Genomic DNA, 201,876 nt, shown 5'->3' with positions numbered 1-201,876 from the left:
CTGGTGCTCAGGCTCCCTGTTGCTTGAGGGGCCAGGAACCACTTGTAATCCTAAGGAGGAAGACATATTTGGAGTATGGAGACAGGCTGGCAAGGTGGACTTTTATTGTTTTTTAATCCTCATCTGAGGATATGCTTTTTATTGATTTTAGAGGAAGAGAGAGAGGGGAACATCGATGTGTGAGAGAAACATCGATCAGCTGCCTCCCGCACACACCTCTATCAGGGATCAAACCCACAACCTGGGCATGTGCCCTGACTGGGAATCGAACCCACAGCCTTTTGGTGTATGGGATGTCACACCAACTACGCCACCCAGCCAGGACAGGGTGGACTCTTAAATGGCCATTTTACAAATAAACATTGAGGCTCAGGAATCAGAGTAATATGCCCCAAATCACAGCTGCAGGACTAAAATTTATACCCAGAGTGGGTTTCAAATCTTCAAATTGCAATTCCCAAAACAGTAACCGCAGGCAGACTGTTCCCAGCCTGGGATCAGGGCAGCGTCTCATATTCCACCTCCTTACAGCTTACAAAGCCTCCAGCTCAGCCTCCCTCTCATTCTCGCTCCCGAACCTTGAGCACCTATTACCTCCTTGTCTGAAGAACGGGACCCCAGCCTCCCAGGTGCTCGGCACGTGCAGCTGCCGTGTGGCAGCGATGTAGACGGTCCTGACCTACCTGGGGGTGAGCCCTGCAGACGGTGGGATGCCGCCAGGTTCCAACCAGATGTGTGGCTGGTTTTAGGCAAGTCCCTCCACCTCCCTGAGCTATTTATCTTTACAATGGGGATGTGCTGCTCAGATATGTGAGTATCCGACACAAGTCAGCTCTTCTTACCGCCCAGCTCCCTGGAGGACAGATTTTCCAAAGCTAAGCACAGGCCCCCGTCCCTGAGTTTCCCATCTACCAGAAGCCCTCGTACACCTCCCGATGCTGGGCAGCTCCTGACGTCAGCAGCTAGTCCGGGAAAGCTGCCAGCCAGAGAGAGGGGCGAGCAGCAACGGAAATGAGAAACAGGTTTCCGGGCGGGTGCCCCCAGCCAGCCCCTCCTGCACTCCCATCAGCTTCTCACTTCGGCGAATCCTCCCAACCTCGCGGGCTGACACCTGGACCCAGTGGAGCAGGAGCCTTTGATTGTGAGCAGTTACTCCGTCAGCAGGAGCTGGGGCTGCTCAGTGCGCCACGCTCAGCCCCCCAGCTCTGAGTCTGCCGGTGTCCCCGAGCTAGGGAGGGGCATCCACTTGGGCCTGGATTCCAGGCAGATTCCAATCTGGACTCCGAGGCAGAAGGGTGAGCGGGGCCTTGGTGCTGCTCCAGGCCCATGCTGGTCCCCTGTGGGCTGCAGGGAAAGCAGAGGGAGAAGGGGTCTCCGCTGGTCCTCAGAGCCTGAGCCGTTCCCCACTGCTCTTCTGTTCCAGCCCCTCAGCACCCGAGGGTGGGCATCTCCATTTTACCGAGGAAACGGAGGCTTCGTAAGGTCTTGGGTGACTTGCCCAAGATCTCACAGCTGCTAACGATCAGAGCTGAGATTCTAACGCAGGCCTGATGGCTCCTAAGCCCAAGCTCTTTCAGCCATCTCAGCGACCTCCTGACCAAGGTGCTGGTGCTGCCTGGACCTGTCCCCCACCCTCCACTTTCCTTTGGCCAGCAGAGGTCAGCCAACCAAAACAGATCAGTGCCGGTCTGACATCTTCCATGGGCTGCCCACGCCACCCTGGCCAGCAGCAGCAGGGCCCGGCCCCGCAGTGGGTGGTGGGCAGAAAAAGGCTGACATTTGTTCCACATGCTGGGCAGGACCTGCACGGTGACTGCGTTTGACAAATGTGGAAACAGGTTCAGAGGAGAAGTGTCTTCCCCAAGACCACACTGCCTCTCCACCCCGCCCTCCTTCCGACCTCCTCCTTGGTCCCCACACAGCCCTGGACCCGTCTCTCTTTTCCTCCCTCATGCCATTCCTCCTCTTGGGTGCCAGGGTCAGAGGCCGTGGACAACAAAGACCTTAGACGTTATCACATCCGGCCCTGGATGGTGTGGCTCAGTGGATAGAGTATCAGCCTGGGGACCAAAGGGTCTCGGGTTCAATTCGAGTCAAGGGCACGTACCATGGTTGCAAGCTCCTCCCAGGCTGATCGGGGCTGGTGCAAGAGGCAACCAACCGATGTGTTTCTCTCACATCGATGTTTCTCTCTGTCTTTCCCTCTCTCTTCTACTCTCCCTAAAAATGAATGGAAAAATATCCTCAGGTGAGGATTAACAAAACGAAAAAAAATAAATAAAAATAAAATAGAAAATTTAAAAAAGAAAAGAAGTTATCACATCCAGGTCCTCACCCGAGGTCACACAGCAAAGTAAGACGTGTGCTAAGGGAGCCTGCAGCCCCACACTTCCCGTCTCCCTGGAACCTCACTGATGCCAGGTGGCCCTTCCCTCAGGGAGGGCATCGGCTGCTCCTACTCCTACTGGACCATTAACTGTTGGCAGAAACTTCAGCTCACCTTTTGGAAGCAGAAATCAGCCTCATCCTAGGCCTCGTCTTCAACTTGCTGTGTGACTTTCTGCAAGCCACATCCCTCTCTGAGCCCCTTCTTCATCAGTGCCTTGGAGATGGGGTTCCCTCTCCTGCCTCTCCATCAGGGTTGCTATGCAGTGCACATGAGATGCTGAATAGACGCCCCTTATGAATTGCAAGGGAATGAGACAATGTCCCAGCCCAGCACATCTAGAACCCAAAATGTGATGAGAGATACCTTCCCCCACCCTTCCCCTGACGTCACACACACGTCAGACTTGCCAATGCCGGCAACCTTGCTATTAGGAAAGCGGGCTGGAAGGTGGAGAGTGAGGTCAGCAGACAGGATATGGGGCTGAGAACCAGCAGAGCCAGGCCCCTCGTGGCTGTTCCACTGGGTCTGAGTCCAGGGCTGCTTTGACCCCTGCGTGTGGCTGGGCCGGGCCATGCCCCCAACCCCAGGACTCCGTCTGAGAAACTGCTGGACTGAGCTCACATCTGACCCTAGAGCCTTGCCGAGCCCCTGGTGTGAGCCCCAGGGATGTGGCCAGAGCAAGCGGAGGTGCCCACAGCGGAGGGGTCCTGAGCCAGGAGCTTGTGCCCTGCCCACCAGTGACTCACTGTGCTGCTGCTGCTTTTTTTTAAATTTATTTCCGAGAGCGAGAGAGAGACAGACACATCAATGATGAGAGAGAACCTTTGATCGGCTGCCTCCCGCACGCCCCACACTGGGGATTGAGCCCGGCAGCCAGGCATGTGCCCTGACAGGGAATGGAACCGATACCTCCTGATTCACAGGTCGATGCTCAGCCACTGAGCCACGCCGGCCAGGCTTGCTGTGTTTCTCCTTGCTCTGGGCCTAGTTTCCCCATTGATCCTCCTCACAGCAGCCATTTAAAGTTTAAACCATCCCCCTGGCTGGTGTGGCTCAGTGGACAGAGTGTTGGCCTATGGACCGAAGGGTTCCAGGTTGCGGGCTTGATCCCCAGTAGAGGGCGTGCAGGAGGCAGCCGATCAATGATTCTCCCTCATCATTGATGTTTCTATCGCTCCCTCTCCCTTCCTCTCTGAAATCAATAAAAATATATTTAAAATAAAGTTTAAACCATCCATCATAGTCTGTGGCTCTCATCACACTCAGAAATAAACCCAAACTCCTCACTGCAGCCCAAAAAGCCCTGTGAGACCTGGACACCACCCTGGTCCACTTCCCCCTCCCTCTACACCCCAGCATCCAGGTCTAGTCACGTTGACCCCTCTGCTCCTCTTGGGTTACACCCAACTCCTCACCTCAGAGCCATCGTACGTGCTGTTCCGTCTGCCTAGAGTGATGTCCCCTGGATCTTCCCAGCCTAGCCCATCCTCAGTGCCTGGCTGCCCCGTGCTTGGCATGTAGTAGCTGCTCACTAAGTACCTGCTAAACTCACAGGGCTGGGTGTGACAGGAGTGCCATATCACCACCAGGTGGTGCTGTAGACACGTCCCTGGGCAGTGACCTCGGATCCAGCCTCCAGATTTGTCCTCTCAGCAAAGCCTACCAGGGCTGGGCCAGGCGTTGCTGTTGCTGTGGGGCACCAGCTGACTCACCGCCCCCCCCCCCCCACCCGCCTGTCCCCCAGTGGCTACTGGCAAACATGGGTCCGGGGATCCACAGAAGCCTGGGAGGAAGAGAGGGCTGGCTGCCTCCCACGGCCGGTACTTCTAGGCTCTTTCCGGGGAGGGAGTGGATGTGGAGGCTTGAGGAGGTGTGGTAGGGGGACTGGGAGGAGGGGCTCTGGGAAGGCCTTGGACTTGGAGTCTGTGCAGTGAGCCTGAGTTTGCACCCCTCCCCCTCCTCCAGTCGCCCTCCTGCCTTTGACAAGCCTGGTCCTGGCTCTGAGCCTCCGGTTTGTTTCCTCATCTGTCGACAGGGGACAAACATGTGAGCAAGAACTGAAACCCCGCGTGGCCGCTCTGTTAGAATGAGGCTGAGGAGCTTTTGGGGGGGTTCCCAGTGGTGGGTGGTGTGAGCAGGTGGGAAGTGTGTGGGTTGGGGGAAAAGACAAGTGGACAGGAAACCAGCAGCCCCCAGGGCCTCAGCCTTCTGCTCCATCAAACGGGCTTCCCCAGGCCTCCCCTGCCCCGAGGCCTGTGACCTGAAGTGAGCCTATGAGTGTCCCCTGGCGTACATGTGTCCCCTGGCGTACATGTGTCCCCTGGCGTACATGTGTCCCCTGGTGTACATGTGTCCCCTGGCGTACATGTGTCCCCTGGTGTACATGTGTCCCCTGGTGTACATGTGTCCCCTGGTATACATGTGTCCCCTGGCGTACATGTGTCCCCTGGTGTACATGTGTCCCCTGGCGTACATGTGTCCCCTGGCGTATATGTGTCCCCTGGTATACATGTGTCCCCTGGCGTACATGTGTCCCCTGGCATACATGTGTCCCCTGGCGTACATGTGTCCCCTGGTGTACATGTGTCCCCTGGCGTACATGTGTCCCCTGGCGTACATGTGTCCCCTGGTGTACATGTGTCCCCTGGCGTACATGTGTCCCCTGGTATACATGTGTCCCCTGGTGTACATGTGTCCCCTGGCGTACATGTGTCCCCTGGTATACATGTGTCCCCTGGCGTACATGTGTCCCCTGGTGTACATGTGTCCCCTGGCGTACATGTGTCCCCTGGTGTACATGTGTGTATGTCTGTGTTTGAATGACTGTGTGTGTGTGTCCACAGCTGGGAGTCCATGGGTGAGGACAGGCTGCCTGTCACCTTGGCAGAGGAGGGTGGGGGATTCCAGGGAAGAGGGGCCCTTAGGGCACCCCACTTCTGTTCCAGCCCCAGCACCTGGTAGCTGCATCTTCTCTCTCCATCATCCCCCAGAGCACCCTGTGCTTCCTGATGCCATTGATTTGCTCTCAGAGCCCAGGTCTCCCTCATTCTCACTCCTGGCCTGTGGACTTCCCGAGGGTCAGGGGTCAGGATTAAGCTGGAGGAGCCAGTCCCCAGCCTCCCACTTCCTCCCACAGAGAGTCAGTCTGGCTCTTTCCCTCCTCAAGAGATGTAATTATGAAGCACTTACTGTGTGCCAGACGCTGCAGACACCTGTTCATTATGTCGTCCTCACAGCAGCCCTTTAAAGGATCTTTACACTCTTTACAGGCGAGAAAACCGGTTCGGAGAGATGAAGTGACGTGTGAGACTGGAACCTGCTCTGGCGGACTTCCTGTTGACACAACTGGGATGTGGGAATGAGGGGTCCCCGGCTCCCTCTTTTCTGGTTCCTGACCTCCTGGTAACAAGCCATCTGTTCAGCCACCTGGCCTCCAGTGACCCCCGGAGGATGAGGGTGGCATTGGTGGTAGTGGCAGAAGACAGAGCGGCTGCTGGGGGTTAGGGTTCCTGAGCTGATGCGGCCTCTCCCCACACAGCCACCCCTGTCTAGCCAGGAGGGTTTCTCTTCAAGTCTTCCTCCCAGACCAGCTGAGCCAGCTATCTCCCAGCTCCTTGTAGGTACTCCCAGATACCACCTGAGGAGGCCATCCTTCCAGGCCCCGCTGCAAGGTCGCTTCTTCCTGGAGGCCCTCCCGGATGTCCCATCAGAAGTGGCCTCTCCGCAGCATTGCCCCTTGTCTCTCTGGACTTCGGAGTCATTGGGGGCAGAGGCCACGTCCTGATTCCCAGGACCTAGAGCAGAGCCGCCAGGGTAAAGATTCAGTGAGTGCTTGTTTGTGGATGATAATGATGTTAATAAGATCTACTACTGGTTAAATGTTCACTAAGTGTCCAGCCATTAAGTGCTTTTCGGCCAGTTTGTCAAGCAGTCTTTCCCACAACCCTCCATATGCTTCCTATTATCATCCTCATTTGACAGGTGAGGACACTGAGGCACAGAGAGGTGAAGTGACTCACCCAAGGTCACACAGCCAAGAAATGCCACAGGCAGGCTTCCAGCTGAGTCTCTCTGGGCCCAGAGTCTGTGTTGCACCGAAGTGAACGATCAGGACACGGAGATTCTAAGGGCTGGTCCTCCCTGGTGCTGTGGGCCGTGGGGGTGCTGAGACCACCAGCTCGAGGCTGGGCTGTGTGTTAGTGAGGTAGGTCACTCTCGGCTCTCACGGGGCTGGAGGCCAGAGCGCCCTGGATTCCAGCCACTACACAGTCACTCTTCCCCTCTGAGCTTTCATTTCCCCATTTGCCGAAAGAGGGTTCTGGCCCTGGCCCAGCCTCCCCGGGCCGTTGTGAGGACAGAGGATAGAGGCTGCCATTTCCAAATGGATTTTTCCAGGAGAACCCCATTTTCAGCCACAATCTTATCTAGAAGGCCAACATATGAAACTGATAAATCAGCATACATTTCTTTTTTTTAAAATCCTCACCCAAGGTTATTTTTTCCATTGATTTTTTTTTTAAGAGAGAGTGAAGAGAAGGGAAGAGGGGTGAGAAGAGAGAGAGAGAGAGAGAGAGAGAGAGAGAGAGAGAGAGAGAGAAACATCCATGTGAGACACACTGATTGGTTACTTCCTGAATGTGCCCCGACTAGGCCAGGGATTGAGCCTGTACGTGCCCTTGACAGGGAATGGAATCCATGACCCTTTGGTCTGTGGGCCGATGCTCTAACCACTGAGCAACCTGCTAGGGCAGCATACATTTCTAAGCTCAGGGTGCTGACAGGTCCTTAGCCTAAAGCAGTGGTCGGCAAACTCATTGGTCCACAGAGCCAAGTATCAACAGTACAACGATTGACATTTCTTTTGAGAGCCGAAAACCGACTTCTGCGCATGGGCCACGAAGTTTCAGTCGCACTGTACGTGCGCGCCCGCACGTGGTATTTTGTGGAAGAGCCACACTCAAGGGGCCAAAGAGCCGCAGGTGGCTCGCGAGCCGCAGTTTGCCGACCACTGGCCTAAAGTCACTTAAGAGGGCGGGTCACAAGTGTGACGGACACATGTCCCGCCCAGGGTGTGGGGGAGGGCTGTGTGCAGCTGGGAGCTACCCCAGCACCCCGTCTGCTTCTGAAGCTTCTCTGGGCTGCATGGCATCAGGAAACCAAGCTTTGGTGACAGCGCCAAGGCTCAGCCTGGGGTCCCAGGTGCCGACCGAGCCACCTGATGCCCCAGCCCTGGCTGGGGGACTTCCGGCAAGTCTCTTGCCCGCTTTGGGCTGCAGGAGGCACAGGAGGCTGGAGTTCACCTCCAGGAGCCCATCTGTTTACCTCGGCAGGTCTGGGTTTGGTGACGGAGATTTGGCTAATGCCCTGGCTCCTCACGGCCCCTCAGCAGCCTGGTCAGTGTGGGTCAGGCAACAGAGGATGTGTGGAGAGAACCTCCCAGAACTGCCCTGGGTGCTCAGCTGGGGTGTGGGAAACAGGGTAAACAGAATGAGGTGGGGTGTGAAGGGGAGGGGGCAGGGAGCTGACCAAGCCCCGAGAGTTTAAAAATAAATCCTGCCTGAGTGCTGTCAGCTACAGCCAGCCAGGGCTCCCGGGGCCTGGTGACATCACCAGGGCACAGGCTGTCCCTGGCAGGGGCTGGGGGTGGCAGAGGGGACATAGCAGGGGGGAGGCGGGAGGGGCCCTGATGTGCCTTCCTGCACCTGGGAGCTATCTGTGTTCGGGGAGAGCCAGCCTGAGTTGTCCTGGGCCAGAGGGGCTGCCAGGTCCCTCCTCCCCCAACACTCTCCATTCTGCCTCTGAGAACTCTGAGGGCCAGCGAGGTTATGGCTTGCCTAAGGCCTCTTTTTTAAAAAAATATATTGTATTGATTTTTTACAGAGAGGAAGGGAGAGGGAGAGAGTTAGAAACATCGATGAGAGAGAAACATCGATCAGCTGCCTCCTGCACACCCCCCACTGGGGATGTGCCCACAACCAAGGTACATGCCCTTGACCGGAATCGAACCTGGGACCCTTGAGTCCGCGGGCTGACGCTCTATCTATCCACTGAGCCAAACCGATTAGGGCTGTCTAAGGCCTCTTAGACACAAACTGTGGCAGCTGAAGAACTCAAAGCCAGAAGTTCTGGCTCTCAAGTCCTGGTTCTCGAAGCTTGGTGGCACGGGGTGGGGGGCCACTTGGGAGAAGGCTCACCTGCTGGAGGGCAGAGGGGAGGCATCCGATGAGCCATGGCTGGCACTGTGCTGGGCACTGGTCAGAACAAGCTCCTCCTGCCCGTCCGTTGCCTCCGCTCCTCACTCTGACCCCGAGGAAGGTCTGGCAGGGACTAATGCTGTCCCCATTTTATAGGTGAGGAAACCGAGACCCAGGGAGACAAAATCACCTACTCCAGGCCTCACAGCCAGCAGCACATCACGCCCAGCTGGGATGGGGTCCGGGCTCCCCCTGGCAGTCAGTCCCAGCTTGAGCTGCTGATAGGAAGAGACCTAAGGTGGAGCCAAGGGGATGCAGGGGGGTGGGGAAAGGGGGGCTGCCATGGGTTTACAGGGAAGGGGTAGGAAAGAGGCCCTGTTGCCTCTGCAGCTCGGTGCCCCTGTTCATTAGGCCGCCCTGCCATTCCTCCTCCTCCTCCCGGGGCTTGGTCATGCACTCAGGACAAAGCCCAGCCTCCTGGCCTGGCCCAGGCTCTCCCTGCACACGCGGCCTCTTCTCTCATCACATACGTGCCACACTCTAAGCCCCAGCCTCACCAGCTGCTCCCAGATCCCTCCCGCATCTGCTATTTCAGACCTCTGAGCTGCTGAACAAGCTGTTCCCGCTGCCTGGATGCCCCTCCTGCCTCTTGCTGGGGAACTCCTCTTCATCCTCCCAGGTCAGCTCGGAGCCCTCGTGCCTCCTCAGACCACGGCTATGCTTGTGAACAGGATGGCTGTCGGCTGCCCATCTCTCTTCCTGGACCCACAACTCTTCGGGGGGCAAAAACTATATTGTACTTCTCTCTCTGTGCCAGGGTCTAGCTGGTGGACGAAGGAATGAAAAGAAGGTTCTGATCCTGCTCCCGTCTCACCAGGGATTTTGTCCAAGTCACATCCCCTCTGGGAGCCTCGTGAAGTGGGGACAAGTCCCACTTTGCAGGGTTGCTGGCGAGTGGTGGGACCTACTGCATCGCTGAGTAGGCATTAAAGGGCTTTACCATGGCCCTGGCTGGCTTGGCTCAGTGGACAGGGGTCAGCCTGTGGACTGAAGGGTCCTGGGTTCCATTCCAGTCAAGGGCATATGCCCAAGTTGCGGGCTCGATCCCCAGTAGGGGGCGTGCAGGAGGCAACTGGTCAATGATTCTCATCATTGATGTTTCTCTCTCTCCCTCTCCCTTCCTCTCTGAAATCAATAAAAATATATATTTTTTAAAAAGGGCTTTACCATGGCAGTGTTGCTCCGAGGAGGCCACAATTCACACATTCACAATTCACACATTCTCTAGTCAACTCCCTCCTCTACCTTCCCCAGGCCCTCACTTGCTCTGTCCTAACCTCTTCCCTCTGCCCTGTCTTTCCATCCCACCCCATGGAATCAAAGCAGGGCGGTCCCAGCCTGCCTCCCTCCTGCCGCCTGTTAGCTCCCTCCCCCAAAGGCAGCCAAGGGCTCCCAACCCTCAGAAAGCCCAGGATTCGGGCCTAGGCAGCCTGTTCCGGGTGCAGAGTCCTGGCCTCATCCCCACGAGGCCCATTCAGAGGGGCCTGGTGTGGAACCCGGGAATCAGCACTGTTAAGCAGCCTCCCAGTCACCACAATCCTGCTTTAGGAACCTCCTGGGGTGAGGTGGGGTGGGGGGCAACGTAGTAGAAGCCCAAGATGATGCCCTGACCAGGGAGGGGGGGGGGCGAGCCAGTGCAGCCAGGGTGGGACTGGGGGCTGGGTTTGCCCTCAGCTGCCTGCATCCTCCTCCTTTCCCAAGACCAAGGTGAGCCAGGCCTGGGTGAGGGGCTGGGTCCACGGGCACAGGCGGGCCCCACCCTGGCATCCGCTACATCAGGTGTCCGTGCAGGCTCAGGGCAGTCTGCTGGGACAGGCGCGGATATAAATAACCGCGAGGCCAGGCGGATGGAAGCCAGGCGAGGGAGAGGCAGGGCCCGCCCCGGAGCGGGGCATCCAAGGCGCTCGGCGGCCAGCGGGGCCGCGGGCCCCGAGCTCCCGCGGGTCCCCAGTGACCTTCGGGGAGGAAGCGGGGACCCCAGGCCTCGAGGCCGGGCAGCAGGCTGAGCTGCTTCATCTGGGCCGCAAGCGGGAGGTGTGACGGCCGCTGGCGAGGAGGCTGCGGAGCGCCGTCCGGGAGCAGGAGCGGGGCTGGGAGCTGGCAGGTCCCCAGGCCGAGGCCGCGGCCCCGCCGCACGCCCCGCCCCTCCGCACGCCCCGCCCCGCCCCTCCGCGCCACGCCCCGCACGCCCCGCCCCTCCGCAGCGCCCGCTCCGACTCCGCCCACCGAGGAGCCCACCTCCACCTCGCGCTCCGGGCTCCGCGGGCGCGGCGGGGGCTGTTCTGAGTCCCGAGGACGGAACAGCCGGGCTTAGGCCTAGGGGCACCCCCATTGGTTCCCTCCCCTCCGTGGGCTGACGCCCCGCCCTCCGAGCCGCCCGTTACGTAATCCTGCCCCCCTCCTGCCTCCGCTGCAATGGGGGTGGATAAGGAAAGGAGAGGCTGGGCCCCTGGCATGGCGCAGCCTACCCTGGCCCAGCACCCCCACCTCTGCTTAGCGCCCAAGGGGAAACTGAGGCCGCTGTCCAACCAGGGGGTGGCCGCGGGGGTGGGGGGTACAGCCCTCGATCCGTTCCTAGGGTCTCCAGGGCAACCCAGCTCCACCTGGGGCGACGCTTCCTTTCCTGAACCAAGTTGCCCTCCCTGGCTCCGACTTGGGGGCGCTGGCGGTGCCTGCTGGGAAACCCTCCACAGCGGCTCCCCACCCCACGGTGCTGGGCCACTAGGTCTCTGGAATTCTAGAGTCAGGCATTGAAGCCCAGAGATGACAGTCCTCCACCTACCCTCTGGGTGACCTTGGGTAGACCTGGCCTCTCTGAGCCTGTGTCCCCGCCCATTACATGGGGCTGTGATGGGGCCTCTTTCTAGTGTTGTAGGAAAATCCAAGGCTGTCAGCACCTGCTGGGTACTTAGCAAGGAAGCCGAACTGTCCCAACCGTCCCCTCCTCCAACCAGGCCCTGGAACAGTGCCAGAGCTGGGCCTGGCTCTGGGCTGGTAGGTGGTGCCCCTCTGGACCAGTCAGCTCCCTGTGGGCCTTGGCCTTTGCCCAGCGAGCACGTGGTGCAGGCCTGCCCCGGGCCTGGCGGGGGCCAGCTGGTCCCATGGGGCTGTCCTGCAGGTCGGTGCAGCCAGGGGCCCTGCCTGAACCGAGAGAGAGATTGTGGAGGTGCCCACAGGGTGCCAGGTCCCCTGCCTCCCTCCCAGGCACGCTGGTCCCCTCCGCACACAGCGTCTGGGAGGCCCCCTGCAGGGCCCCCCACGGTCTCACTCCCTGAAGTAGCCCACCCAGCACCTGTGCTGAGCAGCTCCGAAGAGCAGATTTAGAATGAGGGAGCATGTGCCCAGCCTTTTCTGCTCTGCTGAGAAACAAGGGGGCCCGATCTCTGTGTCTGCCCATGGGGATACCCCGCCCTCTCCCGCCCCTGTGGCTCAGCCTCCTCCCTGCTCCCCCTGACCTCAGCCTGAACCGGGGGCCCTGCCGGCTCTGTGCTGATTCTACCTTCAAACAGCAGCCTGAGGTGGCCTGGTGGCCTTTTACAGGTGAGGGAACCAAGAGGCGGAGTAACGCCAACGGCTGGGTGACCGGCTGCCTCGGTTTGCCCAGGACTGAGGGGTGTCAGTGGGAAAACTGGGGGTCACCCTACCTTGAGGCCACACATCTTACAAGTGACAGTGTCTGAGCCCAAAGCCTGGCAGGCAGGCGCCAGAGGCCACGCTCAGCCACACCAAAGAGTATGGCCCTCAGTCAGTACCCCCCACCTGCCCTGGCCCTCGCGGGGCTCCTCAGCTCGTGCATCTGGAGCCAGTTGGGACCCCGCCAGGACTGTCCTGTGAGAAGCAAGGGAGGTCTCTGGGCTCGGCCCCTCCCTGGTTGCGGTCAGGCGGAGGGGACCCCCAGGGTCCACCCATCAGCCCCTTACCCTTCTGCCTGCAGGGGAGGCCGGGTTCCCACGGGGGAGCCACTCGCCCCTGCTCCCAGCTGTGTCACGCTGCTTCTTGCAGCTCAGTCTCCCTCACCTGCGCAGTGAGGCTGATGAAGCCTGCCTTCTGGGTGCTGGGAGGACTCAGGACCATGTAGGCAAAGCGGGCACACAGGCGCCCTGGATACAGAATCGTCATTGTTGCTTATTCATGTGCTCGTTACAGCAAGCGCCTCCATCGAAAGCTTCCTTGTGAGGGAACTGTACTAAAGGCTTCCCACACTCAGACCAGAGAAGCACATGCCGTGTGTGGTTTTTTTTCCAGGTAAAGCTCTGAGTTTCAGAGAGGCAGTGACCTGCCCAAGGTCACAGCAGTCAGGGTCAGGGCTCTGCCCTCTTGCAGAACGTACTTTACGAAGGACAGTTGGTGGCGGGCTGGGGAAACGAAGGCACGGGGTAGGGAGAGGTGGTGGAGGTGCCCACAGGGTGCCAGGTCCCCTGCCTCCCTCCCAGACAGCGGGTCCTCTCCTTGCCCAAGGTGGCAGGAGCCGGTACAGGAACAAGTCCTCTGCTTCGGCCAGCCTGCTCTCCCCCCGAGTTGGCCGGCTGCCCGGACCCGCTGCCAGCCACTGTTCCCTGTCAGCCAGCCAAGGCCTGGAGCCGGCCAGGACATTGTGTTCAGAAAGAGGGCCAAGCGGGCCCCCTCCTGACTGGTGGCCCCTGACCTCCCTCCCGTCCTGTCCCTCCGGGCCTCAGGCCAACCTGGCCTGGCCATGGCCCTGGCATGAAAAGGAGGCCACGGCTGCCCTCTCAGAGGCCAGGACAGTGCCCCCTGCTACGGCCCATGCCCTCTCCCCAGAAGACAAGGAAACCCTGGGAGACCGGCCCCTAGGGCGCCTCTCGGGAGAAGCCAGCGGGCTCCTGAGATGCCGGTTCTCCCGCCCTCGGTAGTTTTGCTCTGCCTGTCTCCAAATCCCGCTGAGCCAAGGTGAGAGGCCGCTTAGGCAGAGAACCAACTGTGTGCGCCCCGGTGAGCTGGGCACAGCCTATCTCCCCACTGAAGGACGTTGAGGCTGGAATTCGTGCAGAGCCACGCAGCCGAGCTGAGACCCCACGGAGTGCGAGCAGGACAGGGGCCGAGGGACAGTGGCCATGGGGAGGGGGCAGTTTCAGAGAGGCAGGGGGACAGGAGACCCTGCTGGTCTTAGTTTAACTGCCCAGACACACCTTCCTTCCCCCCCGGGAGAGGAGAGCCCCACTTGTGTTTTTCCCTGAGGACACTGCTCTGCGTGGCTTTTCTTGTTGGTCAGCTGGATCGTTCACCTTGTCCTCTAGAACATGAGCCGGGGCGGACAGGGCTTCGTCCCCCGCTGCTGCCCTCCCAGTGCCCTCTCGCACAGGGCGGGAGGTCCATGCCCACTTACCCAACGAACGGTTACAGTTTGGCTGCGCCTTTCAGTACTTTGGACATGTCTCGCTTCTTTCTTTTTGAAGTAGCGTTATTGAAGAATAATTGGCATACAATGAGCTGCACGTCCTTAAACATTATAATCTGATACGTTTTGACATATTATACACCCGTGACCGTCATCACCACAATCAAGATAATGAATATATCCATCACCCCCAAAGGTTTCCTTGTTCCCCTTTTTAATCCCTCCCTCCCATCCCTAGGCCCGTGGTTGGCAAACTGCGGCTCGAGAGCCACATGCGGCTCTTTGGCCCCTTGAGTGTGGCTCTTCCACAAAATACCACGGCCTGGGCGAGTCTATTTTGAAGAAGTGGCGTTAGAAGAAGTTAAAAAAATTTGGCTCTCCAAAGAAATTTCAATCGTTGTGCTGTTGATATTTGGCTCTGTGGACTGATGAGTTTGCCGACCACTGGCCTAGGCAATGCTGAACTGCTTTCTGTTGCTACATGACTCGCTTGCATTTTCTAGAATTTTGTGTAAATGGGTTCAAACAGTACCCATTGTTTGTTTGTTGGTTTCTGGGTCTGGCTTTCAGCATTATTCTGTTGAGAGTCCCCCATGTTGTTGCATGTGTCACTGGTTCATTTCCTTTCATGGCTGAGTAATATTCCATGGTGTGCCTGACTGCAGAGGAATTGCTTCAGCCATTCAGGCCTTGAAAGACACTTGGGCCGAAACCAGTTTGGCTCAGTGGATAGAGCATCGGCCTGCGGACTGAAGGGTCCCGGGTTCGATTCCGGTCAGGGGCATGTGCCTAGGTTGCGGGCACATCCCCAGTGGGGGGTGTGCGGGAGGCGGCTGGTCAATGTTTCTCTCTCATCGATGTTTCTAGCTCTCTATCCCTCTCTCTTCCTCACTGTAATAAATCAATAAAATATATTAAAAAAAAAAAAAAGAAAGACATTTGGCTTGTTTCCAGTTTGGGGCGAACCAATAAAGCTGCTGTGAACATTTGTGTACGAGGTTTTCTATGGACATATATTTGCTTTTCCTGTGGGTAAATACTTAGGAACTGTCTGAATTACATTGCAGGTGTATGTTTAACTTTTTTTTTTAATTAAAAATTTTGTGTAAAAATATATATTTTGATTGATTCTAGAGAGAGGAAGGGAGAGGGAGTGAAAGTGAAAAACATTGATTGGCTGCCTCCTGCATCCCTCTCCCCCGCTCCCGCCCCCCATTGAACCCCAAACCTGAGCATGTGCCCTGACCAGTAAGTGAACCCACAACCTTCTGGTGTACGGGATAACACTCCAACTAACTGAGCCACACCGGCCAGAGCATAGCTTTTAAAGAAGCTTCCAAATTATTTTCTAAAGTGGCTGGACCATTTATACTCCCACCAGAAGTGCATGAAAGTTACTCATTCCTCTATATCTTTAAAAAATATATATTTCTGTACCTTTTAAAATATATATGTATTTTTTATTGATTTCAGAGAGGAAGGGAGAGGGAGATAGAAACATCAGTGATGAGAGAGAATCGTTGCTTGGGCTGCCTCCTGCATGCCCCCTACTGGGGATGGAGCCCACAACCCAAGCATGTGCCCTGACCAGGAATTGAAGCCTGGCCTGTTTCACAGGTTGGCGCTCAACCACTGAACCACGTGGCCGGGCAATGTCTCTATATCTTCACTAGCACTCGGCGTGGTCCAGTCTTCTCCATGTTAGCTGTTTTACAGGTGTGGTTCCTTGTGACTTTAGTTTGCATTTTCCTAGTGACTAAAGATGTCCAGTATCTTTTCACGTGTTTATCTGCCATTAGTCTTCTTCTTTGTTAAGTGTCATTTCTGTATTGGGCTTATTTCTTATAATGGAGTTCTGGACGTTCTTTATGCATTCTGGATATAAGCCTTTTTATCAGGTATATAATTTGCAAGTATTTTTTCCCAGTCTGTGACTTGGTTTTCACCTCTTAACAGTGTCTAAGGGAGGTTTTTTTTTTTTTTCTTTTGATAAAGTCCCAATTTGCCAATTATTTTTCTTTTATGGATCATTCTTTTGGAGTCATAGCTAAGAAATCTTTGCCTCACGCGAGAACACACAGATCCCCTCTTTTAGAGGTTGTATACTTTCTTTTGACATCTCTGCCTTCTGGATAAATCTGTGGCTTCTTGAAGGGGTTATCCACACTTGCGATGCCCGTGGCTCCCCCACCTCACTTCTCTGAGTCTAGTTTCCCTGCCCACTCCCGGCTGACCCCCAGAACCCCGGAGTCCAGGTGTCATCTTGCTGCCCTGCCCGAAGGACTTGGCCTGTGTGCTGTGCCATCGCTCCTCACGCTCTAGCTCCCACCAGCCCTCTGAGGAGCATTCCTGGGCTGGGTCGGAGCCTCCTCCGGGCACATAGGGTCCCTTGGGCTTGCTTCTGACAGGGACCTGAGCATAAGGACCTGGGTTTGTCTTCTGCCACTAGAAACACCCCCACTCCTGAAGCAGGCTCATGCCCAGGGCCCAGCTCGGGGCCTGGCACAAGGAGGGGCCCCACGAAGGTCTGTTGATGGAAGGTTTGTTGAGTGAGAACACTCTCAGTCTCTCCGCCCCTAACCACAAGTGAGGCAACCCGGAAGCGAGAAACTTAACTTTCATGTTTACGATAAAATCCCAGCCCGGCCGGTGTGGCTGAGTGGTTGAGTGTCGACCTAGGAACCAAGAGGTCACAGTTTGATTCCCTGTCAGGGCACATGCCTGGGTTACAGGCTCAATCCCCAGTAGGGGGCATACAGAAGGCCGCTGATCAATGATTCTCATCATTGATGTTTCTATCCCTCTCTCCCTCTCCCTTCCTCTCTCTGAAATCAATAAAAACATATTTAAAAAAAGGAAAAGATTCCCTAACCGGTTTGGCTCAGTGGATAGAGCATTGGCCTGCGGACTCAAGGGTCCCAGGTTCAATTCTGGTCAAGGGCCTGTACCTTGGTTGCAGGCACATCCCCAGTGGGGAGTGTGCAGGAGGCAGCTGATCGATGTTTCTCTCTCATCGATGATTCTAACTCTCTCTCCCTTTCTCTCTGAAAAAAAAGTAATAAAATATATTTTTTTTTTAAAGAAAAAGATAAAATCCCAACTCGCCACCTGGGCTACGGGGCCCGTGGGGCGGCCCTGAGGACTTCACAACCTCATCTGTGCTCCTCGCCTCCTGCTTCTTTGCTAGCCTTTCACTCCCTGAGCGCCGTGCTGGCCTCGGCCTTGCCTGCCTATGGAAGCGGCTGACCCCTCCGCTGCTGTCTCTGATCATTCTCATGTAATTCAGAGCACGGGTTGAAAGCCCCCTCCTTGGGGCGGCCCCCCCCCCGCCCCCATCTGCCAGGGGACTGCCTGGCTCTAGCTGCCATCGCCAGTTGCCATGGTCTTAAGGGCACATCCTCACTGTCCAACACTTTCCCACTTGTTTGTGGTCAGCAGAGCATCATTTCCAGGGAGCAGGGATCTGGTCTGCTGTCTGCCCTTACTCTCCTCACGCCTGGCACAGTGTCTGGTGCTCACAGGGGCTCCATGCTGAGTGCTGAGTATAGTCAATCCGGGCAGAGCAGCTGAAGGCCTCAGAGGGCCCTGTGGCTGGGCCAGGCTCTCCTCCTGCCTGGACTCAGGCAGCCCAGTCCTGCCACAGCTCAGTGTTCTGCCCAGGCCCTTGTACCCGGGAGCTCTGTCAGTACCATGTGGTCCCGCCCATCACTCTCTTCTCCCCTCCCGGGGAAAGGGGCCACAGCTCAGGGTCCTCCAGGGTCCTCCCCAGGTCTTGGGAGCCAGTGGGGCAGGAAGAGGTGCTGGCCCAGGGACTAGCCCAATGGCCTAGCTAGATAGGGGCCGAGGCCTAGCCCCACTGTCCCTCTTACCAATGGGATGGATGTCAAGAGCGGGGAGAGGTGTTTGAACTTCTGCAGAAAGTCGACAGTGTGAGGACTGAGAGCACACTTCTCTGGCTGGCAGTGAAATTCCCTAAATTAAAAACCAGCAGATCAGCAGGTGCCTCTTGCCCAGGGACTTGGAGACTTCCTGGCTGGTCCCAGCCTGTCCTTAGCCCTGCCCTGGCAGGACTTGGCCAAACTAGCCAGGCCCAGGGAAGGGAGGAGGGAGGGTGAGAGTGCCCTCCACCCACTGAATCACTCAGGGGAGGGTGGCAGTGGTGGGGACCAGACAGTGGCATCCCTTGGCTTAGGGCGGGCGGGCGCTGAGGCAGGCAGACAGTGAGGAATGGAGCAGGGTTCTCCTGCCCCATGACTCACCCCCGCCCGCCCATCTGCCTCTCCAGGGAAAGACTCCCAGGAGGTTTCGGGACACACATGGAGGGCCCATCCCAGTCCAAGGCCGCCGGCTGGGCCCCTGGAGAGGAGGAGTGTGGAGCAGAGACCAGCATACTTTCCAGGGCGCTGTCTTGCAGGGAACAAGCGGCCTCCCAAGGCGGCAGAGCAGCGTGGGAGCCAGCCGGGGCGCTGCGGCTCGGAGAACGGCTTTCTCTGCCGCCCAGCCTGGTCTTGCTGCAGGCAGGGTTGGGTTTCGGCCTGTCTGCTGATGCGAGGACACATCCGGGACTGGGTTGGCCGTTGGCATTTGCAGATGGACAATGATGACCCTGATGATGGAAATGCTACTTGTTTACTCCGGGCCGGCCACTGTGCTCAGCATTTCCCACTTATTATTTCATTTAATTTCACAAGTAAATTAAATTATAGTTATTACCCCCATTGTAGAGGTGAAAGGAATGAGGTGACAGAGTAGGTGAAGTGGTTTGCTTGAGGTCACCCAGCTAGGGAGGGGTCAGGGTGGGACTCAAACCTGAGTCTTCTGAGAAAGCAGAGTTCACACGCTTCCCTGAAGGGCATCCTCCTGACAGGTTCCTTGCGGGGAGGGGCCTTGGCCTTGCTTTCTCCTTCCCGGCCAACTCCGACTCTTCCTTCGCCTCCTGATCCTAGACTCTCAGGCCCCCTGCGCACACCTGTCCTCTAACTGCTGTCCCACCTGTGCTTCCAGGGCAGATAAAGCACTTACGCTAGGTGCTTTATTTATATTAACACTAGAGGCCTGGTGCACAAATTTGTGCAAGGGTGGGGTCCAGCTGGCCCGCCCCGATGGGGGCCCATCAGGCCTGGCCGGTGCGGGGGAGGGGCTGCGGGTTGTTGGCCAGCTGTCCCCGCCCCCAATCGGGGTGTTGGGGGGTCCATCGGGGACCGGGCCGGCTGGTGGGGAGGGGCGCCAATCAGGGCCCAGATCAGGCTGGTTGGCTAGCGCAGTGCACATCATAGCCACCGGTTGTTCTGGTCATTCCGCTGTTCTGGTCGCTGGGCTTTTATATATATAGATAAACAGGAATGCGTGCAGGGGGTCCTGGGGCCCACAGGTGGGCCAGCAGCCTGGACACAGGGATATAGGGACAGGCTGGGCTTCTCCCTGGCAGGACAGAGGAAAGTGAGACCCCTGAGAGTGGCCTTAGGTCTGGCAGGCACCCTGGACCAGGGCCTCCCTCTGCTTGACACACTGTAGCAGGACTGGCCCATGGAGGGGCTGGACATCAAGGGGAAGGACCCTATGCAGAGGTTGCGTGTTTGGCCTGAGAGGTTCTAGGCCCAAGTCACGTGCTTGGGAGGGGAGGGACCAGTTTGGGCCTGTTTGGAGAGGGGAGGCTTGAGGAGACCCCCGTCTCACAGATGCCCAGTGCTGCTTGCTCATTGTCCAGCCTAGAGGCTGCCGTCAGCTCTTCCATGCCTGCCCCCAGCGGCACTGTTCCATAGCTGTTATGGTTTATACATGAAAACAGCCATACACAGGTCAGCTTCTCAGCTTCCCCACTTCCTAGCTGTGTGAATTCAGTGAGTAATCTAACTTGCAGCCGACTTCTCAATGGTATTGTGGAGATAGTGAGGGTGAGATGAGATGCAAGGAATACCTGGCTGCTCTCTTCAACCCAGGGGCCTTGAGGGGCTGGTGTGAATCCCTGCTGGGAAGGAGGTTGTCTGTACCCTCCCCAACCATGGGCAGCATCAATGGGGCCCTCATCTTTGCCCACTCCTAATGGTCTAGCGGTCTGGAGCTCGCAAATGCTAGAGCTAGAGCTGGCTTGATCCCTCCTTCAGCCTCCAAGGAAGAGGCTGTTCCTCAGAGCCACAAACAGGCACCATTCTGTTCTCAAGGCTCTGCTTCCAGGCCTGGCTCCACCATCTGAGAGAGGGAGCTGGGGTACTTCCTACCCTCCTGGAACCTGTCTCCCATGTGGGAAAGGACCCGTGGGCGTGGGCACTCTGTGGTGTCCTGTGCTGATGGGGCAGGTGGTAAAAAAGGAGCCTGTGACACTTATGCCCACCCAGGGATCAAGTGAGGACGAGCAATTGTTTCTCGAAACTAAAGGGGCTGGGTCACTCGTACTCTCTCCATCCCAAATCGGGGACCAGAAACAAAACAAGCCAGGAGCAAGCAGAAGACTATTATATATCATGCTTTTAATACAAACTTAAAAAAATCTGGAACAATATAAACTGTACAGGTTTGATCAATCTTTTTGTTTTGTTTTTAAACTAAATCTCTAAACACACCAATGTCCCATTCCAAAATATTGCACAACATTCTGAATACAAAACGCTGATTGTATTCCTCCTTCACTAAAGAAAACAAGTTCATTGCCCTGCTCCCCAAGCCCCTCTCCACATTGCCTCAATGCCCCCTTCCCATCCCTAAGGGTCAAACTAGAGAATCTAGAGCTCACTGCATTGAGAAAAATACATCATTCTGGACTAAAAGTTTACACTCTTTACAAGATGATCCACCTTCTGATTTGTTCCTGGAAAGAGGGGTAGATAGAGGATGGGGAAAGGGGAGAAAAAGGTTTTATTCTCCTCTTTTTTATTTTGAAGTTTGTTTTTCCTGAAAAAATATCTTTGTTTCTCTCCTCTTTTTAAGAAAAAATCTTGAAAAGAAAAAAATTACATTTTACGTTAGAAATATACATATATTATATATACCTCTTACATTTTACAAATGTAGCAAATTATTCAATACAAACGGACACCAAAAAATGTAAAAAATAAAAAAAAAGTTTTCCTACCAAACCAGGTAAATTAGTGCAGATTTCTGTTGGTTTTCTTAAAATAAAAAAAAATTTGAAGCAAAAATGCCTAGATTTGAGACAAGACAGACTGAACTGGGCCCGAGAGCCCAGCACTGGAGTCATGCTCCTGAACACACATTTTCCTTCGTATTTCAAGACACTAAGGGGTTGGTCTCGCTCTCTCCCTGTATGTGGCGAGGAAACAAGCTGACCAGGTGTGGTGGGTACCTGCGTGCGTGAGTTTGGGAGGAGGGTGCGGGGAGGGGGCATAAGGCAGCATCCAACCTTTCCCAGGGAGCAGCAACCTGCCTGGCCCTGTCACCTGTGTGGGAGCCACGGGCTAGGGGAGAGGGTGGCCCAGACTGGGCTGGCCCCTGAGAAGTCTAAGGGGACAGATGGTGCTGGGCTGAGGAGCCAGGGCCCTGCCCTGCTGAGGGAGGTAGAGCTGGTGCCCAGTGCGGGGAAGGCTGGCAGTGTCTGTCTGGGCTGGACCCACTACCAGAGCAGTTGCCCACTTGGGTCGCTGGGGAGGATGGGGTGGGGTGCCGAGGGCTTTGGAACTTTCTGGTGATGGGGGCCCTGATGCCATGTGCCCCACTTGCCAAAGCATCATGGCATGGAAGCTGGCCCACTATGGTTGGGTTGGAGAAACAACTTGTCTGGCAGAGGTGGGGAGCAAATGCTCTTCTATATCCAAACACCCCGGCTTCAGTGGCTAAGCCTGGCCTGCCCAGACCACTCCTCTGGCATCAAGCCCAGTGAGAAGGGATGGCAAGAGGCACCCAAATGTTCCCAAGCAGGCAGGGGCCGAAGTGCACCACATCTACAGCCAAAGGACCCCAAAGCCTCAATCCAAGGCTCAGCTCTGCCCACTACAGGCACTGACCCAGAACTCCCACCCTGGGCTAAGGTCACACGACAGGTGGGTCCAGGGGCTTCTCTTAGGCATCAGAGGCTGGGTGTTCCTTGCACAGCTACCCCCCCCCCCACCCTTTTTTGGTCAAAGACAACAGTGCAGATCCCTCTGCAGTCTGGGAACCAGTCCCTCCCGCAGTGCTTTCCCCGGGAGTGTCTCAGCTCAGCCAGTCTCACACCACCATGTGAGCCACCCACAAAAGGCTGACACCCGCCCGGCCCATTCCCCCACCTCAAACATAAGCAAGCATTTGCTACAACCCAGAATCACATGGTGGGGGGGGGGAGTTTCACATGGCTTGGAATTCTTTAAAGTAGGACAGCAGACCACCGCACACGCATGCACACACTCACCCCCACACTGGCCCCACCTCCCCCCTCACACCTCACAGGCCCAGGAAAGAAAAGGCTGCCTGAGAGACCACACATGCCAACAGCTGTGTCTCCAGGGCCACGGTGTAGTCTGGGACGCCAGGTGGGAATGGTGGTGTGGGGGCATAGGACAGAGATGAAAGGAATTCCAACAGAGGGCTAACCTCCCTGGAGTGAGACGTCAGCTCTGGGGGGAGGGTGTCAATCGGCCAGCCAGCAGCTCCCTGGGACCCATGCCTGAGGAGTGGGGGCTGGGGTCTGACCTATTCGGGTGGCAGGACACAAGGCCTGCTGAGGTCGGATGGCTTTGAGTGAGAGGATAGCTGGGTGGTGGGTACAGTGACAGGGGACAGCCTCTCCCTGTTCTGAGGGCCAGGCCCCAGCTGTGGCTCTTGTGAGCTTGAACACACCAATCCTAAACCAGGTGTGTGAAGGAGGGAGGGAGGGAGGAAGAAAGGGAGGGAGCAGCAATTCACATCAGGACCATTCTTAGCACAGGAAGCCACTAATTAAAGATGTTATATAGAAAACTACATGTAAGGAAAAAAAAAAACCACAGAAAAAACAAACCCCAAACCAACCAAATAAATCATAGGCAGGCAGGAAAACAGCAAGGAGGGTGAGTTAAACACGATTCAGGTGCCTCGGCTGCCTCTTTTCTCTAGAAGTGAGAGGGAGAAGACTGGGAATATTTTTGTATATTTTTCTTTTCCTCTTTTTTTGGCCTTTCCTTTCCGTTTTCTTTTCTGTGGTCTTGGGTGCTCCTGGCCCCGCAGGCAGGGGTGGTCAGTTGGCCAGCACGACGGGCTGGAAGGGCTGGCTGGGATACTGCATGGCGTTCAGGTTGTAGCTGAGGCCTTCCACGAAGGGCGTCTTCTCCAGGAAGAGGCTGTTGGCACCGCCTCCGAACACCTGGGTCATGTCGAAGCTGCTGCTGTTGCAGGTGCTGGCCCCACTGCCCTGGCCGTCGGCTCCGTCAAAGAAGAGGCTGGGCGAGCCACCGCCATTGTACACGAACTCCTTGGCATTGGGCGAGAGCTGGGACTGCGGGGCCGGGTTGGGGGCGATGAAGTTCAGTGAGTGCATAGACAGGGAGAGGCTCTTGTGCTTCAGCAGGTTGTTGGTGGGAGAGCGGGCCAGGCGAGGCTGCTGCGGTGGGGGCTGCTGGCCGCCTGCCCCACTGCTGGCCACACCCCCACCACTGGCTGCCCCTCCCCCCTTCTTCATCTTGGTGGAGCCAAACTTGGTGGCAGCGAAGGAGGCAGTAGTAAAAGTGATGGGCTGGGCGGAGCGTGGAATGAAGGTGGGGCTGGGAGACTGGCCGAAGGATGGCGATGGGGAGTTGGACAGGGAGCTGTCCTGGCTGCCGATGGGCACAAATACCTGGGCATCGGGGTTGAAGCTGCTCTTGATCTCTTTGTCCAGCTCTGGGGCCACGCAGCCCTCGCTGTCATCCAGGTACAGCACTTTCACTGCCCCCTTCTCACCGATCTGGTAGGACACCTCGAAAGGGTCGATCCAGACGCTCAGCTCCTCAGGCACGTTGGCCCGCACATCCTCCACCGCCAGGCCGCTCCGCTTGGCGGCCAGCTCCACCACAGGGTCCACTAGCTCCCCAATGTGGACGCAGCGAAAGCCAGAGCCCTTCAGTGGCTTGTCAGGGTACCAGTGGCCTTCATATTTCTTTTTTAAGAGCCGCTCTAGCTCCTCCCCAAACAGGTCTGCCCGGCGCCGGGGCAGCTTGTTGTACAAGTAGGAGATGATGAAGTTCAGGGCCACTTTGATCTCCAGCTGCATGGTGCCTTCCGAAGCAGACAATCAGTGCAGGGCACGTGCACCAGCCAAGGGCGGCGGCAGAGATGGCAGGTGGGCAGCCCTGGGCTCCAGAAGGCCCTGGGAAACAAGAGGGGGCATCGTGAGTAGATGTGCAGAGAGCCGGGGGAGGAACCGTGGCAAAGGACAGACAGAAAAACACCAACGTCAGGTCACGAACTTAAGGTCCCATTTTTGCCCCACCGGTGGCTAGTTTTATTTGTGTGACTGGGCAAGTCACTTTTTCTGAGCCTTACTTTCAGCAGCAACATGAGGTTATCATGAAGATTAGGTTAGTTCAAGGATGTAAACTGCCTCACACGGTACCTGGTTGTCAGTAGGTACTTGATAAAATTAGTTTATTCTTTTTTTTAAAAGTAATTCCAAAGAAAACAGGGTGCTGTGGTTTCCAGTATTTTGAGAATTCAGAGCACTGGATGACTGGCACCAAAAAAAAAATCGAGCCCTTAATTTAGCTGGAGAAGGGAAGGCTCCTGCTAAGGTGCTCTGCAGTATCTTGGTGAAACTGTGCTCCCAAGTTGTCACAGGCCAGGGTGTAAGTTCACAGTCTTTAGTTTTCCTCCTTCAGTGGAAAGGGATGCAGGTCACTGAACAAGAAATAGCGCTGCCAGCGTTTCACTGGGGGCTTGGACTCCAGTCACATCCCATTTGTCATCCTGTGCTCCCTGGGTATGTATGTGCTCCGGCTCACTCTGCGTCTGCAGAACTGATTTCAGAACTGCACCGTGTGACCAAGGCAAGCACTGCCACCCAGAGAGCCTCCAAGAACAGAGGTGAGAGCATGAGCCCCAGGAAAAAGTCAAGACCTGTCAAAACCAGAGCCTGGGCCAACGGCAGAACTGCGGACACTGATGCTGGCAGCTGCCCTGGGGCAGCGGAGGAAAGGAGAGGGAAGGAGGGTCCTGCTGGCCAACGAATCTTTACCAGCAGCACTAGCGGGGCCTGAGGGAATCTCTGTAGTTTCTGGCCAGAGCGAGCATGTCAAACTCAAGGCCGGCGGGCCGCATGTTTGACATGCTTGGGCTAGAGGGTAAGTGAGGGGGAGGGCAGAGAGAAGAATTTTTCCATCACCCTGCAGCTTCCAGCTGGGGATCCATCATCACTCAGTCTCCCAGGGACAGTGTGACCACCTGTCCTTGGCACGGGATCAGATTTATCAAGTGTTTGGAGATCCCTGGAGAGGAGGCAGCCCAAGATAAACACGCAGATTGTTATTTTGGGAGTCTCTCGTAGCCAGATTGCACAGAGGTCAAACAGGTTTATTCCCAAGTTTGGGGCCAGCCTCACGTCTCAGGAAGATGACCTGTGAGGTCCTAAGACCCAGTGAGCTTCATCTCCTCACTTTCTCCAAATCGACAGCGCCAGGCTCATGCTGTGGGTGAACTGAACTGAAAAGGCCACCCCCTTCCAGGGCCAACCAGGCCAGAGCATGTTCCCAGCCAGACCTCTGGGTGAGCCTGTGCTGCTGAGCTCAGCACAGAGACATGATCCGTGATCCGTCAAGGGCATCTTATGTCCTGTGACCAACGGGGAGCTGGAATTGGATAAAATCCCTTCTAGGTCCAGCACAGAGTATCCTGAGACTAATTCTAGGCTTGAGGATCTCGAGTTTTCTGAACATCTGCCTCAACTACATTCCTTGTAATTTTCAGCCATTTGCCTTAACTCACTCCCCTATAATTTTCAGACCTGGGCCATGGCTCCCAGGGGCACTTTTAGGATTGAATCCTCAAGCACAGCTCTCCGAGGCAAGTTTCAGAGAAGATGCACTGGCTCAATCTGGAGCATCATACACACTGGCCAGGTCTAGTCCGGCCCTCATTTCTGGTCTGAGGAGGCAGAGGGTCAGGTGGGGCGTCATTAGAGGTGCCATGAGCATGTCTCTCCCAAGCCCTCCACAGGGATGCTCAGGATTCAGGACACCCTTCCCTCTCTCAATCCCAGCCTCCAACAAAAACTTAATCTCCAAGTTGCTCCAAATGTTTATTCATGGTCACCACAGATCGACTCCAGGGTCCTTTAAGCTTTCAGGGAAGTAAGAAGAATGGTAGGAGATTAAGAGCCTTTCTGTTTGTGAGGACTGAGTTCATCACCAGATGCAAAGCTAGCCACCAGGAACTTGGGCCTCCACTCAAGAACAGCGGTATGTAAGAGCCACAGTGGTAGCCCACTAGAGGTGTCCAAACATGGAGGAGAATGAAAAATTGTGAAGAAAATTGGTCCTGGTTCCCAAGAACGAGCCTGAAGTTAAAGACAGTGTTTTCAGAAAAGTAAAACAGACCTGAATCCAGCATATGCCACTTCTCCAGGCACACACAGCCTCTTGGTACGCCCCCTACACCTTTCTAGCCCTCTCTTAACTTGGGAGCATATTTGCCTTTCAAGTTAACCTCCCCTAAACAGTTCAGCCTCAAAATAGGAGCATTTCAAATGCAGGCCGCAGTCATTGGGATATAAGCCTCCCACCTCAATACACAATAGAACCTCTGTCATCAGCCTTGCCCAGCTCACCAGTTTCTGCAGCATAAGCATCTGAAGCTCACACCAGTTTATACCTCAGTGATGCTGCCGCACAAATAAGGAAGTCTATATAATGCCACCTTTGCCTCTTTAATTGGAGAACAGGCCAAGCCAGATGGCTGTGGGGTGGAACCTTACAAAAATGCCAGACAACCAGAATGAGCTTTTCTGCTCTATCAGCTCAGGCTCTAATTTTGACTTCAAGAAGCTTATGGACACAGGATTAAAGCACTGGTGCTGTCTTGTCTTTAACTAAAGATAGAAATAACCACTCTGATGAGTTTGTCCATTTTTTTTTTAGGCAATGGACAAATCCTAGAGCTTGTATATAAAATATTCATAGAATGTGGTAAGATTAGAAAGCTTAGAAATAACTACCCTTCAATAAAAGGAACAAGTAGATTTGGGTTAAGCAGCAGGAAAGGACGCTAAGAACTTTTCCAACCTTGAGTCAGGGGCAAAAGGTCAGAAAGGTGGCAAATTGGGGGGGGGGGCGGGGGGGCTGTGTTTAACAATAGCAAATCTACACTTTGTCAATATACCAAAAAGTTGCAAATGTGAAAATAAATTCTGTCTTTATCTTATTTAGAATCTCATTGCCCTTCATTAATTTACTTTCAGCAACAAAGTTAATCCTGCGCTGACTTGTGTTTTAAAGAAAAGTGTGTAAAAGGACAAAATGGGGGGGGGGGGGGAAAGGATGGCTGCAGACAATGATATGGTGATTGAGATTCCAGAGAAAACGTCTAGCAAAAATACAAAGGAAGAATTTTAAAAAGATAAAGTTATGTTTTAAAGGAGAAAAGGAGAGATGATGGCAGGGGAACCCACCAGGCTCCCAAACCATGAGAACCGATGCAAATACTGAGGCACCTGAAGCTTTAACATCCAAATGGTCTTACAACCAAGCACAACTGGATTCAAGTGAGTGTGGACAGAGGAGTCAGGGGGAAGGTCCTCGATTTTGACAAGGCCAGTAGGTGTCGTAAACTGGGTGCCTGGGAGTCAGAGCTGAGCTCCAGGGGGACAGGGGGCACCCCCCCACCCTCCCACCCCGGTTGGGCGGGTGTGGTTGAAAGGTTCCAGGACTTGTGGTGGCCGCCCAGAGTCTCACACCATCTCCCCCAAACACAGGCTGGCACAGCCCAAGTCTGACCGCCAGGTTCCTTCCGCCTAGGAGGGCCTTTTCTAGGGCACTCCAGGTTCCTCCGAAGCCAGGAAGACTTGACTGAACCCCGATGCAAGTGGAGAGGCCGGCGGCAAAGTTGCGCTCTGCACTGTGGGAGTTGTAGTCCCCACAAACCTCACGCTCTGGTTTGAAGCAAGTGACCTACTTTCTCTGCGCACTACACCTCCCTGCGCACTTTGAGAAGGCTCGGCGGCGAACCACGCATGCCCAGTAAAGGGAGCTGGCCGACGGTCGGAGAGCCATGGAAAAGTTTCCGACGCACATGCGCCCTGTGGCGGAGGGCCCCATCCCCCGCCCACGGCCTAATACATTTTATATAAATTCTACTCATAAGGCCTCCTCGCCGTATTTTATCACCCTACCATACCCGTGCCTTGGTTTCTCGAGAGGCTGAACTTTTTCTCCCTTCCCCTCCACCACCTCCCGTGACTGCTGAGTTCAGGCTCTGCCTCCGATGAGTTTTTCGGGGCTGAGGGCGGTGGGCTGGAATAGATAAGGTCACGTTCCCACCCCGCTACCCCGGCGGCTTAATCTGTATTCCCGCGGCTCGGTGGTCTCCGTCTGGAGCTGCTGTAGGTACAGTGGGTGCAGAAAGAAAGGAGCCTTTTCATTCAACGCCCAGCGGGCTCGGCTCCAGCATCCCAACAGCCAAGAAAGTAAGGGCAGGAATTAAAAGCCAGCTCTCCGGTCCCAGGCCAAAGAAATTCCCAGATAAACTGCGGGGAGGCGCCAGGCCGGCAATCTGACAGCCGATGCCAGCAGGGCCCAACCCTCACGCCTCTTCTAACCCCAGTCCGAGTAACCAGACCCGGCGAGGCAAACGGGAAAAGGTTCCCGGGTAGGGAGGGAAAACTCTGCATCTGACACCTGAACATCACCTTCCAATACTTCACATCGTTTGCATCTCCGCCCACCGCCAGGCCTGCCCTTTGACCAGACTTACCAGATTCGCAGCGAAGCTCCCCCCCCCCCCCCCCGAGTGCTAACCCTCTCTAATCCTTCCTTCCCACAAGCCTGTTTCCCACTCTGCTGAAGGGGGGGGGGGGGGGGGGGGATGGGGACAGGTGCCCAAGAAAGCAACAGGGGTGTTTTCCTGCTGGAAAATCCAAGATGAGGGACCCACTCCTGGGGTAGGGTGGGGAGGGAGGAGAAAAAGGTGAGTATACTGGGCTGGCCCCCAAGTCGAAGCCTGCTGTATGGGGTTCTGGTTCTCTGGGGGGTGGGACAGGGCCTGCTCCCCCCTTCCCCTCCCTTTCTGGTCAAGGACACAGTCCATCCTCTGGACAGGGGGGAAGGAGCTGAGGAGCAGGCTCTTCCCCCCAGGCACCTCACCGGGATCAACCAGAATCCACACACTGCTATTGCTCTATGGGTACTTTTTTTTGGCCCAGTTTTCCCTAAAAACCCTAAAGAGGATAAAGAGCTTAAGCCCAAATGGTGAATTCTGGCTCCGCGGCCAGAGGACAGTCAGCAGTGACCGGTTCAAAGGGGGCTGTTCACTCTTCACCCCTCAGGCTTCCCCGGCCAGACACAAACCCTCTTAATGACTGCCCCCCCCCCCCCCCGCCCCGCCCCGCACACGGGAAAAGCAGAAAAACAAGGCCTGCGTCCCCGTCCTTCCTCTGATTTACTCAATGGTGATGAGAGTTGTGTGTTTGGGAGGAACAAGAAAAATCCAGCCAGTCTCTAGGATATTGAGAACTGAGGGAGGTGGACAGGGAGGAGTGCACCCCGCCCAGGAGGGAGCCACACTAGGAAGAGGGAGAGAAGGGGGCTCTGGGGTACCCCAGGATGAGAGCGAGCGTGAGGAGGGGAAACGGGGCGCCGGGGAAAGGGGGTTCCCGAGGGCAGGTGGAAGGGGAAAGGAAAAGGCTGCCCGGGCGTGGGGCGGGGGCGCGACAGCAACGTGGAGCGTCCAGCAAAGCGCGGAGCGGGAGTGGGTGGGAAGCCATCGGGCTGCTGGGTCCAGGGCCCCCCTCACTCACGGGTGTCCGCGGCGGCGGGGCGGGCTGCCGACCCGGCGGCTTCTCCCTCCAGAGCGGTCCTGGGCGCGGGACGGAGATCGCTCTCCCTCCGGTTCACGGGCGCCGCCGGGCCGGGCCGGTGTGTCCTTTGCTTCGCTGAGGCTGGGGGGCGAGCTGGAGGGGTTGCGGGCCGGGACTCTCAATAAGGATGCTTTCAGCTTTCTGGAGGTCGGGCTCAGCGGCGGGGGACGGAGGGCGGGAGGGCCGGCCGGCGGCGACGGCGCGGGGATGGCGGACCGGAGGGTGGCCTGCGTCGCGGGGTGGAGGACGGTCCGGCGGGCGGTCCTGCCCTTCTGGCGCCGCGTCTCCCCAGCCACTCCCTGCCCTCCGCCGACGACCCGCACCTTCCCGCGCCCCGGCCCGAAGTGAGCAAAGTCAATGAAAAGTTTCACCCTTAGCAACCCTGCGCACGGATCCGGCTTCCCCACCCCTGCGCGATGCGTCCCTCCGCCTGCGGGGGCGGGGCCGCCGGGCCGGGACTACTTCCGAGCGGCGGGCGGCTTAACCCCGGCGCTGCGGGCTCGGGGCGCACCGGGCACCTGGCGCCCCCACCTTCCGCTCGTGGCCGACCCCTGCCCGGCACCCGGATCCCCCTCAGACGTCAGCGAGGCCGCCCGCCCTGCCCATCGCGGCGCCGCCTCGTCGTCGTTCCCCTCAGGCCCCAAACCGTCAGATCGTCCTCGTGTGGGCTGTGTCCCCAGGTGGACAGCGAGTGCCTGGAGGGCAGGGTCCTGGGCCGGGACCGAACTGCCCACTTAGGGTGTTGGGAGGGACATTGCGGGGAACACGCTGTCTCCGGCCCTACACTTGCCCCCAGGCCACCTCGGCGAGTCCCTCCAGCTCTGGGCGACCGGCCGCCCGCTGCACTCGCCCCAGTTAGAGCGGCGGTGGTGATGGGAGAGGGGGGGGGGGGAGGGCGACCCGAGCTCCGGAAACGTTCCGACCTCGATCACCGGGTTAGCCCGACTCTCCGAGCGCCTCGTGCGTCCCCAGAGAACGCCCGTAACGTCCGCCGGAGGGCGAGGGGGACCGGGGCGGGCCGCGGAGCGGGGGAGGGGGAGGCGGGGGAGAAGCCGGACGGCCAGGACAAGGAACCGCCTCTGGCGCCCCGTTACCTCGCGGCGGGGCCCGGCCCCTCTGCGGACGCCCCCGCTCTCTCCCCGGCTGGGGACCCCCTTGCGGGCCACTGGAAAGCCCCATTTCTTCGGTGACAGCCCGCCGGCGGGGTCTGCGCCGGCCAGGGCCAGGGGCGCCGGGCTCGCCGATCCCGGATGCGGAGCGCCAGGCCGCGCGCTCCAGCCTCCAGCCGGGCCCGGCCACGCGGGCCCCGGTCACTTGGTGACTTCGTGGGACGCGGGGTGAGGGGCAGGGAGGCCTGTGCCTGTCAGCTGGCTCCCGGGAGCGTGCGCGTTGTCGTCTCCCCGTTCCTCCCTTGCATCGCCCATTCCCCAGTTCTCTCCCACCCCGACCTGGATTCTCATTACAGACAGTTCCAGCCCAGCGGCAGCCGCCAAACGCACGTGGGGTGGTGAGACCCAGAAATTTCCAGCTACGAACAGCTGGCATGTTTTTTCCTTGATCATCCTTTTTGGCAAGGGCAGAGAGCAACTAGCGTGTGGGTTTAAATGAGCTTTCCTGGACTGCAGCAGAGAAACCCGGACTGGAGGACGAGCTCCACGGCGGAGCAGGGGCGTGCGAGGGAGCGGGTGTGTTGGAAGGCAGCCCCCATCCCCCACACCGAGCGCTTCAGCTCTTGGGGCTCCTCCAGGGACTACTTGCCTCGTGCGTCAGCGAGGCTGAGCGTCACATACACGCCCCCTCCGCCAGCCCCCCCTCCCCTCCCTTTCCTTTCCCTCCCACTCCACCTCACTCCTTTCCCCTCCCTTCTTCACCCCGTTTCTCTCCTCCCTCCCCTCCCCTTTCCTCCCCCCGCAACCCGGTCCACTCCGGGAGGCCACGCCCACCCACGGGGTTCTAGGAGCCGAATAGCTAAAAATATAACTGGTGGGTTAGCAACAGCCTCCCCATTGGTCGGGTGAGGTAGAGGAGGCAGCTGATTGGACTTTCGAGCCAACCGCTGTCACGAAGGTTAGAGGCCAAGAGCCCAGAAACCCAGCCCTGGGGAGAGCGCCCCTTTGAGCAGTGGGGCATCGCGAGGCATGCTGGTATCTGTAGTAATTTATTAGAGGCAGCAATGGAAATGGCAGGGTTTGAATCCCAATTCTGCCACCAGCCATGGTATCTTGATTTAACGGCAACAAATTTCTTTACATCATCAAACCTGTTTTCTCATCCTTAAAATGGAGCTCGTACGCAAAGCCTGGCTCAGATAGTTGCTGTTCTTAAAGGTAACCGTTCTGGCCAAGTTACACTGTGCTCAGTTCAGTGCGCATTTCCCAGTGAGAAACCTTACAAGACAAAATGATGAGAAAGGTGAGGGTGAGCGGAAAGGAATTCTCCAAGGGTATCTCAGGAAGGGGGTGGGGGGCGTCCACACAAGCAGATAAAGGATGGAAGACTCTTCAGTGCAGGCTGAGCGAGGGCACGGATCTCTGGCAGGAAGGCTCTGAATTCTGTTCATGCTTTTATTCGACGCTCTCCTGCACTGCTGGGAACAGCAGCCCTGAGCAACATCACTGAAAACAAACTCAGAAACCCAGCCTCCTTCGAAAATGGAACCCTGGATAAAGGGTTGGCATGTAAATAGGAAAAGAAAACAGGGAAGAAAGGTAATCACTCTTCCTAACTGCTGCTGTTTCCCTTTATGATGGTGAGGAAGACGGTTTTTTTCTTCCCAGCACGATTTCATCTTGCCAGGGCTTGTGAGTTGAATCCCTAACTCAAGCATTCCAGTCCCTTCCCGTTTTGAATCGTTCCCTGAAAAGCACACAACCATGTTTTAAAACGGCGAGCTTCAGAAGCAAGCATGTGCAGAGGGGAGAGGCGGGGGCAACTCCCCTCTAAGAGGAAGCAAGTTATGCCAGTTTTGTTGCTGTGACAAGTCAGGCTGTCATTAGTGCCCATTAACTCTCAGGGGTGAGTCACTCTCAGATACACACGCCAGGGTGAGAAATTTTGCGGGTTTTTCTTCCAGTTATCCAAGAAAACAGTTCCTCAGCTTGATTTTTCAGATCCACTGCCCCCCAGGGCAGGAGCAAAGAAAGCCACAGCTGAAACTAGCTTTGGAGTGATTGGATGCAGGGCAAATGACTTGCTGTTCATTCATCACAACCAATGAGAGTGAATTCTGGTAAACAAGTCAATCCACCCCCCACCCCCCGTTTTTTTAAAATCCTCACCTGAGGATATTTTTCCATTGATTTTTGAGAGAGAGTGGAAGAGAGAGGGAAAGACAGAAATATCGATCTGAGAGAAACACATTGATTAGTTGCCTCCTGCACATGCCCCAACCAGGGCCCTGGCCAGGGAGGAGCCTGCAACCAAGGTATGTGCCCTTGACCTGAATCAAACCCGGGACCCCTTCAGTCCTCAGGCAGAGGCTCTATCCACTAAGCCAAACCACTAGGGCAACAACCCTACCTTTTGCTAAGACTGAAACTGCAGTATTTTTTTTATTTTTATTATTTTTAAATATATTTTATTGATTTTTTTTACAGAGAGGAAGGGAGAGGGATAGAGAGCTAGAAACATCGATGAGAGAGAAACATCGATCAGCTGCCTCCTGCACATGCCCCACTGGGGGTGTGCCCACAACCAAGGCACATGCCCTTGACCGGAATCGAACCCGGGACCCTTCAGTCCGCAGGCCGACGCTCTATCCACTGAGCCAAACCAGTTAGAGCAGTATTTTATTTTTAAAAATATATTATTATTGATTTCAGAGGAGAGTTAGAAACATCAATGATCAGAATCATTGATTGGCTGCCTCCTGCACGCCCCCTACTGGGAATTAACCCTACAACAGGGGCATGTGTCCTTGAACGGAATAGAACCCGGGATCCTTGAGTCCACAGGCGGATGCTCTATCCACTGAGCCAAACCTGCTAGGGCTAAAACTGCAGTATTTTAATAAAGTAACTGCATTTCAGTCTTGGTGGTGGCAAATGGGCATTTGGGATAGAGTTGATAAGGAACTGAAGAACTGGGGGAAAAGATGGGAATTGGAATCCTTTTTTTTTAGACAGGAAAATTCCAACCAAGGCAAAGAATCTTCCACCTTTACATTGTAGCTTCAAACTACTATGAAACAGCTGCAGGTCTGAACAGAGTGAGTCGCTCTGAAATGTAGTCAGTTATTTGATTCCCTGAGAAGTTAATCTTCTTAACTTAAAAGCTGCTAATTGGCAGGCCAAACGTCCACATCTGGTGCATGCATTGGCCTGGCACAGACTAACACATTCAAAAAATTGAAATGAATTGACATTTAAAAATTGGAAGACTGCACAAAGATTTTAATTAGCCACTTGTCCTTGATTCAAAAGATCTGGCAGCACTGGGCATTCAACCTGGCAATGGGAATTGAATGGCAGCCCTCTCTCTCTCCTTTACAACAGGGCCTGTGCTCTTGCTTCTCCCAAGGCCCCCGTCACTCCCTATTGTCTCCCAGACAGGGAGGCCAAAGGTCACATAACATTTATCATCATGTTTGGGTTATTTTTCTTACCCCCCCTTTCAATCAATTATATTACTCACCCGGACTCCAGAGTTTGTGAGCCCCTTTCCAGCTCAGTGTAATTGTCTGAGTGGCTGCCTGTTGTGTGCTCTGTAGTGGAGGGAGAGGCAAAAGGAGCTCAAGGGTCTATGATCTAATTCATTGTTTTTAAACTGGGTCATGACACATTATTGGGGTAATGAAATCACTTTGGTTTAATGGATTTCAGCCTGAATCTTTAGAAAAATGAAAATACTGGAGTGCAATACACACAGTAAATATTATTTCATTAAATTTTTGTTAAATGTATGTACTAGGCATGAAGAGTCCAAGTGAGATTGTTGTGGGGTATAGAGTGTCTGGAAGCATCCATGAAATGTTAAGAACTTAGAAGGAAGAGGTACCAGGTTGGCTGGCTGATGTGACGGTGGCTGGCTTAGGTCAAAGGAAAACAGCGTGCCAAGACAACAGGGAGTGTGCAAGCAACGTCCCTTCAGCTGCCTAATGAAGAGCACAGACAGAATTAGAGGAAAACCTAGGGGGCAGGGAAGAGAGGGAACCTTCAGTGCCAGGACTTAAATGTTTCTCTGTGGAGAAGCAGAGACCCACTATGAAAGAACCACCACTTACTAGTATGTAAAGCCTTCCCAGTAAAGGTCAGGCTCCTACAAGGTCGAATGTAATCCTATGAAAAATAAAGGTAGGCACTATTATCCTTAGTGGATAAGAAAAAAGCACAGAAAGACTAAATGACTCACTAAAGGTCAATAGCAGAGCAGAAACCAAGGCCTGATTATAAAGCCCACACACTTCTCACAATTTTTTTCTGGCGGGGGGACTAGATTCACTTTTTTTTGAGCAAGAACAATGTAATAAATGCAATGTTTATATATGTGTACTTTGTACTTGAGAAACTGGAAGCAAGACACCCATCCTTTCTAGAACCTAGAACTGAATATTTAATAAAACTGAAGACGATTCTGATTTTTGTGGCCATACACAGATCATTATTCTAATTCTCTTCACAGAACTGTATACTGTTAGAGGTTAAAATTCAGCTTGTAAGCCATGTTTCCCCACAGAGAATTTGGTACTATCATTATGCTAATTTTTACAATTAAAAAAAAAATTTCTAAAGTCCAAGGTAGACAAAAATTAATTAAAATCAAAGCACTGCCAGGTCGGTGTGGCTCAGTGGTTGAGCATCGAACCATGAACCAGGAGGTCAGGGCATATGCCTGGGTTTCGGGCTCAATCCTTAGTAGGGGCAGTGCATGAGGCAGCCAATCGATTCTCTCTCATCATTGATGTTTCTATCTTTCTCTTCCCCTTCCACTCTCTGAAATCAATAAAAACATTAAAAAAAAACACAAATCAAAACCATTTACTTTATCTCAGGTATTTTTAACTCATCCATTGTATTGTATTGTTCTCTTGGTATCCGAGAGAAACAAACAAGAATAGGATTATGAAATTAGGTGAAAGAGGAGTAGAGTTCAGAGGAATTCACTGGGCTAAGGTTGAACTTGCCCCATTGGAGATCAGTGTGGAGTGGGTATGCCCTCTGATATCCTACTGGGCATTACTCTTAAGTTTCCTTGCAAGACCTTTTACAGGCATTCACACAGAGACTGACAGAGCACTTAAGGTGGTGTTTTGTTAAAATTAAGGAGTAGCTTTGGAAATATTTGAAGATGCAAGATATTATGTAGACCAGGGTGGTTAATAAGCCAAACATTTTGACTCATATATTAAAACTAAAATTACTATAGAACCAATGACACATTATAATTATAACCTGAAAATTATCTGTTCTTTGCCACTTTACATACTATAACAACCCACACCTGATGTTTTAGAAGTGCTTAGAGAGCTCCCCAAACACATCATCCCAGATTGTCTTGCCCCACCCACAAAGGCCCTCATCTGCCCACCCCCCTTTCCCTTTAGGTTCCAACATGTTTCAAAGCTCAATTTACTATCTGGGTTCTTCAATTATTTATTCAATATGGAGCATCTGCTATCTGCTGCACAGACCAAGAGTTGGTTCCTGCCACCACAGAACACAGCCTAGTAGCAGTCAATAGTTACCAAATGCTATAAACAAAATGCGTATGGTGCTATGTAGAAGTACAAGGTGAACTGACTTAGATTGGGGGTCCAGAGAGGCATCTTTGAGGAAATATTTAGCTGAGGTCTGAAGGATGAGTAGGAGTGAGCACTGGAGAGGGATTAACAGCACTGAGGAGGGAAGGAGAGCAGCAGCTTCAGGAGCCGAAAGGAGCCCCGTGTCTGGAGTGCAGGGAACAGGTGGGGTGGCAAGGGACGAGATGGGAAGCCTTAGATGATCTTTAGCCCTGTGACCATGACCTTCCCCTAGCTTTCCTGAGGTGCCCCCAAGCCGTGCTAAGAACCCTTCCTTTGTGCATCCCGGGGGTTATACTGGAACTGTTTTTGGCGGCTCCTTTATTAAATTCTTGAAGGCAGAGATTATCTTAATTTTGGACACTCAATATATCACAAATAAAGAGTTTTTTGTTAATCCAAACCAAAGAAGTCAGAAGACTCATTTCTTTCCTTGACTTTGCCACCAAGTTGTAGCACAACCTTGGGCTAAGGCTCTGGATCCTCTGGACGTGCAACCTTTTCCAAACCGATGGTGTCCAAAGGCCTACTTGACCAGATGTTGCAAATTATGAGTGTGCCTCCTCAGGGTAACTTATCATCTCTAGTGGGGACAAAGTACAGACAGTTGAGTTAGGGTCAAGTATGTCGGAATTTGCCCTTAGTCTGTTATTATTTTTATATGTTTATTTTAAAAATCCTTAATGTGAGTGTATATGCACTTTATGAAACAAATCAACTAAGTTCAGTTCTCCTAACTCATCAAGTTGAACACATTTTGTCACATTCCCTTCCCCATCATTGGAAGCTATCTATTCAGTTCAAAATTAAAGTTGGACAGGAAGAAAAAATAGTTTCTAAAAATGACTGGTTCACCTATAATGAAAGGCATGAATAGTTCTGAATTTCTTCAAGTAGTAATAAGATCATGAGGTGCTCAATGAATCCCAATACTTCTATTCTGAATCACAAATTCCTGGGTGACTAAAATTCCTAGAGTTAAACTTAAATTGGATGGCGATCAACTACCAGAAAATAAACACCTATTTTATTAATACAACAGCAACAGAAAGGGTTTCCAATTTCTTAGAACATGAACCAGCACCACCTGGTTGGTGTTACAAGATTAAACGCCCAAATTTATTGTTCCGAGAGCTCCCTCCCACACTGCTGATGTTTCATCAAAGACAACTGCCGTCAGAGCTGCTCTAAGATCACGGGTAGTTTTATAGTCAAAAGATCACCGAAATGGTAATATTTCTGTTTTAGAAGCGCTTGGTGTAGAGAGACCTTGTCAATGTGGAAAAAGAGTCTTCTTCTTGAATTCAAGAAAAACCATGACCCAATCTATCATTTTTTCTCTGATTTAGTCTGCCAGAGCACCCTGTGAAGAATCCTTTTCCATTCCTACCACCTTATCTGGGTGAGAGGAGAGGGAAGGGTGGAGAGGTGCCAGTGTACTAACAGGCAATTCGGGCGATGTTCTGCACTCCGCTCCCTTTCTGTTGGCAGTAGTAGGCGTCTTTTCTGGCAGCTGCAGCAGCTTGATGAGGGGAGAAAGAGGTCACCCACCAATCACCTCTTCTTGAAGCCGTATTTTTTTCGTTCATAGAAGAGATCTGTCTTAGAGCTCCCCAAATTGACAATCTTTGGGCAACCATCTCTCTGGAAAACAGAAGAATAGAGAAGTAATTAAAAGTCCTTGAGCCTATATTGAGAGGTATTTAACATAAAAATAACTTTTGGATTAGTGGTTCAGCCATTCATTTTGCTATTTTAGTTATCCTATTCAATCAATTGTCAAGAACTTACTAAGCACTTAGAATGTGACAGGGCCTGTCTACCCTCAATCCAGTGACCTGCACTTACAATGTTGGGTTCTTAGCCCACTTCTGTTGCTAATACCTATGATATAGTTGAGGTAGAATCTAAAACTCTCAAAATGTCTAAAGGGTTTTCTTCTAGTGAAACGTAAGATAAGGAATAATCATCTACAGATCAAGCTCTCTTGTTCTCTTCCACTATCCCCCAAAAAGAGTGAATATGCCCTGCTGGTGTGGTTCAGTGATTGAGCATCAACCCATGAACCCAAGAGGTCACTGGTTTGATTCCCAGTCAGGGCACATGCCCAGGTTTCAGGCTTGGGCCCCCATAGGGGGTGTGCAGGAGGCAGCCGATTGATCAATGATTCTCTCTCATCATTGATGTTTCTATCTATCTACCCCTCTCCCTCTCTCTCTAAAAATCAATAAAAACATACTAAAAAAAAAAAAAAGGAGAAAATACCACCAAGGAAAAAAGTCTAGACTATTAGGAAATAATACCTTCATGTTAAACATCACAGAATGCTGGTGCTGACAGCCCCTACTCTGACTTGTAATGACATGCCCCCTGGCCACTCTGTGAGCCTGAGTGGTTTCAGTGAAGCCTGGAAGCTGTGCTCTGCAGTGATGACTCCATTAGTTGATCTGGAATGATGGGAGGAAAACTGGGGGAGTTGCTCCTGGAAAAAACCTTCACACATCTGATCATTTTATTTTATCCATGTCAAAGGTTGTTGCTTCCTGTGACACGGGGCTGCAGAATGAATCAATGAAGTCCTTAGACATCTCATTTCTAATCCAGCTGATTTCTTTTTCCAGGGACTAATATCAATACCACAAAAATATCTGAACCCTGACCGGTTTGGCTCAGTGGATAGAGCGTCGTCCTTTTTGTGAAGATAGGACTACATATTTTTTTAAAACATATTTTATTGATTTTTTTTTTTTTTACAGAGAGAGAGAGGGATAGAGAGTTAGAAGGAGGCAGCCGATCAGTGATTTTCTCTCATCATTGATGTTTCTCTCTCTCCCCAACTCCCTTCTTCTCTGAAATCAATAAAAAAATATTTTTAAAAATGTTTTTACTGATTTTAGAGAGAGAGGAAGGGAGAAGAAGCGAGACGCTGGGCTTCTGTAGCAATCACTAAGGAGAATTCAGTGTCTTTGGGTTTCTTTCCTGAGTAGGGCGGTGTGTCAAATCTATTTCTTTTTTTATATATATAAATTTTATTGATTTTTTTACAGAGAGGAAGGGAGAGGGATAGATAGTTAGAAACACCGATGAGGGAGAAACAACGATCAGTGGCCTCCTGCACACCTCCTGCTGAGAATGTGCCCCCAACCAAGGTACATGCCCTTGACCGGAATCGAACCTGGGACCCTTGAGTCCGCAGGCCGACGCTCTATCCACTGAGCCAAACCGGCCAGGGCTCAAATCTATTTCTACTGCAGGAAAGCAAGCTACAAAAATTACCCTGTACCAGTGATGAAAACCCAGCCAGGACTTTCAAGTAAAACTTTAAAACTAACACTAATCATGTACCAAAATATAACATACCAAAGGGAAATATGTACAGAACTGAAATGAAGGAAAAGGCAACTTTTAACTGCTCTGATGTTCACGGAAATGGGGAGAAGAAAATGATAGAAATAGCATGAGTGAGAGGCACATCCTTAACCACCCTAAGAACAATATAGTGAGATGGTAGAGTTAAGTGTTTTGAGTTAGACCATGCATCCTCAAAGGGGACAAAAACATCTTTGCCATTACAGTGGTTTATGACCTAAAGCTCCTCCTTATGCAACAAGAATCTTATTCCTTAATACTTAATTCCTCTTGTTAAGGGGAACATTTAATTTAAATTTTAACTTTTCTCCTGGGGGGGGGGGGGCAATAATGAAAAAAAAAATAGTTGAGAAATACTGAGTTAGACAGACCTTGAGCCAAGTTGCCTAACACTTCTAACCCTTAATTTCCTCATCTATATCACAGAATTTTTGGCGAGAAAATGTTCATTTTCAGCATAAAAAAAAAACCCAACAACAAAGGGGGCGTCTTTAATACTTTCAATAATAAAGATAAATTTTTAAAAGTGTTTCAAAAAAAATGTTATGCATGATACCTGGCACGTAGCAAGAACACCATAAATATTAGCTATTTGTTTTCTGGTTGGGACAGCTGAGGAAAATGGTAAGTAAAAGGAGTAAAGGAATCAAGGGTTACAGGGGAATCAAGATGATACTGCATTAGAAGAAACTACAAATTAGTCCTCTGGCAGCAATAGCCAGCAATAGCCACAGGTACTATCCCTGACTCCTGAGCATTCTTGAAGCTTTGAAAAATCTGATAGAACACCCAGCTTAGTTTACTGGTCTAATTCCCTTAAAAATGATGCAAGTTGCATAAAGAGAACTATAATGAGGATTAAATTTTAACTTTTCTCCTTGGGTTGTGGGAAAATTTTGGCATAGGAAAAAGTCTTGGGCACTTAATCTATATGGCGATCTGTAAGGCTGAGAGGCTGGATCATGTCACTCGACTGCTTTGGGCTCCTTGGAAACAATGTAAGCTGGGTGTCATCTCAAATATCCTCAGAACATTCCTGTATAATGTGAAGCAGGGAAGTGACGTCTAGAATAATGCTCAGGGACAGAAGGAGGCATGAGGACTCAAAGGTATCAGGTCACACACATGCAGATGAGTCAGAGCAATTTACATTTATTCAGCACTCTCTGGTTGCAAGTCTATGCCAGAGAACTGTAGCAACACCATGAAAAAGTTCAAGAAAATAATGGAATCTTCAACTAGTTTAAGATTATTTGTACTTTCCTCTTCACTGCTGTTGTCATAACATGGTTTCACTACTTGTAAACTATAATTACCCAACACCTACTATGTACCAATCTGTAGGGGGAACACCTATGGATGACTTATAGGGATAGCACCAAAAATGTGTCCCACCCTTACCTGTCAGGCACTGTACCAAGAAGTGGGGAAAATGAGATACAAATACACAAACCAAGGTCCTTTCTCTAAAGGAGTGGAACTTGGTGGTGGATCAGAGCAGCAGGATATGATGTGACAGCCAAAGGTACTTATGGAATTACTTTTGTCATCCTTTATAAATGACCCTTCTCATCTCCCTAAATAATAGAAGACTTAATTAAGTAATAAACAGTCTTATCGGGCCTGACAGGTCACACTTACTGGGGGTAGACAGGATCCACATACAAAGACTGCTGAGGTGGCAAGGTTGTTTCTCCTCAACACAGGCACATCCTACTAAAGACTTACAAAGGGACAACCTGGGGTAATGGGGACACCACAAAGTTTACTCAGATGGTTTGGGTTTGCCACTTAATAGTTGGTTGAGGGACTGTAAAGTGGGGATAATAATAATTCCTATTTAACAAAGTTATTGTGAATAATAAGGGAGAAAACATCTATAAACCACTCTTTGCTCATGGGAATATTAAGAATTATACATATTTTTTGCTTTATCCTAGATTAGGTAACCAGATACCTTCTATTAGCCTATTGAATCACACTTCCTTTTATTCTGTATTAGAAGAAAATAAGCAGATTCCTGGAATTTCCTTCCCAAGAAGTCTGCTAAATAAAATCAGTAAAACCCTGGCCAGGTGCTCAGTGGTTAGAGCATTGGGCCACACATGGGGGATGGTAGGAGGGGGGGTGTTTTGGGGTTCGATTTCCGCTCAAAGGCAAGTTATCTGGGTTGCAGGTTTGATCCCCAATGCCCAATGTGTCTCTCTCACATCAACATTTCTCTCTAGCTCTCCCTCTCCCTTCCACTCTAAAAATCAATGGAAAAAATGTCCTCAGGTGAGGATTAACAAAAAAAGAAAAACAGTAAAACTCACCCTTACTATAGATCTATAAGCCCTCTACCTTGCATTGGTCCAAGGAGTTGAACAGCTAGCCACTGCCACCACATAATGTCAAGGGCCAAAAATGTCAGGAGACAGAATCACAATCAACTCCACATTATCAAACCCAAGAAATTCTTTAGCCTCGGAAAGCTGAAATCAACTTGAATTGTCCCCAATTCAAATGTCACTACCTCCACCCAAGCAGTCCTTAATGACAGTAAAGAGAATTACTGAGTGGCTATTACACACCATGCACTCTGCTAGGACTTACAAAATGCAGGGTGTTGTTTCTGAATAAAAATAATCAGAGACATCAAAGGAATAGAGCAAGGGCTCTCCAAATTGCTGGTGTTGACAAAGATTTGCTTCTCTTGCATTTTTACCCTTGATGGAAAATAACTGCCTTTTATCGGACTACACCCAGTTTGGCTCACAGAATTTGAAGAAATTATAACCTAGGTGACTAACTGAACATAGTAATCTCTAAAGACTGTAAGAGTTTGCCACGGTTAGCAAAGTTTTTTTTTTTTTTTTTAATGTCTTTATTGATTTCAGGGAGAGGGAGAGAGAAAAATATCCAGTCTGCCTCCTGCACGCCCCCTACTGGGAACTGAGCAGTAACCTGGGCATGTGCCCTGACCAGAAATCAAACCAGAGACCTCCTGGTGCATGAGATGAAGATCAACCAACTGAGCCACACTGGCCAAGTGGCAAAGTGCTTTTAAATAAAAGATCAGATGCAAAGCTTAGAATACACTCACATCCTTCTCCTGGATGGTGCACTCCTTACAATAATAGGCATCAGAGACTCCGGGGCCTCCACAGATCACACAGCGCCCCTGATAGGAGCCGTAGTTACACTCATCACATATGCGCACCAGGGTGCAAGGACGCACATAGGAGTCACAGATCACACACTTGCCATCACCTGTGAGAAAAAGAGAACAAGAGTTATGTCCACTTGCAATTCCTTGCCCTCCTCCTGTTATGGGGAAAAACACTAGTCTCCTTAGACAGTGACTTTGGGGCCTTCTACTTTGGCATTACAAAACCTGGCTTACTTAGTGTTCATGTCAATCCCCACAACACAGAGAAAAAAGTTAATCAAGTAACAAGTAAAGAGCTGAGAACAGCATCTGGTGGATGGTAAGTCCAGATAAATTATTGGCAAAAACTGTGTGTTGGAGATGGGGGTCAAGCTACTTCCTATCCAAAGCTACAGATTTTCTCAAACCTAAACATAGTGTCTAAAATGTGGAAGTTGGAGTAGGGAGGTGGAGGAGGCCTTGGTTGCAGTCCGCCATTCAGTGTTCACATGCTTCCAGGCACATCTACCTAAAGCCCTCTTGCTGGCTCCACAGAAACTGAGTGTGCGGGGTGGGGTGTTTGGGAGGGCGTGCTCCACTTACATTTTTCACAGAGTCTTCCGATGGCTGCAAGATCAAAGACGGTAAAGAGTACAATTAGAATCAAGATTCTGACGAAGAGTAGAAAAACATCCTCGAGTTTGGGGTGGGAACAGAAGCAGGGACTGCAAAGAGCGATTTCATCCGCCTTAGCCTCACAAATTTTCCAAAGCCACACCTTCCTGAAGCCCCTCCCAGGTCCCGGACAAGGAGTTTCTCGGGACCCCACCCGGGGCCACCCGCCCCCGGCTCCCCGCACGCGATTTCCCGCCTTCTTTTCATTGGAGGCCGAAAACCTGCGCGCTCCTACGCTACCCGGCGAAGGCGGGAAACGTGGCGCCTCCGAGGCACGACCTTGGGAAGAGATGGAACCCTGACTCCCCAACTCCTAATCCCACCCCCACCCAGAGAGCCGCGGCCCTGGAAGCTGTCTCACCAACACCAGCCTGCTTGCGACAAAAAATCAAGTCCGGATGATGTTTAGCCATAGTTCACGCTCCAGCCGGCCACCGGAAACTCCGGGAACTTCCGCCCGACCTTTAACCTCCATTGTTCCAGCCTCCTGGTCGCCGTGATTGGTCCTCTAGGCTTAGGGCGGTGTTCGCAAGTTTGGCACCAAGCCCCGCTCATTCTCGCGCGATCTAATCCCTATGTTCCAAACACTCGTTTCCGTTGTAGCGGGGGAGCCAAGTCAAGTCCTGGCAGGCCTGTGAGTCATAAAAAAATGTCTTTGCCCGATTTGGATGGAAGAGACAACCTGAAGTACAAATAAGAAGTTTGCCCTTCGATAAGACATCTTTGTCGGGTATTCTACAAATGTAGTTATGCAGTTTTTCCCTCTTCCAGTTGGTTGCTAACCCGGGAGCACCGCCCACTGGGCTCGCGGGCTCTGCAGCCTCTGGAAGCCCCGCCTTCTCCGTGACGCCTCTGGCCTCAGGCCACGCCCCCTGTCCGAAGGCTTTAAATTCGTTGTGTGGCACGTCACTTTCACGCGACCTCATCTTTGTCAGTGTACAAAATGGCGCCTTACAGCCTCCTGGTGACCCGGCTGCAGGTGAGCGAGCTCGGGGCCCTCTGGGTTCACGGGGGCGGAGTGCCTTCCAGTCTGCCTGCGGCTGTGGGCGAGGCGATGCCAGGCAGGCCCGACTGGCGGTGACGTTTTGTTTACCTGTCACGGCCGTGGGCCCTGCGCCGCTGCCGGGTCCTCTAGTGCCTGAGGTCAGGGCGTCCCCGCTCTGTCAGCTCTCCCAGCCCTGCCCCCGCCCTGCGGGAAGTGTGGGTGAAAGACGTGGCGGCCGGGTGAAGAATGAAGGCACGTCTTTTTGAGGACGGTACTCTCTTTCCCCATAGGGTTTCTTTCTGTCCCTCAAGGTGAGGACAAGGTGACTGGGGGGTATGGGCGTTGTTGAGCCCGCTAGGCCCAGAGCTTTAAGGCCTCACTTCTCATCTCTCCGCAGCAGAGACTTGCTAGCTAGGTGCATTCATAGTTGCCAGGTCTGGAGACTGGAGAAGAAACTAGTGTCCTGTTCCATCTTCTGAGGATTCTGTGGAATACATGGCCAAGAATGAAAGGGGGGGGGGGTGTCTTCAGGCCCCAGATGTAGTAAATAGTAATAACAGTAGTCTCTCACGTTTGCACAACATTGCAAGATTGTTTTAATTGCTGATCATATTTTAAGTCATAAAATTATCTGGTGAAATGATTACTCTCATTTGATAAGGAATGAAATTGCTAGAAAGTAGGTGAAAGTTACTGCTGTCACCAAAGTGGCCTGAGCATCTTGTCCTATAGCCCCTCTGTCCTCCTTGTTCATGTCAGCCTGTCCTCACAGAACTTTCCGAGCCACAGAGCGATTTTTGAGCTAACATTTATATTTTTGAGAGTACCAGAATGGAGTGTTTTGAGCTCATAATTAGTTGCTTTTCAGCTACTAGATGAAAGGGTAAAGAGACTCAACAGTTTGACCTTGACTCTCCTGTTATGAACCATCTAGAAAACCTACTGTAACTGCCAGATGGGCTTTTCACTTCTAACATGACAGCCCTAGGAAGGTGTATACGCAGTGGTTCAATGTCTAGCATATATTTTGTTAATAAAAATAAAGCAGTTATTTGTAAACATTCTCAGAAAATCTTTTAACTCTGTGAATCTACTTTGAATCAAGTAGCACAACTCTGATTTTAAAAAGAAATTGTTACATGCTGTCCTCAGCAAGCATTATGTTACTAGAAGTTATTTTTTTTTAATCATTTTGCTTAAATTTAAACCATATGTTTAAATCATTCATCTTAAAAATACTCTGATCTCTCAATTCTGGGCAAAGACAAGGGATTTTCCCTAATTACCACTTCAGATCTTTTGATACTCCAGGTTAACACTGTGGAAATACTGTAGTTGTTTCTTCCTGATCCTGCTGTCCCAAGATGTAGTGAAGTCAGGAAAGATTATTTAAGAAAAATGATTACAGACTTATGGAGCTTGGAAGAAAGGACTAACGTCACAGTATTTTTTAACTGAAAAGGGATTTGGAAAGCATGAGTGTTAGATCAATGTAGAAAGAGATCTGGGCTATAGTTTATATTCTACCCTGACCCTGTGACCTTGAACAAGTTACTTCTGTATCCTGGTTTCTTCATCTGTCATTTGGCTTCCATTCAGATTGTTATGATGATTGTTATAAAGTCATGAGACAGTTTATGATCATCATGTAGTGCAACTTCCTCTTTTACAGATAGACAAAATCCAAGACCTTGAGAGCCTGGGTGACTTCCAGGGACAGAGTCAGGATTAAAATTCAGGTCTGTTCATTAAGATGAATGAACGACATTATGCCACATTACCTCCTAATAGCCAGGCTGTGTTAAGTAATGGCCAAATGGCCAGCTAACACTGTCCTCTGATACCTTGTAAATTTACCTCTTTTGTGTTTAGCTCCATTGGAGATGTGATGGAACTACCTTGGTTGTCATGTCTGCAGAACTCTGTCTATGCATTAAATATTGTCCTGCCTCATTCACCACATATGGCATTATATGAGCACCCATGGCTTGCTTCAGATACAATGATAAGCAAAGCAGACAATTCCTGTCCTCATGCAGTTTCCACTATATTATAATGTATTCCACTTCAGAGAACCTTGGAGGTCTTTCTCAGCCAAAATATTTTTCTTCTGCCCTTGACTGGACCGAAGGTGAAGGTAGATAATAGAATGATGGCAATTATAGTACCACTAGCTAACATTTACCTTACTGTGTACCAGTAATCTCACATGACCCTTGAGATAAGGCAAACCTATTAGCCCTGTCTTATAGATGAAGAAACAGGATTAGAGCAGAAGCATAATGTAATGGTTAAGAGCATGGATTCTTGCATCACACTACCTTATTTGAATGCTGGCTCTAATACTCACTAGCTGTAACTTTGGGCACGTTACTGCACTCTCTATGCCTGTTTCTTCACCTGTAAGATACAGATAATAATAGTACTTCAGACTGATCTAGTAATCATATAGTTGCAAAGTATTTAGAACCCTGCCTGCATGTAGTAAGTGTTATTAAGTAAAATAAAATAAACTTGTCTAGGGCCTTATCACTAGCAGATGTCATTTGAATTAGCACCTTTCTGTTCCAAAGCCTGAGGTCCTAGCCACTGCACTATTCTGCTTTCTTTGGGCATCAAGATTCAGCCTGTTGCCCAGGGTACCATTAATGCTCCAGAAGCTGAGAACAGTGCTCTTTAAGTTGAAAGTGTTCTATCATTTGACCGTACCTGCTACCAGGTAGTAAAATTAGAAGTAAAGAAAATGGAGGTGAAAATTTTGAAAATCCACATTTACTTTCTTTTAAAAATTTACTTTTCTGTAAAGGGCTGTGGGTGATAAATAAAAGGAGTTGGGAATTTGCAAATACATTTCTTAGGTCTTTGATTTTGCCTTGAGGTTCTGGGGTACTGAGTTCTCATGTGGCTCTTGGGATGCCGTGTAACCTCTGTCTGTAAATCTGAGATGGCGGTTAACCATGAAGAGACCTGCCATTTGGCAGAATTTAGACGTGCCTCTATAAAGCACCATGTAGGTTTCGTGTTCACTGTAGTATCTTCTCAGATGTCCTGTAGACAACTGTTGATTTGAATTGAGTGGATGAATGATTGACTGGATGAATAAACAAACTTCCAATGTCAAATTTGGGAGAGAGAGTAAAATCACTGTCTTGAAGACCAGGGGAGCAGACCATTGCCTTTAGGACCACCTGTTCCCAAAACATTTATTGAAAGTTTACTGTATGCTTAGTGCTGTTTTAAACATTGGGAGTGCAATAGTGGACAAGCATAGTGGAACTTGTACTGTAGTTCTGGAGAGACAGAAGAGGAACAACTGGACAAATAAAATTTGTCTACTAAGTGTTAAAAGGAAGATAAAATAGAATAGTGTGGTAGAGGTAGGGGTGGGGATGTGGCATGGCTTTAACCGGGGTAGTTGGGGAAGGCCTCTCAGAAGAGGTGCCGTTTGAGCTGATACTTTAATGATAAGAAGACAGTCAGCATTTTGGGAGGGAAGACTTCAAGTAGAAGGAGCAGCATGTACAAAGCACCTGAGATAGGTAAGAGCTTAGTGTGTTGAGGATAAAAAATAAGGCCAGTGGTTGCTATGTTGAGAGGAAAGGAAGGTCCAGGCAAGAGGTAGCAGCCAGAGTCATGTAGGCTCTCCTAAGGATTTTGAGTTTTACTCCAAGTGTAATGAAGCCTTTAAGCTGTGGAGCAACAGGATATGATTTATGGTTGAGAAAAATCATTTATGCTGCTGCTTGGGTGATGGACCACAGAGAGACAAAAGAGGAGGAGGGAGACTAGTGTGGCTGATGGAATTAACCAGGGAGTGGTGAAGGTGTCTAGGACTCTGGTTCTGGTAGTGGAGATATTTTGGAGGCACATGGGTTGAATGCAGAGTGTGAGGTATAGGGAATAATTAAGGATGACTCCTAGGTTTGGGGCTTGAGCAATCGAGGGATGGATGAACTTGAATTCAGTAGTCATGTGTTTGCACAGCACTTGTAAAACTTAGGTGTGGCCGAAACCGGTTTGGCTCAGTGGATAGAGCGTTGGTCTGTGGACTGAGGGGTCCCAGGTTCGATTCCGGTCTAGGGCATGTGTGTTGGTTGCGGGCACATCCCCGGTGGGGGGTGTGCGGGAGGCGGCTGGTCGATGTTTCTCTCTCATCGATGTTTCTGGCTCTCTGTCCCTCTCTGTAAAAAATCAATAAAATATATTAGAAAAAAAACACCAAAAAACAAAAACTTAGGTGTGGGCTGAAGCTCATTTATAAATTCTTGATCTTTTTATCAGCTCTCAGCAAGTTACCTATATTTTACAGGTAAGGATGCTGGATAGGGCCAAGTGTCTTGCCCTAGGGTCCCTCACTTGAGTATGAGCATCATGTGTGCAGTGAGCCTTGTTCTGTCTCAGGCCTTATTCTGGTACCTGGTGTCTCTAAGAGGGCCATCTGGGAAGTATTTAAATGAGTGTTGCCAGAGAAACCAAGATGGCGGCATAGGTAAACACCTAAACTGCTGCCTTGCACAACAATTTCAAAACTACAACTAAAAGACAAAACGAACATCATCCAGAACCACAGGAAAGCTGGCTGAGTGGAAATTCTACAACTAGAAGGAAAGAGGAAAGCACACGGAGAATCAGAGGAGCTGCAAAAGGCTGAGGTACGGAGACATGCGCGCGGGCAGCTGAGTGCCTGGCTGGCTTTCTCTAGCGGGAAGGAGACAAAAGCTCCCGACTGTGCTGAGCCCCAGTTCCGGGCGAGACTCTGGGGACCCAGGCTTATACGGGGGGAATCTGGACTGTCAGGCGGAAACTCAGGGGAGCCGCAAAAGACAGAGGTCTGGAGGCGTGCGTACAAGTGCACAAAGAGAGGACTGGCTGCTGAATGCTGCTGGCTTTCTCTAGCAGGTGGGAAACGGAAGCTCCCCCACTACGCTGAACTCCAGTTCTGGGCGAGAATCTGGGAATCCAGATTCATTGGGGGAGAAACTGGACTGTCTGGCAGCAGGCGAAACTTGAGGGCGGCTTACTCTTAGAGGTGCTTACAGCGATTACCGAGGGACACTGAAACCCAGGGGCATCATAGGGCAGAGCTGAAGGGAAGCCAAGACTGTTTGCTCAGCCCTGAGACTCCGCCCCAACCAAGCTGAGGCTTTTGCAATTTTGCAACTCTTGTCTCATAAGACTGTCTCCATCACAGAAGTTCTTCCAGCATAGACACAGCTGATCCTCACAGCCAATTGGCCTGGAGGTCAATTCCTCCCAGTGATACCAACAACAATCAAGACTTAACTACAACAAGGCTGTACACACAGTCCACAAAGGGGTGCACCAAGAGTGTCCACCTCAGGTAACTGGGGAGGCAGGCCGAGCCACTGGGCCATATAGGACACCTAGCACACAAAGCTACCCTACCAACTCAGGGAAGCAGCGAAAATGCGGAGACAAAGAAACAGATCACAAACGAAAGAAATGGAGGAAAACAAAACGACTTGATATAGAGTTCAAAACCACGGTTATAAGGTTTTTCAAGAATCTCCTAGAAAAGGCCGATAAATTTAGCAAGACCCTCGAAGATATGAAAAAGGACCAACTAGAAATTAAACATACACTGACTGAAATAAAAAATACCATACAGAGACCCAACAGCAGACTAGAGGAATGTAAGAATCAAGTCAAAGATTTGAAATGCAAAGAAGCAAAAAACACTCAACCGGAAAAGCAAAAAGAAAAAAGAATCCAAAAATTTGAAGATAGTGTAAGGAGCCTCTGGGACAACTTTAAGCATACCAACATCAGAATTATGGGGATGCCAGAAGAAGAGAGAGAGCAAGACACTGAAAACCTATTTGAAGAAATAATGACTGAAAACTTCCCCCACCTGGTGAAAGAAATAGACTTACAAGTCCAGGAAGCGCACAGAACCCCAAACAAAAGGAATCCAAAGGGGACCACACCAAGACACATCATAATTAAAATGCCAAGAGCAAAAGACAAAGAGAGAATATTAAAAGCAGTAAGAGAAAAGCAGTTAATTACCTACAAGGAGCACCCATACGATTGTCAACTGACTTCTCAACAGAAACTATGCAGGCCAGACGGGAGTGGCAAGAAATATTCAAAGTGATGAATAGCAAGAACCTACAACCAAGATTACTCTACCCAGCAAAGCTATCATTCAGAATTGAAGGTCAGATAAAGAGCTTCACAGATAAGAAAAAGCTAAAGGAGTTCATCACCACCAAACCAGTATTATATGAAATGCTGAAAGGTATTCTTTAAGAAGAGGAAGAAGAAGAAAAAGGTAAAGATAAAAATTATGAACAACAATTACATATCTATCAACAAGTGAATCTAAAAATCAAGTGAATTGAAAATCTGATGAACAGAATAAACTGGTGAATATAATGGAATCAGGGGCATAGAAAGGGAGTGGACTGAAAATTCTCAGGGGGAAAGGGGTGTGGGGGGTATGGGAAGAGACTGGACAAAAATTGTACACCTATGGATGAGGACATTGGTGGGGAGAGGTAAGGGCAGAGGGTGGGGTGGGAACCGGGTGGAGGGGAGCTATGGGGGGGAAAAAGAGGAACAATTGTAATAATCTGAACAATAAAGATTTATTAAATTAAAAAAAAGTTCCAGTCTATAAAAGAGAGATGAAATAAGATTGAAAAAATGTTGATAGTTGTTAAAACTAGATGATCGCTACATAGAGGTATATTATATTGTTTACTTTTGTGTATGCTTGAAATGTTTCATAATGAAATGTTTGAACACTCCAAAAATAAAATAAAATAAAATAAAAATGAGTGTTACCTTGGCCAGTGTGGCTCAGTTGGTTGGGCGTTGTCCTGTGCCTGGAAAGGTCACTGCTTTGATTCCCGTGCCTGGGTTTCTGGCTCGATCCCCGGGTGCAGGAGGCAGCTGATTGATGTTCCACTCTCACATTGATGTTTCTCTTTCTCCCTCTCCCTCTTTCTCTAAAAAAAAAAAAAAAAAATCAATAAAAAAAATATTTTTAAATGAGTGTGAATGCACCTGGCTGGCATGGCTCAGTGGTGGAGTGTCGACCGATGAACCAGGAGGTCACACACAGTTCAGTTCCCAGTCAGGGCACATGCCCGGGTTGGGGGCTCAATCCCCAGTGTGGGGCGCGTAGAAGGCAGCTGATCAATGATTCTCTCCCATCATTGATGTTTCTATCTCTCTCTCCTCCTTTCCTCTCTGAAATAAATAATAAAATATTTTTAAAAAATGAGTGTTAATGCTTGAACAGTCTGTCTTCATTGACCCCAACTTTGTTTGACCCATCTGGTTTGGAAGCAGTGTGGTCTCGGCCTGTCAGCATAAAGGAGCTGAGGGACCACAGGAAGGCTGCTTGTAGTCTTTAAAACACAGCACATAGAATCTCAGGAACCTGAGGGATACTTCTCTATCCACAGACTTACTGTGTGGCTTCAAGCAAGGTCTCAACCTTCTGTTTAAGCAGAAAGGTTAAATAGTTGTCTGAGGTCACAGGTTACACATCTGCAAAATGGGGCAATTAATAGCTACCTTCCCATTAAGAGGGGGTCCGGAAGGCCTAATAATACTTGAAAAGTTCTTTAAACTCTAATGCAATATAAAAATTTGTGAATAGTTTCTGGTGTTATTTTAGAAATGAGCCACTTCTAACATTGACAATTGGGACAGACTTTTCCTCAGATTGTTCCAGAATGAACCTGTAGAAGCTCTTCTTTATTTTGGGGGGACCTAAAAGGTATGAAGAGTGGTTTTCTTGGTTTCATTCTGCAAAGCATGGGCCAAGGGAAAGGGCACCAGCTTTGGAGCCAAGACTGGAATTCCACCTTTGCTGTGTGGCTCTGGGCAAAATAGTTAATATTCTAGAGCCTCAGTCTCATAATTTGTAAAATGGGCACAGTATCTTCCGCCTCAGATGATAGTTGTGAGTATTAAATGGGACTGTATGTATAAAGTATTTGAGGCAAATCTGGCGCAGGGTATAGGCACTCGGTGAACGTTAGTCTCTGTCCCTAGCCCTGGAGATGGCCTACAGACTCCATGGCCCCAGCATTTACCTTCAGCTCATACGTTTAAAAAAGACTGGCTCTAGGAAAGTTGCTTGTTCCTTCAGTAGTCTCCATGGATATTGGGAATGTACTGATTGTTCAGGAAAACCTTTTGGGAACTGCTCATAAGAGAGTTAGGAGAAGAGGTAGAAATGAATCCACCGGCTTCCTATTTTTTGTTCTCTTAAGTTGAAGGACAGCATTGAGAAAATGAGCTCTTGAATTGCATTTACAGTATTTTCATCATTAAATGTTAAATTCCTTGGGGATTTTAGGGCCAGTAGGATTATTTCTGTTTTCGACTACAGAAATGGAGATAGTTTTTGATTGGGAACTTTAAATCTGTGGCCACTGCTGGGAGGAGGTACCTAAGGCGTCTCAAGAATTCCTTTTAACCCCTGCCCCCAATTCAGCGTTGGGCTCCTTCACCTTCTGCTGGATATTCGTGGTGTTCCTGTTGTTTTTGTTCACCGAGAGCTACAGAGCTGGTTGAAGACAAGGGCTTTGCCTGTGAAAGAGCTTATATGCATGCTGGTGAGGAAGAGATCACTCAGGAGCCATAATAAATACACGGGGCTGAAGTAAGGGGAGGGACTGCATGCCGGGAGGGGCTTGCTCCACACTGGACCACCCTGCACCTTGGCAGTTGCCCTGGCACATTTAGTCAAGCCAGTCCCTGAACTAGATCTTGTTTTACAAATACTGCCTGTTTGTCCCTCACAACCACCCTGAGAAGTAGGTATCATTAGCCTGTTTTCAAGATGTAGAGACTGAGGCCCAGAAAGGTTAAATAGTTGTCTGAGGTCACAGCTAGTATAAAACAGCCAGATTTTGAATGCAGATCTGTTTGGCTGCAGAATGCAGGCTTTCTACCACTCAACCAAACTGTTTCCCCAGCGTCCTCCCCTGGGAAGTGAAACTAGACGTCAGTAGAGTAGGCTAAATAGAGGGGACACAGTTCGGTTGGCTCCATGCTCTGTTTGAATGTATGTCTATTTGGGACCGTGAATGCCTTCTGCTCAAAATACCTGCAAAGCTTGAGAGGGGGAGGCTAAGCTGTGGCTGCCTCCTGAGCTCGAAATAGTGCGTTGGTGCAGAGCTGCTGCCTGGGGCCTGAGTAGGGCTGGGAATTTGCATGCAGTTCACTGTGTGCCTGGAGTTTGCTGCTGACGCCAGCAGCAAAGGAGAACTAGACATGAATCTATCAACTGATTCCTTAAAGGAACCCCCTACTGCCTTGGAGCCCATTAGAGGCTGTGACTCGGAGAGACACTACTCCCTGTCACCTTTCCAAGTCTCTGAAAAGGACTGCATCACTTTTATGCCTGCCAGTTGCATAGCAACCAAGCTAGCTCATTGCCTCCTGGCAGGAGGGAATTGTTTCACTTTGGATTCTTAGGAGAGGTGCCAGATATCGCCTACCAGGGGTGGGAGAAAATAGTTTGAAACAGCGGAGGTGTGGGAATATGCTTTTTCTTAGGAAGGTGTTGACCGACATGCATTCCTGTGTTGTCCACCTAGGCAGTGCCCACCTGAGGCTTCCTGCTAGGCAGCAAGTTGCTCCAAGCTGTGTGCCTGCATGGGCAGAGGAATCAGGGTCATACGCTACCCAAGACCTTGAGGTCATCCTGCTGGTAAAATGGGCTGCCTCATAAGGTAGTGCAATCCCCACCACTGGACAAGGCCTGCTTAGGTTGGATGACTCCGTGCTAGGCATTCAAGGGTAGAAAGAGTGGATAAACGAGACGTTTTCAGTCCCATTTCCATTCTGAGATGTGCTGTGCTGGTGTTTATGACCTGCTGTGGGGCTTCTGGTGTTTGTGGTTGGGAAGAGAGTACAAGGCATAGTGGGAAACAGCAGCCTTCTTTCCATTCCAGTCCCCGGAGGCAACCACTGCCAGGAATCTTGTATGTATCATTCCAGACTGCTTTCTCTGCGTTTCCAAGCAATACGTTCTTTCTGCTCTTCACAAAATCTCTGCTCTCTTATTCCCATTTTACAGAAGAGGAAACTGAGGCTCAGCGAGGTGAAGAAACCTGTCTCGGGTTCCACAGCTGGGGGAGCTGAGATTCTAAACCAGATGCATCCAGCTCTAGAGTGGATGCCCTTTCTGTAACTTGGCACGGGGGTGCAGTGTTCCTACCATGGCACTGGACAGGTCAGAATGTGGCTGGTGACTTGTCTCTTACAGAAGCAGCTGCCTCAAGAGACCAGGCCTCCTTCAGGAGCCCAGCTTGTTTGGACAGCGCATTTGCTCTGAGGGCTAGTGCCGGCTGACTCGTTCCCTAAGGCAGTGCTGGCATATGCTGTGCTTCACAGGATGGACGGAAGGTCAGCCTGGCCCAGGCAGGCTGGCCTCCTGCCTGAGAAGATGTCCGCTCCTTTGGTTTGGACTGTTCTCTGGGTACAAGTGGTCCCAAGGGAAGACACCGTCCCTCGAGAAGAGAGAGCAGCATGCCTGACCTTGACCAATTGGGGAGGCCAGAGTTCTGAGTGGGTGTGCATGTGACATGCCCCGGGGTGGGCCACTTTCCCGTATGCTCTGTCTCTGAACCGGCACTGAAGGCTTAGCACAGCCTCTGCCAAAGGCACTCACTACCTGAGTTTGAAAGCAGTCAAATCATTGCTCTGCCTTCATCCGTTCTGTCACCAAGTATTTCTTGAACAACTGCTGTGTGTCAGACATTGTCCTAGACTCTGAGTATACAGAGGTGACCAGAATAGACCAGTTTTCTGCCTTTGTGGAACTTACATTTTAGTGGAATTTACTTTCTCATCTGTCTGAGTCACCATTTTCTCATCTAAGCAAGGAACACAATGACCGGTAATAATCCCACTTGGCACAGTTGTTGGGAGGGTAACCTTGTGATCTTGCCTGGCACAGTTTCACTTTGTTTCTTTTTTCTTCTTTCATTTATTTTCATTTCACTTCTGGTCTAGCTCCCCAGTGGGGTCTACATTGAGTATGTTCCTTCCTTCAGAGTTTGTTCTGTGTCAGTAAGTGCAGGATCAGCAGAGCCTTTGTTAATTCTTGGGGGCCCTGGAGATTTGTAACCCATCCAGCCAGGAAGGGGACCCCACAAGACCTGGGAGTCACTCCACCAGGGACACTCTGAGAGCCCACTAATCACAGGCTGGGAGACGCTGTCTGGAGCATGTGGGAGGGGCCTGGGCTCAGCATTCCCAGCTGTGTGACCTTGGGCAGCCACTTCCTCTGCATCTTCAGGGCGGTTAGGGAGGCTGCGCTCTTTACAGTGTCACTGGCTCGGAGCAGGTGGCAGCTGACATTTGCTCCAAAAGACATCTGAGGGCATCTGGCTACTGGTCACCCTGGTGGGAGACTCCCACCCAAGGGTAAAATTAGGGAGTTGGTTTGTAGCAGAGGAAGCGCTATAGGGATGCTTAGATTGGAGAAGACACATTATGGTTTTCAGCAGTTTGCAGGGCTGAAGTGTGGAAGAGCGGCCAAGTTCATTTGACCTGGTTCTAAAGGACAGGGCTGGGCAGGGTTCTGGCACTGGGCTGGTACTTTCACATAGGTACTCTTTTTTAACCTTTTGCACTCGGATGTCGAGTGTGACTCGACACAGTTAACATTAGAATAAAGGAATCGAGAAAAAAGCAAGTGAGTGCAAAGGGTTAAAAATTTTTATTGATTTCAGAGAGGAAGGGAGAGGGAGAAAGAGATAGAAACATCGCCCTGACCGGTTTGGCTCAGTGGATAGAGAGTTGGCCTGTGGACTCAAGGGTCCCGGGTTCGATTCTGGTCAGGGGCATGTGCCTTGGTTTCGGGCACATCCCCAGTGGGGGGGGGGTGCAGGAGGCAGCTGATTGATGTTTCTCTCTCATCGATGTTTCTAACTCTCTCTCCCTCTCCCTTCTTCTCTGTAAAAAATCAATAAAATATATTTTAAAAAGAGAGAGAGAGATAGAAACATCAATGATGAGAGAGAATCATTGACCAGTTGCCTCCTGCATGCCCCCTACTGGGAATCAAGCCCGCAATCTGGGCATGTGTCCTTGACAGGAATAGAACCTGGGATCCTTCAGTCCTCAGGCTGATGCTCTATCCACTGAGCCAAACCAGCTAGGGCATAGGCATTGTTTTTAATCCTCACTGCAGCCTGTGAAGGTGTTAACTCCACTTACAGATGAGAAAAGCAATGTTTAGAGGGTTAAATAAAACCACACAAGGTTACAGAGCTTGTTGCGCAGAGCTGGGATTTGAGCCCAGGTCTCCAACACTAGAATCTGCCCTCTGATAAAATGCAGGCATGTTTCCATTCAATATAAGAAGCATTTGTTGTAAAGTATTGGACCTGTCCAGTAGTGGAATAGACTTTCTGGAAGAAAATGAGCTTCTTAGCCTAATCTTGTCACATCGGGTTATGCTCCAAAGAGGTTTTCTGCCTTGAGGCTGCCTCCTCCCCTCCGTTCCTAAGAAAGTGAAGGGTGAACGCTTAGTGAAAGTCTGTCTTTTAGATAAGAGCCTGGTGTTTATCCAGGAGAATTTCACAAGGCCAGAGACTTGGGCTCCAAGTATGGGAAAAAATTTTTCCATGTCCTAATTGTTGTGACATCTGGGTTGGATGGCCTTATGGGTGAACTTAGGAATGTCTCTGGGCCCTTGGGCCAGGTTGAACTGAGCATTGAGTATATTTTACGTTTTGACTTAGGAAATAAAAACAAAACCCAAACAAGTTACTATTTTTTTTAATATTCCCAAATCATCATTCTTTTAAAAATAATACTGATCTTCCGAAATCGGTTTGGCTCAGTGGATCCTAGGTTCGATTCCGGTCAAGGGCATGTACCTTGGTTGCGGGCACATCCCCAGTAGGAGGTGTGCAGGAGGCAGCTGATCGATGTTTCTAACTCTCTATTCCTCTCCCTTCCTCTCTGTAAAAAATCAATAAAATATATTTTAAAAATAATAATAATAATAATACTGATCTGCTGGGGGGTGGGAGTGGCCGGGGAGGAGCCGATGGGGAAAAAAGGAGGCATATGTAATACTTTAAACAATAAAAATTTAAAAAATAATAAAACTGATTTGGACTACTCATACCCAGCCAAGTGATCAGCATATTATAAGACTCAGTGACACCTACTTTTAAGGTAAAATTAATTTCTTACCTTTTTTCAAAATGTATTGTAGTTATGTATTGTATTTATAGTTTTGTATTGTAGTTATATATATATTTTACTTTTTGACTTTATTGGGGTGATATTGGTTAATAAAATTATATAGGTTTTGGGTATATAACTCTATAATACATTATCATGTAAAGTCTCCTTCCATCACTATTTATCCCCCATACCCTCTTCTATCTCCCCCCACCCCCTTTCCTTCTGGTAATCACCATATTGTTGTCTGTGAATTACTTTTTAATTTTTATTTTTTTGTAATTCCTTCACCTTTTTCATTACTTTTTTTTCTTGTTTATAAAGGTACCTGTTGTAAGAAACTTGGAAAATGCAGAGGTATAAAAAAATTAACATTCTGGTAAATTTCCGTCCAATGTTTCTTAAGTTTTACAATTCAAATTAAAAACATGTACAATAAATAATACATTTATAATTATACAAGTAGCAACGAGAATCGAACCCGCAACTTTGGCATAACAGGGTGATGGCATAACTGGGGATCGAACCCGCAACCTTGGCAAAACAGGATGATGCTCTAACCAACCTAGCTACCCAGCCAGGGCTAATACATAACCTTAAAAAAATAAATGGACATTTATGTTGTTTATAATTTTTTAACTATTTCATTTAACGGTGCATTGAGCATTCTTTTTTTTCCCACTTTTTTTTTTAATTTAAATTCTTTATTGCTTGAAGTATTATGTAAGTCTCCTTTTTCCCCCATTGACCTCTCCCCGCCCGCTCCCCCCCTTCCCCCCAGCAAATGCCCTCACCCCCCTACTGTCTGTATCCATTGGTTATGCTCATATGCTCATTGAGCATTCTTGCAGCTGCCTTGTGTACAGGTATGGTGTGGGTAGATATGGAGAAGTGGAATTTCTAGGTCATAATGTATGTTGTTGTTAAAGTTTTTTTTTCTTTTTTGGTTTAATAAAGTTTTATTTACAAAATGTACAGTTGGTGAGACCTATAGTTCCTGCATCTTCACCAACAGCTGGGGCATCCCCACATTTGGTGATTCTGGTATAAATTATTGAACTCTGTGCTTTGAAACTAGTTTAATAAGTCCTTTACTTAAGGCAAGGGTAGGGAACCTTTTTTCTGCCAAGGGCCATTTGGATATTTACAACATTATTCGCAGACTATACAAAATTATCAACTTAAAAATCAGCCTGCTATATTTGGTCAAACATTTAATTAACTCACCCCTAATGCCTTGGCAGGGCCAGACCACATGATTTCACTGGATGTGCCCCACCCCTGATTTACTAGTAAGGAGCCCCTGAAGGGTTACCCTGGCCGAGGAGCCGAGGATCTTCATTCAGTCTCTGAGAGACAACAGCTGAGGGTTAAGAGCTGGGAACTTCCTTACAGAGTTTGTCGTACGTTGCTTTGTCAAACAAAACTAGGTTATTGAGGTGTCCCGAACTTTGTCTTTGGATCATGTCTTCTTTTTGGCCTTGCCCCAGCTTTGTCCACTGAGTCTTGGTCTTTCTTGGCCGACGTTCCAGCATCTTTCTTCTTGGCCTCCTTGGGCAGCATCGCACTGGAAGAGCAGCTGCTACCACTGCTGCCTCGATAAGAGCTGTTGTTACTAAGTGTTAGTTGCGAGGCCCTGGTTGAGTAGCTCAGTTGGTTAGACCGTTAGAGCATTGTCCCAATACGCCAAGGTTGCAGGTTTGATCTTGGGTTAAGGGCACATCCAAGAAGCAGCCAATGAATGCATAAATAAGTGGAACAACAAATCCATGTCTCTCTCTAAAATCAATGATGATAAAAAAGTTTCAGTAGCTGTTGCCAGCTCTCACAGAGAAGACTTTACTAGTGTTCTCCAATTCAAGGTCACTCTCCCCCAAACCCTTGCTCATACTTTATGTTGTAAATCTTTAAATTTTTTGCCAGTTACTTTTGTATAATAGAGGTTAATATTCATGTTCTTTAGAAAACTCTGCCTTCATTCTTGTGCTTTTTAACATTCTGAAGTAGAAGGCAAATTGCAGAAAATAACATGCGTGGTGCTTAGAAATATTTAAAAAATTTTCTGATTCTAAAATTTATATACAGAATTCAAGGTTCAAAATTACATAAATATAAAAAGTTAAAAGTTCTCCATAATTTCACCCTTCAGTGATAGTCACTGTTAACAGTTTGGCATCTATTCCATTTTTACTTGATTTGATTTATTTTTTAGTTAACACTCAATATTATTTTATATTTGTTTCAGGTGTACAGAATAGTGGTTAGATTCATTCAATTTCTTTAACTCATTCAGGTCCAGGTCAGTACTTAGAATTGTCAGGAGATACTTGGATTTGAATGCTGGCATTATTATTTTCTATCGGTGAGACCCTGGACAAGTCACTACCCTTCTCCAGCCCTCAGTTTCCTTATCTGTTGTGGCACTTGTATACAGTGGGGCTGTTCATAGTGTTATAACTTGGCACTCAGTAGAGAGTGTTAACTATTACTACTGATGATGGTTACTATTTTCACTGTCTTTGCTTAGAAACCTCAGCCATGACACCTGTTCAGTGTGGGTACCGTGGTACCAGGGACTGTGGGGAGGGGTGGATTCATTGTGGAACCAGTGTTTGGTGCCTCTCTTGGAATCACTGAGTGTTAAATACCACTGGGTATCTGACATCGGGCCAGAAAGTGGTGGAGGAGTGGTGGTTATAGGTATCCCTGGATGGGCCTCAGGGAGTTAATAAAATGGTGTGTTTTATGTGTTTTATAACTTTTCTCCATGAAATATGTCCTGCTTTTTAAAATGGGAGGAAAAAGTCCAGTAAATGCTACTTTAAAAACACACAAAACTGCTTGTAGCATTTTACATAATAATTGCCGTTCTTTGGGGCCCATTCATATCATTTCATACCTCATGTAATACTGCAGGTATTATTCCCTTTCTCTAAATGAGGAAATGGGTTCAAAGGCGAAACCTGCTTGAGGTCACACACTAGTAAAGGGCAGAGCTGGACTTGGGAGCTAGATCTAAGCTCTCTTCACTGCCATGTTGCCTCTTGTAAGCCACAGGTTATAATCCAGGTTTTGGGATGGTGAACCACACCCTCCCTGACTCTGCCTGGTTGATCTTCCATTTTCTGCTTTGTCTTTTCATCCCACCATTTTACATTTTAACAGGTGGTGCCTAATTGTCTCTCAGAAATGTTAACCTTGCCCTGGATGGTTGCTCAGTGGTTAGAGCATCGGCCTGGGGACTGAAGGATCGAGGATTTGATTCACAGTCAAGAACACATACCTGGGGTGCAGGTTTTTTGCCTTTCTTTTTTTAATACGTTTTTATTGATTTTTTAGAGAGAGGGGGACAGAGATGGAAACATCAATGAAACATTGATCAGCTGCCTCTTGCATGCCCCCTACTGGGGATCAAGGCTGTAATCTGGGCTTGTGTCCTGACCAGGAATTGAACTGGGGACCTCTTGGTTCATGGGTTGATGCTCAACCATTGAGCCACACTGGCCAGGTGGGTTTGCAGGTTTTGATCACTGCCCTGGTCTGGGCGTGTGCAAGAGGCAACCAATCAATGTGTCTCTCTCACATTGATCTTTCTCTCTCTTTCTCTCTCTGTCCCCTTCCTCCCTCCCTCCCTTCCATTCTCTCTAAAAACTAACTGGAAAAATATCCTGGGGTGAGGATTAAAAAAAATATTAACCTGTTTACACTCTAGCCAAAAGCATCCAAGACTGGTAAATTATTGATTTGTCTTGTTACCAGTTTGCTCTCACAAGGTTAACCACACCTGCTCTGTGTTTAGCCCTGCTCAACAAGACAGCTGGTTGGTAAAGCAGAAACAGCACTCATCGGTTTAATGACTGGTGTTTTCGTAGCACCTCCTGTGTGTCAGACCTGGTGACCAGGCATGGGGAATTTAGTAACAAGTAAACACACAATTCCTCCCCTAGAGGAGCTTGCAGACCACTGCAGACAGCTCTCACATATGAATGTCAAGAAGTAATAAGTGGGAATATAAAATGGGCTCTCATTGGGCTGCGAGTTCACGAAGGATTCTCTGAGAAAGTGAAATTAATTTGGAACTTGAAGGATTGATGAGAACTACCTAGACAAAAAGCATATTGGGGAGGGGGTGGGCAGTTAATTTACAAAAAGAAAGCGCTAGATCTGTGTATAGACATTGGAAAGATGTATAAGACATGTTGACAAATGATAGAAGCCATTGCAGAACAGCTTGTGTAGTTTCTCGTTTGTGTGAGAAACACAGGGGCTGAGGGTTTGCTTGTGAAGCTGGAGTAATAACAGAAACTGCGCCAAGTGCTTATGTAAGCTCCTGCCCTCACAATAGCTCTGTGTGGAAATGAGTGTTTAACGAGGGTTAATTGTCCAGGATGACTCAGATAGTAAATGGGTGCCAGACTTTAAGCCCCGGTCTCCCCACTGGGGTGGCGGCAGGTTGTAGCTGCAGCTGCAAGGCACCTCGTCCTCCTGTGTACAGGCTGTTCAGTCCTTGGATGTGTCATTGGTGGGTTCTTCACCCCTACCCAGTGAGGGAGAGAGCGAGGATCCCTTGGCGGATTTTGAGCTGGAGGGCAAGTGGATCTGAAGTCTGCACTGAGAGCTACCTCCTGCTGTGGGGGTAGGTGGGCAGTGCTGGGGGTGCTGTTCCGAGTGGGGTTGGTGTTCACCGCTGGGTGACCTGCACAGGGAATGGCTCTTGTGCACTTGTATTGGTTCCGATGCTGAGATCGGCAGGGGTTGGATTTAAAGGTCCTGGCGACAGGAAGAAGGGAACCTGGGCAGCAGCTTGAGCTTTGCCTTGTCCTTGGCGAAGGGCACATTCCCCCTTCGACAGGGAACCCCACCTTGAAGGGAAGTGGCTGTTCCCCTCTGTCATTTCCTGGGTTCAGTTACTCTTCCCTGGTCACAATGACCCTTGGAAGGTTGTCATCCACAGTTTAAAATTAACTAATACAGACCCCATCATAACAATCATTTATCTACTGCTGTATAACAGGTGGTTGCCCCCAAACTTAGAGTATTTAAAACAACAAACATTTCTTGCTTGGGCCAGGAATTTGGGAGTGGCTTGTTTGGGTGGTTCTGGTCTGAGTCGCTCAAGAAGTTGCTGTCCAGATGTCAGCCAGGGCTGCGTTTGGTTATCTGAAGTTTGGGCTGGAGCTGGGGCTGGAGCTGGAACACTGGCTTACAAGATGCTGTGCTCACACACCTGGCAGCCTGGTGCTGGTTATTGGCTACAGTTCCCCTCCAGGTAGGCCTCTCCCAGGAAAATGTCTTAACAACATGGTGACTGTCTTCCCCAGGAGCAGTCACAGAAAAAGAGCCACGTAGCAGCCATCCTATTTATTACCTAGTTCAGTGATGGGCAACCTTTTGAGCTTGGTGTGTCAAACTTCGCCAAAAAACTGAGCATAACTCGGGTAGTGTGTCACTTTGAGGAAAAAACTAACTCCAAGACTCTAGTCGCAAATGTTTCATCCTCAGGAGTAGCAAATGTTTCATCCTCGGCATGCGGCTGCGTGTCATCAGAAATGGCTACGCGTGTCAGTGCTGACACGCGTGTCATAGGTTCGCCATCACTGACCTAGTTGAAGGGATGAGAAAGTACCCAAAGTTCATGGATGAAGTTTTCCTCATTAATTCTTCCATCTATTCAACAGTCATTTATTGAATATCTGGTATGTGCCAGGTAGTCTAGATAGAGAGATAAATAAGACAAATAGAGTTTGATTCTAACTCTCAAGGAGCTTACAGTGCAGTGGAGTAGCAGCTATGCCATGGTTAGTGCTTCACAGCGTAATGAGAACTTCCGCAAATGTTCTCATCTAATCTTTCCAGTAACCCTGTGATCAGCAGCGCTGGTTATGTCCCCATTTCCCATCTCCTCTAGTGCTCATGATGATGGATTTCTTAAGTTGATAGAACTTGACTTTGCTCCAGCAATACTGGCTACAAATCCCTTACCCTTTTTCCTGCCACAAGCTGTATTCCTTGTTTCATCCCTATGCCTCAGGTGAGGAAACCGAGGCTGCAGGCACTGCATAGCTCTTGACGTTGTCATTTCTCCACCACACTGATCCTTCAGGGGTGGACCACCCTGAGCCCTCCATTGACCTTTGCTGTTGCCTTTCTTCTTGCAGAAAGCGCTGGGTGTGCGGCAGTACCATGTGGCCTCCGTCCTGTGCCAACGGGCCAAGGTGGCCATGAGCCACTTTGAGCCCAATGATTACATCCGCTACGACCTGCTAGAGAAGAACATCGACATTGTCCGCAAACGGTAAGGCTGCTGGGGGAGCTGTGGAGACGGCTGAAGGTGCTGCTTTTGCTCCCTGCCCCTTCCAGGCAGCACAGCAGGTGCTTGAGGAAGAGTGGTTGATGATGGTGGCAGGATCAAGGCCCTTGGGGTTCAGTGGTCCCTGCTGAGGAGAGGCATTGCAGATTGGCGGTGGTCTTTCTCCTCTGCCAAGGAAACGTCTGTTTTCCAGAAGCCTGGTGAGATGGACTGGGCCTAAGTGCCAGAGGAATAGCTATTTCCTCTTCTGCGAGGGGGCCCAGAGAAGACCTCGGGTGGGATCTTGAGCATATCTTTTTGGGGTCTCCCTTTCCTCTTTTGGTAAAATGGCAGCCATCTTTGCACTGCTGTCCTGTGTGCCAGGTCCTGGGTCCTGGGTCCTGGGCTGGATGCTGGCACCAGAAGGATGAGTAAGATGCCACAGGAGGATGGGGTCAGGGGCTGGTAGTATACACCAGCCAGCACTGCTCCTGGAACTTGAACAGCTCCCCACCTGGTGACAGTGACTCGGGGAATAAGCGAGAACAGATGAATATACCCATTTTACAGCCAGGGAACAGGCGCAGATGGAGAAGCAACGTGCCGGAGGCCACACAGTGAGCAAGTGGTGGGACCTTGTCTCCATGTCCTCATCCAATGCTCTGGCCATTATCCCACACTCCCTCTCTGTTGTCACTGTTTGCTCTTTACTGGTATCCTCACTTCATTCTAAGGGTCAGGGCTGACTTAGTCTTTATCTAATTGTAGTAAGGGCCTGTGAATGTTTGGCAAGGGCGGTCATACTAATAGGCGCTACCTAAGTGCCCAGTTTGGTCTAGGCACGTCACATACATGATTTCTCTTCTTTTCAGCAACTTCTGTAGGTTGTTACACCCTTCTCATTTTGCAGATAAGAAAATTAGTGTCATAAAAAGGGATGTTACTAAGGCCCTTGTAGATACTGGGGCTACTTTATTTGTTCTTCACCCTAATCAACTAAGTTTCCCTCTCCCTCAGAGTAAAGCTTTTGGTAGGGGTACCTAACCAAAAAGAAAAAGAAAGAAAAACATCAGTGTCAGATTGGGGAAGTGGCCTGCAGGTCCATCTGGCTCCAGTGTCAGTTCCAGCCATCTTTTGGGTTTTACTGCACATTAGAATCACCTGGGAAGCTTTTAAAACCAGCCAACACTGGGCCCCTAGCAATTCTGATTCAGGTTGTGAAGGTCTTTTTGGGGGGAGGAGGGGTTGTGAAGGTCTTACTCCTAAAAACGTGGTCCAGGGATCAGCAGCAGCAGCAGCAGCAGCATCCCCTGGGGTGTTGTTAGCAATGCAGAACCTCAGACCCCAGCCCCGCCCCACTAAATCAGAACACGCTGTTGAACAGCCTCTCATCAAACTGTAAGGAGCACTGGCCAGTTTTCCAGCTGGTTCTAACATATACTCACAGTTTTGAACCACTGTCCCCATCAATATGGGATCTTGTAAAAAGACTGTTTTCCCCAGGAAACAATATCTTATTTATTCTTGGAGCTCTCTGACCACAGCTCAGTGGGAAAATGATGGATATTCCTTTAGACTGCAGAGCATTTCTGCCTTGCTCTTCATCATGCTTAAAGGAGAGTTAACATAGAAGTTTGCTTTACAATAACGTGACATTATTCACCTTTTAGCCTTTGCTTTAAAAAATTAACCAAAAAGCCCTAACTGGTTTTCTCAGTGGATAGAGCACTGGCCTGTGGTCTGAAGGGTCCCTGATTCAATTCTGGTCAAGGGCACATGCCCAGGTTTCGGGTTCGATCCCCAGTGGGGGGGGGGGGGGGGCATGCAGGAGGCAGCTGATCAATGATTCTCTCTCATCATTGATGTTTCTATCTCTCTCTCCCTCTCCCTTCCTCTCTGAAGTCAATAAAAAAATACATTTTTTAAAAATTAACCAAAAAACTGCCCTCTAAGGCACTGGGAATTTTTTTGGTTTTAATTATATCAGTAAAATTAACCAAAAAAGTTTTTTTTCTTTGCCTGTTTATTCCAACCCTGCATTAACCAGAAGAGTCCATTAACTTTCAGCATTTTCCAGATTAGTGCAGATAAAGGATGTTGCCAGAGGGCAGGGGTTCTCACTGGGGGTGTGGGTGTCAGTTCCCCCCCCCCCCCCCAGAGGAATTTAGTAATGTCTGGAGACATTTTTGGTTGTCAGTGGGTGGCAGGGGGTGAGGGAGTGAGTGTTATTTAGTGGGTAGAGGCCAGGAACCCTACTGAACACCCTACAATGCAGAAGAGAGCCTCACAACAAAGAATCATCTGCCCCAAACTGTCCGGGGTGCAACGGTTGAGAAACCTGTAGATTGAAAAGAAGGTAGAGTGAGGCTATTCTAAAAAGACTAGAGGCCCGGTGCACGAAATTTGTGCACTCAGTGGGGGGGGGGGGGCGTTGTCCCTCAGCCCGGTCTGCACCCTCTCGCAGTCTGGGAGTCCTCAGGGATGTCCAACTGATGGTTTAGGTGGGGAGTGGGCCTAAGCCAGCAGTCAGACATCCTTAGCACTGCCTCCGAGGCTTCCCGTCTCATCCCCAGCTTCTGGCTGAGTGGTACTCCCCTTGTTGGGAGCGCACTGACCACCAGGGGACAGCTCCTGCATTGAGCATCTTCCCCCTGGTGGTCAGTGCGTGTTATAGCAACCAGTTGTTCCGCCGCAGGCCAGAACTGGCTCTCCAACATCCCCTGAGGGGTCCCGAATTGCTAGAGGGGGCAGGCAAGGTTGAGGGACCCCTCCGGTGCACGATCAGGGCTGGGGAGGGATGCGGGAGGTTGGCCAGCCGGGGAATGACCGCAGGAGGGCTCCAGGGTGTTTCCAGCCCATCTTGCTCAGTCCCAATTGGCTGGACCTCAGCAGCAAGCTAACCTACCGATTGGAGCATCTGCTCCCTGGTGGTCAGTGCACGTCATAGCTACTGGTTGACTCTCTGCCCCCCGGGGATCAGTGCACATCATAGCGAGTGGTTGAGTGGCCTTAGCATATCATTAGCATATTATGCTTTGATTGGTTGAACGGCTGACTGGATGACTGGACACTTAGCATATTTGGCTTTTATTATATAGGATGTTAGTGAATTAAACACATTTAAGAATGTTTTGGAAATCCAGAGGACTTGCAGGGGGCGCTCTCTCTCCATCCTGTGTCCGTGACAGAAGGGGCCCAGTTCTGTCCTAGCTGATTTGCTCAGTGGTTAGACCGTTGGCTCTCAGACCAAAGGGTCATGGGTTTGATTCCTGGTCAAGGGCACGTACCTCGGTTGCAAGCTAGATCTCTGGCCCGGATCAGGGTATGTTCGGGAGGGAACCAATTGATGCCTCTCTCTCCCCCTCCTCTCTCCCTTCCACTCTCTAAAAATCAATGGGAAAATATCTTTGGGTGAGGATTTAAAAAAAAGAAGAAGAAGAAGAAGGGGTCCAGTTCTGTTCCTGGGAACTGGCCCTGCCATGTGGTGAAGCAGAGGGACAGGGATATAGGGGACCCATTTTGCCGTCCTCAGTTAATCCTCAAGGAAATATGATGATGGACTCGTCCTTAGGCTTTTGTCATTGTTGGACTTTTTTATACTAGTTCAGCCATTTGCTGTCAAGGTCTTTAGTTTTGAAGTCCATGTGCTGTTTTTTTGTCTCCTCTGGGACCCAGAAAGAGGGGTCGTGCTCAGTAACTCCCTGCTCGTCCCACTAGCCTTGGAGGTGCTGCACAAAAGGGGGCAGGCTGTGCCTCAGGCCAGCACTATTTTTACTCAAGGTTCTCATGACAGCAGAGCATAGAGATTCTCAGAATTGCCCCTTGCTCTGCTGTTGCCCACAGAGCCAGCGCCTTAGGGAATTCTTGCTCTCCAGGGATTTGGTAAATTGAGAGTGAGGGGCTGGAACCCAGGCTAGCTGAAGAGAGGTCCCTGCTTTGCCAGCAGAGTCCTGTTGGCAATAACACTAATGCCAATGACTGAACATTACTACGGGCCAGCGCAGCTTCCAGGGGTTATTGAGAGACAGTGCAGGGCGATGGAAGGAGCACGGACGGTGGAGCCACGCTGCTGGGCTCCTTGCGTTCTGCTCTGCCATTCGTGACCTGGAGCAGCTACCTCAGCTGTGCTTCAGCTTCCTCGTCAGTCCTGTGAGGACAGAATGAGCTTATACAGTGAAGTGCTTAGAGCAATGTCCAGCTACAAGTAAGTGCTGTCATAACAGAGCAATGTCCAGCTACAAGTAAGTGCTGTCATAAAACCAATCTATAGCGACAGAAAACAGCCAGAGTGGGAGGGCACAAGGAAACTTTTGGGGGTGATGGATGTGTTCATTATCTTGAATGTGGTGGTGATTTCACAGGTGTATACATATGTCAAAACTTACCAGATAGGGTACTTTAAATATGTGCAGTTTATTGCACTCCAGTTACACCTCAGTAAAGCTGTTCTATTTTAAGTGCTATCTGTTATCTCATTCCAGTCAAAGTCCTGGACTTTAGAGACGGGTTGGTGAGCTCCCTGAAAAGGACTGTCGCTAATCTGTCACATTGGTTTAGTAATAGGGTCAGTTCTAGACCCAGAGCCTCTGACTCCTAATCTGATACCCCCTTTTTTTTTTTTTTTACTTATTGGGTGTGAGTGGAACTCTGCGGTCCCAGGAGGCCTCAGGGTTGGCATAAGCTGTGTGCGTGGTGGGAGGCAGTGTGAGGCATGGCTGCTGTAGGGCAGCCAGATGCAGTGAGCAGCAGCAGGGAATCAGCAGGGCGCCTCAGGTGGGTGGCTGAGAGCTGAGTTGGGGCGACCCTGGGGAGAAGGAAGCATTTGAGTCCTGGCAGGGGCTGCGCCTCCCTTAGGGTCAGACTTTCTGCTGTTTGGCCCGGATGAGGAAGGAAGGGGAATGGGGTCCAATGAGAGGAGGACCAGTGCAGGCCAGAGGCAGTGAGAGGTTTCCTGCTGAAGAGCGGACAGCCACGTCTTTCTTAACGGGGTGAGAGCAAGTGGGGCTGATGGGCAAGGCGTTAGCATGACAGGGTGAGGAGCCTCCAACACCTGGGCTGGAGGTTGTGAATGGAGGGTGGGGCGGGTTGGGTGGCAGAGGGACTGGTTTGGACCCTCTTGTCTTTGTGGGGCCCCCAGCACAGGGGAGTTGTTCATGGACCGAGAGAGGGTTCCAGGAGAGACTGGCTGCGAACGTGAGCTGCTATCACTACTCCGCTGAGCCTCTACTCCCTCTTGGTTGTTTTATTGAATGCCAAGAATACAGTGAGGATTAATTGTATGAAATATATGTAATCGATGCTCATGAGATAATAGTGATGAATATGCTGAAAAAAACAAATATTCTTAAAAGCAAAACAAAACACCACCTCTTTGTGATTCACTTACTCATCAAGTAATTTTGGATCGCCTAAATGCCAGTCACTGTGCTGTGTGCTGGAGATGCCACAGTGAGCAGACTACTCCGTCCCAGCCTGGTGGAGTGAACGGTCCCCTCCTGCCCTCTCTCAGGGTGACCATGTGCACAGAGGGGCAGTGCTGTGGGTGGGCAGGGCATTGTGCAGACAGTACCAAGCAACCTCTCCCATTTCTCCAGACTGAACCGGCCTCTGACCCTCTCTGAGAAGCTTGTGTATGGACACCTGGATGACCCAGCCAATCAGGAGATCGAGCGGGGCAAGACGTACCTGCGGCTGCGGCCGGACCGTGTGGCCATGCAGGACGCCACGGCCCAGATGGCCATGCTGCAGTTCATCAGCAGTGGGCTGCCCAAGGTGGCCGTGCCGTCCACCATCCACTGCGACCATCTGATCGAGGCCCAGGTCGGGGGTGAGAAAGACCTGCGTCGGGCCAAGGTGAGCTGAAGGTGGTGTGGGGGGACGGTGGGTGTGACATGAGGTGAGAGGCAAAGCCCTCTTACTGGGCCCATGGCCTCCAGATTCTGATGGGCTCTTCTTTGGTTTAGTCATTTAAAAATTTTTTAAATATATTTTTATTGATTTCAGAGAGGGAGGGAGAGGGAGATAGAGACAGAAACATGAATGATGAGAGAGAATCATTGATCAGCTGCCTCCTGCACACCCCACACTGAGGACTGAGCCTGCAACTGGGCATGTGCCCTGACCGGGAATCAACCCGTGACCTCCTGGTTCGTAAGTCGATGCTCAAACCACTGAGTCACGTTGGCCAGGCATAGTCTTTTTTTTTTTTAAATTGTTTTTGTACTTCTCTAATTCTTAAAATATCATTTACTCATTTTGCAGATGTTAGAAAACCTAAAAAACAAAATCATTTTTAACATGTTAAGCGCCATGTCTGTCACCGGTGACTGACACTGTATTTCCGTTTGGAGCTCGTCAGTCTCCGGCCGCCAGCACCCATCGGTGAAATCGGTTACCGCGGGCTAAATGGAAAGGAACACAAAACAGGCTTGGCGCTTAACATGTTAATCTTACTACATTTATGGTATTTTTTTTTTCTGGTCCTTTATCTGTTATGTTAGAAAAATGATGCCGATGTCAGGCTCTGGTGAATGTTGACAGCTGCTCTGGAGAGGGTAGTTTAAATTTCCCACTCACACTCTTGTCTGACCCCGAAGATCCTCTCAGGGTGGTAGGCCGGTGGTTATAATGTAAACTTGAGGCAGCAAAGGCACCGTGTAGTCAAGTCCTACAGCCGCATGGGGGCGGGGGCATGGTTAGGCCAGACCCAGATGCGCCTCCCACTTGAGTGCTCTCTCTTGCTGACTGGCCCCCTTTGGGGGTTTCTTTTTCTGTTTTGCTTAGTGAGACACAAGGGGCTGTGTGCCACACGGAATTCCCCACACCCTTCCTCATGAACCAGATCCCTGCCCCTGCCCCGGCTCTGCTTGTGGTACCTTTGTGTGTGCTTACCCTTGGCAACAGCAGGTCTCTCCCAGACCTGGGCCTCCACCCTCTCCACCCCCTGCAGTGGAAGTGGGCGCCCCTCGTGGGGGGCTGTTGGCAGGAGCTGAATGCTGGCAGGGCCTGGGCCCAGCCAGGCACAGAGCAGGGCATGCAATTGAAAGGGGTCCGGCTCCCAGGGTCAGCACAGCTCCGAGAGCCACTCAGACCCATGGGAAAGGCTCAGGGCAGCTTTCCCATTCAAGCCCTTTCTTCCCCCACTGGCCCGCCGGTTTGGGTCCTGGTTGCACAGTGGCTCTTTCTGTACTCAGCTGAGAGAGCCCAGCCCGCTGGCCCGTGGTTGCCATGCCAGCAGCAGCGGTGATGGTAGCGTTGCAGAGGCTCCTGTGGTGCCCAGGAACTGGGACCTTATCACCCCTCTGGGTGACTGACGCCCCACAGCAGGGCACCACCCTCAGGGGCTGGCCTTCCCCGTACTTTGTGAATTCAGAATCTACCTTCTGGAGGTGAGATTCACAGGATCACAAGGTTTCAGAGCTCATTCCCCCGTTTATTTAACAAATGTTTATTGAACATTAATTCTATGCCAGACACTTCTAGGGGCTAGGGATGCGGTGTGAACAAGACAGTTGGGTCCTGCCATCATGGACCTTAGTCTGGTAGGGAGACAGAGCTGAACAGTCACACAAATAAATAGGAAATTGCCAGTTTGTATGTGTTAGGAATGGAAAGCGCAGGACTCTGAGAATAAGAAGACTGTCAGATTTGTGGTTTGGAGGGGTAAGGACACCTCTTTGAGGATGTAACATGAAAACTGGAACCTACCTGAGCAGATAAGTTGATGTTAACTGGAGGAAGAACATTCTAGAGAGAACAGTGTGTATAAAGGCCCCAAGGCAGGAAGCAACTCGGTGCATTTATGGAATTGAAAGGGAGCTCTGTGTGTGAAAGAGGGTGGGATGAGGTGTTTGGGGCAGGTGTAGTCAGGGCCTTGAGGACCATGGGCTCCATCCTAGGAGTCATTGAGTTTAAGGAGGAGAGACATATGGTCAGATTTACATGGGTGGGCGAGAGGCAGAGTGATCTGTCCAGGTCACACAGGCAGCCTGAAGGGTCTAGGCCAAGTGCAGGCCCAACACTGATGTACCACTCGGGGCACCGCACTGCCTCTTCCCCACTTGCACAGACGCCCGTGCACATGCACCCAGACACGACTGCCTGCCTCCCGCCCTTGGTACCAGTTTCATGAGTGACTAGTTTGTAAATGAAAAAGCCAGTGTATTAATACTTAATCGGAGACTGCTCTGGGAGAAGCACATGGGGCCTCAGAAGGGTGCATGGTTGGTCTGGCGTTTGGTGAAGGGGGTTACGTGGTCTTGAGGGTGTTTTATTGAGGGCTCAGGGGAGCTGACAGGGGGTCCCTCCTCTGCTGGGGAGCATGACTCTCCTGCCCAGAGGCTGGCGGATCTCATTTCCTCGTTCTGCCTTTAGGACTCTGTGCAGTCCGAGGTAGTCACGCCCTCTTGTCACGGGGTCTCACCTGTCCAGGGCTTGGCTTCCGGATAAACCCCGGGCTCACATCCATGTGCTGGGAAGCCTCCTACCCTCTGAGGAGGCTGCCCTCTGATCACAGACAGAATGGGTTTGGCCCGCCCATTGTTTTGTTGAAACCTACCTTTCAGGACATGGTCCATTTGGCAGTCTTTCATTTGGGGCCCATCAAATATATTGCCAAGTATTGAGCACCTAGGCTGTGCCAGGTGCTGGTCTAGTGTTCTGATAGGGGAAGGTGCCGTTACTTCATATCAGAATGTAGTTCTCGGGCTCTGGGGTGAACAGCCTGGTTTCAAACCCTGGCTTCTCTGTGTAACTCTGGGACCTCCAGCAGGTGGTTTCCCCTCTGAGCCTCTGTTTTTGCATCTGTAAAACGGCTTGAGGACAACACCTCCCTCCCTCCCTCTTGGGATGGGTGGTGAGGATGTTTAGCGCGACGCCCTTTCCGTAGTTGGGCATGCAGTCCGTGCCAGCCGGGATTGCACATGAGGCATCCGAGGCTCAGGTGGAGACGTGCACACAGTTCTGCGGTGGCGCCCCTCGCTGCTGGCCTTGGCGCAGGACTGAGTGCCAGAGGGCCCTTGGAGGTGCTGTAGCCCCGTTCCTTCTACAAATAAGGAAACTGAGACCCAAGGCAGGGAAGGAACTTGTTCTGGACCCGCTCCCTGACCAGGAATCGTTAAACTGGGCTCTGTCTCTGCTCACTTGCTTCCCTCCCAGGCCTGCCAGCTGAAACCGTGGGCCACCGTCCAAGCCCTTTGGGGCTATTTGTGGAAGGCCTCCGGGAGGGGCCTGTCTCCACATTGCCAGCATGTCGGGGCCGTGTCAGGGCCGTGGGGGAGGTCAGGTGGGGGGAGGGCATGAGCAAGGGTTATCCCAGACACGGACTGTGTTACTAATGCTCTGGGTATTGATTTGTCTCAACAGGACATAAACCAGGAAGTGTATAATTTCCTGGCATCTGCAGGTGCCAAGTATGGTGTGGGCTTCTGGCGGCCTGGCTCTGGAATCATTCACCAGGTAATGCAGGGCTTGGCCTGCCTTTTGTGGGGGGTGGCGGGCTGCCCTTAGGGAACCAGAGAGCACCTCCAGGCCTGAGGGAGCAGAGAGCAGGGGCTCAGGGCTCAGGGCTCAGGAGGGAGGAGGGGAGATTGATGACGACATCTCAGTCAGCCCTTAGCTTCTCCTCTTCCATTTTTACATTAACTTTCATTATGTCAAGTTATACTTTCTCACTTTCCATGTAAGAAATTAAAACAGTCCCTCTGACCACCTCAGTAACCAGCATTTTAAGTCCGGCATGTTTCCTGCTGCCCTTCTAAGCTTTATAGTTTTGTATTACTTTTTGCTGTGCTCTTTCACACAGGTGTGCTCCTGTGCTTGGTCAGCTAACGCTAGCGGAGCACATGCCGTGGCCAGGCATAGACTTAGCGCTTTCAGATAGTCACTCCCTCAGTGCTCACCACCACCCTATGAGCAGGGGGTTTGATTAGCCACACCTTACAGGTGAGGAAACTGAGGCACAGAGAAGTTAATCTACTTGCCCATATGTGTGTTGGGGGAATAATTCCATCTGACCCAATTATGGAGCTGGATTTGCATCCAAGTGCTCCCTGCTGCTGTGCAGCCTCCTGTCACCCTGGGCGCTTCCCCCTCAGGGCACCCAGCACTCCTCGGAGTCTTTTTGGCCCCTTCGTGGTATTCAGTAGGATGAAGGGACTATAGGCCATGGGGCCGTGTCGGCCAGCCGGTCTTCCAGGGTCTCTCCAACGAGGACTTGTCTCTTGGTTGGCAATTGTGTCTGTGTAAGTGCACGTGTTTGTGTTTGGGGAGATAAGTGCTTAGCTTTTCATCACATGACCACTGTTCTGGTTTGTGGCTAGGCACTGATTGTGTATCTGTCATACATGTGAAACCTGCCTCTGCACCTTTCCAAGGTGACCCTTCTCCCCACCTCCATCCCAGGCCTCACTTCCAGGCCACCTTCAAGATGAGCTGAGTCAGGCGGTAATCCGACCCTGTGGGTCCCCAGCACTGCCCCGTTCTGAAACCAGAGCCACGGATCACTGCTCTGCCCTTCAAACCATCGCCCTTGCCAGGAAGGGGCTGCCTAGCAATAGCAGGTCACATTAGTCTGCAGGGGCCAGAGAGCCTCTCAGTGGCAGGGCCAGGGAGTCAGGTGGACCCAGCCTTGGCCTTTTGTTGTAAGGACACCCTAGTCCAGGTGTCCCCCATTCTCCCTCAGTACAAATGCCCAGGCCTTTTTGGAAGCTCCTGGGCCAAAGTTTGGGGAAGGCAGCTCACATCTGCCACTGGCCACCAGCTAAGCATAGAGCCTGATGTATTTGTTTCTTTAAAAAGGAAATTCCAGGGAATTCTTTACTTTTCTCTCCCCTTTGATGTCATTTCATCAGCAATTTTAATCCACCATGTCCAAGTCAAACCTAACTCCTTCCCTCCCCCTGGAATGCCTTGGTAGATTCTTCTCTGCATTTCCCCTGCCAGGGACTGTCCCCTCCACACACACACCCCCCACACACACACACCCCCACCCCCCCACCCCCGTGCCCAGCATTGGCGCCCTCTTGTGGGACTCCTTCACAGTGACCCCAGTGTGTGCCAAGTGCTTTCCCCACCGACTCTGTGCTCTGGGGGACAGGGACGGTGGCTTATTTCTTCCTCTGGGCCCGCAGCCAGGTCAGTACAGAATAGGTCCTCAGTGTATGTGTGTGTTGTATGGACAGATGGTTGAATTTCCAGCTTTATGTTCTAGATGTTAGTTCAGCCTAAAATACACTTCTCCCACCATCACCCCTACCCCCATTCACCCAGCCATATCCAGCTGACCACCAAGGTCACCGTCATAACCAGCTTCATCGTGACACTTTGTGTAGTCCATGGGTCTGCACCAGCCTCTCCCTTCTGGGCGTGGACCACACCTGTGGTCTGCCTCCTGTGGGCACACTGAATTCTGTGTGCTGGTCTTCATGGATCAGTCTTCGCACAGGACTGAGGCAAGGAGGGCCAGAGAAATGAAACAGTTAACCAGAGTTCTCGCCAACAGTTGTTTTTTGTTAGAGATTTCCTCTATGTTGGCCTGTCCCACCAGCCTGCTGCCACCCTTAGGAAGGGGCCAGATTTTTAACTCTGCGTTCCTAAGAAGAGGGCCCTCGTACCTTGCCGAGTCACCAGGCAGGTGCCTGGCCAGAGCAGAGGCCCTGGGGTTTCTGTGATGTTGCAGGGAGCCTGCCACCACTTGGTCGGTCCTGACAGTTCATAGAGCCTTTCACTTCTCTGATCTCATTGGTCCTTCCCAACACCCATATGTGTGTCAGGGGAATGATTCCATCTGACAGATGAGCAAGAGAAGCTCAGATAAAGGATCTTGCTGCAAATAATAAATTAAAAAATGATGCATCTCCCAGGCACTATTACAGTTTAATGTACATAACCTCACTGAGCCATCACAGTGATGCGTGAGGTAAGCACTGTTGTTTGCCTGTTTTTAAAAAAATACTGATTTCAAAAAAAAAAATACTGATTTCAGAGAGGAAGGGAGATGGAGATAGAAACATCAATGATGAGAGAGAATCATTGATTGGCTGCTTCCTGCACGCCCTGTACTGGGGACCAAGCCCGCAACCCGGGCATGTGCCCTTGACTGGAATCGAACCCGGGACCCTTCAGTCCGCAGGCTGACGCTCTATCCACTGAGCCACGCCGGCCAGGGCTGCCTGTTTTTATAGACGAGGAAACTGAGGTGCAGGGAAGCACTTACAAACCCACCTCATACAGCCAGGAGCTGTCGGAGCAATTCATGAGCCCGGCCACCGTCCCCCACGTTTCTGGCTCTTCTGGGGCCCACCGGAGGGACCCCACCTGGAGGAGTGCCGGGAAGGCCCCCGGCCCAGTCTCAGCAGAGGGCAGTTCTACAGACCCCTTTTGGGGCCCTGCCTCCATTCTCTGCTGAAGGCTTTTTTAAAAGTATATTTTTTATTGATTTCAGAGAGGAAGGGCGGGGAGATAAAAACGTAAGTGATGAGAAAGAATCATTGATCAGTTGCCTCCTTCACACCCCCTCCTAGGGATCGAGCCTGCAACCCGGGCATGTGTCCTGACCAGGAATCTAACTGTGACCTCCTGGTCCATAGGTCGACGCTCAACTACTGAGCCACACTAGCGGGCTGAAGGCTTTTAAAGCTTATGATCTTGGGTTCTTGAGATCTTTTTCAGATCATTCTGGAAAACTATGCATATCCTGGGGCTCTTCTGATTGGCACTGATTCCCATACCCCCAATGGCGGGGGCCTGGGGGCCATCTGCATTGGAGTTGGGGGTGCCGATGCAGTGGACGTCATGGCTGGGATTCCCTGGGAGCTGAAGTGCCCCAAGGTGAGGAGTAGGGAAGGGCTCGCTCCGGGGTGGCTGCGGAGGATGGGTGGGATGTGTGGAACCCAAAAAGGATGAGTGAGTAGGTCAGCCTCCCAGCTCTCTGGGAAGGAGGCAGGGAGCAATAGGCCGGTGTGGGAAAGCCAGCAGGTGGGTTCCTGGTTGGCCATGGCGCACAGGACTGTAACTGCTGTCTTGCCCCATCTATTCAGGTGATTGGTGTGAAGCTGACGGGCTCCCTCTCCGGGTGGACCTCACCCAAAGATGTGATCTTAAAGGTGGCAGGAATCCTCACAGTGAAAGGTGGCACGGGCGCCATTGTGGAGTACCATGGCCCTGGCGTAGACTCCATCTCCTGCACTGGTGAGGAAGGCGCGCGTGAAGTGCCCTCAGCCTGCGTTGGGCCAAATGGGACCTGTAGTTGAGCCGTAGGAGCAGTGAATGGCGTTCCTGAGAATCTGTGCAGTCAGTTGGGGACTTGGGATGGACACTTACAGGCAGAGGGGAGATGGTTAGTCCAGGTCCCTCATTAAACGGGAGGAGATGGAGGGCAGGGCACTGCCCTGTGGCCACACAGAATTGGGGCTGAGCCAACTTCTGCTGCAAGGCTCTGGCCATGGCTCTGGGGTACCTTGGGTGCTGCAGAAGATGACCCAGAGAGGACGGGGTAGGTGGTGGTGGGACTGGGGAGCCAGAGCCAGGGCTCACCTACTCGCACCCCTTTCCCACATCTTCTCTTGGCTGGAGCTGGAGCCTCACTCACTTCCCTCGGATTGGTGGAGCCGGGCCTTTCCTGCTCATCACTCCTGATGACCTGGCCTCATGCCTGGCCTTCAGACATCCAGGGAGAGACTTGGACCAGGCCTTAGAGATGGCCCAGGCCAGCGCCCCGTGGTGCCTGTCTTGTGCCACAGAGCTATGTTCAGCTGGCCCTTGCACCCTTCCCATGTTGCGGACGGGGCCACTCTTACAGGTTGCCCTTCCTACTATTGACAGCTCAGTTAGGAAGTCAATAACCCAGACCTATGTCCCAGTGGCCTTATGAGGCCAGTATTTTGACAGCAGTCAGGACATCTGTAAGCCTTGCCAGTTATTTATTGATTGACTTCAGGGAGGAAGGGAGAGGCAGGGGAAAAAAGATAGAAACATCAGTGATGAGAGAGAATCATTGATTGGCTGCCTCCTGCACATCTATCTGGGGATCGAGCCTGCAACTGGGCATGTCCCCTGACTAGGAATCGAACCATGACCTCCTGGTTCATAGGTCGACACTTAACCACTGAGCCACACTGGCCGGGCAGCCTTGCCAGTTCTGTGTGGGACTCAATGTCCAACCAGTGGACATTGTTCCAGTCTTACTGCTGGAAAGCCTGGGACCCACAACATTCCCACATAGCACCATGGTGTGGCTAAAGGACAGCGGGTGGACCTACACCTGAATGTCGCACTTGCATTTGCTTTATGGCATGACCTGGGACCTCTCTGAGCCAGTTCCCTTACCTGCAAAGTAGACACCATTGCAGCTGGGCATTCTGGCCAGGTCAGCCTTCAGTGCACTGGCTGCTACTCTGCTGAGCAGGCCAGCCAGTCCAGAGCTAGAACTCGGCCTGTAAGGGCTGAATCTTGTGTTCTCTTTACTCTACCCAGCGGCTTCTCTGAGCCCCAAAACTGGGCTCTGGCCCCCATGGCCTCTTCATTGGCCTGGTGTTAACCTGGCCACTAGGCCGTGTGAGCAGGGAGGCAGTGCCGGTGTGAGGATGGAGAGCACACCAGCAGGTGTGTGGGACCCACACCAGCTGCTCAGCAGCCCCACGGGCTCTTTCTCCTCAGGCATGGCGACCATCTGCAACATGGGCGCAGAAATCGGGGCCACGACTTCCGTGTTTCCTTACAACCACAGAATGAAGACTTACCTGAACAAGACAGGCCGGAAAGGTGAGCCAGCGGGGCAGGGTGGTGGGGCAGAATGGTCATCAGCGACACCTTTCCCTTTAGGACAGGGCTCCTAAACCCGGCGTCTCAGACTGGCTTCGGGGGCTCTGAAGAGCCCTAAACGTGTCTGCAGTTATGTGTGTGCTCTTGTTTCGCAGTTGGGAGTCTAGTTCTCACCAGCTTCTCGAAGGGCCTCAGGATTGGACTTTAGTTTCACCTGAGAGGGTGCTCAATGTTGAATCTTCTTGGCCTGGTCCCTGGTGCCCCCTGCAGGAAGGTCTGGAAATGGCATAGATCTTCTGTTTATAATTCCTGCCTTAACGAGGGGAGGAGGAAAAACATTTGTTAACAAGAACCCCTTTCCCAGCCTCCCTCACAACTTCCCTGAGGTTCTAGCTGGGCGTCTCCAGCCTCGGAAGGGCAGTGAGCGAGGGTGATTGGTGGAGCCAGAGGCCAGGGCGCTGAGGGGAGAGCGAGTCTGTTTGCTCTGAGCACGTGGAGTCACTCCTGGAAGGCCCTCCCCTCCTGTCCATTCCCAAGTAACTTCTTCAAAACCCAGCACTTCTCACCTCTAGGCAGCCTTCCCTGACTCGGGTCTCAGCCGGCTTCTCCTGTGTGCCCCGTGTTCCTGTGTCTGTCAGCGTATTGTCACTCTGCTCACTGACACTAGACTGTAGCTCCTCGAGGTCAGGGACAGCGTGCTATGCTGCTCGTTTTGTTTCTTTGTTTGCCATCAGTGCCCAGGGCCCAGTGTTTGGCAGGTGCTGGTAATTGTGGCTTGGATGGTTGGGTGTGTGGGTGGGTGGGTGGGTGGGTGGATGGATGGATGGATGGATGGATGGATGGATGGATGGATGAGGTCTCAAGGACCCATGGCCAGTTTCTGTTTCACATACTTCAGCCTCCCTCCCTTGTTGATTTCAGACATCGCCAACCTAGCTGAGGAGTTCAAGGCTCACCTGGTACCGGACCCTGGCTGCCATTATGACCAAGTGATTGAAATTAACCTTAATGAGGTGAGGAAGGGACCTGGATCCAAGGAGTTTCTGAGGGTGGAGTTCGGGCTCCACTTGGTGTGCCCTGGGGAGTCAGGGAGGGCCCTGGCCTGCACACTAGCAGGGCTCTGGGCCTCAGGTTCCCCAGCGCCCCGCCAGCTGCTGCCTGAATCAGGCTCCAGTGCGTTGGGAGGGGCTGCAGGAGGGCTGTATGGCCAAGGGGAGCGCAGAGGGGGCTGTGGCTGATTCGGAAACGGGTTCAGTTTGCCACACCTTAGCTTTAGCAGAAGTCAGGATTAGGTCCTGGAGTTTGCTTTGTTGTCTGAGGTCAGGCCTGAGGTTCCCGGCGTAAGCAGAGTTTGGGGCCCTGAGACCTGCGGGTCAGGCCAGAGGACAGGCAGGCTACGGAGCAGTAGTTGGCCTCCCAGGGAGGGACTTGGTGAGCAGGGACCAGACCGCCTCTGAGGATGAGAGGCTGTCCACGCTCCAAGTCTGTTCTCTCCCTCTCTCTGCTTCTCATGCCTGTTTTCTCCAGCTGAAGCCACTCATCAATGGGCCCTTCACCCCTGACCTGGCCCACTCGGTGGCAGAAGTGGGCGCTGTGGCCGAGAAGGAAGGCTGGCCTGTGGACATCAGAGTGGGTGAGCTGCTGCCCCTCTGCCGGGAGCCGGCCTCAGGGCCAGTGGGCCTGCGGGCTGTGGACAGTTGCCTGTACTCACCATGGTGCTTCCTAAATGTACCAGGCACTTTCTGAAATGGTTTGGGTTTTCTTTATGGCTTTTTAAAGACATTACTTTTTCTTGGTATAAAAGAAATATGCTCATTGTAAAGCACCCCTAATCTCAGCCCCCAACTAGAAACCAGCTCTAGGAGCTCTTTGAGATGTGTGCTGTTTCTGTGCACACACACGTGTTCATGTGTGTGTCCTTCTGTACGAACATGTCACCGTATTACCCAGGATGCCTGGTTTTACTTTATATATACGGACACGCTGGCATGTCGTCATCACTAGCACCTGCCGTTGTCACAGTGAGTGTGGCCGTGAAGAGCATGGGCCCCGGAGCCAGGCGGCCTGTGTTTGAATCTGGCTCTGCCTCTTCATAGTTGGGTGATCACGGGCAAGTTACCTCACTCCCCATGTTCTGGTTCTCTGTCTGTAAAATGGGGTGGTAATCGTATTTGTTGAAGTTCTTGGGAGGAGTGACAAGTTAATATATGAAAAGAGCTCTCTGCAGTGTGTGGCATAAAGTGCTGTATAATGTGGTCTACCTTACTAGTTGAAGCAAATAAAATATTTGGTGGTTTAATAATTAGAAAAAAATAGCTGAATTAATAAGAGAGACTAGACTGTCTTGATACCTATAGATAGTATGTCATCCTGACTTTTGTAATAACTCTGATAATAGACTTTTCAAAAAGAACTCTTTGCCCCCTGATTAAACCAATTTTTAAAAACCAGAGGATTCCAGAAAGTCTAAAGGAAGAGAATGAGCATCTCCTGTCGCCCTCACCCAGCAGTGGCCTGTTTCAGTGGAGCCCCCTGGTGTGCACACACCTGCAGAGCACATTATCGTAAGAGCAGTGGCGTGCTCAGTGGTCACACTGTCTTCCCGTAAATGGCTGGGTCATGAGTAGCTGATTCTTTCAGGAGAGCTGGGTTGCTTCCAACTCGTCTCTGTTAAGAACTGCCCTGGCCCAGCACAGTTGGTGAACGCTTGACCAGGTCTGGATAGTTGAAGTCAGGTGGAGACCTCTGGTCACTGTCTCCTCCTGACTCCTGGCCCCACCCCCCACAATGTCCCAGGTCTGATCGGCAGCTGCACCAACTCCAGCTATGAGGACATGGGACGCTCAGCAGCTGTGGCCAAGCAGGCGCTGGATCACGGACTCAAGTGCAAGTCCCAGTTCACCATCACACCAGGCTCTGAGCAGATCCGCGCCACCATTGAGCGGGACGGCTATGTGAGTGCCCACGTGCCCCTACCCCTGGCTCCCACCGCTGAGTAATGTGGCTTCAGGACAGGACAAGCCATAGTGTTGTCGGCTAGAGCTGCCCCAGGGTTCCACACAGCTCTTCATCCCTCAAGCAGCTGAGCCACCTTTCCCTGCCCCTGATAATGCCTGTCCGCCTTTCTCCCCTGCAGGCACAGGTCCTGAGGGATGTGGGCGGCATCGTTCTGGCCAATGCCTGTGGCCCCTGCATTGGCCAGTGGGACAGGTGAGAGGCATGTCTTTGGTTGGATAGTCCCTTGTGTCCTGGGGTTTGGAGCCCCAGATGTTGAGGGGAGATGTTATTGGGAAGGAGACGAGGCTCTAGCTTCAGGCAGGACTGGAAAGTTGGGCTGGAAGTAAAGAGGAAGAGCCCTGCAGTGGGACTGAGTGGCCACCTGACGGAAGCCGAGGCTGTGGGAAGAAGCCAAGGAGGCCTCATCCTAATGGACACAGCAGGGGCTCCCACCGAGCCATTTGAAGGGGGGCAGTGGCCCAGGTCAGCAGAGTCAGGCCTTGGTCTGGCTCTGCCTGTCTTTTCTCTGGTCTCGTGAACCGCAGTGACCCCCAAGGTTCCCTGTTGCTCTGTCTGCGGGAGTCCCATAGTGGAGGCTCGTTTCAGGGTCTTCCTGTTACCCCTTCTCAAGAGGTAGGCAGAATGGGCCAGGTGACAAGGCCAGACATCCCTAACCCTATCCTCTGACCTGGCAGAAAGGACATCAAGAAGGGGGAGAAGAACACAATCGTCACCTCCTACAACAGGAACTTCACAGGTCGCAATGACGCGAACCCTGAGACCCATGCCTTCGTCACATCCCCAGAGGTGAGATGACCTAGCCAGGCCCTAGCCTGGGACTGCCTCTGGGGGCCCTGCCCCTAGCCAGCCAGGGGAGGTAGAGGGACATGGGGCTTGGAGCAAGGGCATTTGACCCACGGATCTGTCTGGGAGGGTTGGCAGTGAAGGGCAAGGAGTTATGGGAGCAGAAACCAAGGTCACAGGCCTTGCCAGCACCAAGCATCGTGCTCCCATGGTGCCACTACTTGGCCCCCTCACGTCCCAGGAGTCAGAGGTGCTGGTTTCGTACAGCTGTGACCACGAACAGGAGCTTCGGAATTAGCACCGGGACAAATGCCTCTACCCAGCCGTCCTGGCTTGGCCAGGCCACTTCTCTGTGCCCTGGGATCCTGTCAGGATTGCATGAGCAACACGGAAAGCACGAGCACTGTCAGCCAGACAAGGCCTCCTCGTTTGGATGAACATGGAGTGAGCCCTGTGCTCCAGGCACTTGGTGGGGGTTCAGCACACAGCCAGTCCTTTTTTTTTTAAATATATTTTTATTTCAGAGAGGAAGGGAGAGAAACAACAGTGATGAGAATCATTGATCGGCTGTCTCCTGCACGCCCCACACTGGGGATTGAGCCTGCAATCCAGGCATGTGCCCTGACCGGGAATCGAACCATGACCTCCTTGTTCACAGGTCGATGCTCAACCACTGGGCCATGCTGGCCGGGCCAGCCAGTCCTTCTTGATTTGATTTTTTTAAATAAGTATTTGAGAAATACTTTGGTTCTTTTGCTAAAAATGAGTGACAAGATGGCCTTCTTGTTTCCAGTGTGCTACCCACTTAGGGACATTTTTATATATATAAACAACCCTGGCCCAGCACATATATACTAGAGACCCAGTGCACGAAATTCGTGCACTCGGGGAGGTGGGTCCCTCAGCCCAGCCTGCGCCCTCTCGCAGTCCGGGAGCAGTCGGACATCCTTAGCGCTGCTGTGGAGGTGGGAGAGGCTCCTGCCACAGCCGCTGCGCTCGCCAACCTTGAGCCCGGCTTCTGGTGCGGCACTCCCTCTGTGGGAGCACACTGACCACCAGGAGACAGCTCCTGCCTTGAGTGTCTGCCCCCTGGTGGTCACTGCACGTCATAGGACCAGTTATTCCACTGTTTAGTCGATTTGCATGTTAGCCTTTTATTATATAGGATTTTTAAAAATATATTTTTGTTGATTCCAGAGAGAAAGGGAGAGATAAAAACATCAATGATGGGAGAGAGTCGTTGATTGGCTGCCTCCTCCATGCCCCCTACTGGGGATGGAGCCCATAATCTGGGCATGTGCCCTTCACTGGAATCAAACCCAGGACCCTTCAGTCCACAGGCTGACATTCTATCCACTGGGCCAAACTGGCTAGGGCTCCGCTTAGGGACATTTTTATCACAGCAGGGCCTCTCCCTGCCCAGGGTGGCACACCTGGGAGAAGAGAGTGTACCCAGCAGTGCTGGCCCTGCCCTGAGGAGGACACTGAGGTCCAGACCCCAGTGGGGAGTGGTCGAGGCCAGACTGCCCTGGGTTTAAGTCCTCTGCAGACCCGATGGCTGGTGGTCCCAGAACTAGTCCTGCAGCTCCAGCCTCTGCAGAGACGTGGAAATTTCTTGGGCTGTGCCCCGTTTTGATCTAGGCTTTGGCTGGAGATGGGGGACCGGAGTGGCGTTCAGTGCTAACCAACAAATTGGCCGCCTCCGTTTCAGATTGTCACAGCCCTGGCCATTGCTGGCACCCTCAAGTTCAACCCAGAGACTGACTTCCTGACGGGCAAGGATGGCAAGAAGTTCAAGCTGGAGGCCCCGAATGCGGATGAGCTTCCCCACACGGTGAGCGGGCACTGTACCCTGTGCTCTCAGTCCTGCAGGCCCCGGGCCACTGTTGGTGCAGTGTGGCCAGCACACTTCCTTCCCAACGTCTCGGTCCCGGGCAGGCATGGTGGTACCGTTAGCGACAGAAAAGCAGCTATGGTCATTGGGAGGGAAGGCTTCAGCACAGGGAGCTTGCCTCCTGTGAGAGGGGACTGAGGATTCAATACCCATGTCCCTGTCCTCCACAGAATTTCGACCCTGGGCAGGACACCTACCAGCACCCTCCCAAGGATGGCAGTGGGCAGCGGGTGGACGTGAGCCCCACCAGCCAGCGTCTGCAGCTCCTTGAGCCTTTTGACAAATGGGATGGCAAAGACCTGGAGGACCTTCAGATCCTTATCAAGGTCAGCAACGTGGGGACGAGAACAGCCCCAGCCTGCCTGGGCACCTTTCCTGACTGGCGGGACAGCCATGAGACCACATGTGCTCCCCTGGGCCTGGGCAGAAGGGCAAGGTTAAGGTGAGGGCGGGAAGGGAGGTTTGGCTGCAGAGGAGCAAGGGCATCTGCAGCCCAGTGTCCCCTTCACTGGCCTGGGCCGGGCAGGGCTGGATCTGGGCAGCCGCTGTCTGGGCTCCAGCCATCTGGTTGCTGCTGGTGAGGGCCACCTCAGTGGGTATGGGCAGTGAATGCCCCACAGGGAGGGCAAGAAGGGCATGTGTGACCCAGCACAGCAGGTCTCCACCCCTCAGTGGAGCCACTGATTGCTCTGTTCCCATAACTGGGCATTAGCGGTGTGGCCTGTGTTCGGGAGCTGAGCAAATACAAGCCTTTGTGGTGTGGGCAGCAGCCTCACACCCAGGGTGGACATGAATTGATGCTGTTTACTCAGGAGCCTCCAGACAGCGACACAGGTAGCATTAACCCTTTGCACTCGCTTGCTTTTTTTCTCGATTCCTTTATTCTACTTGGGATTTAATTTTTTAAATACCCCAGATTTTACAAAGTGCGGCAGTAGAATAAAAAACTGGAGTTTCTTTTCATACAAACTTATTTATTTGGATTTTTTAATATTTCAAATTATTGATACATTCAAACAGTATAAAAAGAGCTGCTATTGATGCTAACCGTGTCGAGTCACTTGACATCCGAGTGCAAAAGGTTAAGCCTGGGCTTCTCTTACTGGGGGCCTGGGCCTGAAGGGCGAGCGAGCAGACCTACCTGGCTGCCCTGACTAGCCTCTGCCCCCTTTGAGTGTCCATTCCAGGAGATCTCACTCCCAAGGCCGGTGAGGGGCCTTGCCTGAGCCCTTTGCCCACAGGTGACAATGCCAGGGCTGCGGACCCACATCTTGCACCTCTTCTCTGTCCCTGGGCCCGCTGCCTGCCGCTAGAGGGCTTCTCCCCTAACCCACCAGCCAAGGGCCCTGCACCAATCTCTGTCCTCTCTGCCCACCCACCCAGGTCAAAGGAAAGTGTACCACTGACCACATCTCAGCTGCCGGCCCCTGGCTCAAGTTCCGTGGGCACCTGGACAACATCTCCAACAACTTGCTCATTGGTGCCATCAACATTGAAAATGGCAAGGCCAACTCTGTGCGCAATGCCATCACCCAGGAGTTCGGTCCCGTCCCTGACACTGCCCGCTACTACAAGGTGGGTCAGTCAGTGGGAACAGGCGAGTGGGGGCCTCTGGCACCTCCTGGTGGCCGGGTGGGGCAGAGTGGGTGATCCAGGGGAGGGGCGCTCTCCATCTAGGAGCCCACACCAGTAGCTCTGCAGTTGAACGATGTCCAGTGCCATGGAGGCAGGTCCATGTATGTCACCTCCACTGAACACCCACTGCTCTGGGCTCTGCTCCCACTGCAGCCTCCACCGCGCCTGCCTCTGTGCTGAGCGCCTTGGTGGGTTGCACCTCCCCTTGCCCACTAGTCAGTCAGGGCCGGTTCACCTCTGCCTCATACCTCCTCCCCTTCCTGACAGAAACATGGCATCCGGTGGGTGGTGATTGGAGACGAGAACTATGGCGAGGGCTCAAGCCGGGAGCATGCGGCACTGGAGCCCCGCCACCTCGGGGGTCGGGCCATCATCACCAAGAGCTTCGCCAGGATCCACGGTGAGCTGGAGCCAGGCCCAGCCCCCCCCCCCCCCCCCCCTTTTCCCGCTCTGGGGTTCTCACTGGCAGCCCAAGGTCACCATGGCTGTTGGGTCTGGAGCCATGTGCCTGGTTTCCAGGCTGTGCCCATGGCTCCTGTTTTCCACACCCCCAGCCTCTGCCCCTTCAGATTCGTGTTGAGTCTGACACCCACAGCTTCCGGTCTGGCAAGCACTGAGCTTGCTTCCAGACTTGTGGACCCAAACCGGTGAAATCCAGGCCACATGGGCAACAGGGTTTCTGCTGGTGAGTGTCTGTCGGGAGGGCTTTACGGACACAGCACCGCGCACACTGTAGGACCCAGCGAGAGGCAGCGCGTCGCTGGGAGTGCAGCCGCCCTGGGCCTTGTAGTCTCTGTCCCAGGTTCGTCCCCAGGTGGCAGGATAGGGTGTCTCCTCCAGAGCCCTAACTGCACTTGGAAAAGGCAGCTCTCTGGCTGGGGAGGGTCCTGCACAGAAGGGGCCAGGCCCTGCCCACTGCGGGCTGAACGTGCTTTCTGCCTTCCAGAAACCAACCTGAAGAAGCAGGGCCTGCTGCCCCTCACCTTCGCTGACCCCGCCGACTACAACAAGATTCACCCCGTGGACAAGCTGACCATCCAGGGCCTGAAGGACTTTGCCCCTGGCAAGGTCAGCGAGCCAGGGAAGGGGGACAGGCTGCCCATCCCATCTCTCCAAGGGCCCTCCTGAGGGGGGCATACAGGGGGCAGCCACCTTGCTTCCCTTCCTACACCTGGCCCCACCTGCACCTCTTCCCATGAGCCTTTGTCCCAGCTGGAAGGGCCCTTAAATTCTCCAGGCAACCCCCAGTGAGGGAAGTGCCTCCCCAGAAATGAGGGGAGCCAGCTCAGGTCCTCCTACTGTTCACTCATTAGCCCAGGCTTGGCACTCAGAGGCCAACAGCTCATGGCCAGTAGGACCCACTTGGCCTCAGCAGTTATTTTATTCAGGTCTTGCCACTGGCCTAGGACTTGGTTCACCTGCTGGCACCCAAGGCCCCAGGCGGTGCCCTGACCCTCCAGCAGAACCCAGGGCATGTTCCTAAGAGCCACTCCACCCACACCCGCCCCCTCTCTTGCAGCCGCTGACATGCATCATCAAGCACCCCAACGGGACCCAGGAGACCATCCTCCTGAACCACACCTTCAACGAGAGCCAGATCGAGTGGTTCCGCGCTGGCAGTGCCCTCAACAGAATGAAGGAGCTGCAGGGGTAATTCCCACCCCGCCCTCAGACTCAGCTCCAGTGTCACCGCGGAGTGCTGCATGTCACCAGAACCAGATCTGACCCGACCCACCCGGGCTTCCTGCACTGAGAAGGCATGGCCAGGCCTCCTGCCCGCCCTCCCTCAGCCCACGGAGCGGCCCGTGGTTGGAGGGTTGTTAACCTGCCTTCCCGTTTTTAGTTTGGTTCAGATCCTGAGCACCTCCATGCAGCTGTATTTATTTTTGATGACAAGACTCCCATCTAAAGTTTCTCTCCTGTCTGATCATTTCACTGGCGGCTGAAGGATTTTAAAGAACCTTTTAATCTTGCAAGGAAAATAAGAATCCATTCAGTGACTGTTCCTGTGTGAGTGATGGTGTCTGTGCTGTTACCAACTCCAGGGTTTGGGGGGCTCTTTTCACCGAAGTTGGTGGAGGCCCTCAATAATCACCACAGCTGGACCCGTCGCTGCAGTGAAGCAGGTGTGAGACAGCCGACTCCCCTCTTCTCCCCCCTTTCTAGGTGGGCCCGTGTGGGCCCTGGTGGCACTGCCAGACTCCTGTACCCCTGCCTCCCCTTCCGCCGGCACTCCGTCCTCCAAACACAGGGGCACCTGTCCAAGGTCACAGCTCGTCCCCGATGCACACGCCTGGCCCTCAGCAGGAGGCAGTGGCAGGCACCTACCCCACAGCTGCTCCCCCCCTGGAGCCACACCTGCTGGCACTACCCACACCTCCGGTGCCATGTGTGGGCCAAAAGGGCAAGGGCAGGGGCCCTTCACCCAGATTTACCACAAAACCAGTGTCCTGGTCCCAGCACAAGTGGGTGAACGTGGCAGAACCATTCTGAATAAACAGTGGGTACTGCCCTCATGCCAGGATCTGGGGGTCCGCAGCACACCCACAGGGTGTTCCTGTTGTGGCCGTGGTCTGAGAGCGACCGCTGTCCCCAAGCTTCCTGCTATACTGATGGGAGGAAGGGGATGACACTGGTCACCAGTCCTCGCCTGGAGCCCGCAAAGCCCATGGCCTCCACCTTCCGCATGTTAGTGGGAAGGAAGGTGCTTGTCCCTCAATCCTCACTCTCCTCAGAACTGATAGCTCCACGGCTCAGGCCAGCCTCTCGCTCCCTGTATTACCTTACGGAGCCACCAAGCTCAACCAGCCCAGAGCCTGGCCTGAGGCAGCCTGGCTCTCAGCCCCCAATCCTGCCATTTGTGGGGGGCCGTCTCCACAAGTGATTTGAAGAGAGGAAGGACATGCTGTCCCAGCTGTGGCAACTCGACCTTAGGTCGTGACAGCAGCCAGTGAGACAGGTGGCTCCTTAACTGATGTTGCCATTGTTTATTCAACAGTCTGTCACTGAGAGCGGGACTTCCGGGAAGAGGAGCAATGCCAGGTGGCAGGGAGGCGACGAGCTGGCAGGGCACTCTTGGCCCAGCGGTAGCTCCCCACTGTAGGCTCTGCAGACCGCTCCTCGGCATCTGGGCTGCTGCTGGCTTCGGGCACCTCCCGAGGCTGGGGTAGGGCCTGTGGACTGGGCTGGCCCACCGTCCAGCACCAGGGCTAGCTGCTAGTCCACCAGGAGAGAAGGCCCAGGCCCGGCTCACTAATGGATCCCTGCCGGGAGGAGAGAGAACAGGCACATTTCACCTACCTTTGGGGCTTGAGCCAATTCAGGCGGCAAAAGGAGCCCTTTGTTCAGGGCACCCAGCAGGCCCAGCGCTCCCAGCTGGCACATGGGCACGCACAGCCAGACTCCCCTCCTGCCCCAACTTCTAAGGCCTGTAAGGAAAGCGCTGGTTTACTAAGGACACTGCCCTGGCCCCACGGCCTTGGGGTAAGATACCCTTCCTTGTCCCCAGGCCCATCCAGAAGCACCTGCGGGAGAGCGTGCCCGCCCGAGCCACCTGTGGCCTCTTCCTGCCAGGAAGGCCTGGTGACCTTGAGCCCCGGCAGCCAAATACATGTAGGGGGATGCCCTGGGCCACCTGGATTTCTGACAGCTGCCCCCAAAGTGTACAACCTGGGGCTGACATGACACCAGAAGGCCCTGAAACCCACTCTGTCACTGAGTTCATGAGGGTAAAAGGCTAAACAAACCCAAGTCGGCTCTGGCTGGTCACAGCTTCCCTGTCACCTCAGGCCCGTGCTGGGCCTGGTGTGGGGGCAGCCCTGAGGGGCACCCTCCCTGAAGCCCCACCCATACTCTCGAGACCGACTCCTCCCAAGTCCCCTCCTCGGTTCTCCCGTTATCAGTGGCCTTGTCATCAGGCTTGGCTGTCCCTGGCACCGCTCCGGCCTACACCTCCCCGCAAGGATTACGGCCACAGAAAGCCAAGCTCCCAGGGAGACATGACTGCCCTCTGACCTGCTGTGGGAGGGACTCCAGGAGCGGGGCCCGGTCACCACACAAAGTGGCTCCCACACCACAGCCCCAGGGGTTCGGCACACACAGGACATCTCACCACAAGCGTGTACGGGGCCTCCTTCTTTGGCGGCTCCTCACTGGTAGAGGCCACCTCGGCGGAGCTGGGCCCAGTGGGGGATGTGTCCACAAAGCTCTCGTCCACCACCCGGAAGCGGATCTCCTCGCCGGTGTCCATGTACAGGTCGTGTGCCCCTTCCTCCGTCTCATACTCCCACACCCACACCTGCTCTGCATCGTCGCTGGGCAGGGCGCAGGTCAAGGCAACAACCGGACCGTGGGGGAGCTCCTGAGGGTTGGGGGTTCCTCCCACAGAACCTCCCCCCCACCCCCCGAAAATCCAATCCCAGATTGAGTTCACTCTGGCTGGCAGGCGGTCTGGGCCCAAGGAGAGGAGCAGGAGCAGGAGCAGGCTGGGAACTCGGGGGCCCCTACCAAGCACCCACAGGCTCCTGCAGGTCATCAAAGCAAGGAGGAGGCTTGAGAGCGGAGTTGGAGTTCGCCTCTCAATACGGGAATGACCATGGCCAGCTGCTGCCTGGGGTTCCCCCTGCCGGGTCCAGCTCGGCCTGTGCATCCTCTGAGGCCAACTGCCAAGTGCAGAATCAGCCCCACCACCCGCCAGCTGTGACCTGGGGTCAGGCCCCACCTCTCAGGGTCTCCATCTATAAAATGGGGCTGTAGCGAGGCCCACCGCACAGGGTGTGGTCAAGGTAAACATGGAAAGTGCTTCCACAGGACCCACTGGTCAGCCCTCAGTGTTAGCTAAAGCTGTCCCGTGTTCTGTGCACCGTGAGTCCACACCCCTCTCCATTCACACCCTCCATCCGCACCTTGGACACGGACCAGGCAGTGCAAGGGCTTTCCCAGTTTTCAAGGGGTTAATGGTGGCAGGTCACGTGCCTGAGGGCCCACAGCTGGTGAGAGCACCAGTGGGGTTGGGTCAGGTTTTCTGACAAATTCTGGAATCACACACAGGCCCTGGCTGAGCTCTGTCTGCTGAACCACTGGAGCCACACTGCCCTCTAGTGGCAGCCGTGGGGTCCTGCCTCTCCTGTGCCAGGTCCTGCACTGGGCATCATAGGAACAGTCATGACAGGATGGGGTCCCTTCAGTGAGGATGCACAGAAACAGACACCTGCAGTGCAGCAGGCGAGGGCCGGGACAGGGAGACCAGCAGAGGGCAACAACCCAGCCCAGGACCCTCAGTCAAGCCCTCCAGTGCTGGCTGATGCTACCCCCTTACAGACCAGGACGGGGGGAGGAGCCAGGCAGGGCAAAGCTCTCAAGGGAAATTATCTTTGCGATGGTTCCCGCAGGGACAACCTAAGCCAAGTGAACGGAAGTGAGCAGCATCCTGCCTACAGCATACAACCTGCACAGCCAGGCCTGGCAGCCCAGAGGCACAGGCAGGGGCATCATGGTCAGGGGGGAAGCACAGGCAGGTCGGTGCTTCCAGAACCCAAGCACAGCTGGCGGTGGGCAGAGGCCGGCAGCTTCAGACCCCAAGACCCCGGCCACACCACGGAGTGAGGACCGTCTTCCAGAGGCCTGAGCACTGGGCCCACTTTAATGTTGGGAGGATACAACTTGGCTGGCTGCTGCAGTGACTCGGGGGGGATGAGGATGTCGTCGAAGAACCCTAGAGAGACTGGAAGTGACAGCGTGGGACAGGGCTTACATGGACAGCTCAACACTGAGGGGTCTGGACACTCAAGCGGCAAGCCCCTTACTGTGTGCTGTCTACGGGGCAGATGTCATCAGGAAATGACCCCCCCCAACCTCGGAGTCCCACGTGGGCCTCTGCCTATACCACTCACACACCCCGAGCAGCCACCGCACACGACATGGACCAGTGGGTGCTGACCACCCTGAGTCACCTCCGCCCGCTCCAGGACCCCCTGAGGCCCTGAGGTCCCGCTTCACAGCGCTGAGGTCCTCGCCACTACATGAACACATGAGGGGCTGAATATTCTCACTCTCTCCGGGAAGAGTCTGCTTCTATATCTGACCCCTCCCCTGACCACGGGGCCCAGCACAGAAGCTAAAGGGAGGCCATCTGGCCTGGCCACTGCCCCAGCCACTCCTCCCCCGCCTCCGCCCCCTTCCTGTGCTCCCAGGTGTCGTCTGGAGTCAGGGCCGCCATTACCGTGCACTCCCTCGGGGCTGCAGCCTTTGATCTTTCCAATCAGAATCTCGTCCAGGAATGGGTGGAACACCACGTAGCGGAAATGAACTGGAAAGGAGAGCATGTCAGTGACGCGCAGGCACGTGAGGGATGGCCGCTTCAACCAGGGCGGCCCTCATTCGCCAGCACACTGACCCAGAGGCCCCGTAGCTGCTCCAGGAACCTGCCCAGCAGTCCACTCAGGAGTCCCCCTGTGGGCCCAGCCCCCGCGGCTGAGTCAGAGGGACCCTCACGCCGTCCCCTGCAAGGTCCCCGCTTGGTCCTTGTAAGAGGCCAGCAGCAGTGGCCCTGGATCTGAGAGCTGGCTCCCAAACCCATCAGATGAGTCACACCTGAGTCCCTCTAGTGGCAGCCGATTCTGGGCCAATGACAACAAAGTCAATTCCAACCTCCCTCCAGGCTCTCCTTTCAATTCTAAAAGGGCAGAAGCACCTGGCAAAGGCGCCCCGACTGGTGAAGTGTGCCCCAGGCAAGTGCCCTGAGATTAAGGAAGGGGGACAGAGCTGATAACCTGCCTAGCATGCATGCTTCTGTGGGTCCTCGTGCCCTGTCCTAGGAGGCCCCATTCGCCGGACTGCAAGCCAGGGTATTGCCACTCCTGCCCCCGCTTAAAGCACTGAAGCGGGGGAGGTGGGGAGCACCCACCATTGGCCTGAATACCCAGGGCTAAAATGTAAGTATGAGGCTGACCCCGCTGGCCACTCAGTGACTATCTCAATCTCACATGTCAGCTGTCATGCTACTACTGCCCAGAGAGGCTGGGTAACCTGCTCAGAGTCACACAGCTATTCTGCCTTGTTCTGCCATGGGAGACTCCAAGTCTTTCTGGACCACGGGACAGGGCCATGTGGTTGAATCTGCCTTCCTCAGACAGGTTCAATCCCTGAACACAGGCTTCTGCCACCAGCACCCTCCGCTGCCAAGGACAGCAAGGCCCACGAGCCCCAGCTCTCTGCCAGGCTGCCTCCTCGCGGCTCCATGGGGCAGGAAGGCTTGGGGGAGGGAGAGGGGGCAGCGGGCAGCCCCTCCCTGTCTGTGAGGAGGCAAAGGGACGTCTAAGCCATCATGAAGGTTTATAGGTCCTCATCAGACCTCACGGAGAGCAAATGAGGGCAGCCAAGGGTCACTTACCCACAGGATGGAAAAACCCCGCCCCCACATGACACATCAGTTCAGCTCACTACATCCCCACAGAGCCTCTGCCACGTCTGTGCCAGGCCGGTTTGGGCACTGGACTTACGGGGGGGCGGGCAGGACAGTACGACCCTGTGCCCAGGGAGCACCATCTGGAGCAACCACTTCCAAAAGCGCACGGGGAGCCCCCCAGAGGAACAGATGACTGGGACCCTGTGCGGCCTGCTGTGCGATGGATGGTCTTCCGCCTCAGAGGGATGAGGTGCTGACACATGCTCCAACACGGATGGCCCGCGAGGCCTGGAGAATTTCTTCCAGATCAGGAAACAGGCCCAGAGAGAAGATTCTGCCCATCAGTCAGAACTAGGCCCCAGGTCTCCCAACCCCAGACCGGGACTCCCTCCCCCGAACTGAGCCTCAGGAGAGCCAACGCCCCAGGAGAAGAGGGTACCCACCTTTGGTGTGCGACGCCCCATCCCCAGGAAACACGTAGGCATCCTCCAGCTTGGTGATGTCGAACAGACAGATGCAGAGTCCCACGTTGTACACGACCTATGTACACACACACACACACACACACACACACACACTCGGTGACCCCAGGCCCAGCTCCAGGCCGTCTCTTTTGAGGCCCACCACCCCAAGGCAGGTATAATCACCCCGTTATACAGCTGGAGACGAGTTGGGGTCCTGCCTACAGTAAGCACAGATATGGAACCTCAGAAGGAGGTGGAGCTCCGGAAAGAACAGGGCCTTTGGTGACAAGGCAGATCCAGGTTACTCCCCGTGTGACCTCCAAGGTCATCTCTCTGGGCCTTGGTTTCCCCATCTGCAAAAATGGACTTACCCGGTTGTTAAATAGAGAGAATGGATGGGAAACCCCTACCCAGTACCTGGCTCACATGCTAGAAATAATAATCAGTCAAGGACCACTATTATTACTAGTAGGGATAGTGGTAGGGGAACCCCTGGTTAAACCTACACTTCCCAAGGTCCCCAAGTCCATGCTAGAGCTCACAGCTCGGTGAACATCAGAACCACAACTAATCTCTGTTCTGATTACAGTCTCAGACACACAGACAAGGCCACAGGGATCGAGGCTGGCAGAGTGACACGTGGCCACGGTCCCAAGACAGCAGAGAACAGCCCATGCTCCATCCCCACCCCATGGTGCTCCCAACAACTGGCGGCTTGCTTGGTGTCTGCTAATCTGCCACCAGCATCATCACCTCCCAATGAGAGACCTTGCAGGACGACTCAAGGATTAGCAAGAAGTTCAGAGAACTCAGAGTCCTGGCCAGACCTCACCACGGTGAGGCAAAGTCCAGCACAAGCTCTATGCCCTTAGCTAGACCATGAACCTCTCTGTTTGGCCTCCTCTCAAATGACTCAGTGATTCAAATATAGAGCTTAGCCAGTTTGGCCCAGCGGATAGTGTCAGCCTGAGGACTGAAGGGTTCCAGGTTCGATTCCAGTCAAGGGCACATGCCCGGGTGTGGGCTCGATCCCCAGTAGGGGGTGTGCAGGAGGCAGCTGATCAGTGATTTTCTCTCATTGATGTTTCTATCTCTCTCTCCCTCTCCCTTCCTCTCTGAAATCAATAAAAAAATATATTTTAAAAAGTATATATACTTTCAACAATAAAGAATTTTTTAGAAAGTGCATTATATAAAGACTTGTCTCATGCTGGCTGGTGTGGCTCAGTTGGTTGAGTGCTGTCCCATGCACCAAAAGGTTACCGGTTCAATTCCCAGTCAGGGCACATGCCTGGATTGCAAGCTGGACCCCAGTAGGGGGCATGCAATCAATGTTTCTCTCTCTTAATGATGTTTCCCTCTCCCTTCCTCTCTCTCTAAAAATCAATAAAAACATATTTGAAAAACAGAAGAAAGAGAGACTTGTCCCAACAGGTCCCTAAAGGGCCCATGCCACAAAGGGGCTCCATTCCATTCTTGGACTCTGCACACCTTCCCTCCACCATGATCACACCCCATCCCCCTCAGGCTCTGGCTTTCCACATCACAGTCACCAGAGCCATCCACCAGGGGCTCCCGGAGTTCTCTCCGCCACCACCGACTCCCTAGGTCTGCACCCGCTCTGTGACCTCAGCTCTATGGAAGGGACTTGCTTCCGTCTAAAGCCGGCCAGCCTTCCCCTTGCAGGCTCCCCCACACCTGCTGTTCCATGAAGTCCTATCGGCCCTGGGCGGCCTGGCCCCTGCCCAGGCCACACCAGCCTCCTCCATGCCGTGAAGGTACAGTATTCCCTCCAAAGGTCACATGCTGTTTCCTCTGTCCGCACAGCCCCCCTCTGGGCGCAGCCCCGCCCCTAAGGAATCCTCTGGTTAGCTCCTGCTCTCCCTAACAAAGCAGCTGTCTCCCTCACTGTACACGTTCCTTTCTTCCACGGGCGGTGAACCCTGTCCGTCATAGCCTCTTCCTCAACTTGTCATCACACTCAACTGTGGGAACCTCTCCTTCTCATCTGCTTTTCCCACCACACTACAGGGCAGAGCCTTGTCTGTGTCATTCACTCCCTCAACAGACAACTACGGGACATCTACTCTGTGCCAGACTCTGCCTAATATGGGGGAGACACTGGGGGAAGAGAGAAGACAGACAAAGGCCCCTGCTCTCATGGAGAGGAAGACAAGAACAGTAACCCACTAAACAAACAAGAAAATAGAGTACAGCCCTGGCCGGTGTGGCTCAGTGGATAGAGCGTCGGCCTGCGGACTGAAGGGTCCCGGGTTCGATTCCGGTCAAGGGCATGTACCTTGGTTGCGGGCACATCCCCAGTGGGGGGCGTGCAGGAGGCAGCCAATCAATGACTCTCTCATTATAGATGTTTCTCTCTCCCTCTTCCTTCCTCTCTGAAATCAATCAAAAAAAAAGAAAGAAAATAGAGTATAGAAACGGAAGTGCCAAGGAGAGCGATGTCACAGAATAGCTGAGGAGGGAGGGTTACTGCAGAAAAGGCAGCAACTCTCTGGCGAGCTGGCACTAAGGCACATAGAAGGTGCACAAACCTCCTGGCCATCCATCTTCACAAAAGCAATGCACGGTTGGACAGAAATTATTATTCCCTTTTTTAAAAATACATTTTTATTGATTTCAGAGAGAAGGGAGAGGGAGAGAGAGAAACACCAATGATGAATCATTGACTGGCTGCCTCCTGCACGCCCCACACTGGGGATGGAGATCACAACCCAGGCAGGTGCCCTGACCGGGAATCGAACCGTCACCTCCTGGCTCATAGGTCGATGCTCAACCACTGAGCTATACGGGCCGGGGCAGCAATTATTATTTCGATTTTACAAAAGGAACCCGAGGCCCAGAGTGTGAACCCAAGATTGCAAAGGAACTTGGGAAGTGTGGAATCTCGCACTTCGCAGTCACCAGGGCCTTTCTCAAACCAGATTTCCTTTTGGTTCCCTCCGACATCCTCGTGGGATCAGGACTGCCATGTACAGGTGAGGAAACCGAGTTCTGAGATAAGCTTCTTGGCCAAGGCCCGGGTCTGGCATGACCGACGCCAGGCCCGCAGCCTGCGGGTGGGCAGTGCGGGCCCTCCCGCGCCCAGGCTTAGCCGCGACCCCGCCGGCCCAGTACCTTGTTGGCCAGCTTCTTATTCAGCTCCTCGGCAATGGAGTCGTTGAGCTTCCTCTCAAACTGCCACGGGGGGATCCGCACGGTGTCCACCATCTCCACCAAGACGAACATCCTGGCCGGCGCTGGGGGCGCTGGGGACGGGAGGGTCAGTCACGCCCTTGGGCCTGGGGCTGTGGGGTTCCCGAGCCCCTGCCGTCCGGTCCCAATCGCGGAGACAACGCTCTGGCCGGCAATATGGCTGTGCGGTAGGGGGTGCGGTGTCCGGTGCGGAGCATGTTCCGCTATTGCAAAGGGAGGACACAGACCCAGCGCGAGGGGAACTCTGTCCAACGTGAAGCGAACGTGCCCGCGCCGCGCCGCCCCGACTCCCAACCACACGCCACGCGCCGCCGCCACGCACCACGCACCCACACGCCGCCGGCGGTCGCACGACTTCGGGCGAGATTCCGAATCCTATGGCTTCCGGAAAACCGACCAATGAGAAGCCTGTGCCCGCCCCTCGACCTGGGGCGGCGCTGCCTACTGGCTCCTTCGCGGAGCGGGGTGAGGCGGGGCCTAGATGGGATGGGGCGGGGCCTGTACTGCCTTCTCCACGCTTAACTGTCAACCCTTACACAACGCTATCTGGTTGCTAGGCGACCTCAGTGCAACCAGTCCGCTCTAGCCAGTGCCATACTCTCCTTGCTGGCCTCAGGCTGTCTCCTGCTTTGTAGCCAGGGTGATCCCTTCAAAACGCAAACACAAGAAACTACTTAGACCCTTCAGAACTCTGGACACGGGGAGAATTGACTGGAAAGAGACAGGCAGGACCTTTCTGGGGTGATAGAAATGACGTGTCTTGTCCTAGCCGGTTTGGCTCAGTGGATAGAGAGTTGGCCTGCGAACTGAAGGGTCCTGGGTTCGCCTTCGAACTGAAGGGTACCGGGTTCGCCTTCGAACTGAAGGGTACCGGGTTCGCCTTCGAACTGAAGGGTACCGGGTTCGAGTCCAGTCAAGGGCACATGCCCGGGTTGCGGGCTAGATCCCCAGTACGGGGTGTGCAGGAGGCAGCCGATCAATGGTTCTCCCTCATCATTGATATTTCTCTCTCTCTCTCCCTCTCCCTTCCTCTCTGAAATCAGTAAAAAAAAAAAAAAAAAAGAAGAAGAAAGAAAAGAAAAGAAAGAAATGATGTGTCTTCTTTTAGGTGGTGGTTATACAGATGTATACAATTCTCAAAACTCATGGAACTCAACACTTAGGATCTTTGCACTTATTATAGGCTGATTACATCTCAATTGAAAAGTGGTAATACTTTGGAACCGAAAAACCACCTCAGAGCTTCTCACTGAACTAATAATAAAGTCCAAACCCTTATGGTAGCTCACAAGGCCCTGATGGATCTTCTTGCTCATACCCACACCTCCACTTTCTCTTTCCCCCATGTTCCAGTCTCCTTCATCTTGATCTGATAGCTAACTTGGGCTTAAGCTAAGAGAATTCAGTAACTTGTCCAAGATCAGGGGCTGCTAAGTCTAAACCTCTCCAGGGGTGGGGAATCTTTTTTCTGTCAAGGACCATTTGAATATTTATAACATCATTCCCAGACCATACAAAAGTATCAACTTAAAAATCAGCCGAAACCGGTTTGGCTCAGTGGATAGAGCGTCGACCTGCGGACTGAAAGGTCCCAGGTTCGATTCCGGTCAAGGGCATGTACCTTGGTTGCGGGCACATCCCCAGTGGGGGGTGTGCAAGAGGCAGCTGATCGATGTTTCTCTCTCATCGATGTTTCTAACTCTCTATCCCTCTCTCTTCCTCTCTGTGAAAAATCAATAAAAATATTTTTAAAAAAATCAGCCTGCTATATTTGGTCAAACATTTAATTAACTCACCCCTAATGACTTGGCAGGGCCAGACCGAATTATTTTGAGGTCCTTCTATGGCCTGAGGGCCAGATGTTCCCCACTCCTGCTCTACACTAGACTGCCTCTAAAGTTGGTGGATTGTGAAAATACACTGTAGTGTGTTTTAACCAAATAAAAGTTTGAGAACTTGCAAAGAGCCTTGGGGTAGGTGACAGGCGCACTCAGAAATGCATGCTACTTTAATTTGCTGATTTTACACATATCAAGCTCTCTCTATGAGACAGGCTGCAATGGTACTGAATTTGACCTTCCCTATGTATCCATATTTTTATGTATAGGTCTGTCTGCCTCTCCTAGGATTTGAGCTACCTGAAGACAGGGGGAAATGCTACTTCTGCTTTTTATGCCCACAATCCCCTACCATCTTTCCTAGGAGGCAATCAGTAAAAGTGTTTAGGAGATTATATCATTTCTCTCAAATCTTTCCTCTTCATTCTATTCCCACAGCTACTGCCCTGGTTCAGGCCTCTTCATTGTTCCCCTGGAGCTTAGCCACATACCCAGCTCCCAGCCTTATTCTCTCCTGCAAACAGCTGCCACTGTCACAAAAGCCTTCCCTCATGAATATCCTTTACCCCACAGAAACGTCTGGATTGAACCCAGCCTTCCCCTCCAACCTCACCTCCCTTCTGTTTTCCAGCCCCAAGATGGAACCAGTTCTTTTATAGCCCTGCCTCCATCACTTCTTTACCTGGAAAACGTTTATTCATCCATTAAAACCCAGGCCCTGGCTAGGGAGCTCAGTTGGTTGGAGTGTTGTCCCGATACACCAAGGTGGTGGGTTTGATCCCCAGTCAGGGCTCATACAAGAAGCAACCAATGAATGCATAAGTAAGTGGAATAACAAACAGATGTTTCTTTCTCTCTATCTATCTCTCTGTCTTCTCTCTCTCCCCCAAAACAAAAACAAAAACGAATGCAATGCCTTTCTCATTCATTCGTTCTTTCAACATATTGTCTAGCTATTGGAGATCCAGTGGGAAAGAACTAGGCCCCTGTCCCAACTTCAGCTCAGAGGGGTTGGAGGGAGAACAGAGAAAGAGGATTTGATGCTCTCGGAAAATCAGAAGTAGTTTAGCTGATTTATAGGGAAGATGAGAACTGGTGAGATTAGAGACCTAGACATGGACCAGATCACAAGGGCCTTATCATTATACTATTAACTTTTATTCTCACAACAGTCTAAAAGGTGGAGATTGTTATTATTATCATTACTAATTTATCTGTCATTTCTCATTCTCCTTTATGTCATTATCTCATTTTGCCTCAGCTAAGGCAGAGAGGTTAAGTAGGTCTTTAAGGTCACAGAGCTGATGAATTGCAGAGCTGGGATTTAGGCTCCAGAGCCCCCTATCCTAACCACTGGGCTGCTCTTCTAGGACATTAGCCAGAGGGCAGCAAAGAGAAGCCTTAGAAGGTTAGAACAGCCCTAGCCAGTTTGGCTCAGTGGATAGAGTGTTGGCCTGCAGAATGAAAGGTCCCAGGTTCGATTCCGTCAAGGGCACATGCCCAGGTTGCAGGCTCAATCTCCAGTAGGGCTCCTGCAAGAGGCAGCCAATCAATGATTATCTTATCATTGATGTTTCTATCTCTCCCTCTCCTTTCCTCTCTGAAATCAATACACACACACACACACACACACACACACACACACACACACACACTCTAGAGGCCCAGTGCACGCACCCCTGCCAAGCACCTCCCACCGTGGCTCACGGTCCCCTGTCTGCTGGCAGCCCTGCTCCCACCTCTCCCACCGCCGCTTCCACATGCTGATGGTGCTGGCCCCGCTTGCACCCGCTAATGGTGCAGAGCACGGAGGCCGCTGCCCTGATCACCCCTCAGGAGCAGGAGAAAGTGGAGAAGCCCTCAGGAGTGTTCAGGACCGGCACCAGGCACTGGCAGTGGGTGCGAGTGGCGGCTCCGGTGCCGGCAGCAAATGCGAGTGCTGGACGGGACCACGGCACAGAGGAGCAAAGAATTTTCAGTAACCACCATTGGCTCACCCCGATGACAGTGACCGGTGCCCCGCCTTGGTCTGGTGCCCCCACTCACCATCCCACTGCGGCCAACGCCTGCCATGTTCTGCACACGCCCCCTGGGGGTCAGCGCACGCCATAGCAAACTGGTTGTTCGGTTGTTCTGGTTGTTCCACCATTCGGTCTATTTGCATATTAACCTTTTATTACATAGGATAATAAATACACACACACACACACATACATGTGTGTGTGTATATATATATATATATATATATATATATATATATATATATATATTTAAAAAGAAGGTTAGAACAGGTAAATGACACAGTGACACATCAGCTGGATGGTCAGTGAAGACAAGAAGACCGGGGAGGAAGTTATTGGGTGACTCCTGTAAGAGAAGGCCCCTGGCAAGGCTGGTAGCCCTGGAGAGCGACGTTGGGCAGAGTCCAGAGGTCTTCAGGGGGCGGTCGCATCAATAAGGTGAATGACCTGGGGACAGAAGTGGGGGAGCCAATCCCTGAGGGCTTTAGCCACTAGCTGGGGGGTGGGTCTTCCGTAGAGATGGGAACCTGGAGGAGGGCCAGGCTGGGGGGTGGGGCAGGGCAGGCGCTGCAGACCTCAGTGTCTTGGGTTCCCAGGCGTCTTTCATGGTGTTCAGCTCCCAGGACTGTCACAGGGACCTGTTGGCACGTTTGGTTTCCTCATTAGCAAAAAACAGGGACCAGCTTCTTTATTAATTCTCCGCATCGTTCCATGGAGGATTGGAGGTGGCTTACAAAACACACAAAGACTTCGTCTGCAAGGTCCTGGCCGGCAGAGGACTTCTTTGTCACGTCCCTCCACATCCTCTGGGCCTAATCCTGGGCCTGGCACACGGTCAGCGCTTGTAACTATGTGTTATTTGCATGAACAAAAGGGCAGCAAAATAATCGCTGAGCGTGGAGAAGTGAGGGAGAAGTACGGGTGGGAAACTAATCCAGGAGGCGGAGGAGAGCCAAGCGTGTGGTTAGGGCCTGGGGTTCCCACGCCAGCGCGCTAGCTGAGCAATCGTGCGGAAACCAATGAACCGCTCAGCACCTCAGTTGCCTCTGCAAAATGGAGATAATAATAGAACTGACCTTGTTGTGGGGTCGAACCCTGGAGTCAAAAATAAGACCACCGGAGGCTGCTGATTGATTAAAAAAAAAGCAGGCAAGGATTTATTGAGCTGGCCAGGACGGCCGCGAGGGCACCACACGCAGGTGGCCACCCTCACGACCGCGCTGTCCCAGGTGTAGGCAGTCCTTTTAAAGGTCCAAACCACAAGAATTTTCCTTTGTTCTAAATTCTAAATTCTAAAGTCTGGGAACAGCCTGCAGGGGGGTTCCCAGCCCCTGCTGGACATTATTGGAATGTGGCCCTATCTTGGGAAAGCAGGTTTTTACAGAAGCAGACCCAAGCGGAGTCAGTAATCTCTAAAGGTTATCTACAGTTTCTACTCCTGGAGCTACTGAGTCAGTGGGAATCAATCTCCTGTAGTCCTGGTCCACAGGCACAGGAACATTACCTCTGTGAGTCTCCAGGTCTCAGTCTGGAAGCTGAGGTAACCACCCTATTGTCCAAGCAAGCAAGTGTGTACAGAAGCCAGAATAGCAGGGTTAAAATTCAAACAGCAGTTTTTACCTACGTATGGTTGCTACCATACTTCAACCTCAAATGACCGCCCATCCCTGAGGGGCTGGGTAAAAATTATATACAGTATATCATAGAATGAAATAATATGAAGCCATCAAAAAGGATGAGAGCCCTAACTGGTTTGGCTCCGTGGATAGAGCATAGGCCTGCAGACTGAAGGGTCCCAAGGGCATGTACCTTGGTTGCGGGCACATCCCCAGTAGGGGGTGTGCAGGAGGCAGCTGATCAATTTTTCTCTCGCATCGATGTTTCTAGCTCTCTCTCCCTCTCCTTTCCTCTCTGTAAAAAAATCAATAAAATATATTTTTAAAAAAGGATGACAATGCTCTTTGTGTATTGTATAGAATGATATTCAGAATATATTGTTAAGTATTAACAAAGCCAGGCACCGAGCAGCGTGTACGGGATGTAACCATTTGTGTCAAAAAGGGAGGAAAATTAAAGTCATAGTCTGTGTGTGTGCGCACACGTGTGTGTGCCTGCGCAGGCGTGCTCTGCGACATTACACAAACACCTGATTGCAGTGGTGTCTCCAGGGTGGGGTTGGAGAGGGACAGGGGCAGGAGGGAGAATTTTTAACCAAATACCAGTTGGAGTCTTGGATGTGTGGGGTCATGGGAATATATTACCTACTCAAAAATGAGTAAAATTTACATTTTGAAAAGCAATTAAGATTTTTTTTTCCACTTCTTAAAAAAACACCTCTCCTGGCCCCCTTTCCCTGCAGCTAGTGCCCTATTTTCTGCTCCCTTTGCCAGCAAAGCTGCTTGAAGGCATCGTCTGTGCTGGCGGTTTCCAAGCCCTCTCTTCAACCGGCCCTCCCTCCCAGCCCACACCGCTCTCACGGGCAATGCTCTCCCCACTGCCAGGTCCAGCGGGAATTCTGTCCTCAGCAGCAGCATCTGTCCGGCTGGTCACCCCCTCCTCCTTCACACACTCCTTCCCCATGGCTCCCTGAGGCCAGGCTCCCCACCTCGCAGACTCCTCCCCCACCTGGAAACCCTGGGGGCTCAGGCCCACCTTTCGGTGGTCTGGACCCCGGCCTGCCCATCTCTTCCGGCCTCACCGCTTAGGGCAGCAGCCATGGGCAGCTGGCTTCCCACGTGTCCACCCAGGGCCAACCCTCTCCCCGGCACCACCACGTTCACACATCCTGCCCCCTCCATCGCCCTGCAGCAACTCCAGCTGCTGGTCACCCCCGCCCCAAAACCTGCTTTTCTCCCAGTCTCCCCAGACTTCTCCCTGCTTCCGGTTGCTCAGCCACCACCTGGGAGTCAGCCTTGACTCTCCTTTGTCTCTCACACCCCTGCGAACCCTTGAACCGATCCTGCTGCTTCTACCTCCAAAATGCACCCAGATCCCAACCCCTCCCTAACACCTCCTCTGCTGCCCGTGGCCCCAGCCAGCCTCACCCTCACCTGGGCCTTTGCAGCAGCCTTCACCCTGATCTGTCTTCAGCTCCTCCTGGTCCCCCACAGTCTGACTCAAGCTGACGCCAGAGAGACGCTGTTATAATATCGCTCAGAAAGTCTCGGTCCTCCTCTCCAGACCCTGCGATGCTGCATCTCCCACGGGGAAGAGCCTTCACAGCCCTGGGGGGCCCCACCCCAAGACCCCTCTGACCGAGTGCCCATCCTCTGCCTGATTTCCTGACTCCTCACCCAGGGCCTCTGCCTGCTGCTGTTCCCGCTCCCTGGAGTATTCTTCCTCTCACCGCCCTCCTGTCCTTTTTAAAATATCTTTTTATTGATTTTAGAGAGGAAGGGAGAGGGGGAGAGAGATAGAAACATCAATGATGAGAGAGAATCATTGATCACCTGTCTCCTGCACGTCCCCTACTGGGGATCGAGCCCACAACCCGGGCATGTGCCCTTGACTGGAATCGAACCCGGGACTCTTCAGTCCCCAGGCCGACGCTCTATCCACTGAGCCAAACCGGCCAGGGCACCACCCTCATGTCTTCATCCCTCACCTCCTCCAAGTCCTTGCTTTAATGTCACTTCTGTGTCGGTGTCATTTTCCCTGACACACAGATCCCCGTTTTAAATTGCGAACCAGCCCCCTCCCTGCCGCCCTCCCGTCCCCAGCAGGGTTCTGCGGCATTCACCGCCTCCGACATATGGCACAGGCACTCATTAGGCCGCTTTCCGGCCTCTCCCTCTTCCCTGTGAGCGCCAGGTACTCGGGGTGTCGTCTGTTCTGTTCACTGTCGATTCTGATTCTCCAATGCCAGGCACACAGCAAGCCCAGGACGAACATTTCTTGGAGGATTAAGCGAAAGGATGAAAAGGAGAGATTGGCTCTGAGATACGCATGGTCCTGTAGACTTGCTGGCGTGGAAGAATTTGGCTCTCAGCTTCCTAGCAGTCAAAGCAAAGAGGAGGACGTTCCCATTACAAATGGATCTTTCTCACCCTTTGGGGTACAGGGCCCCTTCTCAGAGCATTCCTCTCTCAGCCCTCCCCTTCAGCAGCTGGACTCGGCTCTACTCGGCTCCTCGGTCTCAAATGTGTTGTCTCCAGAGCGGTGATTAGACATTGGTTTGTTTGTGTACTTGGTGCCGTGTCTCTTCCTGGAGGAGACAGCTTTGTAAACTCAAGGAGGGTGTTTGTCTTATTCTCTGCTGTATCTGAGCCCAGACCATCTAGCACATAGTAGGTAGTCAATAAGTATTTGTCACAAGTATAAGCCAATGAACAGATCACGTGATCAGAGCTGCAGAAAAGTCTCTTCTCAAAAAGGCAGTATAGTTGGATTGCAGAGGATGACTGGGGGCGGGGGGGGGGGGGGGGGGGGAGGAAGGACCACTCCGAGACACTGGGCAAAATCATGGGGATGGGCTGCAGACGAGTGCCATGCGAAGGAGGCGGGCACCGGGAACTGAAGGACATTGCAAAGGCCGTGGGGTAGCCGTGCAGGTCCTCTTTAAATGGAAGCCAGAGGTCCTGCGTTTCCATCCAGCTCCGTTACCAGCTGTGTGATGCTGGGCCAGTTTCTTAACCTCTCTGTGCCTGAGTGCCCACATCCGTTAAGTGGCACCCACACCTTAGGGGCTGTGGAGGCAGGGGTTATGCGGGTTCAAGGCCATGGTTGTCCAGCAGGGCCCCGTGGGTGGGCTGGCGGTCAGGAACGGGTGGGACTTAGGATTCAGGCAGAAGTAATAGGATTCCGGGGCTGCTGGGCGCTGACCTGCCGCGTTAGCTCCTCCAAGATTTTGAATTCTCAGCTTTTCACAAAAATAGCCTCCGGCAGAGCCCCTGGTTGGAAGCAGATGATGCTTTGTTACTCGCTGCTGGTGGGCGGTGGGTGGTGCCAGGCTGCTCATTTCCTGAATGAACAGCTGTGCCCTCTCCTCCTCGTCGAGAATAATCGTGGCACTGCTTCAGCCGGCAGCCCCTTCATTCACGCCTCTCCGCTGCCTGGAGCCCGCACACGGCTGCCAGCTGGTGGGGAGGGGCCCGGAGGAAGAGGCTGGGCATGAAGGGGGTCCCTGCGCACCAGGCTCAGCTTCAGAACTAGCCCCCCAGGCCCTGCCTCCCGGCCTTCCCAGCCTCCTTCCTCGCCCCCTGGCACCCCAAAGCTCGGGCCCATGGGGGGGGGCCTCCCGACCACAAGGCCCTCTCTCCAGATTCTGGCAAGGCCGGCCCCTTCTTGTCCGTTGGGGCTCCGTTTAAACATCACCCCCCTGGAGAAGTCCTCCCGGCCACTCCCCTGTGCTGGCCGTTGGTCTGTCATCCACGCCGGGCCACCAGCAGCCCTCGGCCAAGGCTGCACCAACTCAGGAGCCAGAGCCGAGGGGAGAAGAGCCGGCCTCGGCACCAGCGAGATTCCAGCCTAAGTCCCGGTGCTGGTTCTCACTGGCCACGCCTGGGCCCGGGGTCCCGTGGACCCAGTGAGAGGACAGGGGCGTCCCCAGGCCGGACAGGGAGGCCGTTCCCAGCAGGAGGGGCAGTGGGTGGTGGCAGTGAGAATCGCAGGTGTCCGCCGCGGCCCAGTCCGGGCCCGGGCTCAGGCCCCGCTCCGTCACGGCCACTTCTGAGCCAGGTGACTCCGTGTCTCTCCCAGCCGGGTTCCTCATCCCGGTGAACCAAAAGGACTTGTCCTGGAAGCAGATGAGGTGATGAAGACGATTATTACCTTTGGAGCACAGGAAGGCAAAGAAGGGAGACCACTGAAAGGGGGAGGTTCCTCCGGCAGGTCCAGCGGGTGGAGGCGTCAGAGCTCGGGCCTCGGGTCACAGCAGGCCAGGGTGTCCCCGCCTCTCTTGTAGAACCAGACACCTGACTGTGTGGGCTGGATTCTTCCGGATTCTTCCGGAGGCTCTGGAAGGGCAGGGGGTGTGTTCCCTCCTCTTCTAATCAGGCAAGTCTCTCCTCCTGTCGGAGCCTCTGTTTCCTCACCAGCAAAGTAGGGGCGATGACAGCAAAGTGTTGGGCTGTTGTGAGTTTTAAACGAGGGCAAAGCAGGTTGCCTGACAAGTGGGACACCCTCGGGCACCTTCCTAGCTATTTTTATGCATTGTTTGTATTTGTCACGACTGTTTCTCTTGTAACTCCTCCTCCTTTTTATTTTAGTAAGACTTGAAAATGCCAGCCCACCTCAGTAGTCCTGAGTCTGGGGCGGGGGTGGGGGTGGGGGAAGGAAGGGAGGCCTCCTTCTTTCCAAGCTGAGGCTGAGAGGAGGGATGAGGAGAAGCCCCTCGTGGAGCCCCTCCCCCCCCATACGGCCCAGGGCTTACTGCCCTTGAGCTTCCAACAGCCCTCTCTTCCCTACTTTACAGACAAGGATCAGAGACGAAAGGGACTTGCCCAAGGTCACACAGCCTGGAAGGGCCGGGGCTGAGATTCACACCCGGCTTGTCTGATGTGGAAACCAGGGTCTCTCCAGAGACTCCCAAGCTGGGGTGGAGGGCGGGGGGGGGGGCAGGGGGAGAAGGAGAGGGGCGCGGTAAACCTCTCACTCCCCTAGAAGGGTCCTCTTCAAGTTCCATGGAACTATCTCAAGGGCCCACTGAGAAAGAGATGAGTTCCTGTAACTTGCCAACATGCATTCGCTCACAAGGATCCCAGAGTCAGTGGAGGGACAGACCTGAGCACAGGGCTGGTGCTGCTGGAGGGCAGGGGACACTCTGAAGACCCCAGCTCCCCCACCCCCTGGTCTGGAGCACCCTCTGGGGCTCTTTCTGCTGCAGCAGCCTCCATCCTTCCAGACTCACCCCCAACTGCGCAGCCCCCCAGCACACACACTCACACGCACACGCGCACACCCATCACCCCGCTTGCTCTCTAATTGGCAGGAGCGCCAGCTGCCCCAGCCCTTCCTCCCCTGCATTCCTCAGCAGCTCCTCCCACCTGGCAGGGCAAATTATACCCTGGCCTGGCAATAAACGCCACTTTCCAAAAAAAGACGCTTTAGGGCCCCGGGAGACGCTGGGAACTCACTCACTCGGAGGTGGTGTCTGGGCCCGTGTCCCTTTAAGCCGGGAGTACACATTCCCAGCCCCGCCCCGCCCTCCTGCTCTTCCTGACGTCAGGGGGGAGGCGTGTGAGTGAGTGAGGGGCTGAGGTGCCGCATGCTCACACACACACACACACACACACACACACACACACACACACACACGCTCACACACACGGCACATCCTTCAGACCCGGCCCCGCGCCCAGCTCAGGTGCCGGGAGAGGCCGAGAGCTGAGCCGGCCGCAGGAGGCAGCCCCGACCTCAGCTGCCAGGGAGAGGTAAGGGGCGGCTGGGGCTGGATGGGGACTCCCCACACCAGCTCTAGAAACTGGCTTTGGCGGGGGAGCAGGAGGGAGGTAAGATATGGGGGGGGGGGGCTGGGAAGGGGGGTCCCTCCCCTGGGGCTGGCCCAGCCCGGTTCAGTTTACTGAGGGAATCTGGGAGGGTGTGTGGAGGAACCCACCCTGCCCTCTCCCCTCCCTCCCTCTCCCTGGTCCCCCAGGGAAGCTGAGGCTGTGTGGCTCCCCGTCTGCCCGCCGGTGTCTGGGACTGGTGTCTGGCTCCAGAGGCAGAGGGCAGCAGGCACCTGCCAAGCCGCAGCCTCCTGTCTAAGAAGCAGGGAGGGAAATGACTGGAGAAATAATGGAAATAATCGTGTTCCTACCAGATGCAAACGTCAAGTGCAGGAGGGAACACAGTGGGCCTTTTCCCTGGGACATTTGGGGCTGGGGCCGGGGCCGGGCTGGGGCTGGGGCCGGGGCGGGACCGTCTGCAGCGGACGCCAGTTGGATGGGGAGCAGCTGTCTGATCCTGGCTGCTTCTTCCCAATGCGATGGGGATAATTGTGCTAATTGGCTTGGAGGGGTGGCCCTGGCTATTATTTCACCATGGAGGCACCCCACCCTAGCTTTTGCCTCTTCTGAGGCCACTTCTCTCCCCTGCTCACCAGCTGGGGCTCTGACCTCCACCCTGCTGGGGTGCAGTCCCTGGAAGGCAGGGGTGATAAGCGAGGGGCGGTGGGATACAGGGACTGGGGCAGCCTGGGCGGGTACCACGTCCCCGAGTGGCCTGACCCTGGCAGAGGAGTCCAGGCGGAGATAAGGCGTGATGATGCTGGCGCCCACAGGGAGACAGAGGGTTCCTGCCCAGCTGCCAGCCTGCAGGCTCTTCCCAGGCGAGGGGCGGGGGATGCGGAGAGAGAACAATAATAAACAGAGTGTGAACTGCTGCGTCCGCTGGGAGAGGGCGGGGGCGGGGGACGTGCCCCGGGTGGGGGTGGGCGGCCTCAGGGACCTGGCAGAGGCCTCTCCCTGGGAAGGGGCTGTGTCCAGACCCCTGGGGGGTGGGAGCCAGGTCCCCGAACCCGCCTCCACCCCAGAGCCTCTGGGTCCTCCACATTCTGGATGTTTCTCCTCCCAGCCTCGCCCCTACCATTTCCTTGAAGTATTTTCCTGAAACATCTACGTTCCCATACCGGCCCCGCCCCATCCTCCAAATAAAAAATAAAGAAGGCGTATGGAAGCAGGAACTGGCTGCACACTGGGAGAGGCCGCTTCTGGGCCTGGAGAGAGACAGGTGGGCAATCTTCCCGGATGCCCACTGGCCGTGGAGGGGTTCCTCCCAGCTGGTGGGTGGGGAGGGAACACCTGAAGGCTGGTCTGGAGGTAGATCCCCAAGAGTGGCACCAGCAGAGGGCGCTCAGGGCCTGGCTGAGCTGGTCCCAAGGAGCATGACCAGGAAGAGCCTGGTGGAAAGGGGGCCGGAGGCGGTTGGGACCTTAGTCCATGCGGAGCAGGAAGATGGGGAGCAAAAAGCAGCGGGGGGCTCTGCCTCTGCCCCCAGCCAGTGAAACGATGGTCACCAGGAGGAGTGGCACGGGCGCTGGAAAGGTCAAGGGCTCTGGGTCATGCTGACTGGAGTTCAAGCTCAGCCCCTTCCCGTGGTATCTTGTCCTGTCTGTCCCTCTCTCGAGGGGGATTCAGAGTGGGAAAGTGACTCGCTCAGGGGGCACACGGCCTGGCGGAGCTGGGATGTGAGCATGGCTCTCGAGGTGCCCATTCTGTCACCCCCACTCCCCCCTGATGCCCAGCATGCCCAGAGCCTTAACCACAGCAGCCCCCCAGGCAGCATGACAAGGACAAGACTGAAAGGGTCTCACACTAAAGTAATGGCTGGGGCAGCCCGCATACACACACACACACACACACACACACACACACACACGCACACACGCTGTGCGAGGGAAGAACCAGGTTTAACTTAGGTCACCTCCAGCTTCAGGAGCAGCTTTGGCAATGATGTGTTTTAAGGAGCATCTGGGAGGCTGGGGTGGGGGAGGGGCTGAGGAGGGCCTTCTGTCTGGTGGCCCTGCGGCTCTCCGCTCACCCTCCTGGGGCTCAGCACGGACAAGACCCCAACATTAGAAAGCCCTTCCCCTGCCATCCTGTGTCCCCTGCCCTGTTCAGGCCATCATGCCCGTCCCTCCCCTGTCTGCTTCTCCACAACGGGGGCTCCGGCTGGCTCGTTTTCGTTGGGGGCGTTGTTTTTAAGCTTCCCAGTGTTGGCAAGTGACTCACCCAAGGTCAGGGTCTGAGTCAGCACAAAGCCAGAAATAGAGCCCTGAGCCCTGAGCCCCCAGTTCTTCCAGGGGGAGCAGGGGCTTCCGGGGACCTGCTGGTCCTCCCTCCCCTCCTCTGGCAGGGGTTGAATCTACACCCCCAAATGTCTCCAGGTTGCAAAAGTGCTGCCCCTGACCAGCTGTGTGACCCCAGCAAACCCCTTGACCTCTCTGAGCCTCAGTCTACCCTTCTGAAGAATGGGGGTAATAATGGTAGTTATCACACAGTGTGGTTGTGAGGACTAAATGAGGAAGTGGGGCTCAGAGGGCTTGACCCCCCACTTGGCACGTGGTTGATAATCAATACTGGTAGCCGCATTGGGATTTCCCACACAGAGTTCTAGTCACCTGTCTGTCCTCCCCCGCGGGCCTGGGCCTCTGACGGGGGCTGTCTCCTCTTGTTCTGTTGTCCAGGGGCCTGGCTATCAGTTTTGTTTCACTTATGCATGTATTTTTAAAATTTTATTTATTGGTTGACGACGAGAGAGAGAGAGAGAGAGAGAGAGAGAGAGAGAGAGGAGTTATGCATCATTGGTTGATTCTTTTTAAAAAATATATATTTTACTGATTTTTTACAGAGGAAGGGAGAGGGATAAAGAGTTAGAAACATCGATGAGAGAGAAACATCGATCAGCTGCCTCTTGCACACCTCCTACTGGGGATGTGCCCGAAACCAAGGTACATGCCCTTGACTGGAATCGAACCTGGGACCTTTCAGTCCGCAGGCCGATGCTCTATCCACTGAGCCAAACCCGTTAGGGCCATTGGTTGATTCTTATATGTGCCCTGACCGAGAACCTTGGCATATCAGGACAATGCTCTAACCAACTAAGCAACCGGCCATGACTTATGCATGTGTTGTGTGTGTGTGTGTGTGTGTGTGTGTGTTTTAAAGAATAGTTTATTGTTTTTTAGAGAGAAAAGAAGAGAAAGAGAAAGAGAGAAACATCAATGTGAGAGCAGAACATCAACTGGCTGCCTCCTGTACATCCCCGATTTGTGACGGAATCCGCAACCCCAGGCATGTGCCCTTGACTGGGAATCGAACCAGCTACCTCCTGGTGCGTGGAGTCGGTGCCCAACCAACTGAGCCACACTGGCCAGGGCCTATGCATGTATTTTTGACAACTTCAGAGGATAATTAGACTGACCCTCATGAGTCATCCAGACCAGTGGTGATTGTATAGCTGAGGTAAAACGTGAAGCCCAGAGAGGGGCAGGCGCTTGCCCCAGGTCACACAGCACCGGGTGGCCAAGCGGGTTTGCTTTGCTCTGATGTGCACAGAGGGAGGTTATTCACAAGGTCAGGAGAGGACCCTGACAGCCATTTCCTGCCCTGTCCTTTCAGGGGAGCCCCTGCACCAGGGCGACGGTCCCCTACTGAGGGCTGAGTCCCAGTCCCATGGTCCCACAGCGCTGACTGGATCACAGGGCCTCCCTCGGGTTACCGCCCAGCGGCCCTGATGTTCAGCTTTGCCTCTTGGTCTTCCATCTGCAGATCACGAGCCAGCTGAGGCTCATGCCGGCAAAGGAAGAGGAGCTGGCTGGAGGGTCAGAACCACCCGTGTGGCCAGGGAGACGCCCACTCACAGACGGGCCCCTTCACAGCCCCTCCGCTCCTCCCAGGGTCTGCTGATTAGCCTGTGTGACAGATGAGGAAACTGAGCCTCAGAAAGCAGGGGGTGGGGGGGTGTCACTCAGGTAGGGCACTCAGGGGCTTCTGGGCCTGCGCTGTCCTCTCATGCTCAGATCGCCACCTCCAAAGAGCATTATTCCGGGCAGGCGATGCCCCCAGACGGGCTCACGGAGGCACTGGGAGCTGGGTTTGAGTTGAAACAAATGTTCTCCGGACACGTGTGTTTCTCTGGTCTTGGAGGAGTTTATTTTCCCCTTCAGTTTCTCAGGAAAAGTTCCTCTGAGAACACTCCAGCCTCGTCTTGGCTGAACTAGGAACAGCGTTTATCCTCACAAGAGGTGCACTGTTTACCGTCAGAGGAATCTGGGTTCTGTTGCTTGGCTGCTGTGTGATCTTGGGCAAGCCACTTAACCTCTCTGAGCCTCAGCTTTCTTAGCTATAAAATGGGAACAATTCACCGAAACCGGTTTGGCTCAGTGGATAGAGCGTCGGTCTGCGGACTGAAGGGTCCCAGGTTCGACTCCGGTCAAGGGCATGTACCTTGGTTGCGGGCACATCCCCGGTGGGGGGTGTGCAGGCGGCAGCTGGTCGATGTTTCTCTCTCATCAATGTTTCTAGCTCTCTGTCCCTCCCCCTTCCTCTCTGTAAAAAAAATCAATAAAATATATTAAAAATAAATAAATAAAATGGGAACAATTCTAATTTCAACCTTCCAGGGCAACTAGAAAGTTGAAAAATGAAAAACCGTCTCTGAAAAGACTTTTGCAGGCGTACGGCATTGAGACAAGAAAAGCCCCGTCTTTCCTCGCCCCTTTCTGCAGCGGCCTGTGGGGCTCTGCATCCCTGCTCCCTGGCCTCTCAGGCTGCTGGGCACGTGCAGCTCCTTCAAGTTCTGGGCTCTGGCAGGGCCCAGAGTGGGAAAGATTCTAAGGTCACAGAGCAAGTCAGTAGCAATGCAGGGCCCAAACCCAGGACTCCTGACCTCCTACTCCAGGCTGCAGAGTCAGCTTGCCCTGGTTTGAGTCCTGGCTCAGACATTAATTGCTGTGTGGCCTTGAGTGAGTGACTTAGCCTCTCTGGGCTTCAGTTTTCTCATCTACAAAATGGGGTAATAATAGCCCAGCCTTCAAGTTCCATTGCAGGAATTTAATAAAAAGGATAAGCTAGGAAGGGTGGGGCAGGATCTAGTGGGTGAGCGAGTCCCCTGGGAGGCAGGGAAGAGGAGAGTGAAAGATGGGCTTGGCTCAGCTCAGCTGGGTCTCTTCCCCGCCCCCCCCCCCCCCCCCCCCCCCCGCCAGACAGTCCTGCCTGGGAGGAGCAACCTCTTACTCAGCATCTACTGAGTGCTTCCCACGCTCCAATCCCATTTCTTCCTCCTAGGAGTGCTGGGAGGAGGGCGTCCTGTAACCCCAGGTTCCAGAGAGGAGGAGATGGGGGGAGGCCTGGAGCAGCACCACTGTAGAGGTTGCCTCTCTGCCCCCCCCCCTGCCCTGAGCAGATGGCCTGCTTTCTCTCAAGGGTGCCCCCTGGGTGGGGATGTAGTTGGGGAGCAGCCTCAGTCAAGTCCTGTGGGGGCTGGATGCTGCTGGTCCATGTTGGGGAGCCCCTTTGGGGGAGGGGAAGGAGGAGGGCTGCCCTCCTATCAAGGTGAACGCTGGGTAACCAGCTCATCTTTCCCCTTCCCACCGCCTGGGAGCCATGCTCGCTTGGCCTTGGCTGGGAGGCCTGGCTGGCCCGAGCTGGCCCAGCTCAGCTGCGTCTCCCTGGTAACCACGGTGGGCTGCCTCTGCCCTTCCCAGGACCCCCCGGCACTGGCTGTCACCCCCAAGCACCATGCCAGGCCTGGGAGAGCTGTGCGCTGGGCAGGGCCTCCCCGCTTCCTGGAGAGGGAGGCAGGGCTGTCCGCCACCTGCCGCCTCGCCCAGGTGAGGTGGGGCCACCAGGGGTGTGCTGCAGAGCCTGGCATCTCCTGGCTTCACCCTGGGGACCTCTGCCGCCTGCCTGCCTGCCTTTTGGGCACCAGCTTTGTGATATTCTAGCTCACGTGCCCTGTAACTCACCTGCTTATTAAGGTGGACAAGCACAGGGTTCTGGTGCATTCACAGACGTGTGTGACATCACCACGGTCAGTTTTAGGACATTTTCATCACCCCAAAAGGAGCTCTGACCATTAGCCGTCACTCCCACGTGGCCCTCCCCCCGCCCCTGGCAGATACTCCTCTCCGTGGACATTGCTCATGGATGGAGCCCTGCTACGTGGTCTCTGGTGTCTGGCTTTTCCCGTGAGCTCAGTGATTTCCCGTTCCTCTGTGCTGCCGTGTGCATCAGCACCTCCTCCTCCTCCTGGCTGAATAACGTTCTACTATGTGGCCGAACTACGTTTGCTCATCCGCTCGCCAATTGGTGGGTCTTTGGTTGTTTCCACTTTCTGGCTATTACGAAGAATGCTGCCACGAACATTCGGGTACAAGTTTTCGTGCGATGCTTCCGTTTTCTTCTCTCTAAAATGGGGATAAAAATGCCCAACCCGGCCCACTCCTGCCTCCTGGAGTGAGCTCAGAGAGAAAGACCCGACCTCAGCTTGAGGGGCCACGAGGGCCCCCCTCCCTCCCCTCCAGCTCTCCAGGCTGCTGGGGAGCAGGGAGTCTCCCCTCCACCCCCAGCGATGGCAGAGCCAGCTCATTGTCTTGACCCAGAAACGCCCCACTTGCTGTGTGACCTTGAACAGCCGCCAGGGGCCTGCTCCAGTGATGGGGGTTGAATGAGTGACTCCTCGTTCTTCCCGTCCTGCCATGCGGTGTTTTGGGGGCTTCCTGGTCTCCGGACCCCTAAGAAGCCTTTCCCTGGCCAGTGGTTAGAGCGTCAGCCCACACACCTAAGAGTGGTGGGTTCGATTTCCAGTCAAGGTTTGATCCCAGCCCCGGTTGGGGCTCATGTGGGAAGCAACTAATCAATGTGTCTCTCTCACATCAATGTTTCTCTCTCTCTCCCTCCCTTCCCTCTCTTCCACTCTTAAAAAAAAAATCAATGGAAAAAAATATCCTTGGGTGAGGATTAAAAAAACAAAACAAAACAAGCAAACAAAAAAAGAAGCCTTAAACCCTTCCCCAGAAACTCCAGATTTGGGGGCGGGGCAATATGGAGACCAGAAATAGACTGTGCAGCTCAGAGGTTCACCTCTGACCCCAGGGCATTTGGGGAGGGAGTGGGGGAGGGAAGGAATGGGGATGAGAATCCATCCACTGACACCCACGTGACTGTGGACCCCGGGATAATCTTTACAGTCCCCAGCTTAGCTACGCCCCCATAGCCTGTGCGGGCGAGGGGGGTTAGCAGTCCCATTACACAGATCGGGAAGCTGAGGCAGTGGAAGTGCCCCCAAGCTCAGTCGCTAACACACAGCTGAGCTGGCTCTCCCATCCAGGCATCCCGCCCGCCGGCCCGGTGGCAGCTGCCTGACCCAGGCTCAGTCAGCAGCCTGGCTTGGTACACGGCGCTTTTCCGGCCCGGGTTCCACGGCAGCGCCTCTTGGGGTCCAATATTTCCCAACCCTGGGGGGAGGGTGGGCCGGTAGGTGAATGGGGAGGGAAACTGTGTTCTCTTCCTCGGTAGAGGGAAATATAGGATGAATTATTTCAAGGTCATCTAGACACAGCTATTGGTGTGGGAATTTCTATTGATTAGCATTGATAGTAGCAATGTATTGGGTATCTACAAGATGCTCGCCGAAACCGGTTTGGCTCAGTGGATAGAGCGTCGGTCTGCGGACTGAAAGGTCCCAGGTTCGATTCCAGTCAAGGGCATGTACCTTGGTTTCGGGCACATCCCTGGTAGGGGGTGTGCAGGAGGCAGCTGGTCGATGTTTCTCTCTCATCGATGTTTCTAGCTCTCTGTCCCTCTCCCTTCCTCTCTGTAAAAAAATCAATTAAAAAAAAAATATATATATATATAAACAAAAACAAAACAAGATGCCCTATGTTGTCACATACACTAAACCAGTGGTCGGCAAACCGTGGCTTGCAAGCCACATGCCGCTCATGAGCCGCGGTTTGCCGCTCTGTTGACTAATGAGTTTACCGACCACTGTCATATACTACCCTTTACCTCTTTGCACACAATATGCCACAATTGCCTAGTCCTCACAGCTTCCAACTACACGGTAACATTTAGTCTAGTCCAGTGGTCAGCAAACTCATTAGTCCACAGAGCGGCAAACCGCGGCTCGCGAGCTGCCGTTTGCCGACCACTGCACTAAACCATTGGGTCCTCAGCAAGCCTGCATGGGAAGTGTTCTCAGTCTCGTTTTAGAGAGGAAGACATGGGGCTAAGGAAAAAGCTCTACCTTCCCAAGAGCTTGCCATGCCCTTGAACTGTCCCAAGTGTGTAGCAGTCATTTGATCCTCACAGGAACCTCTCTATAAAGTAGTCACCAGCACTACCCCCGTTTTACAGAGTAGGAAACGGAGTCAAAAGTTAAGAGTGTTGACCAAGGCCTCACAGCCCATAGGTAGAGAAGCCAAGATTCAAACCCAGGCCATCTGGGCCCAGAGCCCACACACCACCCACCATGTTGGAACTGAGGTCACCAAGTGACAAACGACAAAGCTGAGATTCAAACCCGGATCTGGGCATTTGAAACTGCCGACACTTGTGCCAAACTGGGTTCCTGACCATCATTGGCCACTGTACCCATCCCACCTCCCAGACCCCTGCGTTAGAGAATTGAACTTGAAGCTGGAAGGACTTTGAGGTTCGTCTTCCTCACATGGCAGGGAGAGAGGACGCAAGCTCTCCAAGGTCTCTTCTAAGGACACTAACCCCCTTCATGGGGGCCTCACCCTCCTGACCGCATTTAAACTTAGCGGCCTCCCAAAGGCTCCGTCTCTAAATGCCGTCACCCTGGGGGGTAGGGGTAGGACTTCCACATATGACTTGTCCGGGAACACAGTTTAGCCCAGAGCAAGGTTGTGTGATTGTTTTGTCTTTTTGGTGAGAACAGAGTCAAGAAGGGCTGTGAGGTCCCTGACTCCACCCTGTGACGGGGGCACCAGGCCCAGCCATCCAGACTTGTGCTCCGTGTCCGGCCGCTGCCCGCCCGGGAGCACACTCACCTCTGCCTCTCTCTTCCCCTTCCAGACGGAGCCTGTGGCTGCTGAGGCTGCTGAGCAGGGCCAGGCCGGGCCCTGCCCTCAAGGACGCCGAAGCCCTTCACCGGCCCCTGGGCCCGGGAGCCCACCAGGCTCTCCTGCTGGCCCCACCATGACTTCGGAGCCCACATCGCCCCCCGTCGTGCCCCCGCTCCACTCCCCCAAGTCCCCAGTCTGGCCCACCTTCCCCTTCCCCCGGGAGGGCAGCAGGGTCTGGGAGCGGGGCGGTGTCTCAGCTCGGGACCTGCCCAGTCCCCTGCCCACCAAACGGACCAGGACGTATTCGGCGTGAGTACCTGCCCCTCACCCGGGCTTCTGTCCCCTCCTTCTCCAGCCCCTGTTTTCTTTCCCAAGGACAGGAGAGCTGTGTATGAACTTTCCAGTAACTGCTAGTGTTCATTCATTCGTTCATTCACTCACTCATTCATTCATTCATTCATTCATTCATTTGTTCGTTCCACCAAGATTTACTGGGCTCCTGACCAGGGGATCCAGTGATGAATTAGATCCCACAGGCTGCACACAATTCAAAGGGAATTCGTCCACCATTCACTCCCTCCAGCAGGCCTGGGCGTGAGGACCTGCATGAGGCATTAGGGAAGATGCCGTCTTAGCAGAGTTTGGAAGCTATATCAGGGGAAGGATGAAACAGCCTGGGCAAGAATGGAGGCATAGGGTTGACCTTTGGCGCGGGGTGAGCCTTTGGGGACAGTTACTGGCTGGGGTGCATGAGGGAAGGGCTTTGTGGGACGCTCGGGGAGACTGACTTGGCTTGGCTGAAGGAGTTTTTTATGGCAAGTGCTGAGTGACTCCTGTGTCCACCCCACGGCTAGGCACAGAGCAGATGTTTAATGAATGGAGAAGGGGTGCGTGACACGTGAGCAAATGGGATGCCATTGCTTCAGGAGAGAGTGAGGAGTGGGGGTGCTGTGCAGAGAGAGGGGCGCTGGCTGGGAGTCACGAGACCCACTTGCTGTGTGCCAGGGGGAGCCAGTTCCCCTCGCTGGGCCTCAGTCTCCTTTTCTCTCAATGGGGTGATGGAAGGACTGAATCAGCATAACTGTGTGTGGCTTCTGGCCTGGGGAGGCTGTGGGGGCCCGGGGAACCCCTAGGCCACAGCTCCAATCCCCCTGCCCTGTCCTTAGGACAGCCCGTGCCTCGGCTGGCCCCGTGTTCAAGGGCGTCTGCAAGCAGTTCTCCCGCTCACAAGGCCACGGCTTCATCACCCCCGAGAACGGGTCAGAGGACATCTTCGTGCACGTATCTGAGTGAGTCCTGCCCCCCAGCCCACCTCAGTGAGGCCCTCCCATCGCCCTGCTCTTGGCCGCAGTGTCCCAGCAGGGCCTCAAGAAATGCCAAATGCCCCCCACCCCTGCTGGCTCCCCTTCCTGGCTGAGGCCCGCTCCTGGCATCCTCCCCCCAACCCCATCGGGGCTGGGATGTGTGGGAGGAGGAGGGCTGGGCCAGGTGGGGAGGGGCTCTAGGAGCCACTGGCTGAGCAGGGGGCCTGCAGCAGGGAGGGAGGGAGGGGGGGGGCTAGGCCTGTGTCCCAGCCCTAATGCCAGGCGTGACCGGGGCGGTCACAGACCCTCTAAGCCTCACATCTCACTTAACCCCCCACAACACAGAGGAGGGCAGTCTGCTTCCCATTTTGCAGGCGAGGGGCTGAGATGCTGGGGGAGGCGAGGCCGTCCTCAGGCCAGGCTGCAGGGGGTGTCCCGGGAGGGGGGCTGCCACTGGGCTGACGCCCCTTTTCTGCCTCCAGCATCGAGGGGGACTACGTCCCTGTGGAGGGTGACGAGGTGACCTACAAGATGTGCCCCATCCCACCCAAGAACCAGAAGTTCCAGGCCGTGGAGGTGGTGCTCACCCAGCTGGCCCCACACACGCCCCACGAGACGTGGTCCGGGCAGGTCGTGGGCTCCTAGGCTGGGGGGCGCCCCCCAGGGTGGACAGGTGGGCAGGCTCCATGCCCCACGGCACTGGCTGACTCGGTCCCCCAGGCGGCCTCAGTGCGCACATCTGTCTGTCTGTCTTGCACGTGTGCTTCCATCCAGCCCCGTGACCTGTGACTGTTGTGTGAGCTGGACCGAGGGGGAGGCCTCCGACCTGCCCTCTCTGCTTGTCCACTCTCTCCTTCCTCCCCTCCCTGTAACACTGGCACAGGCCCTCTCGCCCCTGCCCACCTGTCCTGTGTCCGCTGAACCTCCGGAGCCTGCATCAGGCCGGGGGCTGGGCGTCGGGGGCACCCGGGGCCCTGCCGGGACAAGCTTCTCCGCAGCCTGGGCCTCTGGCCCTGGCCCGGCCGGACTCTCTTTGTTACTCAACCCACCCCTGGGCCCGGGGCTCCAGTGCTGGCCGGGACCCGCCCTCAGAAGCCAGGCCCGTGAGCACTTTGGGGGCCTCCAGCCTCCGGCAAGGAAAGGTGGTGAAAGGTGGCCAGCTGGCCCTCCTCGGGCCGGGCCAGCCTGCCTTCTCCCGCTGTCAGCACACACTGGAGGCGGGAGAGGGCCTGAGGGCAGAAGGCAGTTTGGGGCTCCTTTGGCTGGCCAGTCCCTCCTCCTCAGCCTGGCAGTGGCTCTGTGAACCCCAAACTGAGGTCCCATCTTCTCCCCTGGCCACGCGGAGTCTTGCTGCCTCCATTTCCCCAGGAGATGCGGGTCTGCGGAGTGGGGGGACGTCCCCCCCAGCTTGGATTTAGGCCTCCCCTTTCCCTGACTCACGAGCCCCACTGATGCTCTGCCCGTGCTCAGCACAGCGGCTGGTGAGGACCCAGCGGTGGGTGGACACGGCCCCTCAGGCAGGGCCAGGCGGGGCACCCACAGGAGTAGCCTCAGCCTGGGGGACCCCCAGCCCTGCCACCCCCTGCTGGACCCTCTTCCCAAAGCCGAGACGTGGCTCCCACCGGCCTCCAAGCCAGTGGCTGAGTTGTGGTTCCTGTTGTCCGTCCCTTAAGGTGTGTGCGTGTGTGTGTGTTGTGTGCATTCACGCTTGGGTGGGGGGTTGGCCTGGCCGGGAGGCCAGGAAGGAGGGTTTCCTCCCCCCCCGCCCCCCGTGTCCCCCTCCCAGAGCACATCGTCTGGTGGGGACTGAAACGGGGCTAACGGGAGGGCTGCCAGGACAGTGCCCCTGAGAGCCGGTCTGTGTGTAAACGGCTCAGATGCCCAACCTCAGGGTCAGTGACTGTCTAGGATCCCCAGCCCTGGAGATGCCCAAGGCTCCAGGGTGGAGCCCGGCTGGGATGTGTCCCATCCCTGCCCCCAGTCCTTACGAGGCTGGCAGCTCAGAGCTGCTGAGATGTGCTGGCAGCCCCCGACCTGAGAACGGCCCAGCCCGACGCCCACTCTGAGGGGCCGCTCTGGCAAGGCCCCAGGCCTTTCCTTGGGGAACAAGGACCCCCTGGCCTCCTGGGCAGGTTTATTGATGCAGGTTAACCCCTAGGAGCCCCCCAAGGCCCCCTGTCCTGTGAGTAGACCCCCCTTTTCAGGCACTGGCGAGGGGGATGTGGGACATCAGCCCTGGGGCCACCTGGGTGGCAGAGATCAGTGACATTGTCACTCACACCCCAGTGTCCAGTCACACACCCTCCCGAGCCCCCCCTCCCCCCCCGGGCTCCCGTCCTTCCGAACACTGGCAATAAACCCTCAGCTGTGACTCAGCCTGGCCCAGAGATGCCTGTCTGTGCGGGTCCCGGGGAAGGGGCTGGGGGAGGGCACCCCAAACCACCCTCCTTGCCTCCTGTGTGACCTGGGCAAGTCCCTGCCACCGTGCAAAGAGGTGGCGGTCACAGCCCCGACTGCGCCCATACCCACTCGGACAGAACTGACGCCGCGCCTTGTTGGGAACTTTAATATTTGTGATCACGTTCTCACAAGTACACACCCTCCCCGCTGCTCCGCTCCCCGGCTGGGACAGGAAGGCCGGGCGGCTGTCCCGCACAGACGCTCACACACGCCGCCTCCAGTGTAGACAAAAACCCGTTCTGTTCAGAAGTACAAGCAGCAGCTGGAGCCAGGGCCGTCAGGGTGCAGGACGGAGCCAGCCACCAGGAGCCGGCTGCGGGGGGCAGTCGCCGCACAGACCCTGGCCTTGCAGCAGGTGTCCCCGGCCAGGGGAGGGGGGCCGGCACCATCCGGCACCAGGGCCAGGGCGCCCGTGAGGCCTGGGGGAGGTCTCTGGTCTCAGGAAGTGGCGGTCACGCCTCGTGGGCTGTCTCCGGGAAGAAGATCTCACGGCACCGCTGCACTGTGTCCTGAGGGGAGACCACGCTGTGGCCCACCGTCCGGGGGTCGGCGTAGATCTCAAAGTCGTTCCCACCCTGCACACAGGAGGCAGACAGGGTGGTGCCTGGACACGGTGCCCAGGGTTGGGGACCAGCACCCACCCTGGCATGGGGTCCCCTCCCACACTGGCCCCTACAGAGCTGCCCCCTCACAACACCCAGAAAGCCCCCCTCCTTGGCCTTTACCGGGTCTGCCCTGACCTGCGTGTGACAAGGGGCGAGTGTCCAACCAGCTCCGGGCCTCAGCCTTGCAATCTGTGTAATGGGCTGGTACGCACTGGCTGTTCTCTGGGAGTCTCCCAAGAGGCCTGCTCTCACCCCGTGTCCTGGCCTGACCTGGGGGTGGCGGAGCGGGCGGGACCAGGGCGGAGGCACTCACCGGGCTGGTCTCGTTCCCAAAGAAATGGATGGTGTCGAAGCTTTCCGGGTCCAGGCTGTCCAGGCAGTAGCGTTTGTCCCAGCCCTCAGGGAACACGTCAAAGCTGATCATGCCTCCTGCAGGGTTAGGGGGACAAAGCCAGCAGAGTGGCTCACGGTGAGCGTGGGTAAGGCCCCCCGTCCGTCATCTCATCCAACAGCCCTGGAGTGGCTCCTGAGGCCCAGGCGTGGGACAGACAGGGGTCCTCATGGGAGTTTCGATCCCAGTGGGAGAACAGCAGGCACAGACCGGCCCACCACAGAGCAGGAGTGCAGAGGGGCGGGGTGAGCGCCCTAGCCAGCGGGTCGGGGAGACCTCTCTGAGGAGGGGACACAGCTGAGAGTCAGCCAGAGCGGTGACGGCTGGGGAGCAAGCAGTCCCCGAGGCAGGTAAACGCGTGCAGTGTCCAGCGACAGAGAAGGCCAGAGAGGGCGGGGCGAGGGCACGCAGGACCCGGGGTTTCATAGGAGTGAGGAGCCCCCGGGGGGCTCTGAGCAGGGGCACGCGTGGAAGGGAGGGGGCGGTGCAGGCCAGCGCCGTGAGCAGGGGGAGCCTGGGACAAGGCTGTTGGCAGTGCAGGCCTGAGCAGTGTCATCCCAGGAGCGTTCCGGAGCCGGGCCCGGGACTTGCTAGCAGACGCCGTGGGAAGGGGTGCGGGGATGACTAGGGTTAGGTGGGGAAGACTGGGGGGCCATAGCGTATGGAGCCCTGCCTGCTCGGGCCCTGAGGGGTGGGAGGAGGCTCGCAGCCCTCCCCCCGCGGCGCGGACCTACCTCGGGAGAACCTCAGCCCTTTGCCGGCAAACTCAGTCTTCAGAGCTTCCACGAACTTCTCCCTGATCTTCTCCTTCTGCGGGAGGGAAGGAAGCGGACCAGGGCTCAGAGGCTGCGAGCCAGGCCCCGGCTGGGCACACTTCAGTGACCTCACTAAGCCTTCAGCTGGAGAGCACGGCCCCACCTGACCGATGGGAAACGGGGGCTGAGAGGGGCTGCGCCTGTTCAAGGTCACCAGCCTCGGTGGCAGAGCCAGGGCCAGACCGGAGGGTCTGTGACGGAGCTCAGTGCCAGCTCCTGCCCGTGGGAGGCGGGCGGGGCATTCTGAAGGACAGCTCGGAGTGGAGGCTAAAGGGGGGAAGCTGAGGGGAGAGGGCAGTCCGAGTCCCAGCCCCGAGCCCACTTCCCCCGTCAGCTTTGCCAGTTCAACAAAGCACACGGGGCTCAGACACCGGACAGGAGCGCGGAGCGAAGAGCCTGTGGAGACCTGTGAAGAGCGGCAGGGGCGCTCAGAGGGGGGTCAGCAGGAGGCCGGCAGGACCATAGCACCAGCCGTGCCGCGGCCTCGTTTGCTGAGCGCCTCCTGAGTGCGGCGGGCAAAGCGCAAGTCAAAGCTCAGCAGGAGCGGCACATCCGAAGGGAGAGGGACCGTGGTCTGTTCCAAGCACAGATCGGAGAGAAGGCCGAGGAGGTGGGCCCGAGCCAGGCAGACCCCGCAGGGCTCAGGGCACCCTGGGAGGAAGCCGGGACAGCGCCCAGTTGGCAAGGGGGCCATGGAAGGCTGAGAGCGGAGGAGACAGGGAGGACAGATGTGCTGTGCAAGGCTCTCGATGGCTGCTGAAGAACAGCTGTTTGGTGGTGCAGGGGAGACGCACAGGTGAACAGACCTGAGACCAACGTCCAGGCTGAATGGACAGAATGGTTGTTGGGCCCCATGTGGGCGGGAAGGTGTCAATGATGCCAAGGTGTGAGCAAGGTGTGGGCCCCGGGGCGGAAACCAGCAATGCTGGGAAGATGCACACGTGGTAGGTGCCTAAAGGGCCCTGGTCCTATCAGAACACTCCCTCCCACCCCATCGCTGGTCCTGAGGGAAGACCACGCTGGCCGCAGAGGGTGCGTGACGGAGGTCCCACAGCCCAAGGGGCACCTTGTCCAGTTCGGAGAACTCGATCCTCTCCTCCAGGGTGCAGCTCCGGCCGATGGGCGAGATGTTCAGCATGCCGTTCCGGAACTCGATGAAGGTGCCACTGTGGTGATGGGGTGGGAGGCGGGCAGGAATCAGAGAGAAGGAGAGAATGGCCCTGAATTCAATCCAGCTCTCCCCGGACTTCACAGGGGACGAGAACCCACCCACCCAAGAGTCAGGGCCGGAGCATCTCCAGGTCCCATCGGAGAGACCTACCCCTCTCTCCTCGGGCCCAGAACTGAGAGGAGGGGCCGGGCAGGCGGGCGGGGACTCACCGCTTCTTGGGCAGTTTGAGCAGGGCCATGTAGCGGAGGCAGAAGTTGATCAAGTCCTGCAGCAGCTCCTCCCCTAGGTGGTTCTGGATGGTCTGGGCAAGGGACACGGGGCTCTGAGCGTGGGCTGGGGCCGCTCCCGCCACCCAGGACTGTCTCTCCGGGGCAAAGTGTCCTGGGCTAAGGCCCAGGGGTGGGGGTGGGGGTGGGGGCACTGACCTGCTTGGAGAGCAGTCGTCCATGCTTATATTGCACTGTCCCGTTCTCGGCAAACACATAATCAAACTTCTCAATGACTTTAGGGACGTGGAGAGGCCAGGGGAGAAAGAGGGAGCGTGAGACCAGGTACCCAGAGCCCAGGAGAGAGAGAAAGCTCACACTTCTTGGTTTGGCATTCGAAGACCTTTTGTTCCACCCCGAACCTGCTTTTCTCTACTTCTCACTTCCTGCAGCTTTGATTTTTTCCAAACAAGCCACCAAGCCAGTCACCTCTCTAGGCTTTGCTCATGCAGGTCCTTCTGCCTGGGATGCCCTTCCCCCTTCCCCCTCCCACTCCTCCAAGACCGGGCTCCCTCCTCTGGTAGCCTTCCAGGACTGCCCAGCAGAGGGCGGCATTTCAGCACTGGGGCTTTGGTTTTGTTTTACAGCTTCCATGACTGTGTCCTCAGGGCTGGTTGCCTGAGTTTCAGGGAACACAGCCAGAGGCTGTTGCAGGTCCAGGTGGGAGGAGGTCACCTGGACAATGGTGGGGTGGTGGAGATGGAGACGTGGACACAGGGAGATATCGCTGGACTGGCTGATGATGGAATGCGCAAGTGGGTAGGGAGAAGGGAAATTCAAGGAAGTTTCTGGTCTGAGGAGCTGGAGCAGCTGCCTGAGCTAAGATCAGGAACCCAGCTGAGAACCGGGGTTCTGGGTCCAAAAACTTCCCGAGAGACATCAGAACCCTCCTCTGTAAAATGGGATAGTCATGTCCACCCGAAGCAGAGTTGTGAGGATTAAATGAAAGGAAGTTAATGCATGGCCATGTTCAACAAATGGCAGTCATTACTGATTATGCCCATTTTAAAGATGAGGAAATCGAGACTCAGCAGGAAGAACTGAGAATATAAACCACATAAGGACAGGATTCTGCCTGCTTCGTTCCCTGACGTTTCTCCAAAACAACAGTGCCAGGCTCACGGGAGGTGTTCACGGCATGGCTGCTGAAACAGCGAGGGAAGCATCTGGCTGTTCCCTCTACTTCCTCTGCAGAAACAGGATGGGGTCTTTGGATCTCCCGAACTTCCCACACCCACACCAGCCCACTTATGGGACTCTGGAGCCGGTTCTGGCCTGCTTGTCCTACCTTCATCCCCCTCTCCCAGCTGCTCAGCAATCTTGGAGTAGTCCGAGCCGCCCACCACACCGATCTGCACCCTACTTCGAAGCTTCTGCAGGAAGGCAGCCACCTCAGGGTCAATTTTCTGCAGCAGGGCAGGGAAGCACAAGATCCGGCTGTCAGCACGGCTGGGGCTTCCACCCAGCCCCCACTCAGTGCTCAGAATCCGGGGGGCCCATGTTCCACCTGGATCTGAGGCAGTTCAAGGTTTAGAACACAGACCTTAAAACAATCAGACGCACTTGGGTTCAGACTCTGGCTCAAGTCCCTCCACAACAAAATGATTTTGAGCAAATGGCTTTGCCTTTCTTTGTCCCATCTATAAAATGGGGATCACAGTAGCAACACCTGGGGGGGGGGGTCAAGCAATTAACTAGCCACCCATTAGGTGGAAAGATTACCCATCAAAGAAATGCAAGCTAATGAGTTATAATCCATGTTTTCAAACAGCCCGATATTCAAAGCTGATAATATCAAGAGTGGATGGAGATACAGAGGAAAGAGACACTCTCAAACGCAGAGTGTGAATTGGTACAGCCATTTTGGAGGGTAATATGGCAAGATCTATTAAAACTTAAAATGCATGGGTCCCATACCCAAATTTCCACTTTTCTTTCCCACGTGTATATGGAGGTTCATTGGGGTATGATTTATAATAGTGGAACACTACAAGCAACATACATGCTCGTCAATCAGAGAATGGCACACACCTGTTCTGAAATATACTGCGGTGACACAGAATAAGGCAGACCTGTACTTCCTACCTGAGAGTCCCAAGACATGCTTGTTGTCAAAAGCAAGCTGCAAGCCTGGCTGGGCAGCTCAATTGGTTATCAGTCGGTTAGAGCATCCTCATGATACACCACGGTTGCTGGTTGGATGCCCAGTCAGGGCACATACAAGAATCAATCAATGAATGTATAAATAAGTGGAACAACAAATCAATGTCTTTCTCTCCCTTCCTTTCTCTAAAAGCAATTTAAAAAAAACCAAGTTGCAAGAAGGCACACACAGTATGATGTATGATAATATATTTTTTAAAAGCCTCATAAAACAATGTATACTATTTCCTCTGGATAAACAGAGATCCAGATAGAGATCTGGAAGGAAGAAGCCACACAATAGGCAACCAGGTTACTTTGGGGAGAGGGTTGGATCCTGACATAGTCAGAGGGGACTTTAGCCTTCTCTGTTGTTGTCATTCTTTGCAAGAGAATGCATTTATGAATACTTGCATAATTAAAAATTAACTTTTAAAAAGCACTAAGGACAGGGTCTGACAATAACATAGGTGGACAGCACGAACACACTGTTCTTGTCTAGGCTGTTGGGTCAGAGAGCAAAGAGTAAGAGGAGAGGGTGGGGTCTGTTCCTAGACCGGCCACTCTCCCTCCACTATCATCTTCTCCCACCCCTGAGGATGCCGGAGGGCAGGGAGTTGCTGGAGGGCAGGGAGGCCAGATTCCTCTCGGTGCCCCCAGGGCCCAAGCCAGGGCCTTCCAACAGGGGAGAGAATTGGGGACTGCAGGACCTAAAAGGGGAAGGAAGCTAAGACCTGTGTTCCCATCAGCCTCTGCCCTGCAACCCCGCCCACTGGCTTCCCCCTCTAGAACCCTTAGTAGTTGGTCCTTATGGACCCAGCCTGGAGGGCGGGCTAGAAAGAGGCCTGGTGAGGATGAGGGAGGCTCATCCAGGGTGAAATCCAAAGGGATAAAAACTGGGTATGGAGCAGAGGTTAGAGAATAAATATGGTGAGATGCCTTTAAAAGAACTGCACCCCCACCTTCCCAGCGCCACAATACCCCAATGTGACCACGTCGGGCCTGGGGACTCTCACCTCCAGGTGGGCAGAGTTACTCCACGGAAAAGTATAGTAAGCCCTCCCTCCGCTCCACCGCTGGGGGTGGGCAGTCAAGTGGGAGAGTGGCTTGAGAAACTAGACCCAGGCCCAGGCCTGCAAAGGTCGGGTGGGATGGTTCCGAAGCCCCTTTGCTCCCACGAGATGGCCCTTGGGTGCGCTCCAAGCCCCATCTGAAACCCTGGGTCCAGACGCCAGTTTCCGGCTACCCGTGCGTCCTAGCGCTGAAATGGGGAGAGCGCGGCTGGGGAGACGGGGGCGTCCGAGAACCAAGCCCCGGCGTGCGGAAGCCTGGCAGGGGGGGAGGGAGGGAAGCTAGGTCCCTGCTTGCAGCCTCCTCCCTCCAGAATCGACCCAGCTCGGAAGATCGCGGGCAGAAGGTGGGCGCGGACGCTCGGGGGTTGTGACAGGAGGACCCGAGTGTCCATCACTCCCATCGGGCGGTCCCCGGGAGCCAGGGGCCGGGGACCTCTGCATCGCACACTCGGTCTCAGAGGTCGGGGTCACGCCGCTGCAGGCCCCACACTCGGCCTCCGGGTGTCCGCGTGACATTCCCGACCGCAGCTTCCGAACGTCGGGCCCCTACCTGGCGAGCGGGCGTGAGGGTCCCGTCCACGTCAAACAGGCAGAGGACGCGCTCCCTCCTGCGGGCGCCCTCAGCGGCCACAGCCATGGCTGCAGCTCCGCGCCGGGCACACTCCCGGGATGTGGCTGCTGAACCGCGTCTAGAAGGGGCTCTTAGATAGGGCGGGGCCTGGGAGGGGCAGGCGTGGGCGGGGCCAACCCGGGGCGGGGCCTGAGAGGGACAGACCCCAGGGAGGGCGGGGCCTGGGCGGGGCGGGCGCCGGGGGCGGGGCTGAGAGGAGCAGACCCGGTAGGGGCGGGGCCTGGGAGGAGAGACCTTGGAGAGCCGGGCCCTCAGGCGGGACTGGTGAGTCAATGCGGAAGGGGCGTGGTCTCGGCGGGGAGGGGCGGGCCTGAGCGGACTTGTAAGGATGATTCTGATTGCACCAGGCAGAGAAGGGGCGGGGAATAGGGCGGAGCAAGCCCCGCTGGAAAGGCCGCGTTGTTCCCAGCCGTACGGAGGCGGGGCCTGGGCCCCGCGGCTTTGAGAGAGAAAGAGCCCGGAAGAGCGGGGCTGGGCCAAGGCTGGACAGTGGCGGGATGATTCTGATGCATCAGGTGGTGGAGGGGTGGACAGGGGCGGGGCCTCGAACCCGCAGTGCAGGGCCAGGCGGGGCGAGGGCTGGACTGTCCCGACTTTCCTCGTCTGCCATCAATCATTCCATAACTCGCCCCTCCCTGCTAATGCCTTTGCCCTAAAAATCTTGAGCTTGAAGAAATCTCATGACCTTTGCTCTGGCTATAGACTTTGCCAGCTGGCTTTCTTTCCCCACCCGCCCTTACTCCTCCTACTGTCCTTGTGTCCACCTCTTAAGGCTCAGCTCACGGTCCACCTCCTTCAAAAAAGCCTTCCCGGATCCTTATTCATAACTATTTGATCATCACATTGACTCTGGAGTCGGTTTTGGGTTGTCTTCCCAGGTCCACCACTCTGTGACTTTGGACAAGTCATTTCACTTCTCTGAAACTTGGTGTCTCCATCTGCAGAATGGGAAGAACACCACCTACTTTGTAGGGTTGCTTTGCATATGAAAAGAAATAGGAGAGCCCACAAAGTAGCAGGCACACAGCAGGCCCATTCCAAAGGAGAACTTGTATAGATGTGTTTGATACTGTTACTGATTGAAAGGCCATTGCCTGTCAAAAGTCTTAAATTGTGCAGACCCTTTGAGCCAGCAATTCTACTTTTAGAAAATAAGAAGAAAAAAAATTGGGGATTGGATAAGTTAACCATGGTCCATCTATAAGATTATTGGCGGTGGCAAAAAGCACCAGATGTTACACCAGTGGGGTCAGACCGGACCAAGGTTCAGCAACCTCTGTACTTGAGTTCTGGCTAGGAAAGAATTCAAGCCAAGACTCAAACTATAAGAACATTTATGCCCTGGCCAGTGTGGCTCAGTTGGTTGAGCATTGCTCCAAGCACTGAGAGGTTTCGTGTTCGATTCACGGGTTTCAGGCTCGATCCCTGGTAGGGGGCATGCAGGAGGCAGCCTACTGTTTCTCTCTCATTGATGTTTCTATCTCTCTCTCCCTCTCCCTTCCTCTCTTTAAAATCAATTTTAAAATATTATTAAAAAATAATCAACCAATGAATGCAGAAATAAGTGGAACAACAAATCTGTGTTTCTCTCTCTAAAAATAAATAAATTTTTTAAAAAAGGATTCTGCCCGGCCGGAGTGGCTCAGTGGTTGAGCGTTGACCTATGAGCCAGGATGTGATGGTTAGATTCCCTGTCAGGACACGTGCCTGGGTTACGGGCTCGACCCCCAGTGTGAGGTGTGCAGAAGGCAGCTGATCAATGATTCTCTCTTATCATTGATGTTTCTGTCTCTCCCTCTCCCCTCGCTGAAATCAATAAAAATATATTTAAAAAATAAAGGAATTCCTAGGGAATTCGTTAAGTGCAGATACCTGGGCTCCACCCCTGGTGCTGGAATCCAGAAACTGTAGAATGAGGCCCAAAGGGCAGGACAAGTGTTTGTCTCCTACAGATTAGCTCCACCTTTTCAAAGACAAAGATAAAGCTCCCAACAACAGCACACTACGCCTTAGACCTGTAGGAACCAGTTTCCTTACAAATGCCTTTCACAACCTCTCCCTGAATTCTCACAGCTCATTTCAGTGATGAGGATTCTGAAACCCAGAGAGGGGGAGTGAACTGCCCTGAGACTCAGACCCAGGAAGACCAGATGGGGTGGCCCTATGGCCACCAGTATATCCCTTTAAGAGGGAGGCTTTTCCCTGGCAACTGGTGTTCAGATGGGGCCCTGAGGAGGCCCTAGGGAAAGCGAGGAGCAGGACTGGGGAACTGGGGCTGGGAGGCCTGGCCAGAAGGGTGTCTCCAGAGCACCAAAGGAGGCCAGGCCTGAAGGCGGGGGGCCTGAGACCCCCATCCTGGCAGGATCCTGCTCACGAAGGAAGACTAGGCTCTTCTGGGCATACAGTTGGCTGAGGTTTGCAGGTTAGTGACTCCCATGTTTGCTTTGGGCAGTATAGCTCATCCGTTGGGCATTTCATTTTCTTTTGCCAGAATCCTCTGCGGTGACTGTGCTGACTCTCAATTTTCAGACGTAGGTACCGACACCAGAGAGTTGAAGTTGCTTTCGCGGGTCACACGGAACAGTCAGGACTCACATTCAGTTCCGTTCCCCCAAAGCCCAGGCTCTTCCTGTGCCCCGTGGTGGAAGGCCAAGTGTCAACATGTTGCCGAATGAATACAGGCGTGTTGACCCCCTTTTCCCTATCTGGAGTGTGAGCTTCTGAAGGTGGGCAGTCCCAGCCCAAGGGGGCAGCCCAGGTGTATTGGGTGTACAGTCAGGCTGAGAGTTCCTGGGGCTGCCTCTCCCAAGGTGACCTTGGGCAGGTCCCTCCCACTCTTTGGTCCTGTTCCTTTTGTATAAACTAGAGGCCCGGTGCATGAAAATTCCTGTACTGGTGGGGGGGGGGGAGGGGTGTCCCTCAGCTGGGCCTGCCCCCTCTCACAGACCGGGAGCCCTCAGGGGATGTCCTACTAACGGCTTAGGCCCATTCCTCACGGGGAGTGGGCCTAAGCTGCAGTCTGGCCTCCCTCTGCAGGAGGTGACCAGGCTAATCAGGGGAAGGGACCACCCCCATCACCCTGCTGCTGCTGCCACCGCTGGCCAGCCAGGGCTCCGGGCTGCCTGAGCCCCAGGCCTTGCAGCTGCTGTGGCTTTGTCTGGACGGACATCCGGATGGAGGTACCGAAGACATCAGCTCTAATTAGCATATTGCCCTTTTATTGGTATAGATGGGACCACCACTGCAGCCTCTCCGGGTGCAGGGGAGGAGATGTGCGTAGAGGAGTAGGTTAGAGCCATTGCTGGTTTTAATTCCACCTTGGTTTGGAGCAGTGGATGGTTGGGGAGACCGTGGGTGTTGGCAGTTTTTTCATTTTCCAAAATGCCTGCAGAGCTTACATTGTTTTCACAATAAATGTGTTAAATTTAAGCCAGCCGCAGTGCGCACGTTTACAGGTGTTTTGTGGAGGGGGTGGAGGCTGTTGCTGGGTTGGCACAGGCCCCCTTGGGGCTCCCTCAGCCAGAGCCAGTGGGGACATAGATGGCTGGGCCCCAGCACTGCCCCACCTGGGGGTGGGAAGCAAGGACTGCAGCCTCCTGACGCCTGGGGTTAGTGATTTCTGTGGCTTAGACCTGAGCCCCAAGGACTGAGAGACCTTGGGCAAGTCACTCCTCACCTCTCATGCCAGGGACGGAGAGAGGAGTCCCACAAGGAGGGGCCTTAGAGAATATTTGATGCAGTTTTCATTCTACACAATGAACTGAGGCCCAGTGAAGGGAAGGCCTGATCAAGGTATCTGAGGCAGAGATTCAATCCGGGGCGTCTGAATCCAGGTCCGGGGTTTTTATGACCTACCTCTCCCCCTCAGTGTGGGCCTATGAGGACCGAGTCACTCCGTGATGGCAGCTCTCTGCCTGGCCCTGTGCTGGGTGTTGGGCATCAGATGACAGGAGTGTTAGGGGAGGCACCGCAGGAGGGAAGGGGCAAAGGCTTTGCAGTCCGGGTGAGGGCTGCTCTGAGGGCAGGTGGGGAGAGGAGAATCCAGGTCCAGCAAATGGTAGTAAATTAAGGCCAGAGGTGGAAACGGCCTGCAGTGATAGGAACTGCTCTTGCAGGAGGGTGTGGGGTTAGAGATCGGGGGACAAATTCGAAAAGGGTCTTTTGATAAATGTGTTGCCCAGTGGACTCTGGGGCCACGGAAGGGTAGAGGTGTGTGGGGAGCAGGGCAGTCTCGTGACCCGCGGTATCCAGGTCAGCCGAGTTTGATTGCGGGCAGTGTTGTGGGGTGCACAGCGCCACCTGGTGTCCATCTCGCTCACTGCAGTGTAACCTTATCTGGCTCTTTCCAGCGGGGTTCTTCCCCCATCTTTGTCAATCAGTGGTGGAAGTCATACACTCTTTCCTGCTTTCACCACTTCTTATCTCTAAGGCTTACAACCAAGCAAAGGTGGCACATCCAGACCCAGCAAAGCCAAGCTCAGAGGGAGACAGACAAAACAGCCAGGGCTTCATGTTGGATGCTCACCTGGACCTTCACACATGACACAGATGCAGCAGGCAGTGAGTTTATTGCATTAGAAAAAACATCAAAGAAAACCAGCAAACACCTCCGTACTAAACACAGTTATTAGTTTGACTTCGAGGGCAAAAAGAAATCTCAAAGGTACAAGCTTTATTTCTGGGAGGGGTGGCGGTCTCATCCCACTTCCTTCCGTCCCTTTAAACCAGCGGACTGCTCTGGAGGGGTCCACTGTGCACACAATCACACACAGGGCTCACTTGTCACTCTGGTCACCCGTGCATGCCCGTGTGGAACTAGCTGGGCACAATGGACACGCTCCTGAGGTGCTGGGAGACAGAAATGTGAGGGGGTCCGAGTCTGAGCCTGGGCTTCCGAAGGTAGCGCCGGCAGGACTTGGGTCGGGGAGGGAGAGCGCGCTTTCCTGCAGGGCTCTGATCCTGCCGTCTCTCCCTAGGGCACAGGCATTGGCACAAATGGCTGCTGGGCATGAAGGGGACTTTCAATGGACCAAGTGGCTCAAAGTCTCCTAGGGGAGCCATTTTCCAGGATAGCCCTGGGTCTGGAGGTGACTGTGGGAGGAGAAACCAGTTAGGCCTGGAGATGGGGAGGAGAGAGAGGAGGAGGAGCTGTGATGCCCAGCAGCCTCTGGCTGGAGCTCTGTGTGGAGAGAGGTTTGAGGAAGAGCCTGGTAGAGAGGGAGGGCTGGGCCAGGCAGTGGGCCAGGAGACACCCAGGCGGGAAGGAACCAACGTGCTGCCTTCCTGGGAGAAAGCCATTCCCCGTGGTCCATTCTGCCAGTCGGTGAACATTAAGTAAGGGTCCCTGCCAGTTTCTGCTCTAATGTATCACTGCCATGCATTCTGGCAAATCAGTGGGTCTTGAGAAGAATTAAACGCTCATTCGTTTGGCCTCCCATCGTAAAAGTTCCAAAATGTCACTTGACATCACAGCTGGTCAGGTCACAGGCAAACACTAAGGCAGACTGACATCTTTTCCTTGAGCTGAGACCCTGATGCCAACTGCTCTGCCGATGGCACAGCCAGGAGAGGGGCCAGAGGGGAGCAGCAGCTTTTTGGACAAGAAAGGCACCTGCTGCAGGCCAGACCCCAGGAAAGACAACATGATTCAAGTCTAAGAAGTGGCAGGAGGAGGGGCAAGAGGGGCAATGCCAGAGCTGGGCCTCAGGTACCTGGCAGCTGAGTCCTCTCTCCACCCTCGCTTCCCCAAAAGCTAACTTAAGGGGAGGCGCAAGTGAAGAAAGGGAATCTGAAAGCCTCTCAGGATGAGAAACTTCCAGACTGTTCCCTGCCCATAAGCTCTCAGCAGCAGCTCACAGGAAAATGGCCATGCACCCCCTATCATGCTTCCTTCAAGTCAAAATGACGACGGAAACAACACGTTTAGGATAATGTACAAATTCCTATCAGAAACAACTAAATTTCTTGCCACTTTGACTGCATTATTATTCTTTCTACATTTCCTGGAGCAGGGAATCATTCCCCTTGGTGCCAGCTGAATACTGCACACTGGTCTGGGTGGGGTGGGGACGGTGACTGTAATAACCTCCATTGTTACTTACAGACAGGGGGCCTGGGTCTCTGCCGCTCCGGCCGGACCCTCGTTAATTACGACAGGTCAGCTATGCTGAGGGAGAGCAGCCTGTAGGCAGCCAGGTTCTCCAAAATCGATGTCTGAGGATTGGCAATCAATCCAGGAGGAAGGAGGAATGGCTTTATCCTGTTTTCTCTGCCTCACACTTACTGTCGCTCTCCCTCGATCCCGAGGCTTCTGGCGGCTCCAGCTCTGGCCCCATGGCCTGCTTGGGGTGGAGGAGGGAAGGTGACACAGCTGTGGCCAAAGAGTTAGGTTGGGTGAGCCATCCTGACACTGGTTCCACGTGCACCAACTCCTTTGGTTCGTTTAACACTAGAGAGGAACTGCTTCCAGGTCATGGCTGTTGTAAAACTCACCTGGGTCCCCACAGGAGGTGGCAACTTGGGTAGACATGGGTGTTTTCTGGAAAGAGGTTCTAGGTTGGGGCTCCCCCAAACTGTGCTTTCTGCTTAAACAAACCCCCTCCTTTCCTCGAGCGTGGAGGACGCTTAGGAAGCAGCGTCAAGTGAACGCACAGACAAGACAGCCTTAATAAATTAGTATAATACTATTCAAAGGGATGGCATTTTGTTCCGTTTCTTAGCAGCATTGTCCTACATGCAGCCTGATGATCTCCTTCCCTGGGAAATTTAAAAAGCTGTCCCCTGGTTGTTAGCTCTGATGTAAAATTATAAAATAGAAATCTGGTCGGGTTTGTTTTGTTTAAAAAGGAAAAGCCCTGGGAGGCAGGGCGGTCCCATGCAGTCCTGTTAGCTCTGACCGTTGGGTCGGCCCATGGTGCTCCCTCCAGGAGGCTGGATCTGGATGGAGTCCAGGAGGGGCCGCAGGGCCTGTCCGAAGGGGCTGCGGAGAAAGCAGACACGGGAGCTCGGGTGGGCTCGCAGACCGCCAGCACGCCCAGCTCCCCACAGGCGCAGCGTCACCGCCACATGGGAAGGACATTCTTACCTCCTCTTATCTTCCCACCTGCCTCCCCCTGGTTTCTCATGGGAGGCGTCTCTAAAGAGCCTGCTCTGCATTTTGACACCTGGGTCTCCCCCCCAGTAGACGCTACCATCTCACTCCCTTCATCTCTAGGTCCTGGTTGGTTCTATGGCTGGAACAGGCTGGCCACATACAGGGAACTAGAGCTTCCTGTACTTTCTGTACTTGTATCTTTAATTTTCATGGTACAAGAAGATAAAATAGAGTTTAATGAGGAAGCTGAGGGGAAAAAAAGACATGAAAAAGGTAAAGTCAGGAGATTCTGCTAGGGACACAGGAAGAGTCAGGAAACGCAACAAATGCAGGTGGCCAGGTGTTAATGCCGCTTCGTAAAGGGCTCCCCATTTGTTCTTAGAGGAGCTTGGCCGGAACTGCAAACACCGGGTGTCAGAGACTCTCCAAGATTACTTCAACCGTAAAACAGGCTGCCCACAACACACCTCAGTTACTGGGGTTGTTTTCCTTCAGTGGATACTGCCATTTTGGAAAATTGTCCCCAAATTCAAAGGGAATGAAGTATTTCAAAGCAGAAACAGATGAAACTGAGAAATAGTAACCTTAGTTCAGTCTCCACCCATCAAATAATAACAGCAAGAACATTCCAGCTACTAAAGCTTGCTCAGGGCCCCATAGCCTAGATCCTTAGTAAGGCAGTGTGGTTGAACACACCCGCCAAGGAAGGCAGGGCCAGGGCTGGGCCAGGGCAGCCGTGTTTCCGATGCAGTTTGTCCTGAGGGGTTCCTACCGAGGTGTGAAAACAGCTCCCCTTGCCGAGCCTGCTCAACCTGCCGGGATCCCGTCGGACAGGGCCCCAGTTCAGGAGAAACTGAGTCAGAGTCAACAAATGGTCATGGCCCTGGAGTGGGCAGAGGCTGCTGAACGCAGTCAATAGCAAAGGAATGGAGGGGCGTGATGGCTTTGGGTGGGTGTGTGTCCTTTTAGGGGACTGCCTGGGTGATGGCCCATAAGGTATGAGGGCAAGCAGGAAGTTGATTTTGAGGGCGTCGAAGAGTTCATGGTGCAGGGGTAGAAAGACTAACAACAAGCCGTCCTCGGGATTCTCTGACCTACTCTCTGCTTCTCCATCTAAAACTGCGTTATAAGCGGGCACTTCTTGGGAGTGGCTTGCTTCGTGTGCAAAGGGAAAGACAGAGGCCAGGTTCTAAGTTCTGCGATTACACTCAGACCAGGGTAGATGGTCCAACTCCAAGTTGGGTGAAGGTAACACAAGTAAGCATCGGTGAGTAGAGAAAACGGTGGCTTTCCGTGTTCGAAGCTGCCATCATGACAGGGCCCACCAGGCTTGGGCAGATTCTGCTGAGACCAGGAGAGGGCAGACCTGGGCGGAGGGGTGGCACTGGCTGGGAATGGGGACTTAAAAGGCAGGGCAGAGGCAGAGGACACTTACGTGGAGAGAACTTCAGAGGGAAGGTCAGTGATGTAAGAAGGGATCTTCCTCCCGGTCAGGAACTGGGCCACTTCATTGCTGAAGGTGTTACAGTTGTGTTCAAAGAGGTTGTAGGCCTCACCTCTGTACATTGTGAGAAAGGAGCACAGACATGAGCGAGCCAGCTGTATGAAATCGCTCAACCAGGTCATGGAAGGGGGAGCACAGCTGAGTTTGAGGACTGCTTGGTTTGCCTCGCTGGACCATTGGAAACAGATTTTGAAGGGAAGGATGAGATATAAACATGAGGCTCCTCTACAATTTCAGGACAATCTTTACTTTCACAAAAGCAGAGCTCTAGGGTTCGAGTTTAACAGTTATTGAATCAACAAAAGCTTCTTTAAGAGAAAATCTGCTCAAGTTTGCATTCTATCCCAACCCCTCTACAAACCTTGATTTTGATTTTCAGCACAAAATACTTGGCCAGTGTAGGCTGAGAACAGGAGTTGCTGAAATAGCAGCAGCTGATTTTAATCAGGAAGAATCAATAGCCGGTCCTTCCTCCAAGTCTCAGCAGAAGGCCTGCTGGGGTGGAGCATCAGCCTTGGAGCGACGCTGCGCTCTTCTGCCTCCTCTGCATGTTTATTCAGCAAATGCTGGGCCAGGCCTGGAGCTGAGGACTCTCGGGATGTGACTGGTGGCTGCCCTCTGGGGGGGGTGATTATCTAGTGGGAGAGACAGACACAACTAACCACCACCCCTGTCTCCACTCACCGGAACTGAGACTCCCCCAGGGAGGACAGGTACTCCAGAAAGATTTCTTCTGTGACTTCTGTGCTCCCCACATCAACCACAGAGTCTGGGGGCCCAAGCAATGTCCCTCCCTAAAAGAGCCAACCCAAAGAGAGTCATTAAATTACCATTTCCATTGGATTTTTTAATGTGCCTTTCATGGATGACCACAAATGCTCTGTTCTGACAACTTTTAACTCTCAGAGCACCTAGGGCAGATGAAGAATGTTACTTCCTATTTGCATCGGGGCTCCTATGGCTTAAAGCTTCCTGGAGACTTGCCATTGCCAGTGCTAGAAAGACGGCTAAGAAATTGGGCTTCTAGTTTGTGGTGGAGGCCTGGGAAGCCGAGTCTCATGCAGCTCAGACTCCTGATGCTGTCCACTCCTTCAGCTGATAAAAAGATGGGAACCCAGAACCTGAAGTCTCCCTTTGTCCCCAACCTGCCCGACCATAAGGGCAGAACAGGACAATTAGAAATGGCTCCTACATGAGAGGCCATCTTTCTATGCCCATATCCTTAAGGTAAGCAGCCAGGGTTTCTAGTGACACACCTGATGTCCCCTGAACACAGGGAAAATGTGAAGAACTGTGAGAAATCTGGCAGGCTGGCAAATATTTCCAAAATTCAGTTCTTTTATGATCCGTGAGGATAATCCAATGATGCTAATAGGGTTCTCTAGGCAAGGGAGTTAATGGCCCCTGAAAGGCCTACAGAAAACCCTCAGCCATGGGCTAACAGACCGCCACAGTAGACAAAGGGCAAGACTGAGGCCCAGGGGGAAAACCAGCCAAGGGGGAAGCAACAGGATCACTGGGGGCAAGGGAGGGACAGAGCTGGGAAAAAGGCAGTGCACTCGAAAGCAAAGCTCCCTGCAAAGACCATGATTTATACAATAGCTACTGAGCACCTACTATGTGCCTGACATTGTTCCAGGCACTAGAGAGGGCACGGTGAGCAGGATACTCATGGTAGCCAGAGAAAAATGACTCAAGAGTTATAAGAAACTAAAAGGTCACTATTCGCCACCCCTCCCCCATTATTCACTCATATAACAAATATGTATTGAGAACTCACTATGTGACGGGCCTTATGCTAGGCACTGGGGTATGATGTAACAAAACAGATGAGATTCTTGCCCTCAGGGAGCTTATAGCCTAGTGGGGAAGGCAGACAAAAAATCCCATAAACCAATGTATTATTATGAGTTGCAATAAGGGTCTTGCTGGAAAACTACAGAATGCTGTCAGTACATATGACAGGGGACCATCCCAGTCTGAAGGGTCAGGGAAGATTTGCCTGAGAAAGTGACATTGAGCTCAAATCTGAAGGATGGAGAAGCGTAACAAGGTGAGAGATCGGGGGGGGGGGGGGGGGGGGGCGGAGCTGGGGGAGAGGGCTGAAGGCAGTGGATAGGTTTAAAGGTGTGTTCCAGAAGTAAGGAGAGGGGTTGGAAAGGGCATGACTTGAAAAGAGGCCACCCCGAGAGGCAGCCTGAGACCAGTTAGGGCCTTGGAGGTCATGCCGATCTTTCTTTTTTTTTGTGTGTGTGTGGTTTTTTTTTAAAATATATATTTTATTGATTTTCTACAGAGAGGAAGGGAGAGGAAGAGAGAGCCAGAAACATTGATGAGAGAGAAACATCGATCAGCTGCCCCCTGCACACCCCCCCACTGGGGGATGTGCCCGCAACCAAGGTACATGCCCCTGAACGGAACCGAACCGGGACCCTTCAGTCCGCAGGCCAACACTCTATCCACCGAGCCAAACCCGGTCAGGGCTGATCTTTCTGGTTTTTATTCCAAGAATAACGGGTAGAGTTCTGACTTAAGCAGGCAGATGACACAATCAGATTTTAATTTGGAAAAGGTCACTTTGCTTGCCATGGGGAGAACTGATTGATGGAGAAGAGTAGATGCATTGCTGTGGTCCAGGCTAGATATGAGTGTGGCCTGGATTGGGTGAAAGCCCTGGAAAAAAGGGGATAGGTAAGGAGAGATAGGCTGATTTAAGACACATTTACAAGGTAGAATTGACTGGGCTTAATGAAGGATTTGTTATAGGTGAGGGACCAGTGAGAAAAAACCAAGAATGACTTCCCATTTATGAGAATCAAAATGAATGGCTATGTGGTTTGAGCACCTCCTGGGACAACTCTTAGATAGTTCAGACAGAAATTTTTTGGAAAACGGCATGGGCTTTAGAGTCACAGACCTGTTTAAGTATTGCTGCCACTTACTGGCCATGTAACTTTGGGCAACTCACTTTACCTCTGAGCCCTCATATTCAGCTTCACGTTGGCTGAGTTCATGCTGTGAGCTGGGCACTGAGCTGGTCACGGGATAGGAAAGCGAGGCACAGTCTCGGCTCACAAAGAGCTTACATAGTTCTTGTGGAGACCCAGGAACAGTTCATTTCATCACAACATGCTCAGTGTGATACAGAGGGACCCAAAAGTGCCGTGGGAGCAGAGAGGAGAGCAACTGGCTGGAGGGTCTGGGGAGGGTTCTCTTGAGCTGAGCCTTCAGGTAGTTGCGAGGAGCTATGCCACAGGCCTACACACACTGGGCCAGGACGAGAACACAGAGAACAGCAGCCGAGTTCCTGGTCTCTGGGAATCCCCAGGAACCTGGGATGCAGGACAGGGTGGGGGAGGGACACTCACCGGGGGACAGCTGGAGATCCCACCGCTGCCGAAGAAGAACTCATCCTTGTGTACAACTATGGAGGTGTGCCTGCAACGCAGAGAGGAGACAGAATAAGCCAGAAAACTTAAGACCATCTGAGAAAAAGCAATCACCACACTGCAATGAGAGTCATTTCTGCCCACGGATAGGACTGTGGTCAGCAGCCTTATAAAACCAACCAACCAAAGGCAAGATAAACACCACAGGTGAGCGTTTCCCAACTTTGGCACTACTGACATTTGGGGCTGGACAGTTCTTGATTGGGGGGCTGTCCTGTGTAGAGCAGGATGTGTAGCAGCATCCTGGCCTCCACCCTCTAGACACCAGCAGCATCCCCTCCCCTCAGTTGTGACAACCAAACATGTCTCCAGACAGTACCAAATGTCTCAGAATTGACTCCGGCTGAGAACCATGTAAGCAGAGGGGAGCCCCTGGAGATTCATCTTGATATTGAAAAATCAATTACTGAAATAAAGACTGCAGACCAAGGTGCGTTCCCAGGCTTTTTAAACTAACAGGAGCAGTGCACCTGGACCATGCTGATGGAAGGACCAGATGATGTGAAAAGTGGACCTATTTCAGGTGACGAGGTTCATATTACTTGGTTTGAGTCAAACAAAGCAAAGGGCCATTCTGTCAATCCAATGTCAGGAGGGTTTGGAGTCAAGACTGAATACTGACCTATGGCTTCCTCATGAATGGAGCTGAGAGCTCAGCCACCGCCTCGTTGTCTGACAGGGATGGGTCCAGCAGTGAGAGATCAAAGTAGGTGTGATTTAAGACAGACTTGTGGGGCCTTCAGACTTCTGTAGTTAGAAACCTTGGTGAGGGGCGGGCAGGACCTCTCTCTGCCTTTCTTTAGGGCAGGGTTTCTCAATCTCAGCACCACTGCCAGTTTGGGCTAAATAATTCTTTGTTGTGGGCTGTCCTGCGCACTGTAGGATGTTACAGCAGCATCCCTGGCCTCCACCCACCCACCCAAAATGTCTCTGGACACTGCCCAATGTCCCGGGGGTGGGGAGAGGAGGAGGAGGGGACAAAAGAATCCCTGGCTGAGCACCGAGTTACAACTTGAAGATTTATGACGCAGAGCTGGGTTTAAGCTGGAACCACAGACTGGAACCTGAAGCGCACAGGTTCAGCCTTGTTTTGTAAACAAGGATCCCACCCAACTTACCAGATGCCTTCCAGTTGTTTCCCTGTGGAGAAAAGAAGAGATTTAGCCACTGGGGACTAGACTACATGGCCTCCCAGCTGAGTAAATCCAGAACATCACTCAAACCCAGAGAAACCCACTATCTACCTCTGGAGGGACTTTCTAGGAATGCAATTCTCCTCCAATAAGGTCCTTAGGTCCTGACACAGGTTTGTCTTGTTAAGTTGAAAAGTGATCAGAATCCATCAGAATGCAAGATAAAAACACTGGTATAGATGTACTTCAATTGTATGTCTGCTTTTCTTCCCCCTTTGGGGTCAATTCAACTTTGCCTTTTTAATTTGTCTGTTGAGACTATAGTAAAACAATAGTATAGAAAAGCTATTATCCACTTCTTCACTGAGATAAAATCCTTCAGAAATGAAAGCAAAACTACAAATGCCATCCACTTAAATAGTCAATGTAAATGTAGTCTATATCTCTAGATGCCAGAAATGATGTCAGGTACAAACACGCAAAATGAACAGATCACTGTCCTGCCTTTAAGGATCCCAAAGTCAAATGGAAAGAGACACCCACATAATTACAACATGTTGATAGGCTTTATAATGTGATAAAAATAAGGTGGTACGTTATAGCTTTATTAAACCCTATAATAAAGATAAAGAACAACCCTTGTAAGCTGCAATTCAGCCAGCGAACGGGGGGCAGGGATGGATGCTTCTGCCACAGGGAGCAGCAGGTGCAAACGCACAGCTGTCAGAAAGACTGAGGCCTTGCGGGGTAGAGCGAAGGGTGCAGTGATGGTGATAAGAGGACAAGTGGCCAGCAAGCGTTGTGGGCTGTCCTGTGCACTGTAGGATGTTACAGTGAAGGCCATCCTACATGGTGGGGCTGGGCTGGTGGGGGCGCTGACGGTTGTTAGGCAGCACAGTGCCTTAATCAGATCCACGTTTTGAAAAGACAACTATAGGTAGAGAAGATGAATTGAATGGAAGAGCATGGAGAGAGCAGACTCGAGTGAGGAAGTCTTTGCCACAGTCCATGGGAGATACTATACAACAGTGCTAAGGCAGAGAAGGCAGGGCAGTGACAGATGTGAGAACATGATCAACACCTCTTGCCTTTGGTTATGATTTCACATTAACTATTTACTGATTGCTAACTGTTACTTTCCATGCTTGCCTGTGACTTTCTACAGGGTGAAACTCCAAGCATTGTGTGGAAAGAGAGGTGATATGCTATGTTTCTCCCTTTGTGTAACTTACACAATTATGGAATTTACCTAGGAAATAAATGGAATATAATGATTGTCCCTTTAAGAAAATGTTTTAAATGGGAAAGAAACCATTGCCCCCTCAGGATAACTAACATACTGATGGCTCAGTGTAGTGTCATCAGAGGAGGTTAAGAGTACAATATGTTCAGATCTGAGCTCTTCCTCTTACTAGTATGGATCTTAGGTAAGTTTACTCAAACTCTCAGAGCTGTTGTGGTCAAGAATAATCCTATCTAATAAAAGAGCAATATGCAAATTGACCATCACTCCAACACACAAATGGCTGCCCCCATGTGGTCAAAGATGGCTGCCCCCATGTGGACACAAGATGGCCACCACAAGATGGCCAGAAGGGGAAGGATGTTGGGAGGGACCAGGTCTGCAAGGGAGGGCAGTTGTGGGCGATCAGGCCAGCAGGGGAGGGCAGTTAGGGGTGATCAGGCCAGCAGAGGAGGGAAGTTGGGGGCAACCAGGCTTGTAGGGGAGGGCAGTTAGGGGTGACCAGGCCTGCAGGGGAGGGCAGTTAGGGGCAATCAGGCTGGCAGGGGAGCAGTTAGGCATCAATCAGGCTGGCAGGGGAGTGATTAGGGGGTGATCAGGCTGGCAGGCAGAAGCGGTTAGGGGCAATCAGGAAGGCAGGCAGGCGAGCAGTTGGGAGCCAGCAGTCCTGGATTGTGAGAGGGTGCAGGCTGGGCTGAGGGACACCGCCCCCCCCTACCTCTAGTAATGTATAAAAGCATCACAGTGTGTGTACATAGAAGTTTGATAAATGGAGACCATTATTAGGCATAATGCCCTCCTCAGGGAAAAGGGTAAAAACCTCCAAAAGAAAAATGAAATTTGACTTCAGGAATAGTGGATAAGATCTAAGAACAGATTTCACCAGCAAATTAATATGAAATGTTCTACTTTACACATAACATTTCATTCTTTGCTGTTAGTGTTGCAAGGCTAAATGAAATATGAAGGAAAATATATGTAGCAGAGTTCTGCCTCTCCCCAGCTCCAGGGGCCAGTCTGCTCTTCATCTAGAGATCTGCTGTTCTGGCCACACGATCACAAATGGCAGAGGGGTCTGGTCTGGGGTAGCCCCTAGAGACTATGGGGCAGGCTCTGCCCTTTTCCAAATTGAGCTAAAATTCCACAGAGGTAGATCAGAAACAGACTGGATGCCAAAGGGGAGTGGTAACCCATTTAGGACGAGTATCTTCAAATCCTGGCTTACTGGGCTATAAGATAAACTGGCTTGGATTCTCATCTCTTACAGCTGACTCTAGAAGACCACTAAGTCTCCTCCTTGTTTACCATGTGTAAAATGGGGAGGTGAACATTGTGTTTTAAATAGAGCTGATGTGCTCTTCTGGACTGTCATTTATAACACAGCTTGTTGTCTAAATAGCAGCAATTTGCTGTTTATTTCCTTGAAGACATGTAATAATGCAGTGAATTTGGAGAGATTAGGAACACTTTTTTAAAAATCCTCAACCAAGGATATTTTTTCCATTGATTTTTAGACAGAGTGAAAGGGAGGGAGGAAGTAGAGGGAAAGAGGGAGTCGGGAGAGAGAGGAACATTAACATGAGAGAGACATAGATTGGTTGCCTCCTGCTGGAGCCCCATGGGGCCAGGGATTGAACCTGCAACCCAGGTGCTCTTGACCAGGAATCGAGCCTGTGACCCTTTTGGTCTCGGGCCAACGCTCTAACCACTGAGAAACCAGCAGGGCAGGACACTGCTCTTTTTTTCCTGTTCCTGCTCTCATTCACTTCAGGAGGAACACTACACTCTTAAGAGAAAGGATAGCACTCTCCCTCCTGGGAGCACACCATGCCTTTCCCTCCCCTCTCTCACCGTCCCTCCCTCTCCCCCAGGCACATTACCCTTAGCTTCCTCACTCCCAAGCTCCACGGGCCCTTCCTTTACCCCCATAAAGATTCATAAAGGTTCATTTCCTAAACCCATTTCTTCTCGGAATTACTTCTTCTACCTGTACAATTTACCAAATAAATGTTCTCTTACAAAAATAAAAAAAAGAGAGAGAGAAAGTATAGTGTAGTGACTAAGAACACAGGTTCTGGTGTGGACAGGTCATGTCTGAATCCCACCAGTTCTACCACTGAACTAATGTTTACCGCGTGATTACTATATTTCAGGCACTATTCTTGGCACTAGGGATACATCATAAACAAAGTAGACAAATTTTCATGGGACTTATGGGATGGGGGACAGTCAATAAGGGAGCGAAGCGGCAGAGAAGGGAGCGAGGCAGCAGAGACAGGAATTTGACTTCAGGCCCGAGAAAGCCCTATTCTTGCAGGAATCTTCCTGCAACGGGCCTCTAGTCTCTATATAAAAGCCTAAGCGACCAGCTGACGGGCCAATAGCTATGACGTGCACTGACCACCAGGGGGCAGATGCTCAACACAGGAGCTGCTGAAAGACAGCAACTTTGCAGAGTACCCTCTTGCACTCTGGGACCCCTTGGGGGATGTCAGACTGCTGGTTTTGGCCCAATCCGAGGGACCCCACTGGTGCACGTATTCATGTACCAGGCCTCTAGGAATAAATAATAATAAACAGTATCATAACATGTTAGTAATAATGAGTATATAGAAAAGTTAAGAGCAGGGTAAGGGAGAGTGGGAGTTTCAGGGATAGCTACCAGGGTGGGCCTCTTGGAGAAGGGGACACTTGAGCAAAGACTTGAAGGAGACAAGGGAAGGAGCTATGCAGAGGTGGGACAGGCCAGTGTGGGTAGAGTGGAGTGGGTGGGTGAGGAGGAGAAAACTAGGAGATGAGCAGAGGTAATAGAGGACAAGTCACATAAAACCTTGTAGAAGTTGAGAACTTTGCTAAGCCTGAGCTGTCCAATATAGTAGCCACTGACTACATGTGACTATTACAATGGGGGGAAAAAGAACAAGTTCTGTTCACAGTTGTACTATCACATTTCAAGTACTCAACAGCCACATGGTTACTGGTTAGTGATAGGACAGTGCAGATGTAGAACATTTCATCACTGCACAAAGCTCTACTGGCCAGTGCTGCTTAAACCTCAGCGTGCTATTCTGCTAAACACACACACACACACTCACATAATAGTGTCTACCTCATAACATGTCCAAGATTAAAGGAGAAGACACATGAAATATGCCCATCACAGTGCCTGGCATATAACACTTGCCTAAAAAAGACTAACTCATTTCTTTCACGCTTTAGAATTTGAGATTGTTATGGCTGTTCTCATAGTAGTTTGGTATTGAAACTACCTATTTTTGTGTCTTTCTCCCCATCAGACTACAATTGTCTCAAAGACAAGGGCAGTTTCTTATGCATCTTTGTAATTCCAGCACCTAGCAAAGCTCCTGCGAGAGAGATGCTGTTGAGATGAGGTGTTCTGTTGTTAGCCCTGTTGGTTGACACGCCCACAGTGCTATTGAGGCCAAAGTTCTTAACCCCAATCTTAACTGCCCTGGCTTGTTGTTCAAATGATGTTACAACCTTGGCATACTGCACTGAGTCTGCTACTGCCCTCTCCAATGCCCATGCTCAATGACCCAGGCTGGACAGACACATTGGTTCTAACCCAGCCCTACTAAAAGAACGGAGTTTTGGAGAGGGGCCTCAGAGATCACCCTGTCAGTTTTTAATACTTGAAAACAATTCCAAAGTTGAAAGATACAAACCCTACTTTATTCTCTTGATAGTCTCTGTATCAATCACTAAATTTGCCTGTGTGCTGGACATGACACTTTCTCCTTATTCAACTACATCAAGGAACATTCAAGATCTCATCCATTCATAGAATGGTGATTGGGAGTATAGAAAAAAAAAAGATCCTCTTATTCATTCTTTCATTTATTAATCCAACTGCCAAACATGTCGAGCCAAAAAGAACATTTAAAATTGGCTGAGTAGATTTATATATTTTTTCTTAATTTAAAGTGCTTCATAGTTATCCTTATTCTCACACATCTATACAAGGTAGTGTAAGGCAAATATTTATTAAGGACCCATGGTTTGCCCAGCATAAAAACAAGGAAAAGCACGCCAGGATGATGTACTTGTCTGAGCAGCTCAGACAGAAATGGTAGCTACTTGGCAGCCTGCTCTCAGGAGGAAGAGAATGGCCTCCTGCGCAGGGTGACAGGCAATGGTAAGTGGGACGGGACTGATCCTTAAATGTTTTTGGCTAGACTGGGGTGGGAGGAGGAGGTGGTGGTTTGAGAATGAATTAGGGCACAAGGCCATTTTGGGACGATGAATTAGGCTCAGTGGAAATCAGCACATTACAGAAAGCAGATTATTTTCCCACTAGGATTTCCTCAGCAAGCTGGAGAGCAGGTGGGTCAGATGACTGCATGTCTCCAAGCTTGTTAGCATTTCCAATGCACTGATTTTGAGGCCCAGGAAGTATGCACATGAAAACAAATGTAAGACATGGATATCAGCCTTGTTTTTCATCATGAATAACAAAAAAGTGAGGTCTGCATTAGTCAGCCTTCCACTGATTGTAAGAATAAAGTGAGTATATAAAAGTCAAGAAGAGCCCTGGCCAGTGTTCTTAGTGGTTAGAGCATTAGCTGACGCACTGAAGGGTCGAGGGTTCAATTCCCAGTCAAGGGCATGCACCTGGGTTGCAGGTCCGATTCCCCAACCCCGGTCAGGGAGCATGCGGGAGACAACTGATTGATGTGTCTCTCTCACATCAAGGTTTCTCTCTCTCTTTTCCCCCTCCCTCCCATTTTCTCTAAAAATCAATGGAAAAAATATCCTCGGGTGAGAATTAAAAAAAAAAAAAGAGTCAAGAAGAAAATACTCCATCCATCTCCTCATCAATTAAGATAAATGGAGCTTGTGCAGATAGACATACATGCTAGTTGTAAGACATGCTCAAGACCAGCAGCTGGTATATTGCTGGTGCTATATAAATGTCTATTAATAAGTACAACATGGATGATGGTGACGGGTTCCATATGCAAATCAAATGTAGCCCCAGTGACAAAGTGTTGGTTTAAAAAATATATATATTTTGCCGAAACCGGTTTGGCTCAGTGGATAGAGCGTCGGTCTGCGGACTGAAAGGTCCCAGGTTCGATTCCGGTCAAGGGCATGTACATTGGTTGCGGGCACATCCCCCGGTTGGGGGTGTGCAGGAGGCAGCTGGTCGATGTATCTCTCTCATCGATGTTTCTAGCTCTCTTATCCCTCTCCCTTTCTCTCTGTGAAAAATCAATAAAATATATTTAAAAAAATAAAAAAATAAATAAAATATATATTTTTATTGATTTCAGAGAGGAAGGGAGAGAGAAAGATAGAAACATCGATGAGAGAGAATCATTTATCAGCTGCCTCCTGATGCCCCCACCATGGGATTGAGCCTGGAACTCAGGCATGTGCCCTGAACGGGAATTGAACTGTGACCTCCTGGTTCATAGCTGGATGCTGGGCAGTGACTAAGTGTTTTTCATCTGCTGGTTGGCTCAGTCATTTGCCAGATTACCAGCAATATGAAGGGGTCAATGTTAACTTAAAAAAAATCAGCTTATTCTTCTGTTTGTATTTACTGAGCACCAAGCACTGCTAGACTCCAGAGGTACAATTGAGAGTTCCTGCCCCAATGGAGCTTTCAGTCCAGGTGGGGTGGGTGTGGACATAGATGAGAAAACAAGCAATTATAAAATAGAATGATGAATGTTATTAAAGGAGAATACAGGATGTTATCAGCATACAATAGGGACACATCACCAAGATTTGGGGGCTTGAGTCAGGGAAAGTTTCCTGGAGGAAGTGACATTTTACTAGTAGTTGAGACCTGAGTGGAAGTTAGCCAGGCCAAGTGATGGGGAAAGTATCCCTGGCAGGGGGTACAGCAGCCCTTCGCCACTTGGTAACTATTGGGAGAATGAGAAAACAGTCCCTCAGATCCTTTCCCTTAGGGCAATGGTCGGCAAACTCATTAGTCAACAAAGCAGCAAACTGCCGACCACTGCCTTAGGGTTTAATTCTCCTGTGGAACCCAGCTGAGAAAGGATCACATCAGTGTGTTCAGGTGAGAATAGAAGGAAAAGCAGGAGCTAGATCCCAAAGGGCCTTGTAAGCCACATCAATTTTCCTTTTGCCATAAAGAAATTGCATGATCACTAAATTCGTTCATTAGCTGGTTATTAAAAAGTTTACACAATAAATAATAAAAATCTAAAACAAAACACAATAGGTGGCATCAAAACATAAAAAAACCCTCAGCTTCAAATAAATTCTACTTAATCTTCAAGTCTCACTCATTCCTATAGTATTTATTGAGCACCAGCTCTGACTGGCCACTGGGGACACAGAGGAATGACACAGAGTCTGCACTCCAGGAGCTCAAAGTACTTGCTGTTCTGACACATCCAGCCCACCATGCCCTCTCCCTTCTTTCAAGGCTTATGATAATTGCCTCACCACTCACTCATTTTGGCATCTAATCATAATCTCTTTTATGCTGCTGCATTCGTACATGCATTATTTTTAGTGAAATGAACTCCTGGGAGGTAGAGTTCATGTCTTTCATTACTATATATATATTCCACCCCCACATCCCTGTCTTTAAACTTGAGAACAACTTTAAGATAGGCTGGTAAAGAAAAATAAATGTGATCTCAGGATATGTGTGGCTGTACAAAAAACAATCAACAAATATAAAGTACTTTTTACTATAATTTAAAAAATCCACGCCCTCTGCATTTATCTCTATGTACTTGAGCATAGAAAGGTCAAGAAATTTAAAGAACAGCCAAAATTATTAAGAGGGGGAACTGAAGGACAATTATAATAGCTAATTATCTTAGGTGAATGATAACTGGGGGAGAAAAAAGGTACGATCAGGCTGTCTGCTCCATTAGAACACTAAGGATAGTTTTGGGATCATTTTCATGGTGATTGCGGAACTGTGGGACAGGAATACCTTCATGGAAAGCATTCTAGGGGATTGGAAACTAGGAGACCGGGTAACATTGTCCAGTCTACATGTTTCAGGAGAGAATTATATTGGGCTTTATTCCAATCATGACTGTCATAGAGCTAGATGGGGTCTTTTTGTTCTTGTTAATCCTCATCGGAGGATATTTTTCCCATTGATATTTTTAGAAAGACCATGGAAGGGAGGAGGAGAGACAGAAACATCCATGTGAGACACATCCACTGGTTGCCTCCCACAAGTGCTGGGGCTGGGGATTGAATCTGCAACCGAGGTATGTGCCCTTGACCGGAATTGAACCCAAGACCCTTCAGTCAGCAGGTGGGTGCTATAATCACTGAGCAAACCGGCTAGGACTAGATGGAGCGGGGGGTCTTATAATGAGGAATTGCCATAAGAATAAGAGGGCACTTCAATGAGGTCACACTAATTTAGTTAGGGAAAATTAAGGCTAAAGAGGGATGATCATATATCTATGATTATGAATGGCATATACACATTGAGCCCAGATTTTTATTTCAAATGAAATGCTTGGCCAAAGATGCCTTTACAAACATGAACAAGGTACCTACTTTGCATCAATTATAAGGGAAAACATCACACAGTAGAGGTGGTATAATAAAGCGACTGAGAACATGAGCTCTGGAAATCAGTGTGCCTGTGTTCATAACGCAGCTCTGCCTCAACTGAACATTGGAGGTAATAACAGGACACATCTCACAAAATTGTGGTGAGGATTATAACACTGGCAACGTTCTCAGAAAAAAGGGTCTGGCACGTGGTAAGCTTTCAATAGTTGCTAGCTATTAATATGCTCCTAGAAGTCAGGAAACAAATTGATTTTTTAGAGGTTCGTATATATTTAAGAATGGGAAATCAATATATGGCTATTAATAGAACTAGAATATACCCAACTTTAAAGTTAGTGATGTCTGGATGGGATGAACCAGTAAGGCAATGCACATTTCTCCTAAGTGTTCAAATCTAGAAAGTAATGACTATTAGCTTTGATAACCCTTATCTTCATTACTTTTGTAAAAAGGCATAAATGCAATATGGAAACAAAGGTGGAGAGAGAGAGGAGACCATTACATTTGGCTACTTCTTCCTCAGGGTTAAATTCCCAACTTAAAAAGTCACTACTCCCGATAACGCTTAAAGTAGGCCGCGTTATTGTCTTTCTCAGCACCCAGTTTGCTTCCTGTACAGCCCAGCACTTACCACAATTTGTAATTATTTTATTTGCTTATTTATTTTTAATGTCTTCCCATTAAATAACTCCATGATGACACAGAGTATCTTTGTTGATTTTGTCATCCTTAGTTAAGTTTAACACATGAATGGCATGTAGTAGGCACTCAATAAATACCTGCTGAATGGATTATGAAACAATGATCTGTAAGGCCCCTTTCAGCTAAAATCAATAACTATTAGATATTAGGTAATAGAAAATACAACAACAAACATTATAAAGGGAGAGGCTTTTATTTTTGGGTCTAGGAAATATTTAACACTTCACTATGATCAAACTAGCCAAATGGCTCTATTCCAAGAAGTTTAGTTAGAACTTGACTGATGCAATCTCTTAGAAACTAGCACCCTCCCCAAGTGACTTTGTCAGTTTTGCTTTCAGATTTGCCTTACTAATCTTTTTTATTAATCCTCACCCTTGTATTTGTTTACTGATTTTTTAGAGAGAGAGGAAAGGAAGGGGAGGAAGGGAGAGGGAGGAAGGAGGAAGGGAGAAGAGAAACTTCAATCAGTTGCCTCCCATACATGTACATGCCCCGACCCGGGATTGAATCTGAAACCTAGGTATGTGCCCTAACTGGGAATCTAACCAGTGACCTTTTGGTGCATGGGACAATGCTCTAACCAACTGAGCCACCTGGCCAGAGCTGCCTTAGTAATTTTACAATCTAGGCCCAATTTCTGTCTAATAATTGATCAGCCACATATATTATCTGAGGAGCTTTTTATTTTTTAAAAAAATATGTTTTTATTGCCCAGTCAGTGTGACTCAGTGGTTGAGCATCGACCTATGAACCAGATCAGGGTTTGATTCCTGGTCAGAGCACATGCCTGGCTTGATCCCCAGTAGGGGGCATGCAAGAGGCAGTCAATCAATTATTCTTTCATCATTGATGTATCTCTCCCTCTCTGAAATCAACAAAAGCATATTAAAAATATTTTTTATTATTTTAGAGAGAGAGGAAGGGAGAGAAACAACAATGCAAGAGAGAAACATCAATGGGCTGCCTCCTACCAGGGATCAAGCTGGGAAATCTAGGCATGTGCCCTGCCCGGGAATCCAACCAGTGACAGCTCTGTGCATTGTCCCATGCACCAGGAGGTTGTTGGTTGATTCTGGTCAGGGCACATGCCTGGGTTGTGGGTTCGATCCCCAGTAGAAGCATGTCTGAGGAAATGTGTGGGAGGCAGCCAATTGATGTTTCTCTTTCATCAATGTTTCTCTCTCTCCCTTTCTATGAAATCAATAAAAACATTAGAAAAAATACAAAATTTTGGATCAAAACTCCAGAAAAATCTTATTTGGTACTTGTGTAATGAGGCTCTAGAATGTATGTATTTAAAACTTGGTTATTTTGAATAGATAATATATGTATGTAGTATACAATTCAAAAGGTACCAAAAAGTTATAGCAAAGTCTCCCTTTCACTTTTGCCTCCCTGCTTCAAGTTCACGTTTCCTCGAGTTATCACTGTTACCAATTTCTTTGGTATTCTTCCAGATAATTATTTGCCTAAGCAAGTATACTGTATATCCTATGCTTAAACACACAGCTGCATATTTAAAGAACTGTTCTTTTTTTTTCCCAATTCCCATTTAACAATGTATGTTGAAAATGAAGGTGTCTTTGCATTTTTCACAAGCACCCCAGGTGGTTCTGAGGTGATGCTGAATATAGGAACCACTCAATGGCCCAGGGTTAAGAGGTTAAGTTCGACTCACTATCACACATCAGAAACTCAAGGATATTGAAAAGATGCCCTCAAAAATGGCCTTGCTTACTTGACCTCTGCTCTCGTCTTATGCACATGAACTACAACATTCTCTAAATGTCTCCACAAGCCAGGAAAACATAGTCATTCAAATGGATGTTGCCAAAGCTGTTCAATTTTCCATTCCTGGAACCCTTTCCCGCCCAGTTATCACCTGAAATCACAAACCTAACAATCTCTCTGTTACACAAGGCACTTTGGTATTTGGGTTATAATGAAGTTTGATTTACACTGATTTTCTCTGCTGGCAGTTACGCTGTTTAATGGAGCACAACTGAAATACTCCCCTCACTAATCCTTACTGGTACCACAGCATCCAACCCCTCTCCCCGCCGCCCCAACCCCCCCGAATTGCTTTCTTACCATCTGGGCTCCAGCAGACCTGACTTCATCTCTATGGAGGGGTTATGGCTGGGTCCCTGTGCGGCTCTAGCTTTCTCTTCCCACCTGCCCTAGAGACGGCAGGAAGAGTTTCCTTTCGGCACGGAGGGAAGGCTCTCCGAGGGCCACCCGAGAATCTCCGCAGTGTCCCTTTCCCCACGAGGGGCACCACGCGGCGGGCATCTTTACCTCCGCGCCGAGGAAGGAGCGAGCGGGCTCGCCAAGCGAGGCGGGGAACCCACCCGGATGCAGCGCCGGCTCATCCCCCATCCCAGCGGAGGGGCTCTGAAGGCATAAGGAAGGGCGTGATTCCTCTCCATCCCTTCCCCTGGATTCAGACGGAGAGTGGGGCACAGGGGCCCAAACCTGGCCCCTCCCTTCTCGACTCCGGCGTTTCTCCATCCTCTGGGCCCTACGCCGCCCCCTGAGCCTTGGCCCAGGCCTCCGCACCTCGGCCGGCCGGCCCCCCTTCCCGCCCACTGCCAGCTCCCTCACCCAGCATGATGGGGCTGAGCCGCCGGGCTAGGCCCTTGGACAGGTCGTACACGTAGAGCTTCACCGGATAGAGATTCGACGGCTCCATCGGGACCCGTGGCGGCCGCGGCCACGAAGCCCCTCTGGCACCCGGCAGCGGCTCGGACCTTCCCGTACCCACCGGGGTGGGGAGCGGAAGGAGCGCGGGGGGACCAAGCCCGGGCCCGGCCTGAAGGGCGGGGAAGAGGCGGTCCTGCTCTGCTCGCAGCCCCACGCTGCTCGCGCTCCCCGCCCGCCACCGGCAACGACTACTGTGAGGTGACAGAGCCGGGACGAGCGGGGTCCGCGCGGAAGAGGGCCAGGGGCGGGGACGCACTTCGGCGCATGTGCACGCCATCCTGACCGGCGACAGGGGGCGGGGCTTCGCTGGAGGGGGCGGGGCTTCCGCGGACGGGGTGCTGTTCCTTAACGACTTGTAGGAAAAGCCGCTTGCGGGAGTGGGCGTGTCATTTGACAGGAAGAGTACGCGCTGTGCGTGATGACGTAGGGCGTTGATTGGAAGAGAGACCTGAGGCTCGCGGGTACCGGCGCTCCACCTTCAGCCCAAGTAGACCTCCTCCTTGCGCTCGAGGTAGGCGGGCACCGTCCTTGTTGTGCGTGTTGCTGGCGGGTCAGGGTTGGCCGGGTTCTGCTTCGCCCCCTCAGACTTGCGCGTCCCCCTCGCCTGGCTGCGTCGGCCAGGAGTGTGCGGCCTGAGTGTAGAGACAGCCTCTGGTTCCTGCCTCCTGCGGGAGGTGGCACGCGGCCTTGGAGGCCCGCCTGCACTGGAGACTCCACTGGGCATGGCCGGCTGAGGAGTTGAGGGAGACTTGGGGGCGGGATGAGGACAGATGGGTCCACTGGAGGACCGAGTATCCTGGAGCGTGAATCCCTCAAGTCCTGATGGTGCCCAGGGTGGAACGGAACTTGCACATCGATCAGAGTGGCCACCCTGAGCCACCACCTTAGGGATAACTAAGGCGAGGCTGCTGGAGTGATGCCCACTCACCTCTGAGTCTCAGTTACCGAGAGTTCTCCAGGCGGCAGGATCCAGCGTCCGCATTCCTCACGAGTAACCACTAGCCCTTAGAACAGATCTCAAAGGAATAGATACTTTTAGGTTTAAATTTGCTTGATACTGAACTTAACTTTCTTTCATCTAGTGACCAGTTACTAACATGTCAGGGTGGGAGTCTTTTTACAAAAACGAGGGCGATGAAGAAGAAGAACAGGAGGAGGGCCTTGACGCAGGCGGTAGGTGACTTTACAATGTTTACATGCACCGTTGTGTATGTGGAAGACTTTCCCTCCTGTCTCTGCTGGGTGTCCTGTGCTGTCTGATGGCCTCCCCTTCTCTCCTGAGGACCTCAGATGCCTTTCTCCCTTTGCACTTTGCAGAGCTACCCTAGGCTCTTTCATCCATGTCCTGCTCTAGACTATGGGACATTTCTAGCTTAAACTTTTGCTGGGCATTGACTGGTAGATTGACATCTGTGGAGCTCCAATAAATGGCCCTGAACAGTGGTATCTTTTGTTACCTTAGATGACTCAGGTAAGCCTCTTCCTGTTCCAGGAAAGTAGTTTTCTTCTGTTGTTGTTTTTTAATCCTCACGTTAGGTCATGTCTTTGTTGATTTTAGAGAAGAAGAGGGAGAGGGAGAGAGAAACATCGATCAATTTGCCTCCCACATGCACCCCAATCAGGGATCGAACCCACAACCTAGGTATGTGCCCTGACCAGAAATCAAACCTGAAGCCTTTCAGTGTACGGGAGGATGCTCCAACCAACTGAGCCACCCGTCCAGGGCCCAGCAAAATAGTTTTACTCATTCTAGTACCTCAGTACAAAAATGCCTTCCTACAATAATCGCAGCAACCAGAGTGCTAGTAAACATTAGCAACACAGTTACAACTGTCAGTCCCTTACCATAACCTCCAGGTTTGGGGGTATATGTTCAGCCAACACACTAGCACACAGGACAAAGAAAGAGATATAAGGGATACATGTATCTGTATACTGTTTAATTTGTCTGAAAACTTTAAAATGTTTTTATTAGAATTGAGAAACAGGAAATATTGAAAACAGAGAATGTTTATTATAATCTATATAATCTATCACCCTAACACAACTACTACTAGCATTTTGGTATTTTGCATATTTCTTTCATATACCTTCATTCTGCATATTCCCTAACTACATATATATGTTTTTCTTTGTATCTCAGTTTTTTGTGTTTTTTTAAAAATTATATTTTATTGATTTTTTACAGAGAGGAATTGAAAGGGATAGAGAGTTAGAAACATTGATGAGAGAGAAATATCAATCAGCTGCCTCCTGCACACCTCCCACTGGAGATGTGCCCGCAATCAAGGTACGTGCCCTTGACCGGAATCGAACCTGGGACCCTTCAGTCCGCAGGCCGACGCTCCATCCACTGAGCCAAACCGGTTTCGGCTGTATCTGAGTTTTTATATAGCTGTAATCATAGTGCATATACAATAATTTAAAAAAAAATTTTTTTGTTAATCCTCACCTGAGGATATTTTTTTCCATTGATTTTTAGAGAGAGCAGAAGGGAGGGAGGGAGAGAGAGAGAGAAACAAACATAAATGTGAGAGAGACACATCTATCGGTTGCCTCCCGCATGTGCCCTGACTGGGACTAGGGATTGAACCTGCAACCCAGGCACATGCCTTTGACCAGGAATTGAACCTGCAATCCTTCTGCTGTGTGGGCTGACGCTCTAACCGCTGAGAACACTGGCCAGGGCTGGATAGTTTTATTATTTTCAACTTTTTACTTGAATAAATAACATTGGGGGAAATTTTGCATAAGGGTTTTTTCATATATTATTTTCTTAAGATAGGTTTTTAAGAGGTAGAATTTCCTGGGTCAAGGTAGAATTTTGTTTAAGGCTCTTGACACATGGTCATATTGTTTTAATAAAAGATGGGTAATGAAATTTATTGTATTAAGCAGCAGTGTTAAAAAAGGAGACCATAGCCCTAGCCGGTTTGGCTCAGTGGATAGAGCGTCGGCCTGCAGACTGAAGGGTCCCAGGTTTGATTCCGGCCAAGGGCACATGCCTAGGTTGCGGGCTCGATCCCCAGTAGGGAGCGAGCCAGAGGCAGCTGATCAATGATTCTCATCATTGATGTTTCTATCTCTCTATCCCTCTCCCTTCCTCTCTAAAATCAATAAAAATATATATATATATAAAAAAGGAGACCATCAGACATATGAAGAACACAACATCACCCTTGATATAATTGTACCAAAGTAAAGAAAACCTGCATGTGATGAAGCCTCCCTGGGTCCGTGGTAGGAAATACAGAGGGCTCTGTAATCTACACCAAAAGAATGCAGTCAGCAAAATCCAGAAGGTGGACAACTGCACATGACACAGCATCCTGGTTCTTCAACAAATACATTGTGAGGCAAAAGATGGAGGGGGTTATCTAGAGCTTATGAGGCTTCAAAAACATTAAAAAAACCCACTAGTGTTTAGGAGTGTTCGCTTGGATGAGAAAACTGCGAAGAAAAATAAGGAGGGCCCTAGCCGGTTTGGCTCAGTGGGTAGAGCGTTGGTCTCCGGACTGAAGGGTCCTGGGTTCGATTCTGGTCAAGGGCACATGCCCGGGTTGTGAGCTCAGTCCCCAGTGGGGGGCATACGAGAGGCAGCCAATCAATGATTCTCTCACATCATTGATGTTTCTGTCTCTCCCTCTCCCTTCCTCTCTGAAATCAATAAAAAAATATTTTTTTAAAAAAGAAGAAAAATAAGGAGGTGAAGTCAGGATAGGGTTACTCTTGGGAGTGTTATCGGATAAATGTGTGGATGGTCTTTCTCCATTGCTAGTGGGAGTGGGGTTCTTGGGGTACCACTGATAGAAGAATTTCCAGAGGCCCCTATGGGAGGATGAGATATGGTAGAAAGCTTTATTTTTGTGGAATTACATCCTTGGGCTTATAAAGTCCCATTTCCATTGGATTCCAGTCTTGGAAAATGTATAGCTGGGGATTCAGTAGAACTAAAAGCAAAGCCTGCTTAATACAATAAATTTAATTACCTATCTTTTATTAAAACAATATGATCATATGTGTCAAGAGCCTTAAACAAAATTCTACCTTGACCCAGGAAATTCTACCTCTTAAAAGCTTATTTTAAGAAAATAATATATGTCCAAAATGTCTGTTCTAGTATGAAGCTGGATCCAGTTTAGCATTAGGCTAGTTGCAGTCTATTAATCCATTGTATGTGGGGTCCACGTGGCTGTGGCCCTTTGGGCGAATGTAGGCGTGTGAGAACCCTGCAAGCCAGGAGTCAACTTCAGTAAGCAAGAGCACAAAAGAGCAAACTCCTTTGTTTAGGACCGTGGTCTGCAAACGGTGGCTCGCGAGCCACATGCGGCTCTTTGGCCCCTTGAGTGTGGCTCTTCCACAAAATACCACAGCCTGGGCGAGTCTATTTTGAAGAAGTGGCGTTAGAAGAAGTTTAAGTTTAAAACATTTGGCTCTCAAAAGAAATTTCAGTCGTTGTACTGTTGATATTTGGCTCTGTTGACTAATGAGTTTGCTGACCACTGGTTTAGGAGATTAAATATCTTAAAACTTCCTGAGCTTGCAGTGGTCACACCTACTGGTACTCTGGCCAATGACCTGTTCCCAGGTGTGGCTGACAGACAAGCACCTGACCTATTTCATCCAGACTTTATTGGTCATGCATCTAAACTGCAGCTTCCTGGCAAAGCTGCACAAATCACATGCCCATAATATTTGGCCTGCCCTTTGCTCCTTTCCAGTTATTCATAACTAGGTTAAATTACAGTGCTATCAGGAGGAGGCTCAGCATCGTAATTGGGAGGGCACATGGAGAGGGCTTCTGGATGACTGGCAAGATTCACTGTGGGTAGTGGTTTTAAGGGTGTTCATCCTATATAATAAAAGGCTAATATGCAAATAGTCCCCTCTATGGGGAATTCAACTGGGAGTTTAACCAGGGGGCGGGGCCGGCCAGCCAACCTCCTGTGGCTCCTCCCCTTGGCTGGCTCCACCCCCAATCCCACCCCTCTCCCCTGCACCCCAATTGGGAGCAGGGCTGGCCCACCAACCGCCCGCCACCCCTCTCCCCTGGCTGGCTCAGCCTGATTGCCCCGATCAAGGTGGGCCGGCCAGACCCCACCAGTGCACAAACTTGTGCACAAATTTGTGCACTGGGCCTCTAGTCTTATAATAACTCATCAGGCTATACTTCTGCTTAATGGGCTTTTCTCTATTTGTTTTATATAAATAATAAACATGATAAAATATGAACATAAGGGCAAGCATTTCCTTCCTTTTTTTTTTCCCCCCCTGTAGGAGAATATACATATTCAGGAAGAGATAGTTTGATTTTTTTGGTTGATGCTTCTAGGGCCATGTTTAAATCAGAAGGTGAAGATGAAATGACTCCTTTTGACATGAGCATCCAGGTAAGACTTCACCTTTTTATTTAAAACAAACAAAACCCCAAAGTATTAACACTACTTTTAAAAATATGGGCTCTGTGTGAAAATTTTGTTTGTGAATGATAAATGGTGGTTAGCCTCCCAGGATGGCTATGTGTAAAAGTGTGGCAGTGTTGGAGAACAGGCCCATTTTATTCTGGATTTGAACTCCGGACCTAGGAATACATTGCTCCCACCTTCGGCATTAGCCCTGGTAGTAGAAGTGGGCTGCTCCGTTCCAGTAATTATTATATGGAAATGAGTCCTCTTGTAAATGATATTTGGAAGTTGGGTGTTACCTGTGGTTGAAAAAGATTATTACAACAAAAAGACAAAAAAAAACAATTAAAAAATGGGTATAGGACTTGAATATACATGTTTTTAAAGATATGCAAATAGCCAACAAATACAGGAGAAGATTCTGAACATCTTTAGTCATTAGAGAAATGCAGATCAAAACCACAATGAGATATCTCACCCACTAGGATGGCTATAATTACAAAAAAAAAAAAAAGAGGAAAATAAGAAGAATGTGGAGAAACTGGAAGCCTCATACATTGATAGTGGGAATGTAAAATGGATCAGCTACTGTGGAAAACAGTTTGGCAGTTCCTCAGAATTCTGTATAGAATTACAGTCTGACCCAGCAATTCTCCCAGGTGTATACCCAATAGAATTAGCTACGCAGATTCTGATTCTGTCACTTAATAAACTGTCTGATGTTTAATGTTTGAAGAGTTGCCCAACCTCTTGGTATCTGTTTTCTCATTTGTGAAATGGAGAGAATAATAGTATCTTCCATATCAAGTTGTGAGAATTAGTTTGTTTCGTGTTTTTTTTTTTAATATTTTATTGGTTTTTTTACAGAGAGGAAGGGAGAGGGATAGAGAGTTAGAAACATCAATCAGCTGCCTCCTGCACACCCCCCACTGGGGATGTGCCCGCAACCAAGGTACATGCCCTTGACCGGAATCGAACCTGGAACCCTTCAGTCCACAGGCCGACGCTCTATCCACTGAGCCAAACCAGTTAAGGCTTAGTTTGTTTTTAAAAATAATTTTTTTTAACTTAAAAAATATTTGTATTGATTTTTAGAGAGAGAGGAAGGGAGAAAGAGAGAGAAAGAGAGGAATATAGATGTGAGAATGAACCTTTGATGGCTGCCTCCTGCCCATGTGCCCTGACTAGGAACGGAAATAGCAACCTTTTTGGTGTATAGTACGACGTTCCAACCAACTGAGCACCTGGCCAGGGCTAGTTTAGTTTTTTAAAATGAGGTGTAATTCACATAACAGAATTAACCTTTCTAAAGTGTACAGTTCAAAGGTATTTAGTCATTCACAATGTTGTGTAACCACCACTTCTGTCTCATTCCAAAACATTTTGAAGTGGATAAACAAAATATTTATAACTACATTGTAATATTACTCAGACATAAAGAGAAATGAAAAAACTAATACATGCCACAAGGTGAATGCACATGGAAAACATATTAAGTGAAAGAAGCCAGACAAATGAAATGGAGAATAGATAATCCATAGAGGATGCAGGTTGGTCGTTCCTAGGGACAGGGGGAGGGAGGAATGGGGAGCGATGGTGTAATGGGTATGGCGTTTGCTGTGGAGGTGGTGAAAATATTTTGGAACGAGATAGAGGTGGTGGTTACACAACATTGTGAATTTATTAAATACTACTGAATTGCTCACTTTAAAATGATTAACTTTGTTATATGAATTACACCTTAATGAAAAAGGTCACCATTCATAGAAAAGAATTTCTAAACATTTACTGTATATCTCAGGTTTCATATTTTTAGAATTTGGTACCAAACAAGCTTCTCATGTTCTAATTTGTATACAGACAGTTCTTGCAGTTGGCAGATCAGAATATCTTGGCCTCTAAAAACAGAATTAATAAAAATCAATCCTTAACTTTAAAGCAGTGGTTTTCAAACTTTAGCCTGCACCAGTCACCTGCAGGGGCTTGTTAACACGGGCTGCGGGGCTTTCCCCCAGAGTCTGTAGGTCTAGAGCCGGGACTAAGAATTGGCATTTCCAGCAAGTTCCCAGGTGATGCTGATGTTGCTGGTTTGGAGTCGCTCTTGGAGGAGCACTGCTTTAACCTTTTTGGGATCACGGCCCTCTCTTTACAATGTGATGGAAACTATGTACCCTCTCCCCAGAAAGACACACTAACAATTCTACATGTACTTTCAAAGGGTTCGAGGAATCCTTGATGCCTAAAGAACCCAGAAGAAAATGTAGTAGTATGTAGCGAATAAGTGAGACATTCACAGATGAGCATAATGTGTTTGATAAGAAGCAATGAAAAAAAGTTTTCTGTAATTCGATGTTAGTTTTCTTTTGTGTATGTTTTTATTTCTTAGACTCTATAAGAAGGCCTCACCAAATTTTTGTATTTATAGACTGCTCAAAAAATAGAAGGAAGTGTTTGTAGAAATGACTACTTGCCATGCAGATTATTGTCAATGAGTAACATACTATAAGTTCTGCACTTAACGAGAGAATTGCTATGGAGGAAGGCTGCTTAGAAGCTCAGGCAGGACATGGAGGGGTCACCATCCTGGTTTATTCCTCAGCTTTACAGATTCAGAAACTTAATTTTGTCAGTGTCCCCAGAATTAAATAGGCTGCTGGGACAGACCAACTCTTCAGAGACACTAATTTACCAGATGCTGACATTAGTTTCAATAGGTAGCTAGACCTCTCCTGGTATACTGATGTTTTTTATTTTATTTTTAAATATACTTTTATTGATTTTAGAGAGGAAGGGAGAGGGATAGAGAGATAAAAACATCAATGATGAGAGAGAATCATTGATCAGCTGCCTCCTGCACATCCCCTACTGGGGATCGAGCCTGCAACCCAGGCACGTGCCCTTGATCAGAATCAAACCCAATACCCTTCAGTCCGCAGGCGGATGCTCTATCCACTGAGCCAAACCAGCTAGGGCTATACTGATGTTTTTAATTGTGTAATTAAGCAAATTGTATTTTAGAAAATGCTGTTAGTAGTTATGACTTTTTTTCAGGTCACATATACTTATTGCTAGCTTAAACCTTTTATACACGTAATTATTTCATAAATGTAAATTCTGTTTCTTAGTATCAAGCTACTTAAGGAAAGATCAAGTGGCCTGACCAAAACCCAGCCAGTTAGTGTGTGACATCAGTGAGACTAATATCCAGGTTTTCTGATTCCACTACTGGGCTTTTCCCATATAGCAGTTTCCTCCCTGAGTATATACATGTTTTAAATTTCTGACTTCTTATGGTAAGGACTGCTTATACTTCTATTATATACTTATTGCACTCTGCTTTTTGTCATAGTGTAATATACCTGCTCATCACTCTCACTGATTCATGAATTTCCTGAAGGTAGAGGTCATACCTTATTCTAATGCCATGTATACATTCAGCAAATATAGATCGAGCACCTACTATGTGCCAGGCACTTATGGAGTTTAAGTTTAGTGGTAAGTAGTTAAACATTAATTGAATTTTTGTTTTTATTTTTTCAGTGTATCCAGAGTGTGTACACCAGTAAAATCATAAGCAGTGATCGAGATCTCTTGGCAGTGGTGTTCTATGGTACCAAGAAGGACAAAAACTCAGTGAATTTCAAAAATATTTACGTCTTACAGGAGCTGGATAATCCAGGTCAGTGTATTCTAAGATTACCTTTTCCCTTACATGTTTTCCCTGAACAAAGAGATGTGGAGAAGGAAGCAGATGACACCTTGACTAAGAGTATGCTTTCCTGCATTAGGGGCTCTTATTAGGATGTGGACTTTTGCTGACTGGATTAAACAGCTCGGTGACGAATGGACCTCAGGCCCTTCCTTTGGCCTGGTAAAGGTGTCCGCTGACACTGACTTTTCTGCCCATTTGACTCCCTGTCTCTGATCAGGTGCTAAACGAGTGTTAGAGCTTGCGCAGTTTAAGGGGCAGCAGGGAAAGAAACATTTCCAAGACCTGATTGGCTGTGGATGTGACTACTCACTAAGTGAAGTGCTGTGGGTCTGTGCCAACCTCTTTAGCGATGTCCAGTTCAAGATGAGCCATAAGAGGATCATGCTGTTCACCAATGAAGATGACCCCCATGGCAATGACAGTGCCAAAGCCAGCCGGGCCAGGACCAAAGCTGGGGATCTCCGTGACACAGGTCGGCATTCCCCCGTTCTTTTAAATTGGCACTTAATTTTATTGCTTCTTTATAGCTGATGTCAAACATTTGCTTTTCACCATTCAGAGTAAAATGAAAGAATAACATGCAGCTGGAGGAGACACTTGTGTAACATTCCCAGGGAAAATGGGCAGGCCATTAGCAGTCTAAAGGACTCCACTAGAGCAAGATTTTCTTGATTTTAATGCTACTGTGAATAGTAGTTATTTGAATATGTTGTCTGAAGTCATTATACAGCTGGCTCCCTTAGCCACTTTCTCTAATTCCCAAAATGTTTATAATCAGCCTAGTTCTTTGGGATCTTTATTTATTTATTACTAGAGGCCCAGTGCATGAAAATTCATGCACTGGAGGGGGGATACCTCAGCCTGGCCTGCCCCCTCTCACAGTCCGGGAGCCTTCAGGGGCAGGAGGTGACCCGGCGATCAGGGGAAGGCAATGCCCCCATCACATCTCTGCTGCTGCCACTGCCAGCAGCGCAAGCCTTGGCTGGCTCTGGTTACCTGAGCCTCGGGTGGCCCTGGGCAGCTAGGCAGCTGCCATCCAAGGCTTGCCTGCGCCTTGGGCCGGCTCTGGGTAGCCGGGGGGCTGAGGGGACTGGGCACCACCATCTTGTGGCTGTGGGCGCCTCCATCTTTGTGAGGGTGTGACGGTCAATTGGCATATTTCCTCTTTATTAGATAGGATTTTCAATTTTTTATTGATTTCAGAGACAGGAAGGGAGAGGGAGAGATAGGAATAATGATGAGAGAGAATCATTGATTGGCTGCCTCCCTCAGTCCCCCCTACCAGGAATTGAGCCCTCAAACCTGACCAGGAATCGAACCGTGGCCTCCTGGTTCAAAGGTCAGCGCTCAACCATTGAGCCACACTAGCCAGGCTCTTTGGGATCTTTAAAAAGCATATTTGAACTTAACGGAAGAAATTTCTTGCTGAAAATTGTTTCCCCTCAAAATTGTTTTTGTCTATCCTTGCCCCAGGTATCTTTCTTGACCTGATGCATCTGAGGAAGCGTGGAGGCTTTGACATATCCTTGTTCTACAGAGATATCATCAGCACCGCAGAGGATGAGGACCTAGGGGTTCACTTCAAGGAGTCGAGCAAGCTAGAAGACCTGTTGAGGAAGGTCCGAGCCAAGGAGACCAAGAAGCGGCCACTCAGCAGGTGGGCACTGAGCCTGCGCCAACTGCCCATAAGTCCTCTCACTTATCATAAGTAATGCATAGCTTTGATCTCCCTGGCTGCTTAACTCTGGGCCAGTGATGGCGAACCTATGACACGCGTGTCAGCACTGACACGCATAGCCATTTCTGATGACACGCGGCCGCATGCCGAGGATGAAACATTTGCTGCTCCTGAGGATGAAACAATTGCGACTAGAGTCTTGGAGTTAGTTTTTTCCTCAAAGTGACACACTACCCGAGTTATGCTCAGTTTTTTGGCGAAGTTTGACACACCAAGCTCAAAAGGTTGCCATCACTGCTCTGGGCTGTGCCTCTGCCTCACTGTGTTCCTCTGAAACAGTGGTCGCCAACCACTGGTGGTCCGTGAGGTCCAAAAGGTTGGCGACCGCTGCTCTAAAAAACATGCTTGATTTTAGGATAGCATACGTTATTTGCTTTTCTTCCCTTGAAAGAGCTGGTATATTTTTTCAAAATAACACAGCCCCTGCCCTGACTGGCGTGCCTCAGTGGTTAGGATGTCAGCCCCTGCAGTGAAGTCTTAGGTTCGATTCTCAGTCGAAGGCACATACGTGGGTTGCAGGTTCAATTGATATGTCTCTCTCACATGGATGTTTCTCTCTCTCTCCCTTCCTCTCTTCCACTCTCTCTAAAAGTCAATGGAAAAAATATCAGGTGAGAATTAACAACAAAAAATAACACAGCCCCCACTTTCTTGGGGTAAATAGTTGTGGCCTAGCAGTATCCTCAGTTGCCCTCACTAGTTTATCATCTGCTTTCTTCTCTGTAAATTGGGAATAACAATAGTACCTGGTATAGAGCAAAAGCTCAATAAATGTTAGTTGTTAGCATTGTTAAAATTGTGTTATTCTGATTTCTTATAAACTTGAGACCAACAGGAGCCAGAGAGTTAGATTACCACCTTTTCTTTTGTTAATCCTCACCCAAGGATATCTTTTCCATTGATTTTTAGAGAGAGTGGAAGGGAGGGAAGGAGGGGGAGAGAGAGAGAGTGAAGGGGGGAGAGAGAGAGAGAAACATTGATGTGAGAGAAACACATTGATTGGTTGCTTCCTGCATGCCTCCAGACCGGGAACTGAACCCGAAACCCTTTGGTGCCCAGGCCGATGCTCTAACTACTGAGAAAACTGGCCAGGGCAGATTATCTTCTTTTAGGGAACTTTGGCATTGGAATCCTAAGGGTTCCTTAAGCATTTCTTAAGAGCATCAGGCTTTCATATTAGACTAGTTTCCTCAATACAGGGGGATATGACCATTGGTGGTTTCTGAGCAGTTTTCAAGGGATTACTGGTATTCTACTAGAGGATATGACATTGTAAGGAACCACGACCCCACTCATTGCTGCAGTTGTAGTGTTGTCATTGCTATCCTTTCCTCCAGGAACTGTTTCTCTTTCCTCAAGCCCCTGTTACCTCTTCCTCCTTTCTGAAGTGACGGCATGTTGTTACCACAATTTGGAAACCTACTACACCAAGCATGTCAAACTCGTGGCCCGCAGGCTGCATGCCTCCTTTATTTGGCCCATGTTAGCCTTTGAGTTTGATAGGCTTGTACTACACATTTTGGTGAGGGTGCATAAATTAAAGGGAGATTGCTTGTATTCTAGTCCTGGCCCCTCTGCTGTGTGGCCTGAGGCAAGGCATGTAACGTCTCTGAGCCTCAGTAAAATGGGAGCAAAACTGATAGCTCCTTATAGGATCGCTGTGATGATTGAACGGGATAAATGTTAGCTATTCTTACTATTTTGTGGAAGAGGCATTATAAGATACTTGGTATAAATAATACATTGGAGATGTTTGAGGACTATTAATGCCTTAGGCCAGTGGTCGGTAAACTCATTAGTCAACAGAGCCAAATATCAACAGTACAATGATTGAAATTTCTTTTGAGAGCCAAATTTTTTAAACTTAAACTTCTTCTAACCACTTCTTCAAAATAGACTCGCCCAGGCCGTGGTATTTTGTGGAAGAGCCACACTCAAGGGGCCAAAGAGCCGCATGTGGCTCGTGAGCCACAGTTTGCTGACCACGGCCTTAGGCCAAAGACCTAGAAAATTATTACACTTGTTCTTGCTATAACCAAATAATAAAATTACTTTATTGCATATTTATTGGGTGCCAGGCATAGCCTTAAAAATTCTTTGTGAATATATTAATTAACTTATTTAATCTTTTTTTAAAAAATATATTTTATTTTATTGATTTTTTTACAGTGAGGAAGGAGGAGGGATAGAGAGTTAGAAACATCGATGAGAGAGAAACATCGGTCAGTTGCCTCCTGCACACCCCTCACTGGGGATGTGCCCGCAACCAATGTACATGCCCTTGACCGGAATCGAACCTGGGACCCTTGAGTCCGCAGGCCGACGCTCTATCCACTGAGCCAAACCGGTTAGGGCTATTTAATCTTTAATGACAACCCTTTGAAATAGATTGAAACCTACCCATTAATAACACTTATTAACCTTAAGACATTTCAGATGAAGTTAAACATATCAAGCAACTTGTTTTGCACTGTGAGCTTCCATATTTTCCTTGACAAGTTATAACATAAACCATGATGTTATAAACTGTGATGTTATACTGTAACTTTAAAAAAAATATTTTTATTGATTTCAGAGAGGAAGGGAGAGGGGGAGAGAGATAGAAATATCAATGATGAGAGAGAATCATGGATTGGCTGCCTCCTGCACGCCCCACACTGGGAATCAAACCATGATCTCCTGGTTCATAGGTTGGACTATAACTATCTTAACTCAGAGTTATGATATTTTCAATGTTGAAAGGTACCTTAATTCATAAATGTGAAAATTTAAGACTGGGTACAGGGAGTAATGGATTTGATATTTTGGGTTAGAAATAGAACCAAGGTCACTTGAAGCCTGAGGTCTGAGTGGACCACATTGGCCAATGCTCTTTCCCAGGATACTAAAATCCAGAGGACACAACAATTTTAAAAAATTACTTTTGAAGATAATGCAGTTTTTTAATTGGTTACATGCATTGCCAGCAGCCTTTAGACAACTGATTTTAACTGAGTCAGCCAGAATAATTTAAAACAGGAAGCCACCAAATGGTTGGTGTTGTTAGTAATGCCATCTGTTACTAGTACTCACCATACGTTACCCAATTGATCTGGAAGCATAATAGCTGCTTGCTCCAGGAGCCAACATTTCTAGTTAGAACTCTGTCCCAAAGCAGTGTTCTTTCCGCCGTGTGAACCAATGTACCTTTGAACTAGTTGTAACTTGTTTAAACATGTTCTCTCTTTAAAATCAATACTCCTAAACATTCCACAACAGTAAAGATTGGGTTATTCATCTGATTCTCTTCTTCTTTTTGATAAAGATTTCTAAAGCCATAAATTTCCCTCGAACACTTTTTAGCTGTATCCTGTACCTTTTGATATGTTGTATTTTCACATTTATTTATTTGTTTGTTTGTTTTTAAGTATATTTTTATTGATTTTAGAGAGTTAGGGAGAGGGAGAGAGAGATAGAAACATCAATGATGAGAGAATCATTGCTTGGCTACCTCCTGCATGCCCCCTTCTGGGAATCAAGCCTGCAACCCAGGCATGTGCCCTTGAGTGGAATCGAACCTGAGACCCTTCAGTCTGAAGGCCGATGCTCTATCCACTGAGCCAAACCAGCTAGGGCTGTATTTTCACTTTCATTTAACTCAAAATAATTTTAAAATTTCCTTGTGATTTTATCTTTGACCTCCTGGATTATTTAGAAGTGTATTGTTTAATTTCCAAATATTTGAGGTTTTCCCAGAATTCTTTCTATTGTGGATCTCTAACTTAGTTCCATTTTGGTTAAAGAACATACTTTATATGATTTCAGTCTTTTTGGATATATTTAGATTTGTTTTGTGGCCAAGCATATGATCTGTCCTAGAGAAGGTTCCATGTGAGCTTGAAAAGAATGCATTACATGGGTTATTTTTGTGTTGTGCCTTTTTTACAATATCGTATAGTAAATATTTTGCACATTGTCATTATTATAGAATACATTTCTAGAGGTCCTGTTGCTTCTTAAGATGTTGGTATGAATATTCTGGAACAATATGTCATAATAGATATGTGTATGAGTTTTGAATCAGACATACCAGAGTTTGAACACCAGTTTTTATTAGTTGTCTGCCCTTAAACAAGTTAGATAACATCTCTGAGCCTCAGTGCTTCCATCTGTAAAAGGACTATAATAAGGTTTATGGGTGGCAAACAATAGAAACTGACTCCTGATTAATTTCAGTATAATCAAGCAAAATCTGCACAGGGTGGGCAGCATAGGAACCAGAGTGGCAAGAACTGATGACAGTGTCTTCTAGGTGGTACTGTCAGAAAGCAACCCTCCCTCATGTCCTTCTCTGGTCACTGTTTAGGACCCAGGCTCTCAAGAGAGTAGGAATGATGGCTTGAGTCTGGGTCAGATATATCCACGACTTGACCAGGGGAGGACATAGCACTTTGATTAGCATCCCCCCAAATCTGCTGTGGGGGAAGGGTGGTTCCCAACGAAAAATTGGGGTTTCATTGTTAAAAAAGGGGCAAGGGATACTAGATAAGCAGAAACAACATATAATCAACACAGTACTTGTAGGGTTATTATGACAATTAATGGATAGCAGTAAAAGGATTGGAATAGTACTGAGCTCAATAAAAGTAATCATTTTTATTACAGTACATTCTTTTTTTTAATAAACTTATTCAATAATTATTTTTAAAAAATTGATTTCAGAGAGAGGAAGGGAGAGGGAGAGAAAGATAGAAACATCAGTGATGAGAGAGAATCATCAATTAGCTGCCTCCTGTACGCCTCCCACTGGGGATGGAGCAACCCAGGCATGTGCCCTGACCTGGAATAGAATTGCAACCTCTTGGCTCATGGGCTGACGCTCAACCACTGAGCCACATAGGTTGGGCAGTATATTCTTTATCATTATTTTACATAGTTAATATATTCTGAAACTAATTTTTGTGGCATAGACCCTGAGATAGCATTACAGCAAACTCCATTGTATTATTAAAATGAGTTATATTTAGCCCTAGCTGATTTGGCTCAGTGGACAGATCGTCAGCCTGTGGACTGAAGGGTCCCAGGTTCGATTCCGGTCAAGAGCACATGCCCAGTTTGTGGGCTCGACCCCCAGTAGGGGATGTGCAGGAGGCAGCCAAACAATGATTCTCTCTTATGATTGATGTTTCTATCTCTCTTTCCCTCTCCTTTCCTCTCTGAAATCAATAAAAATATCGATATAAAATAAATAAATAAAATAAAATCAGTTATATTTATATTCTAAGAGCTCATTTAGAATATAAGAGAGAATAAAACAATTTAAGTCTTGGGTGCCACTTTGGAATTTAGATAGGAAAGTAATCTTTTAGTCTATGCTTTTTTATTTTTCTGTCCTCCAGGTTGAAGTTTAAGCTCAACAAAGATATAGCATTCACTGTTGGCATTTATAATATGGTCCAGAAGGCTCTCAAACCTCCTCCAATTAGGCTTTATCGGGAAACAAATGAACCAGTGAAAACCAAGACGCGGACATTTAATGTAAATACGGGCAGTTTGCTTCTGCCAAGTGACACCAAGAGATCCCAGGTAGGCCTGCCTACTTACTGAATTTTGTCTCATTGAAGAGCTAACGGAGGGGAGATGGTGATCAGCTTAACCAGATAACTTCCATGTGCGCATCTTTCTAGCCAAGTTGTTAAAACAAAATCATTAAATTATAATGATTAAAACAAAATTATAATGATTAAAACAAAATCATCTTTGAAACTTGGCATCTAGATCAGAGATACCATGAGAGCTAGAAAGTTAGAGCTAGTGTTGGAAAGAGACATCAGTGAAAACTTGAGCTCTCGCCCTGGCTGGTTGGCTCAGTTGGCTGGGTGCTGTCCCATGCACCACGAGTTGTCTGCTAGATTCCCAGTCAGGGGCACATGCCTGGGTCTCAGGTTTGATCCTTGGAAGTGGGTGTGCAGGAGGCAGTGGATCGGTGTTTCACTCTCACATTGATGTTTCTCTCTCTCTTTCCCTCTCTCTTTCTTTCTCTCTAAAATTCAATACACTATTTTTTTTTCCCCCCAAGAAAACTAGCCCTTGATCACTCAGCACAGGATGGGCTGTGTCTTACAGTTTAATTCCCTGTTCAGGTAGAATAGCAGAAAATGCTTATAGTTACTAGGAAGATGGGGAGTTAGGGAAAAGGTGTTAGGTGTCAAGTGCTTTTAAAAATGTTTTTATTTTTTTAGGGAGAGAAAATTTCCCCCCCATTTCTCCTGTGTTTTGAAATGATACACATAGGCCTTATTCATTTATTTTTAAATATATTTTTATTGATTTCAGAGAGGAAGGGAGAGGGAGAGAGAGATAGAAACATCAATGATGAGAGAGAATCATTGATCGGCTGCCTCCTGCATGCCCCCTACTGGGGATGGAGCCTGCAACCCAGGCATGTGCCCTTGACGGGAATCTAACCCGGAACCCTTCAGTTCGCAGGCCAACGCTCTATCTACTGAGTCAAATCAACTAAGGCCACATAGGCCTTTTTAAATCTGAAAGAAAAACAGAATGCAAAACATTACCTTTCCTCATCTTTTCACCTTTGTTCAATCTGTGGAAAGATTTGATATAAAAAATTACAATTACTTCTCCATCTACCAGGCTGTAGCAAGCTGCAGGTGCTGGCACCTGGACTGTGTAAAAAAAATAAAAAAATTACAATTAAATGAATTATCCTTGCCGAAATCGGTTTGGCTCAGTGGATAGAGCATCGGCCTGCGGACTCAAGGGTCCCAGGTTCGATTCCGGTCGAGGGCATGTACCTTGGTTGCGGGCACATCCCCAGTAGGGGGTGTGCAAGAGGCAGCTGATCGATGTTTCTCTCTCATCGATGTTTCTAACTCTCTATCCCTCTCTCTTCCTCTCTGTAAAAAATCAATAAAATATTTAAAAATAAATAAATCATCCTTCCTTTTTGATTTTGCAAAATGTGGAAGATACTCTGAAATTATGTATAAGTTCAGGACTGGAAAAGATCAATCAAGTGACTAAAACTGGATATTTTGATTCAGGCGATGAGATGTTTTTTGGAGCACAAATTTTAAGCCAAAGTGTTTTGCTCTGCTTTCTGAAGGAGAGAAGAAGAAATTTCCTTTTCCATTTTGGAAGTAATTAGTTTTCCATGTTGCTTTATTCATAGGAAGCTCTTCTAGTGAGTTCCTTCCTTCCCCCCTTCTTTCTTTTACTTATTTATTATTATTCTTTAAAATATATTTTTATTGATTTCAGAGAGGAAGGGAGAGGGAGAGAGAGATAGAAACATCAATGATGAGAGAGAATCATTGATCAGCTGCCTCCTGCATGCCCCAAACGGGATCGAGCCCACAACCTGGCATATGCCCTGACCGAAAATCGAACCTGGGACCTCCTGGTTCCTTGGTCGACAACCAACCACTGAGCCATACTGGTCGGGCCCTTCTTTCTTTCTTTTAAATCCTCACCTGAGGACATGCTTAGAGAGAGAGAAGGAGAGAGAGAAACAAACATTGATCATTTGCCTTCCGTATGCGCCCTGCCCAGGAATCGAACCCACAGCCTTTCTATGCATGATACCAATGCTCAATCAACTGAGCCACACTGGCCAGGCCTGAGTTTCTTGATCCAATGTCCCTAAAGAAAACCTCGAGGGCTCTGTCTTTCCATAAAACCCAAATTTGACTCTGTTATTAACTTCCGTAGCTAATCACATATCTAGGATCAAAATACAAACATTAAAGTGTGTGTGTGTATCTGTCTCCCACACTACCTGAGACCCAGCAACCTACCTGACTTAGGTCCTCTCAATAAATATGTGTGGTTCGAACACCCTTTGTGTGTCAGGGATGAGCGCTCAGTACATGTAAAATGAGGGAAAGAATCAATGCTTGAAGAGCCTGGTCTTTGGGACCAGACAGAGCTGGGTTGAAGCTTAATTCAGTTGTATAACCGGGAGCAGGTTACCAACCATTGAGCCTCAGTTCCCTTATCTGTCAAACCGTTTTAACATCTCCCACCAAGGATTATTACAGAGGTTACGTTGGGTGGCAAACCTAAAGGGCCTGCCGGCACTCAGTAAATGTTAATTTCTTGTGGTAGGGGGATGATGCCCCTGATGAGCCATACTCCTGCTCCTTAGAAGAAAGCTGGTTTTGACTTGCTAGTGTCATGTGGCAACGATTTCGAATCTCCAACAGCCTGTCTATGTGGCCCCTCCTTGTTTCCCACCTTTAGATCTATGGGAGTCGTCAGATTGTGCTAGAGAAAGAGGAGACGGAACAGCTAAAACGGTTTGATGAACCAGGTTTGGTTCTCATTGGTTTCAAGCCCTTGCTAATGCTGAAGAAGCACCATTACCTGAGGCCCTCCCTGTTCGTGTACCCCGAGGAGTCCCTGGTTAATGGTAGGTAGCACAGACCAAGGGTAAACGAATGAGTAGCGCAGAAAACAACTTGCTGAGCCGCATTTCCTATAGAGGTGCTAATTGGAAACTGTATAGGGGTAATTAAACATACAATTTAAATATATTTTTATTGATTTCAGAGAGGAAGGGAGAGGGGGAGAGAGATAGAAACCTCAATGATGAGAATCATTGATTAGCTGCCTCCTGCACGCCCCCTCCTGGGGATCGAGCCCGCAACCGGGCATGTGCCCTGACCGGGAATTGAACCGATGATCTCTTGGTTCCTGGGTCGAAGCTCGACCACTGAGCCACATCAGCTGGGCTTACTGAGGTATTTTGAAAGTGTTTCATGTGCAAATAAATTTTGGAAATGTGGGACTAAACTAAAAGAAGCTTCTTTAGGACCTATACTATGCCAATATGCATTATGAATGTCCAGGAGGGGGTATGGAATTGGCATTTTAAAAACTTACTTCCTTCTTTGAGGCATCAGATGGACAGTTTGAAAAAAACACACCACAAAACAAACTTTTTCCCTAATGTTGGCAATTAAAGATGGTATTAACTCAGGCATTGGGTTTATTTTACTGCCCAGACCTATATTCTTCTGTGCTATAGCTAATGAACCCCCTGATTTGACTGATTTTCATTAATAACTGGGGCTATGTCGTTAACCTAAAGAAAGTAAAAGTGAACTGACATTAATAATTCACATTTGAGGCATCCATTCTCATTCCTTTCCCCTCAGCTCTGGATCCATTACCCCTTACCTACTGAAGGATCATAAACCCTTTGAAGAAAGTGGAAGAAAAATTACCCCTAAAGGGATGTTTGTTTTGCAGGGAGCTCAACCCTGTTCAGTGCTCTGCTCACCAAGTGCCTGGAGAAGGAAGTCGTGGCAGTGTGCAGATACACCCCCCGCCAGAACATCCCCCCTTATTTTGTGGCCTTGATGCCACAGGAAGAGGAGCTGGATGACCAGAAAATTCAAGTGACTCCCCCAGGTATGTGGCAGAGAGATTTTCCGGGCTTCTGAGCTTTGTCAGGCTTTGGAATCCCTCACGGATTCGCGGGACCAGAGTCGCCAGGAGTGGGCCCTGGGAAGTGTGTGTTTTTAAGGTTTCACAGGTGAGCTTGATGAGTAGCACGGAAAGCACATGTGGTTGTACAGTGCACAGCACGTTCTGTCAACAAGGCAGCTCTGCAGCCGGCATTGAGGGCCGACTGCACAGAGACTGTTTGCAGGCTGCTGACGCAAGTCCATGGGGTCTGACTGCTGGCACCGTTCTTTACCAAAAGCCACTGTTTGGCACCCTTGTAAGGTTTAGTGTCTGGTTTATCTCCTCTAAACACCAAGGCAGTGAGGTCTAGTGCAAGGACCATGAGTTCTGAAGTCAGACTTGACTTTATCTTATGCTATGTATCTGCAAGTTTACTTGCTTTTGTTGTAGGCCCATCTCTGCCACCTGTTAGCTGGCCAGATTGGGCAAGTAATGTCACATTTCTGCTTATACTCCTTATCTGCAAAGATGAGACTTCTGGAACACCTTTCTCTCAAGGTTGTCTCACATTTGAAATAAGTTAATAAACATACAAGTGCCTAGTGCAGAGTAGCCTACAGATGGTGGTCTTCATCTTTAACCATGCTAATAAATTCTAACTTCATAAAGTAACTCTGAACATATTATATTTCTAACCCTGATCATCACAATGCTCAGAAATAGCTTTGTATGTCAGTTAGTAAGCTTTTTCTCTCTCTGCTCCAAATTCACCCTTTATTGTTCTGAGGCTAAGAATCTCCAAACCTAATTTCCCCTTTTAAAATAAGTTTTTTATTGATTTTTAGAAAGAGAGGAAGGGAGAGAGATAGAAACATCAATGATGAGAGCCTGGCTAGAGTGGCTCAGTTGTTGAGCATCGACCTATGGACCAGGAGGTCACGGTTCGATTCCTGGTCAGGGCACATGCTCGGGTTGTGGGCTCAATCCCCAGTGGGGGGCATGCAGGAGGCATCCGATCAATGATTCTCTCTCATCATTGATGTTTCAATCTTTCTCTCCCTTCCTCTCTGAAATAGAAAGAAAGAAAGACAGAAAGAAAGAAAGAAAGAAAGAAAGAAAGAGGAAGGAACATCAATGATGAGAAAGGAACATCGACTGGCTGTCTCCTGCACGCCCCTACTGGGTATAGAGCCCACAACCTGGCATGTGCCCTGACCAGGAATCAAACCGTGACCTCTTGGTTTATGGGTTGATGCATAACCACTGAGCAACCCTGGCCGGGCAACCCAGTTTCTCCTTTTCCAGCTGGCTGTGGGTGAGGCTCTGTCGAGAGTAGGTGCTAAAAGGACATAACAGGGCAGAGGAGAGCAAGGGGACTTGCTCCTCCCTCTTGCCCAGTGCTATTGGCATTGCCTGCAGGGGCACTTCCCGGGGCAGCAGCTTGGTTCCAGTCTCCAGATTTTTCAGTCTTTCTAGAACCAGCCAGTGACTGGAACAAGATCAGCCTGATTGCCCTCACCTCTTCCCTTTCAGCATGTGGTGGAGGGTGAGGAAATAAAGAGGGGCTCAGAGGAGGGCCTGATGGAGCTGGGACTTAGTCCTTAGGGAGCGGGCACTGTCCAGCTGGTGTATCAGAGAAGTTGGAGGTGGGACCAGCTGCTGCGCCCAGTGAAGAGCCCTGGCAGTGACAGGAACAGGAAGTGTATGGGGAGGAGCACTCCTGCCTTGGGGTTGCCCTCTTGAGGGAGTGTGTTAGGCAGATGATATCAGAAACCAGCTGGTAAAGGAAAAATGGGGCTGGCCGGGTCCCAGCCCCCGCATCACAGGACATAGAAGGGTGAATGTGGCCCTGGCCAGGTAGCTCACTTGACTAGAGCGTCCTCTTGATGCACCAAGGTTATGGGTTCAATCCCTGGTCAGGGCACATACAGGAATCAGCTGATGGATAGGATAACAAATCAATGTTTCTCTCTCTCTCTTTAAAAAAATAAAAAGACGGGTGAATTTGGAGCTGAGAGACAAATGACAACTCAATCACTGAAACCTTTTGTTAAGTCAGCTCTCATAAGTCTCATCTCTTTCCTTCAGGCTTCCATCTTGTCTTCTTACCCTATGCCGATGACAAACGGAAGGTGCCCTTTACTGAACAAGTCCTGGCAAACCCAGAGCAGGTGGACAAGATGAAGGCTGTTGTGCAGAAGCTCCGCTTCAAATACAGGTGAGTAGTGGGTCGAGCACTGGCTTGCTTCTGGAACTGCCTCCTGAGTTGAAAGTCCCTTTTTAAAATCCTCACCTGAGGGTATGTTTTCTCAGCTGACCTGGGACCTGCCCTGAGTTGGGCTAATTTAATTTTATTATTTTTAAAATGTTTACATTTTTATTTTAAAATGTACTTGTTTCCATTATGATTATTTTAACAGAAGTGACAGCTTTGAGAACCCAGTGCTGCAGCAGCACTTCAGGAACCTGGAGGCCTTGGCTTTGGACTTGACGGAGCCCGAACAAGCAGAAGATCTGACATGTAAGAAGGCCGCGACTGAGGGAGGAGTTCTTTTCGTGGGAGGCTTTCTATTCGATCTCGCTCTGGACAGTAATGTGGATGGATTTCCTAGCACCCTCTTGAGACTTAACCTCGTTGTCCAGCCCATCTCTGTCTCATTTTCTAGACTAGCTTAGATGGTGCTGTGAGAGGAGTGGAAAGTGCCAGGCTTCTGAAACCTGCCTCTGAACTAGGCCATCCCTTGACTACATGATGGTTTAAAAAAAAAAAAAATTCTATACCATTTATTGAGTGTTTACTGTGTGCCAGGTACTATCCTATGTGCTCACTCATTCAATCCTCATAACGGTGAGGTAGGCGCTGTATTTGCCTTGGGTAATGCTCCGGGCACCCCAACCACTCCCCCTGTCTGCCTCCACACCTCATTCTGTCACTGGGTCTTGTCAGTTCTATCCCTTTTCATGTTTACGGTCCAATCCCATGCCCCACCCCATCCCTACACACACTGCTTCAACCTTCTGTCTTACCTGCCTTCAGTTCATACTCCACACAGCTGTCAGGTGATCTTTCTAAAATGCAGATCTGATCCTGTCGCTCCCCTGCTCATAGCTTTTCAGTGTTTCCCACTGTTCTTGTGATGAGTTTAAGTTCCTGGGCAGGCTTTTGAGGTTTCTATTACCTCACTATGCCTGCTTTTCCAGCCTCCCTGCTGGTCCTGCCCTCCTCACTCCCTATCTTCAAGCTGTATATTACCTGCTGTTTCTCACCCCAGTGCCTTTTGCTGCTTGGAATAGTGTATCTGCCTGAGGAAGAACAATCAGCTTTCCCAAAAGCCTTTCTTGACCCCCATCCCCACTCAAGGGTCCAGTGTGCCCTGTACAGGCTCTTCATGGCATTGCCCAGCTGTGTGGCATCTGTTTTTACCACCTCCTTACCCTGACTCAACTGTAAGCCTACTGAGAGCCTAGACTTGTAGACTTGTTTGAATCCCCAGAATCCAGCCCAGTTCTCAGCTCTACCACTCCCCAGCTGTTTGACCTCAGGCATGTCATTTAACCTCTCTGTTTTCCTCCTCTGTAAAATAGGTAGACAAACTTACCTACTCCAGAGGTAAACAAAGCTTAGAAGGGTGCCCGGCTATAGTAAGTGCTCATTGAATGCAGTTGTTAGAGGTACTTGGTAAATGTCAGACAAAATTTGTTGAATGGCCAGGTCAGCTGCCCGCTTGTGGACCCTTCCTTCCCCGACTCTCCCAACCCCATTACGTGCTTACAGGAAGGCAGGGTTTGTGACTCGCCAGGCCACCTTTCCTGTTTTGATTTTCTAGTGCCGAAGGTTGAAGCAATGGATGAAAGACTGGGTTCCCTCGTGGATGAGTTTAAGGAGCTTGTCTACCCACCAGATTACAACCCCGAGGGGAAAGTTCCCAAGAGAAAACAAGGTGAGAGCTGGGTGTGGACATCCTGTGGGTTATTTCCAGAAGTTGTCGTTATGGTCCTACCGCAGAGGATAATGACCCTTCCGAAATTTCTATGCAAACCTACATATTTTTTTTTAAATTTATTTATTTATTTATATTTCTTTATTGATTTCAGAGAGGAAGGAAGAGGTAGAGAGAGATAGAAACATCAATGATGAGAATCATTGATCGGCTGCCTCCTGCAACGCCCCCTACTGGGGATCGAGCCCGAAACCCAGGCATGTGCCCTTGGCCAGAATTGAACCTGGGACCCTTCAGTCCGCAGGCTGACGCTCTATCCACTGAGCCAAACTGGCCAGGGCCAAACCTACATACTTATATATACAAAGGCATATTTCAGCATAAGTGGAATAATATTCACATTGTTTCTAGTTTATTGTGTTACTCAGCTGTATATGTTGAACAGTTATTTTTATCCATACTTACTTATCTACCTCATTTAAAAATATAAGACTACAGCCCTGGCGGGTGTTTCTAAGTAGTTAGAGCGTCAGCCCACACACCAAAGGGTTTCAGGTTCAATTCCCAGTCAAGGGCACAAGCCTGGGTTGCAGGTTCGATCCCTAGCCCCAGTCGGGGTGCTTGCAGAAGGCAACCAGTTAATGTCTCTCTCACATCAACATTTCTCTCTCTCTCTCTTCCCCCACTCCTACCTTTCTACTCTCTCTAAAAATCAATGAGGGAGCCCAGCCAGCATGGCTCAATGGTTGAGCATCGACCTGTGAACCAGTAGGTCACGGTTTGATTCTTGGTCCGGGAACATGCTCGGGTTGTGGGCTCTATCCCCAGTAGAGGGCATGCAGGAAGCAGCTGGTCAGCGATTCTCTCTCATCATTGAGGTTTCTATCCCTCTACCCTTCTACCTTCTCCCAAATCAATAAAAATATTTTAAAAAATCAGTGGGGGAAATACATAAAATAAATATATAAAAAACAAAAAATAAGGCTATATAGTGCTTCATTGGATAGATGTGCTAGTTTATTCAGCCAGCCCTTTATTGATGGATGTGCTGCAGTGAACATGGACCACCATCGTGTACTTGTGTGAGCAGATCTGTAGGATAAATTCTTAGCACTGTAATTGCTGGTTCAGGGTGTAAACATTTCAAGTTTTTGTCAGTTTGCGTCTGAAAAGTGGTAGTTTATATCCTGTCCAAGAAGGGATGGGTGTTGTTTCCCTACACTCTGACCAATCCTGGACTTTATATACTATTTTTTTTTTAATTTTCACAAAAAATAAGAGGGGAAATCATTCAGTTTTGATTTGCAATTCTCCAATTATGAGTGAAATGTGGTTTTCTGGGACTTTTTAGGGTAGGTGTGGCAGTGTGCTTTATCCTTTTTGCATCAGAAGTGCCTCTAGTGCCGTGGGAATATAGCTCTTCCTATTCCGTGGGAATATGCACTAGTGATGTACGTACTTGTTTATCTCGCTCAGCCTGCACATTCTTACACCTAGCACGGTCCCTTGGTGCTTACTTTGTGCTCTGGAAATGCCTTTGGAAGGAGAGAGGGAGGGAATGAATGACTTGCTCATTTAGAGTGAGACCAGTTTTGGGTAACTGATGGCACTCAGAGTACTCTTAACACCCTCCTAGGTTGATAGTTTTGATTTTATGCTTAAGTGAAGCTGCCTAACAAGACACTATCTCCCCAGTGTTCTAAGTGGGCATCATGGCTTATGGAAAATGTCTGCCTGCAGTCCAGATCATATGAGGGTCCTATGCGTGTAGTTGGGATGCCACCAGTAGCATTTCCAATCACTCCCTCCTGACCTTTTCCCCCAGGTGATGAAGGTGCTGGAAGCAAAAGGCCCAAGATGGAGTTATCGGAAGAGGAACTGAAGGCCCATGTCAGCAAGGGCACGCTGGGTAAGCTCACTGTGCCCGTGTTGAAGGAAGCCTGCAGGGTGTATGGACTGAAGGGCGGGATGAGGAAGCAGGAGCTGCTGGATGCGCTCGCCAAGCACTTCCAGAAGGACTGACTGACAGAGACCCTCCGTCCGCCACCCTTCCACCTATAGCCAGGCTGCCTGACAGAAGCCATAACTTTACATTATGAGACTTTCTGTTGCTAAGGAGGCAAAGTAGTCCTCCCACTTTGTTGTGCCTTATTCTGTCTGAATAGAGCCCTAATTTTGTACTGTATACTGTTCTTTAGTGTGAAAGAAACGTGTGTCTCGCATCCAAAGATCACTTGCTATTGGCTATTAGTTAATTTTCTCACATCATCACAATGGGAACAAAATGAATACCAATGAAGGTAGGGACAATGTGATGATTAAGGACAGATGAACAGATTTCAGGAATGATAAGCCCCAGCAAGATCCTGTCCTCATCTCTTTTCCTTTGTGTCATATTAAGACTAAAGGCCAGATTTCAGAAGCAATAAGAATGTAACATTTCTGATACTGTTACCATTTGCTTCCTGGGTAAATAGCACTCCCCCACCTCCCATGTTGCATTCCTTTTAATGTGACATTCAAGTATATGAAGATAGTTTCTGTTGCCCCAAGAATTTGGGTTCCAGTGTAAGTGAAATCAGTTCTTATTTTTCAGGGGGAGCTGTAGTAAAGGAAGTTCAAGATAAGAATATTAGGAGGGGAAGAGGGGGGTCTTTCTCTCCCACCCACCCCCGAATCCCTCCTCCCTGTTTCTTTCCTGCTCTCTCTGCTGTTGCTTTTAGAAAATTAGCTTGAGAGAAGGAAGAAAAACATCTGGAAGAATTTGTGTCCTCTGAGGATGGTTTGAGATTCACTTGTTTGTAGGGCCTGTCTTTCAGGATTAGAATGAGCCTCTCATGAGAGTGTAGGAGGGGTCAAATTACTCTTGTGAGAGGTTTTCAGTTTTGGGTTCTTTGCTCTGACCTTTATAACATCAATTTGGGATTTAAGGTAATGGAAATGTATGTTTACTTAACAACACTACAAATGAATGATCTTTTCCACAAGGTCATCATCGTAAATGTAAAAATATTCCTTAATCATAGGTCCTCTTCAGAAATTGATTTTAGGAAACTTATTCTAAAACAGAAGTTCCTGACCAGTGTTCATCAGGGCCCCTTGAGACCTAGTGAAAGCCATTGGATTCTCTCTCCAAAATAAAATAAACTGTATAGGCAAAAATGTTCAACCTACTTCCTAGGTGGCTGGATGGGAAGGACAGATTCCCTTTTTTTCTTGTCTAGGCTTTAGGAACTGTTCATTCTACACACTGGAGCACCTATGTGAGGGTGCTGCTGCAGGTGCTAAGTTCTGGCTCTCTACTGAGGGCAATAATCAGAAGACAATCTGACATTAGTTACGGACAAGTTAAATAGAATGTTACAGTGCTGCAGGAAAGGCAACACGAGGTGGGGTAGCTGGGAAAGGCCCTAAAGAAGTGACATTTGAATGACTAGCATGAGAAGAAAGCTACCAGTGCGGCAAAGGAACACCAAGTACAAAGAATTTGAGAAGGAGAGTAGGGAGTGTTCCAGAAAGCAAATATGAAGCACTGAGCAAAGACAGAACTTGGTGAAGCAGAAACAGGACACACAGAGGAGGCCATTAGGAGCAGGAAAGAGCCACGGTTCTTTCAGGTAATCACACATTGACACCCGCCCTTTGAAGGCCTACAAGGGAGCTGATACAATGGAGTAGACCAGGCACCAGGAATGAAGATCCCAGGAGCCCCTGCCCCACCCCACTTCTTAGGTCTCTAATGGGTAAGCCTTAGTTTCCATTTAGGTGGAGGTTGGATTTCTTAGTTCCCTCTGCCCCAAATTATTTCAGTCCTTTAGAGTATGACTTTAAAGACACATGACAAAAAAGTACAAGAAAGTAACTAGCTCAAACTTCACCATCCACAAATAGAAAAATGCTGGGGGCAGTGTGTATAAACATTGGAGCAGGCTGGGGAGGAGGGGGAGGGAGAGACTGGCCAGCAGGCACACAACAGGGTGGTTTCCAGGTTTGCCAGGTGTGCTTCTTACTGGAGTGGGTATGCTGGCCAAGAGGAAACCAAACATAACCTATCCTCATTTACCTGACCATTACAGGACTGTTATTTGTACTTTGTAACAAAATGTCTCAAGCTGAGGTGGCAGGCTCTCAGGGTACTTCCCCTCTGAGCAGGTGACGTGGCAGTGGTTTCAGTCACCAATCCCCCCTCTCAAGGGCTACTAGGAGCCCTAATTTTGCAACAGTGATTCTCAACCAGGAGTAACTTTGCCACCAGGGAACATATGGCAATGTCTGGAGGGAGGGGTTAAAGATTACCATTGACATGTAGTGGGTAAAGACCAGGGATGCTGCTAAAAATCCTACAACATACAGGCAGCCTCTATCACAAGGATTATCCAGCCCCAAATTTTGAACTACCAGAAATCAGCTGGTAGGTAGTGATGGCTTTTGCCCAGCTTCTTGGTGGAAAGTTTGAGCAGCTAAAACCATACTAATAATGCTAAGCAGTTCTTCATTCAAGTATTAGCTGGATACCTACCAAGAATCACACTTTTTCTTTAAGTTGTAGTATGAATATATTTCTTTACTAGGACTCTCACAAGAATGACACATTAGCACTGTCCTTCTGATGTGATCAAGAACACAGTACATCTGACCCACATCGTGGCAGGACGGGAAATGGGTACAGGCTCCCAGAGCTGATACCAAGTGTCCACTGAAGAAATCTATTCACCAGAAAGGATGTTTCCTTGGACTCCATCACCTCTGTTGTAGCTTCCAGGTCTCTTAAGACTTGCCCAGAATCCTTCATTCCAGCACCAGTTGACTCTACTTTGTCTTGCCACTCCAGACTCCTTTCAGACCTAGGTCAGCTGCTCCATGTCTCACTAGCCCAGGCCAGTTTTGGAATCCTGCAGCACACAGCTCTTTGGTATGCTGCTGTCCTGCCACCCTCAGGGGCACAATTGGGAGGGTGTTGGTTTTTTGTTTTTGTTTTTTTTTTGGGGGGGGGGAGGGGAGAGGAAATGGACATATCATATTACCAAAAGCAAACGGTAGGGGTACATTAACAAATGACACTTGGGCATACAACTCACAACCTCACAGGATACATGCTTCTTCCCCAAATGATGCGTAATCCCTTGGAGAGCAAAGGAACCCCTGGATCACGTATGGAATGGTTCTGCACGCCACGCTCAAGGGAGATCAAGTGGGCGGTGTCTACTTCACCATGCCCTGTACACAAAAGGGAGCTAGTGCCTCAGAGCTGGAACCCGATCTCTCCCCTGGCTCTTTCCTGCCTTGGAATGGTGGCACCACTCTGCTTCCACCTGTTCTGGGCTTAATTCTTATTTTTCAAAAGGGAGGAAAGATGGCAGAGGGAAAGTGGAAGTGGAGCTTTAGGGCAGTGGGGGGTGAGTGTAGGATGGCAATCTATAAGACAAAACAAAAATAATTAAAAAATATAAAAAGATTTACTGCTACAATATTTTATAACAACAGAAGGTAGCTGGAAACCCTACATGGCACCACAGACAATATGATACACAACCTGAGGGGGAGGAGGCAAGAGAGAGTGTGGCACGGGCCGTCGGTTTAGACCAAGAGCCTTTCAATGGACTGCTGAATGGACTGGATCTGCTGCTTCAGCTGGGAGCCTTCTTTGATGGTGACTGAACAGGCGATGACAGGCCTGGAGACCCCGCAGGCCCGCCCCAGTGCCTGCTTGGAGCGCACAAACACGTAGGGCACATTCTTGTCCTCACACAGCAGCGGGAGGTGCAAGATGATCTCCAGGGGCTCTGCGTCTGCAGCCATCACAATGAACTCCGAGATGCCTCTGTTAAGGGTTTTGGTGGCTGTGGAGAAAGGGACATGAGGCCAATAGGTGATGTGGGGTTTGGGCAGGGAAGCCACAACAAAGCAATTTCCAAGGAAAAGAAACGCAGATGCAAGAAAACTGGGCAAAAGTCTCACGCATAAGCAAGTCTCTGTGCTGCAGTGGCCTTGGGAAGTGGTAAGGGATTTAACTGCCAATTGGTTATCCTCAATGCCTTCCTCTAACCCATCAGTTCTGTCAGGGCACATCCTGAATCAGTCCACTTCATTCCTCTCCTCTGTACCACATGTCCAAGTCACCACCATCTCTTGCCTGGTTGATTGGAACCGCTTTCACACAAGCCCCGCCAGCATGAAGCAGAGTATGGCAGCACTTCTCAAACTCTGTGATCTGTGACAGTTTTACCATCTCAACCTGCCACGATCAATACTCCTGGCAAGCTCACATGCAACTCACCCAGGAAGCACACCACCACACGGCATCGTTCAAATGCTTATTCCTGGTTGTTTATCTGTGGCCCAACGCTAGCACACGGACCACACTCTGCATTAATGAAGTAGTACCAGACAAGGACACTAGACAAGGCTCGAGAGCCACATTGCCCAAATCCAAACTCTGGCTCTCATTTCTCATTGGAAGGTAAATGTGACAAAACATTAACCATCGGTGGATCTAAAAACAATTCTAGGTCCATTAACCTTTAGTATCTAATGTAAAGGTCCTCCCTCTGGTCCCAATCAAGAGTATCCGGCCCCCTTTCTATATTGGAAACGTAGACCAAGGACTCCTGACAGAGAGGTGCCTTCAACATCCTCCCTGGAACTCTGGCTGCCTTACCCTCGTTGGCTCCTTTTCGAAGCTGCTTGTAGTTACATGACTGCTGGACGAGGTCCAATAGTTTTTTGGTGAGGTGGGCATCTGCGAGAGGGTAGGCCTTCGGATTTACATCAGCCTCAGTCTATGGGGGTGAAATCAAAGCATCAGTGAAAATGAACCAGAAGTTGTTCCAGACAAGTCACAAAATAATCGACAATGAGACACAACTGTCAGCTTCTCTGCTCCCTCACCCCAAACACACTTAATAAATGACACTAGAGCCACACTGCCCAAAACTAAATTAGGATTTAAACAGAAAGTTAACAATTACATAATCCAAAAATGTATTCTAAAGGTCATATACTTTTAAGCTTGCCTCTCTTTAGCTTAATGCTTGGTAATACCACAGCAAATGGATTATAAATGGGCTCCCATGGCTCAGTTTCAATGAGTCACACGGGGGTAATCTTGAAATTTAGATTTTTGTACTCCAGACTATACTAAGTTTACTGAATCAAAATTAAGGTATAATTGCCCATCCAGTGTGGCTCATTGGGTTAAGTATCATCCCATGCATACAGAAGTCACTGGTTTGATTCCCAGTCAGGGCACATGCCCAGGTTGAAGGCTTGATCCCCAGTAGGGGGTGTGCAGAAGGCAGCAGATCGATGATTCTTTCATCATTGATGTTTCCATCGCCCTCTCCCTTCCTCTCTGAAATCAATAAAAAATATATTTTAAAAGACTCTGATTCTAATACTAGATATTTAATATTAAGCAATTATTAATTTTGAAGTGTTACAGTGGCATGGCCATGGTTAAATCTTTATTTTGTAGATATATACTGTAATACAAATAGGTAAAATGAAAGATGTTTGGAATATGCTTAAAAATAACCCATCCAGGGAACCAACTGGGTGGGTTCTGCCCTACTCCATTCCTCCCACCTCATTCCCACCTGACCAGTTTAACCATTTTCATTTGTTTTCCCTGTCATTTTTTTAAAATATATATTTTATTGATTTTTTTTACAGAGAGGAAGGGAGAAGGATAGAGAGCCAGAAACATCGATGAGAGAGAAACATCGACCAGCCGCCTCCTGCACACCCGCCACTGGGGATGTGCCCGCAACCAATGCACATGCCCCTGATTGGAATCGAACCCGGGACCCCCCAGTCCTCAGGCCGACGCTCTATCCACTGAGCCAAACCGGTTTCGGCATCCCTGTGATTTTTTTAATAAATACATTTATATTATATATATATAATTCAAATCTTTTCTCCCCAACATAAGCATTTTTAAAAATGTATTGGTTTTTAAAGAAAGAGAGAGAGAGAAGCATCGATTTGTTGTTCCACTCATTTATGAATTCATTGGTTGATTCTGGTGAATAGGGATGACGCTCTAACCAACTGAGCTACCCAGCCAGGCCTATACTTCTTTTTTTAGAGAGGCTTTTTAAAAAAATAATATATCTTTATTGATTTCAGAGAGGAAAGGAGAGCAAGAGTCATAAACATCTATGATGAATCATTGATCAGCTGCCTCCTGCACATCCCCTACTGAGGATTAAGCCCACAACTCAGGCATGTGCCCTTGACCAGAATCAAAACCGGAACCCTTCAGTCCGCAGGCCGATGCTCTATCCACTGACCCACACCAGCTAGGGCAGGGGTATATATTCTTTCCAAACACTTTGTTATTGATTCCTAATTTATTTGTGTTTTTGTTGGGAGAATATGGTCTGTATTATTATCAATCTTTCAAACTTTGTTGAACTTGTTTTATGATCTAGTAAGTAGCCAAGCTTCATAAATGTTCGGTGCTTGAAAAGTGCCTTTTATACTTGCCAGGGGGAGTACTTACTACATTCACTATGATCACTAAACCAAGTTTACTTACAGTCTTGTTAAAATCCTCTATTTCCATACTGACGTTTTCACTTCATAATCCAACGATTATACACTTAAGTGCTGTATAATTGCATATTTGTCTATTTCTACTTGCAATTATATCATTTTCACATTTGTCTTGTATTTTTTGGCCACTCTATCTTTACAGATCATTTCTTTCTGATGTTCATATAGGCTACACTACACTTTTTAAATTGGCATATCTTTTCCATTCTTTTACTTCAATCTGTCATTCAACTGGAGCAGTTAGTCTGTTTTTATATTTACTTAAGTATTGACTGGGTAAATTAAGTAAACACTGAATTCAAATCTTCCTTCTTTTTGTGCCTCAGATCAGTCCCACATATAGTTTATTTTTTTCTTTCTTTTCTTTAAGTTAATTATTAATTTTTCTTCACTATTTTGCCCTCTACTAGTTTGGAGCGATATATTTTTTTTTCTTTTGGTACCTACCTGAGAAAGGATATTTGTCAAAATCTGATTCTCAACAACAATCATCACCTCCTAAACAGTAAAGGACCCCAAACACTTGAATTCCAATCTCTCCTCAAAGTTATTTAAAAATGTCAGGTATTTCCATTGTGATTTCCAACAACCCATCTCTGGAATTAAGTATTCTCAACTCTCAACAAACATCAAGTGCAAAAAAGGGGAGCCTGAACCATCCACCCAAGAGGAATCATCTTATCTGTCAACAATAACAGAAGGTCAGCTCACCGTTAAAACCAAACTACCTGTTATAAATAGCAACAGAAATTTCTTAGTGTACTTATACATTCCTTCAAAAAGAAAATTTTTAATCCCCACCGGAGCACATGCTTAGAGAGAGGAAAGGGGGTAGGGGGTGGCGGGGGTAGAAACATCGATGGGTTGCTTTCTGTACGTGCACCGACAGGGGATCGAACCCGAACCCTTTTTGGTGCACAGGACCACGCTCAACCAACTGAGCCACTCAGGCCGGGCCCCATCCTTTCATTTTTCAAAGGGTTAGCTACACAAGTGAATGGGACCATACCACGAGCTAGCTTTAACCCCTAGCTCCACCCGTTTGGCCTCCTGGACAGCAGACAGCCCCAAACTGGGACCGCACGTGTGCTCCCAGGACCTCTGACTTGGGCGACCACAGCTTCGCAGGAGCCTTTTCTGACTGTACCCCCAGCCAGGGCTCGGGAACCCTCCACGTTCCCCGCCCCGAACGCCACAGGCCCTTTAGGTCCCGGCACGTGGAACCCGCGGCGAGCACTGGGCGCAGATCCTCCCCGGACCATCAGCCCCGGGAGGTGGGGTGGGGGAGGTGGATCTGAATCCAGGGAGTCCACACCATCCTCTCGAGACCCCTAATCGCCCCAATGAAAAAGATGGAGCCAAGTTTTCTCATCCAACTTTCCCCTCTCTCCCACGTGGGTTGGTCTCTTTCTCCCAGGTCGGACCATGCCCGCTCCGCTCACCAGAGGCCGTGGGCAGCGCGCACAGACGGCGGCACCCCCGATCGCCACAGTTGGGGCCCTAAGGCTTTCGGGGCTCTGACCTCCAGCAGGGCTGCTGGGACCGCACGGCTGCCCGGGTTCAGACGCGGGGCCGGACGGCCAGGCTACGCAACTACCGGCCTCCCAGTCCCTCCCGGCCCGGCGGGCGAAGCCTCGCACGTTCTACGCCCGCGCAGGGCAGTGAGCGAGCCGAACCCCGGGCCGCCTGCCGCCCGGCCCTCCCTCCCGCGCACGCACTCACCATGGCTGCGGGGCCGCGGGCTCGCCTCTCCTCAAGACGCGCCGCCGACGTGCGTCAGAGAAGGAGCGCTCCGCTCCGCCGCGAAGCCCCACGGAAGTAGTAGAAATGGCCGCGCGTGCGGTAGGAAGCGGAAGTGATGTCACTGAAAGTGGGCGGGCCTCGCCCGCTATTGCGTGGAATAGCCTCAGTCCTGGGCTTGGGGCCTCATTTTGCTGTTTTGGTTTTTTTGGGTTTGTTTTTTTTACCATCATTCTACATTACAGGCAAAAACAAGTTAAACCTTAAAAAAAAAAAAAAAAAAGTACACCAAACAAAGAGTTTCAATGGTGACATTATTCCATTGCCGGCTTATGTTTCAGCACATTCTTGTGTTTAAAATCATCTTTTTGACTCATCACTGGAGAGGGAAAGGTATGAGGATAATGATAATCCTAAATGGTTGTTTTTTTAAAATATATTTTATTGATTTTTTTTTTTTTTACAGAGAGGAAGGAAGAAGGATAGAGAGTTAGAAACATCGATGAGAGAGAAACATCGATCAGCTGCCTCCTGCACACCTCCTACTGGGTATGTGCCCACAGTGCCCTTGACCAGAATCGAACCTGGGACCCTTCAGTCCGCAGGCCGAGGCTCTATCCACTGAGCCGAACCGGCTAGGACAATCCTAAATGTTCCGGCTAGGACAATCCTAAATGTTTTCCTTCATATTCAGATATCCGTGTTAAGATTTCTGAAAGGGCCGAAACCGGTTTGGCTCAGTGGATAGAGCGTCGGCCTGCGGACTGAAGAGTCCCAGGTTCGATTCTGGTCAAGGGCACGTACCTTCATTGTGGGCACATACCCAGTAGGAGGTGTGCAGGAGGCAGCTGATCTCTGTCTCTCTCCCTTCCTCTCTATAAAAGAATCAATGAAATATATTTAAAAAAAAAAAAGATTTCTGAAAGGGTGTGGAATCCGCCAGAAATGGAATCAATTGAACAGGGAATTCAGGAAGGAGCAGGTTTGGGTGGGGGTTGAGTTTCTGTCAGGTTGCGTTTGGAGATGTCCTAGGACAGCCATTTTCTTCTGCCCAGGATACTGTTCTTTTCTCTACGCTTCTCTGACTCTCCATTATTTAAGGCTAGACTCATGCCTCCCCACTTCCAGTAGGTCCTGTCTGATTCTTGTGGCCCTTACTCATCTCTCTCCAACACGATGTCAGGCATATCTTAGGACCAATAAGGACTAGTTCCAGTTAATTCCTTTGGAAACCTAGAAGTAGAGGACTGGCAGGACCCTTAGGAATCACACAGCCCAGCCCCTTCATTTTACAGACACTGAGGCCCAGAGAGGGGCAGCTGCTTGCCCACCATCACAGAGTGAGGCAGTGGCAGAGCCAGAACTGGACCTTGGCATTTTTGGCTATTAGCCTGTGTCAGGGACCAGCCTGACGGGTTGAACCAGGCTGAGGTAGGGAGGTGGGATTTGAGAAAAGAAAGAATAAGAGAAACAAAAGCAAGAGAAACAACAGTGGGATCAGGAGGTCCAAGAACTCTCGAGAAGTTCTGGCAATCTTTATTAGCAGTACCGTGCTTTTTATACATAAGACACTAAGCAGGGAATCAAGCAAAAGGAAAACATTCTTTGTTTCTCTAAAATCACTACTGGAGGGATAAGTTGAAGGACACGTTCTTGTTACAATAAATCTCACTAATTGGAATACATATTTCTTGGTAAGCCATGAAAGTAGCTCTTATCCTACTGATAGCAGTCATATAAACAAACCCTGGGAAAGCTCTGTAGGCAGGGGCTGCTCTCGTTATACTGATTAGTTGCCATCCAAACAGGCCTGGGAAATCTGTGCGGGTAGGGTGCCAGCCTTGCTAGCCCCTACAGGTGCAAGGACCGTGTCAGCTTACATCCCACTCCCCCCAAGCCTGGGTTAGTTTCACTAAATCTAATTGCCCTGCTTGAGATGAGTCATGGCATTGGACAACAGATGGGTTTGAACTAGCCCCAGGACTGAGCATTTATTACAACAAAAATCCCTCCAGCAAACTTCACCTCATGCAAATCATAGATGACTGTCAAAGAACAAAATTTGTCTCCAAATTAAGAAATGTCTATTGATGGCTCCTCTTTAAGAGCAGAAGCTGTGATATGGACTCTGCTCTTCACCTCCCTTGGGTCCTGTTTCTTGTTATCATATTAATTGGACCTATCACCCACCACTGCTGGGGGAATGAAACCTTGTTATTCCAGTTTAATAGATGTGTTCTTATCATTTGCTTTTTTACATCTTTTATAACAATTTCTGCTTGTTATTTGGCCTACCTGATATCTTGGGCCATTATATTCCAGATCTGATAGGGACTTGATGTTTTCATGACCAAGAATAATGAGACCGTACATTTTACCTAATTAATCTGTTTCCCAACTATATAATTACTCAATGTCCATGTTCTCTCAGAACTAGCCCACCCTTTGTGTCTTGCTATTTCCCTCCCTAGTAAGTTAATAAATGTTGACATATGATCAGGATCAAACTGCCTTAGGAGTTTCATCTGCATGTTATAGCCCCACTCATCTTAATTTTTTAATTTTATTTTTTAAAAATATTTTTTTATTGATTTCAGAGTGGGAAGGAGAGGGAGAGAGAGATGGAAACATCAATGAGAGAGAATCATTAATCAGTTGCCTCCTACATGCCTCACACTGGGGATTGAGCCCGCAACCTGGGCATATGCCCCGACCGGAAATTGAACAGTGACACCCGGGTTTATAGGTTGATGCTCAACCACTGAGCCATGCTGGCGGGGCCTCACCTTCATTTTCTACCCTGAGCACAACCAATACTTCCAACCCCTTTCATCACCCTCTGTTGGGAGTGATGTGCTCCACAGTTCTGAGTAGCTAAGTCCTATTCACCATCTCTTCAGTGAAGCCTTCCTGATCACCCAGACCAGGCAAGTTCCCCTATTAGGCTGACCCACAAGCCCCCTGTGCTTGCCATTTGTAGCACTCATTGACCTTGTCTTTATTGTGTTCACCTTTCCAACCATGCAGAGCTCTATGAGAGCAGAATTTGTAGCTGCTTTGGACGCTGTGGCTACCTATCTTCTGGCACTATGCCTAGCCCAAAGGGAATGCTTGTTTCTCTTAGGGATCTTTGGTAGCAAGCGACCAAAAGGAATGTGGGGAAATATTCTGTGGTGCAGCCCAGAGGTTCAAGGGAGCTGATTGTGAGAACAGGACCATCCTACAGTCTCACTCCACAGGCAGTGTCCTCCAGCCAGAGACCACCAAGAACACACCTATAGTGGTGTTACTCATGGCAAGAAGGGAGAATGCACATGAGGAACTCTGGGACTTCTCAATAAGGAGGTGTTAGAAAAGACTTAATATAGGATTTGGGCTTGTGTTAGATGATTTTAGTGGGTATTCAAGGAAGGGGCATTTGCTCTAGATTAGACACTGTCAGGAAGTAATCCTACGGTGGGGCATCATGATAAATTTTATCTACAAGGTGGAAGAAATGAACTGAGTCTACAGCTGTAATTGGGCCCTAGACAGTTTGGCTCAGCAGATAGAGCGACAGCCTGTGGACCGAAGGGTCTCGGGTTCAATTCCAGTCAAGGGCATGTACCTTGGTTGCGGGCACATCCCCAGTAGGGGGTGTGCAGGAGGCAGCTGGTCGATTTTTCTCTCATCGATGTTTCTAACTCTCTACCCCTCGCCCTTCCTCTCTGTAAAAAATCAATAAAATATATATTTAAAAATAATAATAAAGCTGTAATTGGGAAAGTCATTCATATTAGCCAGGATAAGAGGAGACTTGGTTATTTTTGCAGTTTCAACAAGGCTCATGTTTTTGTCTACTAGTATGTTCAGACATGATTAAAGAGTGATCTTTTTTTTGTTCTTGATTCTCACAGGTAGAGTGGCTTTGTCTGATATTGATGTTCTATGAAATTGCTTATGTTTAGCAGGAGAACACCAAGGCCCAACTATGAGTGTCAGGCTAGCTCCTAGCAGCATCAAGGCCTAACTGGTAGAGCTGGGTCAGCTCCTAGCTGCCATGAGCTGCTTTTCTTTTTATCACCAGCTTCCTATTCCTACTTTGAATCTTTGTTCTTGATGTTTAGAGCCCTGGAAGAGAGAGCCCATTTGGCCAACGTTAGGTCACTCCTCCACTCCTTGGCTGTCTTAGGTCTGTGAGAGAGTGCCAGTGTAAACTGGGGTGACATTCAGCCAGGATACATTGAGTGGCATATTTGGTTTGTAAAATAGAGAAATACTTCCCAAATGGTTGGTAAGTAGATGATCCCATTCTCCCAAAACCCCACAGGCCACTTACAACCCAGTTGTTAAAGAGTTAAGGCTTGGCCCATTTTGATTGGCTGATATCCCTGCTCTGTTATTTAATATTTTGAATATAATCTTTAGGTGAAAGACAGTAGCATTTTTTTTTTATGGAACGCTTCGCGAATTTGCATGTCATCCTTGTGCAGGGGCCATGCTAATCTTCTCTGTATCGTTCCAATTTTAGTATACGTGCTGCCGAAGCGAGCACGAAAGACAGTAGCATTTATTCAGGGTAGCATTTATTCTCCCACCAACACTGATCCTGAGATGGGAAAAGTAATTTGGGGTGGTGAAACAAGAATATATATGTTTAATACAGTGTTCATTAAGTGTTTGATATTGGCTAGACACGGACAAATGTATAAAAGTATCTAACAGGAAGAGAGAAATAAGCAGACTACAGGTTACATCACCCATCATCCATGGGGGAATTTATCCCTTCACTTCAAAGGACAAATTCTTCCTCCTCTTAATTCCTGTGGGCAGTCCCCTTACCTGCGCTGAACTCAGTCCTGCTAGGCAGCTCGGGTGCCAGGCTCAGCAGCTGGAGCTGAGGCCGGAGCTGAACTGGAGCATCAGGCTCCTTTGTGAGGTGTCCTCAGTGACAGAGGCGCTGTGAGGCAGGGGGCACCCCACCCCCACCTGGCTGGGCTAGCCATACCAGTCCTGCCCTTCAGCTCCCTAATGCCACCTGCCTGACCTAAGCCTTTTCATGTTGTTGCCACTGCTGGGCGCCTGTGCGGTGGTGGGGCCATTCCAGGGCCGCGAGTGAGAGCCGGTGAGGGGCCCGCTCTCCGAGGATCAGAGCTGCAGGGACCCTCGGTGATGCGGCAACCTGCTTGCCCTCTGCCTCTTTGTGATCTAGCAGGTTCGGCACCATTGGCACCAAATCATCAGGACACCCCCCAGCATGAGGAATGTCATCAAGGTGAGGGGCCCCACATCCCTCCTTCCCTCGGCACCATGACTGTCTCAGTCATTTGTCACCAAGACCCTGTCCTACGGCTTGTGTACAGAGACGGATCACACTGGGGAACTCAGACTGGTCAGGGAGCACGTCATCCTGCCCCAACCCAGTGGGCATCCTGGGCTCCTCTCTTCCTCACTCCACGTAGTCAGTCCATCCACAGGTCCCACGGGCGCTGCTTGCATCCCACATCTCAGATCTGATCACTCCTCAGAACCTCACCACACCCACCTGGCCAAAGCTCCCTTGTGTCTCACCTGGACGTCCCCACCACTTCTCTCAGCCACAGGCAATGCTCCACACAGCCAACAGGATAGAATGACCTTCTTTCTCTTTCTTTAAAAAAAAAAATTAATCTAAGGAAAATGCGCACACACAGACTATAAGTGTATGTAGGTCAATGGATGTTCACAAACTGAACACATCCATGTGCGGCACCCAGGTCAAGAAATGGACCATTACCAGCAGCCCAGGAGCTTGACTTCACAAGTGTGCTGATTTCTAATAGCACAGACTGTTATGGAATCATACAATAAGTTTTCTTTGGCACCCCGTTTATGCCTAACATTATGCTTCGGTGCCAGAACAAACTTTTACAAACAGATCGTAGCATTTTGCCACCACTCAAAACCCAGTAATGGCTCTTAAGGATACACTCCCCATCAAACGCAGGATAAAATCTAAACTCCTCACCCCAACTCCGAGGACAGCATGATCTGTCCCTCCATTTCTCTCTGACATCATCTCCCAGCATTTTCCTCGTTACTCATCCCATTCTGGCCACAGGGCTTCCTTGCTGTTCTTGTGTACATGACCTTGTTCTGTCTTCAGGGCCTTGGCACTAGTATCTCCTGTGCCTGCAATGCTTTTTCTTCAGATGCTACTTGGTTTGCTTCTCCCTTCACTTAGGTCTTAGTCAAAGGCCACCACCTCTGAGAGATCTTCTGTGACTATCCGTCTAATGGAGCGAACCCTACTCCCTTAATGCTTTTGTATCCATCAGAACACTTTTCTATATCTAACATCATGCTGTATACTTGGCTATTGTCTCTCCATGGCTCGAAGACAGCTCCCAGCGGGGACTTTGTTTCGTTCATGCTGGTACTCCCACCATCTATTCTAGAATACTGCCTGGCCTGGAGTAAAAGGAATAAAGGGGATTACAATTCTGATCTGTGAGGATTAGACGAGACAATGTGTGCAAGCATTTTGCTTCTCTGTTCTCGCCTACAGGTACCACCACAGAAGTGGACAGTGCCCTCCATGAGACATGACACTTGTTTTGGGCCGACCCCTAAATTATTCTTCAGTTCTGGCAAGTTCAGGGCCCTGGATGCTCATGTGCAACAATGGGCACAAAAGAAGAGATGGGAATACTGGAGGAGCCTCCGGGAGCCAGGGGCTCAATACCTGCTCTCTTGGCAGCACCCATGTCAGTGTCCACGTTGGGATTTCCATACCCCTTCTGAGACCAACTTTTGTACCACCTGCTTTTCAAGCACCTGTATGCTCCCTCAGGACAGTTCTTGGGGTATATGGCAGGTACCCTGGTGTCTCAGTGATGAGCACCCTCACCTGATTCGCAAGCCACCGCTCCCTGACCTGGACGTGTATCATCAGAGGACGGAGCCACCGCTGGTCCACTCCCAGGAAGAGTTAGTGCCATTGGAGCCTATTGTCAGCATGGGGTCCCATTCCACCACCACGACTTTAACCACTGCTCTCCCAACCCTCCCTTCATCTCAGAGGCTGCAGTTCTGCTCTGGAGAATTCCTGCCTTTTCCTTTCAACCAACAAGTGGGACTACCCACCTGGAAGTCCTGGGACTGTCCACAAGAGGCCTGGACACCAGGGAGTGAAAACCCAATACTAAGCAGAGAGGATATTAGAGAGACCCAGGCTTCAGAGTGGGCAAAGCAGAGAGAGAGCAGCCGGGAGGATGCCTGGGAGATGGAGGCATCTGGAAGGCAACTCCCAACAAGCTTTGGGATGAAGAACAATGCAGAGACTAAGGTCCTGGAGGGGAAAGGCCAGAGACCAGTGACAAGTAGAACTGGTGGAGAGAAGCTGACCGCAGGGGGGGAGAACTGGGACCACATGGGAGTGGAGAATAGAGCCCAAACGCAGGAACCAGGGAAGAGAAACCAGAGGGAGGCGAGAGGCGAGATTCTTCCTGAAACCCAGGCACATAAAGCAGAGAACCAGGAAGAGTCAAGATACAAAGTTGACGCAGAGACCCAGACCCAGGGGTTGGGGAAGCAGGGCCAGACTGGAAGTGAGAATGGTGAGGAGTTCCAGGTGCCACAGAGCGGGAAACAAGACCAGATTAGAGGTGATGCTGGTACAGAAATTCAGGCAGAAGGGAGAAGAAACAAGGACCAGGTTGGAGTTGAGAACGTTGTGCAAACCCAAACATGTGGGAGGGAGAACCTGGGAGAAGCAAAACAAGAGGATGGTGTAGAGATCCAGGCACTGGGGTGGGGAGAGCAGGAATGTGATGAGAGTGAGCATGTTACAGAAATCCAGACACCAGGGTGGGGAAAGCAGGATCAGGGTAAAAGTGAGAAAGACGGGGGAGAAATCCAGAAAGAACTAAGACATGAATTGCAAGTGGGGTGGAGTGGGCAAGGCCTGAGAAGAGGCAAAGTTGCCGGGGAAACCCAGACCTCTAAAAAGAAGAAGCTCAGGGAGATAAGAGGGGAGGATTGGGTCGTGATCCAGATAGTATGGTGGGAAGACCAGAAACCAGTGGCAAGTGAGATTGACGGAGAATTTGAGACACCACCATATTGGGGGCATCAGGGCCAGATTGGAGCTGAACGTCGAACAGAAATGCAGGCACCAAAGAAGGGAGACCCGAGAAAGGACAGAGAGGAGGATGGCATAAATACCCTGGCACCTGAGGTAGAGAACCAGGGACAGATCAGAGATGAAACTCATGTAGACACCCACCCACCAGACGGGAGGAACCAAGAGCAATTTGGAGATGAGACTAGTATAGACATTCAGTTGCCAGAGATGGAGGACAGGAGAGGGCTTAAAGGTGAAGGTAATAAAGAGACCCAGGAGCTTGGGGAAGAAAGCCAAGGGCAGTTATACGACGAAATTAATGGAAAATTTCACACACCAAAACGGAAGAACCAGGAACACATTAAAAGCAAGGATGCTGCAAATACCCAGGCATCTGATGCCCAGAACCGGGGAGAATTAACAAATAACATGGATGGAGAAACTCATTCAGCAGAACGGAGGAAAGAGGAGCAAGCTGGAGGTGAGAATGGCACAGAAACTCAAGCCCCAGAGAAGAGAAACCAAAGAGAACCTGGAGGTGTAGAGACCCAGGGACCTCAAAGAGAGAACTTGGAACAGTTAGATCATGAAATTGGAGAGAACCCGCCACCAGGGAGGAGGAGCTGGGAGCAGAGTGGAGGGAAGAACGATGCAAAAAATCAGACATTGGAGAAGAGAAACCAGAGAGAGGTTGGAAGCGAAGATGGTAGAAAGATCCAGAGACTTAGAGGCGTGAACCAGAGACGGTTAAAAAGTAAAGTTAATGGTAAGGCCTGTACATCAGAGTGCGAAAGCCAGGAGCAGATTGGAGAGGAGAGTGGTGCAGAAATGCAAATACAAGGAAAGAGAAACCTGCGAGGGGCCACAGGTGGTGATGGTAGAGAGACCCAGACACAGTTAAGAAGTCATATTGATGGGAAGATCCAGACACCAGGGGAAGAGAACCAGAAAAAGGGTAGAGATGAGGATGCTGCAGAAATCTGGGATGTAGGGAGCCAGAGAAAGTGCAGAGCTGCGGATGCTGGAGAACCTGGAGTTCCAAGGGGAGGAATCCAGGACCAGGTCAGAGAACGGGATGCTGCTAAAGGCAATCTCCGAGTTGACTGTTATGGGGACGAGGGGCTCCCAGTCCTCACTGGCTCTGGGTATGGGGCCCTGGACCAGGAGCAGGTAGTGGCCTCTGCTACCTGCCCTGAGATGAAGCCTCTACCACACCAGGCTGAACTCTTCTTGCTCTCCAGTGGGGAGGGAAAGCATTTGGCCAGCCAGAACATGGCCCCCGCCAGGAAGCACAGAGTGGGCATCAGTCCGGCCTCCCTGCAGGCCCCGTCGAAACCCCCGAGAAGCCGACAAAGGGACAAAAGAGTGGATGCGAGTCTGGCTTGGCAGCTCCAGAACCCACCGTCTCTGGCTGTTTCCCTGAACCTGCCTTCTTCCTGCCCCTCTGACTCATGTGGCCAAGCCCCCCAAGATGCCACAGCTCTGGTGGCTGTTCCGACTGCCCTCACTGTCCTGCCCAAGGGGCCAGTCCTCACGAAGAGCCAGCAACTACTCCTAGAGGCCCTCCTGCTGCGGAGGATTGAACACCTGAAGTGGGGCTTCCCCCAGCGGGTCCTGGAGTCCCATTTGCTCTTTAACTCGATAGATCCCTGCCCACTGCCCTTTCCTGGGGTGCCGCTCCCTGGATTACACACAGCCTGTGAGCCCCAACAGCAGCAGGAAAGGCTTTGTGAGGCTCAGGGCTCCAGGCCAGGCCTTACGTCCCCTGAGCAGTCCCAGAGGGTTCAACCCCCAGCAAGAAAAAGCTCAAACCTTTCTACACAGGCCAGAGCTCTGGAGAAGTGCGAGCCACAGGGATCAGAGCCCAAGGGCATTTGCATCCATCTCCCCAAGCCTTTGAGCATGAGTTTACCAGGGGGCTCTGGAGAAAGACAGGCTGTCCAGGAGGAAGCTCCTCCTAGGGCCGAACTTCCTGCTCCCAGGAGCCCTAGGCCCGCAGCAGAGTCTAGGAACGGGACCAGCCAGGAAAGCATTGGCGATCCTTCCAGTGAGAAGAGCAGGAGCAGGAAAACGGTCAGGCCAGGAGTCTCCCAGATGTCAGAGAGGACTCCCAGCAGAGCGAGAACCCCATACTCCAGGGCAGGCCATGGGCACCTGCGGAAGCAGAGCGCGCCCCAGGAGGCCTCCCAGCACCCCAGACTCCAATGTCAGCAGCCCACACACCCGAGGAGAGAGAGCCTGGAGGGCCGAGGGGCTGAGCTGCAGTCTTCCCCCTGCTCCAGAGACACCTCCAGCTTCAAGGGGAGTCTCCACCCTGCCAGCAGGAGTCTGAGCATAAACGGTCTCAATGAGACATCGTGGGCCCCACACCTGGCCAAGCCCCAGCACTCAGCCCCCAACCTGAACCTGAGGGGCGCTGACCCTGCCCTGCTTCCCAACGTGGGTGACCCACATGGAAGGGAGAACAGCATCGGGGTCCACACTTCTTCAAAGAGGGACCTTCAGCCGCCAGGTCACTGCTGTGCTGGTGCCGCTCTTCCCAAGACAGAAAGCCTCCAGGGTCAAGGGGAACCTGAAAACCCAAACGGGGCGCCACGGAACCCAGCAGCCTCCAAAAAGCTGGACTTTTTAAAGCATGTGCGGTGTTTCCTGCCCCGGCATTGCTTTAGAAAATAGGCTGCAGGCCCGGCGTCCTCAGAACACACCGGAGAAGGCATGAGAGCAGCCTGTTCACCCCCAAAGCCTCTAATAAAATTGGTTACTGGGAACCTGTAGGGCTCTGATTCTGTGGGCACGTGTTTTCTAAGTTGCCCCCTTTTGGGGTTTGGGATACTTTGTGGGTGGGGTAGAAGCCACTTCTACTCTGTGGTTTTGAAGGTTTGGGGAATGTGGGTCAGCCCAATGTCATCTCCCACCTGTTCCCCTCCCCAGCTCCTCACAGTAGGGTTTACTGAGGTTTCTACCATGGTGCTGTCTTGCCCTATTCCACGCTCATTGTGGTCGAGATAATGTGCTCAGACAGCCTCAGCTGCTTGCGGGGAGGGTTAGTGCTCTGCAGTGGGGAGGGTTAGTCACGTCCTTTTGGCCACAAGGAAGGGGGCTGATCCCTGGGCATCTCCCGGCTGGGATGCTGCTGCCCATGAGCGGACTCCACAGAAGAACCATCCCCGCCTCTCCAATTCTCAAGCACGGCCAACCATAGTTGCCTGTTGCATTGCCTGGCCCACCTGTGGGACATCCCGGAGCTATTTGTTTTCATCAAGAGTAAAACTTCCGAGCCAAAGGTTCTGGTTGGTTCAGTTTCTAGTGAGAGCTTCCTTCCTGGCTTGTAAATGGGCACCTTCCCACTATGTTCTCACACGTCCTCACATGCACTTTCCTCGGTACATGTAAATGGAGAAGTTGAGAGATCTGTTTCTCTTCCTCTTCTTTTTTTTTTTTTTTTTGTGTGTGATATCCTATATAATAAAAGGCTAATATGCAAATTGTCCCCTTGGGAGTTTGACCGTTCGATATGACGTGCGCTGACCACCAGGGGGAGGTGCGGAACAAAGGAAGGCCCTGGCTGGCGGCTGGCAGCCGGGGAAAGGAAGGCCCCGATCGACCCTGATCGCCAGCCAGGCCTAGGGACCCTACCCATGCACAAATTTCATGCACCGGGCCTCTGTATATATATATATATACACATACACACACACACACCGTATTTTCTGGCGTATAAGACGACTTTTTAACCCAGGAAAATCTTCTCAAAAGTCGGGGGTCATCTTATACGCTGGGTGTCATCTTATAGGGCAGGTATATCCCAAACTCTATATTTTAACTGGAAAAGTTGGGGGTCATCTTATACGCCCAGTCATCTTATACGCCAGAAAATATGGTATTTTATTGATTTCAGAGAGGAAGGGAGAGGGAGAGAGAGAGAGAGAGAGAGAAACATCAATGATGAGAGAGAATCATCGATTGGCTGCCTCCTGTGCGGGATCGAGCCTGCAACTCAGGCATGTGCCCTTGACCAGAATTGAACCCAGAACCTTCAGTCCGCAGGCCAACACTCTATCCACTACAACAAACCCTCTAGGGCTCTCTTTCTCATCTTATAGGGCTACTAATCCTATTGGATTTGGGCCCTACCCTTATTACCTCCTAAAGTCACATTAGATGTTAATGCTTCAACAACTGAATTTGGGGTGTACAATTTATCCATTGTGGACATGGAGATATCTTTTTGAGGCTCACCATTCAACCCATTACTTGGGACAGTTTGTTATGCATCGATAGATATATGCTCTATTGTAATAATTTACTTATCTGTTTCCTTGACTGGACTTCCAGTTCCTTGAGGACAAGGACTGTCTCTTATTCACTTAAAAAAATTCTCACTTGAGGATATGTTTATTGATTTTATTGAGAGGGAGAGAGAGAGAGAGAGCGAGAGAGAGAGAGCGAGAGAGAGAGAGAGAGAGAGAGAGAGAGAGAGAGAGAGAGAGAGAAGCACTGATGGGTTGCCTCTCATATAGGTCCCAAAACCTAGGTATGTGTCCTGACCAGGAATGGAACCTGAAACCTTTTGGTGCACAGGGTGATGCTTCAACCAATTGAGCCACCTGGCTGGGACAGCTCTTGTTCATTTAAAAAACATTTTTATTGATTTTTAGACAGAGAGTAAAGGCGAGGGATAGAAAGATAGAAACACTGATGAGTTGCTTCCCCCACGTCCCCTACTGGGGATCAAGCCTGAAACCCTGGGCAAGTGCCCTGACTGGAAATCAAACCAGTGACCTCCTTGGTTCATGGGCTCAACCACTGAGCAACACCAGCCAGGCTCTTTGTTCACTTTTGAGTCCTCTAAATCCTACCACAGTTCCTGGCTCAAATTTTTGTCAAAAACAATACACACTTTGTCAACATGTTAAATATATATAAATAATATATATTGATATGGAAGATGTACGTGACATATTTTGCTCTGAGAAAGCAGTTTACAACCTTTGTATGTTGTAAAAATGTATAGAAAAAGACTGGGGAAATATATAAAAATATTTTTTATTTTCTTTTCTTCATTGAGCATGTATTAGTACTATACATGCGTTGAGATGTGTTGAATGTTTTTTGTTTGCTTATTTTACATACGTGAATACTATATAATTATGCACCTTTTGTACACTTAACATTTTAATGGGGATTTTTCCATATTAATATCTACTTTTCTCAAACATTACTTCATAATAC

General features: G+C 50.8%; 9 protein-coding genes and 1 pseudogene across 15 annotated transcripts; 3 read left to right on the top strand and 7 right to left on the bottom strand.

The window, feature by feature from the left end:
- Positions 1 to 20,446: 20,446 nt before the first annotated feature.
- On the bottom strand, positions 20,447 to 30,348 carry TOB2 (transducer of ERBB2, 2). Its single transcript, XM_079775083.1, has 2 exons — positions 29,886 to 30,348; positions 20,447 to 24,251 (listed from the first exon to the last, which is right to left on the bottom strand). Exon 2 carries the CDS (start codon positions 24,153 to 24,155, stop codon positions 23,145 to 23,147), a length of 1,011 nt encoding a protein of 336 aa, XP_079631209.1. The 5' UTR covers positions 24,156 to 24,251; positions 29,886 to 30,348; the 3' UTR covers positions 20,447 to 23,144.
- Positions 30,349 to 37,686: 7,338 nt separating this feature from the next.
- On the bottom strand, positions 37,687 to 44,312 carry PHF5A (PHD finger protein 5A). The gene is made up of 4 exons (XM_079775720.1): positions 44,217 to 44,312; positions 43,784 to 43,807; positions 43,136 to 43,302; positions 37,687 to 38,325 (listed from the first exon to the last, which is right to left on the bottom strand). The coding sequence occupies exons 1-4, from the start codon at positions 44,266 to 44,268 to the stop codon at positions 38,236 to 38,238; spliced, it is 333 nt and encodes a 110-aa protein (XP_079631846.1). The 5' UTR covers positions 44,269 to 44,312; the 3' UTR covers positions 37,687 to 38,235.
- Positions 44,313 to 44,463: 151 nt separating this feature from the next.
- ACO2 (aconitase 2) lies at positions 44,464 to 88,325 on the top strand. Its single transcript, XM_079773854.1, has 18 exons — positions 44,464 to 44,834; positions 64,190 to 64,326; positions 69,915 to 70,173; positions 73,684 to 73,776; positions 76,990 to 77,148; positions 77,358 to 77,508; positions 78,976 to 79,080; positions 80,002 to 80,093; positions 80,608 to 80,713; positions 81,877 to 82,034; positions 82,217 to 82,290; positions 82,773 to 82,884; positions 84,593 to 84,715; positions 84,946 to 85,101; positions 86,159 to 86,350; positions 86,678 to 86,810; positions 87,357 to 87,478; positions 87,930 to 88,325. The coding sequence occupies exons 1-18, from the start codon at positions 44,799 to 44,801 to the stop codon at positions 88,062 to 88,064; spliced, it is 2,343 nt and encodes a 780-aa protein (XP_079629980.1). The 5' UTR covers positions 44,464 to 44,798; the 3' UTR covers positions 88,065 to 88,325.
- On the bottom strand, positions 56,950 to 61,626 carry LOC307101963 (small ribosomal subunit protein eS25-like; annotated as a pseudogene). The gene is made up of 2 exons: positions 59,322 to 61,626; positions 56,950 to 59,120 (listed from the first exon to the last, which is right to left on the bottom strand). The product of its transcript is annotated as a small ribosomal subunit protein eS25-like (transcript).
- Positions 88,326 to 88,474: 149 nt separating the features above from the next.
- POLR3H (RNA polymerase III subunit H) lies at positions 88,475 to 97,884 on the bottom strand. 2 transcript variants are annotated; one of them, XM_079773855.1, is made up of 7 exons: positions 97,822 to 97,884; positions 97,415 to 97,545; positions 94,259 to 94,355; positions 92,631 to 92,717; positions 92,069 to 92,132; positions 90,522 to 90,723; positions 88,475 to 89,673 (listed from the first exon to the last, which is right to left on the bottom strand). In XM_079773855.1, exons 2-7 carry the CDS (start codon positions 97,523 to 97,525, stop codon positions 89,620 to 89,622), a joined length of 615 nt encoding a protein of 204 aa, XP_079629981.1. In that variant the 5' UTR covers positions 97,526 to 97,545; positions 97,822 to 97,884; the 3' UTR covers positions 88,475 to 89,619. The 2 variants fall into 2 exon arrangements, with proteins under 2 accessions (XP_079629981.1, XP_079629982.1); XM_079773856.1 differs by having other exon boundaries at positions 97,815 to 97,857.
- A 10,692-nt stretch (positions 97,885 to 108,576) lies between these two features.
- CSDC2 (cold shock domain containing C2) lies at positions 108,577 to 121,488 on the top strand. The gene is made up of 4 exons (XM_079775719.1): positions 108,577 to 108,721; positions 117,833 to 118,131; positions 118,989 to 119,111; positions 119,609 to 121,488. Exons 2-4 carry the CDS (start codon positions 117,956 to 117,958, stop codon positions 119,769 to 119,771), a joined length of 462 nt encoding a protein of 153 aa, XP_079631845.1. The 5' UTR covers positions 108,577 to 108,721; positions 117,833 to 117,955; the 3' UTR covers positions 119,772 to 121,488.
- A 188-nt stretch (positions 121,489 to 121,676) lies between these two features.
- PMM1 (phosphomannomutase 1) lies at positions 121,677 to 128,766 on the bottom strand. Of its 2 annotated transcripts, none has more exons than XM_079773683.1 (8): positions 128,600 to 128,766; positions 126,123 to 126,240; positions 124,994 to 125,070; positions 124,778 to 124,869; positions 124,464 to 124,563; positions 123,317 to 123,392; positions 122,505 to 122,620; positions 121,677 to 122,161 (listed from the first exon to the last, which is right to left on the bottom strand). In XM_079773683.1, exons 1-8 carry the CDS (start codon positions 128,684 to 128,686, stop codon positions 122,039 to 122,041), a joined length of 789 nt encoding a protein of 262 aa, XP_079629809.1. In that variant the 5' UTR covers positions 128,687 to 128,766; the 3' UTR covers positions 121,677 to 122,038. The 2 variants fall into 2 exon arrangements, with proteins under 2 accessions (XP_079629809.1, XP_079629810.1); XM_079773684.1 differs by having other exon boundaries at positions 121,677 to 122,095.
- A 4,465-nt stretch (positions 128,767 to 133,231) lies between these two features.
- On the bottom strand, positions 133,232 to 154,335 carry DESI1 (desumoylating isopeptidase 1; the record flags this gene model as incomplete). Of its 2 annotated transcripts, XM_079775543.1 has the most annotated exons (6): positions 133,232 to 135,659; positions 137,209 to 137,331; positions 137,962 to 138,071; positions 140,646 to 140,715; positions 141,845 to 141,866; positions 153,960 to 154,335. In XM_079775543.1, 6 exons carry the CDS (start codon positions 154,333 to 154,335, stop codon positions 135,566 to 135,568), a joined length of 795 nt encoding a protein of 264 aa, XP_079631669.1. In that variant the 3' UTR covers positions 133,232 to 135,565. The 2 variants fall into 2 exon arrangements, with proteins under 2 accessions (XP_079631669.1, XP_079631670.1); XM_079775544.1 differs by lacking the exon at positions 140,646 to 140,715 and having other exon boundaries at positions 137,209 to 137,415; positions 137,958 to 138,071.
- A 143-nt stretch (positions 154,336 to 154,478) lies between these two features.
- Positions 154,479 to 182,163, top strand: XRCC6 (X-ray repair cross complementing 6). 3 transcript variants are annotated; one of them, XM_079774264.1, is made up of 13 exons: positions 154,479 to 154,569; positions 155,141 to 155,231; positions 159,336 to 159,448; positions 163,004 to 163,142; positions 163,393 to 163,647; positions 164,649 to 164,832; positions 170,292 to 170,478; positions 173,155 to 173,323; positions 174,166 to 174,327; positions 176,413 to 176,542; positions 176,745 to 176,845; positions 178,152 to 178,265; positions 180,091 to 182,163. In XM_079774264.1, the coding sequence occupies exons 2-13, from the start codon at positions 155,156 to 155,158 to the stop codon at positions 180,285 to 180,287; spliced, it is 1,827 nt and encodes a 608-aa protein (XP_079630390.1). In that variant the 5' UTR covers positions 154,479 to 154,569; positions 155,141 to 155,155; the 3' UTR covers positions 180,288 to 182,163. The 3 variants fall into 3 exon arrangements, with proteins under 3 accessions (XP_079630390.1, XP_079630391.1, XP_079630392.1); XM_079774265.1 differs by lacking the exon at positions 155,141 to 155,231 and having other exon boundaries at positions 154,551 to 154,569; XM_079774266.1 differs by lacking the exon at positions 154,479 to 154,569 and having other exon boundaries at positions 155,159 to 155,231; positions 159,391 to 159,448.
- Positions 182,164 to 183,257: 1,094 nt separating this feature from the next.
- Positions 183,258 to 188,667, bottom strand: SNU13 (small nuclear ribonucleoprotein 13). Its single transcript, XM_079774271.1, has 3 exons — positions 188,544 to 188,667; positions 184,924 to 185,044; positions 183,258 to 184,105 (listed from the first exon to the last, which is right to left on the bottom strand). Exons 1-3 carry the CDS (start codon positions 188,544 to 188,546, stop codon positions 183,843 to 183,845), a joined length of 387 nt encoding a protein of 128 aa, XP_079630397.1. The 5' UTR covers positions 188,547 to 188,667; the 3' UTR covers positions 183,258 to 183,842.
- Between the last annotated feature and the right edge of the window lie 13,209 nt (positions 188,668 to 201,876).

The sequence above is a fragment of the Cnephaeus nilssonii genome, assembly GCF_951640355.1.
Source record: "Cnephaeus nilssonii genome assembly, chromosome: 6".
In the NCBI taxonomy this organism is placed as follows: domain Eukaryota; kingdom Metazoa; phylum Chordata; class Mammalia; order Chiroptera; family Vespertilionidae; genus Cnephaeus; species Cnephaeus nilssonii.
The sequence above is the reverse complement of the archived record's forward strand: the minus strand, read 5'-3'. Positions and strand labels throughout refer to the sequence as shown.

Excerpts from the sequence above, each read along its gene's own strand:
- TOB2 (XM_079775083.1), bottom strand. The coding sequence starts at position 24,155 with ATGCAGCTGGAGATCAAAGTGGCCCTGAACTTCATCATCTCCTACTTG.
- PHF5A (XM_079775720.1), bottom strand. The coding sequence starts at position 44,268 with ATGGCTAAACATCATCCGGACTTGATTTTTTGTCGCAAGCAGGCTGGT. Across the intron at positions 43,808-44,216 it reads TCGCAAGCAGGCTGGTGTTG|CCATCGGAAGACTCTGTGAA; the intron begins GTGAGACAGCTT and ends TTGATCTTGCAG. Across the intron at positions 43,303-43,783 it reads CGGAAGACTCTGTGAAAAAT|GTGATGGCAAGTGTGTGATC; the intron begins GTAAGTGGAGCA and ends TTTTTCTCACAG.
- ACO2 (XM_079773854.1), top strand. The coding sequence starts at position 44,799 with ATGGCGCCTTACAGCCTCCTGGTGACCCGGCTGCAG. Across the intron at positions 77,509-78,975 it reads AGACTCCATCTCCTGCACTG|GCATGGCGACCATCTGCAAC; the intron begins GTGAGGAAGGCG and ends CTTTCTCCTCAG. Across the intron at positions 82,885-84,592 it reads CCTTCGTCACATCCCCAGAG|ATTGTCACAGCCCTGGCCAT; the intron begins GTGAGATGACCT and ends CCTCCGTTTCAG.
- POLR3H (XM_079773855.1), bottom strand. The coding sequence starts at position 97,525 with ATGTTCGTCTTGGTGGAGATGGTGGACACCGTGCGGATCCCCCCGTGG. Across the intron at positions 92,718-94,258 it reads TGGGGCGTCGCACACCAAAG|TTCATTTCCGCTACGTGGTG; the intron begins GTGGGTACCCTC and ends TCTCCTTTCCAG. Across the intron at positions 90,724-92,068 it reads CTGCAGCAGCCAGCCAAGTT|CGACGATGCAGAGCAGGTGT; the intron begins GTATCCTCCCAA and ends CGCCCTGCCCAG.
- CSDC2 (XM_079775719.1), top strand. The coding sequence starts at position 117,956 with ATGACTTCGGAGCCCACATCGCCCCCCGTCGTGCCCCCGCTCCACTCC. Across the intron at positions 118,132-118,988 it reads CGGACCAGGACGTATTCGGC|GACAGCCCGTGCCTCGGCTG; the intron begins GTGAGTACCTGC and ends CCCTGTCCTTAG. Across the intron at positions 119,112-119,608 it reads ATCTTCGTGCACGTATCTGA|CATCGAGGGGGACTACGTCC; the intron begins GTGAGTCCTGCC and ends TTCTGCCTCCAG.
- PMM1 (XM_079773683.1), bottom strand. The coding sequence starts at position 128,686 with ATGGCTGTGGCCGCTGAGGGCGCCCGCAGGAGGGAGCGCGTCCTCTGC. Across the intron at positions 124,870-124,993 it reads GACGACTGCTCTCCAAGCAG|ACCATCCAGAACCACCTAGG; the intron begins GTCAGTGCCCCC and ends TCCCTTGCCCAG. Across the intron at positions 123,393-124,463 it reads AGTTCTCCGAACTGGACAAG|AAGGAGAAGATCAGGGAGAA; the intron begins GTGCCCCTTGGG and ends TCCCTCCCGCAG.
- XRCC6 (XM_079774264.1), top strand. The coding sequence starts at position 155,156 with ATGTCAGGGTGGGAGTCTTTTTACAAAAACGAGGGCGATGAAGAAGAA. Across the intron at positions 163,648-164,648 it reads TGGGGATCTCCGTGACACAG|GTATCTTTCTTGACCTGATG; the intron begins GTCGGCATTCCC and ends TCCTTGCCCCAG. Across the intron at positions 173,324-174,165 it reads CGAGGAGTCCCTGGTTAATG|GGAGCTCAACCCTGTTCAGT; the intron begins GTAGGTAGCACA and ends TTTGTTTTGCAG.
- SNU13 (XM_079774271.1), bottom strand. Across the intron at positions 184,106-184,923 it reads TCGAAAAGGAGCCAACGAGG|CCACCAAAACCCTTAACAGA; the intron begins GTAAGGCAGCCA and ends CTTTCTCCACAG.